The 277,230-nt window shown below is 35.3% G+C and overlaps 1 protein-coding gene across 1 annotated transcript; it reads left to right on the top strand.

Moving 5' to 3' along the window:
* Positions 1-71,242: 71,242 nt before the first annotated feature.
* Positions 71,243-267,586, top strand: PTPRQ (protein tyrosine phosphatase receptor type Q; the record flags this gene model as incomplete). Its single annotated transcript, XM_080811864.1, has 45 exons — positions 71,243-71,296; positions 71,653-71,764; positions 72,427-72,653; positions 75,059-75,128; positions 78,932-79,131; positions 80,284-80,533; positions 82,318-82,446; positions 84,331-84,477; positions 90,359-90,531; positions 99,960-100,140; positions 101,454-101,615; positions 101,720-101,899; positions 102,708-102,815; positions 102,974-103,255; positions 111,705-111,887; positions 112,243-112,344; positions 116,271-116,391; positions 135,757-135,917; positions 136,637-136,782; positions 141,367-141,535; positions 142,954-143,244; positions 143,489-143,764; positions 144,133-144,284; positions 147,634-147,775; positions 151,804-152,073; positions 178,894-179,217; positions 197,682-197,803; positions 203,290-203,476; positions 206,459-206,703; positions 209,164-209,230; positions 212,239-212,397; positions 213,898-214,120; positions 215,960-216,033; positions 225,849-225,948; positions 228,242-228,370; positions 242,292-242,318; positions 242,957-243,038; positions 246,126-246,216; positions 251,860-251,936; positions 256,335-256,469; positions 256,663-256,788; positions 257,643-257,791; positions 261,653-261,788; positions 267,179-267,302; positions 267,549-267,586. The coding sequence occupies 45 exons, from the start codon at positions 71,243-71,245 to the stop codon at positions 267,584-267,586; spliced, it is 6,903 nt and encodes a 2,300-aa protein (XP_080667990.1).
* Positions 267,587-277,230: the final 9,644 nt, after the last annotated feature.

The raw sequence follows: 277,230 nt of genomic DNA, 5'->3' as shown, positions 1-277,230 counted from the left end.
CATCACTTGCTAAAGAGTGGCGGGATATCTTGGACTTTTATTTTTTATACCATTACAACTGTTATGAAATAAGTTGTTACTATTTAACATTTAATTATTTGCTATGTCATGGACCTATGGTTTTTGATATGTATTTACATTCGATCGAAGTTGTGTGCTGTTTTGCTTTTCATGCTGCTGCTTTGCCAATGAAGAATGAAATAAAATGATTTGAATGTATTAATCATTCTGCAATGGAATGCTGCACTTTTTAAACATAATAGGTTATTGATATTTGCAAGGAACATATCTTGAGATCTTTGCAAATCCTCAAATTTTCTGCCACTTACAGTATAGAATTATTTGAGTTTCCTCATCTGTAAAAAAGAGAGAATGCCCTACTTGCTATGATTGTTGTGGGGATCAAATGAAGTCAAATAGCAACAAGAAAACAGTAAAGGTGCATTGAAAAGCAGATGTGGGGGCCTGGTGGTCTAGGTTCAGATTTCAGCTAGGTGAGTTGCTTGGGTTTCAAAATCATGCTTCCCAGAAAAAAATGCAACTTCTCAGATATTTTGGACCTCCAGGGTTACTAAGAAATGAATGAAAGAATGAAATGAACATTGCATCTGCAATGTCCCAGTGCCCACTATTTATAAAAATGGACTTTATCTTATTTGTGCTTAATAAAAGTGTTTCATCTAGACATTAACATTTTGGTATTCTTTGACTCCTGTTAACATATAGATTGAATCAAATGTCTTTGGTTAAGATAAATTAACATTGCTTGAGAAAAACTATTATGTACCTCTGCTGAGGCAGGTAATGTTGTCTATTGTCTGCCACACATTTCTTTATTTTCATGCTCTGTAAAATACTTGTAATTAAATTAAAAATACTAAATCACGTTTAGACCTATTTGTGGGGGAAAACGGGAAACATTGTCCTAGGACATGATAAGCATTCTGCAATACAACAGATAGGTATTGAGCACCTGCTATGTGCCAGGTGCTATTCTGAGCTCTGAGGACAAATGTAAAATAAAGCAGACACAGTGTAGACTCTCCTGTAATTTAAAGTCTTGTGAGAAAGTAGGCATTAGTTACATAAACATACCTATGAGAAAGTTCAGAAGGAGCGCCCCAAACTTTGGAATGTAGCATATGATCCAGGTGACCCTCCAATCATCAGAGGTGATGATTTGGGACACCTGGATAATAACCTGGGCAATAACTTGGTGTTGGGATCCCTGGATGGTAACTTGGATTTGGATTCACGGTGCTCTGCACATGCGCTGTGCTATTCCTGCCTAGCCGTTTTGAGAAAGTTGGATTCATACATCCATTGACATGAAGATACATTCATCTACATGAATCAGAGATTTAAATGTTCAAAAAAGGAGGAGGAGGGTAGAACTAAAGAAAATATGGGAGAAATTCACTAATACTTTAGAGTGGGGGAGAGTCATTCTAATTCTGACTGAACATCCAGAAGCCCAGAAGAAAACATTGATAAATTTAATAAGAAAACGGAAAACAAATTCTGCAAGACAAAAAAGTCAAATTCAAAAGAAAAACTGTAAAACCAAAGCACAATATTTACAATGTATCACTGATAAAGGCTAGTCTTCTATAGCAAGAGCTCCTAAAAAAAAAAACACAAAAGGAAAATATGAGCAACCTAATAGAAAAATAGGCCAATAACTTGTACGATAGTAGAGAGAAAAAGAAATAATACTTGAGGACACTGGGAAGATAATTGAGCATACTTTTTAAAGAGCTTTATTTATTTATTTGAGAGAGAAAGAGGGAAAGGGAGAGAATGAAAGAATGGTGGGGAGGGGAAGAGGGAAAGAGAATCCTGAGCAGAATCCGGGCTCAGCACAGAGCCTGATGCAGGGCTTGTTTCCATGAGATCATGATCCCAGCAGAAATCAAGAGCTGGACACTCAACTGAATGCATCACCCAGACACCCCAATGGAACATGCTTTTAATAAAAGCATTTCACATTCAATTTACACAAAAAAGCCATTTCTCACTTACCAGATGGTAGTGAATTAAAAGCTTAATTATACTTCTTCTTCTTCTTCTTTTTTTTTTTTTTAGGCTAGGTGGCTTAGAAACCATAAACATTTATTTCTTACAACTCTTGAGGCTGGGAAGTCCAAGATCAAGGTGCCAGCAGTCTTCTTGCTGTTTCCTCGCCTGGCAGGAGGGATGAGGGAGCTGCCTGGGGTATCTTCTGTAAGGGCACTAATCCCATTCCTGAGGGCTTCACGCTCAAGTTCTACTCATCTCCCGAAAGCCAACTTCCTAATACCATCACATAGGGTATTGTGAATTTAAGCAGGGCAGGGAGTGGGAGACACAAACATTCAGACCATAGCAAGTAGGTTGAAAGGTGATTAGTGGATGGTCAGTTGAACCCAAAATACACACCTTTCCTGCTGTACTCATGCCCAAATTCACACAGACACATGTTCATGTTTCTGCAGCTGGTGTTCCTGGACCTGCTCCCACCTTCATGGCAATTCTCTCCGCAGGCAGCCTGAAACAGCTGGGCAGGAACAGCACCGTGCGCGTGCCGAGGACCAGCCAAAGCCACTGGCCTCCTTGCCTTCCCCTGACCAGTGTTTTCTTTCTCCCTGCCATAGACACTGGCTTCTCCCACCACTTCTGAGCCTGAAAGAAGCCCCACACCCCCATGACTACCCTGATAAACCGGGTGACGTGGCCTGGAATAAAGAGGGGATAAGTAGCCTATGAGATGAACTCTGAGCAATGATGGCAGGCCCAGGAGCCAGCAGGTGAATTGCTCACCATCACTCATCCTCACAGACGATTCCCAGATGCAGTGGTTCCTCTGGCTCTCCAGAGATATCCCTGTTCTACGTGAGCTGTGGCCGACTCTCCAGGAATTTGACTTGTAATTACTTTTGTTTCTCTCCTGCCCCACTTCCCTTTAATCAGTTCCTGGCAGAGTCTTCCCCACGTCAGTAAATAACAAATTTAATGTCTGTGTGCTGTGTCAGCACGGACTTGAACCACATACATATTTCCTGACAGGCTCAGAGATTAACATTAAAACTATAAAATGTTAACTTTAGCTTATTAAATCAATAAAGATTTAACTGTTTGCTATGTCCTGTTGGAAGGGAGAAGAGTGAAAAACAAACTCATGCAGTTTCTAGGAGAAAAAGAAGAATATAAAACATCCACCTAAATAATTTCTATTGTCATTTTATTTATTTTCACTTATCTCCCTGCCTCTCTTGCTCCAGGATTAAATTGAATATACTTCTTTTAATTTTAAATTTCTTTAAGAATTTTTATGTTCTAAAAAGATTTTCTACAGTAGAAATTTTGTATGATATATAGTATTTTCATAAGTGAATATCATGATTTATTTAACCGGTCTATTAATGGTTATTAAATTTGTTTCTCATTTTCCCTATTATAAACCCTTATGCACAAAGTGAAATTGAAGGACCAAATGGCATCAACATGCTGAAGAATTTCCATACATTTTGCTAATTTGTCTTCCACAACTGCTGATCAACTTTTTCCTTCCCCAAGAAGTTTATGAGCTTTTTTTAATCCTTTATCATCATCAACAGTAGGTAATGCCAGACAAAAGTCCTTATTGGTAATAATAAGAAAAAAGGTCAGCTCATAGTAGAATGTCCTTATTGATAATAATAAGGAAAGTCCTTACTGATGATAATAAGAAAAAAGGTCAGCTCATAGTAGAATAGATACCAGACTGTGCCACTGAATTCAAACCTTTCTGTATACTCATTTTATCTTTTTTCTATTTTTTCTTTGCCCATTTTCTTAGTGGTAATTTTATAGAGTTCTCTTTCAGGACAAATGATTTTGCAAGCTTTAATTGACCTGTCTCCATCTTTAAGTATTATAATTAATATACCCTGGGACTTTGGGTTCTGTTTTTAAAATTAAATTATTAGGAGTGAAACAAAACCTTTTATTCATGTTAGTTTTAAGAGATGAATATGAATAAATTATTGATATATTCCATTCAATTTAAGCTGAAAAGGAGAGAAGACAGACACGGTGTCTTGAGGCTCTAATGTCCAAAAGAGAATAGATGCTCTTAGTAGGAATTTAAAGGTTTCTGAGCTTTTTCTAGGCAATTAACTATCATGCAATGTTTCATGGTTAATGTTCACATTACAGAACGTTTGTGGTTACAACATGTAGATTCAGAAGATTTCAAGATACACAAAAGTTATGACTCTGGCCAGACGGTTTGCAGCCCAAGTGAATTAAGATTCACATTTCTGCTAATATTCCCAGACAAGGTCACTGTGAATGGTCCAGCAGTCTGGTTTCTGTATAAAAGTGCTCACCTGAGGGGCAAGGGAGAACTGAAATCTGGCTCATGTTTCTCAAGCCAGGTCATATACCGTGACAAGAAGCTGTTTCTATTCAGAGGAAGGAATGCCTTTTTCTTTGCATGAAGACACTGGTCTCTCGCCAAGCCAAACACCCATTTGGGAGTCATCTTCCCAGAGGGAGGAGCACTTTCTAATAATTCCTGAGGTATTTTCTAATTTATCCACCACACACTGTGCCTTTTCCTAGTGTATCTACCATGAGGAGGCATCTTTTGCTAATTTGCACAAATATTAACAACCATCTTGTTCATAGACTTCCCATGCATTTTTTTTTTTTCTAATAATGTCATATGAAAGGCTATGGTACTTGAAATCTTGCCTCTAAACTGCATCTGTGGTTGGGGGGTAACAATTGACTTTTCAGAGTTACTTCACCAACTGTTAACTAGAAAGACTGACATTCTGGTTGAAGTCAAAATTCTATCATATTATCAAAAATGTTATCTATTATCAGAAAATAGATTACAGAAACCTTGAGATGGATACAAAATTTTAAAAATTGTGTTTTGTTTACTAAAGATATGGAATTTAAGCTTTCTGCCTTCTTAGTCATATTTATTTTGTGCCAAAATTAAATTTTATCTATTTATTCTATTAAAAGCTATATATGCATGCACATAAACATACACATAAAAATAAATTCAGTTTTGCGACCTAATTTTATAGTTCTGTATATGGACTAACCATAGTCTTTACTGCCAGTCCTAGTATCTCCATTACTGAATTCTTATGTTTGTTTGATTTCTTGGTTGCTTATGTCTTCAAGTAATTTTTCTCCAGAAAGGTATATGGATTATATATTTCCTAAGACTTTACTCACACTTTTGCATGATAACTAAGGTCTCAGGCCCTTGGATGAAATAGGTATAAGTTCAAGTCCTAATATCATTTTTTTCTGTGTGACTCTAAACAAACTTAATAATTTTGCACTTCATAGTTTTCAAATTCCTCAGAGGATTTGTGTGAGGCTAATGGAGTTAATACATGTAAAGTACTTACTAGAGTGTTTAACACATAGAGAGGACTAGATATATATAAGCAGAGTATAAAAATTTGAGGTCATAGTTTGCTTTCAAAACTCTAGACATTGCTTCATTGTGTTTGGACATTTAGTGCTGCAAAAGAAAAGTCTGGTTTCCATTTTAGTATATGGTTCCATTATAGGTATATTTCTTTTCTTTTTTCTTTGAATGATTGCTTATTACAATTTTCCTTTAAGTTTTAAATTCTACTATTGTGAAAGTGTGTACAGGTATGGTTCTCTATTTATTGATTTTTTTTGGATCTTATGATCTTCACACAACCTTTTTCTAAATATATAAAAGGTATTTCTTCTATTGCTAGTATATTTTTATTTGATATGTCTCCCTTTTAATCTGATTTTATATTCAGAAAAATTAATTATGTATACATTGTTTTTCTTTCATACCTATGACAATTTCTTTCTATGTCTTCATCTATTTGTCTTTTTTACTCTGCATAATTGTATATTAAGTTTTTTTCCATAATAGTTATTCATGCTTACTCTACTTCTGTCAGTGTAGATTGTAAATCTGTAAAATCATTTTTAGTTTCCTCGTATTTATTTCCTATCAGATTCCCTTTTTAACTCATCTAATTTTTTTTAACTTCAGGCTACTTTCTATTGATACAAAATTATTCTTCTTCTCAATATTTTTCCATATTTTTCATGTATTTTGCGTACTTCAGACAAAAACAAAAACTTTCCAGATTTCTTCCCTTGAATTCTGCATCAAAGTGCTTATAATATCTAATCTCTTCTTTTCCTCAATTTTTAAGATGATATTCTCTTTGCTTTGTAGTACTTTTTCATAGGTCTCATGGCTTATTTTCATGCCATTTTTGCTGTATATATTAGGTTATATGGATTGCCTGTGGTTGTCCTCTATTACCACTTGAGGAACGGTAAGAATTTTACTCTCATATTTCCAGCTACAGGACAGGATGAAAAAATCTATTCCTATTTTACTTTCTATATTCTGGCGAGCATGTCCTAATAGTTTTCAATTACAAAGGTCACAGATTCCCTCTACATCCTTTCATGCATTTCTGATATCCTGAATTATCAAAAGTCATGAAAAACTATGATTTTTTTTGCTCACATCTACCATTTTTATCCTTCATTTTTCTTGACATTTTCCTCTATAATGCTTATCTTGTAATGAGTACTCATAAAATACAGTGGAGTACTGCTAAAATCCTTTGTTTCCTGGGAACTACTATCTCTCAAGCGATTCAGAAAGACCAGAAAGAGAGTTGGAATTAGAGAAAAGTTTAACTACTTCTGAAAGACACTGTTTCGTCACCATGTGTCCACTGACCAGCTTCTGATGCACAGAACTCTGGTTAAGGAATTGGAAATAAGAGAGATATAAGCTATCTCTTTTGTCTTTCCTGGTAAATTTTACCTATAATAAATAACAGATTTTCTTCTGAAATCAGCATTATTCTGTTACACAATTTTTGTTCGTGAACTTTGTTTTGTTTTTATATTTTAGAACAGTACAAACTGAGACTCAAATATTAGCATTATACAAAAGGTCTACAAAATTTTGCAAAGGAGTCTTGAGAAAATACTACAAACTATTAGGATAACAAATGTTTAACCAAACATATGAGATTATTTAATGTTGAAAGCAGTAGATTAAAGTCAACATTTAGAAAATTATTTCTTAACTTTAGAAAAAATCTATAAGATATAAATATATTAGACCTGCTAAAAGTAGTACCTGAATACCTGTGCTTTTTGTCATGTTCATTTCCTTGATCTACCTGCAGCTGCTCTAAATTATATCAAATAAGATGAGATTGATTATGTAATCAATGGGTAAGGATATTCTTCTGTGATTCATGGTTAGGAAAACAGCCTCTGGAACTAGGATGCCTGGGATTAAATTCCACTTGTTACTTATTAATTCTGGGGAGGATGAGTGCCACTGCAAAGAATATCTTTCACAGAATTTAAGAATTTGAGATAACCAACTTTGAGATGGGCCAGCGTGAAAGAAGTGCCAGGACTTGAATGCATTTATCTCTGCTTCCCTCGCTCTGCCAACTCCATTTTCTCCCACTGCATTCCTGTTGCTCCACATGGCAACCTTGTGTATAGCTATGGCAGCTTTGATGAAACAACCCTTCAAGATGTTTTCCAACAAAGAGGATAGGACATCTATCTCTGACTTCTCGTTAGGAACTCCTGTGCGATGACTGCCCAAGTTTGCAATCCCATTAACTGTAGGTATTGCTTTTCTATTGCTGTGAAATGAAGTACCACAAATTTAATGTCTTGAATCAAAACATTTATTATCTGACAGTTTCTGTGAACCAGGAGTCTGGGCTCTCTGCTCAGGATCTCACCAGGCTGAAATCAAGTTGTTACTTAGGACTGTGATCTCATCTGAGGCTATGGGTCCTGTTTCCAGGCTCATTCACATCGTTGCAGAATTAAGTTCCGTGAGAGTGTGGGACTGAGAGCACAGTGTTCTGACTGACTATAGGCTGGGACACACCCTCAGCCTCTGGAGGCAAGGCTCATGATCTAACCATCTGGCCCTCTCACATCATGGCAACTTACTTCTTAGAAGTCAGCAGGAGAATGGCTCTTTTCTTCTGCTATAGTGAAGTAGTCTATAAAGTAAATAATCATGGTAGTAACGATCTCATCATTTTCACAGGTCCACCAAGCCTCAGGGGGAGGGGATTATCCAGGGTGTGAATAACAGGGGGTGGAAATTTTAGGTGTCATCCTAGAATTGTGCCAACAGTAAGGGTTTAAGTATCTTTCTTGGACTGCCAGGGTCATTGGCCATCCCCCTGTAAGGTCACAGAGCTCCCTTATCCTCTAATGTTCCATAAAAAGAGAAAAAACCATGTCACTAATTTATCCAGGTTATAAGTTTTAAGGAGGGATATTTTTAAGTTGGTCTTTAACTTCTTCCTTTCATTTTTCAGGGTATAAAGATAGTGGATCTTCCTCTCTAGATAGAAAGCTCTTGTAGTAAGGAAGTCACAGTTTTCTTGCCTTGTCTTTCCTGTCCCTCCCACTAGGATATTTTCTTCATCAAAGTTTCTCAGTAAAAATTTACTGAATTCATTAAACATGTTAAATGTACTGATAATCTCATTTAGAAATAAATTCCCACCCATCTTGCATACTTGCTAACAAATCTCTCAGGAAAACCATAAACATGATAGACCAGACCTCAGATTATTTCACAACTACCCCATTGCAGAGATGCAAATCCTTTTTTAGTCTCAATTCTCAATATGACATTTGCATTTTAGTCCACACCAATAAATACAGATAAATCTGAGTTTTAATCTTGGATTCTGAAATGCAGCCAATAACACATTATTAAACATACAATTTTCACTCAAAGTAAATTCATTTGGATTAATTTGGATGATTAAATCATTTCACAAAAGATCTGTTGCAATAACTACTTTTCATGTTGTATAAATAAATATGCTAAAAAGATAATGCCACAAATTGTTAGGAAATTTTGCATTGTAGAAAAGGCCAATCCTAGTTATAGAACTAAAACACCAAGCTTTTTGGCATTACATTTAAGAAACAAATACAGATGAAAAACATGCTGCTAATCTATCTTTTATTTTCTTTCTCTTGTAACTCATGCCAGCAAAATAAAGCTTAGAAATTCTATAGCAACAATGGCCTTCCTTTAAATAATGATAGAAATCTGGCTCACTTTGATTACATGTCAGCTTATAAAAGTCTTATTTTTTTAAGAAAATTTAGAGTAAAATATCTCCTTTGAAAGGGGACGTTTAAAAAGACCCATAAGAATAGGAGGCAGGAAACAAGGAAAGACAAAAACACATCTAATTTATCTAGAAGATTTAAGAAAGAATATTTTTGTGTTGGTCTTTAACTTTTAAGCACTGTTCCATTTGAACCTTAAAACAATATACTTTTTCACAATCTGGAATGTGACAGATCTTGCTACTCTAAAGAGGAAGTCATTAGGAAAGAAAGACACTGAGATCATGACCTGAACCCAACTCAAGAGTCAGACGCTTAACTGACTGAGCCACCCAGGTGTCTCTAGAGATAAGAACTGTTTTAGGTCAATCTAATAAGAAGGCACAAAGAGATGCCAGTCTAGTGTGATACTGGGAGTTATAATAAAATATATATTTGGGGGCCGCCTGGGTGGCTCAGTGGGTTAAAGCCTCTGCCTTTGGCTCAGGTCATGATCCCAGGGTCCTGGGATCAAACCCCACATCGGGCTCTCTGCTCAGCAGGGAGTTTGCTTCCTCCTCTCTCTCTGCCTGCCTCTCTGCCTACTTGTGATCTCTGTCTGTCAAATAAATAAATAAAATCTTTAAAAAAATATATATATATATTTGGTCCTCATCTGTTTCCCTTGAAATTTCCTAAGTGACAGGAGCTATATTAGTGTCTTCTGTTATTTTAATAAGGTGACTTTTGGACAGATTCTAAGAATGGGGGTTTGTTGCCAGTGAAGCCAAACATATGATCAGGGTGTTGGAAATTTCAGTCCCATCACCATCTCCCCAGAGGGGAGAGGGTTTGTAGGACTGTGCCTATGTAATGAAGCCTTCATTAAAAAAAAAAAAAAAAAAGTTGGAGTTGGGGGAGTTTCCACCTTGGTGAACACATGGACATTTGGGGAGAGTGGTGTATTCCAAGAGGGTGTGGATGTCTCTTCCAACATACCTTGCACTTGCATCTCTTCCATGTGGCTGTTCCTGAGTTCCATCCTTTTATAATACATCAGTCATCTAGTGAGTAAGCGGATTTTCTGAGTTCTGTGAGCCACTCTAGCAAATTAATTGAACCCAGGGAGTTCAATTGAGCCTACAGACTATAGGTCAGAAGCATGGATAGCAACCTGGGCGTGTCACAGACATATGAAATGGGGTGGTGGGGGGAGTCTTGTAGGACAGAATGCTTAGTCTGTGGAATCTGACTCTATCTCTGGGTGGACAGTGTCAGAATTGAGTTGAATTATGGGACACCGAGGTGGTATCCCAAGAATTGTTTGGTGGTGTGGGGGTAACATCTCCCATCCCAATCACACACATTGGAACTGGGTCCAGGAACCCAAAGATTAGATGAGAGGGAAAGAGGGCCTGGATTTAGATAGTAAGAACAGGATCAAGAGGAATATGGTTGTGCATAGGATCATAGTATATAATACTCAGCAATCCTTCAGTAGAATTTAAGCTCCATGACAGGGAGAACTAGTAACATGTGTTGCTATAGCCTCAGTGCTTAGCACTGGGCTTGACACATAACATTCACTCAAAACTTTTGACTGAATGCCTGGAATTTGAAGGTAAGGAAGGGTTGGCTATCATTTGTGTAACTGTTACATTTCTATCAGAGATGTGGTTATACATGCTATGTCCACCCAACCTCTGGTGATGATGTGGGTTTCTTTTCATAATAGATATTTAAATAAGATGCCAAACAACATATTTCCTAATAGGGAATTGAAGTTTTAAGACATTAATGATCTCCATTATTGCCTAAATGGCTTTTGGCTGTGTTTCACCATCAGAAAAGTAAGTTCTTTCCATTAAAAATAAATGCCCTGAAATTGTCCTAAATTTATATTTTCCCATTTCTAGAAAGAAAAGACCCATAATTTTAAAAATCATTCTCTTAGTTTCTCTATAACTAAGTTCCTAGGCCAAATAAAGGAACAAACCCTTAACTGGGATAGAATTTCATAGAGTATTATGTCAGGAAACAGAGCTTTTGAGGGAAACACTATTGATTAACTTGCAACCAAGTTTACTGACTTAGTGGAAAGATTGATGTAAACTATGGAAGGTAGTGGTCTTCTTCTTCTTCTTCAGATTTTACTTATTTTAGAGAGCAAGAGAGAGAGCTCCAGTAGGGTGAGGGGCAGAGGGAGAAGCATACTCCCCGCTGAGCAGGGACCTCTGACTCCGGATTCCCAGATCATGACCTGAGCCAAAGGCAGATTCTTAACCCACTGAGCCACCCGCCCCTGGAAGGTGGTAGCCTTAACAATGGCTGTTTATTTAAAATGCCATTGTTTGCAAAGCAAATATATGACCACCCCCCCCCCAAAATCCACCACATACTGAATTAGATATACTTGATTCAATTCACTTGATGGATTGTTATCTTATATATTTATTTATTTTTGTGATCAGTTTCCTGATTTGTCTGTTTTTTCCCATTTTCTTGAGATACAATTGGCATAGGACATTGTGCAATTTTAAGGTGTAAAATAATGATCTGATATATGTATATGCTGCAAAGTGATTACCAAATATGTTCAGTCAACACCGTTGGTGGATTTTTAATCTGATCATATTTCTCGACGCCTAAAACTAATTCATTGGCAATAAAATCATTTTGTGATATACTGCCTTGATACTTTCTACTTTTATAAAGTAAAGATATGTACTACCCTCAGGTATTAAAACAACAAAAATATATAGTTCATATCTGTAACTGTGCTTATATTATGACACAGTCCATGCAATCAAGGAATTCCTAATCTGGCTAAGGACATAAACACATAAAAACTAAAATTTTTGTAAGAATATAAATGAAGTCATACAGGAAAACAGAGATGCAAATGATTACGGCCTGTTACTTAGGAGGATACAAGTTAGGGTCCAAAGAGGAAAGAGGTGAAGACGGAAAGTGGATTTGGCCTGAGGTACTATGTAAGCAAGAGTCAGAATAGGCTTTTAAGTAAGCACCTCCGGGAGGATCATGTGTGTATTTCAGAAATCCCACACTGGCTAACAGTGTGTAAGGGAGGTTAGGGATACCTGACCTCGTCCAAGTATGAACTTATTGGAAGTAATTTCGACAAACCAATACTAGTTATCAGTGTATTCAGTCCTTACACTCCAGGAAGCCCTCTACAAGCTAACCATTGACTACACTCACCTTTTCAGAGATGCTGAGTTAGTAAACTGAGCCAAATGACCTGAATGAACTGAGATTCCAACTCTTAAACATGGCATATACTTTCCAGAGAGAAGGAGAGATAGCCAAGGTTATCACCCAAGCCCATGGCTGTGGGACTAGAGAGGAAGTAATTGCCCTAAGAGATGTGTTAGAGGCAGAGTCAAAAAAGATTTTAGAGGACAAAATTGACTTTGGATAGTGAGGGAAAGAATCTGAGGATGCAGAGTTGATCTTTTTGTTTTGTTTGTTTTTTTATTTGGGTTGACTGACACTCTACTCAGGAAGGGCTGGGAGAAGGATGATCATGAATTTCGTTCTGGAAAGCTGGTTTCGAATTGCCTTTTGGGGACATCAGGGTGAAGATAGCCAGGACTGAGCTGTAGATACTGCTCTGAGGCCCCGGAAAGAAATGAGAGGCAAGACGGAGTGACGGGCATTCTTGAATAGGACCGAAATCACAAAAGTGAACGAAATAACCCGGACTCAACAAAGGCACCATGGGTCAAGTCCATTTTTAAGGTGGAAATGTCAGAGGATAAACTGGAATAAGATGAAGATCCAGGTGAGGGTGATGTCAGGGATGCCAACTGCAGCATCCAGAAAGGAGGAAGAGAAGAAAGGTGGAAATCTCAGAGAGGAGGAAGAGCTCAATCAACACTTTCAAATGCTGCCTAAAGTAAGCAGCAATTAAACCACAAGACCTGCTGGCAGGGAAAGAATGTGACTCCACACATAGCTCCATGAATGAACGTAACTCAAAGCTGCGTCCACTCAGGGCTGTTCACAGCCACCTGCTGGGCTTCTGTTTCTTTTCACGAGAGGCCGAATTTCCCACTCGGGTTCTCCATCACTGCCCTCCCCTTCCCTCCCTCCTTCCATGCTGACCGCCTCCTGCTCCTCCCCACACCAATGTCGCGGGACTCGCCTCCCACTCCCCTTCCCGCCCGCCACCTCTCAGCGTTTCCATGGAGACGTTCTCTTAATGAACCGAGGGACAGGGCCTCCAGGCGGGAACACGACCCGGCAAGCAGCGAACAGCGGCGGAAAGAGCCTCCGGGAGGAGGCTGCGAGGAGCGCGGCCGCCAGGCGGGGTGCGGCGGCGGGTTGGCGCGCCGCCGTCTGCGCCTGTCCGACCCCGCACCTGCGCGCGAACCGTGCAAAGCGCGGGCGGCTGCGCGGCGGGGCGGGCGTGGACTCCAGCACGCACCCACTGCGGCGCTGTGCGTCCCGCGCCTGACTTCTGGGCTCTGCTCTCGGCTCGGTACCACCCTCCCGCCCCCACCCCGACCCCAGCGCAGCCGTCCTTACAACCGGAGTCTTTTTTTCTAAACCCTGTTCTGCACTCCGGGCGCCCAAAGTTGGCTCCAGCGGCCTCCTTCTAAACCAGCGCGCCCCAGGGCAGCCGCTCTCTTTCTCCATCCCGGGCGCGGACCCTGTGACTCAACAGAATTGAATTTGAGCGGGGATTTGGGCTTGACGAACAGGCAGCCGGGAGAGATCTTTCCACTTTGGCATGCTTAGGAGGGTGCACAGCTTTCGCAACGCTAGGTCACACTTGGAGAGCTGGCGCGGGAGATTGAAACCATAGCCCCGCGGATAGCACAGTTACATCAGGTTGGGGGAAAACGAGCAAGGTTAAAAATTGCACTTTTGTGGAGGTGTCTGGATTGGATTATTACGTACTTTTTAACTGGGTTGAATTTTATCTCAGGTAAACACCGTGACAGGAACTAAAGAGGATTTTGTAGGAAGGAATTCGCTTTACAGTGGGCTCTCTAGGGGTTTTAAAATTGATCATGGGTACCTGCTTAAATATTTTCAGTTTTAGAAATATGTGTAATACCAAGTGTGTTAATTTTTTCCGTTATATCTTTCGTAAAGGTCTCAGTTACCCAGGGAGTCTAGATTCCTAGGAAAAGTGACACAAGCTTTTTAGATAAATGCGCTTTAAAAAATAAACTAAGTTGAAAAGACTTAAATGCTTTTCCCACTTCTTGAATAGTTTTGAAATATTTTTCTTAACGATGGTGTAACTTTAAAATATGAGAAATTACTTCCATGAAGTAGCAGTGTGTAGGTGTTCTAAATTTCCAACAATTAAGATTAAATAGTTTCACACAGTATGATACAATTTCCTGTAATTGCCTGATAATTCATTTTATTTCTAACGCCTCCTTTATACTTAATTATAGCAGCTTCTAGAAGCAAGTTACTTCGTAATTTGTTGGCAAGTACTGGCGATTCCAGTTTTATTAGATGGAGGATATAAAGCAGCACCTACTTATTATGTTTTAACATTCAGTTGGATGAACAGTGTAACTTGAAAAGATGACATTGAAGTGATATACACACACATCTAAAGAATGTCCAATGATTTAGTTTTGAGGCCAAAAAAATACATGTTTAATTGAGCTGAATATACTTTATTTTTCAGATGGAGAAATCAATTATTCTATTGCTCTGGTTACAATATGTTGTTAAGGTAAGACATTTTTGAGCATTTTAAAAAAATAATTAGTTAGGGGCGCCTGGGTGGCTCAGTGGATTAAAGCCTCTGCCTTCGGCTCAGGTCATGATCCCAGGGTCCTGGGATTGAGCCCCGCATTGGGCTCTCTGCTCAGCAGGGGCCTGCTTCCTCCTCTCTCTGCCTGCCTCTCTGCCTACTTGTGATCTCTGTCAAATAAATGAATAAAATCTTAAAAAAATATATAATTAGTTAATGAGCAGGATGCTATTAGTCTGCCCGTTTTAGAAAATGAAGGGTATGTTGAAGAAAAATAACACTAAACATTAGTTTTGGTACCTAAGACAATGTTCTCTGCTAGATGTTGCACAGATTTGTGCATGTAAATGGCATCTGTTTTCACTGCTTACACATTGTGTCGGGAAAAATCAGTGGGGAGAGAGATCAGAATTTGGTAAGATTCATGGTATAGTGAGGCATTTTAAAGTTGTTTTTGGTAGGAATTTTGATTAAGTATATTATTCTCTTGAGGTCTGAGGTCTTTTTTTTTTTTTTTTTTTATCACCTAGGGAATACATCTCTGATCCTGTGGTCTAGTTGTTTTGTCTCAGTTGCTAACATTTTCTTTCTGTAGCGATAAACTGAACCTCTAAAATAACTCAGAATCAAGCATTTTTTACTCTAACTTATTTCTGTTGCAAGTGTGTTATCAAGAATGTCTGTGAAATAATTTAACTCTGTAGCCATTATCATCAAAGTACATAGTGGACACACCAGGAGGATGTGCTGTGCTTTTCCCGTGATTTTGAGTCTCTTCGTTCTCCCTGACCCCAGAAACATGGTGTTTCCAACTTTGAGAAACATGGATCTTGAATTTCCTTGCTTTCATTTTTACTTATCTTTCTTAAGCCATTTTCAAAATTATGTTTACAAATAAAGTATCCAATGGGATGTTACCTGATTCACGTGTATAAATTGAGACTGCTGAAATACATTTCAGTTATAATTTGACATATTAGAGGCTTTATTTTTGTAAGTTTTCTAATAAAATAGAAATGGTTAGTAATAACCAAGAATGCATTTTTATTTTATCTTTACAGTTACTTTTCTTTTTCATTTCAGATCTCAAAAAGTTTCTGTCATATGCCAATGAATAATCAAACAACAGCAGTTTTTATTGAATGGGATGAATTTCCTAAGGCTGGAAATCCTGAATTTTATTTTTTAAAATACCAACTTGTTAATAATTTTGCTGAAAAAGTAAGACATCTTTTTTTTTTACTCTGATAAAAAGTAAGCATAATGTAAATTTATTGAGACTAAATGTCACATCATAGTAGGAATTTGATAGTTATTGAGATTCCTTTTTCTCCAATTTTATTGAGATAATAATTGACATATTACATTGTATAAGTCTAGGGTCACCTGGGTGGCTCAGTTGGTTAGGTGTCTGCCTTCAGCTCAGGTCATTATCCCAGGGCCCTGACAACCAGCCCTGCATAGGGTTTCCACATAAGAAAGCCTGCTTCTTCCCTTCTTCTACCTGCCTCTCCCACTGATTGTGCTCTCTCTCTCTAAATATGTTTATTTAGATATATTTATTTAGATATAAAATATATTACTATAAATATATAATACATACAAATATACATAATAGATTAAATATAATAAAATACATAGGTATATATAAATGTATATATAAATATATATAAATGCATAAAAATATATAAATATATTTATTTAAATAGAGAGCCACCCATGTGTCCCAATAAATATTTTTTTTAAAGCAAACAAACAAAACGTGTATAAGTCTAAGGTATATATAATTTGATATATGTGTAGGTATATGTATATAAGATAAAATGATTTGATATTTGTATAATGAAATGATCTGACATTTGATATTTATATATTGTATATTGCAAAATGATGACCACAGTAAGTTTAGTTAATATGTATGAGCTCACATAATGACAAGTAGTTTTTTTCCTTATGATGACAACTTTTATGATCTACCCTGGAGCAATCTTCAAGTACACAACAATATTGTTACTTATTCTCATCATGTTCTACATTATATCTCCAGAAATTATTTATCTTATAATTAGAAATTTGTATCTTTTGGTTATCTTCACTCAGTATTCCCTCACCTCTGGCAACCACCACTTTGATCTATTTGTATGATTTTAGTTTTCTTACTTCCACATAAAGATGAGATCGGTATTTGTCTTACTCTGACTGATTTCACTTAGCATAATAACACCTTCAGGGTCCATCCATGTCAGAATGGCAGGATTTCCTACTTTTTTATAGCTGAATAGTATTCCCCTGTATGTGTGTATGTCTGTGTTTGGGCATGTATGTACCAGATTTTCTTTATCCATTCATTTATCAATGGGCACTTTGGTTGTTTTCTATATCTTGGCTATTGTAGATAATTCTGTAGTGAACAGAGGGGTGCTGATATCTCTTTGGGATGGTAATTTTGTTTCCTATCCTTATATACCCAGAAGTGGAATTTCTGGTAGTTTTAATTTTAATTTTTTTGAGAACCTTCCATACTGTTTTCCATGGTAGCTGCACAAATTGATATTCTCAGCAGTAGTGCACCAAGGGTTCCCTTTTCTCCATATCCCTACATAGCATTTGTTGTCTCTTCTTTTTGATGATAGCCATTCTGATAGGTGCCATTTTGACACTGTAGTTTCAATTTGTATATCTCTGATGACTAATGATATCGAATACATTTTCTTTTTTTTTTTTTTTTTTAAAGATTTTATTTATTTATTTGACAGAGAGAGAGAGAGAGAGAGAGAGATCACAAGTACACAGAGAGGCAGGCAGAGAGAGGAGGAAGCAGGCTCCCCACTAAGCAGAGAGCCCGACATGGGGCTCGATCCCAGGACCCTGAGATCATGACCTGAGCCGAAGGCAGAGGCTTAACCCACTGAGCCACCCAGGCGCCCCCGAATACATTTTCATATGCCCGTTGGACATTTGAATATCTTCTTTGGAAAAATATTTCTTCAGGTCTTTGCCCATTTTAACTGGATTATGTGTTGTTGTTTGTTTGCTTTTTGTTATTGAGTTTTAGGATTTCATTATTATTTTGGGTATTAACCCACTATCAGATGCGTGGTTTGCAAATATTTTCTCCCATTCCATAGATTGGCTTTTTCTTTTGTTGATCTTTTCTTTTGCTATGCAGTTTTTGGGATTTCTTACTTTTATTTCATTAGTGTGTGAAATGTTAGCATTTTATGAAATATCTTTAATAAGTAGTTGATCAAATTACCCTTGAACTTTTTCATAGGAATGATTATATTTTTAATAATTTATATGCTACACAGAGAGTAATTATTTGAGGTAATATCATTTTATGTAAAAATAAATATTTTATGTACATATTTGCATTCTATTTGAAAAATTGCTTCTTATGAAAGAAATATACAAAAGTCAAACTTTTAATGAACATACCTGACTCAGTTAATAAACATTCCTTAAGCAGATGAATCTAATTATTTACAGAATATCAAAAGCATTCTTGTAAACCCACAAGAGCTTTCAAAATCAATAACATTAGAGGAAAATGAAGACTATCACATCATTCTACAGTCCATAAAATATGGACAAATTTTAAGTGAAAAGTCGTTTAAAATCCGTAAGTAGTATGTATTTGTTATTTGTCTGTATTGCCTAATTGTAAAAGGGAAATAATTTTATTACCAGGTAATCTGAATTTTGTAGTAATTAACAGTCATATAATGGTCCAAAATTACATCGTGATGATAGTGTTTTATTTATTTTTTAACATAATGTAAATTTCAAAATTTAATGGAAATTATAAACTAAGAAGAAGATTTTAATTTTTGACATTTGATGTGTACTAATATGAATAGATAGGCATAGCAAAAGATGTTACATGCAATCCAGATTATCTAAAAATATTATAATGCGTATTTGTAATCTAAGTCATTTATTTCAAGCAGGGGACAAGAAACTCTCATATAGTCTAGAAAGTATTTCATAGCAGATAATTTGCTCTCCCATCATAGTGATTCTTTTGTGACTCAACATCTTTTGTGTTTCATTCAGTTTTATTTGAATCCAACTAATTATTGTTCTTGATTTTTTTTTAGGTAGTTTCTCAACTAGCAATATTAAAACAGTAGTGACAAGCACGAGTGTTTCTTTTAACTGGAGTGTGCCGACTTCCAATGACATTTCAGTGTCAATATCTCTCAATAATTCTTCACAAATTATGCCAAATAATGTTACAGTTTATGAGTGGGATAATTTAAAACCTAGAAGCTTATATGCTTTTAAATTTGAATTTAAACAGTTGTATTTGGATTTTATAAATATATTACAGAGACTGGATGTTCAGGTAGAAACAGGTATGCAGATATCTGGTTCATTATTAATATAATATATATCTTGTAGATAACTTGGTAGATGTATTGTTCTTTTCAAAAGTGGCTGAGCCAAGTATTAGCTACAGGAAACTGCTTGTAAGTGAACCAGCATAGTTCCTCTTTTCTAGCTATATCATTCTGGTATTTGACTGATTCATTGAACAAGCTGGATTTAGCAAGGTTAAGAACTTTGTTTCCTTCTACCACTTTTTAAAAATGAAACCAAGTGGGTTCTCTTTTCTTTAGTTCTGGCAATTATTGATAACTTTTTTTTTTAAAGTTTTATTTATTTGACAAAGAGAGACACAGTGAGAGAGGGAACACAAGCAATGGGAGAGGGAGAAGCAGGTTTCCTGACGAGCAGGGAGCCCGATGTGGGGCTCAATCCCAGGTTACGCTTAACTGACTGAGCCACCCAGGCGCCTCTATTGATAGCTTTTTAGGTGACTTTAAAATATCAATGAACAGTCTCATCTTCAGGTATTAATAGATCCATTAAAATCCAATATAAAAATATCAGTCTTTCATCCTATATAAGGCTTCTTCATTATTCATCCCCAGTCAGACCTGACCAAAATTTGGAATACTCCAAGGGATAAGGGAATGGATGTATGTTTAATTTTTTTGTGGCTTCCTAGATCCACTTCCTTCCTCTACATGGTGAGAAAAGATTTAAGAGAAAAGGAGAGAGTCATAGACACCTAATAACGGCAACACACTGTGATGGGCTGAGTGCTATTTTAATACCCTATATAGGAATAAACTTTGAACTCTAGTATACATTTACAAGTGAAATAGAGAAACATGTCAGTAGTAAGAAAAAGATAGTAAGGTAATTAAAGCATCCCCAATTCCCATCCTCCTTCTCCTCCCTGTGAAAAAAGAAGACAACAGTTTGTTCAAAAGATCCTACTTAGATCTCCTCAATATGTTGGGTTGAAGCACTGATAAAATATCTACTCTCTGGGCACCTGGGTGGCTCAGTGGGTTAAAGCCTCTGCCTTTGGCTCAGGTCATGATCTCAGGGTCCTGGGATCAAGCCCCACATTGGGCTCTCTGCTCAGCAGGGAGCCTGCTTCCCCTTCTCTCTCTCTGCCTGCCTCTTTGCCTACTTGTGATCTCTCTCTGTGAAATAAATAAATAAAATCTTAAAAAAAAAAAATCTACTCTCAATAGGCTGATATTTTCCCCAGTCTTTCTATGGTGTACAATCTTAGAGAAAAAGTCAATGTTTTCTGGAAGGTGAACCCATTTGAAGTCAAGTAGCAATAGCAGAGAGTAGAATTCTTAGCAAGTGTTATATCTAGTTCTCCAAAATAAAAATAAACCTGAAAAGCCTCTAAAATAAACACTTAAAAATTCTCCACCAACATAAGAGTGATAGAAAGAAAGGGCAACCTAAGGTGACTTAGAAAGAAAAAAAAAATCTGTGGTTTTATTTTAATTAAGTTATAATTGGACAATAATTCTGCATAATTAATTCTTAGAAACCACTTAAAACTATTTTAATTGTTTGTAACCCATTTGCTACTTGAATAATAGCAACTTTCGCGCTTTTACTGGTTTGGGAGAACTTCAGGGAAAGTGCACAATTAATGCTATGAGGTTTTCATGATTAACTACTATAAATGTTAAGAAATGTACTAAAGAAATGTTATATTACTGAATTCATCTTTCACGAAACATTTTTCTTTTGGTAGGTTCATGTTCACGAGGATGGCTAGCATTAAGAAACAGCTGTTACAAAATTAGCAAAGAGAGTGTGCCATGGAATATAGCCCAGCGACGTTGTAGGTTATCCTTAAGTTCTGCACACCTTGTGGATATAAAAAATGAAGAGGAAAAAAAATTTATAATTTCACTTCTCAGGTCAAAAAGTCAAATAATAATATGGACTGGTCTTAATGACTTGAAGGTTAGTCAATGTAAAGAAGTGCATATATCATGATAAAGCTATGTTTCCTTCCTTCCTTTTTCCGTCCTTCCTTCCTTCTTGTCTTCCTTCCTCTCTTCCCTCCCCTCCCCCACCATTCTCTTCCCTTCTCTTTCCTTCCTTTTCTCCCCCCACCCTCCCCCTCTTCCTTCCTTCTTCCATCATGCACTAAATATTTAGAGTACTTCTTATAAGCCAGACACTGTTTCATTTTCCGTTTCTCTATCTCAATTTTTCCCTTCCTCCTTGCCTCCCCATCACCTTTCTTTAGAGCAGTTTAGGTTCATAACAAAATTGAGGGGAAGATACAGAGATTTCCTACATACCCCATCTCCACACATAAATAGCTTCCCCCATTATCAGCAACCCCCACCAGAGTGGTACAGTTGTTACAACTGAGGAACATATACTGACAACATTGTAATCACCCACAGTTCATAAATTTACATTATGGTTCACTTTTAGTACTGTATATTCTCTGGGTTGGGATAAATGTATAATGACATACACTGATTATTTTGGTATCATGCAAAATACTTTCATCAACCTAAAAATCCTCTGTTCTCTGCCTATTTGTCTCTTCCCACCCCCTTCACTCTCTTTGTAGGCATCTATTTCTTTCCATGATTTTGTTTTAATTTTGGTCTTCCCCAGACCTGTTATAAATTATAAATCCATTTCTTATTTACCACCTAGCTCAATTGTTCTTAAGTATTTACCTAGCCCACTTTTCTCTTATGCATTCCAGATACCTGATTTTCTTCTTTTTTAAAGAAGATTTTTAAAAAAGATTTTATTTATTTATTGGACAGAGAGAGCACCCCCACAGGCAGGGGGAGTGGCAGACAGAGGGAGAGGGAGAAGCAGGGTCCCCGTAGAGCAAGGAGCTCAATGAGGGGCTGGAGCTCAATGAGGGGCTCGATCCCAGGACTGTGGGATCATGACCTGAGCCAAAGGCAGGCTCTTAACTGACTGAGCCACCCAGGCACCCCTATCTTATTTTCTTCTGATTATCTCTTTAGGAATTTTCCACAGACACTTCAACATTGCCCAGACTGTCCTTTCCTTCCCAACCTGCTCCACTTCCTCTATTTCTCACCTCTGTGAAAAACAGAATAATGTGAAATTGAAAATATGGAATATAGAAATTTTGTTCATTTTATTTTTTAATTTAAAACATCCAGATTCGTGCTTGCTTCAGCAGCACATATACTAAAATTGGAACGATAAAACATCCAGGTTCATGAAATTTAATTCTACTAAGAGAGTTATAGAAAGATCTAAAGATCTTATGCAATACCAGTGAAATAAGGAATGTGTGATATTTTCTCCCAACATTCTTATCATTATGGAAAAATCTCATGAAATTTCATTTTGGTCAGCTTTTTGTAGGAAAACCCAAGACATAGCATAGTTGTCTCTGTCTACTCTGTGTTTTCTTCTTGATGATCCATTTATTAAAAATTTCCTTCCACTCAAAAATAAATCTGTTCTCTATCAGATAGCCTGACCTGTAGGGACCCAAGGCACATCAGTTTGATACCATTTTTTTTCTGTGGAACTTTGCATCAGCGTGAGGAAAACTATTGACAGTCTTTTTTTTTTTTAAAGATTTTTAAAATTTCTTTGAGAGAGGTGGGTGGGAGGGACAAAGGGAGAGACAGTCTTAAGCAGACTCTGCCCTGAGTGCAAAGCCTGACTTGGGGCTTGATCACATGACCCTGAGATCATGACCTGAGGTGAACCCCAAGAGTCGTAGCTTAAATGACTGTACCACCCAGGTGCCCTTTATTGACAGTCTTTAATCGCATTTTCATCATTCTCTTTTGGGGCCTCCTTTATCTTTTCACAGTCAGGGAATGAAGTTCTAATAAAGATTCCTCAAATCACAGTTCATCTCTGACTCTCCCAAGTTGGCCTCCCAGCATGCCAGTCTCTTTTCAAGTAGACCAGTTAGTGTATATATATAGTTGTTTCCTGCTGTTAGCATGATTGTTATAAATTGTTAAATTAGAATGTACTCTTCTAGTAGTTCTTGTTACTGGTTTCTGTTATCAGGTTCAGGTCATATGGTCATGACAGCCAAAGTGAGGGTGTCCAAGGCATCATGATGGTTGCTGTGAATTATTCAAAGGGATCTAAGATACAGTCTCTGCTTTTATGATACTTAAAAATAATTTAGGAGGTAAATGAAACGTCAAAGTAACTATTAAGAAAAACTTCCTTTATAATAATAGCTGAGTCCTATAGTGTCTCCTAAGTGCAAAGCACCATTCTATGTGATTTACTTCTATGCCATATGAGGAAATTGGAGCACAGGAAGTTAACTTGCCCATGTGGACATGCATCAGAGTCTGCTCTTAACCATTATATTCTATAACCTCTACGTTAAGCTGGTCTCTTGAGGTTAACATCAAAGTCACCTCCTGGGTTATAATCCCTGTGGCAGGTAGCGAAAGCCATCACCTCATTCACTCTTGCTGAATAAGTATGAGTTTGTTACTCGACTTTGAGGGTAAAGACAGTATCTTCTTCATCATTGTACTCCAGCTTCCAGTTAGGGCCTGGCACTCAGCAGGAATGTGATGAAGGAAAGATTAATAGTTCTGTCTTCCAATCTAGAAAGTTAAACCGTTAACTCTCATTTAGTTCTCACAACAAATTTATGAGGGAAGTACTGTTATTATTCTCACTTATAGATAAGGAAGATGAAGCTCAGAAAAGTCCTGGTCACGCTGCTAAGAGACGGCCTTGCCAGGCTTTGAATCTGTGTCAGTCTGACCAGTGCTCTGTGCCCTGACCACTTACGTGTTCTGTCTCTGAGCCTCTTTTTGCTAAGCTACAGCCCACTATGTGCAGTTTTCCAAGGAAAGAGTATTCTTCTATTCTGTTAGGTGGAATTGGAACAGATTGTTTTAACATCTCTTACCTGTGAGCGTTGAGGTTGGTGATATTCACCAGTGACATCCCTTAGTAGAAAGGTATCAACGACCTCCCTTGATGCATCTGGCTTATTTGGTGAGCTGAAATAAAGTAACTAATCTGTAATGAATAGTGGGTCTGTACTTGGCATTGTGTTGGGCCTTTACCTGCACTGCCTCTGTAATTAATTTAGGATGTTGGTTCTATTATCACAGCCATTTTATGGATGAGAAAATAAAAGCTTAATGTGAGATTCAGCAATTTGCTTGAAGACATAAGGCTAACGGTGAATAAAAGTGAACTCTGACTCTAGCTCTGATAACTCGTGAAGGATACATATATTTGAAGATATGACACCTATTTCTTGTTCTCGGCTTAATTTATACATCTTATTTCAGAAGGACGGTCATCTCACATGGACAGATGGATCATCTTTTGGCCTTAAGAAAAATGAAACCTTTTCTTTTCCACTACTACCCAAGAATGAAACAGATTGCTACATTTTACAGCAAAATGCAACTGGATCAAACTATTTCTTTACAAGATTTTTCTGTTATGTTCCACTGCCATATATTTGCAAATATGAATGTAATTATTTTCATTAATATTCTTATACCATGTAGCTCACTATAATTATTGTAAAGATAGAATTATGATTTCTAATTACAAACAATCCTCCTCTGTATTTTTTTCAGCACCTTCTCTGCAGGAAAACGTTTTGATCCGTATAAAGGATGTTGAAACAACCGAAGTTGTATTTGGTTGGCATAATCTGAATGTTTGGAACACTTTCAATAAGTGGCTAAAACTGGGATATAAAATTATCATTAAGTATTATTTAGATTATACAGAAGAACAATATTTTGAAAGCATATCCCCAAATGCTACAGAAAAAACAATTACCAAATTGTTTCCAGGCCGTATTTACAGATTTTTACTCTTTGCAGTAAATGAACAGGAGGCAAGAACTATGTTAAGTTCAGTATTTATTGTTGAAACACGTAAGTTACAAAACCTCTGAAAATATGATTTTTTAGTTATTGAATATCATAACTAGCAGATATTTCCCGAGGGTCTGGTATTTTCTCATAACACTCTTGGCATACCTAGATCTTTAACCATTTTAAATTACAGTGGATCTGTTTATGTCTTTGACTTTCCTATTAAACTATATAGCCATAAAGGCAGGAACTATATCTTACTTGTCTTAACAACACCAACTAGACTGGTGTCCAGCCCACAGTGGATAATCGGACATTTTTTTTTTTTTTTTGGAACTTAAGTTTTGATATGTACTAAGAGCAGGAGATAAACAGACATGCATTGTGGATTTTGGGAGACTTGCAATGAAGAGAATTAGTAAGGAAGAAAAGTAAAAGCAAACAAAAGATAGCAAAGTGTAGGAAAATGTAAGAGCCTAAATTATCAATCACTTAGTGCTACATTTAATAAGTGCTTTCTAGAATTCAGAAGATGGGTGATGGGAAGACTCATGAAAAGGGGAGGCTTAGATTCAAACTTGAAGGAAAACACATTGTGAGCGAAAGTATGGAGACAGCAGTTTGTGGGAAAAGAATAGTGTAGGTTAACTGGAAAAGATTTCCTCAGGCATGAAGGTAAAAACAGTTGGAGTGGTGAAGTGCACCAGATTTGGGAGTGCCAGGGGTGTGAATCTCAGATGGTTGGACTTGACCTTAGAAGCATTGGAAATCCATTAAGTGCAGTTTCTAAAACTCGCTTTACCTTTTATGTAACACTTTTAATGCATAATCTCACAAAGGTCGTAACTCAGCCCTGGGAGTAGCTATATAGAAATGAGAAAGCTGAGCTTCAGAAAGGTTAAATAAACTGACTAGAGCAACATGCTTTGTTAAGCCACACAGGAACCCAGATGGTCTTGTTTTAACTCTTGAGCTATTGCTTCTAAAGAAAGGATCGAAAGGAATGAGTGTACTCTGTGTGTGTGTGTGTGTGTGTGTGTGTATGTGTGTGTGTGTGTGTTTGGAGGTTAGGGATGGATATGGGTTTGAAGTTGATATGTGCAAGGTGCTTTTTAAAGAAAATTAATCTGGAAGGATGGATTAGAAAAACCACTGACTGGGATTGGTTGAAATGCTTTGGTGTAGGGAAAGATTTCTGCGAGGATGAATACCCAAGGTCTAGTGATGACAGAAATAAAGAATAAGGAATAGGAAGTCCCTGCTCTCTAGTCTGACAAGGTAGAAGGGTTAAGAGGCATTTAAGATATGATCACAGAATGCCGGAAATGCCATTTTTGGTGGTTTTGTTATAAAAATAATGATTGAACCAATAACAGAGGTCAAACGATTTGTGAAGTGCTCTCCATTCCTTATCTCATTTAATCTTCTTAATAATGTTCCAATATAGCTACTACTGTAATTCCCATTGTATAGTCAAAAAAATAGAGGCTCAGGGAGAGTAAATAATTTACTCAGGGAGTAGAGACATACAATGGAAAAGCCAGGACTCAAATCCAGTTTTCCTTTTCTCCAACCTAGAATATTAGGGAACTGCTGAGAGGTGCTAGAGTACTCTGCCACATTATATCACTAATATGATGTATTTTTCTGATTTTTGAAATCTCCCAGGCCCATTATCAGCTCAGAATGTCACAGTGACTCTTGTGACCCCAACAGAAGTATTTTTACACTGGAATCCTCCAGATCTTGTGTCTTTTCACCATTATCTTGTGACTATTTTGGATGTGGAAAACAATAAATCAGAAGAGGTGCTTGTTGAAAAATCCAGCACATCAGTGAAAATCAGAGATCTGAAATCTTTCCATCATTATCATATATATCTATTCAGTGTTGGGGAAAGAGGAACTTTAAGCTGCTTTGAGAGACCTATTTCAGCCGTTACAGGTAAGCACAGGCCGATTTTGCCTTTTAATAAAAAATTTAAACTTCATATTTTGAAATTTATTTGCTGAAGTTTAATTATGTTGATCCTTCATCGGTATAAATACAGTTAAACATTTGAGTGTTAAATCAAAATTTAGCATAGATTCTACATACTAAATTCGTTTAGATTTACATGAACTCTTTAAACATCTGCGTTGTCTCTACCAGAGTTCCTAGAAGACATATTTCTTATAATAGCCTTGGCTGGGAAATAAGTTATCATGAAACATGAAGATTAGTTCATCCAGTTCTAGATCCAACAAATTGGTCTGCATATTCTTTTACTCAAATTCATTTTCTTACACAGTGTGTAAGAATCATTACAGTGTGGTGAGTTCACCTCTAGGGGGCAGTATCACTCCAGGACTTTGGGCAATTGCATTTATAATCATTCACCTCCATGTGCCAATTTTGAATTCTTGTCTAGAACATAATCATTAGAGTAATCCATCTTTTAATTAAGCAGTAGATATACTCCTATGAGTCAATTTTTTTGGAAAGATTAGAGTATTATATGAAACAACACATAGCTAAACACTTTTTGGAGTATATTCCTGTGTGTGTAATATGTGTATTGTTTGTGCATGTGTATTTAACATGCCTATATGCAAAGTTCTTTAGCTGAAATTCGAGTCAAGTCAGAACAGCTAAAATTTAAACATGCTAGACCAAGGTAGGAGAAATGGAAAATGTGCACAGCCATAGAGCAATTAGCCTTCTCATACTTATTGGGAATACTTGCAATACTTTGAAAATAAGAACAACAAAAGGTGCTATTTAATGAGAACTAAATGCAAATGCTTAACATACATGCATTCAGTGTTGCAAATCCTAAGCAAAAGTATTTTTCCAAATGGATAGTAGATAGCCAATTTTTTCTCTTCCTTGAGCTCAGACAGAACTCCCTTCAATGGATAAATGCTTGGTTGACTCTTTCACACTTACGAAGGCACTTTCTTTTCTTTTTCTTTTTTTATTATATATGCTTCATGTGTACAATATTATAATTCAACATCTGTATACACTACACAGTGATCACTCAAAAGTCTAGTTACCTTCCATCATGCTGCCCTTGACCCCCTTTGCCCCTTTTGCCTACTCTCCAATACAGATCTTCTCTGGTAACCATTGGTCCCTTCTCTGTAAATGCTTCCGTTTGTAACCGACAGGGAGAGTAGGAGGATTTCTCATAGATTTGTTCATTTTGAAGTCAAATTAGAATCTTAGTAAGTAAGCATATACCTACTTACTAGAGGGACAGGAAGAAGGTACATGTGTGTCTGCACTTTTAATTTTTGGGTCATTTGCTCTGTGTATTAACTGTAAGCTGACATAGCAGTGCATATGTAGGAATTAGTAATCCCGTGTTCATTTACTCTCTTAAGCTTAAGGCAATATCCTTTTTTCATTCATCATTCACTCAATAAATTATTTTTTTAGTATCAGTAATAGGTACTAGAGATGACTAGTACCTAGACTAGAACTGTAATAGGTACTAGAGATGCAAAGTAATTTAAAAAACAGTGATAATGCTGTCTTATAGTTGCAGCTATAGGGGTTCTGCCCTGGGGACTATGGGCGCATAAGAAGGATCAGTTAACCCAGAAGTCTTCTGGTGGAGTCATGCACTGCTTCAGGAGGAAGAGTAGGAGTTAGCCAGGGGGCAGTAGCGAGGCAAGAGGATACTGTGAGGAGGGCAAACAGCAGGTGCACAGGCAGAGAGGACCAAAGAAGAGGCATCTAGGTAGCCATACCTGGAAAAGCCAGAACTTTTAGAAAGGACTGACATTTGAACATTAGCAAATTGGCAGGTAGTTTGGCCAGGCTGCAGTACGGGGGCATGCAGAGAATCTAGAAAATGTAAGCTAGGCACAGAACAGGAAGAGCTTTCATACATATTAAGGAGTATATTTTATTCAGTAAAATTTAACTTTTATGGGTCATGAAGTCTTTTGAGAATGTGGAAAGATTAATGGACCCTTGCCCATAAAAATGCACATGCATAAACAGAAATTTCTGTGAGTAATTATAGGGCTATCACAGACTTACCAGATCTCATCTTTTCCTCAATCTCTGCTTATGTGTGGCTTTCATAGATTTCATCTAAGTCCTGCACTGAAGTAAGTGTTTGGGAGTTTTGCAGTCACACAAGAACAAAGATCTGAAGTTTTTTCACCCTGGAATCTTGTGGGCAGCTTGTCTAATTGGATTATTCTAGCATTCTCTGATCATTTTTATATACATAATTAATTTCAATGCCTATAGTCAGACCAGCTACAATTTTGTGAAGTTGTATAAGATGAACAGATTATAGGTCTGACCCAGAGTGATATTTTCCTGAGAACTAAAAATATGGTCTTCTATTGTGTTGATAGGAAGTGAATCTCAAAACAAATTAAAAGTCAAATTACAGTTTCTGGGAACAAACTAATTATGAAAATTGTAGAGAATTCTTTGAAGATTACTTAAAGTATAACTACTGAACAGTTTAAGGTTACTATTATTGGAGTTACTATTATTATTATTATTATTATTGGACATAAATTAATGATTGATCTTTATTTTGGTGAACTATTGAAAGTTTTGAGGAAGTGTATGACACGGGATAAACAATTAAGATTAAAAGGAGGAGATTACTATTTTCAGAGAATTGTATAGTATTAAAAATCGCAAGGGTTGATAGTCATATAAATTGTGTAAGGAGCCAAGCCCAAGTATTTTCTTCAGTTATTATGATAGACTATCAAGAGCTCTCTGATGATTTTCTGTAAGAATAGCAACCACAACCCGATATCATCCTATTTTCAACTATACATCATACCTTTCAGAAATTAGAAAAGTAATATAAAGTTGTCACTATTTCTATGATACATACCAGTCCCAATGTTTTAAAAAAAATCTACATGTTAATAACTCCCAAGTCTGTATCTTCAGCCCCCAGACCTTTCTCCTGAGCTTCAGACCTATATATGTTTGGATATTTGATAGACATCTTAAATCCAACGTATCCAAAATGGAACTGATGTTTCCACCCAAATCTGCTGTAGCTACAACTATGTCAGGTCAATTCATGGCTATTTCATTCATCTGGTTGTTTAGGTCAAAAACCTTGAAGGCGTCCTCAACTCTTCTGTTTTTCTCACAGCCTACGCCCTAGCTGTCAGGAAATCCTGCTGTTTCTAACTTTGCAATGAATCTAGAATCTGAATACTTCTCCCTGCTTTCCTTATGGTTGCTGTTATCCAGGCCACCACTTTCTCTTGCCAGGAGTCCCGGGCTTGCCTCCTCTGTTTCAACCATCGGCCCCCTCTGTGGTTGCTTATTAACGTTAACACCCAAGTGACTCTTTTAAATTTAGATGAGATCATGCTTCTGCATATAACTGTAGTCACTACCTACTTTGTTCAAAGTAAAAGCCCATGAAACCTCTGGGTTTCTGTTATCCCCTGACCTCGTTCTACTACTTTCTCCTTTCACTCTGGTTTTCTGTATTTGAAGATAACAAGTAAACTCCCACCATGTAAAAGCTTTTACTTTAGCTGTTTTTTTTCCCCTGCCTGGAAAACTCTTCTTCCAGATATTGAATATCTAACTATCTTTTTAAAAAATTTATTATGTTCATTTAGCCAATATATAGTACGTCATTAGTTTTTGATGTAGTGTTCAAATATTTATTAGTTGTGTATAACACTCAGTGCTCATCAGAGCACATGTCCTCCTTCATGTTCATCACCTAACCCCATTCCCGTACCCACTCCCTTCTGTAACCCTCAGTTTGTTTCCCTGGAGTCCAGGGTGTCTCATTGTCTCCCTCTCTGATTTCTTCCCATTCAGTTTTCCCTCCCTTCCCCTATGGTCCTCTGAGCTATTCCTTGTGTTCCACATATGAATGAAACCATATGATAATTGTCTTTCTCTGCTTGACTTATTTCACTTAGCATAATCCCCTCCAGTTCCATCCATGTTGATGTAAATGATAGGTATTCATCCTTTCTAATGGCTGAGTAATATTCCATTGTATATATGAACCACATCTTCTACTTTCTTAACCTCCTTCCAATGCTTAGCTTAAAATCTCATCCTTTCAAAGTTACCTGCCCTGGATTCCCTATTTAATACCATAACTTCCTCCCAAAGCCACCTCATTCCTGGGCTCTCTAGCCTTAGCTTACTTTTTCTTTTGTCCCTTAGCCTTATCATATCTAAAGTACTATAATATATACATTTATTATATGATTGTTTATTGTGTATTTCCATCCATTATAATATAAACTGCATAAGGCAGTGATCTTTGTTATTTTTTGTGCTGGTGACTGCCTGGTGTGTAGTAGGTGCCATGCACATTTGATGAAAAAAGGAACTACCTTGGCAATAGAAATCTTATTCTGATGGAACTCTTAAAAATCTGAAGAATTTCAGGTGCCTGGGTGGATCAGTGGGTTAAGCCTCTGCCTTCGGCTCAGGTTATCATCTCAGAGACCTGGGATCGAGCCCCGCATCGGGCTCTCTGCTCTGTGGGGACCCTGCTTCCCCCCTCTCTCTGCCTGCCTCTCTGCCTACTTCTGATTTCTCTCTCTTTCTGTCAAATAAATAAATAAAATCTGTTTTAAAAATCTGAAGAATTTTCCAAATACTCTAGTTTTCCTTAATGTGTAATGTGCTTAATCTTATTGACAAATCTTACATAGTAATAGCGAGACATATTTTTCTCCAAAATTGAGTCCATTTCAAGTCATGGTGATGTAGGGATTTGCTAAATTTTACTATAAACTTGAACTAATATTGGATTAAGACATTTTTACTCCAGAGCAAGAGTAATGCTAACAATAAACTAAGATAAGTCTGTCTACTTTTCTGTTTTTTGAAGGTATTAATCCTCCTCAGAAGGTTCACGTAAAACCTGAAGATGTGGGGGAGGACAGTATAATTCTTCAGTGGGAATCCCCACCAGATGGCCATGAGGTCTACATTCAAATCAAACCCTCATCAGATATAAGAGAAGTCCTGAAGCTTTTTATAAGGAATGCTAACAGATTAAAGATTGATAATTTAACCCCTGGGATGACATATGACATTGGAATGGCAACAGTGATGAATGGAAATTTGAGTGAGCTGGTAACCATTCAACAAACTCTAAGTGAGAATCAAATGTTTTTCATTCATAACAGATATCTTCTGATTTGGGGCTATTGTGGAACATTCCCTGACACGGCCCTCTGGTAGTAGGTTTTACCTTTTTAAGTAGATTGTTGGTTGCTTATCTAATGGTAGCCCAGGACCTAGAGTGGTTTGCATTCCTCTTCTCCTGAGAATGCTTAATGCATGAATGAAAGCAACATTGTTTTTGATTAGAAACTTGACCCTAAAGCCACACTGCCTAGGTCTGAGTCTGGGCCAAACTAGTTGAGTGGCCCTGAGCAATGTATTCAACATATTTTTGCCTTAATTTACCCATTTCGAAAGTGGGAAAAAATAATGGTATATACATATTGAATGGATTTTCCTGAGAATAGCTGATTTAATAAAGGTGAGGGCTTAGAACAGTGCCTGACACATAGCTATATGAATGTCTGTAATTATTATTATAAAGGCATGCTGTTGTAGCACACTGAAAGAAAATATTGACAGTATTTAAAAGGCTTAGGACCAAACCAATGACAAATCTCCATGTTCTTTCTCGAATAAGGTTAATTCATGCAATATGTAATCATTAAAATTCTAAAAAAAATTCAAATAAAAAATGCCAAAACAAATCTATTAAGGAAGGAGAAAGAAAAGAAATGAAAAGTAAATAAATAATATTTTTGGATATTTATAAATTGTATTAAATATTAGGAGGGGGAAAAGCAATGTGGTGTGATGTAACTGAAGAGGGGTGGGTGGTTCTGGTGTGGATGGACTGTAATGGGAATTGCCTAATGGATGAGAAGGAGCCACAGTGCGATCAGGTGGATGAAGGGTACGGTAGGCGCTGACACCCAGCATAAAGGCACAAAGGCTATAAAACAGGGAAACGTTTGGTGTATCTGAGACCAAAAAAGGCTGTAATATGCTGTGTCTAATGAAGAGGGAGAAGAGGAATATGAAATGATATTGCAGAGGTATTCAGGAGTTAGATCCCATAGAGCTTATAGGCTGTGCTTTTGAGTTTGTTTTGAGGGCAATGGGAAGCCATTGAGAGTTTTATTCAGGAGAGTGATGGTGTGAGCTCTGTTACAAAAATTCCCCCTTGACTGCGTACAAAGAATGATTTGTAAAGGGTCAGGGATGGAAGTAGGACAGCTGGGTAAGAGTGTCCTGGAATTTAGGCAAAAGATTATGGTGGGCAAGGATGGGAAAGAGCAGATAGAAAGTAGTAGATATATTTTATAGTGTGAAAGTAGGAAGTCTGAGCTTTGGTGATAGAGTGCATGTGAGGAATAAAGGAAGGGTTTTTTTTGTTTGTTTGTTTTGTTTTTTAACTTGTATCTGATTTGGGTAGAAAGTGGTAACTCTGAGGAAGGAAAGAATATTAGACCTCACAGGCCTTTTTGGCTAATAGTAGGGCAGCCTGATGGGAAAAATGACTTGGTCCAAAAAATTATGCACCAGTAGTGTCCACAGTCAACCACATCAAATCTTACCATTTTGTCCTCCAAAGACTAAAACTAATGAATCATTGAATACTACATCAAAAACTAATGATGTGCTATATGCTGGCTAACTGAACATAATAAAAAAAAGAAGACTAAAACTAAATTTGTCTATAGCACTTCCATATTTAAATTTCTGAGAAAATGTGCCTGAAGATAATTATCACAGGAAAAGGTTAGGAAAAAAGAAAACATCTGAAAGAAAGATATTCCCAAAAAGAAATATTCTTAAAAAAATTATTTCATGCCCATCAAACAACCCCAAAATTTTTATTGGCAGAATGGAAGTACTAAAACTAAAACCCATAGATGGAAAATGAACCAATCATTAGCAATATGAGGTTAGAGTGTCCCCACAGTGTCTTGGAGCCTAAGTTTTCTCTCTAAAAATTTAGATCATTGAATACATTTTTAAATTGACTTCCAGCTCTAAAGTCCTATTTTTTTTCTTTGAGTCCAGGGAGCTCAGGAGATTTCAACCCTCTGCCATCTAAAATATAAAAATTTTATCTCCCTTTCTAGAAAGTGAGCTTCTTTGAAATCTTACTCAGCCTGGAATCTCCAGGTGTCCAACAGTTCTTAACTCTGTTTAACTCAAACGCATTTGTATAACTGCTCTCCAGCATGCAAGCTGAAACATGATTAACATATATAAATCTTGGGAAAAATGATAGAATTTGGGGGTTTAAAATTAAGACAGAAATCTTCTTGCCAGTGCCCCACCTGATATGTAATTCCTAGCATAGAGCCTCATTATTTTGTAAATGCACCCCTGTAATTTTCCTCTATTATAAGACCATGTTTGTTTTCCAGAAGCATTACAAAGAGAGCAAATCTACTCCCTGATTCACATGAAAGGACATCAGTTGTTTGGAAATGGCCATTAGGTGTTCCTGGTTTCTACAGTTTCTTCCTTTTTGGTGAATTGTCTTTTGTTCCTTCCAGCATATCACTATTTCTTATAATTCTATTAGCTTTTCTATTCTGTTTTTAACCTTAGAATCACTACTGATACCATCAGATTATTTATCATTCATCATTTTTATTTGTCTCAGATGATAAATATTAACTTATCCCAAGGTGCATAAATAGAAATTAATTCTCTGTATGCATCCATTCAGCAAACATTTGTTGATAGCTGTTATTTACCATGTCCCATTTCTCTTTCTTCCATACAGTTTGACACAGTTTAAAGCATAGAGGGACATTTACCTGTTAATGACCTTTTGCAGACACAGAGAAGAAAATAAAACTCACATCTTCATTGACTTCCCTTTCCTTTTTGAAACATATTTGTCCATCTCTCTAAATTATCTCGAAAATAACTAGCCAGATTTGATTTCCAGTTATTATTTTGGTGCACATGAATTGTAACATGTGACCTTTGGGAGGAGGCAGTGCTTAGCAGCACAGACCTTGGGACTGGGTTGCCTCAGCTGGAATTCCAGCTCCACGATTATCAGCTTATACCCTCTGGAAAGTCCCTCAAGCTTTATTGGTCCTCAGGTTCCTTCTCTCTAAAATGAGAATGATGATAATCTTATCTACTGTATGAAATTAATAAAATTTAAGGACTCAGATACCAAGCAACCATTATGAGAGTGTTTATTATTGTGATGATTTTTATTTCTCAGTAGGACTGGACTGGTGGCTTTGAGGAGTGAAGAGCATCCCTAGTGTTTCAACCACAGTAAAGCCGTTTGTTTATGTAGTGTCTCATTGTTGGAGGAATTAAGTACTCCTTTTCTTGAGGGAGGGAGAGCTGGTATTTGAGTCTCCTTTCCCTCTCAGTATAGAAGGATAAATATTAAGACAGGCTGGAAATCTCTGAGACCTCATTCTTCCTTGCCTATAATAAAACCCTTTGAATTTAGCCTTGTTCCATTTATCTTATACTGAAACAAACAAACAAACCAAAAAAACAAACCTCATATAGTCCCCAATGCTTCCACTTCTTTTAAAAGATCTCTTTCATGAGGAAGTGGAGATGCAACGTGGGGGGTTTGGGGGATAGGAAAAGAATAAATGAAACAAGATGGGATCAGGAGAGAGACAAACCATAAGAGACTCTTAATCTCACAAAACAAACTGAGGGTTGCTGGGGGGGGGTGGGTAGGGAGGGGGTGGGTTATGGACATTGGGGAGGGTATGTGTTATGGTGAGTGCTATGAAGTGTGTAAACCTGGTGATTCACAGACCTGTACCCCTGGGGCTAATAATACATTATATGTTTATAAAAAATAAAAAATAAAAATAAATAAAAAACAAGAAGGCTAGGATATGAAGGATAAGCCAGGAGATCAGGAATAGTCAGTACAGATTATTGCTGGGACTCCACTAGTAGATGAGCATGTAAGTTGGGCAACAGCAGAAATGGTGAAGAGGAATAACAGATATGTGAGTTATTAAAGGGGCACACACAAAGGAACTAGTTTGTGAACTATATAAGTTCACAAAGGAACTTATATAGTTTGGGATGGAGAGGAGGGAGGACTCCATATTGATTCCTGTCTTTCTGGCTATGGTGATTTGATGACTGTTACCATGACAATCCAACCCTTTTGTCCCAAATGAAAAGTTTTATAATTTACTAATGTAATTGTTTTCTTTTTTAACTTAAATGCTGTTAGTAAAGATGAGTAGTTTAACATAAAAAAAAAAAATCTCTTTCAGGAAAATGGGAAAGGATAAAGGTCCCAGCCACGAAAGTGGAGACACCTAGATGTCTCCAGAATATGGCAATACAATTAATTAATTGATTAATTAATTTGCAACACTTTCTCTCACTTGAGTTTCCAGAGGTTCAGGATATAGCTTTAAAGAGAAGAAAGAACTTTGTCTTGTTGCACACTTTCCCAGCCTTGGTGTCCATCTGCTGTAATATGTCATTTATTGATGTCATTGGTCCCATTTCCCTGAACAAGTGGAACTGATGAAAAACCCCACATTTACCAGCTATAGAGAATATCACAGACTATACACTTTTAGAAACTAAATTAGATAATGCCTATTTAAAGCATTGTCTCTCCTTAGAAGATATCTTCAGTGCCAAGGAATACGGAAGTGAACTGTTTCCATGACTACACCGGCCACTTATTTCCAATCTCCTGATATTTAATTTCTGCTCAAGGTAGATTTAGAAACTTTCAGATCATTGCTCACACATTCAAATAGATTGGATACTTGTGGGATGTCAGACTAGCCTTGGAAAAACCATACTTTTTGTTCACAGCTTTGTAACTGAGGAGAGCTGTAAGGGATTTAAAGAGGAAACGCACAAAAAACATCAGTGATGACAGAAAAAGGAAAGTTAATATAGCTTGAAAAAGAAAAACATGGTATAAGTGCTTTGAAACCCAGTAGTATACCATATGGTATTTGTTATGATTAATATATTGAACATTTCCTCATAACTCCCCAGACTGAAAAAGGCAAGAAATTTATGTTACAAATGAACAAATTGATGGACATATTGCACAGGTTTTATGTTCTAGAATGCTAATTGTAGGTGTGTGTTTAAATCCTTTTACACAGTACTAGTTCTGGGTAAACTGGCGAAATCACATCATCAAATACAGTATCATTAACTTAGAACAAGTTCCATTGCATCAAACCAGATGTCACAAAGAAAACTGAAAAGCAAAGGCTGTCCAATTACTCTCTGGAAGAAAGAATATTTCCTCAGAATGTATCTTAGAAGAAGATATATACTTGGAAGAAAGACACATATAAGGATATACTAGGTAGTATTTCAATAATCCACAAATACAGTTGAAATTAAAATTATTACCTGAGGAAAAAATAATGTGAATAGAAATCATCTGAAATTTCAAATCTGCTCTAAATAGGACAGCAGAGGATTACAGTACAAGAAAGCTCTTACAGAGAGGTCAGCGAGAGTATGAAATGTAAGCGAATCCTTCCTCTAAACTGTTGCCAGGACTGCGCTCCTAAAAATGAAATGAAATCTCTTCAGAATCCCTGTGTCCACAGGATAAAGTCTGACCTCCACAGCACGGCATGCAAAGCCTCTTGCAGATGGCACCCAGCCTCAGAGGTGGCCTTCCCAGCCTGATCCCTGTTCCTCACATACCCCAGGCTTTAACCACCTGAGCCTGGAACTAAGCGCTTTGTATACAAATACAGTCTCTCATTGGATCATCACAATGACCTTGCAGAGTAGATACTAGTCTCCTTCCCATTTTAGGGATGAGGAAACCAAGGCACAGAGTGACTTAGTAACTTGCCAAAGATTAGGGACTAATCTTGCCATAGTTGCCCAAGACTAGTGATTAGTAACTTGCCATGCTAGTAAATAGAGGAAAGAACTTGATATTCCCTGAATACACAGTGATGATGATAATCATCCAAGTTTCCTTTTTGGTTTCCATGCCTCATTCATAGTTTTCTCTTTGTCTGGAATTCCCTCCTTACCACCTCTCCCCACCACATTCTCTTTCTGGTACACCTGTACTACCCTTTAAGATTCAGATAAAACATCATAGACTCTGGAAGCCTTCTCCAGTGATCTCTGCTAGAATTGTTTTCTTCCTTTCTTCTCAACAGCTTTTTGTTCATGTTACCAGCTCAGCTGTATGCATTTGGGATTTAGTAAGGGATTTGTGTATCTCTTTCTTGAGACTGGGAACTCTGAATGCAGGAATCTGGCCTTACTTACTTTATTTAAGCACTCTTCCTAGTATATAGGTTTTCAAAAACATTGGCTTAATAAAAAGATAAAAAAGGTAAAAAAAAATCGGAAAATCTCAGATTCTTAGGTTTTGGAGACTATTACTGAGAATCAAAAAATGAAAGTTAATCAAGTATTTCCAATATATATGTACATACAGTCTTTCAGAATATCCACCTTATTTTTCTGATATAGTAAACATAAGTTTGCACAGGCATTTAGTATTTTTGCATGTTCTAGAACATGCCAGACAAAATGGAGAGAAATGTATTTGAAACTTAAAAAAAAAAAAAAAAAGCCCACTGGGGTAACTGGATGGCTCAGATGGTTAAGTGTCTGCCTTTGAGTTGGGTCATGATCTCCAGGTCCTGGGATCAAGCCCCACGTCGAGTCCCGTGTCAGGCTCCGAACTTAGTGGGGAGCCTGCTTCTCCCTCTTCCTCTACAGCTCCCCCTGCTGTATGCTTTCTCTTTCTCTAATGAATAAATAAAATCTTAAAAAAAAAAAAAAGCCCACTAATTACAAATCTCTCTTTTTATCTTTCAGAGCCCAAACCAGTCCAAATTGTCATCCCATATGAAAGTCATAGTACCTTTATAATCTTATTTGTTCAAATGCCTGATATTGGAGTGTTTGATGGCATACACATTGTAATTGAAGGAGGGCCAAATATAACGAAGCCCTTGAAACATGACAATAAAATAACTGTTGGCAATTTAATCCCAGGCACAGAATATAATTTTTTTGTTTCCATCATCAGTGGGACTAAATTAAGTAATATGTATTATGTGCCTGTAGTAAAAACAAGTATTTTGGGATTTATATGTTTTCTTGATTTTGATTTTGTGTACCATTTCATATTAGTAGGCTACATTCACTTCAATGCAGTTATTTTCAAAGCTCTTTTAAAATAATTACAAATACCTTACTACTGAGCCTGATCTTTCGTTGCTCAAGTATGAAGAGCTAACTTTATGTAAAATTGACCAGTCCTGAATTTTTAAGTCTATCCATTAACAAAAAATGTAAATGTATGTGCATGTTAATCAGAACTTAAAATGACTTATTTTAAGAGTGAGGAATGTGAATAATTTTAGGCAAATTATGAGAACTAGGCTATATTTTTTGTGTCTAGAGATACTTAATAGTGTCTCTCAAAGCATATAATCTTAGCATGTGTTCGCTGTCTTCATGCTGTCCTTTGTCTGGAAAGAACTAGTATATATTTTCCCCACTTCTTTGAATATTTAAAATTAGTGTGTATTATATTTGTTCATACCAATACTTACGTTTTGAATTTCATATCAATTTTGGTTTATCTTTTCTTTAAGTCACAAATTCTACCAATATTCATTTTGAACATCTAAGACACATGAAATTTATCTAAGCTATTTTTTTTTTTTAAAGTCAATCAGATTTTTTTTTAAGATTTTATTTATTTATTTGACAGTCAGAAATCACAAGTAGGCAGAGAAGCAGGCAGAGAGAGAGAGAGGAGGAAACAGGCTCCCTGCCGAGCAGAGAGCCCGACATGGGGCTCGATCCCAAGACCCTGGGATCATGACCTGAGCCGAAGGCAGAGGCTTTAACCCGCTGAGCCACCCAGGCGCCCCGAAATTTATCTAAGCTATTGACCCAGTAGATATAAAAATGAATGGCACAGGGTAATAAATGCCATACAAAAATCATATGTAGTCCTAAAAATGTAATAATTTTGACTATAAGATATCCAAGTTCTTCATGTTTTTCTCTTTCACTTTTAAATATACACATATATTATTATACCACTGTGTGTCTTCTTCTTCTCGAATTGTAATCTTTCCATTACTGTTTAAACTCAAGTTTTCATAAAACACTCCCGAACTGATATCACCAATCACATACTGTAATAGTACTTTAACATATTTGTAATCAGCTCAGTATATGGTTTATTTATTTTTGTGTGCAATTTTTATGTACTTTTTATATCATATCTATATTCTCTGTCTCTTTCTTGTGTTATAAATCATTATGGGCAGCATTATATTTGACAGTTCTTGTCTTTAAAAATAATTAGTACTTGATCATCTAAATATATCAATTTTGTGATATAAGTGGCAAAATATATCAGTATATAACATGATCTAAAGCAGCAATTTTTTTAGTTTTTATGAGAATTTCTTTTTCTGTATGCTGAATGGAATCTTTAATTTGGAAAATATAACCCATTAAAATTCATCAGATAAGATTTGATTTTACATTGGGGAGGGTATGTACTATGATGAGTGCTGTGAAATGTGTAAACCTGGCGATTCACAGACCTGTACCCCTGGGGATAAAAATACATTATATGTTTATTAAAATTAAAAAAAAAATTAAAAAAAGAAAAAAAATTTTAAAAAAAGATTTGATTTTAGCTTTAGCCAATATTTGATACTGTTAGGTCCCTCAATAATGGGTCCATGGTCAAAGGAGCGAGACTGATACAAAGCGAAGGTCAAGCAAGGCTTTATTTCACGCCAAGCATCAAGAATCAAACCCACCATCAAAAAGACTGGTCGGGGCCGCCCCTTACAGAGAGGGTGACCCCTCCCTGCCTCACAGACTAACTTTTATAGAGCAAAGGCCATGTGGTTGGCCCTGGCCACACTCAGGTGGCGAATGAGATTGTAACACACAGAGAAAGCTGCGCAGTCATGCTAGGTCACACATAAGTGACCAATTGAATTAAAATTTACCCTATAGTAGACGTTTGAACTAGCCTATCACCTTGGTCAGAATTGGCGCCCAAAAGGTGCCCAAAAGGTGGGGCCCACACTCCTTGGTAACTAGGGAGACAGTATGCAGACTCCACTGACTGGATGTCTCCACCTGACCTGACCCACACTTGTATTTGGGCTTTGTTACCTGGGACTGGTTCCCCCGGACTTGCTTTTAAGTAAGTTCTGGGGGGTGGGGGTGGGGGACAGGGTCAGTTTAAGTTTTACGGCATAAACAACAAAATGGCTGTTCAACTGAGGTGGGGCCACTCTGGCTAAATAGGCCCTTACAATACAGAGAGCCTTCTTTTACGCCCTTGTCTGGACTTCACAGTTTTCTCTCTGTTGTCCTTTTAGCTTATTGTAATAGACTCAGAAAGTTTAATCTCTTTTTCTTCTCTTGGATGTCATGCAATTTGCACTGTGAATTTGCTGTTACATAGTTTTGGCGGCAAAACCAAAATCAGCTGCTTGTTACAGTGTTCTCAATGACTCTGAGTATTGCAACTGATTATTATATTTGATAAACTGTCATGGATGTATAAACAATACTTTAAATTAGGACATAGAGACGGTTGATTAATGAACTTTGTTCTTTACTCAAAATTATGGGTTTTTCCCCTTTAAAGGGATAAATTAAAAGAAAAACCCAGTTGGAAAACATACAAATAGAATTTAAATGTGTTGTGTGTTTTGGGTAGGTCTGGAATCACCATCAGATATCCACGAGGGCAAAGTGACAGACCCTTCCATAGAGATTCTCTGGAATCGAGCTGATGGGAATTTCCAGCATTATGAAATCACATGCCTGAACTGTACTGCTGCTCTCATGGTACGTTACAGGCGGCTCTTGGAGGCATTAAACTTGAATCTTTCATGCTGAACCCAATATTACTGTGTTCTTACACTAGGTGGTAGTGAAATTAAATAACCCCCGTGCTTATTTGGTTATGCTGAATTGTGGAAAATTTTTTAAATGAACACTTGCTAATTTATTCTTTTGGATGGATAGGTCCAGAGGGTAGTTCAAGAAGCAGCAACGTTCTCCCACCTGGATCCCCCCACAGTGTACACCTTCTCAATTCGCACTGAAAGGGAAGGTTTTAAAGACAGTACTCCTAATGTCAAAGAAATACAGACAGGTACAGCCTGCGTAAGCACTTTCGGTATTATTCCGTGTTCAGTTATTTGTTTCATTCTTTAGGGAAGATTTAGAAAATAGTTTGTTCTTCCCAGATTTTCTTAATGGGCAGACAGTTGTCATCTCTTGTCCTTCTTTCTGTTTCCCTTTATATGGGTTAGAATAACCTCTTTTGTATATGTATTGCCAGGCAGTAGAGTGGCTAATTGCCTGGGGTCTGACCAGATTTTCCATTTGCGATCCAATTCCTTCATTGTTCAGTTAAGCAGGCAATGAAGTGACATTTCCCCAGTGTTAGCAATTTACTCTCCATGGCAGATGGTGATTATTCTAAGCTAGTCATATGAAATAAAAGATGATTGGGAAGGATGTATGTAAAATGTATGCATATTCATATCTAGATGAAGTAACATTTTCAACTATCCTAAAATAGCTATTTTAGTGACTTTTGACACCGATGTTATGGGAACATGGATCTATGTGTTTAGAAACTGGTCATATCTGGTATTCTTTTACTATATTAATTCAGGATGGAATTGGGAGAGAATATTTTGGCAGTTTTGTTCCTTTCTTATACATGGAAGAATTTTAGAGACAAAACAAAATATATATTATACACTATTTCATTTAACTTTTTTTCCTTAGGAAGGAAAGGAAGCATTTCATGTTTAGATTGCAATGAACTTTCCTGCTGATTAACCTTGTCACTATTCGGTATTTAATTAGGATGAGTCCGAAAAATCATTAAATATTTCTGAGATTCATGGTGTTGGGAAGAAAAATAATTTTTTCTCTGCCCTTCTATGTCCTTGACTGAGACCCAACACCCCCACCCCCGCCAACTCCTCTAAGACAGATCAACAGGAGAGAAATAAACAGAAATTTAATAACAAGTATACTTCCTGCATACATAGGAGAGACCCAAGGAATCTGAGAAACTCCCTGAAATGGTCTAAACCACCACCTTAAATACCATCTCCAGCTAAAGACAAAAGAAAATATTGAGGGGGGTAAGGGAGCCAGTTATGGGAGGCTACCAGGAAAAGCACAGAAAACAAATGTAAGGTTGTTACGGAGATTTAGGTCTGTCTTCTCCATTGTTAAGAGTTTCTAAGAGATTTAGTCAGGCTTCTCTCTCTAGTAGAGGGAGACACTCTTATGAATGGAGATTTCCCTTATAAATATAAGTGTCTCTTAAAAAGGGTAGCTTTTACTCAGTTTTCAGAGTTTCTCCTATATCTGCTCTTCCTTAAAAATAACCAGCTTGAAATAATCCTTACGGCAAAGAGGAATATTTTGGGGTGGCATTTTCTGCTCCTTTTTAGTGGTTGCCCAGAACCAAGATATCTCTCCCTACATTTTGAGTCAAGGGAAATATTGGCTGCAGTACTACAATAATACATATTGGCTCCATTTTAAAGTTTAAAACGATACTTGCTGTTAGTCTGTTTGTTTCTCTTTTTTGACTTTTAACTTTTCATATGTACCAGGAAGAATAAAAGGACTGTCTTGCTTACCCTCAGAGTTTACAGGAAGTAAAACAAATCTTGGGAGTGTTTCAAGGCTGTTTTAGAGCAGGTGCTTTTTGCGGTAGAAAATGTTATTTTATGTGTACGTTTTAATGATATAGCCCCGAGTGCCATGGAATTTATGAACCACAGTAGAAACTCCAATGCAATAACTGTTAGCTGGCCTTCAGCTAGAAGTCTTCTGGATGGATACATTATTTCAATATCCAGCGAAAGCTTAATGAAAGAGGAAATCCTGCCTTCCACAGAAAGGTATGAAAATATCAAAGAGAAATTGTATTAAGTTTCATAGAACACGAGATTAACGTTTTATATATATTTTTGAAAAGCTATATTAGTGGCTTAATATAAACAGAAATTAGAAAACCGTAAGACAACTTTTTGGACTATAGTGTGATTAGAATACCTGAATCAGATGTACAGTAACAAATCCTTTCTGCAAATAAATAATTATAAATCAATTCAGGATGGCTCATGCTTATATATATAATACACACTTTTCGACTTAGATGAATTACTCTGTGCAAGAAGCTATGGTTTCTCATTAATGTTTGTGCTTAAGCATAGCAGATTATCTCCATGAGAGGCAGTAAAAATACTACAAGACTTTAACATAAAATCCTTTCTGTAGACAGTATGAGAAAATGGGAGTTTTCCAAATGTTTCTGAGCTAAATGTTTCAATACTTGATTTTTTTTTTAAGTGTAGGACCTTCACATTTAATAACTTGTCTTCAGGGAGTGACTTTTTAATTAGCATTATAACTACCAAGGGACTGAAGAGAAGCCATCCTACTGTCCTCATGATTAGCACTTGTAAGTTTATTTTATATTTAATTGACTTTTCATGGGAAAAAATAATGGAAATGATTGTGTTTAAGCCAATGTCTAATTAAAAATGAATGAAAATGGAAGTGGTTTATGGCATGCTTGAAGAAAAGGAGCACTGCATTTATTTGGAGAACGCCTGAGTTATATTCCTGCCTCCATCACTTATTAGTTAAGTGACCTTGGGCAAAACTATTAAGTTTTCACTTAGAAAATGAGAATAATTATTCCTGCCTAGGTACAAAATCTTGTTACTAAGATCCAAGCACAAAGCTCTTTGTGCAAGTGCAAAGTACTCTAAACCTCAAGCTATTATGGTCATGAAATAATATTTTTCTAATATTTTGACTGTATTTAACATTTTATGAAGCACAAAACAAAACTTGGAGTATGAACAAATAAATGGCACTGTTATTTACTTATTTATTTAAAAATTTTATTTATTTATTTGATAGAGAGCACAGGCAGAGGGAGTGGCAGAGGAAGAGGGACAAGTGGATTCCTTGCTGAGCAGGGAGCCCAACATGGGACTCTGTCCCAAGACCCTGGAGTCATGACCTGAGCTGAAGGCAGATACTTAACTGACTGAGCCACCCCCCAGGCGCCCCAGCACCAAATAATTGCATTATTTGGGTTCAGTTTGCCTCTTCTGATCTCATTAGCATCACTTGCACGTAAGCCCGTCCTGAACATATGCAGTGTTCCAAAAGGCCCTTTCACTTGTGGGGCCCAGCCACATGCACCTGTGCTCAGGTACCAGTGCCCTATCAGTGTGAGAAGGGGCTTACTCTCAGAATTTGCAGCATGGAGCAATAGAAAGCATGGGAAGATGAGCAACAGTCAGGTCAATTCCTGGAAAAGACACTGAAACATCTGAGCAGTTACAATTTACCATCGTGGTATTATGTGCTTAAGTCACCATATTGAATCTGCCCAGGCTACCTCAAATGTAGGTTAAGGCTCAGAGGTTAATTACTCATCATGGAAGGTGAGATTTTTTTTTTTTTTTTAATTTGACACAGAGAGAGATCATAAGTAGGCAGAGAGGCAGGCAGAGAGAGGGGGAAGCAGGCTCCCTGCTGAGCAGAGAGCCCCATGCAGGGCTCGATTCCAGGACCCTGGGATCACGACCTGAGCTGAAGGCAGAGGCTTTAACCCACTGAGCCACCCAGGTGCCCTGGAAGGTGAGATTTTTAACCCAGTTAACTAACTCCAAAACTGATAGGAACTTCGCAGCCTCTCACAAAGACCATCCTAAGAAATATTAGAAATAGATGAGAAACAGCTTCATTTGTACAAATTTTATTTAAAAAAACTTTTTTTTTTGTGGGGCGCCTCGGTGGCTCAGTGGGTTAGAGCCTCTGCCTTCAGCTCAGGTCATGATCTCAGGGTCCTGGGATCAAGCCCCTCATCGGGCTTTCTGCTCAGCAGGGAGCCTGCTTCCCTCTCTCTCTCTGCCTGCCTCTCTGCCTACTTGTGATCTCTGTCTGTCAAATAAATAAATAAAATCTTAAAAAAATATATATATTTTTTTGTCAGTGCAAGTTTCTTTGCTGCTTTGATCTGAGCTGTACCATTATCACTGCCACCTTCACCATCATTGTCATCATTGTTGTCATCATCAAATTGAGTCCTTGTGTCAGAGACTTTACTCAGGATTTTCTATCCTTTATATTACTTAATTCTGAATGACAACTTCTAGTCTATCAATCATAATGAGATGCATATTTTTACATTATTTGTATATGAGGAAACTGAGGCTTGGAGAACTCTAGTAGCTTATGCAAGATAACAAAGATTTGAACTTGGTTTACCCTAACATAAAATTTTGCCCTTGTAACAACTGTGCTTCACTAGGAGGGCCACTATGTCTGTCAAGGAAGGATACTACCTACCCACTCTTGGCTCTGTGACTTTGTACGAATCCTGATTCTGTTTGAACCTCAAGATCTTCATTTCTACTCTGGGTTTAATAATACTTTCATATTTCATGATGTTGTTTTGGCTGTGTTTTCCAAGACAAGGCAATGCTTTTCCCCCATCTTTTCTACTTTATGATTTGACTTTTATTTTTACTGTATGTTAATGATTTTTGATCTTTCTGTACCTCCCTTTTCTGGAAGCCACCTCAACTCCATTTGAAGTAGGTGGGATATTAATAAATTATAAAATAGAGCTAAAATATATTATGAGAATTTAGAGGCAAAATAAATTAATTCCAGTTAGGAGGGAATATACATCACAGAAAAATAAAAAAGATGGTGAATCAGTGACTCAGGTTTAAATCTACCACTGAGCTGAATTCTAATAAACTTAAATCAATATGTAAGTAGGCACAAAATCTCATGCAAAATTTGAATTTTAGAGATGAAATTATCCCAATAAAATATTAATGTTTTGTTTCCCTGAGTTAAAGAAAGCAATGCAATATGTCAGTTTTTAATATAAATTAGAAATAGAGTCATGTTACCAATTTGAAGAATAAGATTCAAGAACATTCTCAGATATAGCATTTAAAGGGAAAAGGAGTTTGTGAACTTAAGGGAGATAGATCAGTCTCTTCATGCAGTGCGTAAAATTGTTAAGTTAAAAATCCCAATTGTAATAACTTCATAATGAATTCTGCTATGAGAAAAATGTTAAAATCCATAGTTTATATAATTTTATTGTGGGAAGAGGCTTTCTAGAAAATTCTTTTCTCCCTTCCGTTGCAGAGTTGGGGAGACTGAGATTCAGGGTAGATAGCTTACGCAAGATCACATAGTGCTAAATTGGACTGGAAAAACCTCCATATCCTAGGACTCTTCCATAGTGTAAGAGTCAAGGTGTTTTTTTTTTTTTTTAATTTTTTATTTATTTTCAATTTCATTAACATACACTGTACTATTAGTTTCAGGGGTAGAATTATGTGATTCGTCAGTTGCCTGTAACACCCAGTGCTCATTACATCAATGACCCTCCTTAATGCCCATCACCCAATTACCCTTCTCCCTACCCGCCTCCCCTCCAGCAACCCTGTTTGTTTCCTGGAGCTCAACATCTCTTTTGGTTTGTGTCCCTCTCTACTTTCATCTTATTTTATTTTTTCTTCTCTTCCCCTATGTTCCTCTGTTTTGTTTCTTAAATTCCACATAGGAGTGAATTCATATGGTATTTGTCTTTCTTGGCTGACTTATTTCACTCAACATAATACCCTCTAGTTCTACCCACATCATTGTAAATGGCAAGATTTCATTCTTTTTGATGGCTGAGTAATATTTCATTGAATATATATACCACATCTTTATCCATTCATCTGTTTATGGACACCTGGGCTCTTTCCATGGTTTGACTCTTGAGGACATTGCTGTAATCAATATTGGAGTGCAGGTTCCTCTTCAAACCACTATGTTTATATCCTTTGAATAAATACCTAGTAGTAGAATTGCTGGATCATAGGGTAGCTCTTTTTTTAACTTTTTGAGGAAACTCCATACTGTTTTTCAGATTGACTGCACCAGTCTGCGTTCCTACCAATAATGTAAAAGAGTTCCTCTTTCTCTGCATCCTCACTAATACCTGTTGTTTTCTGAGTTGTTAATTATAGCCATCTGACCAATACAAGCTGATATCTCATTGTGGTTTTGATTTGTATTTCCCTGATCCTGAGTGATGCTGAGCATTTTTCATGTGTCTGTTGGCCATCTGTATGTCTTCTTTAGAGAAATGGCTGTTCATGTCTTCTGCCCATTTATCTTGATTTTTTGTTTTTTGAGTGTTGTTTGATAACTTCTGTATAGATTTTTTAAAAAGATATTATTCCAGTATCTTATTTTGTTACCCTTATCTCATTACCCATAGATCCAGACCCACCATCAGATTTGATGATTTGGGGGCAAGAAGAAAACACAATATATTTGTCTTGGAAACTTCCACAAGGAGGCTTTGAAAAGTTTCAGGTAAATAACAGTGCTGCTATCATACAACATTGAGGTTTAGTGGAGTCTTTATTTCACTCTTTGTTTTTGTCTTTTCTTTTGAGTAATGATTTTACAAACCTTTCTACTTTTAACATAAGATTTTCCTCCAAAGTAAATTTCCTATTTACTGCTTTAAAAGTACAAGGTTATCATGGGAAGTGTTCAAATACGAATCGAAGCTGATACCTTAAAATATTTTCGTTTTCAACAGAGGTAGACGTGTGCACACATAGTACAAGGAAGTGGATAAAGGGACACTGGTGTTGGAGAGTAATGCTTATGTGACAGAACTGGCCAGACCAAAAATGTGAGCTCTTAAAGCTGGGTGATGTGTCATAGGCTCCCTTTTAACCTTATCTGAGAGATTTAGTTGAGTGGAGATTTGTGGCCAAGAAAATAGGAGAGTAAGATATATGGAGAAGCCACCTTTCACTGTAACTGTTGCTATTTGTAGTAAACATGTACATGTTTGTTGTCTTTTGTCGTTAATAATGTAACCCAGCATCACATTAAGAAATATATCTACCCTGAATCCTACATTGTATGGTTTACAGAGTAAGCTTCTAGAGACTGCACTACTGCTTTGTATTCTATGGGGGCAAACAACTTTTCCATACTTTCATAGCAGTAGGAGATGATAATTTGAGTTACAAATAATAGAAAACAATCTGACATAGTTTAAGCAATAAAGAAAAAAAAACCACATTAATACAATAGTGCTTCATGGAGACCAAGGAAAAAGGTATAGCTGGGTGTTAGGAAGACCTGTAATGATATATTTTATGCCTGTGGAGAATCCACGGGTTATTTTCTTTTTTGTCTGCTTCTACTCATCTGCCTGACTTTTTTTTTTTTTTTTTCCTAATGACCAATTTTCTTTGCTAAGCAATCCATGTGGTGAAGGAAAGAATGCTGTATACAACTTCTGAGTATAAATGGTGTGTTACCAGCCACAGAGAGACGGATTCTCCTTAAATTCCCATGGGGAGGACTGTGATTATTCCAAATTGGATCAGACACCTAGTACAGTTCCAGTTAATTGTGCTTATAGATCCCAAATCGTGTAAAACATGGTGCCCACAGGTTTGTGGGGGAGAAGTTATAAAAACAGTCATTAGATTTAAGGCAAACACAGCAAAAGATGTTTCCTATAAATAAAAAAAATACAGAATTTAATAATTTATAGAATCAGTGCAATCTAAAAGGAGCCAGAACAATAAAATTACTAGATACATGATATGAACAGATTAGTACATCTGGGTTTTATATTTGAGTGTGAATTTCTTGACAATTAAGGTCAGTAAGAGAAACAAGGTAATGGAGTATAAAATACAAAATATAATATATATATACAAAATATAATATATTATATATATATTATATTTTGTATTTTATACTATATATTATATATATATAATATAATATAATATAAAATACAGAGTCTTTTAGTGCTTCCCCACTGTCCATCTAATGTGCACACTACTTAGTGTGAACTTCAGAGTCAGACTCTAACAACCTGTCTAATCTATTTTCTCAAGACTTCATATTTCAGCAGAATTATATTGCCTACAATTATCTACATATTTTGTGTTTTCTTGATTCTATTCCTTAGTCATGTTCTTTTAACCAGAATACGTTCTCTCCCGTTTTTCTTTGACAGTTCTTTAAGACCCTGCTCAGATATATTCTCTCTGCGAACGTTCCCTTGAACACCAGTTATCAGTCTCCCATACCAGAAATTTTGCATAATCTTTGACTTCTTTTTCTTTCATGTTCATATGTACTTGTTTACTGAATCCTGATGATTCCAACTTAGAATTATTGGAAAAATCCTACTTGTCCTTTCCATTCCTTTTTTCTTTACCTCTGTTCAGGCTCTTACCATTATTGTTGGCTCCCTTGTGCTCCAAAGATCAAGCTGACCCCAAGACAATCCTAACGCTATTGAAACTTCATCTTGTTTCTTTTCCCTGCATTCATCTTAAATTTCAGGCTCATATTGTAAATACATTAAACATCTTACTCTTATTTTCCTCAATAGTACACACCCCTTTGAGACTCATCCCTGTAAGTTATTTCTCTCTTAAGCGTTTATTGGCGTATTTTTATTGTCACCATATTTGGGGGGATGGCTTCCCTGGCTATTTCCAAAATAATTATTTTTTCTCTTCTGTGATCCATGCAATTTTCTGTTTATGTCTTTGTCACAGCCTTTATACAATATACTTGTTTTTAAAAATTTTTTATTTGAGTATAGTTGACACATAACGTTTATTAATTTCAGATATTTACCACATACTTGTTTTGATTGCTCACCAGGAATGTCTTTGGATGCCAAGGCAGAGACACAACAACACTTCACTAATATTTACAACAAATTGAGGATTCCCAGAGGGGTATAGGCTCATATAAGGGTCCAATGAGGAGGGGAGCAAACAGAAAGGAAGAGAGGTTGAGTTTGGTTTTTATTGTGATTAGAGGACAGAGCTGGAGCAGGGGCTTCCTAGAAGAACTAGAAGCTGTGAGGTTTGAAAATTTCCTGCTCTCAGAGGCAAAAGGATCCAAGTCTTTCTTATCTTGAGGCCCAGATGTAGGGAAGACTGGAAAGAAGGGTGGGGATCTCAACATTGTCAATAGTCAAGTAAAAAATGGAGTTAAACTCTTTACATTATAGTACTTTATTAATTATATAAGATTAATAGAAATAAAGTAAAAAGGGGTTATCTTTATTATTTTTTAAAGGATAGAGGTATGGTGTATGCCTTCAGGCTGAGTTGAAAGATTCCTGGAACAGTAAAATTTCATTCATTCAACAAATCCAACATTCAGCATTAAAAAAAAAAATTATTCCTTCAACAATAAATTCTTGTCTTGATGGTGCTTACGTTCTAGGAGAATTGCAGATATGAGAAAGATAGTAACTAGAATGGTTAAAAAAAACCTGGAGGAGGGAAGATCAAGCTTAAATCCTCTGAAATCAAAAGGAAAGAGAGCATTATGTGTTAAAAGCCTGGTTGATTAACCAAGGAAAATTTTAAAATGAACTATCTTTTTTTTTTAAAGATTTCATTTTTTATTTATTTGACAGAGAGATCACAAGTAGGCAGAGAGGCAGTCAGAGAGAGAGGGGGAAGCAGGCTCCCCGCTGAGCAGAGAGCCCGATGTGGGGCTCGATCCCAGGACTCTGGGATCACGACCTGAGCCGAAGGCAGAGGCTCAACCCACTGAGCCACCCAGGTGCCCCTAAAATGAACTATCTTAAATGACATTTTCAGTCTCAGTCACCAAGTATTATTAATTCCATTACTGCAGTATAAATTCCAGTTGGCTCCTCATTGGTTCTCAGAAAACCAAACCACCTAAAAGTTCTCTACCAATGTGAAATGATGGAGTCTGCATGGCATACAAGATCATTAGAGTCTATGTCACAGTTAACATAAGAAAACAACTATCTTATATATCTGATGATATTAGTGAACATTGACTTCAACCAATTCTGCCTTTTTCAGAGGAATTAAGCTTATAGCGATATGCTTATGCAGAATATTCTGGCAATAGATTTCATAATAGGAGTTTCTTTACACAACAGAAATCCTTGTTTTGTTTTGCTAGGCATTTTGAGCATTCAAAATATAAAGACAGAACATTTTATTAGTATGGACAAACTGTGAAATTCATTTGAACACCAAATATTTGTCTAGTGAGTAATCCTCTGAAACTATTAGATTGCTGTATTTCTTTTCATGAGCACTGGGAGTGCAAAAAGATTTATATCCTTTCAAAGAATCCCATAACTGTAACAGAACTGAGGGTATACTCTATTCCAAGCATGAAAATAAACATTGGCTCATATACTTAAGACCTAAAAGAATTCAGTGTGAACTTAGAAAAAATCATATAGCTGATATAGGACATCAATTGAAGTTTGTGATTTCCCTTCTTAATATCTTTCAACTATTTTTTATGTACTCTGAATTATGTTATAGACCCATACTGTCCAATAGAAATATAATGGAAACAATAAATGAGAACCATATGTGTAACATTGGCTCATATACTTAAGACCTAAAAGAATTCAGTGTGAACTTAGAAAAAATCATATAGCTGATATAGGACATCAATTGAAGTTTGTGATTTCCCTTCTTAATATCTTTCAACTATTTTTTATGTACTCTGAATTATGTTATAGACCCGTACTGTCCAATAGAAATATAATGGAAACAATAAATGAGAACCATATGTGTAATTATAAATTGTCTAATTGAGACATTAAAAAAGTAAAAAGATGCAAGTGAGGAGGCAGTCCAAGATGGTAGCATAGGAAGCTCCTGAACTCATCTCCCACAGGCACACTGAATCCATAGCTACATATGGAACAGTTCCTTCTGAAAAAGACCTGAAGACTAGATGAAGAGCTCCTTTCCAACGAGCAATAAGAGGGTCAGATTGAGATGGGTATGAGAGGCTGAGAGGCCAAAAACCCCATTCCTGCTACAGTAACCCGCAATAGGGAGGGATATCACAAACCTGGAGCTTCTTCCTAAGAAGTAAAGTGTTCATACCCCACATCAGAAACCACAACCCCTAAGATTTGTACTGGAATGATGAACCCCCATGTGGTTTTGAAATCCAATGGGGTTTATGTCCAGGGGACCCAAAGGGCTGTAAAATATTGAGATACTGCTCTAAGGGCTCTCACACAGTCACACAGACACACAGGCTCTCATACTTCCTGGGACCCAGCTGAAAGCAGCTGTTTGAAAAGCATCTAAACTATATATGAAAGAGATTCATTTGCTTATCTTAAAGTTTCTGTTGGAAAGGCAGTGGCCTCTTGGGACATTGCCCAGTGACAGAGGCCTTAACAGGAACCATTTTTGTGTTTTTCCTCTACCATGCTAGCATTGGTGGGCATGTGTAGTCCCTACATTCACCCACTGGCCTGGTAAACCCAGTCGGTGTGTCCCAGTCCTGCCCTTTCCTGCTTCCAAGCTAAAGCCATAGGCCTAGGCGCACAGTCCACACAGGGAATGCTCCTTGATGCTGGTTCTGATGGTCAGGGGGTTTGTGTTTCTGGGTTCCCTGGGATAGAGACAATTAGAGAGACAGTTTTGGAAGGACACCACCCCAGGGCACTTCACACATAACAGAGTAAAGCACACCCCCAGTCTTGCTGTGAAAAAGTCCTATTTACTTGTCCTGGAGCTTCAGTCTGGAGGGCAAACCTCAGTTTGCCACATATTTAGAGGCTATGTAAATATTCTCAGGGAGTATTTGCTGGGGGAATTCATCTTTGTGCTTTCCCTTGGCCTCAATAAGCTTGCTCGTACCTCCCAGAAAGAAATTTATACTCATTTGGAGCCCTGATTTCTACGACTTTTGCTCAAAGGACATCTTCAGACCACCTGGTTGGGAGGCCAGCAGGATTTATCATTGTGATCCCACAGGAATATATATATTTGCATACATTAAAAGCTGCTTCATGGAATTCTGTATTTCCTGTCAGTCTGAAACTAGGTGATGACTGAGATCTCTCCCTTTGGAACACTAGCAGGTCTTGGCACACCTCTTCAACTGGGACTGATCAAGAATAAACCAGGCTTTTGGGACAATCACAAAGGTTTGAGAGACAACCAAGAGCTGGGACAAGGTTGAACAATAAGGTCTATCTCCTACATGAGGCTTCTCCTTCAAGAGTGGGAGAGGTGGCTGTTTTCCTAATACTTGGAAACCAACACAGAGAGAGCAGCAAGATGAGGGGTCGAAGGATTCTGTTTTAAATGATAGAAAAAGATAAAACCTCAGAAAAAGACCATAATTAAATGGAGATAAGCAATTTATCTGATAAAAGTTAAAAGTAATCATCAATAAATGCTCACCAAATTTAGAAGAAGAATGGATGAACACAGTGAGAACTTCAGGGAGATAGAAAATAGAAGAGAGTACCAAACCAACTCAGAGAACTGAAGAATACAGTAGCTGAGCTAAAACAACAGCAACAACAACAAAAACAAAACCGAAAACTAAAGGGGTTCAACAGCAAATTAGGTAAAGCAGAAGAAAAGATCAATGATCTAGAAGACAGGATAGTGGAACTCACTCAAATAGAGCAACAAAAAGAAAAAAAGAATTTTTAAAAGGGAAAATAGCTAAAGGAACTTACACCACAACATCAAGTGGAATAACATTCACATGATAAGGATCCCAGAAGAAGAGAGAGAAGGGGCCGAAAAATTAATTTGAAGAAACAATGGTGAAAACTGCTTTATCTGCTCTAACTTATGTAGGGAAACAGACATCCAGATCCAGGAAGTCCAGAAAATTTCAAATAAGATAAACCCAAAGATCCACACCAAGACATATTACAATTAAAATAGCAAAAGTTTAAGAAAGAATTTAAAAAGAAGCTAGAGAAAAACATTATGTGTTATGTAAAGAGGAACCCCTGTAAGACTTTGGAGACTTTTTAGCAGTAATTTTGCAGGCCAGAAGAGAATGGCAAAATATATTCAAAGTGTTGAAAGAAAAAACTTCCAACAAAGAGAATTCTACCCAGCAAAATTATCATTCAGAATTGAAGGAAAGATAGAGTTTTCTAGACAAACAAAAGTAAAAGTTCATCATTACTAAACCAGACTTAGAAGAAATATTCAAGGGGCTTCTCTGACCTGAAAATAAAGAGCATTTGTTTGTAACAAGGAAAGCTATCAAAGTATAGATCTCATCGGTAAAGATAAATATATAGTACAAGTAGCGGATTAATCACTTATAAAGCTAGTATGAAAGCTAAACAATTAAAGTAGTAAAAATAACTAAAACTATACATTTGTTAAGGGATACATACACAAAATAAAAATATGAGAATGTGAGACAACAAAAACATAAAATGTGGACAAGAAGAATAAAAATGTAGAGTTTTGCAATGCTAAGTTGCTATCAACTTAAAATAGACTTAGAATATATATAAAATGTTATATGTGAGGCTCATGGTAACCACAAAGCAAAAACCTATAGTAGATACTCAAAAGGTAATGAGAAAGGAATTTAAGTATAACACTAAAGAAAGTCATCAAACCACAATGTAAGAAAGCAAGTGGAGAAGAAAGGAACAGAGAAGACAGCCAGAAAATGATCATCAAAACGTCAATATACACATACGTACCAATAATTACTGTGAGGGGTGCCTGTCTGGCTCAGATGGAGGAATATGTGACTCTTGATCTCAGGGCCATGAGTTTGAGCCCCATGTTAGATGTAGAGATTGTATGAATGAATGAATGAATGAATGAATGAATGAAATTATTATGAATGTATTAAATTCTTCAAAGCAAAAACAAGGAGTGGTTAAATGGATAATAAAAGAAGACTCCTCTATATGCTGTCTTTAAGAGACTTACTTCAGGTGTAAGGACACACACAGACTGAAAGTGAAAGGAAGGAAAAAGATGTTACATAAAAATGAAAACCAAAAGATAGCTGCGGTAGCTAAACTAACATCAGGAAAAATAGACTTTAAAACAAAGGGGTGCCTGGGTGGCTCAGTTAAGTGTCTGACTCCTGGTTTCAGCTCAGGTCTTGATCTCACGGGTTATGGGATCAAGCTCTGTGAAGGGCTTCATGCTTACTAGGGTTGGTTGAAGATTCTCTCCTTCTGCCCCTTCTCCCACTCACATGCTTTCCCTCCTTCTTTCTTTCTCTCTCTGTCTCTCTCAAGTAAATAAATCTTTAAAAAAAAAGTCTGTAACAAAAGACGAAGAAGGGAATTTCGTAATCGTTAAGGTCTCAACCCAACAGAAGTATATAACATTTGTAAATGTTTATGCACCCCACATAGGAGCATCTAAATACATAAAGCAAATATTAATAGATCTAAAGGGAGAAATAAGCATCAGTACAATGATAGTGGGGACTTTAATACCACACTTACATCAATGGACAGATCCTCCAGACAGAAAATCAGTAAAGAAAAATCAGCCTTAAATGACACATTGGACCAGACAAAGTCAATAGGTAAATACAGACTCTCCCATCCAAAGGCAGTAGAATATACATTCATCTTAAGTGCACATGAAATATTCTCCAGGATAGATCACATGTTGGCCACAAAACTAATCTCTATAAAAAGATTGAAATCCTATCAAGCATTTTTTTTTTTACCACAATGGTATGAAACTGAAAAAGTCACAAATATGTAGAGATTAAACAACATGCTACTGAACTATCAGTGAGTCAATGAAGAAATCAAGGGAGAAATAAAAAATACTTTGAGATATTTTGGTGTAGTACCAGTAGTTTATTTTGGCTTTTGTGTCCCTTGCCTGAGGGGGCATATTTAGAAAGATGTTTCTATGGCTGATGTCAAAGAAATCACTATACCTATGTTTTTTTCTAGGAGTTTTATGGTTTCAGGTTTCATATTTAGGTTTTTTTATCCATTTTTAGTTTATTTTCGTGTAAAGCATAAGAAAGTCGTCCAGTTCCTTTTTTGTTTTTGTTTTTGTTTTGTATTTAGTTGTCCAGTTTATCCAGCACCACTTATTGAAGATACTCTCTTTTCTCCATTGTATTCTTGCCTTCTTTGTCATAGATTATTTGATAATGTAAGCATGGGTTAATTCTCATCAATCTTCAATCTTTTAAAAAAATTATATTTATTTATTTGGTAGAGAGAGAGAGAGCACAATCAGGGCAGTGGCGGGTAAATGAGAGAGAGAAGTAGGCTCCCCGCCAAGCAAGGAGCTGGATGCGGGACTCAGTCCCAGGACTCTGGGATCAAAACTCAAGCCAAAGGCAGATGCCCAACTGACTGAGCCACCTAGGTTGCCCAAAGAAGCTTAATTTTGATGTGAATATCTTTACCCCTTCCCTTGCCACACACCAATCAGAATTCTCTCTCCTAAAAGTAAAATATGCATCATCCTTGGGTTTAAAATCTCCTGCCATGGCTTACAATGTTCTTCCTTTCTCTTGGGACCCTACCTCTTCTCCTTCCAGTCTCTGCCAACTCAGGAAAGGCTACTGTCCTTAAATCACTGCCCAATTTTTGCCATCTTCTCCTCCTTCAATCCATCAGCTAGTTCTTGGCACTTAAACCTCTAAAACAGATTGTCGGTGTGTCTATTTCTCTCCATCACCACTGCCCCTCTCATGTCCTAGTCACTATAACTTCTTACCAAGATAGCAGTCTAGGTGACAGATGGTAGCTTCTCACATCCCAACTGGTCTCTGTTTCCATTCTTGATTCCCTTATAATCCACTTTGCATATAACAGCCAGAGAAAGAGAGAGCTATTAAAAACACAGTGTCTCTCATTAGTTTAACATCTTCTGGTAGATTTCCATTGCCCTTCAAATAAAAACTAAACTCCCTGCCATGGTCTCCAAGACTTCATATGATTGGACCTTCATCTAACTATCCTGTCTACTTAGTTACTATGGTACAACCATATGTGACTTTCTTTCTACTCCTCTAGCATGCCAAAAACATCTTCATTACAAGGTTTTTCCCTTGACATTCATTTTGCATGGATATCTTGCTTTCAGTTTTGGTTGTCTTTTTCCTGTTATTAAATTCTAATCTCAAATATTATCTTCCCATCTCCTTTTCTGATTGTCTGATCTAAACAAAACTGCTCTTTGATCTAAACAAAATTGCTCTCTGATGTAGCTGAGTTATCTCATCCATTTATTTATTGAGTTTGCTGCTTGTTAGGTGCTACTGCTAGACGGTAACTTCCCTACAATCAGATGTCTTTTCTGTCTTCTTTATCCCAATTATACCTAGTGCCTATACTAATGTTTACCCTGAATAAGAAGCTCAATAAATGTTTGATAAATAAGTAAAACATAACATTGTTTCCCCATATATGACTGGGATAATTATGGAGGGAAGATATCAATACTGAATATAGTATCAGGAAAGTGTAGAACTTGAGATGCACTTTTAGTAGGCTTCTTACTCATGGAAAAGAAATTATTCCACATGAGCAGGTTCACAAGGTCATGAGTGAGCATTCTATTTGTTATTTCTAAAAGTCATTCAATGATAGGGGCCTCCTTATAAATCATTCATTGAAAATCCTATTCTTTCTGAAATTATTTGATTCATTTTTATATTCAGTGTAGGTGAAAATACTAAACATTTTTAATATTAATTGTAAAAAGTTCACATTTTATTTTACCCTTACCTGTCTGTACTAATTCTCATTTCTCAAGGCAAATGCCAAAAAAAAAAAGAAAATCTTTCTTTGGGGTTAACTGAGGCCATAAAATTATTGTCAGATGATACATATAACTCTAGAGTTAATTTTTCCTATTTTTGTATGAACACTTTTTCCCCAGAGACTGTAAATTATGTATATACTAATAAATGAAGCTTATTCTAAGAAATCATGTTAATATTTAGGATTCAGATTATTTTTCAACTATATTATATCACTAATGGTTATCCTAGTCATTCTCAACCAATGAGATTATTTGTTAAATTTTAATGAATTAAGCAACAGTATCCTGTTTGCTTAGCACAGTGTAATTGCATAATTGGGATCATTTACCTAATCATTTAAAATTAATCATCCCAGGTCTTCAAACTATGCTTTAAAAGTAGAAATAAAGCCAGAATTACATTTTTTTTTTCAATTGGTTTCTGTTAGATGCGTAGTCCCCATACTTTGGGAAACAAATCTATCCTTCAAATTGGATTTTAAGAATTTATATATTTTACTTGAGATCACCACAGACTCTTTCTTTTCTTTCTACCCATTCATTAATGCCTTAATGTAACTCTTCGTATATTCAAATTTAGCACTCCATTAAGATTATATTCTGTTATTACAAAGTACCTTCTCCTACCATCCTTTTTGTCCTGGAAGTCTTCAGCATTCTCCTCACTCCTCCTGCCTTTCCATATGCCAGACAAGCAAGGTAATTGTCAGTGACACCGTATAAATCAATAAACAATGATATGCATCCAGACCTCATGATTATCTTTCTCAGTAACAAAACACTCTTCCCACAAGACAATGATAAACATGTCTACCTCGGAAATTTGTTTCTCTGATTCCTACCACATAACAATTGCTTTTTAAAGCATAATAAAGTTTTAATTAATTTATGAAATTAATGTCATTATTTTCATTTAGATACATCTTTTTGTTTTACAAACACGAAATATAGAGTGAAGAAGAGTAAAGATTGTTATAGCTTTTAATGACTCAATAAATCTTCAAGGTATTAGAACTATCAGGTTATTCCACTGAAAATTTCTAAAGGCAATGCCAGTTCTCAGAGCTTTAATGAATAATTGATTGGCTCAGGTCACAATGAAAGATGGCCTGGCATGGAGCATGACGTTTGTCATGCATCCATTTAATAATCAGTGGAGTGCATTCTCTATCCCAGGTGTGTATTTTTGTTGTTCTCTCTCTTGCTGCTTTGTTTTTGTTTGACTCCCCTAACACTGAATGTATTCCAGTCTATTTAACAGTCCTCCAAATACTGTTTCTCTCCTGAGGCACATGTGGAGTGCTCTGGAGAGCCCTGGGGCTTGTCCTCATTGTCCATTTCCTTGACATGATGGACCCAGCTCAGTCTCAACCTTTTCCATCTCCTCTCAACCCTGTCTCTAACCCTGACATTATATCCCACTGCTTTGTGCTGCCAGGGTCTCTGCCCAGGGGCCAGCTTTCCTAGATGGAGTACTGGGAAGATGGTGTAAGGCTGACTACTCCGTGTGCTTGTACTTGATTCATAGGACATTGTCATCTTTGTCAGGGCAGAAGGGGGTGTACAGATTGTTCCATGGCTCTTTTTTTGCAATGTTCTTTCTTACCAATTTCCTTTTTCTCTGACCAGTTGGGAACATGAGCAGCAGGTCTGCTAAGTACATGTCCAAGTGGGAGGTGTCATTCTTTCTAGTAGGCACCCTCCGTTTATAGTAGTGATACATGTCGGTCTCATTTACCTGCAGTGTGGGGTGTGGGCAGAAGTCCCCTGTTTACAATACCTTGGGAAGCCAGGGAAAAGCCATGGTCTTCTTTACTAGGTCAGAAACTTTCGACTCCAGTGATTCCTGCTTTTTCCTCCTCTCGTATTCTGCTTACATGGAGTTGGGAGAGTGGATTTTTACACAATATTTTTTTGTTTTCAGGTGACCAACATGAAAAGTCCAATTCATTATGCAGTACATCTATTATACACATATCCACATATAAGTCAGAATATATACATATATACACACATATGTACACAGATATATATTTTAAATACTTCAGTTATATATATTTGTATATACATAGGTACATATATATCTATGTATGTGTGGATATGTGTGTGTGTGTGTGTGTATGAAATTTAAAAACAATTTGAGACAATTTGTGTTTTAATGCATAAACTTCTGAGTCAGACAATTATGCTTATTAACTGTGGGAACTTCACTAAATTATTCAGTATCAACTGGCCCCAAATTACTCCTTGATGAAGACAGGAAGAATCACAACCCCTTCTTCGCAGTATTAATGTCTGTGAATTTGACTGGTACAGAGTTGGTGCTAAGTGAATTATTTTTTAACAATTAAAAGCATAAATTTCTCTCTTTCTCTAGATATCCTTTTGTATGACACCTAGAAAGGAAAAGACATTTAAAATAATTGTGGATGACAACAAAGCCAAAGTAAAGAATTTGATTCCAGGAGTGGACTACATGTTGGACATGAAGACAGTTAGAGGCAGAGATTACAGTGTATCTGTAATGACGAAAGTGGCTACAAGTAAGGTTATATCATAAATAAATTATTTGCCTTATAGTTTTACAAGAACTTAAAGTGTTTTGGCTTAGCATAAATAAAGCCATTTTAAAACATAAAGCCTGAGAATGAAGGAAAATTATGACCATAAAAATATGGTTAAGATAATTCTCAAAAACTATATGAACAACAAATAAATCTTTGTATGACTAAATGCATTGAGAAGTACCTAGAGTTTTTTTCTTAATAATCTGAAGCCAACATGTATATATAAGTGTGTGTATTATTTATCACATATATGAAATACACATGTGTGCATACATGTATATATGTTTGTGTATACACACAAACACTATATATATAGTATGCCACAACAATATAAACACAATTCATTTTCTACTGAGGAAGGGGTTTGATAGACAGAAATTTTCTCCTCCCTGATGTTTGTAAATTTACTGTAAATCAGTTTCATAATATTTTGGGTGTGGTGGAATAATAGTATCTTACCAATAATTCTTATGAAAGTCTGTGAGGCCTATAGGATCCCCCCTCAGTGCAAATGAATTGGTAGTGCAAGAAACAACATTACTTCCTTTGACAGATGTATTAAAAATGTAGCAATATAGGAATGCTAAAAACTTTGATGTAATCAGAACCACATTTGAAATTACCCTTACTTCTGACCCTTATTCACTCTCTAACTTACTTCTTCAGTTTCTTTCTGCCTTTCCCTGCCTTTCTTTCCCCTCCCCTCTCTGTCCTTTCCTTTCTTTTTTCTTTGTAGAGAGCATGAGGGGGAAGGGACAGAGGGAGAGGGGGAGAAAGAATCTTTTTTTTTTTTTTTTTTTTTAATTGGACAGACAGAGATCACAGAGATCACAAGTAGGCAGAGAGGCAGGCAGAGAAACTGGAGGAAACAGGCTCGGAGCAGAGAGCCTGATGTGGGGCTGGATCCCAGGACCCAGGGATCGTGACCTGAGCCAAAGGCAGAGGCTTTAACCCACTGAGCCACCCAGGTGCCCCAGAGAGAAAGAATCTTAAGCAGGTTCCATATCCAGCAGGGAGCCTAATAGAGCTTTATCTCAAAACCCTGAGGTCATTACCTGAGCTGAAATCAAGGGTCAGATCCTTTAACTGACTGAACCACCCAGGCGCTCCATTGTTCTGTTTCATTTTTATTCAACATCTAGCTAACTGCTGGCCGTAGCTAACAAATTTGGGATTATATGGTATAAGGATACTTCTTGTTACAAGCACTCAGGAGGCACAAGTCTACAGGAATTACTAGTGACTTGACTTATGATTGATTAAGGAAAGACATTTGGGAACTAGGGAAGATACTAATGAGTCACTTAAATTGAAGCTCAAATATATATAATGTCCTGTTTCTCTATTTGCAGAGCTGAACATAGAAGCTGTTATACATGAAAAAGTTTAAGGATTGGTACCTAGATGATTAAATTATACTATTCATGTTTGCTTTGTGTGTGTATATATATATATATATATATATATATATATATATATGCGATTTTAACTTATATATAATTTACCTTTTCAATAGAACCATCTAGGATATGTGGCTTAACATTAAAAGCTGTGAATACTACTTCTGCACATTTAATGTGGAATACAACAGAGACCAACTTCACTCAGTACAAGATTTATATATCAAACAGAACATTTGCAGATGAATATCTTATTTGGGGAATTATTCCAGAACACACAGTTACAGATCTGACTCCTGGTGGAATATATAACATCATGGTACATAGAGTGAGAGGCAATGTTGAAGGACCTGGTACTTTTATCAGAGTTGTTACAGGTATGCAAATTCTTATTGATATTTTAAAAATTTACATTTGCATTACATATTATATTGTTCAAGATAAAATTTCAATGTATTTTTTTAATTTGAAATTTTAAACTTTATAAAATGAGGGTAAAATATTCATTTTATTGGGATAGTCTGTGCATTTTTTGAAATAATATGGGTAAAATGCAAATTGGATAAAATAGTTTCTAGTGCATGGTCAGTGCTCAGGAAATGTAGCTAATATTACACTTGAATGTTACATCAAATTAGAGGTCCAGCTAGTGAAAGTAGGTGGATGATTTGGGGATCATCCATTCTCCTAAAAACTTACTCATTGTTTTTTGTGTCCTACTACGTGATATACACATGAAAAAGCATAGTCTTGGAATGTACAGAGAGTAGTAAAGAATGGAAACATAAAGGAACATATAGTATAAGTCAAATTAATAGGTGAAACAATGGAAATAAGTTCAAACTTATTCTGGTTGCATAGAAAAGGAAAAGACTAGCTCCATGGCAGGGATGGAGAAGGTTCTTTGAGCCTGGTAATGACTGTAAAGTGTAAGACATTTCTTAATTTGACTAAAGGGCATGTGGGGTGTGAGAGGAGGAGACTCACAGAGAAAGGGAATAGCCTATGCAGAATTATGGAGGTGAAATGAATAATGGCATATTTGTGGAATTATAAGCAATTCAATATTGTAAGATTTTGTTTGTATATGTGAACAAAATCATATTCTGAACAAAGCATCATTTTAAAATCCAAATGAAGCTGTGAAACCTATCAATATTTTAAATTTTTGAAAAAAGAACACAATCACAGCAATAACTTATGAGATTGTTCTTAAGTAATCTTTAAGACTATGGATTCAACACGATCCAAAGCAGACATGTGATGATAACTCAGTCTGTGGACATTTGTTATGTGGCTTTTACACATAGTGTTTGCCTCTAACTGCTGTTGTAACAAATTGCCATAAGCTCAGTGGCATGAACCAACAAAAAATTTATTATGTCCTAATTCTGTAGGTCATACATTCAACACAGATCTTACCAGTCTAAAGTCAAGGTGTTTGAAGAGACTGTCTTTTTTCCACTGTATATTTTTTCCTGCTTTGTCGAAGATTAGTTGACCATAGAGTTGAGGGTCTGTATCTGGGCTCTCTACTCTGTTCCACTGGTCTATGTGTCTGTTTTTATGCCAGTACCATGCTGTCTTGGTGATCACAGCTTTGTAGTAAAGCTTGAAATCAGGTAACGTGATGCCGCCAGTTTTATTTTTGTTTTTCAACATTTCTTTAATTTAATTTAATTTAATTTAATTTAACTTCAATTCAGGGTCTCTCCTGATTCCATACAAATTTTAGGATTATTTCCTCCAGATCTTTGAAAAATACCAGTGGAGTTTTGATCAGAATGGCATTAAAAGTATAGATTGCTCTAGGCAGTATAGACATTTTAATAATGTTTATTCTTCCGATCCAAGAGCATGGAATGGTCTTCCATCTTTTTGTGTCTTCTTCACAAATTTCTTTCATGAGTGTTCTGTAGTTCCTCGAGTACAGATCCTTTACCTCTTTGGTTAGGTTTAAAGTCAAGGTGTTTGGAAGATTGTGTTCTTTTTAGAAGTTCCAGAGGAAACCCAGTTCTTTGCTCATTTAGATTGTTTGCAAAATTCAGTTCCTTGACCATGTCCTTGCTGGCAGCCGAGAATTGATGCCAGCTCTAGAGGAAGCCTCGTTCCTTGGTTTGTAATCCTCGTCTTCCATCTCCAATGCCAACAAAGAAGGTTGAATTGCACCCATGCTTGAACTCTCTCCTACCTTTTTTTCCTGTCACATGTGACTATTCTTCCTTTCACTTTTAAGGGCCTGTGTGTTTAGATTGGACCTACCTGAATAATCTAGGTTTATTTCTCTGTTTTAAAGTCCTTAATTTTAGTTACATCTAAAGCCCCTATTGCCATGTAACATAACATATTACAAGGCTTCAGGGGTTAGCATGTGGGCGCCTTGGAGTGTCGTTATTCTGCGTACTAAATACACTATTGTTTTCCTAAATGTGATATGTATGTGACAATGAAAAATAAGCAATGTGTTTAGAATTCATTCACCAGATTTACTCCTGGATTTGATACTTATTAACTGACTATTATTGCTTGTTACCTAATATCTTTGGCTTTATGTTTCAGTGTAATTAAACATTAAACTCTTAAACATTCTATTATACTTTGTACATTTTATTTTTTAATTTTTAAAGATTTTATTTATTTGAGAGAGAGAGAGAGCACATGAGTGGTGGGGAGGGGCAGAAGGAGAAGGAGAGAGAGAGAAGCAGACTTCCCACTGAGTAGGGAATCCTTCATGGAGCTCAATCCCAGAAACCTGAGATCATGACCCAAGCCAAAGGCAGATGGTTAACCCACCTAATCACTCAGGGGCCCCTACTTTGTACATTTTAAATATTATTTATATATAAATACTCTACATCTTTGTTATTTCTTAAAAAACACGTTTGTTCAATCATGTATTCAAATGTCTTTTCTTCAGAGTGTACAGTAAGTACAGTATACAATCAAACACATTAAAACTGGACCCATTCAAGAAATTTTAGTCTGTGGAAGGTTTTCTAAACCTCAGTACTACTGACATTTTGAGCTGATTCTCTCTTGTGTGGGTCTGTACTACACATGGTAGGATGTTTAGCTGCATCCCTGACCTCTGCCCACTCCATACTAGTGTCATGGTAATCACATTCCATTTCCAGAAATCCAGAAGTTGGCAAAGTCACAAATGGTCCATGGTAAACACTGATGTATGTGGTTGGATGGAAAGATCAAATCACTGAGCAAAGATTGAGAAAAAGTATGGTAAATATTTTGCTGATGTACAGGTAAAGAAGATTATGCAGTAAATGGAACAGAGTTTGCTTAATAAGAATTTGGTAAAGTAACCAAAATAACGTCAATGTCAGAAAACTTCATGGAAAATATAGACTGTCAGTGGTCATTTTAATTAAAGAGAACACTTTATGAAATAGTAGGAACCTGATGTTCTCATTGCAGTGTGGTTTAGGAGATGGTTTTGAGAGGTTATAGGTGGGTAATGGAAGTCACTGTTAGAGGAGAGGAGTGATTTGAAGTGAGTTGATAAGGAAGGGAAATAGGGTAGGGTGGCAATCTAGGTTCCCCGAAGTGGGAGCGGGGCAGGGCGGGGGGGGGGTGTCTCTGGAGCAGGAATAGATCCTGCTGCCCTGCTTTTTGCAGAGTGGTAATAATGGAACAATGTTGGGGGTGGGGGGCATTGTGTACAGAGCACCGTTGACATGAGGAGGGGGTTAAAAGTAAGAAATGAAAAAGAGGCAATGTGATGGTTTTCTACTAGTCATGGCTTACATTTACTAAGCTCTTGCTATGTTCAAGCCACTCTTCTAAGCATTTTATGTGTGTTAACTTATTTTATTCTCACAACAGTGTATAGAGTAGCAGCATTACTATCTCCAAATTGATGCAACCAGTGAGGTATAGAGGGGTTAAGGATTTTGCCTAAAATCTTACTTATGTGGCAGAGCCAGGATTTAAACCCAGTAAACCAGTTCCAGGGCCCATGACCAGTGCCTGTACTAAAAAAATGATTCCTTGTTTAGACTCTTATGGCACCTAATGTGATGCTGACTTATTAGAGAATGCTTATTTTTATTGATAATTTATACCTATTTCTGAAATAGGAGGAAGCTATAGTCACTTGATGAATACGTGTTGCCTTAGATGGAGTCCCTTTAAATTGGGGGCCATTTCGAATAATAATCTTAGACTTAACAGTAAAACTATGGATCACCCTATTGCTTGAATCCTCTATAAAGTATTGATTTATTTGGGATTTCTTGATCTGCTGATATTTGTAAGCCACTTTGTATAGGTTACAGAGGTGCAGTTATCGTAATTATTGAACCTTAAGTTCAATAGAGCTTCTAGCTCTAAATCCTGGCTCTACCATTCACCTATTAGCTTCGAGACCTTGGTGAAGTTGCCTAAATTCTTTGTTTCTTAGTTTTCTCATTTCTTAAATGGCAATGATAATGGTATGTACTTATGAATGGTTATCACTGTTGCATAGAGCATGTGAAAGTGCTAGCCCAGGACAGATGGTATCATAAACTTGGTACAATTAGTGATAATTTTGCATGTCTTATGCATGAGTATCTCCTCAATGATAGTATATATTATGCCTCGCTTATGATTTAGTCATGGAAGGATTTAAGTGGGATATGCCAAGCTTATTCTATACAGTGTTGGTACATGGGAAGTATAAAGAAAAATTCATAATAATGGTAGTGGAAACTTTTTAAATCTTCCCATTTGATTTTAAAATAGCTGGATTTTGTTTTCTTGATAGTGTTTTGATAAGTATGTGCAACTTTCTTGTGGGTATTCCAAGGTATGTAACATTTTCCTCTCACTTTGTGGAGGTATGCTCTTTGAGTCAGAATCTTCTGAGGAGTTCCTTATGTAGCTTGTTCTTCCATTTTGAATCTCCTCTTCCTCTCTTTCTTAAAGGTTGATATACCATAGTTTGTACCAGAATTTTGTTTTTGAGGTCCTCTGAGTTCTTTTGAACTTTTTTTTCCCTTTATGGACACTGATCATGGGATTAGATTGCTACTTTGTTTTTTTGTTTTTGTTTTTGTTTTTTTTTTCAGTTTCTCAAAATGCACTTTAGGTAAATTTACCAAACACCAAGGGGAAAAGTTGAGAGATTCTTTAAAGCTATACTGTCCAGTATATAGTGATAAGCAATCTGTGACTATGGAGTTTTAAGACATGGCCAGTCCAAATTCAACAGGGCGGTAAGTGTGAAAGACATAGGATTTCAAAGACAATATGAAAGACAGGGAACTGGCTCATTAATAATGTTATATTGACTAAATGTGAAATGATGTTTTTGATATGTTGGTTTATATAAAATATATTATTGGGTTAATTTTACATGTTTCTTTTTACCTTTTTCATGTGGCTCATATTATATTTTTTGGACACTGCTGCTTTATAGAATCAAGAGACAGTTAAGCATATTTAAGTCTCTGAGATATCCCGCAATAAAGAAAGCTGTTTAACTTAAACAAAGAAGTTATTGACAAAGTGGCTGAATCACAGAACATCTATTAAACTTTGAGAATTTAGGTTTCTGAGGATTAGCTTGAGAAATTCTGGTCTGAAAAAATATGTAACTATGCCTAGAATTCTGTTTGCTATCCCTAATTAAATTGAACACAATGTGATATTTTCTTAAAACTCCAAACACATCCATCTCACAATTTTTGTTGGTTAGTAACAGTTTGGTTGAGAATAATAGTTTCGCTTCCTATTTTCCTGCCTTTTGAGAGGTTATATTCCATGAGGTACAAATCATGTATTTATTACGGCATTTACTTTCAGTTAATTGAATCTTCCAGCTCATATTCAGGACTGTGCACTCTTCCACAATGGCATAAGTGTTGCTCCAGCTCCACTACCTTTTTCTGAGGGCAAGCCTCCTGTCTCTCTGTCCAGACTACCACAGTATCCTACTAAGTGCCCTCCCATTGCCATTTCTGCTTCTCTCCAAGTCTCATGTTTTTCATATACTATTTCATATACTATTTCGAATCTTTTAAAATAATAATTTTAAAAAGTCACATTGATTTCCTCTTCAAATTCTCCAGGTTTCCATTGTGTTTAAGGGGGGGAAAAAGCTAACATCTTTATGATAGCCGGCATGATCATCAGACTTTCTCTTTCTTACTTGATTCTAGAAACTCAGGTTGGCCTTTTTCACTTACACTAAATTCTGTCCACTTCCAGGGCTTCTATTCATTCTGCTTCGAAAAGTCTTTACCAAACTGTGTGGTTGCTTCCAGTCTTCTCTCTCAATCAGATCGGCAGGTTTCCAGACAAATACATTCTTCCTCTTCTTGGTGAGACATGCTTTATCCTTAGCCAACCCTCCTTCAGTGTGTAATCTTAACCCACAGTCTAGGAAACGATATCCTATCTCATCGCCGTCCCAGTAAGCAGACCTTTACTTCTCCTATCTTTTTTCTTCTTCCAAAGTTTCATTCAGGTCCTTTTCCAGTTTCTTGCCTAAGATTTCATGGATATTAGTTACTTTCTAGGGTCTTGGAGGAAATAAAAAGTATTAGTCCTCACATAAATCAGTAAGTGTGAGTATTAATTGGTTAGACTTTTGTCATGTTAGATTTTTGCCTATTTTACTATGAGCTGGTGAAAAGAACCAAGCTCTTTTCTCTCAAGCTTGGGAATACGGAGGGCATAGGTCTATGTTCAGAATGATCCAGGAAAAATGCCAGCAGTAGCTATGCATAATAAAGGAATTCTACCCATACAAACTGGGTATTCCTCTGATCTTTTTACCTTGGGCTTACATATTCTAAAGAGTTATTATAAGACTATAGTTTTCCCTACATGGACAATTTGGAGATGATGCTGAGAGAATGTTTATTGTATCTTTGAGTGTCATGGTGGAAATTAACTGGTCAATACCAGGGCCAGTTACCAGGAAAGCATTATAAGCCTTAAAAAAAAACTTTTAAAAGAAGATAAAGAAAGATTACTCTAAAAGTATCTCTCACCTGCCCAAATGTGAGAAATTGACCTATTAAGGTTTCTATTTTATACCACGTGACCTATCAGTTTTGTTAGAAAATATATATTTAATTTTTTTATTATATTCATTTTAAATCATCTCTGATAGATGGCTTTAAAATGACAAGCAGAGTTAAATATTTAATTCCACAGCCCTTTCTTTTGGAAGTGGTATTAGTCTTTATCAGGTATGTTTTTGGCATGCTTGGCTTCATAATCTCTCTTCCTCCCCCTATATTGTTTGTCTGGAATCTGCACTAAAGATAAGGGAGAGTGAAAATCTGACTCATTGGCAACCAATCAGAAGAACCTTATGTAGAAGACTCCCTTTAAGGAGGTACAGGCAGCATAAACAAGACTCTGGGAACAGTGGAAGTAAAAGTAGAAAAATATGGTTGAAGTGTCTAGAACTATTAATACTTATTGTTGAGAAGCTATTGTATTTCACTTCCTACATGAAAAAAGCTTTTCTTTTAGGGAGACACCTGACTATTCATCAGAAATGCTCACCCTTTAAAAAAATTTGGCAGATGTTAGTTATATTTTTTTCCAATTATCTTCTGCTTTGTAAAATATCCAGGTAACTGGATCAATAGTTTGGATTTAAATAATTTGCTTAAAATGATTCAAGTTTTCAATTAGAGCTTAAGGTTTATAAAACAATTTGGGCAACCAGCAGATTTTAGCAGGTAAAGAATATCCCAGAAACAGATACATAAATTGATATATTATTTCTGATAATTACACTTAAAAAATAGTTATTATTAAAGATTTAGATGCCTAACACTTTTGTGTGACCAGAGATAATTTAGAGAATTCAGTGCCTTTTAACAATGTGATTATATTGAAATCTGACAGATTATTGATTTTCATTTTTTCTTTTGAATATTTAGGAGAATAACTCTATTTCAAACCTCTATTTTTCAATATCAGAACCGGAAAAACCCAAGAAACTTAAAGCCTTCAATATTTCCACACATTCCTTTTCTCTGTACTGGAGCCTGCCCTCTGGCTATGTGGAAAGGTTTAATGTGGATCTTGTTCCTGACAGTGGCTTTGTTACTATCAAAGATCTTGGAGGTGGAGAGTATCAGGTATAGTTTTCATTATCCTACTTGCGGAGCCAACTTGTATTTATATTTGGTCCTCATAGGAAAGTTCTTTATGAAACTCATACACCATGAACACTTACTCCTTTGAGAGTTTTTAAAAGCATAAAATGAAGACAAAAACACTGATGCTGAGTTGATGAGTGTAAGTTTCAGCATGGGTGGACTGTTACCTTAGCAACGTCTATGCCTTTTTTTTCTTAAGTCTTACCCTGAACCTACAGCCAGCCATCCAAGGGTTCATGAATAGTTTAACAAAGAAAGGGCAGAGCTATTGAGTAATCCAGGCTCATTAATTGTGTACTTGCCAGGAGGATCTGTCTTTAAATCATTAATGCAGGCAACATTTCTCTCTAGAGCCATCAATGTGATTCCACTGCCTGAAAAATGTAATAATGATGGATTTTCTTATCATTTTTCTTTTACTTTTTATTGGAACTTCAGAGACACAGGTATTTCATATACACTCTTAAAAACCAGGGTTAAGTAATGGGTTGTAGATTTCTTAATACTCTTAAATAGTTGTTTCTTTTGACAACAAACTAGAGGGATTGAAATACTGATTTAGTTTTTGATAACACCGTATGCTTTGTAAGTTTTTATTATCTGTTACTTGGTAAATAGTTATGTGATAGAACAAATTTATTATATTTTACAATAATATGGAACTTGGAATATTTTAAACAGTGCAGAGTTTATAGGGTGAGATGTTAACTTTATTTTGTTGTTGTTGTGATGGATTTATTGTTTTAGCTTTCTTGTTTTCCAGAAAGAGTTTTAATGCAATTATTTGGTTTTGGTGTTCCAGGTTGATGTTTCCAATGCTGTTCCTGGGACTAGGTACGATGTAACCATCTCTACTATTTCTGCTACAACATACAGCTCACCTGTTAGTAGAACAGTGACAACCAATGTAACAAGTAAGTATATGTTCCTTTTTTTATGAAGTACTTTTTATGAAGTATTTGCAGGTAGTCTATTGGATGGAAATACTTAGCTTAGCACTATGTGCTTTATATACATGAAAACAGGTTAGTAATTAAAGCAAAATGGAAACTTAAAGTGATCTGTTTAGGACCTGTGTCCTACTGGTTCTTTAGCTTTCTTGACTTTCAGAGTAAAGATAATTATACTTGTTTGTGAAATTGACCAGAGAGAACGTTAATGGTAATATTTAAATAATACAGGGCCATGAAAATAGACTCACTACTCTTGTTCAGGAAGAATAATTAAGTTTGTAAGACTGTATTCTGGATTTCTTAGTTTTATGTGTAAGCTTTGCACAAATAAGTTTCTTTTAAAAATGATCTGGCATCAAAAGTGTATTTGGCATGTAATATGTAGTAGCATTCCATTTTTTACATTCTTATAAAAGAATGTTTCTGGTATCCCCCAAAGCATTTAATCTTTTTTTTTTTTTTTTTTTTCCTTTTGGTAGCAAAGTTCTAGGGAAGATAAAGTCACATTTGAGAGACCATTAGTGTTTGGGAACTTGGAAAGTCTAAATTTGTAAAAGCTTTCTTATTTATGATTGTGAAAATGCAATAATTGTTTGACCTTTTAACGACATTTTTTTAAATAGAACCGGGGCCTCCAGTCTTCCTGGCAGGAGAAAGAGTTGGATCTGCTGGGATTCTTCTATCTTGGAATACACCACCTAATCCAAATGGAAGGATTATGTCTTACATTGTGAAATATAAGGAAGTTTGTCCATGGATGCAAATAGAATACACACAAGTTACAACAAAGCCAGACAGTCTGGAAGTTCTTCTTACTAATCTTAATCCTGGAACAACATATGAAATCAAGGTAATATTTTTGTTAATATTTAGTATTAAATATTAAGTATTGAGTATTGATACAGTATTAAAATATTCCATTCATTTTAAAGATGAGGGAGCCTTTTCCCACCTGGTTAAGTCTTTATAGCCAAACACAGCCAAGTGATTGAAGAATGATCATCTGAGTCCTGACCTCAGTGCCCATCTGGGCTCTTAAAATTTGAACAACCGTTATAATTTTTTTTTCATTATTAGATGTATTTGTATAATTTATTTATTTTAAAAACATTTAGCTTAGCAACTTTGTCAAAGAATGAATCTAGTTTAAATGACACAATTTAGGCTTTATAGGTAAAAAATAGTCTACTTTTTCATTAACCTTTAAGTTAGCTTTGTTATTTTTCCCTTAATCCTGTTGTATTTGTGTGTCAGTTATCAAAATTTAAATAATGAAATGAAAGTTTCTATTGAGCCAGCTTCTCAGAGAAAAATGAATTCAATTCAGTTCCATTCAATAAGTATTTCTTGAACATTTATTGTGTCTTTTGTGTTTATAAAAATATTTAGTTCTTTATAATGTTTAATATGCAAAATCAAACATCTTATTTAGAAATTAAATAAAGAAGAGCATATAAAAAGCAATCCTAAATTATGCCATATGGAAATGTTTCCAATTAAGATATATTTGTGATATTTTCAGAGTTTAGTAAAAGATACAAATATCTTTTTGATCCTTTCTATTTTCAATATAACATCAATATATTCTTTGAGTTTTTAAGATAATTCAAAATAGAGAAAAAAATCTATAAAAGCTGTATAAATATGTGATAAGACATAAGTGAGATGGCTTTCTGGATGGTAAGAAATGATGGGAAAGAAAGAATTTGGCTGGTGTGGGGGTTTCCTTATTGGAAGCATGCCTATTTGTGAAAGCAAAGCACACAGTAAGAAGTAGAGAGCATCCCAGTAGTAGGAATCCCCTATATGAGAACAGTTAAAAGGAAATTTTTGCAAATGTCAAAGATTCATGATGGTTATTTCATTGCAGAAACATGGGTAAAGAGTAGGAGACCTTTTCTAACTGACACATAAAAATGGCATAGTATACATATATCTTGTCAACAGTACATATGTAGATTAGTTTATATGTTAAAATATACTATTGAAGGTAATATGTAAAGATTAAATTTTAATGTGATTGTAGGAAGCTGTTACAGACAGAAAGCTAGTTCTACTTAGATCTATTTTTATGGAGTTCGAATTGTTATTCCTTTGAATTCTCTTATTTCAGGCCTATTGGGAAGCCCTTATTCTTCTTTTAATTCCACACTGTCTAAATCATTGTTGTGACCTTTAAGCTGTTCAAATAAATGTCAGTCATTTCAGAATTCCAAAGAGTATTTGGTGCAGTATGTTTGATCTCTTCAAATGTAGATCTCAAATCTACATGATCTGGGGAAAATCCTATTAAGTTCTTTATAGGTATTATTTCATTTAGTCCTTAGAACAATTCTATGACATAGATAAATCATTATTCTCATTTTAAAGAGAAGGAAAATGTTACCTAGAATAAGGCCAATAAATTGCCTACAACTACTCATTTAAGAATTAGTGGAGTGCAATTTAAATTAAGGTTTTCAGACTCCAGTTTTGGCATTTGGAAGAGTGAAGAGTCTTGATCTCAATAATGACATTTTCTCTGCCTATTCTAGTCTATTTGAGTAGGATATCTGAGTTTAAAAGAATTTTTCTATCTTTTTTTCTATTTTTTCTATCTTTTAAATTCAAAATACTTAGTCTAACTGATTAGACTTATTTTTTTAATTGTTTTCTTGAGTATGTATTTGATTAGATGGTAAACTATAAGGGCAGATTCCATATATATGGTTTCATATTTGTTACAGAAATAGTCATAGTATCTGGCATGAAGTGAATTTAATGGAAAGAGGTTGAGCTTTAGAAATAAGCATGACTTCAGTGGAATTCTGGTTCTACCACTTATTGCTTTAAGACTCAGGCAAGTTACGTGACTTCTCTCAACCAGTTTCCTCATCTATAAAATGCTGATAAGAACGCTTCATGCTTTGATTATGTGGATAAAATGAGATGTGTAAAATTTCTAGGAGATTTTGTGGTACATAAAAGTTGCCCATAAGTAACTGTTACTATTAATACTACTAATTGGCTATAAAACTTGACTATTAATTTTTCCATTGAGAATTGATGAAATCTGTTGAATCAAACTATGCTGCAAATATATCCTTAAGGATAATAGAAATATGGAATAGCTCCATGTGTGCTTTCCACTTTGGGAGTTTTGCAGGAATTAAGGGAAAAATATCTTTGTCATTTAACTAATTAATATCAAAATGTTATTATTTCAGATTCTGTTTAATTAGAGAGCATGAACATAATTCTTTTGGTCTGTTTTAGGTTGCTGCTGAAAACAGTGCTGGTATTGGAGTGTTTAGTGACCCATTTCTTTTCCAAACTGCAGAAAGTGGTAATTTGCCTAAATCATTTATTCTAAATTAACTTAATTGAGTTTTTGTTATTTAAAATAAATAGGTATATAAGCCAAATAATGATGTTAAAATCCATAGACTCTTCAACAGCATGGCCATTCAATTACTTTTAGGGTCTTCTTAGATAATTATTCATTAAAATATATTTTGTTCTCTACAATTATGAAAGCAGTGTTATCTTTTAAAAAACTTTGAAAAAATAAGAAACAGACAGTAAAAATTATCCATGACCTTGTCATATAAAAACTCTGTTACCATTTTGGTGCACTCCTTGCTGGTCCTTTTTTTCCTCTTATGAATATGTGTCTATATGACTATATATTCATGAAAGTAGCCTTATACCATTTATGCAAGTTTATATCCTGCTTTTTCCTGTTAATATCAAATCATATACATTTTTATGACATTAGACCTTTGGAAATATGGATTTTATAGTTATCATATTATTCCATAACAAGTAGTCATTATCAAACCAATTTAAGTTACCTCCCTTCTTTCAATGATGGAGAAGAAAGAGCTTGATATATTATTGATGCCTCTTTCTCATAGTAAACTCTAGTCTATCAGCAAATCCTGCCAGCACTACATCAACATGCATCCTGAATCTCACCCCAATTGCAAATCACTCTAATCGATTATCACTTCTTGCCTGAACAACTGAAAGTCTCCTTATGGGTTTTCCTGTTTCCAACTTACCTGTTTACACTTTTCCCTCTCTGGAAGTGCTGCATCATCGTTTGAAACATAAGCCAGACCATAGTACTTCTCTCTTCTTAATAGCGCTCCTGTCTTACTCAGAATAAGACCGTAAGTCCTTCCCATGGTGCATAGCACTCAGGATGTTCTTTTCTCTCTCTGATCCATCTTTAACATTCTCCCTTCCCTCCAAATAACACCATCCATACTTATCTTCCATCAAAGGGCCTTTGTACTTGCTGTTTCCTCTAACTGGAATACTCTTTCACTAAATATCCACATGTCTCTCTCCCCTAGTTAATTCAAATCTCACATTAACTTTCCTAACTATACCTCCTAAAATAGGCTGTATTTCTTCCTGTCCATCTCTAGTCCTAACAAATTATTTTTCTTTATTAGAGCAGCCTGATATAGTACACATTTATTTGCTTATTTTTTATTCTTTATATCAGCCTAGTAGAACATAAGATTTTTGATAAAAATAAGTTAATGAATGGAGGTACTTTTATTTATTTAATAATTACTCTATTTCTTTATAATAGCAAAAATTAGGACCAATAAATGCAGAATGATTAGATAAATAATGGCATCTCCATTCCACAACAGATATTTTCTGTGGAACTTACATTCTGTGGGTTGAGATAACTATGAGTTACTAAGTAATATGTCAGGTTAGTGGTAACTACTGTAAAAAGAATTTCCATAATTTTTTGCAACTATAAATGTTCTACATATTTAAAAGATAAAAATCTTCCAGTGAGCCGCTTTATGCCAACGAGATAAATTGAATGAACCTGTGTATCTAGAAGGAATAATGCAATGACTCATGTTAAAAAAGATACCTCAAGCTTTGTGGCCTAGTTTCTCTTTGAGACTTTATCTAGAGAAGCATATGAAAACATGCTCTATTCCATAGGAAGTTAGAGAAAATTCAGTTTATTAAAATTAGAAATTAATCATTTATGAGGTTTAAATTACTCTTGTTGATTTTGAGCATATTGACTTTCAAATTATTCATACAACTAAAATTCAAGTGGGAAAATTATCATTTCAAAATTAAATATTCACCAGGATAAAAAAGAAAAATTTATTACTTACGTTTTCAGTTTTAGGGAAGTTAATTGGAATAACTTTTGAATGACGTATGAAAAATTTTTTCTTGGGAGTCTTACTGTTTCTCATTTATTGTGTGTTTTTGGGCAAATTAGATATTATATAATTTCTCTTGCCCCTGTATTTCCTTTTTTTTTTTTTTGTAAATGTAAAGAGGTAAAAACATAATGTAAATCTAAATTTAATTGTATCAGTATTCTGCAGTTTTCACCCTGAGTACCCCTTTTCATTATTTATGACATAAAGAATCCAAATTTAAGGAATAGTTCATGGAATAAATAAGCTGCATTTTTTATTGTTAAATAAAAAGGAATTTCTTTTCCTGTGAATAAAAATACTCTTAGGAAGAGTGTACGAGTTAACTAGTTATACCATACTGGGTTAATATTGCATCCACAAGCACAAAAATCTCAACTTCTCAACTTCCCATGCAGCATTATTTCAGGTAAACATAGAATTTATTTGGGCTTTGGGATAATAGAATGCACCTCCATTTTCAACTTGATGAATCGTTAGAAATGCAGGAAAAGTCCCTATATTGGATTTATGAAGTTTCTTTCTGGCTCAATAAATGTATACTTTGCATAACATACACTTTGTAGAGTTGTAGACACCTTCATATACTTACACAGATGTATGCATGTCACTAGTCTAGATATATCTTCAAAGTGTTGGAAGACACCTAACTGAAAGATGAAATGAGTTTATAAACAGAAGTTTTTGATATCGCAGTGTCAAACCTTTGCTTGGATCAAGATGGGTGAATTCATTCTATGAATATCAAGAAATAATGGGTTTTGGCACATAAAAGTTCAGAAGTAGAAACTACTATATTAAGGGAAAGACCTACCAACTACAGAAAAGAGCCAGCATTATTCTTCAGACATAATGAAGTCACAAAAAGAAAATGAAAGCAGAAATACTTAATTGAGATAAAAATTATTAAAGCAAGTTAATAAAAATACCTTTTTCACTAAATGTTTAGCATTTTTGATTACTTTCTGTTTTAAAAATATTTTATGCATTTATCAGAGAGACACAGAGAGAGAGCGCATGAGCAGGGGGAGGGACAGAGGGAGAAAAAGAAGCAGACTTCCCCGCAGAGCAGGGAGCCCAACAGGGGCTCAAGAGGGGGCTCAATTCCAGGAGCAGGGCTCGATCTGATCCCAGGACCCAGGATCATGATCTGAGCTGAAGTCAGATGCTTTAACTAATTGACTGAGCCACCCAGGTGCCCCAAAATATTTAATCCCTTTCTGTGTATTTAATATTTTTGGTCACTTTTCAAATATTTTGAAATCATGTATTTAATAAATTTTTGATTATGTTGTAAATTCAAATTTATCTATACTTGAGTAGTTCCCTGTGACTGTTATTGAAGCTCATTTGAAAATGTTTTGAAAACAAATTGTATTTGTTTTTTTGTATGTATATATTTAATTTGTGTGTGTATGTGTGTGTATACAGGCATACTTATAAATGTATGTATAGTTTACACAAGTAAGAAATTTAAAAGGGTGATTGGGATTCGTGAAGAGAGTAAAATGGTCATCACCAGAGGATAGGGGTGGGAGTCTAAGACTGATGTTGTTTATGGGTACAAACTTGCCTCAAGTAATAAATAAGCATAGAGATCTGATGTACAGTATAATGAATATAGATAACAGTGTGATATTATAGTTATATAAGGTGATTTTATAATTATGTAATATCATAGCAGTACTAAATATCACTACAATGGCAGTCATAGCACAGTATGGAAATGTATCAAATTCACATCTTGTACATCTTAAATTTATTTTATTTTTAAATATTTTATTATTTATTTGAGAGAGAGAGTAGGTTTTTTTCTAACAGGGTATATTTAATTTTATATAACATGAGAAATATAACATCTCAACATTATATAAATGCCATTCTAAATTTTATAACAGTGTTTTTTCTTTTCCTTCAATCTCTGTTACTTACCTAGCTCCAGGAAAAGTGGTGAATCTCACAGTTGAGGCCTTTAACTATTCTGCAGTTAACCTGATTTGGTATTTACCTCGGCAACCAAATGGCAAAATTACCAGCTTCAAGATTAGTGTGAAACATGCCAGAAGTGGGATAGTAGTGAAAGATGTCTCCATCAGAGTGGAAGACATTTTAACTGGGAAACTGCCAGAATGTAATGTAAGTATCATGGAACACTTTCTGTGTCTCGAAAATTTTAGGTGTGAGCCTATCACTTGAAGTTTCTAGTATCTGGAAACTTTTTAAACCACAGTGGGTATTAGCTGTTTGATTCCTTATAGTGTTCAGTTATACTATCATGTTAGACACAACTGACTGTATTCAAGGTAGTGTAAGAGCAGGTTTTGAGAATTCAAGAGATATAAAAATCTTACAGGGAGCTCTGAAGAGACATCATGAAAGGAGTAGCATTTGTTAATGGACCTTGGAATTGCCTTGGTATAAGGACAGGGGAGATTGTGTGAGGAGTATTTTGGGTGGAGGATATTTAAAAAGACCTGAAATAGGAAAGTAAAGGATATTACTGAAAAAAAAAAAATTTCCATGTGACGGGAGGGGTAGGGAAGGCAACAGTCAAAATTATGTTCATGGAAGTAGATTGTTTTTGTTGTGCATATCTTTGGTGAAGAATTTGTTAAATGACTCTAGTCATTTATGGGAAATCCCTGGAAGTACCATAATAGTGTTTTTCCAAAAATAATCTAGATGATCTTTGTGATATTATTGATGGGAAAACAAACAAAATTACTTTTGTTTTAAATACTGTAAGTTAAAGAAGTCTTAAAACCTTCTTTTTAAAATTAGGCTGTATTTGTAATACACACATATACATATATGCACATATATATACATACACAACATTTATGCTATTGGCTTTATCATTTGAGTATTTATGAGGAAAAAAATGATAGTACCGGTGATAAAGTGATGTATGCCTGAAATTTCACAAAAGAGAGAATAGTTTATCTCTTTGGTTCTTGAACTTTTAACATGAATTTTAAAAATTCTTACTAACGATTTTGCTGTTGCTATGCCTTTTGAAGTCCTATTCATAAGAAATATGAAGGTATAAAGAATGCAATAAATATATTCTCTTCTAAAACTGTAGACATAAATGTGTATAATTAAGCTCTAGCAAATTGGTCCATGACTCGGAATAGATAACAATCTATTAAAATCTTAATGAATCATATACATAAACATAAATTTAAGAATAATATTTATGCTATAAAGGAAAGAAATAAATTACACTGTTATATTCATTAAGAGATACAACATTATTTTTCTATTGCTGTTTATTTTATTTACTAGGAGAATAATGAATCTTTTTTGTGGAGTACAACCAGCCCTTCTCCAACCCTTGCTAGAGTTACGCCCCCATCACGTACTACATATTCATCAAGCACGTTGGCTAGGAGTAAAATAAGCTCTGTGTGGAAAGAGCCTATCAGTTTTGTAGTGACACATTTGAGACCGTATACAACGTACCTTTTTGAAGTTTCTGCTGTTACAACTGAAGCAGGTTATATTGATAGTACAATTGTCAGAACACCAGAATCAGGTATGGTTTCATTTTTTGTGTATGAAGAAAAAAAAAGAATTAAATTTGTTATATAATAATCTTTCATTTTTTCTATATAGATCTTTCTGTTAAGACCTTCTTTCCCTGGGCGCCTGGGTGGCTCAGTGGGTTAAAGCCGCTGCCTTGGGCTCAGGTCATGATCCCAGCGTCCTGGAATCGAGCCCTGCATCGGGCTCTCTGCTCAGCAGGGAGCCTGCTTCCTCCCTTCTCTCTATGCCTGCCTCTCTGCCTACTTGTGATCTGTCTGTCAAATAAATAAATAAAATCTTTAAAAATAAAAAATAAAAAATAAAAAAAAAATAAAACCTTCTTTCCCTTCCAATAACTTTTTCCCCCAATAACAGATCATGGGCATACCATCTGAAGCATCTTTAATTTCAGCACTCTTTTACAATACTAACATCAGCATCTAAAAAGAGAAAGGACATTTGGAAGAATGGATTCTTGAGCTTAATAACCATGATCCTACGATCGGCTTTAATTTATCTTTGATCTGAGCAATTTTCAAAATCATCTCTGTCCTTCTCCTATAATCATCTATACCCTCCTCTCACTGATACTGTTACAACCAAAAGTGGAAGTTATACCTATAGTGGAAGAAATATCATGTGATCACATTTCAGTATTAGACAAAAATAGTACTTAAAAATATACCTACTTATCTTCCCTTTGCACTGGGTTTCCCTATGTGAAAAATGGAGACAGCAATAGTACCTCCCTTATGGTGGTGGTGGTAGAATTCAAAGAGTGTAATTCGTATTATTACAAAATTTGAAGAGTACACACAATTTCTAGCTATGGGTGTTTATATATTTAATTATGGGATTATAGTATGATATATATGAAAATTTAGTTACTGACACAATGCCATATTAAATATGTAGTATGAGACATTCCATTGTGATTGGTAATTTTTGAGGTTACTAGAAATTATTACTGGTAGGATAATTTCCCTAAAGCACAATGTTTTTTTTCTGATGACATAGCTGTCAGCTTTTATCATTTCATCACAATAAGTTTGAAGTTTTTTCTTGATTTAAATAGTCATCTTTGAATCATACTATTTTCTCCTTCCATACTACTTATACAGTTAAAAAATAATTTCTTAAGGATAACACAAAGTGAAATTTAGTAGACAAGAACTTTGGCTTGAGAAAAATATTTGAAATGTTTCATTTCAATCAAAAGAAAGTAAAATATGGGACTACATCTGTGAAAAGTAGACTATTTTAAAATGTCATTATTTTTTATATGCTGCCAATGTTACATTAGAATCTTCTAACTGTAGGTTATAAATTTCCTCTCAGAAACAAATACAAATATTGATACATAAAGTGAAGATCTTTGCCAATAAGGTAATGTAGGGACAGTTAATTCCCTGCCCCTTCTACCTGTGTCCACCAGGGGGAGGGTGTTTTTCAAGTCAGATGCCGAGGGCTGGTTGAATTCAATATATAAGTGTGTATCAGGACAATGTAACTATACAAGGAACAATATTAGAATGAGAACGAAGTAGCCTGTGCAGTCATATACAACATTAAATTAAAGTAGTAACTGTTGCAAATAAGTAGTTCAACTGATGATCCAGAATGCCTTATTTAAATTCTTCAATTTATTCATTTTTCCTTTTTTTAAAGTCCCTTTGCTCATAGTGTGATATTTTATTTTCTTTCAGACTTTGTGTTTTGTTTTGTATATTTAATAAAATGCTCATTTATTTTAAGTATATATTATTTATTCATTTTTTTCTATAACCATTTTAGTGCCTGAAGGACCACCACAAAACTGTGTAACAGGCAACATTACAGGGAAGTCCTTTTCAATTTCATGGGACCCACCTAGTGTAGTAACAGGGAAATTTAGTTACAGAGTTGAATTATATGGACCATCAGGTAAGTCTCAAATCAGTTTTGTGTTTACCTTTTGGAGTAAGAATTATACAAAACACATTAGTATTTTCAAAGTTCTTAAAAGTAACGCTCTTTTTTTTAAATAAGATCTTACAATTGAAGCAAATAATAGAAAAGCAACAAGGGAGGTGAGGCTCTTTGAACTTTTTATTTAAAATCATAAATAAGTATACGAATGGCAAAACATTGTTCATGTTCCATATTTCATGAGGAGAAGCTAAGAGAATGAGATAACTCCTAAGAAGAGAAGTGTTAGAGGACATATATGTCTTCAAATGTTTGAACAGGAGGACTTTTACTTACTTAATTGCAAATATGTTTATGAAGAACAATGGTCTTCAGTTAGTTCAAATCTCTGCTTAGAACAAGGAGTGCATTTCTAATAATTAGAGCTCTCTAAAAATAATACAGGCAACTTTATAATGTAGCAAGTTCATCTTTTTGAACAAGCAGGACCTGGATGTTCCTTATCAGATATTTTGAAGGATTCAGATATTATTGCTGGAAGTCAATTAAGTAAACTCTAAAATTCTTTCCTAAAATAGTTCTACAAAAGAAATCAACCAGAAGAGTAGAGAGTGATTGGGTCACAGAAGCTGAATAGGGGGCTGGGCAAAATTTAGGGCTCCTTTGGGGTGTGGTAGTGAATAAAGTGATAGCAATCAGAGTGGATCTGTGTTTTTCTCCAGCTCCTTTCAACAAGAGGAGGGCAAGGGAATGGAAGGCTTATGTAAAGGTAGTGATTAATTGACAATGGCACTGAGCTGGATAATAGTGGAAACCAAGTGGTAAGGGACCAAACCAAGCAGAATAAAATAAAATAGTTTGTATGATCAATGGATTGGAGGTCCCAATGAACTTAAAGAATTGTTGCTTTGGGGTTCTAGAGTAAGTGAACAGGAGATAAGAAGGAATGCTCAGAGTTGCAAGAAATTGGGATCATGGAAGATTCGCAGTTACTGGTAGTAGTGATGTCTATGGAAGTGGATGAGATAGGGTGGTAGATTAGATTATTTGAGGAGAGCTGGGAGTGTTTTAAGGACCAAGTCTGGGGAATCCTGAAATTACCACAAATTAGCACTAAAGACAGTGACATTGAAGCAGGCACTAAACCATCCAGAATGAAGGTGAATGACCCTAGGTCTAGACCTATCACAGCAACAAGGAGGGCTGGTGGAGACCATCCATGACATGAGATTGAGAGCTGTGAGCCTTTGTAAGGAGGGAGGTGGGTTGGTCTAAGACTAGACCCTGAGGTGCTGGGGAAACACATGCCACACCTGAAGGCCTCATCACTTGGTGATCGTGAGATAAATTAGACCATTCGGGGAACAGAAGCCATGTTCTTAGGGGAGAGCCAGGTTTCAGCTACAGCAAGAAATGAAAGAATTATTCAGAGGTAAAGTTGAGGATTAAAAGAATTTTGATGATGGGCTATTAAGGAGTTTTGCTCAGAACAGAACTACAAGTATTTTCTAAAAATGTCTTTTTATAGAAGATAATGATAATGTTTAGCATCTTAATTAACTAAATTTATGTATAAAATACTGTTATTATTTTAATATTAGCAAAATCTAATGTTTTCTTTTTAGAAATGTCAAAAAGTAACATGGTAATTGGATAGGGCTTTATGATTTAATGTTATTCTGACTACCAGGAGATTTTCATGTTCTTTCTATTGTTTTAATTAACCTGATAACAACGTACCACTAAGCTAAATGTTTGAAACTTGAAATAATTGTAATTATAATGTATTAAAATTGTAATAACAAAAGTTAATTGCTAATTCTTGCTTCTCTACTGAAATGTGAAAATGATTATATGCCTAATGAGAAAATAATCCACAGTATCTTTTGTTTTTTGCAGGTCGAATTTTGGATAATAGCACGAAAGACCTTAAATTTGCGTTCACTAACCTAACACCATTTACGGTGTACGATGTATATGTTGCCGCTGAGACCAGTGCAGGAATTGGACCCAAATCAAATATTTCAGTATTCACTCCTCCAGAAGGTAAAAACAGCTTTTTCAGTGTGCTCATAAGATATTTTACCCTGTTTGTGGATTTTACTGCATTGGTTAAACATTATATTAGAAGCTATTTGGTTTATATTTACTTACTTCATGCTATTTCCTTATCAGATTACTACCTATGCATTCCAAACATGTGTTCCTCAGAACATTAAACCCACAACATTCTTCAGAGAGGAACTAGAGATCAAGCAAGGTTAAGAAGTACTACCTGTAGTATCAGTGTGTTTGAGACTCACAGTGAAGACTGGCAAAACCTCAAGAGGTCCAAGAGAAAAAACAAACACATTTAACATTGTTTGACTCACATTATTCAATGTAGAATAGATTTTTCTCACAGAATGACGTTTAGGGGAATTCATATATCCCCAATGCCTCTAACAAAATATGTTTGTAAACAAAAGGATATATTAAGCAAGTGAGGATTCCTAGAGGATGCATAATACAAGTTTACTAGCACATCCTGAAATAATTACAAAAATAGCTCTCCTAAAGAAAGTTTTTGTTTGCATGTATTAAACATCACAGTTTTAGGTGTTTAAAAAATGTTCCTGCATTGTCTCACAACTTATTTTCCTGGCCCACATCAAACTTGCTAAAATGTCTTCATTTGTACTTAGGGATTGTAATTATTTGAGGAGATCACAATTTTATTACAAGCACATTAACACTGGAAAAATTTCCAGATTTTGTGTGATAACTAACATACAGGAACTTGTAAATTTAATACACACATGTGTGCAAGTGCACATATGCACATATAAGTAAAGACTGGGCTTATGTTCATCAAGACTGAGAGATAAATCACTCAAGTATCTGACCATTAGAGGGCAGCAACTATTAGGGAATTTTGTACTTCTCTTCGAAGAACAATGAACCATTATTAATATTTTGCTGTTGAAAGAATGTAAACATTATGTTTTATATCAAATGAAAATGCTGATGTGTATATGATCTCAATACCCAGATTAAGAAAGAGATGTATACTTAAAAGCAAAATGTTTTCATTTCTTCGTTACTAAAATTTTTCCATTGTGTTTCTGTCAGAAGTCTTACCTTTGTACTTATTTTCCATTACACCTTAAATCTCCCCTTCACCTAATAACTGCTCTTAAGCATTTCTTGGAAAGCTAGACAGCTTTATGAATGGCTACCAAAAATGGCGGAGTGACCTGGCCCGCATTAGTCTAGAGTCCTTCGGTTTGATTTTAATAGCATTTTCTCAAACCACTTAATTGGCCAACTAATTTTTATTCTTAAGTCATGCAGTTAAATAAATTCAGAATTTTTGTCTTCCTTCAAATCAAGCCAGTTTTGGCACCCCTAAGTTGAATCGGTAATTTAAGATTATTTTTTTATTGTCCTTATTTTTGGCCTATAGCGTTTGGCAAAAATAGGGAAATAGGTAATATATTGCCACATATGCTCTCATGCTGTTGATTTGGGACATCATGAAAAGAGGTCATCCCTCTTTATTTTTGCATCTTTTTTTATTCACAAAATAATAAATAAAAATTTAAAATGTTGTTCCATATTTTTCACATGGCTTATTTTGACACGAAATTATTTTGAACAAATGACTTTGTTTGCCCTATGACATAAACAATTTATCCTGAGTTTTATCTTACTACCCTCCTGACCATATCCAGGTGGCCCTCAGGGGGTTCCACTGGAAGCAGGTGGGCTCCACTAAGGGCAGCAGTGGCATGGTTCTTATCTCTGCATGCCAGCCTTCCTCCATAGAGTTTTCTTGGGATAGTTCAGACTTAGGAAGGGCTTCCGTGAAATGCTGTGGCAAATGCAGTAAATGTAGCTTTCAACTTCTGACAACACTAGTTAGTCCTAGTCCTGCTAATTAAAACTTTGCAATAAGGGAATCTTTAGACTATATGAGAACAATCTAATAACTCACTAGAACTATATACTTTCACTTAAAATTGATATCTTAATTTTAGACTGTTCTTTTTCATTTATTAATACAGCTGGGTTCTTTGTATTCTAATTAAGGTTACTCAATTTACTTTCTTCTCCATATTTAAAAGTAGACTATCTATTTAAAAATATACTAGGACCAATTTTTAAATTAATGTTTTTTAAAACAACCGGTATTCTAACAAATCTCCAGATAGTCATGGAAAAAATGTTGAATTTTGTATTTATGTTGAATTTATATATTTCTATGTATAAATACATATTTATAAACATACATATTTATATATTTATGTTGAATTTCTCTTATAGACAATTACATATGCTATTATAGTAATATGGGGCTGATTTCATTAACACTGAGAATGTTATAGTCCATAGCCTACTTTGATCATCAATGAAAGTCAACATCATGTCATGGCAGTACTCTTGTACATTTCATAAGATTCTTATATATACATTAATATTTTACTGAGCAGATTTCTACATAAGTATGAGGAAGAGATGGTTTTGGAAAACAAAGATAGTTTAATAATTTCTGATGTTACAAAGTGTCATGGAGTTGCCTATCCCAAAATGAGACAGTGCTATTGTATACAACATAGACATCAGCATTTTCTTATTATTTGTTTGGGATGGTTAAACAAATCTTAAGTAAAACTTTGTTGCTTCAATATCACCTAATAACTTTTCTATCACTAGTATCAAAATCTCATAAGAAGGTTAACATTGTTTCTTAAAAGCAAATAGAATATTGAAATCCATATTTATTCTTCTATAAATAGACTATGAAAGTGAAGATTTTTGTCCTTCAACTTGTTCCTTTCTGCAAATAGTATAATCATTTGTAGGGAAATCAGAGAAAGTCTCAAATTTTCAGGGTTCTCAATGACTTTTGTCAATAGATTTTTTTCCAAAATTAGTTTAATTTAATTAAAATTTAATAAATTAGTTTAATTTGCTAGACAATAGCAACATTTAACTTATGTTTTAAAAGATTGATTTATTTTAGAGAGAAAGAGAGAGAAAGAGCCAGGGGATGGGCAGAGGGAGAGAACCTTAAGCAGACTCCCTACTGAGCACAGAGCCTGACACAGGGCTCCCCATCTCATAACCCTGAGATCATTGCCCTGAGTTCATGACCTGAGCCGAAACCAAGAGTCAGATGCTCAACCAACTGAGCCACCCAGGCATCCTTCATAATGGCAAAATTTATTTTAATATATTTTCTTTCCCCTGTGCCAGTGTCTCCATTTTATTTTTTCTAACACTTTTTCATTTGAAAGCTTAAACTCATTTGGAACGTTATTTATCCTTTATATGTCTGTTCTGTTTCTCATTTATTAATAAAATTTATAGATGTATTGACTTGAGAATGATTCTAGGAAATCCATGTAGACTACACCTCAGAATCGATGCTGAACCATGAATAATTGCCTTGTGTTTTTTTAATTTTCTTTAGTTAATTTGGTATCAATATTAAAGGAATCTGATTTAATCCATACTTCTCTGGTTTCCTAATAAGAATTTTTGCTGTAACAGATCAAGTATCCTTCTAAGGACAAGGACAAGGACAAATGGAGTCATTTCCTTTGCCCCCCAGGCTTTTTCTTCTTTCATTGAAAAAGAGAGAGAGAGAGAGAAAAAGAGAGAGAAAGATAGCTTTACAGTCATTCTTATACAGGGGTACATTTTAGGGTAATATAGAACAACTTAATCTTTACTTGAACTGTAATTTAAGGCATTAGTGTCATAGAGCAATAATTACTAAGTTATTTTGAAAAATATCTTATAAATTAGAAGATTTCCTCTCTTTGATTAAATAAGGGATAGTAAATTCACACACACACACACACATTTTTTTTTCTTTTTGCTGTACTGGGTAGTTTCTGGTATTCACTAGATTAATGTGTTACATCAAATGGAAGTGACACTTTACTTATTTTTTTGGTAGGCAGGGTTTCCTTACCTCTTAATCTGATCAGTGTAGTCATTAAATTTGTTTCTTCAGTTGAAGTTCTACACAAGATCAAATTAAATGCAAAAATGCCAGATCTCTTTCATGATACAGTACTGGCCAAGGCTTTGTCTACATAGCAACTCTAAAATAAAATGTAGAATAAAGGTGGAATGGGAGCTTTGCTATTTAAATGGCTGTGTTATTTTCATAGTACACAGTCGATTGGAAAGTTGCTCTGCCTTTGGAAAAATGTGTGTTGGTAAATATGATGATAGAAACATAAGGACCATATATGTTAGGAACAATATTTATTTTATATATACTTATACAAGAGGTGACTTGTGCAAAAGTTCTTATCTATCTTATTTCTTGCTCAATCCTCAAGAGCCTAGAACAGTGACCAAAAGATGAGGGCTCAGGCTGCTGGATGATGGAGTGAATCTGTGATTATGGGGTCCTAGTCTAGAACTCTTCCTCCATCCTTCAAATGTCAAACTGTTTTTCCTTCAGATCAGAAGTTCTGTGGGGAGAGATCAATCTAAAGAGTTATCCTTCTATATAAGGAAATACAGAAATGTTTTTAGAAAAGGAGATTTAAAGAATTAGCAAATTACAGTGATACTTTCATGTCTATATCCCAGTTTTGAGCAGAGTTGTTACTACGTGCTGGACACGAAAATATTGGCTGCAGTAGTAATGAAAATCTTAGGCAAGAATGACTCATTCATTCATCTAGCCATTAACTATTTAAAAACATTTAGAAATACTTACATTGTTACAATATCTAGGGGACTTTTTAAATGGCTACTTCATAGAGACAAAAAAACTCAAATCTGTGGAATGAAAACTCCCTACAGTTTCCTGTATGGTTGAGGTAAGCATAATTATATTCATTAATTTTAAATCATGTTTACAAGAGTTGTGACACTGATTTTCAATTCCTTTCTGTTATCTTAAAAGGAAAAAGGGTCATTCTCTATTTATATTATATCCCTAAAGTACCTCTGTTCTAAATGATATTTACTAAAACTATTCTAATGTGAAATAACTTAGGGAAATGAATTTGATGTTTTACTACATCTTGATCATAAGGAGTTATATTATTTTCTTTCTTGAGCCTTTCATTCAAGGTTCCTTATGGTAACCTTCCATAGTAATAAGAACAGTATAATTTTACCCATTTTATAGGTTAGCAAACTTAGGGGAGGGGTTAATTGGCTATTCATAATCACACTAGCTATAAACAAAAAGTAGACAAAAGCCCAGGGCATGTTTATCCTTGATCCATTATCACTCCTTTGGTACTAGGAGGGTTACTGGATGTCGCTCATGGTCACTTTCTAACTAGAATTTACGTAAGTACTTGGTGCTTTATTGTAAACCAGTGGTTAGTTTGTTTCTGTTTCTCTTTATTACTGAAAAGAGTAAGAGTACCTGAAATTAGAGACTCACATAATTCATTTGTAAAACCAGAGGACCGAAATCAAACAACTCTTCAAACAATCTCATGTAATAACTTGAAAGACAACCTACTTGAATTTACCAACTACATTTCATTTCAGGCAAAGTCTTCTGGATATTATTTTTTGATATGTTGTTATAATTTTATAAAGTTTTCAGGGTTTCTGGTGGGCATTAATCATCCCTAAACAGCTTTTTCAGGGAAGTTATTTTGATTAATGAATTTGTTTCTAACAAATATTATGACATTCTGATTTGAGGAAATTACTCTATGTTATCCTATTTCTTATTTACATTTTTGAGAACAGTATGTAGAAATTTAACTTTATCTGTTTATTTAATGAATCTTATACATATTTGTTAATAAATAATAAATTGTTGTAGTCTATTTTCTAATAACTTCCTTACAAATCTTAAATGGTGAGCTAAGAATTAAGGGAATTTTTAAGATTTAAAAATATACTGTTAAATTCGTCCTTCCTTATTCTTTTTTTTTTTTTTTTCTTTTTTTAGTTCCTGGTGCAATATTTGATTTACAACTTGCAGAAGTAGAAGCCACACAAATAAGAATTACTTGGAAGAAACCACGACAACCAAATGGAATCATTAACCAATACCGAGTCAAAGTTCTGGTTTCAGAGACAGGAATAATTCTGGAAAATACTTTGCTCACAGGAAAAGATGAGGTATTCACTTTCATTTCACATCTTGGTGAGCCCTTTCTCCTTGGTTTTGGCCCTGATAACTTGGAAGACTTTCCAGCATTCAAACATAAAATATATAACAAGCATCATAGTACAAAGTAAAGTAAATTTGGGCTATAAAGATCATCCAACTAGGTCATATTTCATTTTAGAACATACATTATTAGCTAAAGGTATTATTCTTTTTCAGCATATAAAAATGTTAATTGAGCAATTAAGCAGGACTTAAGGTGCTTCCATAAGTGAATATTATTATGGTAATTCAGTTAATGAATTGTTTAGAAACTCCTGTTATGATTTAAACACTCCTCTTAGGCTTGCTTGCAATTTGGAACAGTTGCCAGGGAAAAGCACAGTATTTCGTAGTTGTTGACAAATGACTTGTCCTGTTCAGTCTTTGGGAGCTAATTTTTTTCGGAGCTATCTCGTTAAAAAAAAAAAAAAAGGCAGAGTGTTTGATTAAAGAAAGCAAATGGCACCTAGGTGGCTCAGTTGGCTATGTGTCAGACTTAGGTCGTGATCTCAAAGTTGTGAGGGTGGGCTCCTGTCCCACTCCCTACAGTGAGGGGAGTCTGCTTTAGGTTCTCTCTCTTCCTCTCCCTCTGGCCCTCTACCTGCTCACTCACTCTCTCTCTCTCAAATAAATAAATCAATCTTTAAAAAAAAAACCTACTAAATTATGGAGATTAAGCCATGCATGAATAAAAGATGAGAGGACAATGTGTTTGCCTCTATTCACAATGGAAGTCTTATTTTTTCCCCTTTGGTTTGTTTTTGGTTTTGGTTTTAGTTTTGGTTTTGGTTTTTTTAAAGATTTTATTTATTTATTTGACAGAGAGAGAGAGAGATCACAAGCAGGCAGAAAGATAGGCAGAGAGAGGGGGGGAAGAAGGCTCCCCGCCGAGCAGAGAGCCCCATGCGGGGCTCCATCTCAGAACCTTGAGATCATGACCTGAGCTGAAGACAGAGGCCTAACCCACTGAGCCACCCAGGCGTCCCCTTCCCCTTTGTTTTTGTTAGAAGTACGGGCCACACTGGTTTCCCTTTCCTGTCTTCATTCACCTTACCCAGCCAGCTCTTCACCTGTGAGAGCCCTGTACTACACTAGTCACATCCAAGTATGGGTACAAACATAAATGTACTTAGGACTGGTGAATCAATCACAGGCCTTGAAGGAGCTACCTGATAGCTATTCATCAACTCACTTCTACTGTTTTGGTCCAGAATCACTGCTTTTTCTAGCTGTGCTGTTATTTTTTCCCATACATATTGTCCATTCTATTTCTAGTCTCTACTTTCTTTCACTTCCTGTACATCCTTGAAAATTGATGTTACTGTGTGCTCAAAGTACTCTGGCTGCCCAAGATTTATGACTCCCAATTATTCAACATCTCCAGCACAGGATTAAAATTCAATCCTATGTTTACTCCTTTTCTATGTGTAAAAGATGTGTTAATGCTTTCTCTGATACTCTAGTTGACAATTCAGGCAAAGAGCAAAACTTAAACCTTTGCTCTGGCTGAGACAGTCTTAAATTAGATAGTTAGCTGTTTTGGGACTAGGTGACAGATCTCCCACTTCTGTTAATGACATCTGTTGAATGTCCAGATACACCTGATTTTCTCTTGAAGCTAAGATGTTCTAGAAAGACTTCTTTGGGATTCTGCCTCCGTCTATGTGGCTTGTAATCCCTATGATACACTGAAGAGAACATGAGCTTTGAAGTCCTATAAATCTGGGTTTATATCCTGGTCACTTAATGGGCTCTACAGTAGAAAGATTGAGAGCACGGTCCTAGGAGGCAGAATGCTTGGGTTTAAACCTTGGTTTTACCATTATGGTTGGTTTAACCTTAGGAAGTTGGCCTGACCTCTCTGATCTTCGGTTTCCTCTTCGCAAAGATACAGATTATAAGAGTCCCTATAACAAAAGTATTAATGAGGATTTAATGGGTTAATGTGTACGAAAGAGTTTAGAACAGTATGTGGTATGTAGTTAAGCGCTATGCTGAATAATCGTGATCTGTTGTAATTATTAATCATGGCACTGGAACTTTCACTCTGATTGATACACATTATTAGTTTCTTTGGCCTCTCTCAATAAAAGAACACATTACTTCTCCTTGTTTTTATGATGGTATCTTTCTTTATCAGATCAGGTCTATTACTGATATTTCTGTTTTCCCATGTGACTGATGTTTGGGTTCATCTTTCAGGAAGTTGATTTGGGGAGAGAGATATGACAGAGGCTCTAGATCCAAATGGACTTCAGTTCTAGTCTTGGCTCTGCCTTATACTAGCTCTATAACCTCGGACAAGTCAACTTTTGGAGACTTGGTACCCTCATTTTTAAAGCAGGGCTTATAGGCCTACCTTATAGGGTGAGGAGTAGGGGAAATAATAGCTAGAATCTCTGGTTTAGTGTATTCATTTATTACCCTTCATTTTGACCTTGATGCCAGATAAGTGCTCTTACTTTTCATTCACTCTTCTTCTCAAAGTATGGCCTCCACACTTTCATAAGAATTATCTAAGTCCTTGAAATCTTGTTAGAAGTCACCAGTGACCTCCTAAGTGTCAAATAAGGTGATTATATATTTTTAAGTGTCCCCATCTTTATTGTCTCCTCCAAAACCCATTTTTCTGCTCTCCCACTCTTCAGCTTTTGATTATTTTCTACCTCATGCTTCCTCCACTTTCATATGCTGTGACTTTGCAAAACTTTGGTCTTGTGTAGTAACAACAACAAAAAAATGAAACAGCTAGTTCTCCTATAATTTTCTAACTCCTTCATTATAAATGTATTCCAGCCAGTCCTGTTTCCAGCCTTTTTCTTACACTTTCTTTTGATGATCATACAGTTTCAATCACAGCTTCCTACCTGAATGATCCCTTTGCCTTGCTTTCTACTCTGATACTCTATTCCTAATGGCAACCATCTGTAGAGAGATTCTGTCAGGGTTTATCCCATCTAAACTCATTTTCCCTCGTAAAACAAACAAACAAAATCCTTTTATGGATAATGGTCTGGTTAATGACCAGTAGGAGGAGACAAAGCTGGGATACAGTTTGGAACAGACAACTGGACAGATCCAGGGATGGCGATGGAGACCTGTGAAGGTTTCCATGGGACACAGAAGAAGAAAGACAATTAATAGTTTCAGTTTCGAAGAATGAAGTCTGGAGAGAGACTAATTTGCACGCTAGATACCAAATAACTAGGCTTAGAATTCCTTTACTCTTTGGACTGGGGGACACCACAGCTCTCTAATGTGAAGGTCATTGTCTGAGCACTGAGAAGGCCTTTATGGTGCTTTTACATGCCTGATACTTCTCTTTTCAGATTATGGCATTGTTACTCTTTCTGTCATAAAAGTTCAAAACCATGGTTTAAAAAAAAAAAAAGTTCAAAACCATGGGGTTTACCTCTGACTTGGGTTATACTGAGTGTTGAGTAGTCATTCAATATTAAGCCAGCTATTTTTACCTCCAAAGGGTGATTCATACATCTATATTTCATTCCTGTGTCCCCACCGTAGCTCAGGATTGCATAGTCTCTTGCCTGGACTATTGCTGTCTTACTGCATTAGTTTTCCATTGTAGTATAACAATTTGCCACAGGCTCAAGACAACTCATATTAGGGGCGCCTGGGTGGCTCAGTGGGTTAAAGCTTCTGCCTTCAGCTCAGGTCATGATCCCAGGGTCCTGGGATCGAGCCCTGCATCGGGCTCTCTGCTCAGCGGGGAACCTGCTTCTTCCTCTCTCTCTGCCTCCCTCTCTGCCTACTTGTGTCTGTCACATAAATAAATAAAATCTTTAAAGAAAAAAGACAACTCATATTAATTTATTATGTCACAGTTTCTGTGAGTCAGGAATCCACACAGCTTAGATGGATTCTCTGCTTAGGGTCTTGTAATGCTGCGGTCAGGGACTGTGCTGGTATCTGGTGGCTTGACTGTGAAGAAGCCATTTCCAGACTGACTTAGAGTTTCAGCAGATTTAATTTCCTTTTGACTAGAAAACTGAGGGCCTCAGCTTTTTGACTGGGCACTAGCCTTTGTCCCAGCTCACAGAGGCCTCCCACAGGAGGATGGTCATGAGGATTTTCCCAAAGTGGCTATTTAGTTCATCCTGTCAGCAAGGGGAATCTATTTGGTAGAATGTAATCATAGGAATGACATCTCACCTTTGCCTTATTTCATTGGTTATATGCAAATCATAGTTCCCACATAACCGTAGGGATTATACAAATGCGTGAACGGCGGCAGGTAGGAATAACGGGGGGGTCACATAAGAGTTGGTACACTACACTGTCCCGGCCCACTATTATATATTTCACACATCTATTAGAACAATCCTTCTGGGTTTAAGTATATTATTAGTACTTCTCTCTAATGCAAAGTAACTAAAAATTGAGAAGAGATGGGGAAGGTATATATCTATTTAAGAAATCTAACTCCTAAGTATCATGGCAGAAAGTGAATCATCCTTATTGAAACATTTTTTTCCAGTGACCTTTTATGGTTTGTTCATTTCTTAATAAATAGGGATTATTTGAGCATGCTGAAACATGCATAAGATTTCATTTTCAATATTTAAACAAATACTTGAAAAATATATTAGAAAATTAAATCTCAGCATTTGAAGACTTTTATTTTTTTTAAAGATTTTATTTATTTATTTGACAGAGAGAGAGAGAGATCACAAGTAGGCAGAGAGGCAGGAAGAGAGAGAGGGGGGAACAGTCTCCCTACCGAGCCAAGAGCCTGATATTGGGCTCGATCCCAAGACCCTGAGATCATGACTGGAGCTAAAAGCAGAGGCTTAACACACAGAGCCACCTAGGCACCCACATTTGAAGACTTTTATTTCAACTTCCAAATTTATATATGAGTTGCATGTATAACATGCTTAATAAATGATTGGGAATCCAGCCTCTGCTAAAATATTTGATCAGGGTAACTACTACCAAAAAGCAGCTCCTATTCTATGAACATTAAAATATTCTTCTTTGTGACCTCTCAGGCATGTAGTTATTAAGTAACTACAAAGTTCCAGACATTCTGTTAGGTCCAGAAAATACACAGATGAATAAGAAACTACTCTGTTCTTTAACTATTCGGAACTGAACTATTTGTCTTCTAATGTTTACCAGTTTGTTTCCTCTCTCTTCTCTAGACTCAGATGGTATGGGCTTGAAATTTGGAACCAGAGAAATCTGTTTCAGTTCTACTTCTGCTATAACTATTTTTGTGAACTTGAACAGATGACTGTAAAATTAAGCTCTTGATACCTCTTTGGGCTATAATGAAGTGATATATGAGTGAAAGTACATAGCACTATATTTGACACATAGTAGTTTTAAATGTCATACTTTGTAGTGGTAACAATAGTACACAGTGGTGTAATTTTTTATCATTTGAAGATGATGGTCATTTCCCTAAGGCTTAACGTCCTCAGTTTCTCATTAGCTGTGGTTTCTGGATCTGTCATATTATTGATTACTCTCCTATGTATATTTTCCAGTTTGTCAATGAGCCTCTTAATTATCTGAACACAATATTCCATGTGTAATTTGATTATATCCAAACTGAGAAGAAATATTTTCTACTGTGATGTTCATTTCTTACTTCTTTCAATGCAAAGAATTTAAAATTAATTTCTTTGCAAGACTCTTTCCACTGAGACTAAAGTCTGTAAAACCCTTAAGTGATCTCTCCATGGACTGCTCTTAAGTTGAATTTTACACTCAGATCTCATCCTGTACTTGTTCTTCTGGTAGAATCCTGGGGCATTTTCTCCCCCAGAACACCATCTTGCTGCCTAATGTTACAAATTTCTGAGATTCATACAGATACATCTTTTCATCTGATTTATTTCACAAGAATCTCAATGTTTGTCATTGGTGAACATGAGAAGAAAGCCAGCTAAATGCTTGACCAATTGCTGTGGAATGAAGCTGACAGGACTCAAGGGTAGCTTAGGAATGCTTGTGATAAAGTTTACTTTATTGACCATTAGGAACAGAAAAAGAATTAAGCCTTAAGGATTTGTCACCCAAATAATATGTAGAAGGATACAGTATCTGTTAGGTTTCCAAACATACACTAATTGCAGACTTCTCTTTTTACCACTGCTTAATAACAGCATAAATCACATTATAGTTCATAATAAAATATAGAAGCCTTTCTTAAGAATAAGTCAACTGTTTCATGAATTCAACCCAGTAGACTTCCAATGAGTCTAAATTGATAGATGTATGGAGTTTTTTTAAGAAATAAAATCACATTAGCTATAATGAAGGTAATTACACGTAGAATCAGGTTGGTTTATACAGATGGATTAGGAATTTAACTCTGAAGAACTTGTAATTCTTTCACATAAATTCCAAAGATTCCTGGGTAACATATGAGAGGCCTTTCATGTTGGTGAACTGTGACATTTCCTAAGTCAATTGTGTTCAACCAAGGGAGATTTTGCTCTCCAGTTGATGATCTTTGAAGACATTTTTCTTTGTCACAACTGAGGAGATGCTTCTCATGGGTAGGGACCAGGGATGTTGCTAAACTTCCCACAACAAAACATTATCTAACGCAGAATATCAATAGTGCCGAGGTTGAGAGCCTGGGACTAACCCAATTAGTCTGAAACCTTTAGGAGTTACAGTGGGCTTCTTTTCCCTTCCATTTCTCTCACATCCACTTCTACCTCTTCCAACTCCTTTTTTTTTTTTTTTAAGATTTTATTTATTTGACACAGAGAGAGAGCAAACACAAGCAGGGGGAGTGGCAGGCAGAGGACGAAGCAGACTCCCCACAGAGTAGGGAGCCCAATGTGGGGCTCCACCCTAGTATCCTGGGATCATGACCCGAGCCAAAGGCAGATGCTTAACCAACTGAGCCACCCAGGCACCCCCTAATTACTTTCTTCAGTTCTAGTTCTTTCCCATCATTTTTGCTCTTAAGATAATTTTTTTTCATCCTTTGAAAAACCCAATATCTGCTGTCTTTTTAAGAGAGGCGAAGTGTGAGAAATATTCATGGCACAGCCCTCTCAGTGATAACAAATAACATTCTGGGTTGTTGTGAAACCAATGTTCAAATCATTGCCCCAGTTAGGAAGGGTCTTTCCAGAATACCAGAATTTGAGAGAAATTCAGAAACTCAAAATTATTTAGGTCAACTCTTATATTGAAATGGTAGTTGCCAACAGAGATGCTTAACTTAGTTAACTGATGGGATGCTGTGGCTTTACTCTCAATAATGTATCTGACATGGAGTGTAAAATATTGGGAGATTTAATGCAAAGTTGTAGTTCAGGGGGAAATTGTTTGTACTACTTCATTGTACCTTCTGTAGTGCTTTGTACACAGTAGATTCTCAAAGAGTGGCTGATTGATAGTGGAAACAGCTGTGTGTTTCAAGCATAAACTATTGACTGGAATACCAGAGCATCTCTGAATTATGTGTTTGTGATTCATGCCCTCCCTGATTTCCTTGTGGAGGCAGAGATGAAGTGAGCCCTTGGAAGATAGAAGACCTTTAACTTGTCCTATATAGAGTTCCCTTTCCAGAGTTATTTTTGCTACAGTTTTAGAATAGATCTTATAAGTGTCCCCCTGCTTTCCATCATAATACTCTTCTGGCTAAAAATGTAACAAGATTTAAATAATTTTATTTTATAAACATCATTTGGAGAACTAGAGATTTCCTTGGACCATTTCTCCATTCTTTCATATCTCAGAAAAGTTAATATTCCAATGGCCTATATTTGTAGATGGTTAAACAAACTGCCTTAAAATTTCTTGCCTTCCTGAAATTTTTCCTGAATACCTCTTACTTTTTTTTTTAAATACTAAGTGTTGGTATTATTTAGGAATAAAAACCCTGTTTTTGGCTCTAGGACTAAAGACAACCCCAAAACATGTAAGATAATTAAAAAATAAGAGTACCAAAACTTATTTACATAAATAAAACCTTTATTGTATATTAAAAGTTTTGAGGATACGAGAGAGTTGGGAAGGAATAAATGCAAAAAGCAAAAAGCTTTTTTGCTTTTCTTAAAAAGGTGAATTTTGAAGTAGAACTTGAAAAGGAATAGACCAAAAGCAAGTAGTTCTTGCAATTTTTTTTTCAAAATGATTTTATTTTGGAAAATTTTGAACAGATATAAAAGTAGAGAAGAGAATGTAATAACCCCCTATTAGTCCTTCACCTGGAATATAATAACCCCCTATTAGTCCTTCACCTGGATTTAGTAACCAACATCCTGCCATACCAACATCAGATGTTTCCCATTGTTACTATTGCCTTGGACATATTTTAGAATAAATTCCAGACTTCATTTTGCTCCTATATGCCTACTTAAGCACAAATCTCTAAAACTTATGGACGTTTTAATCCATGTAACGATTCCATTACCACTAGTATCAGAATTACTAATATTGTTCTGGTATCATCTAATATCTAGAACATATTCAAATTTTCCTGATTATCTTTGAAGCCTGTGTTGGTAGGTATGTACTAATTAGAATCCAAAGTCCACACATTTCATTTGGTTGTTAAGTCTCTTAAGGCAACATTTACTTTGATTAACACTTAGTGTTATTTCCAAGGTTGAAAAACTACAGAAAATACTTAATAGTATTTGGCCCAAATACCCTTTTCTCTATCAGTTATACTGTGTTGGGAGGGAGAAGGGAGAGAGTCGTCTTGTTATCCCAATAGAAACTCTTTCTTTATTTATCTGTAAAGTGCCCCTAATATTTTCACTTCAGTATCTGTTACTTTGGTGAACTTGACATGTGTGAAATACATTATGGGATCTAGAAGCAATCATGGTTACTTAAAATATTCTTTAGGTCCAGAGCCTTGGACAACCTATTTGAAAGCTATTGTGATGCAGCTTCATTCATGTCTGTAACTTCCCTTGATCAAAGATAAACTACTGTTTATTGACGTATCAAGCGAGCATGAAAGCCTCTCACACCTCATGTGCAAATGAGAACACAAAGATAGAGAAGCAAAACACATTTTAACAAGGCAGTGTGCCCAGAACACTTACTTTTGGGGGTGAATAGTTTTAAAATAGTTTAGTTATGAAATTTCTGAATGGGGATGACTAGTTTTACAATAAAGTAACTCACACCAGAAACAAATATCCCCTTTATCCCACAATACGGTATTGATCTCTTAAATAACGGAGTGATCAGGATGTGTTAAAATGATGCAGGAATTTAATAGCTCTAGGATGAAATCTGGGAATGTAAAGGAAAACAGTAGTGGTGGAAATAATATTATTTTTTCAAAAAGTGTGATTCCAAAGTTACTGTTTTTTTAAGTTAAATACTTGAGTGAAGTCATTATTAAGTGTAACTATTAGAGTCATTGTAAATGTCTTTTTAATTGCAGTATATAGATGACCCTATGACTCCAGAAACTGTGAACATAGTAGAGTCAATGGCAGAATTATTTGAGGGTTCAGCAGAGATATCTTCAGACCTGTACTCCCTTGCTTCTGCTATATATAACAGCCATGCACATAATAACTTTCCTGTGAGGAACAGAGCTGAAGACCAGCATTCAGCAATTGGTAGGTACAATTTTTATGTTCTTCGAAGCGCATTTCAAACCACCAGTCCTAGCTAGCCCAGATATGAACCTTAGCTTTGAGTTCAACCATATTATTAATGGTTCATGAGCTGGAGTCAGATTTTTTTTCTTCAACTGTTGGATAACCTCATGCAGCAAATGGAAATGCCACACAGGCAGAAGTTGGCCCCTCCTAACCCATCTGACCTTCCTCCTAGAGAAAGTAGCACCCTAGAGTCTCTGGCCAAGCTGCATAGACAATCAGTTATTACAGTTGCCAAAGCAGGTGTGATGGGGAGGGATTAACATATCTTCAAATCATTTACAGGCCTCCCACTCTCTGCAGCTTTTGAGTAATAGGTTTTCAAATGTCACTAAAGGTAAATAGGTCAGAAAGTTACAACTCTAGTGCATGCAGTGATAAACAGGTGTAGGTGACCCCAGCGATGTGGTGATGTCATTAGTGTGTACACTTGCTTTTCAGGGTCAGTAGATCTTATTGTTTCTAAGAGAAGAATGCCATAGATAGCAAATTAAAAATACTTGGTTACATGACACAAGATCTAAATGATCTCTCTGGTCATTCTAAGAGTGAGAAGAATGGTTTTTTTCATTGCCTTTTTTCCAATTTGGTAATTATCTCACTCCAAATTAAAAGTGTTATGTTATTTTATGGTAGAATTAGTAAAAAAAAAATCACATTACATTCAATATATGTTTATTTCATTTACTGATACATTTTTTCCTATGCAAAGACCAGAGCAAGACCAAAAATTAAGAGACCTACAATTTCTGATACAGATGTTTCCTTGGGTATTTGTTTGGCCTAATTGTTATTTAACATTGTTGGAAGCACAGGTTCTTAATTTAAAGAAATTAACATTTGTTGAAATCCTTATTCAGACATATTTATGTGTAAGTTACCCTAGCATGCTTACTTTAAACCTCCAAGAGTTTTAATAAAGGTATGGTGACTTTTGAGTCCAAATAATTCTCATTTTGGTAACATTCACATTACAACAGAGCATTGACTTACAGCATTTTAATTTGATATTATTTCCTCATCTTTCATTTCAGAAAAAAATTCTTAGCCAGTCCCTTTCAGAAGGCTATATTTTTCTAAAACACTAGTCTCATGTTCCAGGATGTATGTATTATTAATTATACATATCTATTATTCACACATATCTTTATTATTTTGCATAATGGAGTACATAGAGAAATTAATGACTAATGTGAAATCAAGTTTAAGATTTCACTCTGTGAGAAAAAAATAATTTTGATGATGATTTTTTTTTAACTGATTTCAAATAGGAACTACAGAGAATCTGTATATCACTGACATTGCAGCTGAACAGCTGTCTTATGTTATCAGGAGGCTTGTACCTTTCACTGAGCACATGATTAGTGTATCTGCTTTCACCATCATGGGAGAAGGACCACCAACGGTTCTCAATGTGAGGACACATGAGCAAGGTAAGAATGTATTTCCTTTGAAATAATTACCTGCAAATATTTTTCTTACACATTGTAATACATTTTCTTTTTGTTCACATTAACTGTTCATTCTTCTTTACAAGTACCAAGCTCCATTCAAATTATAAACTACAAAAATATTAGTTCTTCATCTATTTTGTTGTATTGGGATCCTCCAGAATATCCCAATGGAAAGATAACTCATTACACCATTTATGCAATGGAACTGGATACAAATAGAGCATTCCAGATGACCACTACAGCCAACAGCTTTCTCATAACAGGTAGAACAATCTTTTTTAAAACATCGCTTTTCTGATGAAAGCAGGCATCTCCTTCTGCCTTAAGCACTGCAGAACACGTGCTGCATATTTCAGATTTCCTTATGCTGTGCTGCCATGGATATCTTGAAAAATGTGCAGAAATACCTTGATTAAATGTGTTTTTTTGAATCTGTATTTATCTACAAAAAAAAAGAGATAATCAGACCACAAGTATTGCATGGACATACTTAACCCAGAGAATTTTTTTTATCTGATACATTAAAATAAAGTGTTAAAAACTTAAATGCAGGGGCACCTGGGTGGCTCAGTGGGTTAAAGCCTCTGCCTTCGGCCTAGGTCATGATCCCAGGGTCCTGGGATCGAGCCCCATATCGGGCTCTCTGCTCAGCGGGGAGCCTGCTTCTCCCTCTCTCTGTCTGCTACTCTGCCTACTTGTGATTTCTCTCTGTCAAATAAATAAATAAAAATCTAAAAAAAAAAACAAAAAAAAAAAAACTTAAATGCATGAATGTGAAAATCAGCTGAAGTAACTGAGTTGACTGCTGTTTGTGCCAGGTCAACATCGTCCTTGCAGTGTGCCAAAATTATTTTTCAGCTCAGTTGATTGCCTTAATATTCAGGAAAGAAGTAAAATATCAACATGGGAAGACACTCAAGCTCAAGGAATTTTGGGACACTGGGATTACATGGAAACTCACTTGGAGAGCCAGTCTCCCAAATAAATTATTTTCACTAGTCCTGTGTCAAATGACCCTAATCCGTGAATGTTATTTTATGATCTTAAGCAGATTACCTGTTGTCATTATAGGGTTAAAGAAATACACAAAATACAAAATGAGAGTGGCTGCCTCAACCCATGTTGGAGAAAGTTCTTTGTCTGAAGAAAATGACATCTTTGTGAGAACTCCAGAAGATGGTAAGAATATCAGGTGCAATTTTAATTTAAAAAATAAAAAAAAATTTAAAAAAGCAAGTAGTGTTGCATGCTTACTGCTGTCCACCTCATGTTCCCTAGTGGCTGAAGCAATTAGCACAGAAAAATACAGTATTTAAAATTTTGTTTTTATCCCCCAGAGCCAGAATCACCACCTCAAGATGTTGAAGTTATTGATGTTACTGCAAGTGAAATAAATTTGAAGTGGTCACCCCCTGAGAAACCCAATGGGATTATTGTTGCTTACGAAGTGCTGTATAAAAATATAGACACCTTGTTTATGAAGAACACCTCAACCACAAACATAATCTTAAGGAACTTAAAGCCTTATACCCTCTACAACATTTCTGTCAGGTCCTATACCAGATTTGGTCATGGCAATCAGTTATCTTCTTTACTCTCTGTAAGGACTTCTGAGACTGGTAAGTTGTTTATTTGTTGTATAATACCTAGAATGAAGTAAACATGGCTGACAATTGTCATATTGTTTATATCTTCAATAACCTAAAATCTCTCGTTCTTTTTTATATAATCTAGAAATTTATTTGTTTTTTTCTGGTAAGGTGTGGGAAAAGGGCTTGCTGTGTCGATTGTTATGTCTCATTTACATATATGGGAATTCCAAAATAAGGTCAGCAAATTTTTCAAATGCAAGACCTTGAGAAACCAGGGAATCTTTCAGTGTACCTAGAAAATAACGACGTTCTTGCAAATTAGGTAAAAGCAGAGCACACTCATAAGAACAGAGTTCTGTACTCCAATGAGGTATGTGTATAGAGAGGTGCAGAGTGGGAGCATAGGAAGGGCATGCCTGGTTGAGGTTTATGGAGGAGGTAGCATCTGACCTGGATCTTGAAGAGTAGGATAGAATGGATGTTATTGGAGTTGTTGGGTAGGCAGGGAGGGGAATATCTTATCTAAAGGAAATCATGAAAGCAAGGAATTATACTCTTCGGTTTCAGTTTCAGTGTTACAAGAATGAATAGCATAAGGTAGACATTCTGCTTGATGATCTTAGTTTATTGTTATGTTATATTTATAATCATATATTGGAGCATCACTATGAAGTCAACTCTATAATTTATGCTAAGAATTAATAACTAAGTGTAAAGTTACTGTTTGATTCCTACTTTAAAAAATGAAATATTTATTGACTAGCTACTGGCTGAACCATGTGGAATTACCATACCTATGGGTCATAATGGCCAAATATCAGCAATTTCATATGGCTCAGCCAGGTGCACTATGTGAGGCCCTGTCTCTAACCTTGAGGATCCAGGTGTCTAGCAAAGCTAGATACAGAAGCTTTAAATAGAAGTTTCTTCTTGAGACTGTTCACAGATATTAATGAGATGACACAAAAGAGCCCATGGAGAATGGCTCTCTTTAATTGCTGGACTGAGAGAATAATGAAAGTTTTATAGCATCAAGAGTTATCCCTTAAAATGAAATCTAATTGATGTTAAACTGTATATTGGCATGTTCCATTGCTTTTATAGAAATTGACTTTAAAATCAGTAATTTTTTTTTGAGAAAAATACCTGCTCTTTACCTGACCTAGCTTTATTTTACATTGGGTCAAGGAAAGAAATCATTGTATTTTAAACACCTACAAAGTGCCATGGGCTATGTCATTGGCTTTCATCAAAATTTCCTTTTTAGTTTTAAAATAGAGCATTAAGATATTATTATCTTCATTGCCTAATTAAAAAGCAGGTCTGAAAAGTTCATCCTTTCAGTAAATACTCAACACATATTTGCAATATGCCAAGGCTACTGAGAATATAGTACTGTAAAGGAAAGTGAATTTCTACCCTCTAAAGTTAAAATTAATTGGTGGATGTTTAATTGCTTAAGGTCACCCAGCTGGTAAGTGATGAAGCTGGACCTGGAACTCAAATGGATCAGACTGTAAAGCATATTTCCTTTCACAATATAATCTGTTTTAGAAGACATCAATAAAGTTGGTAAATTATAGAATATATCTAGGATTCTTTCTGTTCATTTTTGCAGTGATATTTTGCTGCTTAGGTTCTGCACAGCTTGAGGATGGAAAGGAGAACTTTCAAAGTTCCAGTTATATTAAATAATCACCATATTTATGAATATTTATCAAATACTTCACTGCTTAAGTGGTCACAGATCAAGAATACCTTATATTCATGATTATCTATAGAATAATCTTTTTTTGTTGGCTAATTATTACATCATGCAATCTTTTACTTAGTATTGAATAAGTAAATTTAATTTTCATTTTACTATCTCTTAGATGAGCTTAATTCTAAGGTAAGGACAATAAACCTTAAATGAATATAAGAATTTAATTTGACATGTAATTAAAAATGAGAATATTAGTTTTGAAAGGGATCTTACAAAACACACAGAACTCTTTATTTTATAGATGAGGAGACCCTAGAAATGCTTTAGCAAAATGACTCAAAAATCAGAGTAGATGAGAAGTAATGTTAGGACTTGGAGGTAAGCCTCCTGAGCTAGTGATAAAGTAGAGAGAAGAAGGAAACAACTTATGCCTGGGCTCACTAGCTCACCCATTTGTGTGGGTTAGGGTCATTTTGACACTTGACTCTTCAGAAGCAAAACAGACCAAATAATAGGGCATAGTGTTCAGTGTCCATACTTCTAATTCTAACTCTCTGTCCTAAAGTAGCGTACTCTCAACATCTTTGCATCCTTCATTCTAGATGGAAATGGTGGACAATGAAATCTGCCTTACTGACTTTTCCCATAATATGTGTGCAACTACTGAGCCACCAGCTTTAGCTCTTTTTGCAAAAGAGGAAGCTAGAATGTTAAGTAGTCTCAAGGTGTCATTTGAAGGAAGATGTACTCAAGAACAATTATCTATTCCCAAGGCTTCATATTCTTATTAAATACAATGAATTCATCCTCTACTATTGTTATAAAAAAAAGAGCCTATTTTTCAATATTGTTTCAGGAGAAATTGAGGGGTTGGTTAGTGGTGTGTTAATGCTGCTAACTACAAATTAAGAATAAATTTTTTGTGCACATAATTTATCTTGTTTGGGAAATCAGTTTACTTATGCTTGGGAGTAAAATATTCTGTGTTCAAGCAGAAAAGATTAATATGAGGTGGATCTCATGGCTGTGTGTGGATGAAAGAGAAACTGTATGATTATGTGTGTTTTCAGTATAGAATGTATAGTGTGCAAACAAGATTAATTCATGTTTTCTCATACTCAGGGTTCAGTAATCACATAAGGAACTTTAAGTTCTCATACAAATTACCTTTTGGTGATCTTTATTTTTCTCTTTCCTTTTTTAAGATCTAACTTTCTTTATGGTAAGTCTTTAATAAAATACCTTGAATATGTCTGGTGTGGGGTAATAACCACTAGTGGATAGCATCTTAGATGTTGACCAGAATTTTGTGTAAGACCCTATAAATTTATTTATGTTAATGAATAGAATTAAAAAATTTTTCTACATGTCATTGTGATTGTGTATGCCAAACAACAATCTTTTGGCATACTCAAGGTAACATATCACTTCCTGTTTTAGGACCATCATGAGCAAACGTTTCTTATTTTTATTTTTTAAATAGATTCAGCTTCCAACTGATTATAATAATTTACTTTTTATTCATTAGTTATCTATTTTACACAATACTTTTCCAATTTGACACACTGTGTTAGTTCAGAAAACTCTAAGTCCATCATTACTCTCCAAAATCAGTAAGCCATCAGGTCTGTCTTCTTCATTTTCCCTGAATCCAACACTGGTTATCCCTAAGGATAAATGAATAAAAATGCAAAGGATATCAACCTGGGGTCAGGGATGTATATTTATATTCTGACTACTGGTAGTAGGCAGACAACTCCAGAGGGACAACTTAGCAAGTTCGAATGAGAATTTTTCAAAATCAGAAGTCATACTGAGTTATGAAGTTCAGGCATTGTATTACTAACCCCTTTTATTTTTGCTGTTAAAGAGCTATTCAATTCAATCTTGTTCTGCTTAGCTGTGAATTTCTCTCTTGTTTTTAAATATATTTTATGTTGCAAAAAAAAAATATATATATATATATTTTATGTCATGTTGAATGTATTTATTCAGGGCCTGAACAGGTTTTTGTGGATTCATATGCATTGTGGATATAGCAGTAAAACAGAATCCCTACCATCCTGGAACTTAACATTTTAGATGTTTCACAGAAAATAAATCAGTAAATAAGTAATATATATGACTTTGGTAGTGTTAAATTCTAGTAAGAAAAAAAAAACAGGGAAAGAATAAAGTTATTGACTAGTAAACAGACTGTTTGAGGCAGAGGACAATTATATTGGCCCAGAGGGAGTAACAAATGTATAAGAGTAAATTAGATGAGGATAAAAAGTAAAAATGCTCCAGAAGGAGGAATAGCAAAAGCCAAATCTTCAAATGGGAAGATACTTGTGTAGTTGAGGAAGAACAGAGGATTTCTGTCATTTGAGTACTAGGAATTATGGGAAGAGAATTAGCAGATGAGGAGAGACAGCCTGGCAAAGGTAGACTGTGTAGATTCTTGGTGTCATTCTAAGAGGTTTGGAGTTTAATTTTAATGAGTAGCTATTGAAGAGTTATGACAAGAACATGATATGATTTGTAATTTTGGAAGGTTATTACTCACTATGTTGGATTTGGGAATGCGGAGAAAAACACGATTACTTACTAGGTATTACATTTAAATATCTGGGTGAATGGTGGTACCATTTACTAGACAGGGAAGTCTGGAGAAGAGGTCAGCTTGGAGGAAATTCAGTTCTGTTTTGAACATGTTTTAAATATCTGATTACCTGTTATTAAGGCAATTGGATATGTAACTTTGAAACTCAGGGAGAGGATTCAGGGTTGAATATACAATTTGAAGTCAAGGGATGAGATAAAGTCACCTCAGGGGGCATGTAAATAGAAATGGAAAGAAGCAGACACCTATGTTCTGAGGCAATACGACCTATAGACTTGGGGAAGTCAGAGAGGAGTTAGTCAAGGACTAATCAGAAGTGGGTTGTGGTGAGGTAAGAGGAAAATCAGAAGATTGTGTCTTGTCATGCAAGTGAATAAAGATTTTCAAGTAGAAGGAATTTATTTCCTATGCCAAATACCGCTGCCAGTGAAGTGAGTAAGATGAGGGCATACAACTGAGTGGTTTAGCATTACAGAGATCACTCATGACTTCATGACAGCAGGTTTCATGGAAAAAATGGAGGAAAATGCCTGACTAAAGTAAGACAAGGAATGACATATTGAAAAAGTGGAGGAAATGAGTAAAGCTGACTTTTGAGCAGTTTTGATATGGCATGGAGGCCAGAATGGAGCAATATTTGAAAGGGAAAACAGAGTCAAGTGTCTTTTTTCTTTTGCTGTGATATAACATGTGTGTGTGTGTTCAAATGGACACAATATAGAAATAATTCAACAAAAAGGAAAATCAATAACACAACAGAGAGGGAATAACTTCAATTCTAAAACCTCTGACCAGATAAGATAGAATGGAATCTAGCACAGAAATGGGGGGCTAGCCAAATTTCCATCGACTGTTGAATGGATAAAGAAGATGCACCTGTAACTAATATTACACTGTATGTTAATAAACTGGAATTTAAATAAAGACTTGAAAGAAGAAATAAAAATAAGTGCTGAGCTGTGTCCTGGAAGGGAGTTAGGAGAGAAAGCAGTTAAAGGAAAATCAGTAGAAGGAAAATAATGCCGTTCTCTCCTGAGTGTTTTTATTATCTCAATGAAGTGGGAAGCAAGTTTTTCAGCTTTGAATAAGAAGTGGGGGGTGGGAGGTTGGGGGAACCAGGTGGTGGGTATTAGGGAGGGCACAGATTGCATGGAGCACTGGGTGTGGTGAAAAAACAATGAATACTGTTACGCTGAAAATAAAAAAAAGCAAAAACAAAAACAAAAACAGAGCCACCCTATGCACTACTGGGTATTTACCCCAAAGATACAGATCTAGTGAAAAGAAGGACCATCTGTACCCCAATGTTCATAGCAGCAATTGCCACAGTTGCCAAACTGTGAAAAGAGCCAAGATGCCCTTCAACAGAAAAATGGATAAAGAAGATATTGTCCGTATATACAATGGAATATTATGCCTCCATCAGAAAGGATGAATACCCAACTTTTGTAGCAACATGGACAGGACTAGAAGAGATTATGCTGAGTGAACTAAGTCAAGCAGAGAGAGTCAATTATCATATGGTTTCACTTACTTGTGGAGCATAAGGAATAACATGGAGGACATTGGGAGAAGGAGAGGAGAAGTGAATTGGGGGAAATCAGAAGGGGAGACTAACCATGAGAGACTATGGACTCTGAGAAAGAAACTGAGGGTTTTGGAGGGGAGGGGCATGGGGGGGTTGGTTGTGCCTGGTGGTGGGTATTAAGGAGGGCACATATTGCATGGAGCACTGGGTGTGGTGCATATACAATGAATCTTGGAACACTGAAAAAATTAAATTAAATTAAAAAAAAAAGAAGTAGGGAAGATTTTTGGATGTTTGTGGACAGAGAAGATGGTGAAAACATACTTAACAGAGTTGTAGACGGAACTGACAAAAGTAAATATAGGCTGCTGGGAGGTAGAGATGATTCATTTGAAATTTGAGGTTTAAATTTAAATGAAGCTTGTTAGCCTAGAGTTTTGTTTTCTTTCTATATTTTCAGTTGTTCATTGCAGATCTGGAATTAGCACTGAGCTCAGTTTAACTCAAATCAGAATTTTGCTGGAAAGCCAGATGGAAACAGAAGGAGTTGATGGAGATTACTAGGGGCTGGTTGTGAAGGTAGGCTGTGGCCTGAGTGAGTAGGGAGATGAGGACATATGGGAGGCGATGAATAGTGAAGTTATGATGAGGGTCGAAGGACTGTTGGATTGTCAAAACAAAGTTCAGTAAGCTAGAAAGGTAGGAGGTATTGCCAAAGAAAGGAATATTGGCAGTGATTGGTAACGACTAGGTTTTGGTTGTAACCACAAAAGCTACTGATTAAAGTAAGGTGGAGGAAAACTGGAATTATGGAGATCAGGGAATATAGAGTCCGGGGAATTGGGCAGATCATTTGCTTTGATGTTGACATCTCTCAAGAGTGGTAGAGAGGAAGTCAGTCATCCAAGTGACAAATTTTTTTTTCCTTTTTAGGTTTTTATTTTAACTCCAGTTAGTTCACATGCAGTATTATATTAGTTTCAGGTGTGCAATACGGTGATGCAGCACTTCATGCGTTGTCCGGCGCTCCACACAGGAAATCCCCATCGCCTATTTCACCCCTCTCCCCACCCTCTTCCCATCTTAGGTGATAAAATTTTTAAGATGTTTGAAGAAGTTTGACTCTTAAGGAGGGGTAGTACTAGAGCTTTTCGGGTAGAAGGAAGGAGAAACAATCTGGATATGGCAAAGAGCGATAAATCCAGCTACTGAACTCCCAGGTCCTATGGTTTTAGGGATTGTAGGGAAAAAAAAACAAATGACTGCCTGTTACCCAAGAGCGCTAAGTTGAAGCTGAGTTCTGTCTGAGAGGATCGATATGTTTAGTTGCTTTTGAATAACAGCAACTCCATTACAGATTCATTTTAACTTAAATTCTGAAGTGAGGTTTTTCAGGTAGCATGGATTTGAGCCACATAGGCTCTTACGGATAGGCTTGCAGTTCAAAACTACATCATTTTTCTTTCTTTTTCACTTCTTCATCTAGTATGGAATGAGAAAAAAAAATCTTCTCTGCCCTCTTTTGTATGGTGGTTTTACTTCCCACTCCTTCTTCCCTGAGGGTGGACACACCACACTGCACAAGATCACACTGGATTCTGTGGCATTCTGCAGAAGAATTCAAGTTACTCTCTGGAGTTATCCAGTAGAGTGGTTGAAATTGTGTGCTTTTGGTCTTCCAGCTTCTTATACAGGGACATTCCTTACTCTGCTCTTGGCCCAAGGCTTTCTCCTCTTTATCTGGCTTTCCACACAGCTCTTAATGCAAAACACCGCCAAGGTTGGCCAGTCCTCTCTCAGACAAAGCTGGCTTTTGTACCAGCGTCTGTTTCAGGATACCCATTTTAACTTTGTTTTTGTTTAATTTTTTTTTCTTTTGTTTTTTGGCTACCACAGATTTCTGACTTTCTTGTATACTCTGCAATTCTTGTAAAGTTTGTTTTAGTTTTTATTTTATTTTATTTATTTATTTGACAGACAGAGATCACAAGTAGGCAGAGAAGCAGGCACAGAGAGAGGGGGAAGCAGGCTCCCTGCTGAGCAGAGAGCCGCATGTGGAGCTCCATCCCAGGACCCCGGGATCATGACCTGAGCCGAAGGCAGCGGCTTAACCCACTGAGCTACCCAGGCCCCCAAAACTAGTATTTTATTAATGTTATTTTGTATCCTTGGGAGACTGGTTTGCTGCTCAGTCCTAATGTACAACATTGTATCTAGGAGAGGTTCCTTGCTTTATCATACATCTTGTTTATACCCAAACTAATTATTAATCTTTTATATATTATCATTATTAATGAAAGGCAGAATTGATTTTTAGGTGTTTTTCAAACTTCTTTCTTGCATCTGTGTGTTCTGCAATGATAGAAAGTCTAATACCATCTCAAGTATTTTAAATAAAAATATCATCTTATAAGCATTATTCTGTAGAAGCAGAGGATGAAATTTTCTTTTGAGATGTAATTCTTTCTTATATAGTTGTAACTGTATAAGTTTTGTATCTCTTATTCCATTTAGGATGTTCTTATATACATATCCTTGTGCACTTGAGTGAAGACTTCAACAAAATTTTCTTTTTTTTTCCAGAATACATTTTTAGGATGGAATTATTTTACGCATTTATGTTTTTGTTTTTTCCCAGTGCCTGACAGTGCACCAGAAAATATTACTTACAAAAATATATCTTCTGGAGAGATTGAGCTGTCATTCCTTCCCCCAAGTAGTCCTAATGGAATCATACAAAAATATACAATTTATCTCAGGAGAAGTAATGGAAATGAGGAAAGAACTATAAATACAACTTCTTTGACCCAGAGCATTAAAGGTAAAAATAATATGTAGTGTTGGGCATTTACACCAATATTGATAGTGGGCACAAAATATTAGCTTGCTTTTATATTATAAATGGTAAGTATGATTAGTTTTATTCGGGGTAGGACAGTTCTGGCTTTTTAGTTAAATAAACTAGGAGTTTATTATAGTCACATGAAAGAATACTTTAAGTCAATCCTTTGTCATATTATCCTATATCATTTTGTCTTTGTAATAAGACTTACTATTTGAAAACACTTCATTTTCATTTAGTTTTTACTTCTGGAATATTAGGTCATTTCATAGTTTGCCTCTTGTGTATTACTAAAGGATATTTTGTAAGTCTTATCTATTTACTTTCTTTTTAGGACTGAAGAAATATACCCAGTACAAGATTGAGGTGTCTGCTAGTACACTTAGGGGTGAAGGAGTGCGGAGCGAGCCCATAAGTGTACTGACTGAAGAAGACGGTAAATATAGTAGTGGATACATATATTTTGAATCCATCACATTTCAAAAAAAGTGTGTATATAAAATGAAGGTATAACGTAAAAATTCTATGAGACTTGGGTTATCTGTTGTGTGTCATGCCAGCATTAGAGAGATTTCATTGTCACAGTTAAAGAAGCTAGCAAAGTTAGATTTATGTTAAAAAAAATCAGGTATAAAATGCTCTTTTTTTGATTCTGAAGTCATCCTGCTCTGTAAGAAATCAGCAGTTTTTTTTTTTCCATGGGAATTTTTAAGGCTAATATATTGGTTTGAATGGTTTGAACATCAGCTACTGTATATTATGACTGTTTTTCAACTTTAATGTTCATAAGAATAGATATTTATACCAGTTTTGTAGTAGATTCTGTTTTGTCAACCTGCAACCTTTTTTTACTATATTAGGATTAGCTTGCTAATGAGTTCAGGCCAGTTTCCAGGTTTCTCTACATAATTTGCCAAGATGCTATTCTTGAATGTTAATAGCCTTCATATTGAATATTTAAACACATCTTTTCCTAACCTGAATAAAATCAACTTTACTACTGAGACCATTTTACACAGGTACCTCACCAAGTTCTAGGCATATATCATGCTAGGAAAATTACTTTTGAGGGATATATTTGGGATTTGGATTTGCATTTTATGTTTTATACATTGTATATATTTGAGACTGTTATTTTTATTTCTGCAAAGGGAGGTCTTATTGTCATGAGGGATGTATCATAAGTGTTTGTAGAGTATCTTCCTCCCCACTTTCAAATTTTTCCATCCTCAAGTTTGGTCGCATTCTGTGGATGTTCAGATTCTAATCATTTACCAGGACAAAATATGCATTATATACTTTGAGAAGAAGGAAGGCTTTTCTCTGCATTGTTCTTATTTTATTAAAAATGACGGTCTTCAGAGCCTTCTTCTCCATTTCAGGTCCTTCCCTATTTTTGCCTCCATCAAATTATTTCATCAAAGCATCCTGGTGGGCCACTCTGTTTATCCCAGGTTCTAAATACTCTCATGGGTTGGTCTTCCTTTGTCATTGTATCTCCTAACTATGCTAATTTCTCCATCAAAACTCACTTGTTCAAATTTTCATTTTTTCATAGTTGAATTCTTTGTGCTGAAAGAAAGTAAAAATTAATAAATAAATCCTTCCCAATGGGACGATTGTTAAAGACTGGGGCATGGGTGAGGTTGGCTCTTTTTTCCATCTTAGATAATGCCTATGAAAGATGTACTGAATCATGTATGCAATGCCCCTGTGAACATAGTACCCACTTTTTTTTTCTAATTTAATGAAATAGTCCTGATGGTAAGAATTTGAGGTCTATACTAAGAACCTAAACCAGTATAAACACACATGCTGAGCTGACAGAGTTTTGTTTTTTACCACTTAAGTCAATAGTTCCAAACTATATGGTGTATCTGAATTACCTGGATTGCTAAACTTCATGGTATAAGTCATCATAGTGAATTTACCATCTGAGTCCTTGGCCAAGTCATCCATATATTTGCTAATGAAAAGGGTGAAGAACAGACCCCTTTATTGAAAAATTTTAGCAAATCAAGAATGGTTAAATGACTGAGAAGCTTTGCTTTCTTGGGTATTAGGTGCTTTTTGCCCTCATGAAACTTGTGGTTTAGTGGAAGAGATCTAAATTTGATTTATGTGTAGATGAATAATCTTTAGAGCTTTAGTTGCTGGTTTAAATATTCCCCCAAGTAATTCCTAAGGACAAAAGAGGAATTTTAGCTACTCTGAGGCATCAGAGGAAGAGTAGCTAAGGAAGGTACACTTAAGCTGTGACCTAAAGGGAAGTGAGTGAAGAGGGAGGATGAGAGACAGGAAAGACCACAGCAGCTAGAGGGAGGAGGAGTCTTATACATGCCCTTCTCACCTATTCTCATATGCTCTGTCATGATGAACTGGAGAGACTGCAAAAGGTATTGCATGTATGAGTGCCTGGGTGGCTCAGTGGGTTAAAGCCTCTGCCTTCAGCTCAGGTCATGATCCCAGGGTCCTGGGATGGAGCCTCGCATCGGGCTCTCTGCTCAGCAGGGAACCTGCTTCCTCCTCACTCTCTGCCTGTTTCTCTGCCTACTTGTGATCTCTGTCTGTCAAATAAATAAATTTTAAAAATCTTAAAAGAAAAGATATTGCATGTATGTATTCTAATTTCCTTCTTTCTTTCTTTAAAGTAAATTTAATTTTCTAACATTTATTTTATGACTGAGAGTTTGTACCTCTTAATCCCCCTCACCAATTTCATTTTTTTAAATTGTACTTCAGAATACAAATGCCAAAATGATTAAAACTTAGTCTACTATAGTACATATTTTGTTTAGCTAGACTGGTAATTGTATTTAGTTAGGAACAAAAAGTTTTACATAAAAAAGGAAAATACCCAAGAATATCCTGAAATTAAAAATAAAACACTCAAAATTATCTGATATTTGATGTAAAAGCCTGAAAGCATATTATAGAATAGAAATGCTTAGTTACAACATATTATGTTCTAAATCAGTACTATTTTTGATGGAAATCCTTTTTTTCCAATAATAAACAAAAGTTAAGTTTGCAAAGATGTTAGTAAAAATATCATAGGCTTTTGTTTTGACAAATGACAGAGTTCTCAGAAGTAATTCATATCTTGGGAAACAGACATTTCCAAGTGATATATGGATTCTTGTGATAATCAATATTTGATAGCATTTTTATTGTAGAGCTTGTAAGAATACCAAATGAAAATACGAATACAGCTGTCACCATTATTCTTTAGAATTCATCTCATAAAACTTTTCTCTGCTCAATAATTCTTTTGTTGTTGGAAAGTTGTTGTTACCAAAATAACAAAAACGCACATACACACATACAAGCGTATGTACACCCACAACTCTAGCTGAGATTATTCAGAAAATCAAAAATTAATTCAAGTAGCGTTTTCTGCAAATTATTACAAAAAGTGATGTGCATGTGTGCTAATACATATATAAAGATTGTTCAAAGATCTGAACAAATTCTTAAAACTTCTATTAGCTACCTATGAGTTCACTTTCCATATATAACTATAACAATGATAAAAAGTTTTAGTGATTTATACCCTTCCGTATGCAAAAAGTTGTATATTAATCTTCTAAGACAGTACTGTGGTGCTACACAGTAGCTGAGAAATGCCATTCTAAATGTTTTATCTAAATGTGAATATAAAGTTGGTTAAGAAGGTTGCTAGTAATTTTTTTAGTGATTGTACAGTGCAGAATGGCTAAGGTATTTGAATCCTTATGCTGTCACAGCAGAATTAGAAGCAGACCCTAACTTGTCCATGTTCTTGTTTATGTGCCACACTGGTTTTCTTTGTCACCATTCAATTTTGAAGACTCAGTGAACAGATTTTGATACTATTTTACAGTTTAAAGCAAGTGAAATTGAAGAATGTAGTTTTTATTTGTGAGGTCAGTCATTTTAACTGCTCTTCCGGTGTTATGCTTATCACTTTACCACTTCTTGAATGTGTGATTTTTTTCCCATCTCTTTTTATTGTTTGAGGAGCATTTTTACTACATACTATATGTATTCACCCCAGTAGTTTTATTTTTACTAGAGGATGATAATTTACCAAGATGTACTTGAACAGTAGGTGAATCACTGTGACATACTCCTTGTTCTTTTTTCTCATGAAATATTTTTTTCCATTGAATCACAGAAACAGATGTTCTAACGCCACCATGCAAAATCTCTTTTTATCATCTCATTTTGAAAGTAAACAATTAGTCTCCCATGCTCATGGAGAAAGGCACTGTATCTGATTCATTTACCAGAACGTTTGCAGTGAAAACTTTGGGTGTTTCCATTTTAGTGTTCTCTTATATATGTTTAATAAAATGTATTATCCTTACCCTAACTTTTCAGCTCCTGATTCTCCCCCCCAAGACTTCTCTGTAAAACAGTTGTCTGGTATCACAGTGAAGTTGTCATGGCAACCACCCCTGGAGCCAAATGGAATTATCCTCTATTACACAGTTTATGTCTGGTAAGAAACTTTTTTCTTTTTTGGAAACAGTTCTGAGAACAAGTATTAATCTGTAACATAATAGGAATGTAGTTTTTTTATTTTAGAATGTGATGCTACATTAAGAACCTGATTGTTAATAAGCTAGTTAATATGTTTTTTTAAAGAAACAAGTCTTTCCCATACTATGCAAGAGGTCCAACCATAGTCAAACAATATAATTTTTGTACCTAAAAAAGTATATATCATGCATAATTATACTAAATTTCTGCTCTTAAAAGCCATTGACTAATCAACCTATGTGTACAAGCATATAATTTTAAGCTAAGAGTTTTACACAAATATTCTGTATATCACTGTCTTGTTAAGTTTCTTTGAGCAGAATAATTTTAACTAAAATTTAACTGAAAGATATTTCTTCATAAATCTGTCATTTACAGCCAATTTTCCAATGAAATTAAAGCAGTGTATCTATTTTTTTTTCTGATCACCTTTACCCTGATTACCTATTCATGTGTCAGTTGTGTAAATGATTAAATACTGTGGCTCAATTCACATCAGTTAACAACATGGCTCTACTGCTTCATGAAAACCCAGTAAATAAAAATCCTCACTTTGAGCTAATGCAAATCCTTTGCAAAGATTCACCAGGTAATATTTCCTAGTGGATTTTAAATATTTCAACTCAGAAAATACAATTTATATAATACTTTATAGAACATAGGCATTTCTTACCTTTATATTCCTGACTTGAAGTCTACTCTTCTCTTTCCTAAGTTAAGACTTTTCTTTCCCTAATATCTCTTTAAACCCTTTGCATACCACTCTTTAGGGCTACACTTCGTGTTTTTTTCATTGCCTGATTCCTAGTCATTTTGCCTAGTCATGAAAAAATTGAGGGTGACATGAGAAATATCAGTAGGAAGAGAAGCAATGAGAAGAAGGTAACTGTTCTCCTCTGTGGCCCAGTTCATTTGTTATCAATTTTTCATTACTTCATTCAACAAAACTCATAAAGTGTCTGTATACCAGTGATGGAGACATACATATGCCTCCTGCCATCAAGGAGCTTACATTCTTGAAGTGAACTATATATCCCAGAAACAAACAAATGAAGGAAAGTCAGGGGAAAGAGAACTATTTTTGATGGGACGCTTGAGGAAGTCATTTCCAGGGTTCACAGTCTGGACGACAAGCTTTTTATCAAATGGAGATCTACAAGGTGGAATTTATCAAGAAGAGAGAACATCAGCTGTATAGGCTCTGTGAAGAAACGTAATTTGTTATTTTGAAGACTAGAGATGTGAGTGTTGTTTGGGGGGTTAGAGAGATAGGGTCATACTGAGAGGTTGGAGGCAGCCAAAGGTCAGGAGCTAAGCCACAAAAGGGATTTGGTTTTTTTTATTTTAACTGTAATGAGAATTATTGGATAATTTTAAGCACTTTGGATACTTTATAGAGAAAGAATTGTAGAATTATAGATAGCAAAACTGTTAGCATGGATAGTAGCTAGGAGACTATTTTAGTGGTCTGGGCAATAGATGTTACTGGCAGTGGACAGAAGTGGGTAGCTTTTTTCTACATTTAAGAAGGAAAGTTGACAGGACTTGGAGATACATTGGATGTGCGGATTAAAAAAAAGATGAATAAATGATGACTTTTAGACTTTTGAATCAAGAATGATGACTTTGAGATTTTTGACACCATTTTATTGAGTTAGAAAAATGGAAGTGAAATAAGTTAATAAAAGTGAGAATCACTTTTAGATTTCACAACTGGGGTTTCTGGCCCATGCTGTAGGGACAATCTCATCCCTCTATATAGTGATCATGCTATGTAAATTCAACTTCCTAGTGGTAAATTCTCTCTCCTCTTTTGAGGTGTGTCTCTTTTCTTTCTCACTTAGTAAGATAGATTCTAGGTGCAAGGGAAGCCCACTGAAAGTGGGGTCAGGGAATCTGAAGTCTCTGGATATTACGGCTCAATTTACCTGGATTTTTGGGAATTGTGTTGTTGCTCACCTGTAGTCATAGTTTCTAGTTTCAAGGTTCTGATTTTCTGTTTTATCCTTGATCCAACCTCAGGCTTATTCCAGTGCCCTAGCTCTCTTAGCATTCCTGTCTTAACCTTCAGGTAGCCAGATGCTGTCACTAACTTGCAGTGGGCAGGATTGCAAAGGTGACTTCCACATCCTTCCGTAGCTCTGGATGATCTACTAGAGGGGCTTTTAGATCCTGTGAATATGGTGGCATACTGAAGACAGAATTTTGTAAGAGACTTGTCATTTTTCTCTCCATTCTGAGAAGGAGCAAGCCCTTCTTACTGTCATTCAGAGTTATTCACAGAGCCACTGAGTCAGAGAAGCTGCTCCTAGGATCAGCTAGAGAGTTTAAGATGGCAGAATTAGGGTGGTCAATACATGGGGCATCACCCAAGAGAATCACCTCCCTCCTTTGTTATAGAGGGAGCCAGCGAACTCCTTTTAAGACATTGAAATATATCCCCAGCTGTAGGATGACTCCAAAAGAAATACTTGAATACACCCTGGATCACAGAAAATTCATCAAAACCAGCAAATAGCCAAAAAAGCAAAGCATCAACTAGCCAACAATATTAAGACTCTTGTAGGGAAAGAAATCCTTGAGCCAGGGCTGCTGCATCATTTGTTAAGAACAGGCTACGGACATGTATTTTACTGTTGACTGCCCGTCTGAGTCTAGAATGTTACTGAAAATTTTATATGTATATTTTACTGAGCAGGCAATAACTCAGCCTCTCCATTCAGAAAGTTCCACTTCAATAAATAAGACACTTGGAAGTCAAAGTAGCCATGAGAATCATGCTGACTTCACTGGTTTCATAATCCAGGGGCAAGGTTCAACTGCAGCTGCCCCACAGCCTGTTTGGAGTAGGGTGTCCTTGTGAAAAATGAACTTGGAGTCCAGTTGTGGGAATGTGGCCACTTTGTCCTGACTCGTTCAGTTAAAAAGCCATTCCATGACCCTCTGAGTGCCTGAGTGTGTGTGTAACTTATTGGGTAGCCAAGCCTGATAAAGTTGTTGGAATGAATATGTGAATCTTTCTTTTTAAGTATTAAAATAAATGTTTTTTAAAGGTGCATAAATTTATTAAAACTTTAAAGTTATTTCACAACTTATTGAGATTAAAAAATAAACTATTACTATATTAACTCTAACAACATAGACCTCCCAGGAATTAGATTTGAAAAGATATAGAAAGAACTCCTTATAAAAGGTTTTAATATTACATTTTTTGTTGTTGTTGTTAAATTGGGACTTGGAACACTTTTGGAGACATGGGGTTGAATTCTGGCACTGCCTTTCAATTATCTGTGTGGTTCTCTTAAAATACTGGATAAATGGTGGTATTGTTATTAACAGTGTTCCTGTTTCAGGGGTTCACATTTCTTTCATACTTCTCAGTTTCCATTATTTTGGTTGTTCCAGTAATTACCAAATTCTTTTAAAAACAACATCTTTGGATATTTCTTATTTTCAGTATACCTACAAAATGCAGACTGCCAATTTTATTCATTATAATGGATGACTTCTCTCTTTGTCATGAATATTTCTCTACAAAAAGAGGGTTAATGTGCAGACATTTTATAACCACTACTATGTGAGTCACATTTGATTTTTAGATGTGTGCACAGAAATCTGCTTTAACTAATTGCATTTTTAAATGATGTTTCTTTTTAAGCTTTGTTTTGTATAATAGCTTTTATCAATTTATCAAAATGGTAAAGTAGCATTATTCCCTCAGTTGTATTGATGTTATGTTTCTATGTGTCTAAACGATAAACAATCTTTGCACTGCAAGGGCAACCACCATTAAATAAATGAATTCACTCTGAAGCAGATGCTTTTTTTTAATACACTTTGGATTGAGGTATAATATTGTAGTAAACTGATACAGAGCTCATTTATTTACTTTATATAGATCTTCCTTAATTTGCAATAAGGTTACATCCTGATAAACACCTAAGTTGAAAGAATCATTAAGTCAAAAGTGTATTTAATATACTTAACCTGCAGAATATCACAGCTTAGCCCAGCCTACCAAAATGTGTTTAGAACACCTATCTTAGCCTAGAGTTGGGCAAAATCATCTAACACAGACCTCTGCAATAAAGTGTTGAACACATCATGTAATTTATTGAGTAATTTACTGAAACAGAATAGTCATATGGGTACACTATCCTTGTAGGTATATTGGTTGTTGATCCTCATGATTGTGTGGCTGACTGGGAGCTGTGGCTTACTGCCTCTCCTAGCATCACAAGAGAGGACTCTACTACATATGACTAGCCTAGGAAAAGGTCAAAATTTAAAATTCCAAGTACATTTTCTACTGAATGTGTGTTGCTCCTCACATCATTGTGAAATGGAAAAATCCTTTATAATAACCATTGTAAGTTGGGAACCATCTGTAGTTGAATTCAACTTAGATTTGTTTAGCAATTTTGCTTCTCTATATATTTTTTTAATTTTTAATTTTTATTTTTTTATAAACATATATTTTTATCCCTAGGGATACAGGTCTGTTACTCACCAGGTTTATACACTTCACAGCACTCACCATAGCACATACCCTCTCCAATGTCCATAACCCCACCACCCTCTGCCGACCCCCCTCCCCCCAGCAACCCTCAGTTTGTTTTGTGAGATTAAGGGTCACTTATGGTTTGTCTCCCTCCCGATCCCATCTTGTTTCATTTATTCTTTTCCTACCTCCCAAACCCCCCATGTTGCATCTCCACTTCCTCATATCAGGGAGATCATATGATAGTTGTCTTTCTCCAATTGACTTATTTCACTAAGCTTGATACCCTCTAATTCCATCCACATCGTCACAAATGGCAAGATTTCATTTCTTTTGATGGCTGCATAGTATTCCATTGTGTATATATACCACTTCTTCTTTATCCATTCATCTGCTGATGGACTTCTAGGTTCTTTCCATAGTTTGGCTATTGTACACATTGCTGCTATAAACATTCGGGTGCACGTGCCCCTTCAGATCACTACGTTTGTATCTTTAGGGTAAATACCTAGTAGTGCAATTGCTGAGTCATAGGGTAGTTCTATTTTCAGCTTTTTGAGGAATCTCCATTCTGTTTTCCAGAGTGGTTGCACCAGCTTGCATTCCCACCAACAGTGTAGGAGGGTTCCCCTTTCTCTGCATCCTCGCCAGCATCTGTTGTTTCCTGACTTGTTAATTTTAGCCATTCTGACTGGTGTGAGGTGGTATCTCATTGTGGTTTTGATTTGTATTTCACTGATGCCAAGTGATGTGGAGCACTTTTTCATGTGTCTGTTGGCCATCTGGATGTCTTCTTTGCAGAAATGTCTGTTCATATCCTCTCCCCATTTCTTGATTGGATTATTTGTTCTTTGGGTGTTGAGTATGCTAAGTTCTTTATAGACGTTGGACACTAGCCCTTTATCTGATATGTCGTTTGCAAATATCTTCTCCCATTCTGTCAGTTGTCTTTTGGTTTTGTTAACTGTTTCCTTTGCTGTGCAAAAGCTTTGGATCTTGATGAAATCCTAATAGTTCATTTTTGCCCTTGCTTCCCTTGCCTTTGGCGATGTTCCTAGGAAGAAGTTGCTGTGGCTGAGGTTGAAGAGGTTGCTGCCTGTGTTCTCCTCAAGGATTTTGATGGATTCCTTTCTCACATTGAGGTCCTTCATCCATTTTGAGTCTATTTTCGTGTGTGATGTAAGGAAATGGTCCAATTTCATTTTTCTGCATGTGGTTGTCCAATTTTCCCAATACCATTTATTGAAGAGGCTGTCTTTTTTCCATTGGACATTCCTTCCTGCTTTGTTGAAGATTAGTTGACCATAGAGTTGAGGGTCTATTTCTGGGCTCTCTATTCTGTCCCATTGATCTATGTGTCTGTTTTTGTGCCAGTACCATACTGTCTTGATGATGACAGCTTTGTAATAGAGCTTGAAGTCTGGAATTGTGATGCCACCAACTTTGGCTTTCTTTTTCAATATTCCTTTGGCTATTCGAGGTCTTTTCTGGTTCCATATAAATTTTAGGATTATTTGTTCCATTTCTTTGAAAAAAATGGGTGGGATTTTGATAGGGATTGCATTAAATGCGTAGATTGCTTTAGGTAGCATAGACATTTTCATAATATTTGTTCTTCCAATCCAGGAGCATGGAATATTTTTCCATTTCTTTGTGTCTTCCTCAATATCTTTCATGAGTACTTTATAGTTTTCTGAGTATAGATTCTTAGCCTCTTTGGTTAGGTTTATTCCTAGGTATCTTATGGTTTTGGGTGCAATTGTAAATGGGATTGACTCCTTAATTTCTCTTTCTTCTGTCTTGTTGTTGGTGTATAGAAATGCAACTGATTTCTGTGCATTGATTTAAATATCTAAATTCCTGTACAAGTTCTAGCAGTTTTGGAGTGGAGTCTTTTGGGTTTTCCACATATAGTATCATATCATCTGCAAAGAGTGATAGTTTGACTTCTTCTTTTTTGCCAATTTGGATGCCTTTAATTTCTTTTTGTTGTCTGATTGCTGAGGCTAAGACTTCTAGTACTATGTTGAATAGCAGTGGTGATAATGGACATCTCTGCCATGTTCCTGACCTTAGCGGAAAAGCTTTCAGTTTTTCTACATTGAGAATGATATTTGCAGTGAGTTTTTCATGGCTTTGATGATATTGGGGTATGTGCCCTCTATCCCTACACTTTGAAGAGTTTTGATTAGGAAGGGATGCTGTGCTTTGTCAAATGCTTTTTCAGCATCTATTGAGAGTATCATATGGTTCTTGTTCTTTCTTTTATTAATGTGTTGTATCACATTGATTGATTTGTGGATGTTGAACCAACCTTGCAGCCCTGGAATAAATCCCACTTGGTCGTGGTGAATAATCCTTTTAATGTACTGTTGGATCCTATTGGCTAATATTTTGGCGAGAGTTTTCACATCTATGTTCATCAAGGATATTGGTCTGTAATTCTCTTTTTTGATGGGATCCTTGTCTGGTTTTGGGATCAAGGTGATGCTGGCCTCGTAAAATGAGTTTGGAAGTTTTCCTTCCATTTCTATTTTTTGGAACAGTTTCAGGAGAATAGGAATTAATTCTTCTTTAAATGTTTGGTAGAATTCCCCTGGGAAACCGTCTGGCCCTGGGCTTTTGTTTGTTTGGAGATTTTTGATGACTGTTTCAATCTCCTTACTGGTTATGGGTCTGTTCAGGTTTTCTATTTCTTCCTGGTTCAGTTGTGGTAGTTTATATGTCTCTAGGAATGCATCCATTTCTTCCAGATTGTCAAATTTGTTGGTGTAGAGTTGCTCATAGTATGTTCTTATAATTGTTTGTATTTCTTTGGTGTTGGTTGTGATCTCTCCTCTTTCATTCATGATTTTATTTATTTGGGTCCTTTCTCTTTTCTTTTTGATAAGTCTGGCCAGGGGTTTATCAATCTTATTAATTCTTTCAAAGAACCAGCTCCTAATTTTGTTGATTTGTTCTATTGTTTTTTTGGTTTCTATTTCATTGATTTCTGCTCTGATCTTTATGATTTCTCTTCTCCTGCTGGGTTTAGGCGTTCTTTGTTGTTCTTTCTCCAGCTCCTTTAGGTGTAGGGTTAGGTTGTGTATTTGAGACCTTTCTTGTTTCTTGAGAAAGGCCTGTACCACTATATATTTTCCTCTCAGGACTACCTTTGCTGTGTCCCACAGATTTTGAACCATTGTGTTTTCATTATCATTTGTTTCCATGAATTTTTTCAATTCTTCTTTAATTTCCTGGTTGACCCATTCATTTTTTAGAAGGATGCTGTTAAGTCTCCATGTATTTGGGTTCTTTCCAAATTTCCTCTTGTGATTGAGTTCTAGCTTCAGAGCATTGTGGTCTGACAATATGCAGGGAATGATCCCAATCTTTTGATACCGGTTGAGACCTGAATTATGACCCAGGATGTGATCTATTCTGGAGAATGTTCCATGTGCACTAGAGAAGAATGTATATTCTGTTGCTTTGGGATGAAATGTTCTGAATATATCTGTGATGTCCATCTGGTCCATTGTGTCATTTAAGGCCTTTATTTCCTTGTTGATCTTTTGCTTAGATGATCTGTCCATTTCAGTAAGGGGAGTGTTAAAGTCCCCTACTACTATTGTATTATTGTTTATGTGTTTCTTCGATTTTGTTATTAATTGGTTTATATAGTTGGCTGCTCCCATGTTAGGGGCATAGATATTTAAAATTGTTAGATCTTCTTGTTGGACAGAACCTTTGTGATATAGTGTCCTTCCTCATCTCTTATTATAGTCTTTGGCTTAAAATCTAATTGATCTGATATAAGGATTGCCACCTCAGCTTTCTTCTGATGTCCATTAGCATGGTACATTGTTTTCCACCCCCTCACTTTAAATCTGGATGTATCTTCGGGTCTAAAATGAGTTTCTTGTAGGCAACAATTGATGGGTTTTGTTTTTTTATCTATTACCCTGTGTCTTTTGATTGGGGCATTTAGCCCATTAACATTCAGGGTAACTATTGAGAGAGATGAATTTAGTGCCATTGTATTGCCTGTAAGGTGAATGTTAGTGTATATTGTCTCTGTTCCTTTCTGATCTACTACTTTTAAACTCTCTCTTTGCTTAGAGGACCCCTTTCAATATTTCCTGTAGAGCTGGTTTGATGTTTGCAAATTCTTTCAGTTTTTATTTGTCCTGGAAACTTTTTATCTCTCCGTCTATTTTCAATGATATCCTAGCTGGATATAGTATTCTTGGCTGCATGTTTTTCTTGTTTAGTGCTCTGAATATATCATGCCAGTTCTTTCTGGCCTGCCAGGTCTCTGTGGATAAGTCTGCTGCCAATCTAATATTTTTACCATTGTATTTTACAGACTTCTTTTTCCGGGCTGCTTTTAGGATTTTCTCTTTGTCGCTAAGACTTGTAAATTTTACTATTAGGTGATGGGTTGTGGACCTATTCTTGTTGATTTTGAGGGGGGGTTCTCTGCACCTCCTGGATCTTGATGCTTGTTCCCTTTGCCATATTAGGGAAATTCTCTACAATAATTCTCTCTAATATACCTTCTGCTCCCCTCTCTCTTTCTTCTTCTTCTGGAATCCCAATTATTCTAATGTTGTTTCATCTTATGGTGTCACTTATCTCTCAAATTCTCCCCTCGTGGTCCAGTATATGTTTGTCTCTCTTTTGCTCAGCTTCTTTATTCTCTGTCATTTGGTCTTCTATATCACAAATTCTTTCTTCTGTCTCATTTATCCTAGCAGTAAGAGCTTCCATTTTTTATTGCACCTTATTAATAGCTTTTTTTATTTCAACTTGGTTAGATTTTAGTTCTTTTATTTCTCCAGAAAGGGCTTTTATATCTCCAGAGAGGGTTTCTCTAATATCTTCCATGCCTTTTTCGAGCCTGGCCAGAACCTTAAGAATCGTCATTCTGAACTGTAGATCTGACATATTACCAATGTCTGTATTGATTAGGTCCCTAGCCTGCAGTACTGCCTCTTGTTCTTTTTTTTTTTTTTTTTTTTTTTTGTGGTGAGTTTTTCCACCTTGTCATTTTGTCCAGATAAGAGTATATAAAGGAGTAAATAAAATACTAAAAGGGTGGCAAAGACCCCAGGAAAATGCACTTTAACCAAATTAGAAGAGACCCCAAATCGTTGGGGGGAGAAAGGGGGTAAAAAGAAGTTAAAAAAATTTAAAAAGAAAACAAATAAAGAAAAATTATAAAAAAGATATATATATATATATATTAGACTGGTGACTAGAACAGGGTCACCCACTTAATTTGGGGAGTATTTTGGTCTCTTAGAAGAAACTACCTCCTAAAATTTTAAAGAATGAAAAATGTATATAAGGGTAAACACAATGAAGGGATGGAATATACCTATAAAGATGAAAAAAGAATTTTTTTTTTAATTTCTAAAAAAGGAGTTGATAAAGTAAGTTGGTTGGGAGAATAAAGAAAAAGAAAGTGGAGAGAATTTGCTTGGGCTGGCGACTAGAACAAGGCCAGAGCTAGATTGAGGGTATATTTTGATCTATTAGAAGTTGTATCCCAAACTTTTTAGAAGAAAAAACCCTATGTGTATACAAAAAATAAAGTTAAATACAATGAAGGATAAAATATGACTATAATAATGAAGGTTCAAAAAAAATTATTATTTTTTTATGAAAGGTATTGTTAAGATAAACTAGTTAAAAAACTTTAAAAAAGAAAAGGGTAAAAGTTAAAAAAATTTAGCAGAAGAAAAAAAATTAAATTAAAAAAAATTAAATTAACTGCAAGACTAAAGAATCATGAGGAGAAAGCCATGAGTTCTGTGCTTTGCTTTCTCCTCCTCTGGAATTCCGCTGTTCTCCTTGGTAAGTGAACTTGGTCTTGGCTGGATTTCTTGTTGATCTTCTGGGGGAGGGGCCTGTTGTAGTGATTCTCAAGTGTCTTTGCCCAAGGCGTAACTGCACCGCCCTTACCAGGGGCAGGGCTAAGTAATCTGCTCGGGTTCGCTTTTGGGAGCTTTTGCTCCCTGAACACTTTCTGTAGAGTTCTGGAGGACAGGAATGAAAATGGTGGCCTCCCAATCTCCAGCCTGGAGGAGCTGAGAGCTCGGGGCCCCACTCTTCAGTGCGCCCTCAGATAAAAGTGCTCAATCACTCCCATCTCCCTGGCCTCCCACTGTGGTCTGAGCTCACCCAGCCTGTGCCCAGTTCAAGTTAACCCCGAGCTGAGAGCTCACTCCTCAGCTCTGTCTCTGTAGCCGGCTTCCCCGCTCTAATACCTGCAAGTTCTGTGACACTCAAGACACCCCTGACTCTTCTGTGACCCTGCGGGACCTGGGGCCACACTGACCCCGCTGACCCCGCGTGGGCTTCACCCCAGTTTAGCCTCTGGAGCGATGTCCCTCAGTGGAGCAGACTTTTAAAAGTCCTGATTTAGAGCTCCGTTGCTCTGCCGCTTGCCGGGAGCCGGCCCCTCCCCCCACGGTCTATCTTCCTGTCGCTTCGGATTCACTTCTCTGCTGGTCCTACCTTTCAGAAAGTGGTCAACTTTCTGTTTCTAGAATTGCTGTTCTTCTTCTCTTTGATCTCCCACTGGATTTGTAGGTGTTTGCAATGTTTTTTTTTTTTTTAATTTCATTTATTTATTTGACAGACAGAGATCACAAGTAGGCAGAGAGGCAGGCAGAGAGAGAGGAAAGGAAGCAGGCTCCCCACTGAGCAGAGAGTCCAATGTGGGGCTCGATCCCAGGACCCTGGGATCATGACCTGAGCTGAAGGCAGAGGCTTTAACCCACTGAGCCACCCAGGCGCCCGGTGTTTGCAATGGTTTGATAAGCTATCTAGCTGATCTCCTGCTACCTGATGTAGTCCCAGCCTGCTGCATCTCCACCATCTTGACTCCTCCTCCTGCTTCTATATTTTTAGTAAAACTTAATGGTAGTTTTATTTTTTGTTGTTGTTTATAAAACTTCCAGGTGAATGCCATATAAGGTATAGCTAAAAGGCTGGAGTGAAAGTAATGTTAAAAATTCTATCTTATGTACAAATTTTAGCTTTTAAATGTTTCTCATTTTCTTAGTAGTAATTTTGAATCAGTCAGTCTGACAAACGTTTATTAAACTCTGTGGAGAGATAAAAATAGAGAGAGAATTTAAAAATGATTGTAGGCTAATTGGAGATAAAATATGTGTGTGAAATAATTCTAAAAATATTTGCTAAGTAGTATATTAGGAAGTCAGCTTTTTTAAAAATGTCAATTGTCAAATAATTTTCCCCATAACATAAAAGTTTAACTTTGGAAATGGCCTTGTATATGCTAAAAGTATACTTAGTTCTGTTGCTTCCAGTTTTCTAGAATATATCCCCCCTAGTAAAACTACCTGTTTGAGCATACAATATAGATCAATTATCAGAAAGGGAAGGTTGTAAAGATAGATTGATAAATCAGTGTAACACCTCAGTGGAGACAGTCCAGTAGTCTCCCCTTATCTGTGGTTTTGGTTTCTGTGATATCACCTATCCACAGTCAGCTGCAGCCCCGAAGTAGATGATCCTCCTGACAAATTATCAGGTCAGTAAGAGCCTAATGCTGCCTCACCATGCCTGCTCTATTCACCTTACTTCATTTCATCATGTAGGCATTTTATCATCTTATGTCATCACAAGAACAAGGCTGAGTACAGTACAAAAAGATGTCTTAAGAGAGAGAGGCCACATTCATGTAATTTTATTATGGTATCTTATTATAATCATTCTGTTTAATTATTAGCTACTGTTCTTTTTTTTTTAATTTATTTATTTGTTAGAGAGAGCAAGCAAGCACAGGCAGACAGAGTGGTAGGCAGAGGCAGAGGGAGAAGCAGGCTCCCCGCGGAGCAAGGAGCCCGATGTGGGACTCGATCCCAGGATGCTGGGATCATGGCCTGAGCCAAGGGCAGCCACTTAACCAGCTGAGCCACCCAGGCATCCCATTAGCTACTGTTCTTAATCTCTTACTGTGCCTAACTTATAAATTAAAGTTCATCATAGGTATGTATGTATAGAAAGAATATACATAGGGTTTAGAGTTACCTGTGGTTTCAAGCAGAAATCTGCTGAGGGTCTTGGAATGTATCCTCTATGGATTAAGGACAATGAATATGAAGCCTTGGAGGCATAGGAGTGAACTGTGCCAGGATGCTGATAAGTAGCATTATAGAGATGGAATATTGGGGTCACATTTGGCTGGGAGAGATAGGAACACATATAGAGAAAGTGGTTCAATACAATGATGCCCTTGAATTGTTTAACTTGAGGTTTCTAGGGGGATAATAAAAACTCCCATGTCAGTTCTATCTTGTTATTCATTTTTCTGAATGACCTAGATGAAGGTGGGTGTGAAGTCACAAACGGGCTCCTTGTGGGCCACCTGTGCTTTGCTGGACCTGTGAACCATTAATAAATTTTGATTAGAATTCTGTCAGCATTTTACAATGAATAGATCTCTAGTAAAACTTCAGGTTCCTTTGTTTCGGGCAGAAATCAGGAAGTTTGCCATATTCCCTTTGATAAAAAATCAGCTGGAGTTAAATAGAAGCTGTCTTTGGAAGGGGTGTTTGCTTGACAATTTACCACAGTTCCCACCACACCCTGTTTCAAATCCAGTCTTCTTAGTCATTTGTTTTGCTTGGGTGGATCTTGAATTTTTACACCCTCAATTTGGGGGTATTTAAATCACATTTGTGATATGTATAGAGCTGGGAGAGATTGTTATTTCCTTGTATTACGGACTTAGGGAACAAAACATCTTGGAGAGCTAGGCAAAAAGGCCCAAGAGGAATAGTGTAGTAGTTAATATTTTGGGACAAATGTGTTTGCCTCCTTAACTATATTTCCTTATTTATTTCTCATAAAAATATCATAAAGAGAATATTATTCCCATCTTGTAGGTGTGGAAACTGAGTTCTGAGATTAAGGAGTTATTTGGGTTTACAGAGCTAGAAGATAACAGTAAGAATTCATACCTAGATCTGTCTTAGTTCTTTTTTTTTTTTTGATCTGTCTTAGTTCTAAATCATACATTTCTCAAATCACTATGAATAAGTGTTATAACTGACATCTGTTCTAAATACTCAGCAGTATACCTACAGAATTAGAGAAGTCTTAGTTTGATAAAAGTATTTGTGAGACACACTTATGGGGTTATAATAAATTAAGCTTATTGCATCAACACATATGGGCTATTTCTATAAAAAAATCACTGGTTTGTTATTGGTCTGCATTAATTGATGGATTATATTCATTGTGAGAGAATAAGTACACTGTTTCATGTGCAAACCATTTGGATTGCTGGTCTCTGTCTATAGTATGTAGACAAAATAGAGCTTATTCAGGGAGGAGGGATGCAGATGGTGGAAATACTCAGGATCAAGGCATGTGAGAAACTGCTGGGAGAAAAGGAAGAGGTTTTAGTCAAGACTTTTAGTTTCAAGTGCCTGGACCCAACTTAAATAGGCTTAAGCAAAAATGGGAATTTATTGACACATGGCTGAAAATCTAGAATATGCTAATTGGATGTGGGAGCTTAAATAATTTCATTAGATGTGGTTAACAGTAAGAATCTTGTGGGGATAACAGCAAAGCAACCTTATATCTTGAGTATAATGGTTCAGGAGGAAAGCAGGAGATGACGAAGATAGAGAGGTGGGCAGCCCAGACACATGGATTTTAGAGGCTTGAATAAGGGTATACATATATCTCTATCTGCCCATCTATCAGGAGAATATGAATCTCAATATTATATGGGATTTTTAAGTTTATATTTTAGCCATGTACCCAAATATCACACTGCTAGAGAAAATACTCCAAGTACTTTCTAGTCCTTTTTTAATAAAACTCAAACTTCTCATTCTGGCCTAAGGGATATCCACTCTCAGGGAATGAAATCTTTCTCCTTCAGTCGAAGCACAATCCCCCCTCCTGTCTTCCGGTCCTTAATTCCTTGTATCTGCTCCAAGATCATGGTTTATAAATGGTTCCCTATCTTCAACCTCATTCTCTTTTTCTTTTAATCTTATAAGCGTGTCTTTTCTGCAAAGGCAAACAAACAAGACAAAATCAAACCAAATCAATCAGTTAACCAAATGATGACAGTAAGAATAACAGCAACGACAAATAAATACCCTGCTTTCACTCAGACTCTCTCTGAAACACTATTAAGAGCTTTAGGATCATAGAATATGCACCTATTTTTGTCTTAATTAGTTTGGGGTTGTTTAATACATAATTGTGAGTCTATACAAACTCAGCCATGCAGGTAATTGTTCTAGACTAAAGTGCAACATAGTCAAGCAGTTTCCTTATACTAGGAAAATTTGTGAAAATCACCTGTTCATAGAGGAAGAGAATATTTGATGAAGTCATGTATGTGGATGTTTAAATTATTACTGGAAGTGTTATTCACTGAGTGAAATGGTTAATCTAGAATATTTATATAACAGCAGATTATAGCTTTGAAAACATAGGAATGGACAAGGATGGATGTGTCATTAGATTAGATTAGCCACATGGAACAAAACACCAAATGATGAAAGTTAGAATTAAGACCACGACTTTTCAAAGGATTTCAGACCTTGTGTGGAAAACCATTCATGTCCATGCTTAGGGAAGTGGAATTTGTCTGAGTCTTCCCAGGTGGTTTTGGTGCTCAGCATTCCTCCACTGGTGATTCTTGCTTACCACGATCTTGATGTGGTAAAAGATGAGCAAAGAAAGTGCTAAACCAGACCAAAAGAATTGCTCTTATATTCTAGAAGTTTCTTTATGCCCTAGAAGTCAAAATGTGCTCTGTTTTTTGAAAAAAAAAATCATAACTTAATGAGGAAATAACTTTGTTTTAAGGATTACATTAATCCCATCCCAAGACATTTTCTTGGTGTTACCAATGAGATAGAAAAACCCCACATCTTACATTTATTCAGCATAGTTTCAAGGTCATTCAAATTATTTTGATGTCTCAAATTCAAGAAAGCTTTTAAAATGTTCTAATAAGTTTCCAGAATTAAATCAGTAAAATGAAGGCACTGAGTACTCCCCTAAGTTTTTCTCAGTTTGAAAATTTACACTGACTAGGAGGTTTGCCTGCTGTTGAAAGTTATCTATTTTAGAGATTAAGTATTGTTGACATTTATATTCCTTCTCTTTCTACACAGTTTATACTTTTAAATATGTAAGACTTAAACGTGTTTTGTCAAGGAGGCCTCTATTCTTTCTCTCCCCGCCCCTCTTCTACTCACAAACCTTACAGACTAACTTTCTAGTCAACAGTTTCCTGCATCTTTGGGAGTTATGCTTTATTCTCCTTTTCTAAATGTTACCAATAGTCAAATTTTACAGATTTAATTTTTTTTCACTGATTTAATTTTTTTGTTCATCAGCTTTTCTTTGCTGTTAGCCACTGGTGGGTGGGATGGGGGAGGTGTTGTACTTAAAGGGATCCCATTGTTATTAATGAATTGTTTTATAATTATTTACTGTTCTGTCTATTTTGAGGATAGGGGCTAAATCTTACTCATATCTGTTTTTAACATAGTTCCTAAATAAGGTAGATGTTCAATAATTTTTTTCAAATGTTGATTGCATGCATATCATTTCTAAATTCAGAGGGCCTGGGGAAATCTATCCTTTGTTTGGAGTACTAATTTGAAGAACAATGCCTTTCTAATTCTAATACATATTGTTTTCCATTTAAACCATTACAATAAAATATAGAAAAGAAAATGTGTACATTATGCAAAAAAGGAGAAAGGACCACATATGACCAATATACATAGGAAAAGATATTCTATCTCACAAATGGTTAGGGATGTACAGATTAAATAGATTTTTTTTTTTTTTTGGTCAAGCTTGAAGTAAAAAGATTAATATCCAGACTAGTGATAAGAGTTTGCCAAAGGGTGTGCTCTCACACGTTGTAGTTGTGGCTCTAAGTTATAATCATTTATAATTTGGGACAGAAATAATCTTGGAACAGTAATCATTTAAAAAAAATCAAACCATTTGAATCAATGATTGCACTACTGAAGATTTAACCTACAGAAATTCAAGTGCCATTATGAAAAGGCATTTGTGTAAGAACGATTGCTGCATCATGATTAGTAACTAAAAGGAGAGAGAGAGAGAAAGCAACATAAATGTTAGTTTTACAGAAGAATGGCTGAATAACTATGATATACCCAAATTAGGGAACTGCAAAAAAAATGATATAGATCATTGTTATTGTTAATCACATAAATCATAATAAGCCAAAAACAATCAAGATATAGAAGAACACATACTTTTTTTATAAGTGGAAATAAAAAACTCTAATGGAACACCTAACATTCCTGTTTTAATATTTTCAAACTAATAAGAACAAAATGGAGGTCTTTAAACCAAGCCAGTTAAAAACCAAAAGATGATGGCAGTGTCCAGCCAGGGTTTCTCATGCACGGGATGGAGTGACCCATCTGAGCTGCAGGACGGCTCAGAGATTCCTCTTCGGAGGTCAGAGAGCTCAGGCGTCAGCCCAGAGGTTCATGGGTCTTTCCTCCAATCTGGCAACTGCATTAGAGCAAGGAGGATTGAGTCAGTTCTTTGGAGACAGAGTGCTTCCCTCACATTTTACTTCCACGTTCTCAGTTATAGAGCAAACTCTTTAACTGTGTTCTGAATTTGGATCAGAAATTGAAATTTCAATTGAGTTTACTTATGCTTATATATATTTTTTACCTTAGTCATTAAAATATCAGCAACAATCCTAAATTCCAAATGAAAAACAAACAAGCCTGAAACAGCAAGATGTATCAGTATCTGAAAAATGTTGTTAGTACTATTTTGTCTCAGGGTAACCCAGGACAGATGTAGAAATTATGTTGGTATATGCTGAGGTGGATTATTGGTTTTGTTATTCAGATAGTTCATAAAGACTGTCTTCTTACTGAAATATCTGGATATATGAGACAAAATTTACTCTGATCTGCCTTTTCCAGGTAATTGCCTCTACTCTACATTATTTATGGAACATAATCAGGGTTTTTCTTATTGTAGGCATAGTCATCTGCAGTATTTTGTTGTGAAGATCAGGGCAAGAAGGTAGTGATGCAAGGCAGAGGATAGATTGAAAAATACGCTTGAAAAGGAATTTTAAAAATAGATAAAGTACAATTACATTACTTTAGCTAATTCCATAGCTTTGGAGATCTGAATTGGATTAACCATACTGCAGTGTCTAATGACCTGTGACCAATGACAGGAGTATGGAATTGGGTAGAGTTTCTGTGACAAGGCATTTCTCCGAGACTAACAGCCACAGCATTAAGTTCTAAGAGCCCCCTCCTGGGTCTCAGTGAAATCTCGACTGTCTCTGAGAGAGACTGTCTGATGGAACTGTTTCAAATTGCTGAACAGCCTTGCTAATCCTGCCCGTCTCCAATCACATACTCTGAATCCGTATTTTTCTCACTATGGTAAGCTTTCCAACTACTTTTCAGATAACCACACTTAATATTTGGAGTGGATTGACACTTTTGTAATAGTAAAACCACGCCTGAAATGTCTGTCTTTGTAGATACCCTTCATTATTCTAATGGCAAAGAGAGAGCATTTTTACTCAGAGGAAATATCCATTTACTTCTTGGGTGCTTTGTGATACTTCAGAGGAAAAATGAGATTACGTGGGAGATATATAATTTTTCTGTGATGTTGATCATATTCCCTTACTTACATTCTTTCATAATTAATTTTCTTGTTCTTTAAAACCTAATTTTTTTAAAAAAGATTATTTATTTATTTGAGAGACAGAGGTCGGGGGAAGGACAGAGGGAGAGAGAGAATCCTCAAGAAGACTCCCCACTGAGCACAGAGCCTGATGTGGGGCTCGATCCCAGGACCCTGAGATAATGACCTGAGTCAAAATAAAGAGCCAGATGCTAACTGACTGAGCCACCCAGCACCCTTAAACTTCTTTTTAAATGCAGTTTTCAGCACCCCTCTATATACATGTTCATTCTTTAATTTAGATTCTAATCGATATGTAATTCAAAACTACAGAAACTGTATGAGCATGAAATAAGATAATTGTAGTATTCTATTACTTAGCAACATTTTGTTCTTTAGACTTTCTTTTCCCTCTTGTGATTTCAGTACTTACTTGGAGAGTTTTTAATCAACATTTATTTGTGCTTTCTTTTGTGGAGTGACATTTTAAATACTTCTAAGATTTTAATTTGATAAAAGGCATGAGCTCTACCTTTTTCTTTTTTGTATGTTATACATACATTCTTTTTAGTATGTTTCCAGTTAGTACATAATTTATTATTATAAATTAATAATTAAAGTTTAATTAATATAATTAATAAATGAAGGGTAACCCATAGGTTTGCTATTTTAGTTGATATTACCATTCAAATGTTTACTATTTTTTTGAATTGGTCTAAGGTAAATATTACTTTTGTACAATACATATGAAAAGTGAATTTGACAAATAAAGAGTATAAATAAGATGTTGTCAACACTTAAAAAGAACAAATATTTGAACAACTAAAACATGGATATGAAAAGGAGTAGTGTAATTATTTGGACTACATAGTATTCCTAGAGATCTATTGAAATCAGCCCAAGCAAATTCATGTATGAATATCCTATTAACACTTGATTAAATTACTGAATATACTTGAAAACAAAAGAAATTTATTTATTTAATTATTCTGAATTTCACTCTTCAGCCTTTCAGAATAAGTGGCATTTTTATCCTGTTTTAATGTGCTTGTGCTCAAAATGTATGTGTAATGTTTAATAGTCAATTATACAGATGATTTCTTTTTTTTCTCCCAGGGATAGATCATCATTTAAAGCTATTAATGTAACTGAAACATCATTAGAGTTCTCAGATTTGGACTATGATAGTGAATATAGTGCTTATGTAACAGCTAGCACCAGGTTTGGTGATGGGAAAATGAGAAGCAGTATCATTAACTTTCGAACACCTGAGGGAGGTGAGTTCTTTTGGATGTAGGCCAAGTAAAAGAATATCCTACTTAGAAAAAATAAGCAGTAAATATCAAAATGTATTATTAAACCCAACATCTGTCATCGTTTTAGAGGCAAAATTGCTTTTTGGTCATTTCCCAGCTCTGTGATATTGGGAAAATTAATCTCTCTATGCCTCAGTTTCCTATCTATATTAATGGAAACAATGTATACCTAATTTACAGGCTCCTTATGAGGCTTAAATGAGTTTATATTTGCAAATGCACTCAGTACAGAACTTGACAGTTAGTAAGCATTTTACATACTTGTTAAATGAAACACACAAAAATGCATGAAGTCAGCTTTTTACCTTTGTTCTCTGTTATTTGGTTTCAAGATTCTAAGTTAAATTAGAATTTCATATTATGTGCTTTATATTGGAGACTTGTTATGATGTTGTTTTCAAATACAGGGCAATAGGCATGTTTTAGAGCTGAAATAGTGTTTTATGAGTAAAAAAATCTAATAATCCTCTGCTTGGGTATTGCTAAGATATAGTGTGAGAGGGATGACCCAACCAGCTTATGGATTTCAATTTCATTTCTGACTTCTAATTAGGTATTATTCCTAATTTAATTTTTTCTATGAAAAACAATGGTCATTACTTATCAAAGACAGGTATTTAGATTTCAAACATTATTCGGAACCACAAGTACAGTCTTCTGTTCAAATTTTTTTTTTATAGCACCAAGTGATCCTCCCAAAGATGTTCATTATGTAAATCTCAGTTCTTCATCAATAATGCTCTTTTGGATGCCTCCTTTAAAACCTAATGGGATTATACAATATTATTCAGTTTATTACAGAAATACTACGGGTACTTTTGTGCAGGTAAGACCTGAGTTTTCTCCTAGTTCTTTATTTATATCCTTCAGTTTTGTTGATGATGATATAGACTTGGCATGGTAGAAAAATCATTTTTCTTACACTGATAATTATGCATAGACATTTTGTAAAACTCCCACTGACGTTAAGAAAATGTGGTGGAAAAATGTCAGATACATTTTAATCTAGCTATGCATGATCACACATTTCAAATGTATTGCTAACAATGAAGCCACCACCTATTTAAAATTCTGTGTATAAATACGGCCCTTAATTCTACTTCTCCAAGAAGTGTTCTCTAAAGAGTTGATGATTTAATTTACTCTCAGTTATTTCTTAGCTAAATTTTTCCCTTTTGTTTGTATACACTACAAGTTTGGATGTGTTTGGGTATTTTTCCTCAATTTTAAAAATTTTCAACTGCTAGCAGGAGGGGTTGTTGTTGTTGTTACTTAGTATTAGATGTAATAAAACTACTAGTAATGTGGTTATTTAACTTGAAGTATGTAGGGTTTTAGGATCGCATAGTTTTCTGATGGGAATGATGGTTATGAAGATAGCTAAAATGCATTTCATTTAGAGAAATGTTTTCAATGTACTCAATAGAAATCCTCTATTTATCCAAACTAAATATTTTATAGACCTCTAATATATGAAAAGGATGTAACTGGAATGGTTGTGATTGAATCAGAAATAGAGCTGGAATATAATTTGGAAAAAAACCAATTTCAAAGAAATACTATAATTTACAATCTCGGGAAACAAGATTATTATTGTTGTTGTTGTTGTTGTTGTTGTTATTGTATTATTTGCTTTAGTTTAGGCTGATCAGTAGAGTCAGACCAGAATTTTATTAGCTCTCTCAGGACTAACCCAGCAGTGAATAGGAGAAATCCAAGGTTGGTTTGGTTTTTATATTCTGCTCAAAACCCTCTAAGGGTAGGGGTTAAATAAGTGTGACTACTTAAAACTTTATGCCAAAAGGAAAACTACTTTGTATAAGACATGAAGATATAGATATGTATGTAGCTATAGATGTAGACTTTTTAAACAAATACCTTAAGAGCAGCAGAAGAAAGGAGGATGCTTTTTTCCCCTTCTCTGTGTATTAAGCAGTTTTTGCTATTCCTTTTTGTTCTACTCTATTTGGAGAAAAGAAATGGGATTAATGTTGTGCAATTTATTATTTTTTATACAATCATTTTACAAATTTAACAATGTGTCATTATGTCATAGAGACCATTCAAAATGCAGATTTTTCTTCTTTCATCCACTCAACAAAAATATTGCAAAGTGGTGTCAGTAGTTCTAAACCTTAGCAAAGGTTTTGCCTCTGCACAATTTACTTTATGACCTATGTACAAAATTCTATCTCGGTTCTCTTTGTCCACATCTAAATAATGAAGTGTAAACATCCAACTATGGTTTCAACACGATCTTAGGAACCTATTTATTCAAACCTGGGTATATGATACCATCCCGTTTACAATTCATCTATCTTAGAAAATGTAATCTTTTATTAAATAATCTTAAGAATGCTTTTAAGTGTGACAGCTGCAAGAGGGCACAGGCTAATGATGTGAAAACATTTCTCATATTGCTTACAGTTCATCTCTGCCTGAATTTGTGCCTCCAGTTAGTGTAAAATACAGCATCTTCACTTCCTAATTTTCTATTTTGTATTGGCAGAATAGAAGAAATCCTCGAAATAAAAATTATATAGCAGAATAAGTGTAACACTTTTGTCTTCCTCCCTCACTTTCCCACAGAACTTTGTAGGATACTTCATGGAGGGCCCATCATATTCTGCTTTTCATTCCTGGTATCTGCTTACTTGTCTCAGCTCCTATGCCATAGCAAATAACTTGAAGAAAAGGGTCATGTGACACTTATCATTCCATCCTCCAAAGTCCCTGGTACTCTATCATACATAGGTTTAATGCTCAGTATATATTTTTAGTTGAAAGAACAAAAAATTATTATAGTGGATCAACCTTATTTTTGGCACTTAGTTATGGAGCATTTGAGTTTGTGGTGAAGTGATTTTTCCTTCTTCTTACCTTGGGGAATTTAAGCTCTTGTGTTTTAATCTCATGTGTTTTTCCCTCAATTGCTGCACATTGTGTTTAGTAGAATGTATTAACTCTTCCACATTTTCACTTTGACCCACTTATGTCATATCTCCTCCTGTGCCTGACAGTGTCCTGTTTTACTAACAGAATGCTAAATAAATACTGTACTGGTGGATTAATCAAATTTGGATGCTTTCACTGTATAACTTCCGGCTGCATTTATATATACAAAGTAGCAAGTCTTAATTCAATAATTTAAGCTGAAAGACAGTTTTTTCCAAAAACCCAATAAAATGACTGAAATAATCATCTGGATAACTGATCTAATTCCAAATTTATTACATGTTTATGCATGTTATATTCATCAGGAATGAGTTCTGGGTGATTCATGTCTGAATAGTCAATAGGTAAATTATTCTGATAGGTAATCAGAATAAATTCCATAACAAAGAAAAATTAAGAATAATACCCAAAAGCTATATTAGTATATTTTATCATTACATAATCATGACTTATTTATTTTATAACTGGAGTCTGTATCTTTTGATCACTTTCACCCATTTTGCCCACCTCCTCCCACTCTGTACCTCTGGCAACCACCAATCCGTTCTCTGTATCTGTGAGTGCAGGATTTTGGTTTTTTGTTTGTTTTAGTTTCCTCATAGGAATGGGATCATATGGTATTTGTCTTTCTCTGTCAGTCATATTTCATTCAGCCACATGCCTTCAAGGTTCACCCTTGCTGTTGCAAATGGCAAGATTTCCTTCTTTTTAAATGACTAATTACATTAATATTTTTAAGAGATATTTCATGTAACCTAGTTATTCCATGTGTAAAGTAGATATGTTGAAAGATATTGAAGTTTACAGATCATATTTTGTGTGACATTGTTATGTTGTTTTAACTTACCTGTTTCTGGATAAGCAACCACAAAATTGAGGTAGATCTTTTATTATACTCATTCCTGCCTTCACCAAATATTGGCAAAAGAACCACAAAACTTTGCTGAATTTAATTTTTTGATATATTATAGAACCATCCTAACTATAAACTTTAGTCAAATTGACTACCCTAAGTTTTTCATTTATATTTATTTATCTATTTAAGAGAGAGAGAGAACGCACACTTGTGTGCATGAGAGCAGGAGAGGGACTGTGGAAGAGGGAGGGAGAGATACTCAAACAGACTCCTGGCTGAGGGCAGAGCCCGACATGGGGTCTCATCCCAGGACCCTGAGATCATGATCCCAGCCAAAATCAAGAGTCAATGCATAGGGCACCTGGGTGGCTCAGTCAGTTAAGCATCTGCCTTCAGCTCATGATCCCAGGGTCCTGGGATGGAGCTGTACCTCAGGCTCCCTGCTAGGTGGGGAGTCTGCCTCTCCTTCCCTCTCTGCCTCTCTCTCACCCCCTCTGTACCAAATAAACAAATAAAATCTCAAAAAAAAAAAAGAGTAAGATGATTAACCAACTGAGCCACCCAGATTGCCCTGTTTTTTCATTTAAATGAACTATTTATCATTTACTGTGCTTTTAATTGTGTACCAGATATTGTTTTATTTGCTTCCATATCATCTAATCCTCAAAATCTCTCTGTGAGGTAGAAATAATTATTCCTATTTTATAGTTGAGGAAGGAAAAGTTATGAGTTGAGATGATTTATTGAGGGCTACTTTGCTAAATTGAATTAAGTCTATAGGATGTTCAAAGCTTTGTCCGGATTGGGATGACTGAGCTTTCTTTGTGTAGATGCACATTATTATTAAGACTTATTTGTACTAATTACCTACATAATTTTTAAGTCTATTTTCCTTTATTTTAGAATTGGTTTTCTTTAACTATGTGTTTTGTGTTTAAAATATGTTCAGAAAGGAAATGATTGCATAAATAAGTTCCCTAATTTCCCTAATCATCAAAAAATGCCTTAGGACAAATATAACTAGGAGTCAGGCAAAAGAATTTTAAAATTGTTCTCACTCTGCATAGAAGATAGAAAATCCATCTGACTTCCTATCTCTCTGCATGATTGTAGGAAAAAAAAAAAGCCCCGTTAAGGGTGAATAATAACAATTTGAGGGAAAGAGGTGAATATTTTCATAATTTCTTCATCATTAACAGGAAGAAAAAAATGAAAGTTTTTATAGGATACTTAAACTTGTTCAAAAATATATGGTCAGTGTTTTGAAAAATACTTGAATGTTTTGTAAGGAAAACTGAACACTGATCAGTACAGTTGTAGCGTTTTCAGTTGGCCAGTGAATATTCACCATAAGCTGGAAGTTTCTACTCTTAGCTATTCTGTATGTTGATTTTCGGATAAAAACTACTACCATCCATTCCTCTTTTAGTACAACATATTTCCAGTTTAATTATTGCACTAAAATTTTCTACGTTGATTTTTCTCAAAAATTGACTTATTAAAATGAGACAACCAATTCATGGATAATAATTATTATGAAATGTTCATGTATACTAAAACTATATCCTGAACAATTAAAACGATATGTTTATTTTTCAGAATTTTACACTCCATGAAGTAACCAATGACTTTGACAATATGACCGTATCTGCAATAATAGATAAACTGGCAATATTCAGCTACTATATATTTTGGGTCACAGCAAGTACTTCAGTTGGAAATGGGAATAAAAGCAGTGACATAGTTCAAGTATACACAGATCAAGACAGTATGTAAACAAAAAGCATTTATTAACCTTTAATAGGATTAATTTAAAACTGTATTTCAGAACCTTTTTTCTATTGTATGCATTGTTAGTAAAATCTGTAATTTATTTAGGCACATTGAAATAGTTATTATAGAAGTTTGAAATGCATTTAATGCAGCTAGGAAACTATTAGAATAATAGCCTTCTCTGTTCATGAAAACTGCTACCATTCATGAAGACTCTGTCACCTTTATTTCTTCAGAGGATGTCACAGCCGTCCAGTTATAAGCATGAAAAATGCTGTTGCATCCATGGATGGATTTTCCAATACTTAATATACTTGTCCCTTTGCTTTTAGGAGCTACTTTTTTTTTTTTTTTTAATCTAGCAACTTCCATTTCAGCCTTTAATCCACATAGGACTCTATTCTTCCTGTGAGTTTGACTCAGATACCTGGAATGTCTTTACTTTTTTTTAACCCCAGAAGTTTCTAGTATGGAGCCGTAGCAGTATCCTGTTTGTGCTGAGTATTCAGAAAACTATAATGATTGAAGCACTTGATGTTTTTCAGGTTTCAGCTTCAAGAATACAGTGACATATAAATCGTTGCCTATTTCTTCTTGTTTCTGGTGTCCATTTATTTCTTAAAGACTAGTGTCTTATTGAGAAATGGTATTGACCTAAAATTCTGCTGAGAGTAAGATTCTGTGTTTATTGTCTTAAGATTGTAAACTGACAGACACAATAAGTAGAAGTGAATGCTTTCCTTGTTAGAGCAATCTTTTAAATAGTTTACACAGTGAGCAATAGTATAAGATATGAAAAAGTATGTGAAAATATGTGCTTGCAGAGTCTCTAGCAAAGTGTTTAAGTGCAGTATGTGGTCAATATAATTTCAGACATTCTTTAAATGCAGATCTCTCCCCATATTTTCACCACCCCCTAAATTTTATCAGTGACCATTATAGCACCGTGAATAATAAACACTTACTGTGCACTGTTGCAGATGAGAGGTCCTAGGTGTAATATATGTATGATAAAGATAATCTTTAGAAGAAAGAAAATAAAAAATTGTTTAGATAATTTAGATAACACAAATTACCAAATATTTAAATATCGGAGTATATATACACAGTCATACCTGCGTAATACATGGATAATCTCCGTGTTGTAGGAAAGAAAAGACAAGAGAGTACTATATAAAGCAATTCTCACCCATATTAAAGATGACAGCATTTATATTTTGAATCATTTTTAATATAATTATTTTGTAATGATATGTTATAGTAGGTGGTATTTACTACATCTGCATTTAAACAATGTAAGAGCTGAGGGTATAAAAAAATGCCATTGCAACAATTACCCTCAGTTTGTGAATTTACTTAGATTTCATTTAGGGTGACTGATAATTCTTATATTTTGCACGTTACCTACCATAGTACCTGAAGGGTTTGTTGGAAACCTAACTTACGAGTCCATTTCGTCAACTGCAATAAATGTAAGCTGGAGCCCGCCGTCTCAACCAAATGGTCTAGTCTTCTACTATGTTTCTCTGAGCTTACAGCAGACTCCTCGCCACGTGAGACCACTTCTCGTTACCTATGAAAGAAGCATGTATTTTGATAATCTGGAAAAATATACTGATTATATATTAAAAATCACCCCATCAACAGAAAAGGGATTCTCTGATAACTATACTGCCCAGCTACACATCAAAACTGAAGAAGATGGTAGGCTGGACCCTTTTATTGCCTATAAGCTGATCTTATTTATATGGCTTTCTGATAGAAAACATCATTCTTATATAGAATCTGTTTGTTCTCAAATAATTAGTCTTTCCATAAACATGACAAACTCTATTTTAAAATTAAAATAATTATCTGCTAGTAAAATTAAGTCCCATTATTATTAAGCCTCTTCTTTTTAATGCTAATTCACTTTCGTTTCATTTAATATTCTTTTTTTCTTTTATAGTCCCAGAAACTTCACCAATAATCAACACTTTTAAAAACCTTTCCTCTACCTCAGTTCTCTTATCATGGGATCCCCCAGTAAAGCCAAATGGTGCAATAATAAGTTATGATTTAACTTTACAAGGACCAAATGAAAATTTTTCTTTTATTACTTCTGATAACTATCTAATATTGGAAGAGCTTTCACCATTTACATTATATAGTTTTTTTGCTGCTGCAAGAACTATAAAAGGACTTGGTCCTTCCAGTACTCTTTTCTTTTACACAGACGAGTCAGGTAAGCCGGAATCCATACCTATTCAATGATTTCACTGTTGCAGTCTTCCTCTCTCTTTTTAAGGAACAGCATGGAAATTGAAAGGATATTCAGTTACCTATTTGTAACAGGCTTACAACTATTCATCTACTTTGCTGAACATTTTTTTTTTCCTTAGTTCAAGCTTCAGAATGCAGTGTTTGTTTAAAACTACTTTGGAACTACTGAGTTCCAAGTGTATAACGTAATTACTGCTGCTATTTATTTCTGAAATTGAAATATCATCATTTTAGAAATCTTAACTAGTGTCTTCAGGAAGCTAGAGTCACAATGATATTTGTATGCTAAAAATGTTATGAATATAAGTTTTATAATGTGTTTTCCTGCAGTACCTTTAGCACCTCCTCAAAATTTGACTTTAATCAACTACACTTCAGACTTTGTATGGCTGAAATGGAACCCAAGTCCTGTTCCAGGCGGTATTGTTAAAATATATAGTTTAAAAATTCATGAACATGAAACTGATACTATATTTTATAAGGTAGGTTGATTATAACAGTGTATGTTAATTTCAAAAATTCAAAAATTGAATTAAAATCTTTTGACATGCAGGGGAAAACAGACTGCTTTAAATTAAACAAGGATCATCTTTTTAAATAATTTTTTTTTCCTGCAATTTAGGGGTGTTTGTGGAAAACAAAAGAAAACATTTGTCAGATATGGAAGCTGAATACTTTGTAGAGCAATTTACTTAGCACTTACAACTTCTAGATATTAAAGAGTTAAGAAATAATTGTGTTGTTTTGTTAACGCTGGAAAGAATATAGTAAATTTTTTCAGACTATTTAAAACCTGTTGTTATCGTAAATGAAATATATTTCTATTTATTGTCAAGATAGACACCCAGTGATGTTTTTAACCTTTCAGAAAAGTATTTATACTGGACATCTGGTAATCTTCCCTGATAGAATATAATCCCACACTAATTGGTCTTTTAAGATATACCATTATTCTTTTCCTTTCAAAACTAATTCATTTGTAACACTAAATACCCTTTCCCTCCTCCATTTTTAGGTTCCAGAATCAATGAAAAATACCCAAAGAACCGATATTATAAAGGATCTCATATATACTAGCATTTAATTGCCAAAATATGGTATATAACTGGCTTTTGTTTTGAAAAATGTTTTTATTTTTTATTTTTTCCAAAGGCAAATGAAGTACTGGGATGCTCTTACTTAGTTACAGCAAGAAAAGTGAAAAAACTCTGCAATAAACATTGTCCCCAATATTATATGCATTATAATTTATTGTTGATGGTAAATCATTTTTATGGCATATGTAGCTTACTAGTAAAAAGCAAAAGGAGTGGTTAAGGTGATGTCCTAAGGAATGATGGCTTTCTTTCTGGAAATCAAGATATTAATTTAAAATCTGATTGGCTGAGTAGAATTTGAATTATAATACTCCATAAATGTGGACTCTTTTCCCAAAGCATGAAATTCTATTAATGATGCTAAGTCTCTAGCCCTATAATATCTATGCCCGGTCTAATCTTAACATATTCCCATTTTTTGTTTGTTTTATCTGTAATGGTCACTGGGAAACATATATAAAAAAGGAAAGGGCAATCATTTTCTTACTGCAATCACATTTGGGACTTAATGTGTTACATTATAGCAGTTGCTTAATCTCTCTGACTCAGTTTCTTCAAGGAATTATAAGGATGCATAAATTAAAAAATGAGGATTATAAAGGGAGACTCTATATCAAGCATTTAGAATAATCTTTAGCACTTGACAAATGTATTAGCTGTTGTTGTTGTTATCATACATATTTTAAAAAAAGATTTTAAAAATCCATCCAGCGTTGTCATAGTACTAAGCATGAAAGACAGTATACCTCTACCTGAATATGAGAAGTTATAGTCTAAGCTTTTAAACCTCTTCATTTTTCAGTAGAAATGCTACCATTAAAATTTCACTAGTAGCAAACATATTACCTTTATACCATAAGTATTAAATGTGCCACTTTAAATTGAGGGAATAGTTTTTCTTTAAAATTTACTACTTTTATTTACTCCTATTTACATCCATTTTTCTCTTCTGTCAATTTTCATAGTCTTCTTTTTTAAAAAATATTTATTTTAAAGAGAGAGCGTGCGTGTGAGAATGGGAAGAGACAGAGAGGGGGAAAGAAGCAGACTCCCTCCTGAGGTTGGAGTCCGAGGCAGGGCTGAATCTTAGGACCCTGAGATAATAATCTGAGGAAAAACCAAGAGTCAGGCACTTAATCAACTGAGCCATGCAGGCGCACCTTCATAGTCTTATTTTAAGTTTCTTCACATGTACTTCATACCGCCTTTTTTCCTTTCCAAGCGATTTACCCTATTTCCCTTTCTATGTTTCCCTCTGCCTCTTTCCTATTAGTTTCTATTTCTTTCCTTTTTTATCCGTTCAAATTATATGTGGGTTTGTGGCGGCGGAATAATTCCCGAACCATCCCCAAATATTCCCACCATTGCAGTCTGGTGTGGTCCACATGGAGACCAGTTAGAACCAGGTCTGCTGGTAAGTTGGGTCATTCACACGTATGAAAAGAAATTGTTTGTTCAGAAAAGAAGTTCTGTTACAATGTTTGGAAATATTCCTCCCTTATGTCTCCTTCACTCTTATGTAAATCTGGTAATTATCCAGTAAGCTGCTCACATATTTTTATTATAATCTCAGATTCTGTCATTTTTCTGGGTATGAGCCCTTCCTAATCCAAGTCGAAAATATTTACCTGAGCTGTGTTTAATTTCTCCTCAGTAAATTGTTGATAGATTTCTTTGTTTAATATAAAAATTCCTTGATACAGGAACCATGTATTTCTTATATTTGTATCTTTATAATCTCCTGGTTATCTAACAGTATACTTTATAAATAGCGAGTGTGAAAGAATGAGAGGAAATAGTACAATACAATGAGTTCCTAAAATATGTGAATGACTTGGCATATTAATTTAAAATATGATTTAATTTAAAATGTGATTAAACTGTAAGTACCTTGTGAGGTACTATTCTTGCTAAATTTCTGTTACTGAAATGTTTAATAAGTCAAAGTAGTTTCTATTTGGGTCAGATATAATGCAGTATTTTAAAAATTATACCATCATAGGAGATTGTCTTCTCTTTCCAAAAGGATAACAGATTAGTCTTAACTGATCTCTCAGTTTTGACAATTATCTTTGAATGAAGACTTTACACTAAACAATAAATTTTTATATGAGAATGCAAATCTTTCCTTGAGCAGTTGTGATAACTGTTTTGTTCCTTTTTTCATTTTCCTAACAGATTGGGTAAAATTAGAAATTTAGGAATTATCTTAGTAAGCTCCTTATTTAAGATTCATGAGAGTAGAGATTTTGTTTTATTAACTATTGTATTTCCAATACCTAGCAGGAAGTAGCTGATGAATAAATTAATTTACATAGAATATTATTGGGTTTAAAAAAAATGACTCTAGATGAATTCAAGAAAAATCAAATATCACTGACCACTCATAATTTGATTTAAGTTGGAGACTTTGATTTTTGCAAATTTAAAGGAAGTAATCAGTATATTAATCTAAGCAAGTGTTAAGGAGACAAAATAAAAACAAAATACTCTAGCATTAAAAAAAATTTAAACCATGGCCATTATGACAGTCTTTAGAGCTGAGAGGGTGCCTAGTTCATCCTATTATCATAATATGATCCCACCCTGTGGCACAAAAAAATGTTTACTATTTCACTGAAAATACCCATGCTTATTAAACATAGATGGCATAACTTTCACGTATGAAAACATTTCTTCCAGTTACAAATTTTTGGTAATGCTTCGTGACAAAGAATTATTTCCTGCTTTTCAGAATATTTCAGGTGTTCAAACTGAAACGCAACTTTTTGGACTGGAACCAGTCAGCACCTATTCTGTCAGCATATCTGCATTTACGAAAGTTGGAAATGGTAATCAGTTTAGTAATGTAGTAAAATTCACAACTCAAGAATCAGGTAAGACACAGTTTTTTGATCCTAAAATGTTTCACTCTGCATTTAACACTTTTCTCTTCTTTTTGCTTATGTGATAAAGTATCATCATTTAATAATGCATTCAAAGGGACGTTGAATTTCAGGGCCTTAACAGTAGGCTGTCTTGTCTGCAGTCAAATCTATACATATATTTACATGTGGTTTTTCCTTTTGAACAGAGGAAATTGAAATAAAGAAATAGTTTAGGAACAATGTAGGCTTCTAGATATCTGTGAAAATTACCTAATTCTTTTTTTATATAAAGTTTTTATTTAAATTCATTAGTTAACATACAGGATAATATTAGTTTCAGGTATACAATATAGTGATTCAATAGTTCCATACAACACCAGGTACTCATAACAAGTGCCCTCCTTAATCCCCATCACTTATTTCACCCACCACCACCCATCTCTCCTCTGGTGACCAACAGTTCTCTATATTTAAAAGTCTATTCCTTGGTTTCCCTCTCTCTCCCTTTTTTATTTCCCTTTGCTTGTTTGTTTTGTTTCTTAAGTTCTTAGTATCAACTGAGACAGCTGGGGTTGTGGAGGAGGGAAGAGAAACCAACCAGTAGTCACTTTCAACAGATTGGTTTATATTTCCATGAAGCGATACCAGTGTTTTTTTTTTTTAGATTTTATTTATTTATTTGACAGACAGAGATCACAGTAGGCAGAGAGGCAGGCAGAGAGAGAGAGAGGGGAAAGCAGGCTTCCTGCAGAGCAGAGAGCCCGATGCGGGGCTTGATCCCAGGACCCTGGGATCATGACCTGAGTCGAAGGCAGAGGCTTTAACCCACTGAGCCACCCAGGCACCCCGATACCAGTGTTTTTTTTAAAATAATGTATTGTGACATGTGAAGACCACTGGTCATTATGTAAGCTTCTATTTTCCCATCGTCCATCTGTAACAAGTGGAGGGAATTATGAAGATTATGAAATACTATGGGTCTAATTAAACAATGTCCTACATGTCACATACATGCCAAAGCTCACCTTTGCTTGTGTACTGGATGGTTTGCGTTTATGATCTATTTCATGGGTGGCTTAGAAATGCAGTTTCCTTCTCTCAACTGGACCATATATTTAAAAGCACCTCTGCCTCACTTTTTTCATCAGTGATTATTGAATGAGCACAAGATATTACTTGAGTTGTTTTTACTCTGTACCTTTAGATGTACTTCCTCTCACTTTAGTGAATCTCTAACTTGAAACTCGGGACCACTCACTGATAAGTTAGTCATTTTTGCATTAATTTATGAATATCTGAGACTTTTTTTCCATAGCTTTCCTATAAAACAGGCTAAGACAAAAATATATACCATGGATAAAAGTGCATGCTTTGAAGTCAGTGTCTGGATGTGAATCCAAGCTTGCATAGCTATATAACCTTGCAAAGGCCCATGAGTCCTCTGAGCCTCTATGTTCCTAACTGAAAAGAAATGCATGTAAGCAGTAGCCACCTCTAAGTTTGTGGTGGAAAATATTCTAAAAGATCCACATAGTTCTTATTAGAGTGTTGGACACACATTTAGTGGCCAAAAAAAAATATTACTCTTGCCCCATTCTCGTATTAGAGATGAAGAAACCATGATTCAGTCAGTTTAGATTAAAAGGTCTGAAAAATTAGGGAAGAAACTGAATTAAGAACATCAGCTTCTGACCTCTAGTGAAGGGTGGACATGACTGTAGGAAATGGTTATATTATAAATGATAATTTACATATTCTATACAAATGTTAAACCTATAAAGAAGAAAAACATTTTAACGATTTATACATGTATCAGTTTAGTAAAAATCAAGGCTAATCTTTTAGATAGGAACCCAGTAAATGCTTTCATCAGTAAAATAAAATTTTTGCATAAAATTCTATGCCTTGATTGGTTAAGTAAAAAAGATTTCCAACTCTAAGGGTTAAATATTGCTGGTTAATTATTTTTTGATTTACAGAGTCAGTGAAACAGATATTCACAAAATCTGGATTTATAAATTAAACTTAAGCAAAGTGTCAACTGAATTTATTTTATGAAAATATATATTTTTGAAAATAAGGAAGCAAATAATTAATAATATTTAATTACCAGAACCCTGGATCAGCTGAGAAATTGTCTTTTCTTTAATTTTAAATGCCACATATCCTTTAGTGCTGATATCTTTATCTTATAGAGGAAGAAAATTTGTAAATATAAATTTTGGTCAGAGGAGAAAATGAAAGAGTACTTGAGTGCTCTTTAAATAATGATGCTTTGACTTGTAACCCTGGGGCAAATAATACATTATATGTTAGTAAAAATAATTTATTTTTTTTAAAGATTTTATTTATTTATTTGACACAGAGAGAGAGATTACAAGTAGGCAGGTGGAGAGAGAGGAGGAAGCAGGCTCCCCACTGAGCAGAGAGCCCGATGCGGGGCTCGATCCCAGGACCCTGAGATCATGACCTGAGCCGAAGGCAGAGGCTTAACCCACTGAGCCACCCAGGCGCCCCAGTAAAAATAATTTTAAAAAATAAAAATAATTTAAAAATAAATAATGATGCTTTTCATAATGGCAGCAAGTTGTTTATACTTCTTTATACTCCACCAAGTCTTCATACTCTGCTACTTCTTTACAATCCACAAAATGACGATATGCAAATTTTCCTTCTAGCATCCTCTTTTTACTGTACTAAGAAAAGCTATGCTAATATTAGAGGGCATTACGTAATTGGACATTTCCATGGGAAGTAGCCAGTCTCTCTAATCTGCAGTCACTTTGATGGGCTGGGGTACTGCTTTTCATCCAGGCCCACAAGATATAGTGGGCCTCTGAGAAATTGGGTTACTTCCAAGTAAATTCATGGAAGTTCTAGAAAAAACTCGTACTGAATTAAAAGCAGGGACTGATTTAAATCTTCCCTCCAGTGACTTTCTAAAAGATACTGAGGGATCAGTTTTTCACAATTCTTCCAAAGAAGCCTACCAATTGTAAAAACAAAATCCCTAAATTGATCGCATGTTTCCTAGTACTGTTGTTGCAGGAAATCTCTGCCTTTAGTGCCCCCAGTTCTTGGTCATGCCGCTTCGAAGAATGAAAAGGTAGACCAGACAAAGAGTGGTGAGCTCCAAAGCAAAGTTTATTGAGCAAGAGAGTATAAAGTTCCCAGAGAGGGAGGAGACCTGAGAGGGTTGCCCTCGGAGTTTCTAAGTTTAGGGGTTTTTATGAGCTCTTTTGCAGAATCTTCAGCAAGCAGGGTGTGCTGAGTCGTGCCAACCAGGGCTTTGATCATGTATCTGTCTACCTATTAGGTTAATGTCCAACTGCTAGTGATCTTTTTTGGCTGACATCTGGGGGCTTATGTCCTAACTGCCCCTTGCTCATGATATTGACATATACTTTGTAGTTGTTTGTCTTATTTTAGGATGTTTTGCACAAGTCATTTCTTCAAAGCTGCAAAGCAGAATGTCAGTCAGGTCCTGTCTTAGCTGCAAAACCAGATATTTATTAGTGCTGTTTTGTCTTAGCTGTCCTGACTCCCTATATTCCCGTTGGGGACTCTGGCTCTGACTGCCTAACTGTCCAACTATCTCCTAACAGTCTTGGGCTCAGAGGTATCACATCATGGATGTACCTACATCTATGTTTTCCATAAAAAGTTTCCATTAAAAAAGTATTACTGAGACTACTCCTTTCCAGTTAAGAGGTAAGGAGAGTAGGCTTAAACCACTGCCTGAGCTTGAGACTATACAGTTAGTTGCTTCTCAGGATTCAAGGATGATTTCTGCTTGGGCCCAGGAAAATATTCAGTGATTGGCTCAGTATTGTAAGGATTAACATAATAGCATAGAAAAGGAGCCAACTGCCATTGATTCAGTCTATGTTAAGAACTTAGTACACATTGCAAGGTTGATATGTTAAATTTTTATTTGGTCTCAACTCCTTAACATGATTTTGTGTAGCAATGATGTAATGAAATCATTTACTACATGTGGATAAATTTTAACTTTGGACATTTGTTTATCTTTTAAGTTCCAGATGCTGTACAAAACATACAGTGTGTGGCAACCAGCTGGCAGTCAGCTTTAGTAACATGGGATCCACCCAAAAAGGCAAATGGAATAATTACACATTATATGATAACAGTTGAAAGGAATTCTACAGAAGTGTCTCCCCAAGAGCACACGTATACTTTCATGAAACTTCTTGCCAATACTTCTTACGTCTTTAAAATAAGAGCGTCAACGTCAGCTGGTGAAGGTGATGAAAAAACATGCACCGTCAGCACACTTCCTGAAGCAGGTAACTACTTTGAAACATGTAGCTGATCTGAAACAGGTAATTTACCTCACACCTGAAACAAGTAACTGTTTGTGGCCTGTGTCAGACATTTGTCAATACCATTTGTAATCTTTTTTTTTCTTTCAAGTTTTTATTTGAATTCCAGTTAATAGACAATGTAGTATTAGTTTCAGATGTAGAATTTAGTGATTCATCATTTATATACGACACCTAATTGTGCTCATCACAATTGCCCGCCTTATTCCCCATCACCTGTTTAGCCCATCCCCCCCACCTACCTCCCTTCCAGCAACCCTCAGTTTGTTCTCTCTAATTAAGAGTCTGTTTTCTGGTCTGCCTCTTTCTCTCTTTTTTTCCTCCTTTGTTCATCTGTGTTGTTCCTTAAGTTTCACATATGAATGAATTCATGTGGTATTTGTCTTTATACCACATTTATCTGAAGATACAAAAGACATATTTAAAAATTATAACACATACGTTTTTATGACATGTGTTACCTGAACACTAACTGTGTAGTACATTGACCCCTCTCCACAACACTGGGAGATTAAAAGGAGGAAAAAAGAGAGAAAATCTGCTCTACTGTGTTTCCACAAATATCTATTTCTTACTATCCAAACTCTGTACTTATTGAGTTATGCTTTCTCATAATTTAAAATATGGAATGAACATGTAAACATTTTGATATTTATCTTTTACTTAATTGGTTTTATGGAATTCTAGATGCTTTCCTGAATTCCATAGCTGACTGTGTCAAACTCTCATTTATCTGATTGTTTTCATATATACCAGCCTTTATCTTGTATATTATTTGAATAAAAACATCCAGTTCACTAAGCTCTAGTCCACAAAGAAGAAAACTCTTGCCTTCCCCAACACTGATCTGACCTACGTCATAATCTCCTTCATCCTTCTACCTTCTCCAGTATTGTACCTGCTCATATACATGTAAGTCTGATTCCTTCCTGATAATTACTTTCCTGGAAGTTCCAACAGGGACTGTGGGTAATGGCATAATTGTTTACTTCTAGCACATCCAAAGCTATTATCTTGGTAGCATCTTGTAATTCCTTACTCCTTTTGAAATCAGCATCACCCAATTTTACTCCATTTCTCTATCCTTGAGGTAGTAAACTGCAGAACTTTGAGACATGGTGTGCCTTCTCCCTGGTTTCAGCATCCTGATCAGTATCCTTTCCTTTTCATTCTTCCAATGCAACACTTCTTCAGACTTCAGTGTTCCCACTGTTCAGCTGGAATGGATGCTTTTCAGCAATGCCGCCTCTTACTCTTTATATCTCATACCATGCCATTGTGACTCATCTTCCAGGGGGTTCCCAACGCTGAGGGGATTCCACAGTTTGTTTTCACTAGATGCTGGCTGAAGAATAGTGCTATAAAAAAACAGAAATGGTTTACCTGTTTCAGCTATAAATTCACCTTTTCTAACTCTCCTAGTTGCCCCATAATCTTCTACATATCCTTTGTTCATACTCTTTCAATTTTCCATAGCAGAATTATTCTCTCATTTTGAACATAATCTACCCATGTTATCATCTATATTTGATGTGGTTATTCATTTTATTATATTGTGATACTGACTTAACCTCCTTCAGAATTTGCTCATATCTTCATTTATGCTTTCCAGATAGCCTCTCAGGGGTGTCATTGACTTCTCATTTCAGAAATCGGTTTCAATATCATATCTCCTCTAGAACATTATTCCGTCAATTTAATATACCTTCTCCTGCATTTTTTCCCACCTCTCTCTCTCACACACACACATACACACCAATACACCCACATAAATTATTAGAAAATTTCAGCTAAGGAACTGGTTGGCATATCAACCCTAAATATTTTCACATGGAATTTATACTACATGAATTCTTCTCTTCCCTACTTTTCTATGCCTGTACTTTCTAATCATTTTGACACCAAGCCTCATATTTATATGTGATTCTTACTCCCATCTTTTCTGCATAAAATCAGATCAATTCAGTCTCTGCCATGGTTCTGCACTCTGCTCCTTCTTCTCCAACTTGACTGTCCCATTTTGCATCATAGTCTCATTGCTTCCTATAATAATACCCTAAGGTAGCCTTACTACACACACTCATCCAACCTGCTCATCAGTCTTCTCTTCCTACCCTCTTACGTTGACTGAATTGTCTCTCATACACAGTTTAGAGCATTTGCGTGTTGGCAGTTAAAGTTTATTATCTGAGGGTAAAAGTTAAACATATAGATTTGAAGCATAGAGTTAAGAATGAAAGCCACAAGTTGTAGGAGATGGTCCAGGATACTCCAAAGGTTTTACTTATTCTTGTTGTCTAGAAAATGCATCCTGGGGGCGCCTGGATGACTCAGTTGTTAAGGTCTGCCTTTGGCTCAGGTCATGATCTCAGGGAGCTAGGATCGAGCCCTGCGTCAGGCTCCTGTTCAGCAGAAAGCCTTCCTCTCCCTCTCCCACTCCCCCTGCTTGTGTTCCCTCTCCTGCTGTCTCTCTGTCAAATAAATAAATAAAATCTTAAAAAAAAAAAAAAGAAAAGAAAAGAAAGAAAATTCATCCCAGAATTTATCAACAATTAGAATCTGACTTCTGTCTAGTTTTTCATTCTTATGTCCCTCCACTGCTTTTCCTCATCTAGCTGATGCCTCTAGCCAAACTTCATTTTTTCAGTATATTAGACTTGAAGTATTCAATTCAAAGAACATTTATTAACCTCTCACTACTTGCTATGGGCTAATAATTGATTAGACTCTCTCTTTTTAAACATATCCAACACTTTCTCGTGATCAAATTGTTTTGCTTCCTGTAGCTATATGGTCCTTTTCCTTTTCTAGGTCACACAAAACTGTATTCATTCATAAAAGCCCAATTTAAGTGTGAGTGTGTGTGTGTGTGAGAGAGAGAGAGAGAGAGGGTGTGTGTGTGAGAGAGAGAGAGGGTGTGTGTGTGAGTGTGTGTTTTAAATTCTTCAATGACATGCCAAGCTTTAAAACCACAGGCTTCACTCCTGACTTGCTGAATCACATCTTCAGGAGTTCAGGCCCAAGAATCTGTTAAGCATCTCTTTAGGTGATCTGATGTTTAAATCTGGGGAGGTACTGGAGTAGATTACTCATGAACTTTGATGGTTGGTGATATGTAGCAGTGAGGACAGGAAGTGTCAGAGAGGTTCAAAAAAGAGTGATAGGTAGTTGCCTAGTAAGTGGGCAGCAGACCATTGCTATGTAGAATCTGGAAGAAGGAAATATGTTCAAATCCAGGCAGATGGTCTAGAACCAGGTACAGTGGTCTTGATCATTGGACAGGAACTGAGTCTCAGAGAACTGGAAAAAAGACAGGACAATAATTCTGATAAATGAGAGGTTCAAGACTGAAAATGAGGCTGAAGACTCATTATTGAGTCCATTGGTACTCAGGGTGACTGCTTCATCACAAGAACAAAGCAGAAGTTCAGTTAGTAGGACTGAGACATGTAATCAAAATAGCAACCTGCATTTGATAAAGAGACACCTGAATGCAAGGTACAGGTCTTTGTAAAAAATATATATATTTGAATTTGATCTTAACTCAGGGTTAGAAGACCACGAGTGAAAGCTGAAAGGAATCTAAATCAATGAATTAGGCAGATATTAGATATATGGTACTGTGGGTGATGTACTCACTCACTACTGAAGACAAATTCTTTTCAAAGTTTATATTTCTAACTCCCTGCATCTGAATGTATATCCCTGAGACCCTACTCCAGATCTAAGGAGTCAGAATTTGGAAAATAAGACTCACAACAAGTCTGCATTTAAACAAGATATGTGGGTAGAACAATGCTGAAATTAGACATGCACTCTACTCCATTGTAAACTTTTTGCTTGCAGGGTCTATGTCTAGTTTGTCTTTGTTTTACTCACAGTTCCTAGCAGATACCCTGGGAATTATAGGTACTCACATGTTTGTAGAAGAAAGAAATGAATTGTTTTGTTATGAACTTTATCATTTTCCATAAGGGTTTTTATCCCATTGCAGAATATCATTTCTAGGGGCACCTGGGTGGTTCAGATGGTTAAGCATCTGCCTTTGGCTCAAATGTTGATCCCAGGGTCCTGGGATTGAGCCCCACATGGGGCTCCCTGCTCAGTAGGAAGGCTTCTTCTTCCTCTTCCTCTACCGCTACACCTGCTTGTGCTCGCTCTCTCTCTCGCTCTCTCTCTCTGACAAATAAATAAATAAAATCTTTTAAAAATATTCTTTCTACATTTTCACCAGGCAGAATTACAGATATTTTCTCCCATGCAAATGTAGAAGTATTTTTAATTAAGGAGAGTCATTCACATGAAACAAAGTATTAATTGGTACTTCAAAAATAGTTAAGCAATTTTTTCATCTTTAAGTTTCAGGTCTAGGATGTAATTATATTTCTGATTACAATATTTGTTAGGTAAATACTTTGCTTTTATCTGGGTTCACATGAATTGTTTGTTGATTAGATATTAGTTAGAACTGGAGATTCATTGTTCAGAATGGAAACAGTTTTATAGCTGTTGCAAACTTCTAATTTATAGTGGTCTAAGATTGGTCATGGTGTATAGTCAGCTCTGAGTCACTGACTCTGTACTTATTTTTGACATAAAGTAAAATCAAATTTGGCTCACTCTCTCACTGCCTGGTGTCTGACCTTAACATTCCTTCCAGGGATTATTGGGTATTTTTCTCAGTGTAAACTTGGGCATATCTGGGCACAGTTAAACATGCATCATGATGACTAAATTTATGAGAAGATCACTGTTTGGCATCTAAGCTGGTTCCATTGTCACAGTTAAGCATGTTGGAATAGGGCAAATATAGATGATGGTCCCAAACCTTGGTACTTTAAACAGTGTTTTATGTCAAAATATATCATATGTACCAATAAAAATATTACAGCAAATTCATGTGCAACCAGGACTAAACTTTTAGAATCTCATATTAGATCAAAATACATGTACTTATTCATATTATTTTCAAATCTTAGTCAATGTGATTTAATATTGAGTTTTTAAAACTTTTTTTTCTCTTGGAAGATAATTTTAGAGTTTGGATTTATTCAAAGCTCTTCCAAGTTCAGTACTTTAGTATCAAGAGAGAAGAATTATCTACATCCCTTGGATGACCAAAACTCAATTGAGGGAAGGTAAAATACACATTTGTAGTTTTTAGGAGTATTATTTTCAGCAATGATTTCTTCATTCATTTTTGTCCAACAGAAGATATCAGGTATGTATAGGAACCCACTGGAAGTCCACTGAGCTAGCAAATATAAATATAAATATAAATATAAATATAAATATAATTATATTTAATTTTATTTTATTTTATTTCTTTTCAGTGTTCCATAATTCACTGTTTATGCACCACACCAATGCTCCATGCAATATGTGCCCTTCTTAATACTCACCTCCAGCCTCACCCAACCCCCGACCCCCTCCTCTCCAAAACCCTCAGTTTGTTTTGCAGAGTCCACCATCTCTCATGGTTTGTCTCTCCCTCCAATTTCCCCCATCTCACTTCTCCTCTCCATCTCCCAATGTCCTCCATGTTATTCCTTATGCTCCACAAGTAAGTGAAACCCTATGATAATTGACTCTCTCTGCTTGACTTATTTCACTCAACATAATCACTTCCAGTCCTGTCCATGTTGATACAAAAGTTGGGTATTCATCCTTTCTGATGGAGGCATAATACTCCATTGTATATATGGACCATATCTTCTTTATCCATTCGTCCATTGAAGGGCATCTTAGTTCTTTCCACAGTTTGGCGACTGTGGCCATTGCTGCTATGAACATGGGGTACAGGTGGCCCTTCTTTTCACTACATGTGTATCTTTTCGGTAAATACTCAATAGTGCAATTGCAGGATCATAGGGTAGCTCAATTTTTAATTTCTTAAGGAATCTCCACACTGTTTTCCAAAGTGGCTACACCAAGTTGCATTCCCACCAGCAGTGTAAGAGGGTTCTCCTTTCTCCACATCCTCTCCAACACATGTTGTTTACTGTCTTGTTAATTTTGGCCATTCTGACTGGTGTAAGTAAGGTAGTATTTCAATGTGTTTTTTATTTGAATCTCCCTGATGGCTAATGATGATGAACATTTTTTTTATGTGTCTGTTAGCCATTTGTATGTCTTCTTTGGAGAAGTGTCTATTCATGTCTTCTGCCCATTTTTTGATGTAATTACCTGTTTTGTGTGTGAGTTTGAGGAGTTCTTTATAGGTCGTGGATATCAGCCCCTTGTCTGTAGTGTTCTTTGCGAATTTCTTCTCCCATTCCACGGGTTTTCTCTTTGTTTTGTTGACTGTTTCCTTTGAGCTAGCAAATATATTAATGGAACAGTATGATTGAATTGGAATGTGTTCAATTTCCTTGTTTTTCTTTTTTCTTCTACTGTTGATTATTTGGAAAAAACCATATATGGCATAATAAACATATGCATATATGTTTGCATTTGAAGTATATAATATATATAATATATGTACATTATTATACATATTAGTAAAATTATATGTAATGTTCATACATAATATGTATTTTAATAAATTATCTATATTAATATATATTTTACTCTCAATCCTCTTCTGCAAAGTGCTGACTGCAGTTCCCCTGAGAACTTTTAAGAAATATTTACCTGTCATGCATTTTATTTGCATCCCTATTCTGTGGACCTCTCTGAGCAGTGCAGAGATTACTGGGCAAGCTGTCATTACAACTAAATTTTGTTTCCATTTACCAGGTTTTTAAAAATGTAAAATATTTATATCACTTATAAGAATGCATACCATTCTCAAATACCATTTAATAGACTGAATGTGGGTGGTAAGAATGTTTCTCAGGGTTGCAAACTAATGCAGTAATTCAAAAGTTCACTTTTTCCTTTATCTGCATCCCACTGACATTGTTCTCCTTATCCATCACCTTAGTTGAGATGAGAAGTCAAGCATGTAGGAAAATTGAATGCTCCTATTTGTTCTTAAGTAAGTGAATTGACACATTCTACTTACTAGTCAGTAATTGCTGAAAGCATGAAAACCATTATAGTTGCCTGTCACAGATCAGAAAGAAATAGCTATTAGCATTGCTACTCTAATTGAAATTCAAGTGTTTTACAAAATATCCCTCATACAGACTTAAGTATTAAATATGATACTTCTCTTAAGAGTGAATATCAGGTCAGAAGTAACCTTTTACACTTGTAGTGTGGAAATTTGACCAATAAATACTTATTTAATACTTACCATTTTCAGGCTCTGTGTTTAGGGTTCAAGATTCAAGTTTGTATCCCAAATAGCATCAGTGATCTCTGCTGTGTGCTTCCAAATAACATCACCATTATTGTAAAGACATATCCAATACATATAAAGCAATTAAATATGAAACTATATTAATAGTTAATCAATTGTGTGGATTGAAGATTAAATCAAATAGGAAAGAGATTTTATTGAAAGCTACATTAAAGATTAGAAATAGATTTTACTGAAAGCTGTATTGAAGAAATGGAATATAAATTAGATGTTGCTCATTGGCAGCTTCAGCATTTCTTTGTATAAGAAGCTTAGATTCAGTAACCTAATGGGAAATGATATGGTCTTGAAACTTGAATTTCATAGGCAGTTATACTAGTGTTTACTTAGATAATCTGATACAGATCAATAAAAGAGCCAAGTTTTTGAAATATCCTTCTTTGTTGTTCCTCAATGTGCTTTGAGAAAATGTCATATTACATGTCAAAGAACATTCTTCATTTTATTTGACCTATATGAATGGTAGGGAGAGCTGAAGATTGTGGGTATGCTAAGGCACTCATGGTAAGCCATCCTGTGGCACCATCACTATTCAAGAATAGTGAGATTAAAAGAGAGAAGGAAGTAAATATGAATTCTAAGACACACAGTGGGATAAAGGAATGGGATCAGGCTGAAGGGTGCTTGCGTGGCTCAGTTGGTTAAGCTTCTGCCTTCGGCTCATGTCATGATCCCAGGGTCCTAGGATAGAGCCTTGCATGGGGCTCCCTGCTCTGTGGGAGCCTGCTTCTCTCTCTCCTCCCAGCTCATGCTCTCTCTCCCTATCTCAATTACTATCTCTGTCTTTCTCTCAAATAAATAAATAAGACCTTTAAAAAAAAGTGTAGGGGGTAGGGACAGGCTCAGGTGGAAACCTGACTAGAGTGGGATGCATTGTATTGGAAAGAGTGTAGGAGGGGAGGTTGAATAACTTAAGTGGGCCTTATTTTGCTCTTAGTTTTGCATATTTGTAGTAGAAGTTTGAATATAATATCATGGAAAAAATGAGAACTCTGCTAAATTTAAAATAGGAAGTGACATAAGTAACTCTAAAAATAGTGATTGTTTTTTGACCATTGTCCTAAAAGACTGCAGTAATTTTTAGAAGAAGAATTTGTTCATTACATAGTTACTGATCCCCCCCCCCAAGTCACAAAGAATAAAATACATAGTCATTTCAGTGGCCCAGAGGGTCCATTTTTAACCAATCATTCTCTTCCCCTAGTTATGTATTATCTCCTCCTTTATCTTTTGAAAATTTATCCTCAAATGCCACCTCTTTAAAGAGGATCTGATTTATTTATAATTGAACCTCCTCCCAGCTAGAATTTTCTATCCTCTTTATCTGCTTTACTTTTCTGTATTGTACATGGCATTGTCTATGGGTCTGTCCTCATTATAATGCACGTTCTGTGAGGATAGGGATTTTTCTTTGTGTAGTTTACAGCTATTTCCAATGTCCAGAATTGTGTCTGGAATTCAGTGATACTCAATAAATACATTATGAAGATTGAATGAATCAACCAATCAATCAGTACACAGTTCTAGAAAAGTGATAAACACGCAGTAAACACTTAATATGTGTACTTTGGGAACCTTAAATAGAAACTTTTGGTTATAAAATTATTTTTAGACAATTATATGGCAAACTATCTAAGAAAGGAGTGTCTTCTGGAATATATTTTTTTAATTAAACTTTATTTTGACATAGTTGTAGATTCATATGCAGTTATAAGAAGTAAAATTTAAAATTCACAAAAGTTAAAATTAACAAACCCCTAACAATCCTGGCAAAGATAAAGAAGACACAAATTACCAGTATTTAGGAATGAAGCTACTATAGACATTACTAACATCAAAAAGATAATAAGGAAATAATACCAACAGCTTCACACACAAAAATTTTATACCTTAGGTGAAATAAACTCTTTGTTAAAAAAACACAGTTTCCACAGCCCACCTAGTATGTGAATAGTCCTATACTTATCAAGGCCATTATATGCATAATGATTTCCTGTGACCCACTCTGGTAGGGAAAGGGAGGGCACCTCTCCATTCCTGGCAGGTGGGGGTAGGAATCCAAGTTCCCCCCTCACCCTCTGCTGACACCCCAGGGAAGAATGCTGAGTGGGCACAGGAAAGAGGGCTGCCCACTAGGCCTCTACTGAGGAGGCCTCCTGGCCCTAGCTGGGAAGGATAGGAGTTCCTCATTATGCTCCCACATGGGTTCTCCACTGACATGGGGGAGGGGTCTTGTTACTTCTGGAAAGGGTAGAAGTTCTAGCTTCTTATTCTGTCGACTCCAACTTCACCCTATCAAAGATGGCTGGCGTGCCTTAGTAGCTAGGGCAGGAGACTAGGTTCCCCATTTGACCTTTGCTGTATGTGAGGAGGTGGAGCCACAGTTTTCTTCTGTGGTTTTGGGTAGAGCTGTTACTGTCTAAAAGTTTTTGTCTTGCTAAGCAACGTGGTTTTTTGCCTAGAGAAAGCAGGCTTTTATTGGGACTTTCTTGGCCTCAGCTAGTTGGCTTTTCCAGATTGCTGGCCTCAGGGATGTATGAGGCAAAAAGAAAACCCAGAGAACTCACCACTGTGCTGTTTCTTGGGTACTGATTTCCCTAGTTCCTCTGCCTTCTCTCCACCTTTGAGTGTCTTCACTTTACATTAAATTTAAATATTTAAATATTTATATTTAAATATTCATATTTAATGTCCGCGGTTTTAGTTGCAGGTAGTGGAAGGAGTAGCGAGAATACATCTACTCCATCTTCTCCAAAGCAGAAGGTCATACGGGGATATATTTAATGGTTCTAAGTAAGCATCTTTGCTGTAAGCATTTTCACCACAATCAGATCATTTCCACTCTGTAAGGAAATTTCACTGAAAAAGATAAAAATAACGGGCTGACAGTTTGATTTGATGGTTCATTTCATCAGCTGCTTGACAGTTTGGTTTCATTTCTCTATTGTTACAGTTCTCCCATTTTTATATGATATAAATCTCAGCCAGTTCCCATGGTGGTCTGTAGAATGGCACAGAGTTTTGAACCCACACTTCCCAAAGAACTTTAGAACATCTATCAGTGGGCATGTGACAAAATCCCAAGAACAAACAACAGTGTGGAAGGTTTTCACAATGAAAGACAAAGCTCACTTACAAAAATGCATTCCAGTATTTGGAAACTGATATATCCTTTAGTGAAGGAAGAAATTTTAGGAAAAAAAAAATGAGATACTGTACATGAAGATAAATCAACAAACAAAAGCCTACGTGATACGATGGATGAAAAACTTTACTGATGACAAGTGCTTAGGTACACTCCAAAAAATAAAATCCATTATTTCTGAAGTATTGCCACAAATCGACACTATACATTTTTAATGTATTCAGATATTTAGTGTTTTACAATAAAGTCTTTCAAATTCTATCATTCATTTTTAATGTTTCATTATGTCCTTTTTAATGAATATCCCTCTTTTATTTTTCATGATTTTATCCTTTATGGCAGAGTTGCCTTCCAGCCAATTAGTTATGCAGCAAAGATGTTTCCAGCAAAAATACTTCCAGCAAAAATTCTAAACGTGTTTAATATCATGCATGGTACCCTTTTTATCCACCTACTCAAGATGATGTTATTTAATACATATGAAGTAGTATGCTAGAGACTATGGGAAGACTATGATGAAACAAATTTATTTCTTGTGCTTTTAAAATTTAGAATTATATAATTTTATATCTTCATCGAACTTCAGAGATGACCTCATTCAGTCATTCATTTGGCAGACGTGGGAAATGAAGCACACAGGTTAAGCGTCTGTTCAGTGAGCTATAACTAATTATTAGCAGAATGACCACTGATCCAGAACTCTTCTTATTTACCCTTACCTTAAAAATTCAATGAAACATTTGTATTTATTGAAATTAGAGTCGTTTTCTTCCATTATCTCACAATATCTGAACAAAATTCTTATGGGGTGAGGAGATTGAGGTCCATTACATGAATTTCCTCATTAATTTGTGCAGATACATTTATGATAAAACTATATACAGACTTTTGCCCAAATACAGATTTAAAATTAAGGAATAATCAATTTCTATCATCAGATATGTGCTTACCTTTAATACCAATATTTTACTATGTAAAATACTGTAGACATTCTGTGAATTTTTAGAGTTCCTAAACATGTATCACATTTTTTTTTTTATCTTGGATTCGTTCCAAAGGTGTGATGTTTGGCTTTGTGAAGTTGTCTTAGGTTTCAAATTCTAAATTATAAATTTAAAACTCCTTTTAAAAGTAATTCCATTCCTAAAAACTGAATAGGAGTTACTCTGCATGATTCTCCTTGACCCCACGGATGCTCTAATACCTTTCACTAAGCACACTCCTGGCATTACTCCTTTCTTCATCCCAGCTCCAGCTAAAGACAGCTGTTCTTCAAGCAGCATTTTTATTAACTTATTTAAGAACTGGGGCATATCTTATTACCCTATTTTCCATTCCTGTCCTATGCAGCTGTAGCTGGTACTTTTCATAACAGCTTCTACATATCAACCTCCTCCCCCATTTCACTCTATTTTTTTTTCTTTTTCTCTTTTACTTTCTTTTTTAAGTAAATTAAGGATGTGTGTGTGTGCATGCGAGAGACTTCTTTCTTTATCTCTAGTAACCCTATTACTTGAAAGCTTTAGGAATGTGCCTGTTGTTTCGGTGAGATTATAAGCATCAGAGGAAACCATTTATGAACAGTGTAAAAATTCTGAAATGTAAAATAAATGACTTTTAGTGATAGCCAAATTTCATTAACAATGCTACATTTAAATTCAATTTTAAAATAGTACAATATGAATATTAAAAAAAGCTTTGAACAAATTGTTATTGTTAACCTCCCCTTAATGAACTTCAAATATTACAAGTTTCGTGGTGTGTAAGAAAATAACTTTTGGTCAGGAAACTATTTTATAAAATAAGGCATGCATAAATAGCAGCTACCATGTGATTAAACACTTCCAAAATTCAAGTAAAGAAATAATGATTCTTAGTATATTAATGTTATCATTATAATTTGAATTTTCACCACCCAGTATTCATTGCACCCTCAAATCACCCATTAGTTCTGTGTCTGGTTACCTTATTATGAAAAATTATTACCTTAAAAACAATTTGCAACGAATGTTAGAAAGATAATAACTGTTATTCCTTATGGATCACAATAATGAAATCTATACCAATTAAAAGATACATTAAAACTCAGTAGCCTAATTTTCTGGTTTGTTGGTAATTAAATTAGCCTGCTTTAGAAAGGATTTTTTTTTTTTAAACACGATCCTACTTGTGATTTTTTAAACACAACTACATTAATATTTGTTATGTAAGAAAAGTTTAACATTTTTAAAGTTTAGACTTAAAATTTCAAACTAACTTTATATTTAGGATATCATTATAGAGAAATGGTTATCTGTATAAGACATGTTCCTTGAAAGCTGGATAGAATGCTATTCTCACAAGTACTAGTAGGAACTTTGCTTGAAGATTGAACAATTGCCAGAAGATAGTTGAAGTTGAAAGTGTTCGTTGACTACTTGAACTAATCTGTAAGGCTTCTTCTCTAGTATGAATATATGAAAAATACAACAAAGCTCCTTGTTTTATCCCACTAACAGCTAGATTTATAAAACATTAACTAGAAAGTATTAATGTCTAGTATTTTTTTTTAAGATTTTATTTATTTATCTGACAGACAGAGATCACAAGTAGGTAGAGAGGCAGGCAGAGAGAGAGGGAAGCAGGCTCCCCACTGAGCAGAGAGCCCAATGCAGGGCTCAATCCCAGGACTCTGGAATCATAACCTGAGCCGAAGGCAGAGGCTTTAACCCCCTGAGACACCCAGGTGCCCCTAATGTCTAATATTTTAAATTTCTTCAGGGATGTAATATGTAACTTATTTTAGATATCACTGCTATACTTTTATGGGAAATCTTTTTCCTTTTCATGTTTCTATGTTTTCTTTTTTATGTTTTTTACATGTGGGAAATTATTTTATATAAAATGAAGTGCACAGAAGTTAAGCATACAGTTCAGTGGTTTTCCACAAATGCGTACCCCCCATGTAACACCACTCAACAACATATAGAACATTTCCATCTCCCACAGAAAATTCCCTTGGACACCCACTCTCAAAGGCAACCACTGTCCTGATTTCAATCAGCAAAAGTTACTTTCAGTTGTTCTTGAGCTGTATGTACTCTTTCATTTCTGGTTTGTTTCTTCAAACTTAATTGTGAAACCCATATTCTTGAGGGTTTTACTAATTTGTTCTTTTTTACCATTAAATACTTTTCCATTATATGACTATTCCATTATTTGTGTGTCTGTTTTTCTGGTCATGTAGGTTGTTCTAAACTAAGTGTTATGAATGAAAGCATTATAGATATTTTTGTTTAAATCTTTTCTTGTGGAATTGCTGGGTCATAGTTTATGTGTTTGTATTCAAGAAACTGGCAGTTTTCTAAAATGGTTGTACTGTTTTAAATACATACCTAACAGTAATATATGAGAGTTCTAATTCTCAGTACCAGCAGAATTTGGTGTTAACAGTCTTTATAATTTCAGACATTCTACTTCATATAAAGAATTTCTATCTTGCTGTAAGTTTTATTTTCATATCAGTGATGATTAATGATGCTAAATCCTCTTACTATGAGTTTGACTTTTTTAGATTTCAGACTTATCTATACCTTTCTGAATCTGGCTTATTTCACTTAGCAAAATGATTTTAAACCTCTCTTCTTTTCAATTATAATCATAGTGATGTCTCCTTCTGATAATTTTATATCAAAAATTTTAGTTTTTTACTTCCAGATAAAAATATTTTCTAATTTCCTTTGCAATTTATTCTTTGTGCCATGGTTACATAAAAATATGTTTGATTTCTGATTATTTGGCACTTTTCCGGATATTCTCATGTCATCAACTTTTAATTTATTGCCATTATTGTCTGAGAATATATCTTTAAGACTTTATCTTCAAAAAATTGTTGAGAATGGGGTGCCTGGGTGGCTCAGTGGGTTAAAGCCTCTGCCTTCGGCTCAGGTCATGATCTCAGCGTCCTGGGATCGAGCCCCTCATCGGGCTCTCTGCTTAGCAGGGAGCCTGCTTCCCCCTCTCTCTCTGTCTGTCTCTCTGTCTACTTGTGATCTCTGCCTGTCAAATAAATAAATAAAATCTTTAAAAAAATTGTTGAGAAATTTTCTATCGCTCTGCATATGATTTATTTTGTTGAATATTCTTCCATGCACACTTGAAAATAATGTATATTCTTCAGTTGTTGGCCATAATGTTCTCTGTATTAATTCATTGTGTTTGCAAATGTTTTGCAAATCTATATCCTTACCATATTTTAGCCTAATTATTCTATCAATTATTGAGAAGGGAATGTTAAAATATACCACGATGATTGTGGATTTGTCTGTTTCTTCTTTCAGTTCTGTCAATATTTGGTTCATGTACTTCAGTGTTTCTTCTTTTTAAAACATATACATATTTATGATTGTTATAATTCCCTAACTGACCCTTTAATCATTATAACTATCTCTTTTATCTTTGGGAATACTCCTTATCTTCAAAGTTTTTTGTTTGATATTAATATAGGCATATGCTCTTTAGTTTATTGTTTGCATCATACATCTTTTTCTAACCTTACTTTTGAATTATTTGTATCATATTTAAACTATGTGCATAGTGACAGCAAAGTATGCTTCTTGTGGACAGCATATTATTGGACCATTTATTTTTATTTTGACTGACAGTCTCTGCTTTTTAATGTTTATTTTTTTACTATACAAGAATTTTTTTAATTTAAATTCAATCAGCCACGGTATAGTACATCATTGTTTTTTTATATAATGTTCAATGATTCATCAGTTCAGTATAACATCAATCTCTGCTTTTTAAGTGGAGCATTTAATCTATTTATATTTAAAGTCATTATTAATTTTGTTGAGTTTAGTTCTACTGTTTACTATTTGTTTTCTCTTTGTCTTATCTCTTTTTTAGTTCCTCCCTTCTTTCTTTCTTGCCTTCCTTTGGGTTAATTGAATAGTTTCAGCTTTCTATTTTAATTCATCTGTTGTATTTTGGGCTGTACTTCTTTGTCTTATTAGTATTTAGTGGCTGCTCAAGGGAATTATAATAGGATTATTTGGGTTCTTATAGCTACTTAATATCATACAACTTCACATAAAATAAATGGAGTTGCAGGAGCACCTGGGTGGCTCAGTAGGTTAAGCATCCAACTCTTGAATTTGGCTCAAGTCATGATCTCAGGGTTGTGAGGTCAAGCCCCATGTTGGACTCTGCACTGGGTGTGGAGCCTGCTTAAGAATCTCTCTCTCCCTCAGTCCCTCCTTCTCCCATCCCCCTACTCCATGGAGTTGCAAAAGTACAGTTCAATGCTTTTTGCCATACTTTGTGTTATTCATGTCATGCATTTGATATCCATATAAATAATTTACATATATGTAATTGTAAACCCCACAATTTATTTTTACTTCCCAGTAAATCTACCAGTAGATTTATGTAAATTTAGAAAAGACCACATATCTTTTCTATGTAATTACTGTTTTTGGTGTTCTTTATTATAGTGTCATTTCACCCAGTGTCACACATCTAGTGTCCTTTCCCTTTAACCTTGTTAAGACTTTGTCCTAGTGCAGGTATGCTCACGACAAATTCTCTCAGATATTATTTACTCAAAAATGGAATTATTTTAGATAATTCCAGATATAAAAATCTGGAAAGGTAGTTTCTCCCCACCCTCTCCCTAAGTATTTTTCCCTTTAAAGATGTCATTCTTTTGTTTGTGATACATGTTATTTTTTCTGGCACTTTTCTTTAAGGCAGTTTGTCAGTGATATGGCTAGTGTACTTTGTTGCACTTGTTTTGCTAAGGGTCCGTTTAGCTTTTTGTATTGGTAAATTAATATTTTTCTGAAATTTGAGAAATTTTTGGCCATTATTTTTTCAAATATTTCTCTTCCCTCTTCTATCCAATTTTGAGACTCCAATTATAACCTCTTGATATCATTCTTTGAATGACTGAGGTTTTATTAAAATTTTTTCGCTTTTTTTCCTATGTTCTTCAAAGTGGAGTTCTGTTGATGTTTTATGAAGTTTATTGACTATCTTCTCCTATTTTTACACTGGTGTTAAATAAATCCAGTTCAGATGTATTTTTAAGTTCTAGAGTTTTTATTTAGTTTAGTGTTTCCTTATATCTATTCCTCTCCTGAAATTCCCTATTTGGTTTCTAATTATGATTGTATTTTCTGTTAAGTCAAATAAAATATTTATATTGTTTGAAATTCATTTTCTTCTAATTCCTCCACCTGAGTTATTCTATGATCTCTTTCTATTGAGCACTTTTTCCTCCTATGAGTTACATTTTCCTGTCACTAGTAATTTTCCTGCTTACCCAGTAATCTTTGAACTTACATTGGACATTGTTGGTGATGTTTTGCAGAAGCTCTGGATTTTGCTATCTTGTTCTGAAGAGTGTTGGTTTTTATTCTACCAGACTATTAAATTACTGAGTAACAATTTTGTGAATGTGTGATTTTGATTTCTCCATTATTTACAGAGGAAATTCCCTACTCCTGGGATATAGAGTAAAGTTAACTGTATGGGCCATTTTAGGATTTTGTATGAGGCCTATGCTATTTACCAATCCCTTACTTTGGTGGAATTGAAACTCCAAATTCTGTCTTCTCTGCACTGGGAAGCAACTAAAATTTCTACTCAGTTTTGCATCCATTTCTTTCCACCATGTTCCTCAGTGTGTCCTTCATACACGAACGATTAAGAGATTAGCCAAGGATTTCAGAGGAGTTTAGACCCAGAATTTAGGTCTAACCCCTCTTTGGCTCCCTCCTTTTCCAACTATTTTGGCAGTTTCATATGCCATTCCCTAATACCTCAAGCCAAAAGCCGTTTATATGCTTCTTTGTTCCCTCCAGAGTGCGTAGTTGTTATCTGTAGAATTAGTCTGATACAAACTATTGCTGTACCATCAGAACAGATCCTCAAACTTCCTGTGTTTGGGCAGTAGAATGTTTTGATATTTTGCTGCTTCTGCAAAATTATTTTTTGCATGATTTTGACAATTCTAGTCATACTGAACACTTTTATGTAAAAATAGCCTTACTGAATATTTTGTGATAAGCACACAGAGGGGAGGTTTACATTGCAATAAAATGCATGACTCTAAAATAAACAGTATATATTTTTGTTCTTAAAAATATTTTGACAATCAGGGATTTTTTCTATTCACTACATTATTTCACAGAGTCTCCAATCTCACCCCATCCTTTCATCCTTTCTCCTCTGTCAGTTGTTTTCATCTCTTTTCATCTCTTCTTTGATTCTGCGTGTGTGTGTGTCTCACAGAATCCTGGAAAACTCCAAATTCTTCTTTTTCTTTTATAGAGCTTTCCCCAAACTCTAGAACCAGGACTCCTTTTGTACATTTTAGTCTATCAGGGTTTTCTGTACAGCCACAATCCTTAGAAAACAGGAATAGTTTTAAGTAGCATTTGATTACAATCAGCATTGGTGATACTTGTTCATCAATCAACATTGGTTACAGCACTGGTGACACTTTCTTCTTGAAATTGGTACATACGACCATCCATTCGTTTGCTCAATTATTTATTTATTTGTTAAACAAATATTTCTCAAGTATCAGTATAAGCCAGACACTATTGACTGAGTTTTTTTATGATTTCTTTTTCCCATCCCACTTCACTGCCCCTTAACTACTAACTTGATAGAGACTCAGTTCTTTATCATTTGCTGTGGTGATACTATATATACAAATATGCCCCTTAAGTGTTTATTCACTCTTATGATTTCCAAGCTTATTGATGCTTATTTATGCCAAATTAGCTTCTCTTGACTTCTTAGGCTAACCCAATCTTCTCCTCCCAAGATATCTCTATTCATGTTAACAAGATATGAAACTAACATGTCATTTACTCATATCCATCCTCAAGTAAATCCCACAAACCAGTATATATTTCCCATTTCTTCATTAGTGCCAATAATTCAATTTCATCTCCAGGTGTTATAGGGTTTTTCTTAATAGACAACTAACTCTTCTATACAATTACTACCCTAAGAACTGCTTCAGATAAACAATTTCAAATCTAAGTTGTCATTTTTGATGGACATTCTCACTATTTAGCTTGGTATATAGAGCTGTCAAACTAATGACTTTATAAAACAAATCAATTCATTTTCTCTCCAAACAGAACATATATAACCCATTTTCTTTGTAGTGGTATCCAAAAATAAAGCAAAACAAAAGTTTTATTGAAATATTTTTATAAATAAGTTATACATTCAGTAATACTTGATTTAAGAACTATATTATTATAGCTATGGTCCATAGAGTTTTGGGTCCTCAATTGTCCATGTATACATTCATTAGGACAGGCACTTTAAAAAAATTTTAGGAAATTTTATCCTGCTTTATACTTTCTCAGTTCTCTTTCATTTAAGTGGAATATTTAAGGTGATTTTATTTACCACACTAATAAGAATGTGTCAACCCATGTTCCCAGTTTCATAGTGCCACCTAATATCATGTTTATGTAGCATATTTTGGTAAATTCTAACCAAGCTACTCCAAAATCTATTTATAGGTTAAACTAGACTGCTAGGAGAATGCCTGAACTGAATAATTAGAACCTCTGAAGAAATAGTTTTACTAAAACATGTTTGATAGTTACTCTCTCATCCACATTGAGAGCCATTGTAAGAAAGAGCCAACTTACAGATACTTAGCATTTGCTATGTAAGGATGTTGTTGAAGATATTGTTCATTAAATTATATGGAAACCTGTTTATTTGATTTTTTTTGAGAGAAGAGAGAGAAATATTTCTTCTCAGTAACAGAGATTATTGTATTTTCTTGTTCATTTAATTTGTTTTTATTTATTATTACAGAGATTTAAAATCTTGAATTTTTCTTTTGTATAATTTTCTGTAACATAGAACCAAGTCATAGTCTACCTTTAGGAAGTGCACAGTGTACATTTTATCTATTGACCCAGTTACTGGGTTCATTCCATGTTTTACTCCTATCTCCTCTCTGCCCAATAAATAAACACATTCTGCTGATATTCTTTGCCATTTTTAAAAAAACTCTATTCCCAATTATTGTTTGTTATTGTAATCTGCATTACACTGCATATGTATAACATCTAACCAGTTTCTATTAAATTATACTTTACCTAATAACTAGCTACATGGAGGCTCAGGCTTTTCTTTAAGTTTAAACTTTACCAGTTAATCTCTGTTGATTGTTCTCTATTGCTTAATAGAGCTTAGGTAGTCACCTAAACTTTCTTCTCAAACAACACAACACTTGTTGTCCCCCTCATTTTTTTTCTTATTACTCTTTTCTTCAGTCTAGTATACTTTCCAGACTTTCACAGTTTGTAACAGTTACTTATATCTCTCCCATACTCAATGTCCTTGAACATCTTTTCTTCCACATATCTACAGATTCTTAATTATTCCTTCAAGTTATAGCCCCCAGATATTCTCTTTCCTTGAAAGTTTCCTTTGGGCATTGCCTATTTGTGGTGGTTTCTATTAAATTACTTTCCATGTATGTATGAAAAGCAGCTTATTCCCTAAGACTATAATAACTTGCCCACACTGTTCAATGTGAATGATCAGTAAATGTTATTGATCAAATTCAAGTTAATGCAAAATTTATATCTGCTATGCTGAAATATTTTTGCACTCAACTTCATAAGAATTTCTATTTTTATATTGATTCATTCTATATTAGTGTTGGTAAAGTGTAATTTTATTTGTATATGCTCAGATCATACATTAGCACCTTGTGTTTCTAAAAGGATTATAGATTATTTAAAACTAGTAGAGACAAATATATTCTTGATAAACTAGGAAAAAATTGTGTTGGTACTTTTTAAGGATTTATAAATATAAATTATAAATATAATTGTTCAGGCATCTGTTTTGTTTAAAAGAAAGTATATCTGTGGTTGAAGATAAAAATATATAGTCATAAATAAAGATTTAAAGAAACTTGGCCTTCCATATTAGTATACTTAATCAGGTTAGTGAGAAGTCAATACAAACCACTGTCAGAATCTTATGATGGGAGGTTGACAACTTCTAACAGCTGATATTCAGAAGTTTAAAGAATAATTATACTTTATACACATTTTCCTCTTCTGAGTGAGACCTACTAAATAGTCACTAAAAACTGACATGCATTTAAACCTACAACAAATTTCACTTCTATAGTTCTACAGACTTTCATTTCAACCATGATGAAAGTATTTCACAGATAAGAATAATTTATGAATAAAAATTTAATTCATGGAATACCTTGCCAGTGAATGTTGATCGCTTCATCACAGTTCAGTCATGTTTAGAAAATCTAAGCAAGCTGTGTGATTACTCCAGGAAGCATGGAATGATGTGTTCAAATTAGTACCATCTGTGGGTAGAAAAAAATTGAGGTTTTTAGTCATTCTCAAAGAATGGAAATCTGATTCTCCATGCTTAAATGAGTGTAATCCTTTTTGTATCTGTAATTCAATAGGGCAGTTGCTTTGAAATAGTCCAGTTCAACACACAGTTCATCAAAAGAGAAGATACTGCATATCAATGCTGGTCTTTATGAGTGCCACTGAGGTAGCTTTGCTTTAAAAAATTGTCTATGAGTTATATATTTGGGCTCAGATTAGATTTATTTCTGGTTTATCTTTCTAAATATATTTGATTAGAAAATGTGGACAAAATTTTATACCACTTGAAAGCCAAAAGACTGTTTCAATGAACCATAACTTATTCATATATTCAACACGTACTTAGTGCCTGTATGTGCCAGACGCTGTCTATCTGTGCAGGTTCCATCATTGTGCCTGTCACATGGAAGGCAACTCAATTGTTGTTACTCTTCCTTTAGTCAGGTTACACATAATTCTTCTTGTTTCTTTTAGACCCTTATTTCTTTGCAATACTTACTTGGGAAACCCAAGAGTCTGTGGACCAGTATTAATATGGTGAAAATTTTTATGTGTAACCAATTTTGCCATTGAAGTCTTCATTCCTAAAATCTGAACATTGCAAGGGGGATAAAAGTTGGTCATAGAACAACCATGGGCATTTAGTCATCCCTTCTGCTGAATTGGGAAAAACATAGTTCCTCTGACTTCTTCAGTTCATTGGATAGCTAACGCATCCCATTTTCTTCCCACTCCTAGTTGCTTAGTAAACCCTAGGTAAAAGAAATTGAAATGCAGAAGGGGTGTTTGGTGATGGACTCAAAAGGGAGGGAAATGTATTGTTTATACTCCCTGATTCCCATAGGGAAAGAGCAGAGGGTACAGTTTTAATGCAAATGAAAACTTCCCAAGTGTCCCCACTACACTTGAGATAAAACTAAAAATCTCGAATCCAATCCAGAAGATTCATCATTATCTGATTTTGACCTACATCTCCAGCTTTCTATCTTCTTATCCATCTCCTTGTGGACCCAGCTGTGTTCCTTAAGTGTTTCTAATGTGCCACACTTCTTCCCCTCAGAATCTTAACACATCCTGATGTTATTCACCTGGAAAGCTAATCTTATCTGTCAGTTCTCTGATTAAATTAAAGTCTTTCCTGACCATCTATCTAATTGAAATCTCTGGGGTGCCTGGGTGGCTCAGTTGGTTAAGTGCCTACCTTAGACTTAGGTCATGATCCCAGAGCCCTGGGATGGAGCCCCATGTTGGGGTTCCTGCTCAGTGGGGAGTCTGCTTCTCCCACTCCCACTCTGCCCCTCCCTCCCACTCTCACTCTCTTGCTCTTTTGCTCTCTCTCTCATTAATAAGTAAAATCTTTAAAAATAAATAAATGAAATCTCCTGTTATGTCTTCTTACTCTTTGCTTTAAAAATATTTATTAAATGTCTATTTTGTTGCAAGCATTACTCCAGACCTTCAGAGACACAATATAGTATTTAATTATTTGTGTAGATTGATATTTGTATGTATATATGACATATGAATAGTCATACACATTTTGTAGTAATTGCTCAACCTTTTTTATTGATATGAATGTAGAATCAGAACCTTTCTAGATCTTTAGAATACATATTGGAATGAAGTAGAGTTGAAAAGAAGATTAGGCCTAGTTGAGGTGGATTTTCAAAGTAGAATTAGGATTTAGAGGAAGGTGGCTATCAGTTCAAAACAATGAAGTACAAACTAATAGAGCTATCTGAAAATAAATTTCAAAAGGGATCCCCTCAAGACTTTGAGTTTCCTTTTGCTCTATGTATTTAAACAGAGGCCAGAAAAGTAGAAATTGGCCATTTTATAGAGGAAAATTACATTAGTTTTCTATCGTTATGTCACAAATGATCACAAACTTAGTGGTTTAAAACTATGCCCGTTGATTATTGCACAGTTCTGTAGGTCAGAAGTCTGGGTATATTGTGCTTCGATTCCTTACCCAGAGGCCCACAAGCCAACTCAAGGTGTCAGCAAGCTGTATACTCATGTGGAACTCAGTCCTCTTCTAAGCTCACAAGCTTGCAACAGAATTTGGTTTCTTATATTGATAGGTGTGAGATCCCCAGTTCCTGGCTGGCTAATAGCCAAGGGCTTCTCTTAGTTCCTAGAGATGTCCTAGATTCTCTATCCTATGGCCCCTTCTTCCAAGACAATAATGGATACATTTTTATATATCAAATCTGCCTCTTGCTTAGAGTATGTTCCTTCCTCTTTTGTAATGAAACAAAGAAAACTCTTTGCTTTTAAAGGACTCAGTCTATAAAATAGGCTCACTGGATAATCCATCCTTATTTTATTTATTTATTTATTTATTTGTTAAGTCTTTATTTACGTTTCAGTTAGTTAACAGCATAATATTAGTTTCAGGCGTACAAATAGTGATTCAACACTTCCATACAACACCTGGTGCTCATCACACGTGCATCCCTTAATTGATTTGGTTTCTTAATTACAGATGAAAATTTTTCTCACATCAGCACCTATATCAGAGCTTAGTTGAAAAATTGGATAAAGGTGAGTGTACAGGGGCCAGAAATCTTGGGGATGTCTGCCTACATAAAGGTCAGATATAAAAAGACAAATTGACCAAGATCATCTCTAAACTTCCTTCAAATTCTGCTCCTGTCATCATGATTCTTTCTTCTTGCTACAATTTTCTTTCTTTTTTATTTAACATATCCAGTGATCTATAAATTTGTCCTTTTTCCTGTAGTGTAATTATCAGACTAGACTTGATAAAATGTACTTCTGAACATCTCATTCTGACACTTCAATAGCTTTCCATTGCCTAACAAACTCTAAGTTCCTCTCAGTATATCCCCAGGTTATTGTGTAGCCTTTCTGTTTTAATTGGCAGTATGAACTGTAAATAATAGTTGAACTTGACTTAGATCACATTACCCTTCTTCTAAATCTCTACCTTAACAATCAGTGAAATCCTATGTCACATGCCACTTTTTCTCTTAAGGCTTCTCCTGAACCACCAAGTCATCTATATGTCTCTGCCTTGGGTTAGAATATTTTGAAAATTTGTCTTTTCTTTAGGTGGTCTGAGTTCAAACTTAGTGGCTGAGAGATTTTAATAAATTATAGAAATTCTACTTGTTATGAAAATTCTATTTTTTAATTCTTAAAATAATTCCTCTATAAGGTAAATTTTCCTTAAAAATAACTTTTTCTCTAATTGCTTTTCTGCCTAACTAAAAATAGGAGTTATGTTGTAGGTATTGTATCAAGTATTCTGTTTGCAATCTACTTTAAAGGTTAATTAATTCAATTAAATACAATAAAATTTGATAATAAATATTAGTATTAGAAAATAGAATAATTGAATCTGACCATATGGCTTTAAGTTACCTGCTTCTTGTTTTCCATTGCATTAGAATTTCTCTCCTCTTTCAGATTTAGGCAAATATATAAGCAATAGGTCTACATATAATTCAGCAAAAATTTAAGAGGAAATTAAAATTTTTAACTCAAGTCTAGACCTTTCTACAGAACTCCAGACTCATGTGCCCATCTATATGACATCTCTTTCTGGGTATCTGGTAGTCATTTCAAAGTTAACATGCTCAAAATAAATTCTTTTTTTTTAAAGATTTTATTTATTTATTTGACAGACAGAGATCATAAGTAGGCAGAGAGGCGGGCAGAGAGAGGAAACAAAGCAGGCTCCCTGCTGAGCAGAGAGTCCAATGTGGGGCTTGATCTCAGGACCCTGGGATCATGACCTGAACAGAAGGTAGAGGCTTAACCCACTGAGCCACCCGGGCGCCCCTCAAAATAAATTCTTAATCTCTCCCCAGTGTTTACTCCTTCCATGTCATCTTGGTTAATAATGACTTCATCCTTCTGTTTGCTCAATCCAAAGGCTTTAGAGCTTTCTCTACTCTCTCCTTCCCTTATACCCCACATGTCACACATCAGCAAATCCTGTCAGCTCCCCTTCAAAATATGTTCAGAGTCTGAATTCTTCCTGTCATTTCTGCTGCTGTGATCCCCATCATGATCTGTTGTGTTGACACTGCAATAGCCTACTAATTGCTCTCCTTGTTTGTACCCTTACATCTCTTCACTCTATAATCAGCACAGTAGTTGGAGTGATTGTGTGGAAACATGTTAGAGCCTGTCATTCCTCTGCTCAAAAGGGTGTCCTGCAGGGCACCTGGGTGGCTCAGTTGGTTTAGCATCTGCCTTCAGGTCAGGTCGTGATCCGTGTCTTGGGATCGAGTCCTGCATCGGACTCCCTTCTCCCTGTCCCACTCCCCCTGCTTGTGCACACATGCTCTCTCTCTCTCTTTCTCTCTGTCAAATACAGAAGTAAAATCTTAAAAAAAAAAAAAAAAAAAAAAAAAAAAAAAAAAAAGAATGTTGTATACAATCTAGCCTTCATTATTTTTTCTCAGACCTCAACTCTTATTAGCCACACTGGCCTCCTAATTATTCTTCAAATATACCAAGGATGGTTCCAACTTAGAGCTTATAATCATGCATTTTTCCCTGCCAGGAATGTTCTTTTTTCAAATATTCCCAAGGTTGGTTCCCCCACCTTCATTAGGAACTTCATGTCTTCTAATCAGTGAGGCCTTCTCTGAATACTCAGTTAAACATTTCAGTATCCCTAGATCATCTTTCTCTTCTTCCTTTCCTTATTTCTCCCCCAAAACACTAATCATCATGTAAAATACTATATACAATAGTCACTTATACTTTTATTGTATGTAAATACACCAAATGTAAATTACACAAGGTCAGGGACTTCTGTCAGGTTTATTCATTGTATACCCAGCACCCACAGTAGCACTTGGCACAAATTAGGTGCTCATTAGACATTTACTGAATCCTGAATTAATATGATACATTTAGGAATGAATGAGTTTTCTCTCATTTATTTTCTAATTTTTAAGTGTGACTATTATCATATAATTTTTATAAATTATGTCATTTTCATACAAGTCATTGTTACCATTCTATCTCAGTCTTCTAAGCAAAAGCCTTTTCACACACGCAGGGAAAGACATGGTTGAGGAAAGTGCTTACATCACTTATTCATTGTTCTTTCATATCCCTAACCATAACATGCTTGTATTACTTGTTCAATAAATTGCAGTTTCTTAAAAATAAGACATAAGCCTTTTATACCTTGAATCCTTCACACCAGGCTCAGAACCTCACAGATGGTATACAAATAGCAAACTGGTGGTCAATATGAAATCTAATAAGTGACCCCAAGTAGGACCTTGTGATTATAGGTGATATGCAGATTTCTTTGTCTGTGTATTAATATCAGTGTGCTGAATGATGTTCTAGAAAGGGTTTTGTCAAATTTATTTATTTATTTGTTTGTTTATATTGGTTTTATCAAATGTAAGTATATGCAAGATAAAATAAAAATCAACTAATAAGTAAATAACTTATTCAGCTAATAGCATTGTTTATTTAGAATTATTATATAATCAATCTTTACTATATATAAGATACATTTATGTCTATCCAAGATTTAAATGTAAGTATATCTTTCTTGGGAATTGAATATTAAAACTCAGACCATACCCAGGGAAGTACATAAGGTTAAATGAGCATACAACTTTATTTTGTACTAATGTTTATATATGAAGCCAAAGTAAGTTTATACGAGATTCTTATGAGTCCGTTTGGGAGCAAAACTTGGAATTAATCAAATAACAGTTGTTTTGTCCTCTACCTTTTAGATCAGTGGTCTCTGAAGCATCACCTTAAGGTTCTGCTCAGTAAATGTGGTACTGCTGATCTAAGGGTAGTTGTAATAAGGGATTGCCACTAGATGCATAATAAGGACATATTTTTGAATCCAGTCTTCCTTCTGTTTAACAGTTTTTGGTAGTTCTAATTGTTTTCAATTTTTCTCCTTTAACTTTTAGTTCCTAGTGTTCCCACAAATATTGCTTTTTCTAATGTTCAGTCAACTAGTGCAACATTAACGTGGGTGAGACCTGACACTATTCTTGGCTACTTCCAAAATTACAAGATCACCACTCAGCTGCGGGCTCAGAAATGCATAGAATGGGATTCTGAAGAATGTGTTGAGTATCAAAAAATTCAGTATCTTTATGAAGCTGACTTAACTGAAGAGACAGTGTATGGATTAAAGAAATTTAGATGGTACCGATTCCAAGTGGCTGCCAGCACCAATGCCGGCTATGGCAATGCTTCCAGTTGGATATCTACACAAACCCTTCCTGGTCGTAAGTATTGTCTTCTATATGTGTTTATACTTCTGCTTTCGAGAAAAAGCTCTTTGAATGCTTTTCCACAGAAATCACTCAAAGTATAGGTAATGATTGTTCTTGCAACTTTAATTTTATGTGTTAAAGCTAACTGGTTACCCTACTTGTTTAGACAGAATCGTTACTCATAATTAGCTAAATAAATTTCTATGACTTATCCTGAACACTATCTACATGGAATTATAATGGCTTTCATGCAAAGGAAATAAAGATATACATATTTATGAAGAAATAAATACCTACACATACATACACTGATATCTGTTGAATTAATGATTTTTACTTAATACAATCACTGGACATGAAAATTACTGAATTAGTCTATAAACTAATATATGTAATAACATTTGTTTTTAATTTAATTGAATCCCAATGGAAAATTCAATTTCAGACATTATTAAAGGCTTTTCTCAGACTTTCAGAGTCGTACTGAAGTCCTAGAGTCTTCTCTTGCAATAAAGCATTATGGGCCTCTCTTGGACTATGTTACTAGGCTATACTGATTGCCACTGAGCCCCCTTTGTCCATGCCTACATTTTCTCCTTCATATCTAGATGCTCTACAGCTTTTAAGCTATACTTTACAACCTTTTTGGTGACTTTATGGATACTCACACACACACCAGCTGAAACAGATCTCCTAGCAAACACCTTCTCAGCTTGTGCTATACCTATATAAAATTCAGAAGCAAACAAGGGGTTCAACTCCTAGCTGGAGGTGTGAAGAAGGGAAAAAGCACAGAGAAGAAACATAAAATAATTTCTTAAAAGTTTTTCTGCCATTTATCCATCTTTCAGGACTTTTGTATTTAAGAAAGAGCTCTTTTAATGCTTCTCCACATAAATTATTCAAAGTCTAGGTAAAAATGCTGTTATAACTTTAGTTTTATATTTTAAAACTAACTGGTTACCCTACTTGGTTAGATATAATGATTAACCACGAGTAAATAAATAAATTTCTATTATTTATCCTAAGCAGTATCTACATAGAATTATAATGGCTTCCATGAAAACTAAATAAATTGCAGATCAAATGCTGCAAGCTAGAGCTGCACTTTCTGAAATGCCATTTCCACCCCAAGCCATCCTGAGCAAATTTCAAGTTGCCCAGGTCACCTATTGCAATACCCTCCCATATAAACCATCCAAATAGGTACCTTATGTTACCATTCTTCTATCTTGATCAAGACTGTTACTAGGTGATTCTTTTCAAATCCAAATCTCATTTTCCTAAAAAGTTTTGGTACCTATAAGCTGAGTAAACACACACATACAGAGAGATTTTTAGTGATAAGTAGATGCTGTTATAGGCCTTTATAAATAGAGAAATAAACTTTGATCTAGAGGCCTTATTTTTTAGGTTACTAAATGTATTCCCAGGAGTGCCTAGCATAATTTTTGCAGAGTAAATTTCCAATCCATATTTGTTAATGCAGTTCAACATTTGAGATAGAATCCAAACAACTCAGCTTTCGACACAATTATCCAGCCTCTCCTCCTTGCAGCACTTTGACTCTAGCTTTCTGTGATATCTGTCCTCCTTGCTTTTCTTCTGTCTCCCTGGTAGCTCTTTCTCAGTCTCCTTTGCTCATTCTTTTTTAAAATCTAAGTGTTGGAGTGCCCAGATATCTGTATTTAACCCTTTTTTGTATCAACACACAACTCCCAGGAGATCTTACCGTGATGTGACTTTATCTGGTCCTATGACTTTAAAGTTTACTGATATGGTAATTATTCTCAAATATCTGTTTCTAGCTCTGACTCATCCCTAGAACCCAGATCAGTATATTTACCTGATCAACTGACATCGTTGTGCATGTGTGTCAAATATACCTTTCAAAATTAAATGTGGTCTAAACACCTAACGTGTCTCCTCTTATAACATTCCCTATCTCAGTAAAATGTACCATTATTCATCTGGTTGCAGAAAATGAAAATCTAGGCAGTGTTCTTTTCCTACTCAACTCTGCCACTGATTTATTTCAATTGTGCCATCTAAATACATCCCTCCATTTGCATTGCTATCATACTAGTCCTATCCTTCATTACTGTTACCACTGCATGAACCTAACTGACCTCCAGAGCTTCTAGGCTGATCTTTTTAAACCTAAATCAGATGCTTTCACTTCCCTGTTTAAAGCCATCCAATGGATTTCCATAGCTTTAGAATAAAATTCAAATTTCTTTTTTTAAGATTTTATTTATTTGTCAGAAAGAGAGAGAGCGAGCAAGCATGAGCAGGTAGAGAGGCAGGCAGAGGGAGAAGCAGTCTCCCAGCTGAGCAAGGAGCCCGATGAGGGACTCGATCCCAGAACCCTGGGATCCTGACCTGAGCTGAAGGCAGATGCTTAATCACTGAGCCACCCAGGCATCCCAAACTCAAATTTCTTAACAGGATTCACATGACCTGGCCCTTACCTAACACTCTAACCTCATCCATAACTACTTTCCCACTTAACCATTACTCATCATTCACATCAGACATTTTTTCTGTTGCTTAAACACACTAAACTCCCAGAACTTGGGCCTTTGCTTTTGACTGGAATGTTCTTACACCTCTAGCTTTGCAAGGGCAGCTTCTCATAATGTATACCTCTATTTAAATGATTCCTACTCAGAATGGATTTCCCTGACCACCCAATCTAAAGTAGCTTTGCAGTCTTTTTCTAGAATATCATGTTATCTAAATGAGCATTTATAAATATGTAATAGCTTTTTATTTTTGTTTGTTTTTAGAATGTCTTGACCATTGCTATCTCTTATTGCCTAGAGAATGGTGCCTGGTAAGAGTAGGTACTCTATTAATATTTCCTAAGTGAGTGAAATTTGATTGAGTAAGCTAAAGTGTGTAGGGGAGAATGAACTATTTTCTAGTTCAGGTGATACTGAGGATGATAGTGCCATAACACAGAAAAGAAAAAAAAAACAGAAAAATCATATTTGGATTGGGTTTAGTCAATAACCATGGTTATTTTGAATCTGTTGGATTTGAGAAGAAGTAACTATTCTAATCCAATTAACTAGAAAACAGAAATACATGCTTAGAGATAAGAATGTAGGAAAAACTAGGGACTTTAGTAGCATCAGCGTGGAAAATCACAAATGAAGATTTGACTAAAAAGTGTGACACTGACTGGGGCACCTGGGTGGCTCAGTCAGTTAAGTGTCTGCCTTCGGCTCAGGTCACGATCCCAGGGTCCTCAGATTGAGTCCCTAGTTGGGCTCCTTGCTCAATGGGGAGTCTGCTTCTCCCTTTGCCCCTCCCCCTGTTCATGCGTACATGCGTGTGCACCTCCCCCATTCTCTTTCTCTCTCTCAAATAAAAAATAAAATCTTTTAAAAAAAAAAAGAGACATTGACTAAATGAGTAAACTTTAAGGTCCTGCGGCAACTGGAAGTTACCTGAAGGGGTGCTATAATGAATGAAGCAGGCTGATGTAAGGCAATTGGGGGTGGTGGAAACTGACAAATTAACAGAGAACGTGCTATCTAAAGGCTTATTACTGTCCAATAGACAGGTCATGCTATTAGAACTTATGATGTTTTCAGAGAAACAGGAAATTTAGATTTTTTTTTTTAAATGTGAAAACAGTTTCTTGCTTGTGACTTTTTTTTTTTTTTTTCCTAATCATTTAAGGGGCACCTGGGTGGCTCAGTGGGTTAAGCCTCTGCCTTCGGCTCAGGTCATGATCTCAGGGTCCTGGGATCAAGCCCCACATCGGGCTCTCTGCTCAGCAGGGAGCCTGCTTCACCACCCCACCTCCACCCCCCCCCCCCGCCTGCCTCTCTACTTGTGATCTCTCTCTCTGTCAAATAAATAAATAAAATCTTTTAAAAAAATCATTTAATAGTTCAAACTAAACACATCTGTAGCCCCGATCTGGTCTGTGGACAGCTACTTTGGAGCCTTTAGTTAAAATAGACCTTCTGCCTGTGCTGAGGGTCTGAGGATTCAGACACTGAGGATTCCCACCCTGACACTGAGGTTTCCCATCCTATTCCTTACCATCATCTCACTTGGTTGGTACCTGCTTTTACCTCCTACAGTGAGCCAGCAAGTAGATTTTCTGGATGCATCATCTCTTCAAGCACTCTAGACATAATGATAAATGTTCAATTAGCATAAAATGATAATTAAATAGATTAATTCAGAATCTGCTAAATGAAACTGCAAAGCTAAGTTTTTAAGGACTCTCACATTCTTAATTTGAAAATTTAGGAATTTTTCCATTTGAATGTCATTGCTCCTACCCTAGTCTCCCCTCCTCCTTACCACCTCTTTTTAGATCTGTGATCAACTCACTAGAATTTGGTCATTTTCAATTTCCTACTACTCCATTTTGCTCATTTTGGTCTAAAGGAATAATGGTAGAGTATTGCAAACTTTTCGCAATCAGCATGAGCTTTTTTTTTTTTTTTTTTTTTGAAGTATTACTTTCCTGGTTTTAGCAGGATGAGTCCCTTTGTTATTGGTGGTTTGTTGGTTGGTTAGTTCTTGATGCAATGGAGTAATCTTGGCTTCTCATCACCCCTGTTTCCAGGTCTTTACTTGATGACTAATTCACAGAGTGCCTGTCTACAAAGTGCTAGTTTGTCTTTTATCTGGTACTATTCTTTTCCCTGGATCAAGTATCTCACTGCCACATCTCACTTCACTTGCGTTTGAAGCTGTTTATCAGTATATAAGTAGGTTGTCTATACTAATCCTTTTCCCTTCCTCTTTTTCTTTCTGCTTGAGAGCTGATTTTCTACTCTGTTATTTATCAGTAGAATAAAAAAATTTTTCCTATTTTAGTTCCAGAGGATACATAGAAACTGCCTTCCTGCCACTGTGATTTAGAGAGAAAAGTAAAAAGGTTTATATATTTCAGAATTTGTGACAACAGACATATGATTTTTCTTGGCATTTGCAAACTAGCTTTTCATCTGAGTATTCATATGTGTGGGAATAATTGTATAATTATGAGAACAAGAATGAGTTGGTTACCCCTTTTTGTCTCAGAATGGAAAAGACATTTTTTCTGAATTGTATATGCATATATATGTATACATGTATGCATACATATATATCTGAATTTCATAATTATACAGCAAGAGAAAAGTTTTATTTATTATATTAAGCCCAGGAGAGATCATCTGAGATTGTACTTGATACAAAAGACAAAAAGACATGATACATATTATTGCTAGATAATATATACAGAGAACTAACATATAATATAAGAATAAAATAAATTAGGTGGCTCAGTCGGTTAAGTGTCTTCCTTCAGCTCAGGTCATGATCCTGGGGTCCAGAGATTGAGTCCCACGTCAGGCTCCCTGCAAAGCTAGGAGTCTGCTTCTCCCTCCTCTGTCCCTGCTCATGTGCTCTCTCACTTTCTCTCTCAAATAAGTAAATAAAATCTTTTAAAAAGAATAAAATAAATTAAAAGTCCAGCAACAAAAATATTGATAAGTAGTAATACCTTTAAGATAAAAAATAAGTAGCATTTATTCTGAATATTAAAGATGAAAAGTATTAAAGACCTTTTACAAACATAAAAAGTAATCTGAATGAAGAAAATTAATATTTTGTATAGTCATTATTCAAAAAAGTGTTATGTTGTTTCATAATCTCATGTAAGAAGATAAAATGATGAAAATGAACAGTTTCAATGATAGGAAAGAATAAACAACAATATAAATTGGTACAAATCACTATTTCATATGTGTGCATTTCTAATGGCATTGAGTTGCACAGAAGCATTTAAAAATGGACCCTCATATCAAAGCCTGGAGATTCTAAATAATTGGAGCTAGAAATTGATGGCTAGTTTGATATCCACCTTTTCAAAACTCTGAATTCAAAATTCAAATATTGAATAACTCTAAAAGACCACCCAGTCTGAATAATAAATATTGTAAAACATTCTGAAATGGCTTGTAGAATAAGAAAATATGTCGTATTCTCTCTCTTTGAGCTCATAAGGAAGAGTACTCAAATGAAGATTCAGGGAGCAAAGTTAGAACATGGACAAGAATTAAATTGAGGTACTTTCTGCATTTGAATCTACCACTGTAAACTAGAGTGAAGAAAGGAAACAATATTCAGCCAACTCAAGCTAACATTTCTTTCTCCCACATACTCTGATCTAGATAATTGAAGCCAAATTGCTTTTCTCCTTAAGTCATCTGTATAATAGCCATAACTCTCTACTTCATGCTGAGTGTGTATAGATACAAACATAATCACAAAAATTACAAATGGCAGAAATATTTAACTTGAAACATTAAAGTTTTGTAGATTATTTTACTCATCTCTTTTTTTCTGATTGCCCTTATACTCAAAAGCCATTTGAGTTGTGTGTGGAGGAGGAATGTAGAATGGAAAGCTGTTAAATATCTCCATGGTGCACAATAAGTGCTTATAATGCTGAGGAAATGTACAACTTTAAAAGAGTGTGGGTGTGAAATTAGTATGGAATAAAATGAGACTCTCATAATGTGCATCTCCTATAGACCACCAGGACTGGAAGACAGCAAGAAAGGAAAATTCCTGGGGTAACACTTAGGTTGTGAAAACCACAGGATACCATACTCATGAGGAATTTTAACTACCCAAACATCTGTTAGGTTAAAAAAAAAAAATTCAACAAAACATGCCTCATCAAAGAGGCTTCCAAGGAATGCAACTTTATGATCTAAAAAGAAAAAAAAAAAAAAACTAAATAAAGAGCAAAATATGCCTTAACAATTTTTAAAAATAAGGAGTGGTTACTGAGTTACTATGTATTCAGTTATTTTCCTTAATTTATTTTAAATGGTGTAATGCACTTATAATGTGATAAGTGCTATCTAACAAAGGTAGATGTTATCCCTTCTATAAAGAAGCAATTATATAAAGATAAGAAGAGATGTTAGCTATAAATAAATAGGAAAATACAATCCAAGACATAAAGAAGCCCATTTGGTGGCAATGAATTTTTAGAATGGCTCTAACCTGCTGCCACTAGAGGAAATGAATATAATTTATTCTAGACATGAAGGTTGTACTTCTGTGAAATTCGTTAGATGCTGTTGAAAGCCTTCTCAGTCAGTTGCCTGAGACTCCCAAATGTGTAGTTCAAGAGGACATCTCTCTTCTAGGCTGTAGGTTGAGGTTACTAGCATGACTGCTTGGGTTTCCACAGACATGTCAGACCCATATTACTACTGCCCTCCCCCGCCCCACTGCAAACTTTGCCTGCCTGTGTGTTCACTGTTTCGTGCACTTGTACTATTGTTCATTTAATTGTTCATGCCAGCCTCCCTAGAATCGTTATTTCTAGGTGCCTCCCATCCCCCACCCCAACTCCATACCTGAGTCTTATTGAAGTTACCTTCTAAGTACTTCATGAATTTCTTTATTTTCCTCTGTTAAACATCTCTGAATCCAGACTCTTAAAATTAATTTCCTGCATTATTACAGAAGATACCAAAGTGATCTTTCCGGTCCATTTTCTCTATCTTCCACCTGAACCCAGCTTTTGAATACACCTGTCTGACCATGTTAGTGCCCTGCTTAAAATCTTTAAAGTTTCTATTTTCCTGTGGCATAAAAATCATACTTTTTAGTACGTTGTATAAGGTAGGTCATCTGTGATTTTGCTTACATTTCCCTTGGTCTTTCTCTTTTGTGCTCCAGAATCTTTGCTATTCTTTCTCACTGTCCTTTCTGTGGGTTTTGTTTTTGTTTTTTGTTTTGTTTTGTTTTTTTGTTTTTTGAGAACAGCTTCCTTTTCTTTATATTTCACACCAACCATCTCTTTTGCAAACCCTTCTATGAGTTCCTCTCTCCACTCCTACATCTTGAGAATTGTTTCTCAAATACAGAATATTTTGCTTCATAATTGTTTTTCTCTCCCTCTTTTGTGGAACTATGAGCTCCTTAAAAGCAGAGATGATTAGGGTTGTCTAGGTGGTGCGGTCAGCTAAGCATCAGAAACTAAGAGGTTTCGGCTCAGGTCATGATTTCAGGGTCTTGAGATCAAGCCCCACACCAGGCTCCACAAATTGCATGGAGTCTGCTTGAGATTCTCTTGCCCTCTTCCCCTCCCACTTGTGTACTCTCTCCACACTCAAATAAATAAATAAATCTTTTAAAAAAGCAGAGAGAACTAGGCGACCATGGCTTATGTATGTTTCTACATTCCATGCTTACTTAGTATCTAAGATTAAATGATTATGGCATTTGGACTCGTGGAAGGCATTTGACTTAATGTGGAAGTATATCAATGCCAAAATTCTCCATTACAAAATAATTCATACTAATTCTTTTCTTCATTTTTTTCTATAATTTGTCTTTCAAATACTTACATAGATATAGCCAAAATTAAAATTCTCCCAGTTTCTGTCCATGTTGAACATGTTTAGCTTCTTTTATTTCATGAAGCTAGTCCATTTTATATTGCTGATATTGTTTTTATTTTTCCTTGTCATTAGCATATGAAGCATGAATTCTGCACTTAGGAAAAAATTATGCATGTAATAAATTGAGAAATATTTCAAACAGTAAAGAAAAATAGTGCATGCCCATTTCAGAAGCATTGACAGTATCTATATGATTAACTGAGAGAATTAACTTACTGTATTTGTATAGCAAAGTGGGATCATAATAGATTGATAGTCCATGAAGAAAACAAAAGAGAACAATGTCTAAATTTGGGCTGCTAAGTATGATTACAAAGAAAAGACATTTGGGTGAAATTACAATTTAAAACAAAATAGTAAGCGTATAAAATTAAGGAATTTAATAGAACAGTCAACTATATATTTAACTCAGAAGATCTTTTATCAGATTATTAAACAAGTTATCACAGTTTAAATAAAAAATTTTTAAATTCTATTACATAAGCACGTAGAGCATGTTTTTCAGCAAAATCATTAAAAACCAAAGGATGTTATAAAGATCATCAGTTATTTTTTAAATCATTAATATTAAGAAGGACTGGTTATCATAGGGGGGAAAATGAGAAAAAGTATCTTTCCCCTAAGTGGAGCTACCTGTATTTTATCTTTCAATGATAAATGAATTCAAATGAATTCTCTCACTTTCTCATCTCAAACTTCAAATCTCATAGTGAGTTGAGTTTATTTGGACTCTTCTAAGATTTTTTTTTCTTGGTTCAAAAAGAAGTTTGATGTTCATGGCTTGATTCTTTGTTATTTTCAGCTCCGTTTTCTTCTGTATTACTAAGGAAGTGGGGAGAACTCTGATTTGATTATGAAAAACTCTCAAATCCGAAAAGACCATGTAATTGCTATACCTGGTAGTTTGGGGCACTTTTTGTTTGGACCCAACAACTGAACTGAGAGCCCTTTGCTGAGTTGTTAAAAATAATGACAATAGCTAAGCTTATCAAGTGTTATATGCTGGTTCTATTCTAAGAACTTCACACACATTGATTCGTTTATGAACCTCATTTATTTCTAGGGTAGAGTCTGTGATCTTAGATCTGAAATAGGACTTGGGCAAAGCCTCCTGGTGATATGAAAGTACCATATAAAAGAAGCAGAGAGGGACACCTGGGTGGCTCAGTCAGTTAGGCATCTGCCTTCGGCTCAGGCCATGATCCCAGGGTCCTAGGATCAAGTCCCTCATATGGCTCCCTCCTCAGTGGAGAGTCTGCTTCTCCCTCTGCTTTTGCCCCCCTCCCTGCTCCTTCTCTCTCTCTCCCTCTCTCTCTCTCCCTCAGTCACTCTTGCTCTCTCAAATAAATAAAATCTTTTAAAAAAAGAAGCAGAGAGGTGCTAAGTGGGATTACAAAGAGAAGCTATCCTGTTAAAAAGTAATTTAAAGGAAATACTAGTAAGTATTTAAAATTAAACTATTTGCTAAGGCATCCAATTCAATATTTAGTGTCAAAAAAAGCTTTTGCCAAACCTTAAGAAAGTTTTCTAGAATATAAATAAAAATACTTTGAAATCCCGTTTGCATGAACAAATGCAATGTCTTTTATAGCAAAAGCACTAAGAACCAAACAGTTAAAAGAAATTTTAAGGATAATCACTATGTGATATTATTAACTTCGACAACTGGAACTAAAACAGACCTGGAGATATTAGACAAGCTTCTAGTATATAATCCCACCATCTCCATTCCCAAATAGTTTAGATGGGACTTTTATTCAAAGCTACACTTTCAGTTTCTTTTCTCTTTGCTGATACACCTGATAGTTATCTTACCCACATATAATGACTGGAAGGATGAAATAGGGACATTTATCTTGGCCCCAATACTCCATTGTGGTGATGGCCTCATCTGATATGCTGATGGCCCTATCTGTATTATTCCAGGTGGTTCCTTCGCAGAGTTTCTGTGTTCTTAGGGAACACAAGGGCCTATTATTACTATGGGAACTTTGGGAGTGGGAGGGAGTGACAGTAGGGAGAAGTCTCGCTGTAATTTATCCAGAATTAAAATAAATGGAAGGTAGGAGGAGACCAGTCTGTGGAGTGTGTATTGGCTGGATGCCCATTTCCGTGTTTATCACCACCAGCTCCCAAGCCCTCCTCCACTGCTTCCCTAGCTCTCACAGAAGCAGTAATTTAATCCCTGCCCAGGCTTCTGATTCAGTTAAATCTGGCTGTGACTTCAGAATTTGCTTTTCTAACAACTTCCCAGGTAATATTGATACTGCTTGTATGGAGATCACATTTTGAGAACCACTGTCGTAGGAAGTTATTTTATAAATGTGATGGTATTCTAGAAAAAGATGTATTATCTGATCCTAAAAGCAATAGTACTAATATTAGAATATTTTTATTCTTATCTGGCATGGTTAGTGTTGGAAATGAGAGTTTTTTGTATTTTGAATTTTTTTCAATGTAAGCCAGACTGAAATGACTCAAAAAATTACTCATTACACATCACAGAAAATGGTCATTCAGTGAGGTCTAATACTATACGCATCCATGAATCATTCTCAGTACTCATCAAACAGTCTGATTAAACACATTCTTGGGCTTATGGTATTTGCCTTTGTGATGCCATCTTGCTGTTAGAAAATCTAACTATAAAACAAAATTAAGGTCCTGTAGAATGATAGGAAATATTTTATACACCAACCATATTGTCCTATACTAGGCAGTGAGATCACTGCCTTTAGGGCTTTAGGGAAACATTCAGCCCCAGGAAAGGATAGCTGATTAGTGTAGTGCTGTAACCAATACGGTGTGTCCTGGAATGCTCTTGGCCTGCATACATGTAGTCAATCTAATTGCTGAACTTCTTCAGGTCGCTTGATAAGCTGAATTATTTAAAATTCAAGGAATCTACTCAAACCACCCAACCAATTAGATTTCCTCTAGTCCTGAGAGACAAGTAAAACTTAAAGCTAATTCTTCCAGGTGTGCTGAATCAAAGCCAACTCACAGTCCTAGGGGCTAATACTTGTATAAGCTGAGAAAGAATGGAGTCCCTCATGTAGTGATAATAGTAGCTAGGAATGTGGTAGTCTACTCTACGAGATCCTGAAACCAAAATACCCTGAAGGATAGGCCCTTGAAATAAGGTTTAAGCTCAACTTAAATCCAAATAGATACACAGGCAATTTAAATAACATGTGTGTAGAGCTCAAGATTTTCTGTCTTGTGAGTTGTTGACAAGTCATTTATTTATTTATGTTTATTCTTTTAGGAACATCACGATTGTGTGGTGCACTAAAAAAACTCAGTATTTTCTACATTTTTCATCATTAAATTTGTGGGGATCTGCAGAAGGCAAAGTTACTAATAAGTCTTTGAATGTGCTTATTTTGAAAGTATAGTATTAGACACACCAAAATATATGGTTCTTAATCAAACTGGCATAGACTTGGGGGCATTAAAGCTCTTATACGTATGAGGCAAAATGATGGTCTATCCAGACTCACCTTTCAGCTAACACGCTTAGCATGGGGACACAGATGGATGGGAAAGATGACCCTGACCCACATAAGACCCACATTCCTGTGCAAGGATAGAAGCATGATAATCAGGAAATGATGGTTGTTAGTTACAGAAAATGCATTATTGTGAAAACCAGGGGAAAAGTGCTTATGAGAGGAAGTGATTGGATTATGGGGAATGAGAGAATAAAGATAGATCATTCCTACTGAGTAAATTGCTGTGATTTATAAGAGAAAGGGTATAGTGATATCTTGGTCCATTACTGACTAGATTCATTTCACAAACAATCCTAAATCAGAATGTGACAGTTTATGGGGAGACAAACAAAGTCTCCCAAAGATTCTTATACGTTACTAAGCTTTTAAACTGGCATATTTTCATCTCCCCACATCTTTAGTGCTTTAAGCTTCCTTGGTTTTGCTGATTGGCATTTGTAATTTTAATTTTGCATTTTCCTTTATATGACTTTAGTAATAGTTTACTACACATTGGAATAAAAGAGAAAAAATACTCATATATCTTATTATGTATTTTTGGAATTTTTATAATTTCCAAAAGAATATTACCTAAAAGAAATTTGAAAATATCATATGGTTTAAAGTACACTATAATGTTTGGACAATATTAAAATAATTGATATTGTTTTCTAATAGACAAGCATTTTGGTATTCTATGTATTTCTCTTAAATTATCTATGAATTAAATGATTATCTTTAATTGTTTTATACAGATAAAATAATCAATTATATGCTTATTATATATTCTTATATCAGTTCAGCAATGTGTGTGTTTACTTTTATTTTTTTAATACAGATATAGGGGTTCTGATATCATTATATTCTAATTCTTCAAAAATACAGATTGATATACTACCTCCTACGAGAAATTTTCACAACGGATTCAACACAGGAAACATTGTATAAAGAAAGCAATTTCATCAGATTTACTAAAAATGCAAATGTTGTTTAGAGTGTTTCTTAAAAAAGAAAAAAGAAAAAGTCTTTGAGAAAAGTTCAAGAAATGGCATTAAAGCACAGCTCAGCAAGGGGCTAAATACCTTGTCTTTTTAAAAATAATGATTGATTATTGTATAGAACTGAAAATATTTAGTAGTCCAATTGGTTAGTGTCTGCCATGAATGATCTTTAAATGTCACTTTTCTCTCAACTCTGCTTGAGGTAGCAGACACTCCCTGATGAGGGCTTGATTACTAGTATTTAAGGAATGATTTCAGGGTTGACGTTTTCCTATGAAAGATAAGAGTTGGAAGTAAGGCTTCATACTGCTTTCTGAGCTGGCCTACAGACATACTTGCAAAATTGGCCAAGGTTTCCCTTGGGAAATGGTTTTGGATCCGCCCTCACTTGAGACCCGAAAGACCCAAACTGCAGAGCAGGAGAGACATAGACATATTTCCTTGGGAATATTTCCAAAGACAGGTGACCATCAACATAGTCACAGAAAAATTTCATCAACTTCTTAGTCACAGAAAATTATCAGTAAACTGTCTGTGATATTTGTTAGTAATGCACCATCTTGCTTGCCTGCTATAAGAGTTTGGTTTAAAAGTTAATCCCAACAGCCATTGAATTGGTATACTTTATAGAGGTGTATGAATTAGATTCTGGAGGCAATATTTCCTCTTTGGATCTAATTAAGTTTGACCCATCTTTCTGGTATGTGTTAGACATCAAGTGTCAAAATCTATAGAGGCTCCTTTAGGCCCCATAGTGAAAATACACTATGGCATTGTCTTTTTACCCATGATAGCAGTTTTTACAAAGACCCTAACACTGACCTTAAAGGCCCTACACAAACTGGCTCCCGTTTCCTCTATTACTCTCATTATTACCTGGCTTCAGCCTCACTGGAGTCTTTGTTATTCCTAAAAATAGACCAGGCAAAATCCTGCCTCAGGGCCTTTGCATTAGCCAGAGACTTGTCTTTGACATTCTTCCTTCAAACATTCCCATGCTCCTTCACCTCCTTCAAAGCTTTGTTTTAATGTCACCTGCTTATAGAGGTATGCCCTGATTGCCATATTTAAAATAGTAATTCTCACCAGCCTCCCCATTCTTACTATTCTGCTTCATTTTTTTGTCATGGTTCATATCACTTCCTAACATCATATGTAATTTACTTACATATTAGTATTAACTGACCTAAATTTTTATGTTATATATTATTTATCTCCCTCCACTAAAATAGAGATTCTATGATCGTTATCTCTTGGGTTTTCTTCTCTACCACCAGCACTTCAAAAATGCCCATCGTGTAGTAGGTGTTCAATAAATAGTTGTTGAGTGAAGAAGAGAAGTTACATTCTAGAAACTATATAGATAGGTCTACAACTACATCCATCACTTCTGTAGTCTTTGTGTCTTCCCAGTGTCTGGTACACAGAAGGTATTCAGTCAATATTTGCTGGTTGGATAAACACATAAATTTCATCTAAAAGCCAACAGAACATTTGGGTATAACTAAAGAGAAAGGGAGCCTCAAATATTTTCTTTAAAGTGGTATACTTTAAATTTGTGGCCTGTCAGAAAATTGTTCCTTTCCACAATGGTTCTTACAGAGCTAGAAGGCAGGTTTTGCAAAAAGATTAATTAATGTTAAATAACAAAAAACATTATTAATTAATTAGTAGATGTCTTAATAAATTTGCACTTAACTGCAGCCCATCCCCATTTATAGAGTCAAAGGCAGCAGAAGAAAGGCCACTACAGACCATCTTACAGTTTTCAAGGCAGATTTCTCTGTGAGGAAAGTGTGCAGTTATGATCAGTAATGGTGTACCTGGTCCTGAAGTCTGTCCTCTCTTCATTTAACATTCTGAATAGACAGATTCAGGGATGCTCTTTGTTATTTTGCTAATTGTTAAGGTGGGCATAACATTTCTAAGGAACATCCAGTTTGGAAAGGAAAAAGGATTGCCACTCTTGAATATGAAGTGCATTATTCTGTTAGGGCATCAGAAGGCAATTGATTATGCAAGTGGCAGATCTCTCATAGCTCTCATTTGTTATATGTAATTATCTAAATGAATTATGCTATAATTTGAGATACTTCATAAATCTAGGATCATAAAATGAGAAGTAATAAAGACTGAAGATGTTGGGATATGCAGGTGTGTTTAAGTGCTGGGATTCCATGATCTCTCCACATTAGCTACCAAAGAAATCATGTATCCAATTCTGTCATTATTAGTGTTTCTCAGCTCATCAGACCTCTGAATCCTGAAGCATCCTCTCTTCACGGTCTCTCCTGGATGCCTTCCTGGGCCATACAGACTAGATCTCTGAGTCAGTGTACAGAGTGTTGCACAAGGGTCAGAAATGGTATGTGTAGGAAAGCTATGTTTGGTACCTCAAAGGCATTTTCCCACAGAAATTTCCTTTTACATGATTGTTAGAGTCCTCTATTGTTACATCTGAATATTGTATAAAAATATTTTAATGCTACTATTAAAATACATTTTTATGGGCTGAGTTGTGTACCTAAATTCCACACATAATATCTCTCATGGAAACATACTCTAAGTGCCAATAACATATTCATAGTTTAAAAATTGTCACTACTATTAACATCTTATCTTTTTTTATGTTCTGTTAGCCACCATATGGTACAACATTAGTTTTTGCTGTAGTGTTCCATGATTCATTGTTTGCATATAATACCCAGTGCTCCATGCAGTACGTGCCCTCCTTAATACCCATCACCATCATCGTTAGCCATCAGGGAAATTCAAATCAAAACCACATTGAGATACCACCTTACATCAGTTAGAATGGCAAAAATTGACAAGGCAAGAAACAACGAATGTTGGAGAGGTTGTAGAGAAAGGGGAACCCTCTTGCACTATTGGTGGGAATGCAAGCTGGTGCAGCCACTTCAGAAAACAGTGTGGAGGTTCCTCAAAAAAGTTAAAAATAGAGCTACCATATGACCCAGCAATTGCACTACTGGGTATTTACCCCAAAGATGCGGATGTAGTGATAAGAAGGACCACGAACATTCCAATGTTCATAGCAGCAATGTCCATGCTGTTAACATTTTAAATAAAACTATCTGGTACTGAAATAATCCTTTGGGTCTCTTCAGAGGATGTGACTCACTCGAACCAGATATGCTTGCTGTATTTATGCTATCTTGATTTGTAAGGAATTATCTGAAATTTTTAAAAAATTCTTTTCTATCCTGGCCCTATCTTCCTAGTTCTAGGCTTATCTTTCAAATTATCAGGTAGGCATTCTCAATTCTTGAAAGTGTCTCAGGCTCAATGAGTACAAATCCAAAATTATTATCTCCTTCCAAAGTTTTATCCCTACTAAAACCAGTATCTGCTCCTGAATGTACTGTTGGTATGAATTCTATCAACATTCTCCTGGTATTAACACTAGATTTTAGCTTTTGCTATATCCTCTATGTCAGTTTTTACCCACATGTAATCAGCCTCAAGTTTGTTTGTTTGTTTTTCATTTAAATTTTCTAAATGACTCTAGGATTCATCTCCTTCTATCTATACCCAGTGTCACTAATCTAGTTTAAGATCTGATCACGTCTTATTTGGCTTTTTGGAAATAGCCTCCCTGGACTCAGTGCTTCAGAGCACCTACCTATTATATAACTACTAGAGTTTTCTTCCTAAATCATTAGAAAAATAATTCCTTTTTCAAAAACCTTCAGTGGCATTCTATTATTTAAAGAATGAGCTACGGGGCGCCTGGGTGGCTCAGTCATTAAGGATCCGCCTTTGGCTCAGGTCATGATCCCAGAGTTCTGGGATGGAGCCCTGCATTGGGCTCCCTGCTGAGTGGGGGGCCTGCTTCTCCCTCTGCCATTCCCCCTGCTTGTGTTCCCTCTCTCACTGTCTCTCACTCTCTGTCAAATAAATAAATAAAATTTTAAAAAATAAAATAAAATAAAGAATGAGCTTCAAATGCTTTAACATAAAAACTTTAGTGTCCAAAAGACCATCTGAGGCTTGTTCCTTACCATATGAACACGGATCTGTCTGCAATACCTGTATTCCTCGAACTTAGGGATTCTGAATCTTTTTGCATCATGAATTCCTTTGGCAGTCTGAGGAAGTGTGTGGACTCCTTCCTAGGACAATATTTTTGAATGTATAAAATAATAAACATAAGATTACCAAGGAAAACACTTCTACAGTGATAAAATTCTATCCGTCTGTGGACCCTGCTGTTTATGTCTTTGTGGCTTTGCTTGTGATCCTCTTAGCAAAAAAGTGCCCCTAAAACGACTCCTCTGATTATTGAAATCCTTCTCATCTTTCAAAGCTTATTCGATTCCCATCTCCTCTGAACAACTTTACCTAAACTCCCCGCTCCATCTGTATTCAGCACTCTGCCCTTGGCCCACTCACAGTCGATTCTTTATATTTCTGACTTGTCCTTATCTTAACTTAGCCTTTTGTTATAACATATTGTATTAATTGACGATGATGGGCTGAGCAGTAAACTAACTGGCCACTTTCACACGTTTTGAATACACGATTCTTTTAAAACACTATGAAATATGCATATAAGGAGGAAACTGAGGTCCAGAAATTTTGTTTGACTGAACTAGTACAATTTGTGGCTCTTATAAGCTATTTGAGGAAAGGACTATTTTAATAATCTTTTTCTTTATACCTTCTCAGGATTCGTGGGACAATATGTGTTCGGTAATGTTTGCTTACATGGATTTAAAAATTAGAAAAACTGGAAAATTCTTATCTCCCAGTATTTAATGCCCCTAAAATTGACTAGGGGCCATAGGAGGACAGAGATATGAATAACAGTGTCCCTAGTTCAATGTATATCAAATCAACGGTGACTAAATCCTTCTTAACATACTAAAAACTCTTCTAGTTCCTAGCAGTTTCACAAATTGAAAATTTACGGAAGGGTTTTCAGCAGGCAGTTCCCTAAAATATTATTTCTTGTTTTGCACTCTTGATTTAAAAAAAAAAAACAGTAATAAAAATAGGACAAATTAAAGAATTTATGTGGAGTCATAATGAATTCAGGAAACATTTACATTTGTGATAATATCAGTTGTAAACCTATTTCCTATGTTACTCCCTCGGTGAAAACAATAAAAGCAACTCAATTTTAGATATAATTCCCTTGTTCCAGTTTCACTTTTTTTGTAGTCAAATGTTTCTGCAGGTCTCCCTAAAACAACATTATTAGGCAATCTATTTTTAAATAAAAGCATTTATTCAAAAAGATTTGCAATAGTAATGTTTTCATTTCAAAATATTATTTTGAGTTTAAAAATTATATATTTATGATCATTAATATCTCATGTGGGAGTTTCTTATATATAGTAATTATTTTGAAAGGAATTACATCTTTCAATTTACCAATGCCTTTAGCATGCATAAACTATAAATTAATGTATAATTAATGCATTATCACTATCTTTTTCTCATGGCCTTTTCTATTATTATATTGCAGCAAAGACTAACCCAGATGTCCCAGGGTAATTGATTTTCTATTTTCACAGCTCCAGATGGTCCTCCTGAAAGTGTGCATGTAATAGCAACATCCCCTTTTAGCATCAACATCAGCTGGAATGAACCTGCTACCATCACTGGACCAACATTCTATCTGGTCGATATCAAATCGGTAAGGTGTGTCTTACCTTCTGCAAAGACAGTATAGAGAGTGATTAAGAATACACATTTTGGAACCAGACTATTGGAATTTTAATCCTAGCTCTGTTAGACCTTGGGCAACTTACTTAACTTGTATGTGTTTCAGTATCCACATCTATAAAGTAAAGATCAATAATAGTACTCAGGGTACAGAGATCTTATGAAGACTAAATTAGAAAATAATGCATGAAGTACTTTAAACATTGCTCGAGTGAGGCTCAGTGAATGTAAATAAGGCCTAATAAATGTAAGTAAAGTATTATAAGCATGATTATCATATTTATCCCCAGGTTTAGATAATGTATGTAAACAGGTGGTTAAATTGATAATAATACACTGGTTTAAAATACAGTGAAAAAGTACTTACTTCAGCAGCATATATACTAAAATTGGAATGACACAGAGAAGATTAGCATGGCCCCTGAACAAGGATGACATGCAAATTCATGAAACATTCCATAATTTAAAACAACAACAATAATAAAAATACAGTGAGAAAAACTCAGAATACAAAAGGTGAAGGGAGAAGGCATTAGGGGAAATAGCTCCCAAATAAGGTAACATCAGAGCTTAATGTAAAAAACACCTGAAGCAGACCATGAGGAAGAAATGGTACTAACGGTGTGAAAATTAAGATTCATTCAAGAAAAAGTGAGCAGTTCAGGAATCCTTGGTCAAAGCATTCCAGAAAAATGCTGAGAGAAGCTAGATTAGGAGGACAGACTGTACAACAGTTAATGGAATGTGGGTTTCATGATAAACCCAGTGGAGTATCAATTGAGGAATTAAAGCAGTGCTGGGATATAGGTTGCACTGCAGAGGACAGAGCAGTCCTAGTGCAAAATCCAACCAGGGGACAGGATGCTGCAAGAGTAACTGGGTAAGAAAAGATAAGGACAGAGGAAATGTATTGAGGGGAGGGAATGGAAAATCATTTATATCTATAGGATTTGGTGGAAAAAATTTTGGTGCATGGTGAGTGAAAGGAATAATTGAGGATGACTTCAAGATATAGAATTTGGAAAAGTGTGAAGAGAAAGAGATTTGTAAAGGAAAGGAATGAATTTAGTACTAGATGCACTGAGTTTGAGATGCCCAGGAGTCCCAGATGAAGATACTCCCTTAGCACTATTATATCTAGATCTGGAGCTCAGGAGAAGAGATCTGAATTTGCAAATTTGGGAAGTGTTGGTATTCTGATGGTAGTTGAAATGATAGGAAGGGATGAGATGAAATACGGGACACGTTGCAAAAGGACCTCTTCTGTAAGAACTAACCTGAGGATTGAATCCTGGGAAATCCAGACATTCAAAGAAGAGGCCACTGAAGTCACCAGACTGGAAGAGCCATCCAGACAGAAGGAAACCCAGGTGTGAGAGTCAAGCCTTCCACCTAAAACAGGATGCTCACCAATGGAAATAATGCAGATTGTAAACTAGGATTAGGATCGGAAAAACCTCGTGAGGGCTCTGCTTGGGTTTTGCTGGGCCTGATGACTGCTCTCTTCTCGTGACATCTCATGCATTGAGTCAGATAATTAATTTATGGTGGATTTTCCTCCCCCTTCCGTGCTTTCTCTACCTACCTTTTGTCTAATGTTTATGATTTTATTGTGTCTTTATGTTATTTCTAAAATGGAAGTGCTTCTCTCTCAAAAGACTTTTCATGATTAAAAGAAAATTTAAGGGATTATTGTTGCATTTGGACTCCCACTCAGTCTTCTGTTTATGTTCCTTTTTAGAGCATACTTGTGAAGACTTAGTTCATAATTAGCCAAAAGTAATCAACACGCATGACAAGCACTCTGGGAATATGTATTAAAAGCAAATTATAAAATGAGAACACTCTGTTCTGTCAAAGATACCTTATTAATGAAAACAGTTCTCTCTTGAAATTTGATCATATTTAAAGGAAGGGAAAATAATTTTTTTAAAAAAGTGTTTTATAGCCTCACTCTCTTAGTATTCTTATAGATATTAAAAATGAGCAAGGGAAAGAGAAGGATGATTAACGATGGTAATTGCTTACTTTCTATCAGTTACATAGTAGCCACTCATCTAATATTTTGCTGTAAATATATTATCTTCATTTTGCATAAAGGGGAGTTGAAGCACAGAGATGATGGCTTCTCAAATAGTTGAGACCTGAAACCAGCAGACATTGGTATGATAGGAGAATGGAAAAACCACCAAGTAGAAAATAAAATGTGCCAAGTCGAAGTATATGACCATCCAAACCTTTGGGGTCAAAGATAACAAGAATTCAAAGAGATTGTAGCACTTCTCAGTTTCCCCAGGGTTCTTGGAACTAGGCCATCATAGTTTTAAATGTGCTAGGTGCTGGATACCTAGAACAAGTCTGATATGGACATTGTCTTTATAGAGCTTATCTGCAGCTCATTTCATGGATACATAATTATCTATCTTCAAAAATCATTGGCTCCTAGGCCAGGGAAGAACACATATCATTGAATTTAAGACCTACGCTGTAGCCTTTGCCAAATACTAGTCACAGGGGCATAAAACTCTCTTCCTTAAAGGCTCAAGCAAAACTTAACAATCTTAAAGATATATGGCACAGGTATCACCCTGGATGATACTATCAGAAATTCATGCATTTTTGTGGTCCTTTGTTTGTTGTTCCCTTTGTTTTTTGTGTTGTTGTTGTTGTTGTTTTTTTCAAAATAACAACTATTTATCATTTCTGTTCACCAAAATAAGGATGCAGAACTTAAGTAGCTCACACTCTAATGGGAGACACCAGAATACAAACAGCTAATCATAGAATGTGAGCTATGTGGTTTTTTTGGACCATAAACTAGCAAAGTAATTAAAGTTCCTGTTATGAGTGGTGTACGATACATAGGAGACTTCACAGAGCAGGTTATATTGGTTATGGGACTTGAGGAATGAATTGAGGTGTGCCAGGTGGGGAAGGGGGCAAATGGGGTAGGAAAAGGAGAGAAAATAAAATCAAAGTCTAACTGCTGACATTGCCTATAGAACTACCATACTGCAAAAATAATGGGGCACATTTCATAATAATAATAGATGATCAAATAAAATATGAGCAAACAAGCTTGGAATTGGTAAAAGGGAAACAATGAATCAAAAAGGTCTGAGGTTTCAGTCCTGGGTAAGTGAACAAATAATGATTAACAATAACAATGACAGAGTAGGTTTAGTGAAGAATGATAAATGAATTTTGGTACATTCTGTATTTGAAGACCCGATATTCTTTTTGGATTTTATTATATATGCTTTTAAGATATAGTAGAACACTGGCATATTATGTCACATTTTTACTACTCAATATTTGGTATATCCTATTTTAATGGAAGCCATTGAAATAATATAATTTTACTTTATAAGATCAGGCCCAGTGGAGTAGTGTAGAGAGTTCTGAATTCTTGAAAGACTTGGGAGAAAATCCTATTTGAGCTACTAAATAACTATGGAATGTTGAGGAATTCACAGACTCTATAAAATCAGAATACATATAGGTATGGTGGTCAGTCAAGTAACATAAACTTCAGCCAGTCGGGCGGAGCCATGGTGAATTGAAGACTCATGCCCCATTATAGAAGTCAAATATCACTCATCTCTAGGTAATTCTTACCCAGCATGAATATAAACCTAATCCTTTTTTTTTTTTTTAAGATTTTATTTATTTATTTGAGAGAGAGAGACAGAGTGAGAGAGAGCATGAGAGGGGAGGTCAGAGGGAGAAGCAGACTTCCCATGGAGCTGGGAGCCTGATGCGGGACTCAATTCCAGGACTCCAGGACCATGACCTGAGCCAAAGACAGTCGCTCAACTGACTGAGCCACCTAGGTGTCCCAATATAAGCCTACTCTTAAGGAAAATTTAAAAAGCTAGATTTTTAAGTGATGTTTAAAAGCTGAGAGCTAACTGAATCACACTCATTTCCTACCAGTGAGTACATGCACTTGATCAATAGTATTCCTATGCTGATTTGGTTTTCTGCCACTTTACAGAAAGGAGGCAACTGCTTTCTAAGGTGGGAACAATCTTTGACTTTGCAATGCTTACGTTATTGGTCAGCCTTTTGCTGTGTTTCTCATAGCAACATCTTCTTTAAGTTAAAAAAGCTCTTAGAAAAGGGCATTTGAAGAATATTTTGAACAAAAAATCTTTCAAAGTTACAAGGGAGGGTCAAGTTGAGAAGAACTTAGTAGTGTGAACGGTGTACACAATCTGGTTTTAAGTGTTTCAATTTGGATACCTGAGAGTAGCATGCATTGTAGGATTTCAAATTTTCTGTTGTTCATCTTAGGAAAATATCCCTTCTTTGTATTGCTAGAAACCTTAGCTATGTTTAATCCCTGCAATGAATAGGCCAGACTCTCCATCAAAGGCAAAGGCAGACGATGTTTGAACACACTATATGACTATATTTAATACACCTAAGGATACTCATTTTTGCACATCTAATACTTATAGCATCCACGATTGTCTCCTCATCCAGGGCCATGCTTAGTGCTAGATGGGAGTTTTTCAAACTGCACTCATGACCAAAATGTTTTTAATGAACTGGAGTAAAATTTCAAAGAGAAGAAAATATAAAGTGCATTTCAGAAAGAAGTTGCATTTCTGGAAATTGTTTTCAAATTGTAAAGAAGTGTGTATATATATACATATAAGAGTATAAACACACACACACATCCTGAGTTATGTAACAAAATGCGCTTCCTTTTGGTAAGTCATAGTCAAAAAAAAAAAAAATCAAACTCTCTGTGCCAAGTACTTCAGATATCTTTTTCTAAATCTCACCAAACTAAATAGATATTATTACTGCAATTTTACATACACAGAAAGTAAAACACAGAGAACATAAGTGATTTGTCAAATGCTACAGGAACTATTACATGACCAAGTTGGGATTTGAACCCTTAATGCTTAATTACCAAAACGTGTATTCTTTCTCCTATAAAACATTGCAGTTGAGACTCTTAATCTAAGGAAACAAACTGAGGGTTGCTGGAGGGGAGGAGGTGGGAGGGATTGGGTGGCTAGGTGATGGACATTGGGGAGGATATGTACTATGGTAAGTGCTATGAATTTTGTTAACACTGATGATTCACAGACTTGTACCCCTGAAACAAATAATACTTTATATGTTAATTTTAAAAAGTGCAGTTGAAAGTAGAGTTTCATTGACACAAAGATAATACTTGCTTGTTCATTAGATGGGTTGATTGACTGTGGTGGGTTAGTTTATTTTTTTTTCCTTTCACTTTCAGTTGTTGAAATAATTGTTTATAAGTAGACTGTTAAAGTGGCACTTTAGATTTCCCAGGACAATCTGACTGCAAGAAAAGAACTAATTTAAATCTTGGCTAGATAAATGTACCACACGTAGCTTTGTAATATTATGTTTTGGTGATTTGGATCTCAAGTGCAACTAACTCCCTTTAATTACTATTTTTTCCTATAGGTAGATAGTGATGAATTTAATATTTCCTTCATCAAGTCAAATGAGGAAAATAAGACAATAGAAATTAAAGACTTGAAAATATTCACAAGGTATTCTGTGGTGATCACAGCATTCACTGGAAACATAAGTGCTGCATATGCAGAAGGAAAGTCAAGCGCTGAAGTGATTGTTACTACTTTAGAATCAGGTAAGGCATATTTCCCATCACTGCTAAAAGCTGACTGAGATTTAAGTGCCTGTTTTTTAGAATTTCTCAGACCACCCCTTAAAAAGGGTATGTTTCACAAGGCATTTTTAAGTGTATAAAATATGAAATTCAGTGATTCACCATAACTGACAAAAGTGAAGTTTTCTATTTACATTTTTTAGGCAAAGTGGAATTATGTAGAATAATTGGTTCTTGGAAATACAGAAACAAATTAGTTCATAATAATGTCCTAATTGTATTTTTTGTATTTATTTAAACACTGAAGATTTCAGAAATTGAGTTACCTTGCCTAAGAGATGATTTTTCAAATGGTCTGTAGCCAATAATTTTTCATGTAAAATTCCATTTTAATTATTTCTATGATTTAAATGCACATTAAAGTAATAATAGTCTATCATTATATAATCTGCAATTCAAAATTAGAATCCTGGTCCTGCTTACCTTCTCTGTTTTTCTCACCTAATCAAATGACATGTTTTTATTACATAACCTATTTAATAAATGTCAGAATCCATACAGATGTCCTCAAGTTCCTACAAACAGGGTCTGAACGAATAGTAAGTTTGTAACCAATAGGAATTAAGTGTGGAAAGTCAGCTTCCCAGAGCTTGCTTGTCCTGTCCTCCTTCAGACTCCTGATGTTCTTTGCCACCAATTTATCTTTGGAAAGAGCACATGAAGGGAAGTGTTGCTATAGTTTATTTGTTGCTCTCTGTAAGGTAAGTATAGGAGGTAAAACATGTTTTTTAGCTAGTCTTTTCATTATGTTATATGCTCTATTGTCTATAAAGTTATGGTTCTGCATGAGAAGGTAACATCTTACCCTCAGCACCCTAAAATTTCATTTGTTTCCATTTTGCTGCCACATATATCCCAGATACTTATTTTCTTATACTTTGTACTTCTCCCACATCTCACCTGGGAGGAAAGATGCTGCTGAATTTATTCACACTCATACCATAAAGCACTGATTGTCAAATGCTACCCCTCACAAAGATATCATGGTTAAATAAATTATTACTAAACCTCTAAGAGTAGAATTTTAGAGGTAAAACCAAAGATATTTGGAAAATAGGAAATTCTTTCCAGCATTCAGAGAGTTATTTCACTTATCCAACCTTAAACCTAATCTGATTTTTTAGAAAGAGTTCTTATTAAAAGAAAACATATTTTTAATATCATAGAAATGTATACCAGCAAATGTGACAATACATCTTGAGCCAATTTAACTTTCACTTTAGCTATGCATTTTTCTACTTAATATTGATATTTGGCACTATACCATATTTATCTGTTCCTCTTTTTTTCCCACCGTTATTATTTGCTTTTTTTTTTTTGCTTGTTGCAGAGTTTTACCTATAAAGATATTTTATAAGATAATAAATAATAAATAAAGATACTAGAGCTTGAGCATCCGAACCTTTGCTAGCCAAATATTAGCAGCCTTATTCATGGAAATCCCCTTAGTATGGGAGATATATCCATTTCAATTTGATCAAAATAGATATATTCATGCAATCAGTCATTTATATAGAGAACACTAATATGTAGTACAGCAAGAACTAGTTCTTATATTCATAAATTAATTTTATCCTCACATATATCACTTTCTTTCATGATAATTCACTGGTACTTAGCCGTTGTATATTAGGCTAATTTTTATTAATCAAAAATAAGATGAAATATCTAGAATATATAAAGAACTCTCAAAACTCAAAAAAAAATCCAATTAGAAATTGGGAAAAGACATGACTAGACATTTCATCACAAGGAGATACAGTGGGCAAATAAACTCATGATAAGATAGAGTTTCAGCATCATTAGCTATTAAGGAAATGCAAATTAGAACCACAATGAGATATCACTATGCATCTACTAGAACAGATAAAATAATAATTATAAAATAGTGATGATGCCAAATGCTGGCAAAGATACAAAGAGACTGGATCTCTTGTACATTGTTAGTGGGAATGCAAAAGGATACAGCCACACTGAAAAACAGTTTGGCAGCCTTTTATAAAACTAAACATGCACTTAGAGCACATTACCTAGCAATCATATTCTTGGGCAATTATCACAGAGAATTAAAAATTTACGTTCACACAAACAGCTGTAAATGAGCATTAATAGCAGGTTTATTAGAAGTAACAAAAAAACTAGAAACAACCCATTTTTCTATGATTAAACAAACTTTGGTGTATTCACAAAATGGAACACTGCTCCGTAATAAAAAAAAAAAAAAAAGAATGAATCACTGATACATAAAACAACCTTAATGGAATTTAAGCATTATGTGCTGTTGTTTTCCTTAAAGTGACAGAACTATGAAGAACAATGGTTCGTGTTTTGGGAATGCATAGGGTGCAAATACAAGGGGACAGCTGGGGAGGTTTCTCTATGGAAATGGAAAAGTTTTACACCTTATTTCTGATAATGATTGCAGGAATCTTTACATGGAATAAAATTGCAAAGAACTACACACACATTTATGAAAGCATGAGAAAATGGTGAAATCTGATTAAGGCCTGTAATCTAATTAACAGTATTGCACTAATGTCAACATCCAGGTTTGATATTTGATATAAAACTAGTTATGTAAGTTGTCACAACTGGTAAAAGTTGGGGGAATGTTCTAGGGGTCTGAATGTACCAGTTTCACAAATTCTGGTGAGTCTATATTATCTTTAAACAAGCAGTACAAAAGTCATGGGAATGTATTCTATATAAAAACAAATACATGTAAAAGTCAAAATAAATAAATAACCAAACTAACTGAATCACCATTATGATTTCTGTGGCCCACACGTATCAGCCATTTTGCTTGTTTCCATAACATACATGGTTTAAATAATTTGTGTAACACATTTTAGAAGCAGACATTTGACACAAATACATTTTAAATGGAGATTAAAAAGAGAAACAAAAAGTTTTAAAAACTAATTGCTTAATATTTCATTTTAGTCCCCAAGGATCCACCTAACAACATGACATTTCAGAAGATACCAGACGAAGTTACAAAATTCCAGTTAACATTTCTTCCTCCTTCTCAACCCAATGGAAATATCCAAGTATACCAAGCTTTAGTTTACCGAGAAGATGATCCTACTGCTGTCCAGATTCACAACCTCAGTATTATCCAGCAAACTGACACATCCATCATTGCGATGTTGGAAGGACTAAAAGGTGGACATACGTATAATATCAGTGTAAGCATCCGTAACTTTTAATGACTCACCTGTTTTAAAAAGTCAGTTTACAAACTCAGCATCCAACAATAGTAGAAATCCAGAAATAAAATAAAGGGGGAAAAAATGCATGTTAAAAGCAAGAGAGCAGTGATATGTAAAGAGAAATTCTACCTAAAGGGAAGCCATTTATGCGTGATTATAAATGGAAAATGGAAAAGCAAATTTCAAAGGCAAAGGGCAGAAACAACGATTTACATGTTTGAAATTCACATACCTTTCACATAATAATTACTAAAGCTAAGCATTTTAAATTATCCATGTGTGTTTACAGACATACAGACGTACACACAATTTATTTCAAAAATGTGTTTTTGTAGTATGTCTTAAAATTTTCAAATAGAATTATATGGTCAGAATATCATCTTCTAAGCAACATAGAGTTCACCCTAAAAATTCAAGTAGCTTAGTAATTAATTTTCCTACCTTTTTTATGATTATCATGTAACCAGAACACTTATTAATAATTTATATTCGTATATATATGTTTTTCTCTATATTGCATCTATATATCTGCATATCTTCATTTCTTCCTTCACTCACTTTATATCTTTTTTTATATATGTATCTGTCCTGCTAGGATTCTGGTTGCATACCCCATTATATGGACTTCTATTGTGTAAGGTAGAGGGAGGGTGGTTAAAAGAATGAACTTATCTCAGTTCAAATCCTGACTCTGTGATTTGCTTCTGAGCACTTGCCTCAATTCTGTACCTCAGTTTCTTTATCTAAAAAAAAGTACAGTAAATTCTGCTCTTGAAACTAATATTGCACTGTATGTTAACCAACTGGAATTTAAATAAAAACTTGAAACAAAAAAAAAAGGAAAAGACAGTAATAGGAATAATGATTTCTTTATAAGATTTTTGTAAGGATTAAAGAATTAGAGTTATAGGAAGCAGTGAGTGCTCCATGAGTTTTGCCTTTTGGAATAAGAAAAAAAAAATAGGAAACAAAGTAGAACTAATTGATAATTTAAAGAAAAAATTAACAAAAACTTAATAGTAAAAAAGTGATCTAACTTACTGCTCAAAAAATGCAATTTATAGCTCCTCAACACCAAGGAATTTATTAACAATATATAACTTTCACATCCATCCCAACCTACTTAATCAAAACCTGCATATCTTCATTCAACAGGTTTACAAGTGACTTCTTTGTACAATGTAACTTGAAAAACATACCTAACTCTTCATTTATTATCTCACTTAAATGTTAAGCTATACCACAAAGAAGTAAAAATAATGTAGCACACCATAATATCACTTTCCATTTTAAAAATTTTTTAAAATATTTTATTTATTCATTGAGAGAGAAAGAAAGTGAACACAAGTGAGGGGGTGTATGGAGGGCATGAGGTGGGAGCGGCAGAGGGAGAGGGAGAAGCAGACTCCCCACTGAGCAGGGAACCCATGTGGGGCTCTGATCCCAGGACCCTGGAATCATGACCTGAGCCTGAAACGAAGGCAGATGCTTAACCAACTGAGACATCCAGGTACCCCAATACTTCTTTTGTTAAATTTACAAACTCCAGTAAATATTTTCTTTAGATATTTTAACCCCATTTTTTTGGCTCTGTCTGTTTACTGTACCCATTGCATCATATATATTACTATAATTTTAGTTTTGTAAAAACATCCCCAAAGTAGATATAGTGTGGAAGTATAGAAAACAAGTCAGTTAGTTCCAATAAACATATTATATTCTGAATTGTGTTTGTGAATGAAATTGGGCAAGAATATAGTCTCTGTTTTTATAGAGCCAAATTAAGTAAATAAAAGAAGATTCTCTGTCTACAATTTCTTAAGCATTAAGTGAATTGAAAGGATCCCCATTTGTGTGAATCACCCTGTCTATACAAACAGAAATGTTTTATGTGTATATGCTCCATTATGCAGGTTATAGCGTCGGATACTTCGGGGCAGGGGTGAAAAAGGGCATAAAGGCCAACTTTCAGAGGGATGATTTAATACAGGAAAACAAGGAGGTTGAAGGAATAGGATTTCATTTCAGAGAAGGGGAAAAAAAGAGAGTCTTGAATATGGATTTAAAGAAAGCCAGAGTTACCTAGCTACAGAGGGAAGGAGCAGATGTGAGAGTAGATGAAGGCATGTAGACATAGGGGCTTTTCTGCCTCTGCTCCTCCTACGGGTTCAAAGTGAAGCCACGTCCTTCCTGGTCACTATGATGGGGCTGTTGAAGTCACTCACCCTTTGTTCTCAGGCCTTAATACTGTAAGATAGTTTGAAAAACTCCTTTATTATGAATAATCTTCCTCCACAGATTATATTCACTTGAGTAAGTTCAGGAAAAATATAATATATAGGCTATGTTTGTTTTTAAAAGTAGAATCATTTTAAAGTTATGTATGACCATGATAAAAATAGTAACAAGATGTTTCTTTTTTTTTTTTTTTTTTAGGTTTATGCAATCAATAGTGCTGGCGCAGGGCCAAAGGTTCAGATGAGAATAACCATGGACATTAAAGGTACAGACATGAACTGCCTTCCTGTGAAATACTGTTGTCTTAATCAAAGAGTAATGACAATTGAATTCTATTATTTGAGTTCAGAGTGTAGTCAAGCTTTGAAATGATACATATGCAATAATAAGCCTACATTTAGTAATAAACCCTGCGTATTAAAGCTATATTTAAAATGTCTAAATAATAATGCAAATTACCGTCTTAAAGAGAATGCCCACCTGCTATTTATCTTACATTTCTTTCCCTCTAAATTTAAAGTTTTCTGAGACAAATTTTATGGTTTGTTATTATGTTTTATAGTTTTATTGAAAATTTATTGTTAAATTACCCATGGCTAGACTTTGACTAGTTTTAATTAAATTCCTTGACTGATCTTTATCTTGAAAGTAAAATTCTTTTTAGTTAATCAGGTAATGTTTACTGCACTACCATATATTCCGCTTTATGATTCTGACTGTAAAGTAGATTGATCAATTCATTATTCTGACAGGTATTGTTTATAGAAAATATAATTAAGATTGAAGACTGTCTCCCTCACACAAAATGATCCATGAAAACCAAAAAAGATTGTTAAGAAAAACTTAAGGCTAGTCAGTCATTCAGGATTCTTCCTCTTCCTGACTGAAAACATACATGCAATTGTGCCATCTCTCTCAAAATCTATAGTAAAACCTGCAGAGAGATTAAAAAAATGAAACATACGGACCTTTAGTAGGATATTCCTCATTCTGAAGCAAAGAGTAACTTTTCTTAGTTTTTTGTAAGCACAGCAGAGCAGACTGATTAAATGAGCCAGATCAGACTGTGGACACTGAATCCTGGATTGGCCTCCTGATATCTGCTCGACTTTGGGCAAGTGTCTTAACCTCTATAAGTTGTAAAATGCAGATAAGGCTAGTTCCTACCTCACAGATTGTTGTGAAGATTAAAAGAGATCATCTTTGAAAACCCTTAGGACAGTGCCTAGAAACTAGTACTATTAAGAACTATTAAGAAATATTCCCTAAAAAAAAAAAAAGAAATATTCTCTGTAAGATGAAGCTGGTAAGTTTTGTCTTTTCATCAATGATAGTTTATATAATTGTAGTATTATTTAAAAGTATTAAGATTTGCTTTTGCTTTTAATTCCAAACTACTTGGAATGTGCAAATGCATAAGCTCTTCAAAAACATCAGCTGTTTTACAAAATGACTTCATAAAGAAGGACTTATGTCATACCATCTTAATTTCTTTTTGTTACTCAGTGACAGACCGGTAAGTATGCAGGTAACGATGGCTGCATTTTATTAATTCTTTAGCAAAACCTCCTATGTTTATTGCTTTGATCATCCCGAGGTAGAGATGATTTGTTCTGACTTTCCACTCCTTAGATAGGACAGATAGACTTGTGATCAGTTGTCTAGAAGAAATATGTGAGTACTGGTGGTACTGGTGAGGTGCTAGAGACTCATTTTTCTCCAGTAATATGCATGATTGTTTTTGGTGACATGGAGTGGCCTTGAATTAATAGTAGTGTCATTATACTTGCATTGGACACATAATATACAGTTGGAGAATCCTATCAAAATGCCAGATTCCTCTAACTGGAAACCTTTTCTTAGAGACTCCCCAGTGGTCTGGCTGAGAGTTTTTCAGAACTCCCTGAAATCTGAGGCTCTTGCCGCTGAATCCTTCCTTCCTTCTTGTCTCACACAGGTGTTAGACCTGTGATCTGGGGTCTAACGGCTCTCGCCGCCTACTTCTGTTCCCTGTTCCTTGACTCTTCATGGGTAGTTCCTCCAATAAACTTCCTACACTTCTAATATTATTATAGCCCTTGCATTGCAGAGGAATGAGCTAAAGGACCAAGCCAAAAAGATTTGATTCAAATCTTGGTATTTCCCTTTTACAGCTATGTGACATAAGGCCATTTCCTCATCTATAAAATGGAAATGGTATTGCCAATTTTATGGCATTATTGAGAGGCCTTTAAAAAAAACTTAATAAATATGGAAATTGAAGTTTGATTAAGCAACGTGCTGTGCTCAAACAGCTGGTATCCGCATATAGCTATGAGATGAAATGAAATAAGCAGAGCTCCTACAGATATTGATTTTGGAGACGTTTGTATGCATTGGCAGTAAAATGTGAATTATCATGGCACTTTCAGAAATTATTCTGGTAATACCTATTAAAGTAAAAATATTTATGTATTTTGTTTCAGAAATTCTGTTCTTGGAAATCTAGTCCATAGAAATAAAAGGATCAGTAAATAAGACTAAATATATAAGGCTATTTATTGCAGCAAATGTTCAAAACCAGAAGGAAAAGTGAATTCCCATTACTAGCTGAATGATTGAATAAATATGATGTCACACCATGATATACAACATAATCATTAAAAAGAATGAGTTAGCCCCATGCTTGGTGACATAGGAAGACTTATATAAGTCATATTTAAGTGAAGAGAGCAATATGTGGAGTGATTATAATACATGATATAGTCCCATTAAAAAAATCAAAAGTGAGAATAATCTATCATGAATGGCTTTATCTATTTTATATGGTTATGTGAACACGGAGAAAAATATGGGAGGATGTCATCCATATGTTTGGCATGAATAAACTGCAGGAGGGATGCTGGTACGATCAGAATAGAAATTGATGAATCAGCTAAAGGAAGGAAAAGAAGAAAAAACCCACTAAAATACTGTATGATTTAATGTACTTATAAAAATTATATGAATGAGAACATAAATAATTTGAATTTTTTTAATATGTAAAGAGGACTCAGATGGCTAAAAATCACACCTGAGCCCCATTATCTCAAGCAATTATGAAATACATAATTAAAACTTCAGGAGATAATAATTGTTAACCATCTGTTATATTCAAACAAACTCTGTTTCATTTGTCATTTGTTTGTCATCATTTTATATATAAATCACCTGCATGAAATGAGAATTTAAAATTTTTTTCTTCTCTTCCAAGACAAAAAATCAATTGCAGTGATATTTCTTCTTTGTTTAAAGCTCCAGCACGACCAAAAACCAAACCAACCCCTATTTATGATGCCACAGGAAAACTGCTTGTGACTTCAACAACAATTACAATCAGAATGCCAATATGTTACTACAATGATGATCATGGACCAATCAAAAATGTACAAGTGCTTGTAACAGAAGCAGGAGGTATCATCAACTATTAACTTATCTTGTTAAATTAGAGTATGAATTGTTGAATGCTAAAGAAATTTCAGTTCAGAATTAGTAATATAAGGTTGATTACCTGTTATCACACAACTTTTGAGCTTAATAGTATTAATATTATCATTAATTACACTAATCATTAATGTACACCTAAAATACTTGACCAAAATAAGAAAAGGCATAGTTAAAATATGTGATCCATTTATTCCATATACTGACTAGATTGCTTGATTTTTTTTTAATTAAATTTTTTATTTATTTTCAGCGTAACAGTATTCATTGTTTTTTCACCACACCCAGTGCTCCATGCAATCTGTGCCCTCCCTAATACCCACCACCTGGTTCCCCCACCCTCCCACCCCGCCCCTTCAAAACCCTCAGGTTGTTTTTCAGAGTCCATAGTCTCTCATGGTTCACCTCCTCTTCCAATTTCCCTCAACTCCCTTCTCCTCTCCATCTACCCTTGTCCTCTATATTATTTGTTATGCTCCACCAATAAGTGAAACCATATGATACTTGACTTTCTCTGTTTGGCTTATTTCACTCAGCATAATCTCTTCCAGTCCTGTCCATGTTGCTACAAAAGTTGGGTATTCGTCCTTTCTGATGGAGGCATAATACTCCATAGTGTATATGGACCACATCTTCCTTATCCATTCATCCGTTGAAGGGCATCTTGGTTCTTTCCACAGTTTGGCGACCGTGGCCATTGCTGCTATAAACATTGGGGTGCAGATGGCCCTTCTTTTCACTACATCTGTATCTTTGGGGTAAATACCCAGCAGTGCAATTGCAGGGTCATAGGGAAGATCTATTTTTAATTTCCTGAGGAATCTCCACACTGTTCTCCAAAGTGGCTGCACCAGTTTGCATTCCCACCAACAGTATAAGAGGGTTCCCCTTTCTCCACATCCTCTCCAACACACGTTGTTTCCTGTCTTGCTAATTTTGGCCATTCTAACTGGTGTAAGGTGGTATCTCAATGTGGTTTTGATTTGAATCTCCCTGATGGCTAGTGATGATGAACATTTTTTCATGTGTCTGGTAGCCATTTGTATGTCTTCATTGGAGAAGTGTCTGTTCATATCTTCTGCCCATTTTTTAATATGATTATCTGTTTTGTGTGTGTTGAGTTTGAGGAGTTCTTTATAGATCCTGGATATCTAGATTGCTTGATTTTGACAAGATGGAGTCTTGATAGCTTCTTTGGAGGTATGAACAAGAGAGTTACCCTTGACTGAGAGATGTTCTTTCAGTCTCTGAGAAGTTATCCTCCACACTAAAGCCTCAATCATGTGTGATGGAGAAAGATAGGGTTCCCTGCTTGTCCAGGTAGATCAACTGACTCATCCCTTGTGGTTCACAGAGTGACAGATGTTGCATCCAGATTTTCCTCATGCAATTATAGAAATGCTCTTCAGAAATGTGAAAATACCTTCATATATTACTTGTTATTTTATCCTTTTTTTTCCCTAAAAATAGCTCAGCATGATGGAAATGTAACAAAGTGGTATGATGCATATTTTAATAAACCAAGGCCATATTTTACAAATGAAGGCTTTCCTAATCCTCCATGTATGGAAGGAAAGACAAAGTTCAGTGGCAATGAAGAAATCTACATCATTGGTGCTGATAATGCATGCATGATTCCTGGCAATGAAGACAGAGTTTGCAATGGACCTCTGAAACCAAAAAAGCAATACTTGTAAGTATAGTTGACACTTACAAACGCATCGTGGCAGCAAGCAAGTCGACGTCTTTTATTCATCCATCTACCCATCTTTTTGTGTTTCCAATAAGCACTAGCATCCATAATGTATCTGACCTGCTATGTGGTGAAGATCAACGAGAAATTGTCCTTACTTTCCCTAAATGTACAGTTCTATAGGGAAAGTAAGCAAGCTTAGAAGTAATTATGATTTGATATGGTAAGTGACATAAGAACAATATGAAAAACATGTAATTGGAGAACATGGATAGGAGAACTGAATTCTTTCTGTAAAGGATAATGTGACTAACATATAATATTTTGTGCTTTTCACTCAGTATTTTGCAACACATGCTAATGTATGGGTTTTTAGAAACACTATCCTAATCTTTTAGTTGATGACATCTTCAGTTTATCAGTCATAGCAGTAATTTTCTCCTCTTTGTACTATGAAACTGCTCAATTAGTGACTGAAATATTTATAATTCACTTTAATATTTGTCATTTTGTAGATCATAATAATCTAATGTATTAAATACTACTGCTGATATTCTGGTTTTATTAAATGCTTTGCTAAATTAATCACTTATCTCCTGTTAAATTGATTGTGTTTTGTCATTTTAAATTTTAAATTCTTAAAATTTGTCAATTTTAATTTTAAATTATTTAATTTCCAAAATATAGTCTTTACTACTAAATTTGAAAACGCAGCTAATTTCTTGTTTGCCTGATAGTTAAAGCATTATTAAATTCTTCGTAAACATCCTAAGCCAAGTTAACATTAGAAAAACAGAAAGGTCAGGCATTTGAAAAAATAGACTGCTCTATCATCAACTAATAAGTATAGTTACTTTGGTTACTAAGTCATTGCCTGAAATTTAGTCATCATACATAGGCAGTAATGAAATTTATTTATTTATTTATTTAATATTTATTCAAATATTTAATATTTATTCAAAGTTTAACATGCAAATTTTATTTATTTAATATTTATTCAAATATTTAATATTTATTCAAATATTTAATATTCATTCAAATTTAATATTTATTCAATTTAATATTTATATTTATTCAAATATTTTATTTGAAATAAAATTTAATATTTATTCAAATATTTTTTATTTTGCATCTTTTTCCAACACAGACTCTTCATATAATCAATAAAATCATAAGAATTTGAGAAGGGTAGAGATTAAATTACAAACTGAAACTTATTAATGTAAGTTGGTTTTGTACTTTAAAATGCTTAGATGTCTATCATTTTTAAATAAGGTAAATTTCAGTTATCTCTGAAGATGTTAGAATCACCCATTCTGTAACCATTTTCTGTTTCTTATGTCATAAATGCATAGAAAGGGAAAATAGTTCTGTGCACACACAGAATTAAGAAGAATTTTTCTTACTTTGTTAACATGTGAACAAAATAAGTTCTGTATCACCATTCCAAATCACTGGTATTTTCAAAGATAGTTGAGGTATAGCAGTTATTATACTTTATATTTGTAAAGTATGTTTGTGTAACACATTTTAACAGACATGAAAAAATTTCATCCAAATAAATCTATGAGGGGTGTAATCTACTTCATCTGTTTAAACTGCTGACCTCGCGAGTCTGACCAAACTTTTAATTACTCTCTTATGTGCAGGATAATTATGCATCTCACATAAAGATAGAATATATTGTTCTGATGGCAACTGATATCCAAGTTTGCATCTTATAAAGACATTTTCTCTTGAATAAAAATGTGCATTTTTCATTGCTATTTGTTAAATTGCTCATAGAAAAAAGTCATATACCATGCAAATTGTTGGTTTTTAATTTTTTTTATTTCATAGATTTAAATTTAGAGCCACGAATATTATGGGACAATTTACTGATTCTGATTATTCTGATCCTGTTAAGACTTTGGGTAAGATATATTCTGTAATTTAATTTCATTGATAATCTCAACATGGTAATCACAGTTGTAACATTCATTAGTAAATATATTAATCCATGACTGAATGTTCTCCAGTATAAATTCATTTCAAGGTTAAGTAGCCTGACAAAAAATATTATTTGTGATATTCTTTTAAGTGATGGATGTTCCGTCTATTCAAATCTGGACATCGATTTCAATATGATGTTAGTTCTATGCTGATGTGTACTAGCATTATACTAAGCAAATGTTTACTTGGATATTTAATATATAATCTTATATGTAAAACATTTTAACTTACTAAAGAAAGGAAAAGGTGTATGGAAGTTTTCCTGAAATAATCTTAAAAACTAGAAACTTACCAGCTGTTTTAAAGTTTATTTTCTTTCTAATCAAGTCTTTCGTGAGTTTTTATGATATCTGCCCAATCAGGCTGAATAAAACATAAGTACAATTTAGTCCAATGCAAGTGTTTTCATCCACTTCCTCCCCACCCCCATCTTTACCATCATCATCATCTTCTAGACTCTTTGTATGTAGTAACTGATGGACTCTTCACAACTGTCTTTTAATTGATATCAGTAGTTCTCAACCAGAGTGATTTTACTCCCCAGGGAATATGTCGCAATGTCTGTGGCCATTTTTGGTTGTCTGGTTGTCACAATTATGGGACCAACCTACTGGTATTTAGTGAATAGTGGCCAGAAAGGCTGCTGAACATCCTGTATTGCACTGGACAGTCTTTTCAGCAAAGAATTTAGTGCATAATGTCAATAGTGTTGAGATAGAGAGAAGCTTTTAGGTGTTGTTAGCTCCACTTTATAGATGAGGAAACCAAGGCCCAGGATAAGTAATTAAGTGGCTCAACCAGTATTCTAGCACAGATTCCATAAGCATTACAATAGAAATACAGGATTTAGACCTGGTTTCAAAACTTGACTCTGCCACTTGAGAAAATAATTTCTATAAACCTCAGTTTCCTATTTAGAAAATGGTGATGAGAGTGTCCACCTTGAAAGATTTAAATAAAATAGCATATGTAAAGATATTAATATTTTATAGTTAGTAAAATTGTAAATACTTAATCATTTCTTTTTGGATAAGTTATAATCAAAGATTATAGAAATATACTTTTTTTTTAAGGAAAAATTATTTCCCTAGGATTTCTCTAAATACATTGCAGCTTCCAATTTTCTCAGTATCAAGCTCTTAGAATGTGTACCTTTGTGTGCCATTCAGATCCACAGTATAATGTGAGTTGCAACAGATTTCAGTGAGAGTTGTGGCTGGAAGAAGGTAGATTTTTCCATTATTCTCAGTTAGAAATTCTCCTCTGGTTGAGGAAGTTTTAATTGTCTAAAAAGTCAGCTTCAGCAACCTCTACTTAGTTAAGGAAATTTTCAATCTTGAAGAAATAAGGGGGCTTTATGGTTGGGTATATAGATGTTTATAGAGGAATAACATGAATTTCTTTGCCTCTACTGTCTTATTCTATGAAGTCAATAGTTTATTAATTAATTTTACCCAGTAATTCAATCATTTTACAACTGGCTGACTAGACTTGTGGTTTTGAAATGGTGTGGAGTATTTCATCATTTGATAGGTGAGTTGATCACACCCTGACACCACCACAGTGAACTAAATGTCTTGATGGCACCAACATCATTTCCTTTAGGTCACAGCATTCAGAAACTATTACCACAACAAAATGGTGATCCTGGTGTGTTTACTGATGGAAGATAAGAGACACGAAGTGGATATCTCATGTATCTAACGGAGATGACCTTTTGTAGGAACAGTGCTGAGGATGTTGCCTCGCTGTGTAGTTTTCTTGTGTGTTATGTCTCTCATAGATTGCTGGTTTCATGCAGATTATCGATGTGAAGATACATTCAGTCAGTTCTCTGAGAGATGAAGTTACAACACCCAGAGTAATAGGAATGAAAAAAGGGGAAAGACAAGCATGCAAAACCATGATGTTCAGGAATGTGATTTCTCACATTCTGTCGAATAGGTTCTCTCTGGCCGAGGGTGGACCTCAACTAGTACTTTGGCTGCAGGTGGTGTCAAGGTGCTCCTCGGTGATGTTCTTCTTTTTCTTCCTTTCTCTTGTAACCAGTTCAGTGGAATAAAATAATTCTAGAAGGTAGCAGAAGTATACCATGAGTTCTCTCGTTCCTTCTTTGAAATCATGACTATCCCCACCCCAGTCATCCAGGTACTAATGTCTGTGTTCCCTGGTAATAACAGGAGTCTAAAGGGGATGCAAGATGTGGAACAAAGAGCAGAGCAGAGGATCTGGTCAAAATTAGGGAAGGAAGCACTGGTGAAATGTAGATTCAACATATAAAGGAGAAAGCCATTGGGTTGGGTAGTTACAAGGAATGGTCCTGTACATCTATGATCTAATTTTTCAGAATTTGTACATTATTTGTAGATCAGGGACATAAGAGAAGCCTTTCAGGCTCCTCCTTAAAGTTTCTTCTATGGATTTTCTTCTGATAAACAATGGCTTTGTATTAGGCTTCTGCCCTATAATCTTACAATGGATTGATCACATGGAATTCTGCTATCAAAATAGTCATTTAAAGTTAGTGAAACCATGACAGGCAGGAGTGGAGAAAATGGTTAGGAGTCCCACCTGAGTGGTGGTGAAATGAGATGTGTAGTTTGGGAATATGGAGTGGACCACTGGAGCAGAATTCCTCAGTGTCTGGAAAAGTAGCCCAGTCATCTGGCTGGTTAATGGATTTACTACCATCAATTTCTGTCCTCACATTACACCTGACTATTAGATCTTACAGTTCTGTGGATATCAGATGCAGCTTGATGGATCAGGCACCAAAGAGTACCCTCCAGAAATGGCTGTGATCCATGATTTGACATTAATAAAAGACCATGGACTTACAAGAGTTTGGGGTGGGGGGAGGAATTGCCAATGAAGACATAATAGGACTCAAAAAGGAAATAAACATGACTATTTCTACATTGGTCAGTGGTAAGAATGGTTTCATGGCTGTGAGAATGGGAGCAAGCAAATAGGGAGCAAACAATGCATTGATGCAATACTCCGGTGTCATCAGACTATTACAATGGATGTTCAAGTCCTTGTTTATCTCAAATATGTCATGTATTAGGATGAATGATACCATTTGCAATAGGCTAGAGGATCCCAACATTCCTAACAAGCCTGCTGAGAAGTTATGTGTGTATGTGATCTCAGACTTCAGTGAAAGAAGTGAGGATCCCATCTAGGTCTTCAAACCACCCGCGGATAGACATTCCTTCACTGGTATTTAGCATAGCACAGGCGGTGAGCTCCAAGCAAAGTAAAATCTTCAGGATTTAAGTCTTTGCAAGGCTGTCTTTTTAAGTTAATATAGAGTATACGTTTCCAAGACAGACCATTTTGACAGTGGTTGGGCATCTTATGGATACTATTATTTGGAAGTTAAAATTAGGGGTAAAAGAATCACCATAGACTGATCAACTAAAAGGTTTAAGTTTATTGAAAAGGGCTAACAAAAACACAAGTGAGAAGGGACCAGGCAGGGCTTTGCTGAATAAGTATGAGTGTGTGGAAGAGGAGTTTGCACTTAGGGTAATCTTTATGGCCTGTAGGAATAAACAGGGGGAATGACATATGCCATTATTTTAATCCTAAAGAAATACCTACTATTTATTTGATTTTGTTTTCACTCGGAATGAGCATTAGCATTTTTACTAGCAAAACTCATAAGGATTGTCTTAAACTCTTCTTTAAAATCCTCGTTAGGCACATCAGTTTATGGAAACTGCTCATAGGCAATGTTTTGATTCCAAGGTTTAATTATAGAGGATTCCTGTGATTTGAAAACCAGACACTGCTTTCTGCACCTTTCCGGGCTTCATTAAAGCTGAGCGAGATGAAACCTTAAACCCCATGGCAAAGGCACTCTGTGATTGTTTTCTTTTGTCATAACACTTCTCATTTAATTACTATGCTAACAATGAGAAGTTCCAAAATGCTCACTTAGAAGCAGAAATAGGGAGTCGTTATGTATTTTTTTTTGCAGCAAAAGGATCACTTGCTTCCAAGACACCAGACAAATGAGAAAAGTTTTATGATGTTAACTTGGCAGTGGTAATGTGGTGCTGAACCTCATAAACTTTGTGGTCAGACAGAGATATTTCAAGCAGTATGGGCATATATTGAATTTATGTAGCCTTGGGTTCATTACTTTAACAAATTAATTTCTGAAATCTTATTTCCAAAATGAAAATAATAATACCCACCTCATCAGCTAACTGGAAGGGCAAATCAGATGAATGAATGATGAATAAATATGAAATGTTTATTAATAAAGATAATTATTGATGTGCCAAGGCTTTTATGAATATTTTTATATGTAACTACACGTACTCTTCACAACCCTATTAACAAAATCCCCTATTTATAGGTATCCTCAATTTATTGGTAAGAAATCTGAAGGTGGGTCTTTAAAGCAACTTGCCTGAGGCTGCAGAGCTGGGACAGGGTAGCACCAGCTTTTAGAGCCAGGCAGCCTGACTCAGGTCAGTGCTGTGCTAGTAACCACTGGACACATTGCTTGGAAATTGCTAAGTGCCTGAGTCCGTTGCAGTTGCCCTGCTCCTGGTGATGTTTCTGCTCCCACAGACTTCCTGTCCTTGCTGTACCATTTTCTCCTCGCAACATTTTTAATTATGCCCAGCTGGTTTTTTATCATCTTTTTCTCCTAGCTTTTAGAGATTAGCATTTACACATGAGTATGCTTTACTTTTGCACAAAAAGATACAAAAATTCCTTTTTTTTTTTTTTAAACAAGGAGTAAGTGTTTCTTTACACCCTGGAAACCACTGTTTATTGTGACTTTTAATATTTTGCCAAACTGATGCATGAAAATGTGCCCAGGGTATTTTATTTTATTTATTTTTAAAGATTTTCTTTATTTATCTGAGGGAGAGCAAGCGAGAACACGAGTGTGAGTGGGGGAAGGGCAGAGGGAGAGGGCAGATGTAGAAGCAGGCTCCCTGCTGAGCAAGGCGGCCAATGCAGGGCTCGATCCCAGGACTACAGGATCATAACCACAGCCAAAGGTAGACGCTTAACTGACTGAGCCACCCAGGTGCCCCTAGGGTGTTTTAACTTACATTTCTTCAATTATGAAATTGAGTGACTTTTAATAAATTCTTTGTGCAGTACATGAATATCTGGGATGAATAGTACTGTCCAAAAGAGAAGAGATCCTTATACTTGAGTTCTGTTATAACAACTTGTTTTCTTTTAAGATTAATAATGATATTAGAAGATTTTTCACATGACATACATCTATATCGAGAGCCAGATATGTCCAATGAGCTTTATAATTCATTTAATTCAGCTCCCGCTTAGAGTTATAAAACTGGCTTATAGCAGATCTATCAACTGAACTGAAATAATAATAATTTCAATCAAAAAACACTAATGAAAAATTAGTGCTTTATAATTATGTTTGCTTAATTACAGCAGTATATTTTATCATGCAAATAAAACATAATTAAATGTGACATTTTTTAGGACTTTAAGTCTGGTCAGGAAATGACTTCTGCTTATTACAGAGAGAATTATGTTTATACTTTCAAGTGAAAGAATTCCATTTCATATGGAAGAATTTGGAGAAGTGACTTCATTTTGGACAGTAATGCTCTGTGGGTATATGCATAGCAGTGAATCAGAATTTGTGCTCAACAGTCATGGTACACTTTGTCCTTTCCTACTAGTACATTTGTAATACATGTGCCCAAAAGGATTACATACTGTTTATTAATACATTGTATGTCATTTCCTCACTTCACTTGGCTAGTGCTTTGAAACCGTAATCTAATCTGAAACATTTTTTGTGGTCTATGAAATCATTTTTTTCCCCACTAGGTTCTAAGGTCCAATGATTCAGTATTACCTGATAAAGAGGATTCTTTATTCCTCTTCATGTATTTCCTTTCCCATGCACATCCAATTAGAGTCAGCATGTGAAAATTCTTAAAACAAGCCATTCACGTGTTAATATATAAAAAAGAGGGTATCTAAAATACTGTATGAGCTACGTGCTGCTTTCCAGTCTCGTAACTTAGCTGGAGATTCTAGATGTCCATGAAACTCTGGCAACTGTTTTTAAGAGTCAGTATTCATTTGAATCCATCAGGCAAAAGAGCCACAGGAACCCTTTCTTACTGTTAACATTTCATAAGTACCAATCCAGGGAAAAAAAATTTAAAACATCAATTCTTGCCTGTTATATAGGTAGTTAACCTATTTCATTTTGTCACTTAACTTTAATACTTTTTACAAGACAATTTTAAATGATAACTCATGTAAGTTAAAAATGGTTATAATTGTAATAGTTGTTTCTAAGTAAATGATAAATATCTTGCATTTCTTATTTGTTTCAATGTTTGATCTTCAACCTGAAAATTTTTGGTGTCTATTTCAAAACCAGTATTTATATTCATTAGTCAATTTAGCAAATTTACTAATGAATATTCAATGTATTGAACATTTATTATGTATCTGGTATTATTCTCAGAACTGGGAATACAGTTTTGAATAAAACAAAGACTCCTGTCCTCAGGGAGCTTTACACTCTGGACAATGAACAATGAAGACTATAAATAATAAATGTATTGTGAGATATATTAAAGTGTGATAAGAGCAATGGAGAAAAAGAAAAAGTAGAAAGGAGTACAGTTGAGGTGGAAGGCGGAAGGCAGAAGTGAGAAAGTTGGAGCTTTCGATTTTAAATAGGATGATGTCTTAGTCTGCTTAGGCTAGCATAACAAAATGCCATAGGCTGTATAGCTTAAACAACAGAAATTTTGCTCACAGTTCTGGATGCTAGGAGTCCAAGAACCAAGTTCCAGTCAGTTTGTTGTGTGGTCAGGGCTCTCTTACTGGCTGGCAGAAGGTCTCCTCCTTCCTGCGTTCTCATGGGGTCTTTCCTCAGTATACGCACAGAGAGGGAGAGAGCTAGCTTTCTGGCGTCTCTTGTTATAAGAACACGAAGTCTATTGGATTAGGGCCCAACCCTTATGACCTCACTTAATGTTAGTGACTTCCTGATTCCAAATACAGTCATACTAAGGGGTTAGGGCTTCAACATATGAATTTTGGAAGAACACATATATTTGATCCCTTCGGGCTTCATTGAGGTGATCTTTGAGCAAACCCTCAAAGGTTATGAAATGGCTACTCAGACAGATATACAAGATATTCCAACCCCTGGAAGAAGCTGGTGCAAATGCCCCATGACCTGGTATAGTCCAAGAACAACAAGGAGGCCAGTCTGGCTCCGGCGGAGTGAGAAGGGTAGAGAATGAAAGGGAAGTCAGAGAAATAACAGGGAGTCAGAGAGTTAATGAGGGACCAGATTTCAGAGGCCATTGGAAGGACTTCGGCTTCTCCCTGTGAGAGATGAGGAGGATTTTAATTAGAAAGGTAATATTATAAAAAGGATTGCTCTTCCTGCTGTATTGAAAATAGATGGGAAGAGCACAAGGGTGAATCCAAGAAGACTTGTTATGTATCTATACAATAAATTTTGCAAAGCAGTGTAGTGCCCTGGCTCGGGATCCTGGCAGCAGAGGGGATGAGAAATGAATGCAGCTTACACAAAGTTTTGAATAGTATAATGAAACCCTAAATCCTTACTAATTAAATGTAATAGTTTTTAACATTTTGTTATGCTTGTTTTATTTACACATTTGTTCTTTTATTTCTGAAGTATTTTAAAGTAAATCACACAGGGGTGCCTGGGTGGCTCAGTCATTAAGACTCTGCCTTGGGCTCTGGTCATGATCCCAGGGTCCTGATATCGATCCCCCGCATTGGGCTCCCTGCTTAGCAGGGAGCCTGCTTCTCTCTCTCCCACTCTCGCTGGCTGCTTGTTTTCCCTCTCTTGTTGTGTCTCTCTCTGTCAAATAAATAAATAAAAATCTAAAGGAAGGAAGGAAGGAAAGGAGGGAGGGAGGGAGAAAGGGAGAAAGAAAAGAAAAGAAAGAAAGAGAGAGAGGGAGGGAGGAAAGAAGGAAATCACACAATGCATTATGTTCCACTATTTAGTATGTTTCTCTAATAAGAGCATTTCTATTGTCACAGTTAAATAAACTTAATGATAAATAAAATCCTTAATATATAATATTCTACATATTTCCAAATCATCTTCTGTTTTTTTTCTTCATAATATGTCTGAATCAGGACCCCAATAAGAGGTCCATATATTATTTTTTGTTGTTGTGTCTCTTGATCTCTTTTCTTCTTCTTTTTTCCCCTATGCCATAGATTCATTTCGGCAACTACATGAGTTGTTCTATAGGTGGTCCCATATTCTGATTTGTTTGATTGCTTTCTCTAGGTATGATTTAAATTTTATTCCTTCCTCTACTTTCTTAAAATTAGAAATAAGATCTAAAGGTTTGAATATTCACAATTAACATTTTCAGCAAGGGTATTTTGCAGGTGTTGGCTGCCTAGCTTAAATTACCTCTCATCGGGAGACATATAATATCTGGTTGTCACATTTCAATGATGTTAAAATTGATCAGTGGGTTTAGTTATAGTGACAGCATGATCCTACATTGGCAAGTTGTTTTTTCCCCCTTGTTATAACCAACAAATAATCTGTAGGATGAGAGTTTAGTGTCCTGTTAATATCCAATTCCTGTCAACCTACCTCCTAGTCATTAAGGATGGATTTATGATTGTTACCTAAATCAATTACTTTATTAGGAGTGAAAAACTAATTTCTAATTGTATAATTCCTTCTGCACTTTATATGGAACTCTCTTCTCAGAAGAGCTTTATTGCCTTACGTAGGACTATTTTTTTAATTCAAGAAATATAGTTCATATGAGAAAGTTAGGAAAAAATGTTTACTTTTTTCCCTTTAATTGCATACTTTTAAAATAAGGAAACGGTAGTCGGGCTATAAGCAGTGTTTAGAGATTAAAAGTCTGTATATTTTTTATTTCTCTTTCAATTAATATTAGAACTTGTGGATTTTTATATATTGAACCTGTTTCCACCAATTCCAGTTTTAATTCATCATAAAATTTAAGTTGTTCCCTCTTTAACCAGTGGGAACTTCCGCAAGATGATCTTTTGTTCTTTCCATACCATTAGCCTTTGATAGCTTCTTGGCTGTCTGGCCCCACTAGATGTCCCAAATTCCTTTTGTTTGCTTATCACACTTTGATTACTATCTCTCCAAGTTTCCTTAGTTTCTTTTAATGAAAAGTGTATGTATTTTGAAGATGGAGGCACCAGGATTTCCTAGGGTATTGTCAATGTGTTCTATGAGAGAAAGAGAGTCAAATATGACTGCAGAGTTTTTGGACTGAGTAACTAGATCAATGAAGTTGCCATCCACTAAGAGGTAGAAAGATGCAGTTGAAAGGAAGGAGTTATAGGAGTTCAATCTAGATACTGATTTTGAAATTTTAATTACATTTCTAAGTAAAGATATATAGTAAGCAAGTGGATACTCACGTCTGAAGTTCGATAGAAAGCAATTACGTTGTCATCATCCTATGATGAAAATTAAAACCACAATCCTGCAGGGGCTCACTAAGGTGGTGAGTTTAGATAGAAAAAAAAAGAGGTCCAAGGTCTGAGCCCTAGATTTAGAAAACCTAGGAGAAGAAGGAGAACAAACATATATGTTCACCTTATTAGCATTCTTGAGAAACATTCCAAGAAAATATGTTTCTGTGTTTTGAGACCCCAGTAGTATTTCACAATAATAATCAATAATAATGTTCTACTTCCTCTTCAGGTGAAGGACTTTCTGAAAGAACTGTAGAAATTATTCTTTCCGTCACTTTGTGTATCCTTTCAATCATTCTTCTTGGGACAGCTATTTTTGCATTTGCAAGGTAAGATTTATTTGTTACTCACTTCCCTAAGCTGCTTTATGGACATTATTCAGTCATTGTCCAATCAGGAGACAGAAGTCACAATACTCATTTGAATGGGGAATATTTAATAAAAAAAAATTGCTAACTAGTAGAAATAGTTAACTACTACAGGTGGTAAAAGAACTCTCAAGGGTCCAGAAGTAACAAATTCAACAAAACGGCTGCTCTCTCAAGGCTGAGGAAGAATGGACAATAAAGGAACTAAGAATTAGAAGTTCCACTCCAAAGTTTGACATGGAATGTCTACGACTGGCACACACAGCCTGTCACCTAGCAGCAACCCGCAAGCAAAGAAAATGGCAGAGGGAAGAGCCAGAGCTGTTGCGGGGAAGCTAACTATCATTAATGGAAGATAGGCAGACTCAAATCAGTCTGTAGAATCAGCCCATCTTGCTGAATAGTGTGGGGGTGCTGAGCTACCGGAATAGCGTAAACTGGCAAAGGGAAGTATTATAGAGTCTAGCTCCAGTATCACAAAGCAAGGCAAAGAAGGCTGAGTTTAAAACTAAGAGACAATAAAGTGAAACCACAAAAGCAGAAGGTACTACGATTTCTGCATTTTTAAAATAACTTATAACTCTGATAGATTTAATGAAAAATATTTTAATTAGGTCTAAATCTTAAAGTTTATACAGAAGAGATCATTTTTACAATCAGGACAACACTTTGAAGACGTCCAACTTCCTTACATGGTGGACCCCTTTTTCCTGTTTATTTTACCAACAAGTCTCTACTGCATTTTCCAAGGGTCCCTTTAAATTCCCAGTATCAGTCTCCTAATTCTTGCTGTTTACAGGGCTTCAGGGAATATCTTAGTTGTGGTCCTAAAATCTGGCTTCATTAAATAGATTTTTGAGCTAAAGGGGCCTTATATTTGCAAAAATAACCATGACACTAATTTCCTAAGTAGCTCGATAGGCTGTTTTTATTTTATCTGGAGAAGGTGGTCCCATATTCTGTATGCCATGCATCATCTCTTTCACCATTAATCTCTTAAATCATCATTTTGATGGATAATTTGAGGAGCTCTTGAAACAAATATTTTTCTTTTGCTACATACTGTTCTCAGATTCAGCCAGGAGATTCAGTCATTACTTTTAGGTATGGATTGTGTAAGATATCTTCCATGTCCTGAGGGGTATGCTTTGGCCATATTCATATTGTTTCCTTGCTCTAAAAACTTTTCTGACTTTTTGTCTCCTTATAGGATGAACTCCTTATGTGGGCAAGAAATACTTCCCTCTTATTCCCTACAACCTCCTGATATACTTCTCTTCAGCCAAATGGGTCTGTTCTCACCTGAACATTCCTGAGGCTTTTATACAACTCTGCTTTTATCAGTCAGTCAGAACTGTGCTTCCTCCTCCTTCTTATTCTGGAACACTCAAATCAGATCTTACTTTTTTACTTCCTGTCAATACTAATAGTTGTCTTATGAATTGGAATTTGGATTTTTTTTTCTTTTTATTGCTTTTTCTACATTTAGATCTTCCTTCTCAACTAAATTGTAATGTTCTTGAGAATAGGCACCATATTTTATACTTTCTATTCCATCCTGAATACATACCTGATATTACATAATAAGTGTTTGAAATGTAAAAGATAGAATAGCTAATATTACTTTGTAATTACCATTCTATGTCATAGAAAAATAAACATGTAAAGGGCTTAAAATGAAAGGACTTGGATTTGATTCTCAAATTCATGTGACTTTTATTTTTGAACCTGAGTTTTCTGAATGTAAATAAAGATAACATTATAAGCTGCACAATATCTTTATAAAAAGCCAATGGGACAATTCAAAACATATTTCTATACATTTTCATGACTGTAGACATGCCATTGTCTTTTAGCACTGGTGCTGATAGCAATGAGAGGGTTCCACTTTGGCTTACTTTCTCTTTATGACAAATCTAGAGACAGCTAGAGGGAGGAAAAAGAAGCTCACAGCATCAGTTTCATTTGCACTATAGTTTAAAATTTGCCAGTGGCCCAGACCCTGATCAATGGATTCTCATTAAAATTTGAAACTACAACAAAGCAACCTGTTAAAGGAATATAGTAGAATTGGGTTTTATGAAATTAAAACAGGAGAAAGAAGTTGAATAGCTATAAATTTGCACCATATTCAGAGACATGACCCCAACAAAGAAAATACTGGATGGATATCTTTACTTAAAAAGAAAATGAAACTTAATTTCATATGCTTTCTATGGTATTTCCTTTTCGGACTTTACCACGCTTATTTTAGAATCCGACAGAAGCAGAAAGAAGGTGGCACATACTCTCCTCAAGATGCAGAAATTATTGACACCAAATTCAAACTGGATCAGCTCATCACTGTGGCAGACCTGGAACTGAAGGACGAGAGATTAACGCGGTGAGCACACTCCTCTTGGCGAACAGTGGTTCAGAGGGCCTGGAGCCATGACCCTATTCTGACCTATGCTTGTTGGAAGTGTTTGTGGGGCTCCTATTTACACAGGTCATAGAGATCTTCTTTCAAAGGGTGACCTCCATCTTCTGCACACTTCTCACTGGTGTTCGGAGAATCACTTAATCTTCCTCATGCTTTGGGTTCAGTATGAACCTCGGACTATAATGTTCAAGCAAGTTTTTTTTTTCTCTGAGACAAATATTTTTACACATTAAACCTTTAAAAATATGTTTAATAATTCACTTCATGTGATCGATTTCTTTTATATTGGATTTTCTGGAAATGTCCATATTTTTAATTATAAGTTTAATTAAATTTGTAATGACTTGATATTGCTTTTATTATTTTTATAAAAGCCTGATAGCTCTTTATTTTAGTATGAAATTACATTAAAAATCTAACTTGTGTATTAACACTTTATTTTTTAAATTGCTTAATATTTAAAAATGAAATACAAAGTAAAAATTACCTTTGGAAGGAAAAGTGTGTCATCAGTATGTACTAGAAATAGTAAAGGTGCTTAATTTTAAAGAGCAAATATTTTAAGTCCTTTTGAGATCATTATAAATCATTCAAAATGTTGGCACATTTTAAAAACTTGTCTATTAAGATAATTCATCAAATCCTTAATAAAAACTGTCATCAGGCCATCATAACAAGTTTAGATTCTTTTAAGATCCAGTATTTTGTGATGATTATAAGCACATGACAGTTTTTACAAAGTACACGAACAACTCTGCTAGGCTTTAAAAAATTATTAACTCTGGAAATAGCCTGTGAAAGTTCTTGAACTTAAAAAGGAATTGTTTATAGTTGTCATTTAGCAAAGCTGGTCTTTACCTAAGAGATTGACTTTGAAAAAAAATATTCCCAGCATGTCTAAAAATATCTAATATGTGTTACAGAGGGAAGTGTCATCTGGTAAGCAGGGGCCTTCCAAATACTGCAAAATGAAAGTTATTCAGTGTTATCATTAAATTAAAAGGGTCATCCTGCAGATTAAAAGGAAATCTCTTCTCCTGTCCTCCTGTGGGCCAAGTGAACTTCTGTAGCATCCTCCCAGCTCCCTTTTTCAGTGTTTGAGCCGCTACCACAGGCCTAGAGTCTCAGTGTCTTCTAACACCCAAAAGTACAAGGGATAACACATCAGATCTCTCAGTACAATTATTTTTAGTTGTTTGAACAATGTATTTGGATCTGTTCACACTAAAATGGAAACTTCTAAGTGTCCAAACACTTTTACAGCAATTTTTTAAATTTTTTTTTTTTTTTTAATTTATTTATTTGTTAGAGAGAGAGAGAGAGCGAGCACAGGCAGACAGAGTGGTAGGCAGAGGCAGAGGGAGAAGCAGGCTCCCTGCCGAGCAAGGAGCCCGATGCGGGACTCGATCCCAGGACGCTGGGATCATGACCTGAGCCGAAGGCAGCCGCTTAACCAACTGAGCCACCCAGGCGTCCCTCCCCCCCAAAGTCCTCAGTAAGTAGATCTTTAGGAGAGAGAAAGGACTTAATAAAGTGAAAAAAATTAGTCAGTATTAAAGTGCTCGTTATCAAGGAGGTTATCATCCTAGGCAGGCTGTGGTGAGGTTAGATTCCTTAAGCTCTGTGTGTTTTCACAGTTTGCCCTTTCCTATACTTCTGAACATGGCCATTGTCTAAAAACTGGAAGATTTTTTTTTTAACAATGACCGTCATGGCAGCTAATGGAAACGGTGGATAAGGATTGCAAGGACTGTTTATTATTGGTTTTTTTTTATAAATCAAGGGCTGCCTTATTTCTCCTAATTATTTATTTTCTTGCTTCCATGTTTATGTATATATGGATTTATTTGTAAAATGATGTAGAAGTGTCTTTCAAGTAGATTTCAAATAATATTTATTTATTTTTTGCACATAGATCATTAGTATATATTACCCCCGAAATTGTAAAGTTGGAAATTTTAGCTTCTATGCTTTTTACTTTCTCATTTTTGTTATGATTCCAGCATTCATGACTGTGAAATATCCTTATTTGTAATTCCAGTGCCTCATAATACTATGCTTTGCTTGATTATTATAGAAATTTATTAAAGTAACTATCCAGTGGTTTGAGTACTAGCTTCATTACAGAGATTTGTCTCCAGATTTACTATTTTTTTAAGGTTTTTCATATTAATAAGGTCAGCAATACAGTAGACAATAAGCCTAGAAGAAATGGTAACTAACGGATCCATAATTAGTCATGTGCACATACATGAGGAGCCGTCTTTCAGTGAAGCTTAAAGCCCTTGACATGTCTTGAGGCGCTGGAAGATCTAAATCTATTAAAAGTCATATAGGTCATGAGAATAGACCACAGAGACTGATAGTAGATTCTGAGAGTAAAGAATCAGGGAGTTTAAAAAAAAAAAAAAAAGAATCAGGGAGTTTGACTTAGTTTCTAAATTGTTGAATAACTTGTGTCATAAGTCTTTGTTATTTGCAGGAAAGAACTTGGGTAATTTCCTTTAAATCTACCCCAGTGAATCTTGGAACACTGCATCAAAAACTAATGATGTATTTTATGGTTACTAACATAACACAATTAAAATAAAATAAAATAAAATAAAATAAAATAAAATAAAACTGAGATAGGGCACAAAAAAATACCCCACTAACATATGTTCTTTCTACCTGAGGCTTATGCATGTTCTTTTCCTTCTAACCTGCCCACTTTCTTCATGCTAATGGACTAGCAGTTTTCCTCAGTTGTCCTATGTCTTGACATGTCCATAAGAGAAATGATAAAAGAAGAATATCTAATCAATACTTAAAATACTAATTTTAGGGAGTTATCTAGTTGACAAAAGTCATTATGATGCTTGTACTAAATCCTGTCAAGGACTTGGAATTTTATAGTTAAGACAGTATTCATTTTATGACATGTGCCTATGTATTTATTTACATGTTAAGATTCATCCTGTAAATTTTGTGTGTCAACTCTCATTAATTATAAATTACCTGTTTTACAAAGGATCTGAAGAAGAATTCTCTCACATTGTACTTTTTCTTCCTGAAGATCAAAACTCAAATGAAGATTTAGTACTCTGGAAAAAAAACAAAAAACAGAAACAATTTAGTACTCTGTAACTCTATGAGAACATTCAGGATAGGCCAAAATAATGTTTTCAATTTCTATTTGGAATGATAATTATATCATTTCCTTATGCACGTTTTATATTTAAGTTTAGACAATGCACAATACATTTCTTAGGAAGGGTTGAGCTCATCTCTTCCACATTCACCAGATTAGAAAATGACCCTTGGGGTTTGTTATTTGATAAACAAACAAAAACAGCCACCTAGCCCAAGGAAGTGAGAAAGGTTTCTCGGAGGAAATATTGGCAAGATCAGCAAGCACGCAGGTGTAACGGACCTGTCTCTTCAAGATTGCTGAGAACAGCTAGCCCTATGGGTTGCTTTAACTAATTTAACTGCAACACAAACTACCTTCCCAAGAGAGTTATAACACTTAAAATTAAATAACTTAACAGAAGGTTCACAAGTTAAATATTCTATTTGCTAAAAATGTTTATTTTTCACTGTCTCCTTACCAGGCTTAATTAAGTTATAGTAGGTTCTTGGTCTCCCTCTTCATCTCCACTCCCCCACCCCCCTTCCCCGCCATAGTGACTAAATTGGGGAAAAAACAAAACAAAACACCGTAGAATAACATTAATCATGTTGCTAATCTAATTACTTGACACTCAACTTCTTCCAAGCCTCAATTTTCCCCCCAGATGTTGTGCATTATTCCATATTAATTCTCTTACCTATTTTAGGAATGTACTAGTGCATTAATTAGACTCAAGACCCAATCCAGTAATCATAAATGGAATTAAAATCCTCAACAAAATAAAGCAAGCAATTGAATTGCTCTTTTAAGAGTATCTTTTTTCTTCAAGAACTTTAGAAGTTTGCATATTGAATTTTTATTAAATGTATGCGTTTTCAGAAAACTCTTATAAACTCTAAATCAGAATACATTTGGAATTATTATTATTTACAATCTTTATAAAATTAAAAATCATCCCAATCTACCTTCGCATAGAGGGCTTGTTAATATAATAATTGCTACTATTTTTGAGCAATTACTATGTGTTAATTCTGTGTGTAATGATCCCACGTAACCCTTTCAATCCTTGGTGGTACTTTTTTCCCCATTTTACAGTTGAAAAAGGAAAGATACTTAGAGAATTTAAGAACTGTCCAAGTAAATAGGACAGCCATGATACTAGCCTCGGTGTGTTGGATTCAGAGGTAACAAGATATGACTGTCCCTCTGTGTGCGTGTGTATGTATAACTTGGAAGCGTATTAGGTGAGATCAATATAACCCTTCTTAAAAAGACATGACCCCATGGGATCCTTCTTCAAGCAGCTTTTCCTATGCCGAGAAATGATTCTAAGGGAAGAACTTTTTTTTTTGAATTCTTTGTTCTTTAGTTATATGGGACAAAGGAGTGATGGCATTTTAGTATAAGTTCAAACTTGCAGAAACCAAAAGATCTTTAGTAGTACAAGTCTTATTGTACCTTCAGTAAGAATGCATGATATGTAATACCTATGATGTATTACATCACATGTATGTGATACGTGTGATACCTGAAATTCTGTGTAAAATTGTTGGTATTTTAATCGCCGTCAACTCTTTGACAGGCTCTAGGTATGAATTTTTACTTCTCTCTTAAACTGTTTTGTAAACAATGGCAAAAATACATGAATCCAGATAAGAAATGTCTGACAAATATGTGAATTCCAGACAAGTGTCCTGAAGTAGGATGATTTAATTAATTTAATGCTCATGTTCTTGTAGTAGCAAAAGATAATCCAGTGTGTTTGTGTACTAAATACATAATGAATCTCTACTTCCAGATATTCTTCATTTTTCTTTAGACGCAAGGAGATTTTTGTCATCCAGTAAGTTACTGTGGTGATGCAGAGCTCTGCTGTGATTGTTTTCATCTTGTCAGGTGGTGTGCTCTGTATTTTTAAATGCACTATATTGAGCATTTCGTGGTTTAACATGCTATTTTTTTCCAAGCCAAAAGGAAAAAAGAAAAAAAAAAAAAAAAGCCCAAGCCCTATGCTTTCTACTTACAATATGTCCTCTATAATTTGCATGCAATTGATATGGTAAAGTTAACCTTATCAAAATGCACATTGACTCATAATGTGCATGTCCTAAGAATTTGCTGTGTTCTCATGTTGTGTTAGCTTTGATAGTAAAATAAGTATCCACCTCGATCTCTTCACATGCATCTTGTCTTATTATTACCATGATACAAAGCTGAGTTCTCCATCTGACAGATCGAGTCTGGGCCCACACTTCACACAAGCTCATTTCAACTACCGCAGGTGGCAATCTGTAAGGACCAAGATGATGAAATTTCCCGTTCTGTACCTCTGGGGCATACACAGAGTGACACAGTTCATAGTATCTGCACTTCTGCACTAATCAATGGGTAGCTAGCTGTGCACGCTTTCAGGCACTCCTCTGATGCTCGGAAATGCCATTTATATGCTAGCACAAAAATTGCTTTATGGCTTCTGAAGGTAGCATAACAAAATGTCAGCATTACCGGTGACCCCAGCAACAGATTGAATGCCCCAGAGATAATCAGTTTCTTCATGCAAAGAATATGAATGGAGGCAAAGAACAAAAATGTGTTTGATTTTAAAACCCCACATCTATGACAGAGGAATCAGTCTCCATGAGCCACAAAGCTGGATGGGGCCAAGATTCCTGACATTCTCATTGATCACAGATAGTACTCAGCATGATTAAAACAGTGGAAGCCAGGACTATTTCTACTCTAATCATATTTAGCATTTTGGAATCATAGGTTACCTTGTTTTACTTCCTATTAACTAATTGCCAAGTTTCCATTGACAGAATTAAAATGGTTTTATAAAAATACGTTTTCCTCAAAGGACCTGCTTGATCAGATTCAGTTGTCAAAGTGAGACTGTTGAGCTGAAGGTTTAAGTGATCACATCACACATAAAATATCCGTTTCCAACCAACACTCAAAGCTGACCTCTCAGGACTCCAGACTCACAAGGGGTCTGGTTGAGCAGCTCTGCCAAGTAACTTTCTTTGTCATCGTTAAACAGAATTTTTACTTTTTTTTTTTTTTTTTTTTTTTGCCTTATGCCATTAACGCCTCAGAAAAATACTTCCATTTTTACCTCATGTTTCTCCTCGAGCACCACATTTTCTCCCTTAGAATCAGTCAGTAGTGTCTTATTTAGTCAGAGCTCCTACTCCGATAAAGCTTAACTTAACGGTTTGGATTCATCAGAACCTTTATAGAACACACCTGCACATAAATCCCATTTGCTAAGGTAGATGTAGTCTTCTTCCAAATTTAGTTTTCTGAGGTTACCTTCTAACACCTAACTGAGGAACTTTAGGGCTAACTTGCCTCGCTAGCTAATAGCTCAGGCTCAAAGCACTCCTTTTTTAGATGATACCGTGTCATCTGTGTCCTCTTCATTGTGGTCTCACGGAGAGCCTGCACCCATCTCTTCACATAGCTGTCAGCAGTTTTTCCAGCTTCTCTTTCTACTCCTTCTGCCGTATTGCCCAAGGTAGCTAAGCTTGTGGCCCTGGCCGTAATTGAGAATATGTGGCTGACAAAATAAAACATCTGTCAGGAATTTGTTTTCCAATGTGCTAATGTGGAGAGGCTTAGTAATAATGAAAATTCAACTCTTGCCACCTTGGGAATCTTCTTTCAGCTCTTTGAAATCAGCAAGAATATTGCTTTTCCTTATCGATCTAGAAGTCCATTTTACCTCTTTTGGGTAAAAGAAGTATCAGCTGGGCATCTGCCAGGTTCCAAGCACTGTTCTGGGCCCTGGAAATGCCGTGATGAAAACAGAAGGGGCATTGACTCCAAAGAGCTGCCCTTCAAAGGGCTAAGCTTTTAAATCTATTTGTCTTTACAGATATGAGGAGATATACTGAGAAAGTACTTAGATAGCACTTACTAATTGACTGTTTTCTAATTGAATAAGAAAAATTTGTATTACTTACTTATTGAGATGTTTACCTTATAAGGTGAAGTCTGAGTCGGCTATTCAGTTCCAGCCATCAGGATAATGTTTTCTAACTTTTTTTACAGTTTTATTGAGGAATTACTGACATTCGTCACTGTGTAAGTTTAAGGTGTATAGCATAATGGTTTGATTTACATATATTGTGAAGTAATTACCACAGTAGGTTCAGCTAACTTTTTTTTTTTCATATAAATACAATAAAAAGACAAGAACGAAGAAAAGAAAAATGGAAAAAATCTTCTCCTTATGATGAAAACTCTTAGGGTCTCTTTTCCTTACGACTTTCAAATATACCATACAGCCATGTTGGCCACCGCCATTGTGTTGTACGTTACATCCCTAGTACTCATTTAGTTTAATACTGGACGTTTGTACCTTTCACCCACCTTCCTCTAATACCTCCTCCCTCTGTTCTCTGAGTCTTATAACCACAAAGCTGATTTCTTTCTCTATGAATTTGTGTTTGTTTGTGTTTTAGATTCCACGTATAAGTGATATCATAAGTATTTGTCCTTTTCTGTCTGACTTATTTCACTTAGCATAGTACCTTCAAGCCCATCCATGTTGTTGCAGGTAGTAGGTTTTCCTCTTTTTATGGCCAAAGGAATTCCTCTGTGTACAAATGCCACAAATTCTTTATCACTTCCCCCACTGATGGACACTTAGGTTCCTTCCATTTCTTGGCTGTTGTAAATAATGTTTCCATAAACATGGAGATGCAGATGTCTTTTTGAGTTAGTGTTTTCCTTTCCTGTGGATATATTCCTAGAAGTAGATTTGCTAGATCATCTGGTAGTTCTGTTTTTAACTTAATGAGGATTGGTTAGGATAATTTTTAAATTTATATTAGGGGCTCCAGAAAAATTATTGGCGATTTGATAAAAGAATGAAGAAAGATCTGAAAATGGGGTTCCTGGGTGGCTCAGTCAGTTAAGTGGCTACCTTCAGCTCAGGTCATGATCCAGGGATCCTGGGATCAAGCCCCTCATTGGGCTCCCTGCTCAGGGGGGATCCCGCTTCTCCCACTGTCTGCAGGTCTCCCTGCTTGTGCTCTCTCACTCTCTCCCTGTCAAATAAATAAATAAATAAAGTCTTTTTAAAAAAGAAAGAAAGGCAGAAAGAAAGATCTGAAAGAATACCATTCTAAAGCCTAGAACAAATAAAAAGAACAGGAAAGAACAAAACTGAAGACATCTATGAAAGCATTATAGTAAGTGCTGAGGATAAGTAATAGGATATCATTATAGAAGTAGATGTAAATGTTGGAGGAATTAATGACTTGATTGAAATATAGAAATTAAAAATTCATACTCAATCTTTTATAGAACTTGGAAGGATTAATTAATATGTTTTACCAGAAAGATAGATTCTTAACAAATTTTTATTTGAATCTGAAGTACGTGTCAGTGTGCCAAATACATATTTTTAATCAATGCAATAAAATTTAAGGTTCTTTTCTTTTTACCTGACTTAAGTAGAAAACACAAAGTTCCTCAGTTTGTCCTATGCCACTGGTAATGCTGATTTAAGCTGCTCGTCTATAGGGTATCATCCATGGCTCTCTATTTGGACTATATTTTAATTCCCTATAGATTTCAACTAATTGACCTTGAGGGAAAGCTGAGTCTCTGTGACAATATGGTCTTCAATCACCACTGCCAACATAAATAAATGGTTCCTCTCTGGATCTATCAAGAGTAATCTGAGTGGAATTTAAGTTTTTGATAGACTTTTAAAAAATGAGCCCAGACATGAAATAATACCCTTTTCAACCAAAGGGAATCAGATTTAAGACAGCTAAGATTCATGTAATAAAAAGTGTTTAGCCCTTTCTGTTGGAACGTGGTTGGTTATCTTACTGAAATCTGGACAATTCCCAAATTGATTTATGTAATAATGAACTGAATTTGATTTGACAGTATCATTCACCATTGTAAGTGAATAAAATATCAGCCTAAAATGCTCTTCATATAACAATTTGTTTTTAAAAATGGTAATAAAAATTTTTCTATTTGAGTTTCTTTGAGTGTCTTCACAGATCACTTAATTTGAAAATAGCACTCCTAAAATAACATTGTTGACTTTCATGCACATCAATTTCTGTGAGGTTTTTTTTATACTTATCTAACCAAAGTTTTTCCTAAAAGAATTTAATTTCCTCATCAGTAAAAGTCAATGCTTTTTTTTGTATTATGCCCTACCTTCTTTTCTAATTCCCTGTATAAATTGTCCAAGTTAATTTTTTTCCTATTTAAAAACAAAACTTTAAAACCTATAATAAAATTTAGAATGAAGCCAATTCCTTTTTAAAAAGATTTATTTAGTCATTTGAGAGAGAGAGTGTGAGATGGAAGGGCAGAGGGAGAAAGAGAGAGAGACTATCTCAGGCAGATGCCCCACTGATCTCATAGCCTGACAGGGGCCTTGAACTCACAACTCTGAGATCGTGACTTGAGTGGAAATCAAGAGTCAGATGCTTAACCAACTGTGCCACCCAAGCACTCCAGAATGCAACTAATTCTTAAAGGAAAAATACACCCATACAATATGAGGGTAAGTATCAAAACAGTGATATGGTTACTATACACAACCACAAAAATCTTTTATTGGAAACAGGTAATATTTGCCAAAATATCTTCTCAATTTAGGCTACCCAGATAGATATTTCAATTTCAGTTTACATATACTGGTGACGTCGGCATAGACTGGAAAATTGCATAAAAATTAGACCTTAGAAGTCTTGTTTCTCACATTATGTAAATACACATGTGAAGTATGGGTTACATAAAGTGATTAGGTTTGGATAAAGAGAGTGAGACAAAGGAAAAAGAAGCCAAAATAGAACTTACTCTTTTTTTGAAGTCTGTCTTTTTATTACTTGAATAGGCAAGATGATTTTATTGTTCATATATCTAATTTCCTAAGAAGTTTCTAACACTTAAAAACTTTCTAATGTGAGGGAATCTAATATGGCTTTGTTTAGACTCATGTAGTGTTTTGGGTTTTTTTTTTAAGATTTTATTATTTAACAGAGAGAGAAAGGGGACAAGCAGGGAGATTGGGAGAGGGAGACACAGGCTCCCCACTGAGCAAGAAGCCCAGTGTGGTGCTTGATCCAAGGACCCTGGGATTATGACCTCAGCCGAAGGGGGACACTCAACCGACTGAGCCACACAAGCACACTAGACTTATGAGTGTTTATTGATACATCTATTGATCATACTTATCTAAAGCTCCTGAGAATTCTCAGTTGCTTATTATTTTAGTGGAAAATTCATTCAAGTTCAGATACTGTCATAATAAGCACAGTACTTATATTTAGCTTTCTGTGTATCTTAGTCTGAATGCATCCACAATTGTATATTTAATAATGATTTATTCATTGTCTACTATGAATAAGGTTATGAGGGTCTTGTAGTAAGCCAGCATTAATCCTGCCCCTGCCTTCAAGCACATATGAACCTCAATACCTTATCCTTAATGCATGTGCTTATATAGCCACAATACAAGGGGGAAAGTGGTTTGTCCATAAAAATTTCATTTCGTGGAAGGAAGAAATCATTTTCTCTATATCAGAACAGAGTAAGGTGCATGGAAGAGTTAACATTTGAATCAGCTATTGAGGATCAGTAGGATCTGGCTGCAGGAAAACCCTTAGAATGGTACAAACTGAGAGGGAGGGGTGGTAGAAAAAATCTGGAATTCAAACAGGGTATGTGAAAGGTAGTTTATAAGGAATAGTGTTAAAAGGTAAAAGGTAGTTTGTAAGGAATAATGTTTAAAATGCCGGCATGATGAGAATGCTTTCACACGGTAATGTGAAAACTGAATTATTACCATCTTTATGTTATTAGAGATTTATTTAGGATCTTAAATTGAGAGCTAGAAAACCAGACTTGGATTTGAAGTCTGGATATTTATGACCACTCTTTATGTTGAGATCCTGATTAAGAAGAATAAAATAGGAAAACTCATTGCTTAATTTAGCATCTTTTAGTTTACCCAGTTTTGAATAAAATTAAGATAGAATATTCTTTTGGAAACAAAAAAAAATCCTCCTTTGTATCAGTGAATTGTAGGACAGATGGGTAAGAGGAGCTTGAGTTTTACAAAATAAAGTAGAAATAGCAATTTATAATGTTAATGATATTAACAAATATTTATGTATTGCTTCCAAAGCCAGGGGCCTTTCTAAGCATTGTACATATATGAGCTTGATTTACAAATACTTGCTCTATTTTCCAAATTAGGAACAGAGGCACAGGAAGATTAAGTAACTTGCTTAAGTAAGTAACTGGTTACTTACTTAAGTGATTAAGTAACTGGTTAATCGCTGGAGCGGATATTTGAAGCGATCATATTTTATAGTAAGGAAAGAATTCACAAATATCCACCTGGATCCAATAGCTAGCCAGTTACAGTTCAAAATTAGTATCTTTAGGTGAAAGCCTCTGTCTTCAGCTCAGGTCATGATCTCAGGGTCCTGGAATCAAGCCCCGCATCGGGCTGTCTGCTCAGCAGGTAGCCTGCTTCCTCCTCTCTCTCTCTGCCTGCCTCTCTGCCTGCTTGTGATCTCTGTCAAATAAATAAATAAAATCTTTAAAAAACAAAAACACAAATTTAGTATCTTTAGAGAGATCTTTCAAATGCAAAATAAAATAATAGTTTAAAAAGAAGCAACTTTCTTTTTCACTGTAAAGAAATTAACAAAAGAAAAATATATTTTTTAGTTATAATTTCTAAATGAGAAGAGACATTAATGAGAAAAAGAGCAAGGATGTGAATAATAACATGGTGCTTTAACTACTTCTTGTGCATTTATATTTTAATATGATTATTCATGTTTAATGTCTTTTGAGGATTTGATGAATGTCTTCTGATTCTTCAAATGCCTTATTGATGGCTGCCCAGAAGCTAGCCCTACTTTAGCTTCTAGATAGCCTAATAAAAATATTCTGCCAACACCACCTCAAATACTCCTGGATTCTTTAGGAAGAGAGATCTCCCCACTGTAGGATGGCAGTCTGGCTGTCCTTAAATAGGTAGACCATGAGCCTGCCATTAAATCAGATGTGGTGTGTTTGAATTTCACCAATCACAAATTGAGTAATACTCCCTGTTGTTATGAAAGCGATACCCTTGCAACTCAAGAATTTCCATTTCTGTGTGGCAGCAGGGAAATTGATCTTGCTAATTCAAATATCTCATTCATACTTCTCATTCATATCTCATTCATACTTCTCATTCATATCTCATTCATATTTCTATCAGCTCAGTCAATTAGGCTTTGCCCAACCTAATGTGATCACTTGCCTTTCCTGCTTCCATGTTCCTGCTTCAAGGAACATGATGGCATAAGGGCACTGGGGCATCAGGCATCTAAATGTATTTGGGTAGTATGGGTCTAGCCCATGGTCATACTTTTTTCTTGCTGGTCTTTGCTGAAGGGTAATTATTTCCAACAGGGACTGACTGTTGCCTCAGTTCCCACTTTATCTGTTGCTATGTCAGAAATATTTCTAGGGCCTCTAATTCAGACTCTGTCTTCCTGTCGCAAACACCAAATTGAGGATTCTTCTGATTTAGTAGCCTATTCAACCATTTCCATATCCATTTAGTTAAAAAGTTCTCTATTGCCTTCTCAGAATCACTCTAGGTTATTGTAGGAAGCTTACAAATTCATCTACCAAGACTGCTCAAACATTGCTGTTTTATCACTGTGACGCCATGTTTGATAATGGGATGCTGTATGGGGTTATACCCTGAGAAGAGGAGAGATACCTCCATCTCCTGGGGGACACCTATCACATTAACCAGAATTTTATCATTCTTCTTGGTAGTACTTGCTCCTGCACCCCCACACTTTTCACCAATTCTTATAATGTAATAAAATGAACTTTTTGACTCATGTTTTCTTCATTGAATATACTCCTTTGTACCATTTTCATAGTATTGATTATGACACATTTTTTCTATCTATTTTCTTTTATTTGTTCTTTACTTCAAAAACCACAACTTCTTGTAAACATTATTCACTTAAGGAATGTAGTGAAATCATCCCTGATAATATTTAAAATCTAAAACTTTGAAAATTTATATTTTATTGATTTTATTTCATTATACTTTGTGCTTTTTGTGGTTTTGCAGTGCTAATTGATTGTGCATGACAAATGTGTTATTAAAGATGTTACCATCTCTGAATTTGTGTGTTTTGCATAGTCTATTTGGCTGTTAAAAATTATTTCCATTTTTTTTCAGAGTATGAATAACTGACCAACAAACTATCAGAGGAGTTTTGTCTAAATAACTGAAAGAATTGTGATTTTTTTTAAATGGCTAAATGCTCATGAAAATTCACTCATGAAATAAAACTTAGGCAATATGATGTCATTTTTCAAAGATCTACTCTCCCTGGTGAAGCACTCTTTATGGACAAAGAAAATATATATATTTTAATCTATATTAACTCTCTTAGACTCTAAATACTATGCAATATATTAAAAAGTGATCTGTTTTTAACATAGTACCCCCAAATGCCTAACAATATTAAAAGAGTGTCTTAGTCTGAGAGGGAAGCTAAGTTATTATTTGGCCATATTTGAGTCCAAATAATATGAATTAGAAAAAGGAAATAGAATTTAGAATAATGATTGCATATCAGGGAAAGGCATAGCACATCCTACACTATGGATCTATTTTATTTATCTGATTTTAATCTAGAACTCTTTCAGAAAGAGCTATACCCTCAACTTACGATGCATTTAACACAATCTCTGTTGCAGGTTACTTAGTTATAGAAAATCCATCAAGTAAGTTTGTTAAATATCTTTTCTTCTTTTTGAATGTCATTGTTAAATTCAGTGATTCAATGAATCTTAATGTGTGGTTCCTTTTTTGTATGTTTGCTAGAAAAACCTCCAAGCTGGATATAAATCATAAAAGCATGACTAATTGCATGGTAACTGGAGAAATGCTTTCTCTCTCTCTGGGGTGAAGCCTGCATGTCTGTATTTTAGCTTGGGAAGTAATACGGGGATATTTAAACTCCTTAGGGTTTAAAAACCATGTCATTATGAGAATGAGGTCACTGCAATATTTTATATCTTCTAAAACCTTGTAATGTATAAAATGTTTTCTGTATGACAAAGAGGTATTATGTGCTTTAGGACTCAATGATAACTTTATGCCCTTATATTTACTTGAATAACTTTTTTCCCTACAATGTGAAATCGTCATATAAAGTCACTTAAAAATGGAAAGGATTTGGTGCCACCGATACAAAGAAAGCACACTTACAGGGGAAAAGTTAATTTTGTAAACAGGGCAGAGTGACTTTAAAGGGCTATGTGGTTACGGGTTTTGAAATGTCTGTTGTTCTTTGACTTGTTCATCGTACAGCCAGTGCCAATCTAATATGATTCCATTATCTACCTTTCTTTGCTTGGAGGCCGGTAAGCAAGAAGTCCTTCCTGCAACATGTTGAAGAGCTTTGCACAAACAACAACCTAAAGTTTCAAGAAGAATTTTCGGTATGTTACCAGCAGTTGTCACAACATTGCCAGACCTCCAGTCGTTTCATGTGTCACATTTCATGTCCATTTTAAGCAGGCAAGGCCATGAAGGACTCTGGCCTTGATAATCAATACCCAATTACCAGGTTGATTGTTTGGATAGTAATGTTACACGGGATGGCCTCTGGTGCAACCTGAACAGAATTACTCACCTACTGTGTGAGGAAAGGGTTCTCCTCTTCAGACCTCCCCAGCAATGGCAGCCTGGCCTCATTTCTGCTCTTTCATCCAGATATACATGGGGGTCTGGAAGGTTGTAGTCATTGGTTTTTGCTGGTGTGTGAGATTTAGGCTTTACCATAAATGTGGTTTTATAATTAAATAATGATTTTATATTTAGAGACTAAATAATTCCATTTTATATTTGCCACTTAGTTTCTGTTAGGGATATAGATGAACCTGAGAACAGACTGTGATGTTTCCAGAAACTACAAAAGTATTATTTCTAGAACTATCTGAAAGTAAAAATACCCATGTTTTATGAGGCTTATTTTTAAGTTACTATGAAATAAATACACTATCACCTTATGGAGAATACATGAAGTTAAGAAAATTCCACTTCAACACTTTTTAAAAGTTAAGATTAATTATATTGCTTTTAGCATTTTATATATCTATAAAATTGAAATTATATTAATGAATGAGGTATATATCAGATCTATAAATAAGCTTTTTTAAAACTTGTATACCTCTTTCCAAACTTGTGTGATTATTTTGTATTATATAAGTAAAATGGATTTCTAAATGTCACCAACAATTTTTTTTTCCATTAAATTTTTAGTGTGTGAACCTATGAAACAAAGAATTAAGCAATTGGCTTGAATAATTCAGGATTATACTATTTCAGCCTCTCAGGGAATAATAACAAAATGTGAGAAGATTAATGGTATTTCCTACAGCTCTTTGGTTATGCTTCTTAAGTAATATTGGCCTGGACTTAACAAAATCGATGGTACCATAAAACTTTTCTTAGCGTTTACACAGTGAGAACTTGTAATTTTTCAAGAGCAAAAGTGTAATTTCACTATAATAGGAGCGAATATAATTACATTATGCATGACTGAGTAGATGAAAAGTTCTATTAGCAACAACATTTTCACATATATTACATTGAGAAAATTTCTAGTTCAACCTCTTTGGAGATCATGGTTTTAAAAACTTTCTTAAATACTGGGGCGCCTGGGTGGCTCAGTCATTAAGCGTCTGTCTTCAGCTCAGGTCATGATCCCAGGGTCCTGGGATCGAGCCCCGAGTTGGGCTCCCTGCTCAGTGGGAAGCCTGTTCTCCCTCTCTCACTCCCCTTGCTTGTGTTCCCTCTCTTGCTGTGTCTCTCTCTGTCAAACAATAAATAAAATGTTCTAAAAAATATTTGGCATATTAATATATATCAATTCAATGCTTAATAGTTAAGTGAGTTTGAACAAACCACATAAACTCTCTGTTCCTCAATATTCTTCATTTGTAAAATACTAGCATTTACCTCACTGAGTTGTGAATACTAAAATGATAGAATGTGTATAACACTAAGAATAGTGGCTGATACAAGCACTAATAGCTATTATATTAGGATGCTGACTTTTACCATAAGGAAGCTCATACTATGATAAGAACTGCAGATTCTGCCCAAATAATACATAAATACACTGTATCGAGACAGAGATATGCAGACAGAAGTGAGGACTGACATTATTTGGATGGCAGTTAGAAAAGACTGCACAAAAAGGTAATCTTTGAGATGCACTTTTGGACAAACAGAAGACCAATGGGTAGACAAAGGGGAGAAGACTATCCCAGAGAGGGAGAAGGAATGCAAAAGTAAAAGGATGCAGAACAGTCTCACTCATCTGTGATTCCACCAAACAGAAGAAACAATAGGAGAAAGAACTGCATAGGATGCTGGAAAGCCTGTGTTCTCTGATAAGAAAAAGGCTGCCAAGTGTGACATTACTATCCAAACACTCAACCTGGTAATTGGGTATTGATTATCAAGGCCACAGTCATTTAAATCTATAAATGGAAACTTCTATGTGAAATAATTACAGAAAAAAAGTAGATTTCCATTTCACCTTTGTTTCCCCCCTATTTCTTTGTCTCTTATGGTTCCATGGACATATATCCCCAACACCTTGACAAAGGGAAACTATCCTATGATTCCCTACTTAGTTAAACAATTTTTTTCTAAGCCTTTAATGCCAATACACCAGATTTCAAATGCTTACACTGCACATAACCACGGGCAAAGATTTTCTTTTTGAGGAAAAAGAAGGGGGAAAGGGAGACTTATCTAATAAATGTTGAAAAAATTGTAAAAACGCAAATTCTTAATACTTTTTTAAGGAATTTGGCAAGTTGAGACTTATTTCTAAAATGAAACACTATAAACTTTGTAAATGTAAATCACCAGCTCAACAAAATAATGAACGCATTTTCTTGCACCAACTTTCTTAATGATGAATGGATAATATCATTTTTTACCAAAATGTCAATAACGGATCTCCTTGACCCTTCATCTGTGTCTGATCATTCTTAATCGCACCTTTGCATTCCAGTATCGATTTAACAATGCCTACTGAGAACGGAAATTGACCTTTGGCATCTTCTTAAACTGACCAATGTTGTACCAATTAACAGGCATGAAATCACACTGCCTGAGGAGAAAAAACAAAAAATAAATCACCGAACTCCCTTCCCCTACTAAGTAGACATTAAAATATTAAATAATACTCAGTGTGTTCCTGATGAAACCATTAGTAAAGTATGGAGAAGGCTATTATTGACATGGTTGCCACATCTTAGGGCTTCCGAAAGTACAAAGAAATTATCCCAGAGGAAGCAACAGCCCAACTGGCCAGTTTTGTTCAGGATATTTTAAGTAAACGGTTGTGGAAGTTCATCGCTATTAACTTGACCTTGTTTCTGCAGTTATGAGAGATGTTTTCAATTTAAAAGTAAAAGGGTTTAGAATAAAGAATGTTTTTTTCCTAAGTAGAATTTCTTGTTTACCTCCGAAATAAATCTCAACTTTGCAATGACTTCATTCCACAGGAACTACCAAAATTTCTTCAGGATCTTTCTTCAACTGATGCCGATCTGCCTTGGAACCGAGCAAAAAACCGCTTTCCAAACATAAAACCATGTATGTGCCCTTACTGCCTCTGGTTTATACCTGCAAAATATTTTTAAAATGAGCACCAAGTGCATCTTAGCCTTTTTATTTCTGAAACCTATTATATTACATATTAATCAAATTACAATAATGCATTTTATTAGCAGTAATTTTCAAACTGTATCTCTCTTGCTTTGTTAATCTTTAGTCAAGATAATGTACATGATTTTCAGCTTGTTCATACAAGGTTCACTTATGCAGATGCAAGAAACTGTAGACCTAATATTTTCTTAGCTTTGTAATTTAACCCAAATAACGAATCTCTCTAACATCTTCCTATAGATCTAGTTCTCCAGTGAAAAGGGAAACGTAACTTTGTGCATTCATTTCCCTTAAAAGCAGGGCAGTGCTTTCTTATAGAATATAAAAGATGTATTGCGAAACATTCCTTGGAGATCAAAGCAAATGTGTGCTCACTAGGATTGGTTTTACAAAGGAAACAGGGTAGTGTCTCACCATAGTAAACAAAACTTCATTTTTCAGTCAATAAGAAAAACTGTATTGTCTCTTTAAGAATTAGCAATGATGTGAAAGAAAAATTCTGTTCATAATAGCTATATATTTGATATTACATTTTTTGAACAGATGTGCCTCCTATCTATATTCTGATTCAATACACTTTTTGTGATATTCTAAAATATTGTTACTATTGTTTCAAAATCTAGAATGTTAAAATATTCCTAATTTGAAAGTATTTTTAATAAATACAGATTTTTCTATGTTCTGTGCATTTTCAAAACTATATTGGGAAAATTCCTTACTAAAGAATTTAACTCTTCTGTCTAGAAAGACATAGATTTGAAGAGGATACAATAGCAGAGTGTAAAATCATAAAGGATGTAGATAGGAGGACATGGACTGAATTCTGATATTCTAGAACTCAAGGATAACTGAGGCATGAAGTAAACAAATTTAGGGAAATGTGATATAGGAAGTAGTAATCTAGTGGAATCTGCTAATTCCCAAGAATTAGGATAAGATGAAAATGCAAATAGCTTTAATCACCCAAAATCCCTTCTGGAACAAAGCAAGTCATAAGTAGATGACTTTAGGAGCAAGTTGACGAATCAGACACTTTTGTAGGAAGTAAGGAATGTTAGTATAGAATCTCTAAATTTCTGTGGCACAAAGTTTCTCAATAGGTCCTTTTGTTTTCCTTTCCAGAGAGTTAACCTGGTTTCGATGCATCATAAATTTAAGAGATATGGAAATTCTCATGTCTTTATATTTGTCGCTACCTAAATTTCTTTGGTACTGGTTCATGCTTATTCAGTGCTGTTCTGTGAAAATAAACACTGTAATGTGATTGAAAGACAGTTACTGAGTGCCTGGGTGGCTCAGTCAGTTAAGCGTCTGCCTTCAGCTCAAGTCATGATCTCAGGGCCCTGGAATCAAGTCCTGCACCAGGCTCCCTGCTCAGCAGCATGTCTGCTTCTCCCTCTGTTCCTCCCCCGACTCGTGTGCTCCCATGTTCTCTCTCTCTCTCTCCCTCTCTCTTAAAAATAAATAAATAAGAAATCTTTTTAAAAAAAAGACAGTTTCTATGGAATATTTAATATTTATTTACAATCGTATATTTGGCTGGAGTAACTTGCATCAGTATATATAAAATAAGCAAACCAAATACAGCTAACTTATTTCCAAAGACCAAAGAGTATCTAATTTAAAATACATAAAAATTTGACACATTAGCAAGATTTTTTTTTTAAGATTTTAAGAGAGAGAGAGAGAGAGAGTGCAAGCAGGAGGAGGGACAGCAGGAGTGGGAGGGACAGAATCTCACGCAGAGCACACACTTCTGCCTGATCACGGAGCCTGACACAGGGCTCAATCTCTCAACCCTAAAACCATGACCTGAGGCGAAATCAGGAGTCAGAAGCCCAACTGACTGAGTCACCCAGGCAACCCAAGATATTTTTTAATCACTCTTTTATTTTTTTAATATTTTTTATTTATTTGACAGACAGAGATCATAAGTAGGCAGAGAGGCAGGCAGAGAGAGAGGAGGAAGCAGGCTCTCCACTGAGCAGAGAGCCCGATGCGGGGCTCAATCCCAGGACCCCAAGACCATGACCTGAGCTGAAGGCAGAGGCCCAACCCACTGAGCCACCCAGGCGCCCTGATCACTCTTTTATTATTAAGATCCCAGTACATTATTATCTGGATTCACATCATGGCTGAAAGAAAAGTCAGACCATATAGCTTATTACTTATAGGATAGGAAGAGAGTAAGAGTGGTCAATGAAAGTAAATAACCTTAAAACAACAAGGAGACCCGAAAAGTCTGATTGCCCAATTTCTTCTAATCTGGGGCTAAGACAAAAAGTAATTGTTGATGATGGAATTATGTTATAAATCAAGAGTGTTTGGGATATTATAATTGGCATTTCATACATTTTTCACCTTTGCTAGAGTCAAATGGATAATGTCCAATTGTTTTCTGCTTTCTTCTTGATTTCAGTACAGAAAACTTATAGTAACTTTTCAAATGTATTACATCTACATTCAATATCCTTTAATGCATTCGTAGAGAAATCTTTTTCTTAACTGTACTCTTAGAGAGTTGGAGGTCCTAGAAGAAATAATTTTGTTAGGTAGATTTGTCTATTTTTCAAGAATGTGATGAGAATAATTTATTGATTCAGCTAAATATGTACTTCCAGCTATGTAGTAAAAATGTTAAGAATGTGTGGGCTCTGATCAAACTTCCTGGGCTACAATCCTGTGAACCTACTCGCTGCCTTAGTGACTGGACATACTGTTCCGTGGCGCCCACTTCATAAGGTTATTGGGAGGATTAGATGAAATAATTACGTAAATCACTTTGCCCAATACTGGAACATGGAAAGCTCTCGATGTTAATTCTTATGATTGTTAGTAATCAAGAGATTGCTTATTTTTAAAGCTGTTAATTTTGGGGGTGAATAAGATTTACTAACAGTCCCTTGGGGTGTATAGTCTGGATATAACAAGCCCACTTCCCTAACCTGAGTGAGAAGACAAGCTGTAAACTCAGCCACCTCTGTGGGCAAGTACTCCCCGGCCACACACACACACACACGCACGCACGCACGCACACAGCACAAGCAAATGAGATGTTTAAACTTAATATATTCTCCCACTGTGCTTGCAGAGAAGCCATTAAGCTGAAGAAACGTTTTTTTCCTTCCGTAGAGAATGAATTCATTTTAATAGACTCTGAATTTTAGCTTGAGACAGCTTAGTGAAGTGCATTGTTTCCCCTGAGTAATGTAGGAAGTAGGATTTCAAATATCACAGTGCATTTTAGAAGATATTAGCTTACAGGGCTTTAAGATACTAGAATTAGCAGCAAATGCTTGCAGAAGAGATTTCCAAATCTCTGTTTGACAGGACATTATGACCTTCAGAAATGTTCCAACACCACGAAGAAAAGTTTTAGCTTGCTGTTGACTCATATAGTTACAAGCAGGCATATCGCATGAACAGAAACCTGATGGCTTCCCTTCCTAAGTTACAGGACTAGCCACAATGTCATTAAAATAGTTAGGTCATAGCAAATTCAAAGTCTTTGGGACATAAATCATTTGCATAAATTTGCTTAAACATTCCCCATCTCGAAGCATATCAGGCAGGTCATTTGAATCACTAACAATACAGGAAAGTCCTTTAAAAAGTAACATGTGCTTAAGTTTAATCAAGTCCTATTCAGCTTTATAAGTTCCATAAGCTTTCATGTACGTTTTCTTCAAGAGGATTCTACAAAATAAATTTTATAACTACATATTATAGGTGAGGTAGTGAAGGAGCAGAGAAGTTAAGAAATTCACCTAAAGCCATTCATATTTGAATGGCTCTAAATGAATGGCCATTCATTTGAATTCTGGAATTCAAACCCACCATTCACCCATTTTCCTCCACTACTGAATGCCTTCCCAATGAGATTAAAAAAAAAAATCAAAATAATTATGTATAATAGGTATTTTGTAGGATTTCCATGCCTAGATAAAATTAGTATTGGACATTCCAATTGAGATACCCATATACCAACTTGGTAAAAATCCTCAAAAAAAAATAATTTGAACCCCTTTTTCGAAGAAAAATAATGATTGGGGACATCTAATGTTATCAGATCTTAAAATAGTCTAAAGAATAATAATTAAAAGTTTGGTATTAAAGAAAGGATGGACAGAGAAATTAATGGAAGTGAATAAATAGTCCAGAAATAGTCTTAGAAATGCATGGAGCAATCTTGTGTATAATAAGAGTGGTATTTTGAATAAGGGGGAAATGATGAAATGTTAACAAACTGGGACTTCGTTGCTCCAAATGGCAACAAAGAAACAAACAATAGAAGATAGATTTTACCTACTTCCATAAAAAATAATAATAAGTCCCAATGGATCAAAGATTGAAATAGTTAAAAGCAGAAAAACCATTAAAGTTCTAGGAGAAAATATGAATGGAAGATTTGTAAAAATAATAATATTGGTGTGAAAGACACATTTGTGTGAAATAACACAAGAAGCCATCATGATGCTATGAGGAAAAATGATTTGAATTTTGATTATTAAAAAATGTACATTTTATGTATGGCAAGATAGCTAGGTACATTGATGGATAGGGTCAAAAAATGAGAAGAATATTTCAATACATGTAGTGTGTATTAAATATGTAACATGATATATCTTTGTATAAAATATTTTTTAAGTAGAAAAATAGTATATTATGAAATGACCATTAATGAAAATGGTATTTAAGATGGCCAATACACAAGCAAAGAAGCTCAGCTGAATTGCCTTTATATTTAAGGAAATAAGAATAAATATTATGAGACATCAACTTGTATCTATCAAAATAATCATAAACTAAAATGTTTAACAATATCTTGTAGTAGAAAGTAAAAGGAAACAGAATTGTTCAAACACTTTCAAACACTTTTATTCAGAGTATAAATTGATATATTTAGAGAACAATTTGGCAATATCTTTCAAAATTTGAAATGCATGACAGTATTTGGGAATTTTACTGCTCGTAATGTATTCTACAAATACACCACAACATATAGGCAAAAAATTTAGTTATATTTACTTATCATTTTACAATAACAAAATGAGGTGAGTTGAAATCATCATAAGAGTTAAATTAGTATGTTATATCTGAACAATGAAATATGATATGGCTGTTTAAAATAATGACCTAGATATTTTTGTTTATGAATATATGGAAAGATACAGGTAAATGAAAAAAATTGCAGAAAAGAATGTCTATCACTCCATGTCTATCACTTAATTTTTGTGAAATTGTATAGATTCTAGAAATATATACAAGATATATATACAATATATACAGGTAAATGAAAAAAATTGCAGAAAAGAATGTCTATCACTCCATGTCTATCACTTAATTTTTGTGAAATTGTATAGATTCTAGAAATATATACAAGAACATATTAATAGTCATTGTATCTGGGTAGTGGAAATATGGGATGAGAGGGAACTTCTATTTTAATTTTACTACCATCTGTAATGTTCAATGTTACATCATGAATTTCTTTGTATTACTTTTATAGTAAAATCAAGTAGTGGCAATTTAAACAATGAATTAGCATTACTGTCTTATATTTTCCTCTAGATAATAATAACAGAGTGAAGCTGATAGCTGATGCTAGTATTCCAGGATCAGATTATATTAATGCCAGCTATGTTTCTGTAAGTTGCTATTTTTTTTGCTTTATATTCTTATAAAACATGAATACTTTGATTATATTACTCTTCCAACTATTTTAAATAAGAAATTTATTATAAACTCTATGCATTTATGTGCATAAAATTCCTTACAATAACACTAGGTACCCCCATCTTATAGATGCAGAAATGGGGGCTCCTAATAGAGATTTCAATTTACCAAGTGACAGATACATAACTTCAAGCTACATATCCCTAGGCCTTTCCTATTTAATGTTTGCCAGTATATTCTTTGTATGCAATAACGTCTGTCAATCTCTCTTATAAAGAAAAAGTCAAATACAGTTATGTCCATACAATATAAAAATTTTATGCTCTTTTTGCCATCTAGATTTTCAGTCCTTCAAGGAGACTACAATGTCATGTTCTTCTTTGATCCTCAGTTACCTGCAGAATGTGCACTCCATTATAGCTGCTTAAAAAACATAAATGAACCAACATGAGATGAATTGTGACATGCCTAATGTACTAATTGGCACATCACAGATAATAAATGCTTGCTGTATTGGAATAAAAATTGAATGACACCAAAGTATTTTAGGGATCTCTCTCTCTCCCTCTCTTTCATGGCTCTCTTATGCTCTCGGGGCTCATCACTATCACAGGTACATAGAAACTTGAAATGTACCCAAGACCTGCACCAGGGTAGACACATGGAATTGTCCTTGACCTTGCGGTTATTAAATTCAACCATTTGCCTCAGACCTGTTTCTGAAAAAATCCTGATAATTAGATGTTAGCCTCTCTTGGCAATTAATTCACCTACTTTCTCCTAAGCCAGAAGATTCTACCTCTGAACAGCTCCAATATATGGTTGTTTTTATAAAAACAAGATATTCCCCCTTATATTTTCACCCACTGGGTTCAATTCTAAAATTGGCAAAGTTAGCCAACCTTATTTCGGTGACCCTACAGACACTTGAGGGTTTCCTCTAGTGTCCACAGTCTTGTGTTTTTTTCTTCTTCATGGGTCACTCCCAGGCCTGCCCTGTAGTCCCACTGGGACTCTGCTTCTGTGTTGCTCTATTCTTTCCCATTAACATAACTTGTTCTGTGTCCCGTTCCCTTGAAACCCTGTTAAGGGGGAAATTTTCATTCTAAATTCTTTATTGGTTGGTAATGACTCCGAAACTTCAATCATATATTGAGTCTTTTTGTGAAAGGAATACATAAAGAGAGAATTTGAGATTTTTTAATAGGGGAAATGAGGGAGTGTTTGTAGGAGTTAAAGCATCCTTTGAATTCCAGCCTATTTTTATGCAAGAACTTTAAATCCGTTTTGAAAAACCACACACGTTTTCTACTGTGGTGACATATTTTAGTCATTTTTCAAATGATTGATTCCCTTGAAAATATAATTCATCTCTAAAGATTTTGGTGAAATCTTGTGCTTACTAATTTTCATTACAGCCCAAACTCCATACTATGTTGAAGTTTTACTTTGATTTACAGAATGTTGCATATATGCATTTAAATTTAATCAATGTGCTAGTGATCATATGTTTTGTGATACTACAGAACAGGGCAAGGACAAATGGTTGTATCTCTTGTTTGTACCATTTTTATTCACTAATAAGTAGGTACAAAAGAATAACTCACATTCTCTAATGTTCAACCAGATATAGGGTGACAGTATAAGGTATGAATATGATTAGAAAGGAAAGTGACAGTTTTAGTAGGTGTAACTAAACCAAACAGATTTACATAAAAAAAGGAATATTCATGAACACCCAGTGCTCCCTTTAAATATTACAGGTTGTCAGGAAGCAGCTATAAGAAGATGATAATGTAGGGTGAGCAATAAAACTAAGGATTCTGAATATATATATCCTGCTATAATCAAGTGATGTTGTAATATAATAAATCTTACAACAAAGTCACTATGACCCATACGTAATGATATGCGTAATCATTACTGAGCTGCACGGGAAGCAGGCCCGGATGGAAAACATCTTAATGTAGATTAAGGCAGATTTCAGAATTGGAGTGGAAGGATATTGCTGCTCTTAGCCTTTAGGTAAATCTCCTTTGCTTGGAATTCCAGAAATAGATGGAAATAGAAAAACCATGATACCATAATGGCCCTTACTTTGCCATCCCCAAATTCAGGCAATCTTCCTTCAGAAAGAGTGAAAACTTCTCAGAAAGAAAGGTCGGGTGGATCAATTCCCTCCACCTCCCCAGTTTTGTTCCATGACAGCTCTATCTGAAAGTTCATGAACACTTGTTCCAGGAGCAAAAGACAGAGGCCATCTACAAATGGATTCCGGATTCCTATATGTCCCAGTGCTAGAGGAAAAAGGGAGGAGAACCATAATGGGAGGTAGGGAAGAAAACAGAATAACTAGTCTTCAGATGGAAAAGCAAAAGAACTCAAGTCTGGGAGAGGAAAAGGGAGAAATGATATACTATAAGTACATCTGAGGATATCCTTTAAGATTGGGAGACTCCAGGTCAGGGTCTGTAACTAGGTTAATTTAACTTTACCTCTCTGCCCTCAGCTGTCCTTAAGAATTACGCTCCCATAGCTAGGACTCACAGGGAGCTTGGAACAGTTTGATGATGGAAGAACTATGGGAGAGAGGTAGGGAGGGAAAAGATATGCTGCATCCCTGTAAACAACCACTAACTTTACAAATGAGTTTAGAAAGGTTTTCAAGAGAATTTACAATGAAAACATTATAATAGAACAAGAGAAAGGCACCACACCCTATGCCTGATATTACTTTAACCTGAGAGATTTTTACCGTAATTAGAAATTAAAGATTAAAGGCCATGATGCAAAGGAGCTGTAATAACATCAGAAACATCAGAGTTGTTCCCACGTTGATAGGATATTATAGTGCCAAAGGACATTTAGTCCCTGAGAAAGGGAAATGCAGATGACCGGGAGAAACATTTTATAAATTGATTCCTGTTAATTGTCCTCATCCTTGAAACACTTTCTTCTTCTGGCATCCAGAACATCATTCTCTCAATTTTCCATCTACAGCTCTGACTCTTTGGTCTCAGTGTCATTGGTTTTCTGTTTTCTCCTCCACCACCAAACACTTGAATTATCTAGAGCCCAATCCTTGAATTTACTCTTTCTTTCCGAATTCGTTTCCTTGATAATTTTATCTAACCGTGTGCTTTAACTGAGATCTATGTGATGATTACTTTCAAATTTATGTCTCCAGTTTGGATTTCTTCTTGAATTCCAAACTCAAATACCCAATAGCCTTCATAATATTCCCACTTGAATATCTAACAAGGATTTCAAGTTTAATGGTTCTGTAATGAATTCCTAATTTTCCCTTCAAACCGTATATCCCAGTCTTCCCAACCTTCCTTTAAAATTTTTACTGATTTTTATACCCAATATCCTGTCCATCAGCAAATTCTATTGACTCTGTCTTCAAAGCATATCCAGATCCTCTCACTTCTCACCATCCCTCCTGTTACCACCCTAACTAACCCCTTAGTTGTATCATTGCAATAACCTTCTAGCTATTCTCCTTTCACCTTTTAACCCATATACGCTGGTCTTTTCTCAGAAACCAGAGTAAAACTGTTAAACCATACACTCTATATGTTCAAAACCTTCCAACAGCTTTCTAGATCATCCTGAGTGAAAACCAAAGTCTTGTAATTACCTGCTAGGACCTAAAGCATCCTTATCCTCCCTCCTCTGTTCTTTCTTCTGTTATCTTCTATAACTGTCCCCTCCTCATTTACTCCACTCTAGCTATTTAGTGTTCATAGAATATTCTGGGCACATTTTTTTTTCTTTAATGTTGTTACACTTGACTTTCTACCAGGAACACTGGGCCCCAATTCCTGCAGAGCTTACTCCCTTACTTCTTTAAGTCTTTCCTTAGATGTCATCAGTGAGTCTTTTCTGAACATCAAATTTTCTGAAAACCCTCTCTCATAACACTTACCTCTTTTAAAGGTTCTATGTAATTTGCTTATTTAACAGACTTATTAATGGACTTAATGTCTATCTCCCCTAATATGTAATAAGTAGATAATATAAAACAAATATCAGTATATTTATTTGTATAAATATAGAGAATATAAAATAACTAAGAATGGGAATTTTAGTGCTTTTTGTCCGTGATGAATCCCCAGTTCCTAGGACAGTGCTTGGCACACAGTAGGAACTCATAAATATTATTTCAATGGAGAAATGTACATATTTTAATACTGTAAAGAAATTGACCAAAATGTTAATGGCACTTCACTCTGGATAGTGATATTGTGGGTGAATTCCACATTCTATTAGATATTTTACAATTAGTGTATTTTATCTATTGCTCAAAAACTAAAAAAATATATATATATAAATGTTGATTTAATATTGTAATTATATCCTTCTAGGGCTACTTATGTCCAAATGAATTTATTGCCACTCAAGGTCCATTACCAGGAACAGTTGGGGATTTTTGGAGAATGGTATGGGAAACCAGAGCGAAAACATTAGTAATGCTAACACAGTGTTTTGAAAAAGGGAGGGTAAGTTATTTGAAAATCTGTTCACAAGATGTTATTTTACAATTGTCTTAATATATGTGACAATTTCTGCTAATACTGTGAGTCATCAATAACCTGGACATCTATAAGGCTGTTTTAACTTAGTAGCAATAACTGTGATATATGGATCCATATAACAATGGTTCTTATGACTGGTGATTTTCTCTGAATGCAGATCAGATGCCATCAGTATTGGCCAGAGGACAACAAACCAGTTACCGTCTTTGGAGATATAGTGATTACAAAGCTAATGGAGGATGTACAAATAGATTGGACCATCAGGGATCTGAAAATTGAAAGGGTAAAACAAAGGGAGGGGAGGGGAACACAATAGTAGATATCAGTGCTCTGTCTAAAAGTAAAATTAATTTCTAGAACTGTCCCTTGCTACAATATCTCTATATTCAACAGTGCTTTCCTCTTATTTTCTAAACAGAAATTTTTGATAACTGACTTCAGTATCTAGGTCACTGTGTTTAATTCCAAATCTTATGGTTAAAGTTTTTATTAACCAATGAACATCAAATTCTTAGGTAGACAAGAGAAAAAAAAAAGAAGGAAATAATAGATCATTAGGTTTTTCTTTGATGAAGAAACAATAAAGTGAAAAATTTTTAATTCCTTAAAACAGGAATTCCCCTAATCAGTCATCTCTTCATTTTAATAATTTGATTTTCTATTTAATCCAGAACTGATACTGAAGATAGACTATGGGATCCCAACTTTCCCAGTTCCTATCAATGCCTATACAGACAGAAAACGGCACAAGGATCTTTATACTTTCTGACATTATCAGACACTCAATACTTGTGTTTTGAATAATAGGTGAATGTGTTTATTTAATTTTGGATCGAAATTATTTTAAAATCTCCTATTCTTGTGCTAATATTACACTACATTTGAATATAAACACTCTATTATCATCTGTTTGCAAGCTTTTTTACTCTTTCCATTCATACTGGAAGGCAACTTGCTTTATTGTAACAATCATAGAAGATCTGTCTTGCAGGAAATCATGAAAAACAGGTTCCTTTGTTTGGTAAATAGTCATTTTTAAAAGATCACCTTCAAAAGGTAGGATGTCAGCTGCCTTAAACCTTCATCATGGTACTTTAATAATCATGTCATGCTTCTTTAATCTGTCACGCTACCTAGCATGGAGATTGCATGACTGTTCGACAGTGTAACTTTACTGCTTGGCCTGAGCACGGGGTCCCTGAAAACAGTGCCCCTCTAGTTCACTTTGTAAAATTGGTTCGAGCAAGCAGAGCGCATGACACCACACCCATGATTGTTCACTGCAGGTAAGGAAGATACTTCCAGAACCTATATGAAACACTAGATATGGTCTTTAAAGTCAATGTGGTCCTTTTCTTTTCATGATACCGTTGATTATTTTCTGGCAGAATGTTAACGTAGCTTCATTCCAATTTCTAGTTTTCAGATGTTTTACTGGTCATAATGGATCTAATTTTAACTTTATAAAAGGTTAGATGGCAAAAACAAAATGAGTAGTGAAGGTGTCTAAAAGCAAGGGAAAGTATCTTACTGGTAAGGGAAACTTTTTGAACTCTTGACTGAATTATGCCTCTCAAAGGAAAGTCTTCAATTTTTTTTTTTTTTAAAGGAGCCCCTCATTGGTGTGTGTGTGTGTGTGTGTGTAGGATTTTAAGAATTTTACAGATAAACATCTGATCCTTTATTATGTCAATTGGCATTAGCCTACTACCATAATTTAAATTTTTTCATAAAAGAAAATTTTGGATTTGAGTTGTAAAGAATAAAAGAAAACAAAATTTAAAGATCAAATTAAGTGACCAACCCAAGTATGACAACAATTTTTACAAATTTTAGCTACACACATGTCTTCCTTTGACTAGATCTTTGGACATACTTAAGGGAATATAACTATAAATTGAAGTTTTTCTCCACTTTCTTTTAATTGGTATTTAACACTCTAAGAAATAGAACTCAAGATTGTTTAGAATTCAGAGTTTTTTCTGAACAGATGGATTTGATTGTTTTCTAACATAATAAACTTAAATAAGTCTCAACTTGAGTCTCTTCGATAATTGGTTTGTAAACTAGAGGAAAAGTAGGTAATAATACACTATTTTATGATTTAGCTTACAGGAGATATCTAGAATGGGTAAATTCATAGAGACAGAAAGTAGAATTGTGGTTACCAGGGACTCAAAGGAGAGAGAGAAGGATGGTTGTTATTTAATGGGTACATTGTCTATTTAGTTGTTTAATGAGAATGTCTATTTGGGATGATGAAAAAGTTCTAGAAATGGATGGTGGTGACAGTTGCACAGCATTGAGAATGTGCTTAACACCAACTGATGTGTGTACTTAGAAATCCTTAAAATGGTATTTTTATGTTATGTATCCTTTACTGCAATAAAAATTTAAGTAATAGTATCTTAGTGACATTAATAATTAATGCATTAATTATAATAATTCTAATAATTAATTGATAATTTTTCCAAAAGATATATACTATAATTAATGTGGTTAAAGATATAAGAAAATATCAATCCATCCAAATTTTTACTCTTATTTAGAGGAAAAAACTCACCATGTAGTTTAAATGATTATATATTTTCCAGGAATATTGTGGATTTTTTGAAATTATAAAGGTAATACATAAATGCTTAGATTCAATTATAAAATATCTAAATAATGCTTAGATTTAAAAAGCATATAGAACAAAAAGTTAAAGTGTCATTTTTACCCTCCCAATTCCATTTCTCCTTCTTATACGTAACATTTTCAATAGAATAATATATAGTGTAAATAGTGTAAGAGTTTTCTTCTAAAGTTGATGATTGCTTTTAAGCTGGGTCATTGATGATTAAAACCTTTAATGGACAGTAGCTGCCTTCAGCTTCTCTGTATCTTGTACATACAGGGCCACTAACAGGGAAGTCTGTTAGAAAAGGACCTAGTATCACCTTTGTAGCCTCAGAGTAGAGAGCAGAGAGTAGCTACACTGTAATAAACAGCAAAATGCATAGACTTGTCAAATCACTATGTTGTGCCTCTGAAACTACTGTCACACTGTGTGTCCACTATACTCCAATCCATAATCAGAGAGAGAGAATCTCCTTCTATGTGATTGAAATGGATAAGAGAGTTCAGAAAAAAAGCATGCTCATATTAATAATTCTCTTTTAGCATCATTTAAAACTATCTACTGAATTTTTATTCTAACTCCAACTTCTCACCTCAACTCAGACATACATTTAACTGCTAATTCGATGTGACAACCTAAATGACCACAAAACTCTGAAAATGTGATGTGTCTAAAACAGAATGCCTGATTCAGTCTCCAAACTCGCTCCTGCTTCTCATCCTGCTTCTTGGTAAAGGGCAGGCAGATCCCTTCTGTGTGGCGCCAAAACCGTGGAGTCATCCTTTACTCTGCTCTTCCCAAGTTCCACCTGCAGCCCTGCAGCACACACGCTGATGCCTCACCCCTCTCGCCTCCCCACTGCACTCTCCCCATCTGGGCTCCCAGCTCTTCTTCAAGCACATAGAACCCGTGCCGCTCAAATCTCTTTTCCCCCCACTCCCCTGGGCTACAGGCCTCCCCTCCCAAAGACCCAACTGTGGGCTCTCTTACGCAAGTTTCTTTTCAAATATTACATAATCAGAGATGCCTTCTCCTTAACCTGATTTATCTTTCTTCATAGCACTTTTTACTGCCAGGCACATTCTATGCATGCTTACTTAGCTATGCACTGCCCCTCTCTGTCCTCTAGAGAGTAGCCTACATAAGTTCAGGGACTCTGTGCTGTTGTTCACAGCTGTACCCCAGATGCCTAGGACAGGCTCTAACACTCAAGATATGTTGAATGATGTCATGACAGATCCCACTGTTCAACATATGTGTGCATGTGTTGCCATAATCGAATTTACGTTGAAATGCTCATTATTTCTTACATGGTTGAATCATGAGATATTGCTAAGATTCGACTATTTCTTACCTACAAAATGGCATTTTAATGTTGTTCAAAGTAACATTTATAAGACCAAGTGACCTGCCAAACGTCTTTTGTTGTTCTTTTTATATTTACTTCTTAGGGTTAACCATTTAAATACCAAGATTCTTGTCCTTCTAATGGGAATTTCTGCATAAATCTTGTCAAGTTTATCAATTCACAGTTTCTATGGAGCACATACTTGTCCCTGGGTATTAAACTAATTTTTTAAAAGGAAATAGCTTTGGGGCGCCTGGGTGGCTCAGTGGGTTAAGGCCTCTGCCTTCGGCTCGGGTCATGGTCCCAGGGTCCTAGGATCGAGCCCCGCATCGGGCTCTCTGCTCAGCGGGGAGCCTGCTTCCTCCTCTCTCTCTGCCTGCCTCTCTGCCTACTTGTGATCTCTCTCTGTGTCAAATAAATAAATAAAAATATTTAAAAAAATAAAATAAAATAAAAAAATAAAAGGAAATAGCTTTTCTATTTTACTATCTATAGGAAGTAAAAAAAAAAAAATCTAAGAAAAGAAAGTGAAAAGAACACACAAGAGATTACCAGTAAGATACAGAGAAATGGTATAGGGCTAAGTAGTAGGATGTTTTTAATGTTTAGCCTTTCTATTGGTAACCAAAAATATGTTCAATACAAAGTTTCTGGTGTTAAGAATTCTCAACAATTTTTTAAAAGACTTTATTTATTTATTTGAGAGAGAGAGAGTGAGCGAAGGAGAGCACTGGGGGGAGGGGCAAAAGGAGAGGGGCAAGCAGACTCCCTGCTGAGCAGAGAACCAGGACCCTGGGATCATGACCTTGAACCAAAAACAGACACTTAACTGACTGAGCCACCCAGGCACCCCAAGAATTTTCAACAATTTTTTTTAAAAACTCTTCTCTATACTTCTCCAACTATACCCTTTATAATATGAAAGAAGAGGAAAAGTTCAACTGGAAAAAACAACCAGACAAAACAAAACCTCAAACATGTGATAGAGTGCTAATGTTAATCATCTCGATCTATCTAGACAGTCTCAGTAACATACAAATCTAAAGACACTCCAAAAAAAGTTCCTCCAAGTAAGAAAAGGACCTGTGTAGAGTTTATTACTACCATAGTTCACAGTTCCCTTTCTTCATCACTATCAGCATGATGAACAATGTTTGTATAATCTTATTCCTCCCGCAGTGCTGGAGTTGGAAGAACTGGAGTTTTTATTGCTCTGGACCACTTGACACAACATATAAATGACCACGATTTTGTGGATATATATGGATTAGTAGCTGAACTGAGAAGTGAAAGAATGTGCATGGTACAGAACCTGGTAAGACAGTTAAACCGTGTTCAGTTAAGCTCTGCAATTTCTACAAGGGAGGATCTTAGTAGCAGCAGTCTGGTTGGGCATGGACTTGAAACTTTGTTTGCAAAGCAGATACTTTTTCTACGTAATAAACCCCCTAGAGCGGAAGAGGTTTAGGGAGGGTATCCCATGTGGGGCAGTCACCCCTCAGAGTTGTTACTGACTGCTTACCCTAGCTTGTTTATACTGATAGGCATAGGCATATAGAAAGCAATTCAAAAATTGATGTCCTTAAAAAAAAAAAAATTGATGTCCTTAGTATTTGGCAAATTTGGGAAGCTTAAGAAATGAATCAAATCATTTTCTTTTATAAACATGCTAAATGTTATATTTGGGAGAAGTTTAAAATATTGACTGTTATGGGGTTCTATATATTTCACGTGTCCATATTTATCCCTTTGTATGTTAGTACTCAAAGAGTTGTCATAGCATCTTATTAGCTAACTCCCTGGGAGTTTTTTGTTTCATTGTTTTGGTTTAAAGGCAAAAACATTTATAAAATATATAGATTTTTCTTCATTAAAAAAATCACATAGTATAATGGTAATGAGACAAAAATTACAGTGGGTGTCTAGAGTGTTCCACCTTCTATAATAACCCTTTACATGTATTATCTTATTTAATCCTTTATTTGTAAAGCAGTGTCAATAAAACTAATCAACAGACTAGGTATTATTGGGTTTGCTTTACAAATAGGGAAGCAGATATTCCATCCAAAGAATTTAAGGGATATTTCAAGATTATACAATTAATGTTTCAGAACCAGAATTCAAGCCAAAGTCTATCTATCTATTATATGTAAGATTTTTCTCTGTATATTTGGATTGATATTTCTGTACTCTTCAAATGGAAGTTTTCTCACAGTAAATATCTAAATCTGCTGTAACAGTATTTTCTGCAATACCTACTAGAAAACACATACACCATCACAGTTGTTAAAGGTGTGAGAAAACAGGTTCTTTGCTGAGTAAGTTTGAAAAGAAGTTAAGCTGATCTTAGAATTTCTTAAAGCCTCTATATGACTGTACATTGACAGTTACAGAGCCAGAGCCCTTATGAACATTATTTCCCAAAATTACATTATTGAGAAATCCTTGAACCTCTTTTGACCCCAGAACCTATAATGTCATGTAGGGGAACACTGATGTTCTTAGAAAGATGCTGCTCTAGACCAGAGACATTTAAACTTTGTGGATTGCACAGTCCTCTCAGAAAGAATGCTTGAGCATTCAATTCCAATAAATCTATATTTATTTTTAAATGTAGATTGAACAATTACATAAATTACAAAATGCATATATACAAAATGAGAAATCAAAGACATCAGATAAAAATCAAATAAGCAATATTTTGAAATCTTGCTAACTGTGATGCCTTCATATTATCATTAAGATAATGATCCTTAGCACGAGATAATTCTGTTTCAATAGTGATTTTAAATATATATTCTGAATTATTTATAATTTTTAAAAAAGTGGTCTAGATTTTTGTCAGATTTCCTTACATTGTTGTTTTTACCTCATAGAATGGCTATAAGTTTATTCTAGAAGCACAAAGAACATCAGCCCTGCCATTTCCTTGCCGTTCATCTGGGCTCACATGATAAATACTACTTTTAATCCATGGTCTCTTTGTAGGAATCTTTTTAAGCCACTGCAATTTTGTGATGATTAGGTAAAACTAGGTAATAGAATCCATATCCATTCCCCTGTATATTGAAGGGGAACAAAGGAGTGAAGTATCACTCTTCCCTTGGGATACTTCAGAAATGGAAGATAACTTGTGACCAGGGTTGACTTCCTGGGTGTACGGCCTGCACAATCTCACAGGGCCCCATACCCAAAAGGGCACTGCATCTGGCTTAGTGTTTGCTCTCACTGTCTTGAAGATCTTTAATAATTTTTGAGGGAGGACACTCTCATTTTCATTTTGCAGTGGACCCACAAATTAGGTAGCTTGTTCTCAATTATAGGGGTTCCAATATCAATCCAACTATTTATGAACCATTATTAAAACCAAAATTCTTTCTTATTTTTGTTAACAGTAAGAATAAGCAGAAAGCTAACCCAAATTCTTTCTTATTTGTGTTAACAGTAAGAATAAGCAGAAAGCTAATGTTTCTCCTTCCGTGTCCCTAGATTACACATGCGCACAGGTACTCAGTGTTCTTGACATTGACCAAGATTGGTTAGCTCTTTTGGATAGGATAGAGGGTGGGACAGATTGGGATCTTGTTTCCTTCTAGAAACTAGAGTCACTCTTCAGGGAATAAAAGTTGAAACTATTTTGCCAAGCTCTATAATTTCGTGGAACTGAACTCGGTAAACAGTGTGTTCAAGAATGCCTCTTAGTAATTTCACACAATTTAGTACACAATATATGCTCTCAACTTCCTACATTATGCTTGTCTAACCAGCCCGAGCAATGTGCTACACTTGGGTAGGGGAGGGAAAGAGCATGACTTTTGAAGTCAGAGAATGGAGTTACGATTCCAGCTCTGCTGCTGAATTAATTGCTGGCTCTGTGACTTGTTTAATTAGCCGCTTTGAGTTTTTTCTCTTTTGTAAAATCGCCATGTTATACTGCTCACATGCTTATGGTCAGTATTAAGTAAGAGAAAGTACTAAAGCACTAAACACACAGTCACTCCCCAGCGCGCAGTAACTATCTGACAGAATTCTGCTGGATTCCCTCCTCGCTGAAAAGCTGCTACTCGGAAGCTCTCTTTCACCTGACTTGCTTCCCAGAAGTTTTGCTTGTTACCATCTTTTCTCTTTGATGATAAAAAGGAAAATGACCACAGTCCTTGGCTCCAGCCCTTACAAACCAGGATTGCCTCGCACAAGAGTGGTTTCTTACTTTCCTCTGTTGCCCTTGGGAGTGATTGCCATTTGGATGAAGAAAGAGGTCTCAGCACATACTACAGTAGCCATGGGCAGGGGCGGGGTGGTGGGAACCTCAGAATATATTACCACTACTGCTCTGGGGGCATGGCCCAGACCCAGCAGAGACCGTGGAGCTCTTTCACTGTCTACCAAAAAGTAGTTCATAGCCGCCCCTAGAATGTTCTGAGAGAACAGTCCTCAGTGAGATAACATCCTAAGCTGCTATCAGACTCTCAAATAAGTCCTCTACTGAAACTGTCTTCATAAACTGTTGGTCATTGTTATGAATATCTATTTCTTCATGAATTACAAAATGCTCCCACAAACATCTCCTCAACAGAATGTCAGTTCTGGGAGGGCGGAATCCTGTCACATTCACTACTCCATTCCCATTACCTGTAATAGTACTTGGCATGTAGTAGTTATGTAACAAATGTTTGTTCGACTCAGTATCATTTAATTCTCACAACTAGCCAACCTTTACCATTTAAGGAAGGATTTCATTTGGAGAACATTTAGAAGTCATTAGGGATCAAATATCAAATAATAATCAAATAATAATTAATCTGGATGAGTCCCTTTCCTGCTCTGGTTTTCCTAGAAATTTACTAATGTGAAGTCTTAGGGTAGAAGGAAAAGAAAAAAAGATAATATACTTAGGCTGCCTAGTTTTTTGCCAGGCACTTTACATATAGTAAGTCCTTTAAATATCATAACATAGGTGTTATGATCCCCCAGATGAGGAAGCTAAACATCAGACAAGTTCTATTCTTCAGGTACCATGATTATCTAAGGCAGGAACTAGAATTGAGCTCTCCACTGCCTCCTTGGCAATAACACACCATGGCAAGAGGGATCTTGGAAAATACAGTCCTGCCCTTTGGAAATCAGCCTGGCCTGCTGGCAGAGTTTAAACCTATCATTCTTTCCACTGGAGAAAATGAGATCGGGACAGTCTGAAGCGTCACATATCAAATGTGACTTCAAATTCAAATGTGATTTTGTAAGAACTACCAAAACGCATCAATTCAAATGATTTTTGTTTTTAAAGAAATTATATTGGGTCCATATATTTCTGCCAAGGTTGTTACTCATCGTGTGACATGTATTTGAATACACTTTTTTTTAGAACTACCTTGAGAAGTACTTTACTAGCAATTTCAACGGGATTTTCATTACTGTATAACGACACCTCATTTCTTACCAAAATTGAATCATGTAACTTGATCGCCCACTCGCTGACAAAACTTAATCCCTAGTGACTTCTAAATGTTCTCCAAATGAAATCCTTCCTTAAATGGTAAAGGTTGGCTAGTTGTGAGAATTAAATGATACTGAGTCAACAAACATTTGTTACATAACTACTACATGCCAAGCACTATTACAGGTAATGGGAATGGAATAGTGAATGTGACAGGATTCCATCCTCCCAGAACTGGCATTCTGTTGAGGAGATGTTTGTGGAAGCATTTTGTAATTCATGAAGAAATAGATATTCGTAAAAATGACCAACAGTTTCTGAAGACAGTTTCAGTAGAGGCGTTCCAAAAAGGTTTTGAGATACAGTAAAAATGGATATGAACATAGAGTTCTGAAGATGGTCACCTTAGAGGACATCCTATTTAAATCGTCAATATACTTAGGTACATAAATAATAGGTAATATGTAGAGTATAAATATTGGATTATGTTCCTTTAACTTCAGTTATGTTTCCTTTGTAAAAAGGACGGTGGTTTTCTATGACTTAACCTTAAGAACTTTGGGAAAGTCCAAAGTCAGAAATGCTAACAGGTTATTGAGTTATACTGAAAAAACTGAAAGAACCTAGATGGTACTGAATTTAGCCTAAACATTCAGATGAAACGTTAGGAGTCCTTGTCTGGGGCATGGGTGTTTGGATATTTCAGTGATCAACTGCCTCATACTTAACAAATAAAGACCAGATACTTGACATTAAGTAGGCCAAATATCAGGTGATTAACAGAATTGTCAAACATATTTTAAATGTGCTGATGGTGTGTAAATGTGCTCACTCACAGACAGTGAAAGCAAATGAATCATCTGCATTCCAATAGCCATTCTAATCATTCTAACAAGAAAACTGTTTATAAGGAAAATTACTCATTTAGACCTAACAAGAAAAAGGAAATTCATAAACAGATTTAAATAACCTAATTTGCCACCTTTTTATAATCACAGCAAGCAAGAACAATTAGCATGGGGTTTAATGATAAGTATTAAAAAAAAAATAAAGCTACAAGAAGCCATAGGAATTTAGAAAACCTGGTTTGAAATGGTGCAAAATCATTTATATACATGGTAAATTCTGTGCTTCTCATTTAGCTATTTAACATTTTAAAATTCAGCCTTACTTTTCACTGTAACAGCATAGCTCCCCTTATAAGAAAAAATAATTTTTAAAAAATCCACCCCACCCATTTATTTAACCACTCTTTCTTTGGTGTCTAGGCACAGTATATCTTTTTATACCAGTGCATTCTGGATCTTTTATCAAGTAAAGGAAGTAATCAGCCCATCTGTTTTGTTAACTATTCAGCACTTCAGAAGATGGACTCTCTGGATGCCATGGAAGGTAAACAGAGGCAACATGTACCAATTTGCTAGTGTACCAGGAGCATAAATTTAATTAAATTTAATGTTTTAGATGAAAATGTTTTAGAAGCTTGGTTAGTGCATATAACAAATTTTTATTATTTCTCTCTAATTCAAGGTAGGGTAAGAGCCTCTGTATCTGTGCTCTATTTTTGCTATGAAACGTTTAAATGTTTTGAACTGGTAGTTTCAGTTCTCTCTTGTGACATGTTACTTTATGTTATAGGTGATGTTGAGCTTGAATGGGAAGAGACCACCATGTAAATATCCAGACCAAAGATTACAACTGGAAGACATTTTCAAATCCCAGGGGCCAAAATTTCCCCCTCACTCTTCTGAATTGAAATGTGCAACCTTAAAGAAATCTCTGTGTTTCTGTTACTGTGCCTTACTAAATGGATTGACATTTTAGGAATAATTCTAGGAAATAGATAATTCAGGGTAGTCATTTTTTTGTACAGAATAAATATACATTTAAAATGTTTAAGAGAAGAGATTACAGAGATTTTTCAAGTCTTCCGTATCTTTGGAATGAGCCAAATAGAAAATTATCATTATATTACCATGAGTGTTTCCACGTAAATTTTCCCCACATATTAGATTGAATCTTGAACAAAAGTTGTAAATGTTGATTTGGTCGTGTTATTTTGGCCTCCAAGGTGTTAACGTTCCTTGTGGATAACTTCCAGGACTGTCATAATGATCTGTACACTTCCATGTACACCCTTGTGTTTTGATTCCTCTGTTTTATGAGTGCTGAGATATCATCTCATGATCTCCAACAGCTGAACAGTAACCCCTTGACACTGCGGGGATTACTTAGCCTTTATACAACACACAGTAGCTCTTCAGGGACACTTAGGGATATTTAGTTGCATTGTGATCTTTAGCTGGAAAAACAAAAAGAAAAATGAAACAGTGTGATTGCTCATATAAAGCTACAGAGTACATTTGTACCTTTTTCAGGACAAGCTGTACCACTGTGCTGTAGCATTAAATACGTGGTTATCATAGTATTTGTCTATTAGATGTCTACTCGACCTAGTATTGCTGGTTTTGAAAGGTCTTTTCAGCAGAAATATATGATGTATGGCAAACTTGTAAACTAATGATGTGCTATTGTGGTGCCAATAGAAATTTCTGAATAGATTATATAAAAGGATCTTTTTTCATCTCCCAAGATTGATCATAGAGGAGTGTACTTTGTGGAAACTATAAACAAAGAAGTTAACCAGGTCGTAGCAAATTAGAGATTTTTTTTCTTAATATATTTCAATTTCCTTTTTGTTTGATAGTGACAATGTACTTAGTTTTGAACTACATGAAATTATTTCATCATAGATTTCAACTGAGGATCATAAAATGAAATAGTATCAATTATTATATTTCTTCTATAATAAGAATTATGGGGAGCCTGGGTGGCTCAGTGGGTTAAAGCCTCTGCCTTCGGCTCAGGTCACGATCCCAGGATCCTGGGATCAAGCACCACATCGGGCTCTCTGCTCAGCAGGGAGCAGGCTTCCTCCTCTCTCTCTCTACCTGCCTCGCTGCCTACCTGTGATCTCTGTCTGTCAAATAAATAAATAAAATCTTAAAAAAAAATTATACCTTATGCTTCTTTCTGCTGGCATATACATATAGGAAATGTGATGGCCAATAAAATTAAATTTTAAGGAATTGAGTTACTTTGCATCATGATTTCAGAGGTCCTTGTAAGTCTAAATTTTATTTAATATCACATTGAGATATAATTGATAATTACCTTAACTAATATAATGCAGTAAATTATATATAAATACAATATAGTACTAAAGTATAATATATTTAATTAACATATACTCATTTCCCAAGGTGACCATCAGTAGTAAGATATTTGAAAATCAAATTTATTACCCAAGAAATTAAATTCTTTAATCTTATAAGCAGTCCAGTTTCTTGTTTTTTCTTGGCAAAGCAGTGTAATAATAAAATCCACTATTGTTCCGACTTTATTCTATAGAAAACTACTGAAAACAGTAAAAAATGAGAGTTCTAAAAGATTTAAGTTGGAGTAGAAGTTCTTCAATGAAGTGTGGTGACAAATAGTTATGAATATGGGTTTTTGTATTCACGGAAGACAGACAGCTTTTGGAAAGTACTCGTGAGGTTACTTTTTAATGTATTTAATAGTAAGAAAATAAGCAGGCCGGCCCACTCTTTACAACATCTGTATAAAACAGATGTGTACAGCATAGGGTTTCAGGTTTGACCCATGTGTATATGCATATGTGTATGTACAAAGCAGAGGTTAATATAAGACCTCTTCCAAAACAGTGCCAGTCAAACTCTAATGTGTATACACATCACCTGGGGATTGTGTTAATGTGCAGACTCTGTTTCGGTAGGTCTAGGGTAGGACCTGAGATTCTTAACTTCTAATAAGTATTCAAGTTATAATACTGTTGCTTGATCTCAGGCCATATATTGAATAGCAAATCTCTAAAAGACATTAAGATCAGAATAATTTCATCTCCACCTGAAATTACTTGAAACCTGTTAAAAAAAATCTTTGTCCTCACAGAAAAAAAATATTAGAACACCTGTTGAATGTGTATCACTCCCTAGCTTTATCACAAAACTATACCTAAAATTGAATCAAAACTCACATATATTAATGATAGCTAAATCTTCTCTTAATTATATTGTGTAACAGCCAATATACAGACACATTCTATAGGTGTCTATTGCTACTAAGTGCAAATTAGAATAATGAGGAACATCTGTAACATTTTTAGATCCGATTTGTCAAAATAGGTTGAAGCGCATGTACAATAAATGAGCAACATGTGTTTCATCTGAACCAAATGAAACTGGAGCCTCTCAGAATGGTTTGCCAGAGACGACAGCAGCTGTGGGTATCACCTCTACTTTCATCCCACTTTAAAATGCATAATTTTCTTCTTTCAGTTTATAGGTGAAATGTATAATAAGTCTTTTGAAAAAAGCTAATTAAAGCTTTCCCTCTTCATAAAAAGATGGTGATTCACTCTCCACATCTGGTACCAAACACTAGATTTTAGAAATGGAATTTAAGTTCAGCAAAGTATGCATCCTAAAAGTCCATGGCATTATTGTGGCAAGTCCATTTCATGGCCAACTTTCAGAAAACTCACATGAATATTTTGACAAAGCCTGGAACACAAAATGACCTGAAATTCCCAACTGAATGGTATGAAAAAGTGTAAATATGAAATGAAAGCTTATAAACCATAATCATGGCAAAACAGATTGCCTTTTTAGGACAAGTAATATTTCATGTTGAATAACTTCATAACTATGCATAGAGTTTTCGTGTGGAAGCAGGAATCATACACCTACCAGCTCACGAAGATGTTCTGAGGAATAGATTAGATTGCACATAGGAAAGTGTTTCATAAAAGTACAATAAACTCTACAAAGTTAATCTTTCACCCAGACTGGTCAGTGTGTAATGTTTATCAGTAAGATAATGCATCTCATTTTTAGGTTGTATTGTTCTTTTTGATATTAGTGCCATATCTGTATGTCATGCACTTGTGTATGTTTCACATGCACTTACTGAAAATTATGGCAGTTATATCAACTGTTAAATAAGTCAGTCTGTTTTTTTCACGATGATTTGAGCATTCTCAAGGAATTTCTGGACTAAAATGAATAGACAGACATGTGCACAAATAACGTAAGTGTGATTTGGACAACAAGTCAGGAAATTTTGATTTTGGACATTTCAACTGCATATTCTGAATCAGTGTCTGCAATACAGTCATTTGAAAATGACACTATAACTTAATATAAGGTAACAAAAATCATTATTCTCCTGTTAATAATACTATGTTTCTATTTTAATTTTCACTGAAAGTATTCTTGAATTGGAAATTCATTGTAGTAAATTTTAAACTTTTTAGAATACTTCTATGTACATCATCCCAACTAATCCTTACAAAATCCTTTAAGTTTTGCAGAGTCCCATATTACAGTAAATAAAATGAAAGTGTAATTACTGTACCTGAGACCATGTTTAGCAAGAGTGGGAGCTGCATATCATAATCAAGTTACTATGAGTGGATGATAAAGATAGAAATTTTAAAGGCAACAAAGAAAATAAGATCCCATTCAGGGGTTCAAAGATAAGAAAATTTGCTGGCTTCTTTTCAGAAATAACGTAAGCCAACAGATAATGCAATGACATTCAAAGTGTTGAAAGTAGCTTCTAAAACTGATTAAGGGGGCACCTGCGTCGATCAGTTGGTTAAGCCACTGCCTTTGGCTCAGGTTGTGACCCGGAGTCCCAGGATCGAGTCCTGCATGGGGCTCCCAGCTCCACGGGGAGTATGCTTCTCCCTCTGACCTTCTCTCCTCTGATGCTCTCTCTCACTCCCTCTCTCTCTCTCAAATTAAAATAAAATCTTTAATAAATAAATAAATAAATAAAACTGATTAAGGACAGCTACAAAAAAAAAAAAAAACTAGAGCTAATATCATACTTAATAGTGAAATATTAAAAGCCCTCACTCCAAGATCAAGAAAATGGCAAAAATACCCACTCTCACAACTTCTATTCTACATTGTACTGGTGTTCCTAGCCATTACAATAAGACAAGAAAAGGAAACAAAAGAAATAAGGTTTCTAAAGGAAGAAACAAAACTGTATATGTGAGTGGAAGGTGTAATTATGTGCGAGGAAATCCTTGAGAAATCTATTTTTAAAAAGAGCTGTTAAGTATGATAAGTAGCTTTAAAAAGGTTACAAGATATAAGATCAAGATACAAAAATCAATTTTATTTCTACATATGGTCAATGAACAACAGGAAATTTTATTAAAAATACCATTAGCAATAGCATCTATAAACATACTTAAGAATAAATTTAACAAAATAGGTACAGGATCTGTATACCAGAAATTATATTGATGAGAAGAATTAAAGAATATTCAAATAATTTTTTAAATACATGTTCATGAACTCAAAAACTCAACATTGCTAAGATATCAGTTCTCCACACATATGCTAAAGTGTGGAGCCTGACTTGGGGCTCAATCTCACAACCCTGAGATCATGACCTGAGCCAAACCAAGTTTCATATGCCTAACAGACTCCACCACCCAGGTGACCCTGAAATAGCAATCTTAATACCACAAGGCTTTTCTTTTCTAGAAATTGATAGGCTGGTTTTGCAGCTATATAGAAATGATGCAAAGACTAGAATAGTGAAAATAAGTTTTAAATAGAACACAGTTTAATGATTTACACTAAAGATATACAATGTTTTCATTAAAAGAAAAAATAGAAAGTCAAAAATAAATCTTCACATATCTGATCAATTGTTTTTCAACAAAGATGACAAGGTAATTCAATGGGAAAAGAGTGTCTTTCCAGGGGCACCTGGGTGGCTCAGTGGGTTAAAGCCTCTGCCTTTGGCTCAGGTCATGATCCCAGGGTCCTGGGATCAAGCCCTGCATCGGGCTCTCTGCTCAGTGGGGAGCCTGCTTTCTCCTCACGCTCTCTCTCTGCCTGCCTCTCTGCCTACTTGTGATCTCTGTCTGTCAAATAAATAAATAAAATCTTAAAAAAAAAAAAAAGAGTGTCTTTCCAATAAATAGTGTTGGAAAACTGGATGTCCATTTGGAAAAAACAATTTTTATTTCTATCTCATTTAACAAATACAAAAATTACATTGAAATGTAATACAGACCTAAATATAATCATTAAAACTATAAAGCTTATAGAAAAGCTTATAGAAAAAAAAATCCTTATTACCTTGGAATAAGCAAAGATTCTTAGAGTACAAAAAATAAATGTAATATAAAAATAAATTGTTCTTCATCAAAAGTATAACTTTCTGTTCTTCAAAAGACACTACTGAGAAAATGAAAGGTCAAACGACAGGCTGGGAGAATGTCACAGGAGATTTGTATCCAGAATACACGTATATTTACAGAATAATACACGTACACCCACCCCACCCCTGCCACATACACACACACTTTCACCCAAATGGCCAATACATGAAAAGGTGCTCAACATCATTAGTTATCAAGGAAATGCAAAATAAAATCAGAATGAGATAATCATACCATTATAATGATTAAAATTAAAATGGTCATGTCAAGTCATCTTGGAGAGGATTTAGAACAGTTGGAACTGGAAATAAATGGTAGCCACTTCTGAAAAAAGTTTTGTAACTTCTTATAAAGTCAAACATAAGACCATATTATCGTTTTACCCAGCATTTCCACTCCTAGGCATTTATCTAAGAGAAATTAAAAATCTAATGTTCTTTTTTTTTAAGATCTATTTATTTATTTCAGAGAAAGAGAGAGAGAGAGACCATGCAAGTGCATAAGTGGGAAGAGGGGTAGAGGGAGAGAATCTTCAAGCATACTTCCCACTGTGTGCAGAATCCTACAGGGGGCTTAATCTCAGAACCCATGAGATCATGACCTGAGGCAAAACCAAGAGCTGGCCACTTAACTGACTGAGCCACCAAGGCCCCCCTGTATTTCAGTTCAGGTCATGATCTCAGGGTTGTGAGACTGAGCCCCAAGTCAGGCTCTATGCTCAGCATGGAATCTGCTTGAGATTCTCTCTCCCTCTCCCTCCACTCCAGCCTCCACTCACTCTCTCTCTCTCTCTCTCTAAAATAAATAAACTTTTAAAACTTTAAAAAATTGTATACATGAGTGCATTTTATTTCATATAAATTATAGTTCAATAAAGTTGATTTAAAAAAATAGAAGGATAATGAAAAAATAGTCACAAGATAGTTACAATATACCATTTACAGAATTCTTAAAAATACAGCAAATAGTACATATTTTCATGAATTATTTCACATGAAAATCATGGTTTCTTCTGACATGGGAGGAACACAGGTATGGTGATGGATTGCCATGGAATCAGGAGGATCCCCAAGGTTTTCAAGTGCATTTATAAATCTTGGTTTAAAATTTGAAACATAGGCTATATGGCAACACAGATTTGTCAAAATTAAGTAATGAGTGAAAAAGTTTATATCATTCTTTAAAGTTCTCTTTGTGTTTGAAACAATTCACACTTCTACAAACATGAGTAAATTTTAAACTCTAAAAATTTACTAAATCACAAAATACGTATTATTGTCACAAATCTATCAAAGTGTCCCACTCTCCCGATTGAATGAGCACAAAATGGAAATATTTATTTACTTGTGTTATTTACCCACCACATTCCCTAAGCCTTAACAATTGGTGTTTTAAACATTAAAAATAAAACTTGACATGCTCCAAGAGCTTCCCACAGAATTCACTATGTTCTTACTCACTTAGTATTTATAACCAGGTGAATTATCATGGAAGATATGAAGAATTCACTTGCTGGACAGAGTTTCATGAGTCTAAGGACACCACCTTCCTAAACTGATGCAGGCAAACAGGATTAATGCCTACGCCCTGGACTATGAAAAATTGTGATGTGAATAATCTGCATAAAATAGACTATTATAATTTTATCTATTGTAACTTAGTAACCCTTGTCTTTATTGCATTCTTACTATGTGCCAGGCACTCTTCTAAGGACTTTACAAATGTTAATGAATTTATCTCCTGACAATTCTTAGAGTTAGGTGGTACTGTGTTTTACAAATGAGAAAACAAAAGCAAAAAAGTTTAAATAATCTGCCCAAGGTTACACACTAAGTAAGTGTAAGAATCTAGGTTTGAGACCGGAAGTCTGATTTCAGAGGTGAGTGTCAACCACCATGCCCCAATTTATTACCTAGAGACTACTGTATATATAATATCTTTGATCTTCCCTAATTAGACACAGAACACACATGTGAATGCTAATTACTCACATCTTCAAGAACAGAAGTTTCTTGATATTGTCTAAATTAGGCCACTTCATGCAAATTATTTATGCCACATGGCCAGTAGTGCTGGCCTTTGAATTCAGGGACCTAATCCAGTCTTCTTTCTGTAATTTGCTGCCCCCTCCAATATATATTTGGTCCAAACCAAATCGCCTTGTTTATTTGTTTGTCCACTTCTCTACAACTTAGTGCCAGATTTATTTCCCTAGCTCTCAGCTCTGATCATTTCACTAATCTGTTCAATAGCCTTCATTGTCTGTTGAATAAAACTCATTAAAAGAAAATCCTTTGGGGACACCTAGGTGGCACCGTGGGTTAAGTGCCCGACTCTTGGTTTCCATTCAGGTCAAGATCTCAGGGTCCTGAGATCGAGCCCTGCACTGGGTTCTGCGCTCTGCACAGAGACTGCTTCGGTTTCTCTCTCCTTCCCCTTCATGCGCTCTCCTCCCCACACACAATCTCTCTCTCTAAAACTAACTAAATAAATCTTTTTTAAAAAATCCTTTCCCACGGTGTTACTCTTTTTTCTAGACTAAGCCTAATGAGAATACTTGCCTACAAAAGCCCACCCTACAGATTCCTAAAACCACTTTTTGGTTCCTCCATTTTCCGCAATGGCTCTTATCCACTGGCATTCCCCCTTACTAGATTGTCAACCGCTTGTGAACAAAGACGTAAGTGCTCCTGATTTTATTCACGTAGCATTTGCCGTAGCATCTAATACTCGAGAGAAACTCAAACAAATATGTCCAGTCGAAAGTTTGCCATAGCAGAAGTAAAATAATATCACCTATGGGACAGCCTCTCTTCTTACCAATGCACACAGGCTAAATTATCTCTCTGATCGGGGAGCAAACACGGGGGGATCACAGATAAAGGCGGGAGAGCAAGGAAGAGGGGCATCAACATGGTGCGGTTTGTTCAGGATTCCCATCGATCCAGAATGAAACCAAGATCATGAGAAAATGCAAAAAACCTTTAAAACAACTCAAGTTGATGAAAAAGAATTCTGTACATTTGGGCGACTTATTCAAACGTAATTTATCAAAGCCTTCCCCCCCCCCAACATTATAAACACTTCAGCAAATTTGGTTTCCCAGTTCACAGCGGTTTGAAAACAGCAAAGCCAATAGATTATATGCTTAATATTGTGTGCACACCCACACCCACACACACACTCCTTTTTATTAAAAGCACATAGGCCTTCAAAGTTGAAAATTCAGGACCATTCGAAATCCAGCGTATTTCAGTAGCCCCTAGACAGAACAACAATACCTATCACAACCAAGGTCCTCTTGACGAAAACGTTTTTTTTTTTTCCTCTTTAAATTTTATGTACTCTTCAAGGAGTCAGGAATAGGTTTAGCACATTTTTTAAAAACCTTATCAAAATGAATTAGACTAAAAAGGCAGGGTGAGGCAGTTTCAGAAGAAACTTGGAACAAGATAATCCACAGAGTGAGGCTGCTGCTGGAGATGCAGGGGCAGGTCGGGATCCAGCTGTCCCTGCGCGCTCTCGGGGTCCAAGAGAGGACTGGAGTGAGCAACAGGTGGCAATCCAGGCTAGCAGGACACATGAGTGCGGGCTAGGGAGAGGTAACATGTCATAACAGGCAGGTGGGGCAAGGCTGAAGAGAGTCCAGGAACTGGCGCCTGCAGATCCAAGAAAAGGCAAAGGCAGGAAAGTGGGTCAGCAGAGAGCAGGGTCCTACATGCCAGCTGGATTTAAAGGTGACTCCTTTCCTCAGAAACAGATACAAAGTAGAGAGACCAGGCAGGTGTCAATGACCCCTTATCTCCTGAAGATAGATAAACGGTGATAGATAGATGATAGATAGATAGATAGATAGATAGATAGATAGATGCATGCATAATAGGGATATAGACATACATACATATACATATTTATCTATATCTCTATATCTCTCCTTCACGGAGTATAAGCTCTAAATAAATGGTGAATGAATGAATGCCTTAAGTAACTAGGGTATTAGAGAGCTATTAGAGACAAAAAAAAATTACCAAAATCAGTTACCAAAAATAT

This window comes from Martes martes (genome assembly GCF_963455335.1).
Source record: "Martes martes genome assembly, chromosome: 8".
NCBI classification, from domain to species: domain Eukaryota; kingdom Metazoa; phylum Chordata; class Mammalia; order Carnivora; family Mustelidae; genus Martes; species Martes martes.
This window is presented reverse-complemented; position numbering and strand designations above follow the sequence as displayed.